This window comes from Lissotriton vulgaris, chromosome 12 (genome assembly GCF_964263255.1).
Source record: "Lissotriton vulgaris chromosome 12, aLisVul1.2, whole genome shotgun sequence".
NCBI lineage: Eukaryota > Metazoa > Chordata > Amphibia > Caudata > Salamandridae > Lissotriton > Lissotriton vulgaris.
Window position 1 is genome coordinate 104,741,981 of NC_141700.1, and position 288,358 is coordinate 105,030,338.

Below are 288,358 nucleotides of genomic sequence, written 5' to 3' on the forward strand. Positions count from 1 at the left end.
CTACCCATAGTTCTAAATACAATACGGCATCTAGTCCGTGCTTATTATACATGTAATGACCAGGTGTGTCTCTAGGCGGGATGTTAACTGGCTCTTCTAGTATGCCTTTTCTGGTCCCTATCTGACGTAATTTCGAAAACAGTGGCATGTTGAAACCAACTTAATGAAAAACACAATACACACCAAAATAGACTGACTGAAACAATCATTCACACTAAAACACTCAAACACTAAAACAGATACAGTCTAAACTGATACATGGAGTTAAACATGTACTTGAAAACAGTTAACTTTATGCACTGGAATACAGCACAGCCATACCGGTCTCTTTAAGAGACACGTCTTTACCGTGTCCACGTTTACCGTGAACCCGTCTTTACCGTGTTCACGTGAACGGACACGTCTTTACCGAGTTCATATAAATGAACCCGTCTTGAACTTTATGCGTTCCCAATAGCGGTACTCACCGGGAAGCAGAACTTGAAGGCCTCGGAAACTTGATACTGCGCATGCGCCGCGGAACAGGTGGACCTCTGGAAACCTCGGACCTTGCTCTCTCACGGGTTGGGCTCTGGTTGGGATGATCCGCGATCCTCACCGCCTCGTGTGGATGCCTGGTCGCAGTCCGTCTCCTCCGTGGGCCTGAGGGAGTAAGCAGGAAGTCCCGCTGGCGTGCACTTTGAAGTCCGTCACGGCTGTAGAAGGGGGCAAGGGCTGGACCTACATCTCCGGCGCGAGGGTCCAAGGTTCAAGTCCCTATTCGGGCACCAGATTTATGTGGTAAATAAAATATTACCCTGTCATCATTTCTATAAATAAACAAAGGGTCATGCATAAAATGAGAGGCAGAGTCCGTGGTGTCCGATTCAAAAGGGCTTTATTTCAATAACTCCAGTTAGGGGAGAATCGGTTCCATCACCACTAAGGTTCAGGAAGGGTCTTCTAAACTTTATTCACAGAGTACAATATTTATACATTCAATCTCATACATAGGGAGGAGCGCTCCAGGCAGAGCAAGAGAAAGAGAGAGATAAGAGCATGTGGGCGTGAATGAGGGCGTACACTTGAGGAGTCATAGGTGAATCATAGGTGGGTGGATACATGGAGGGGGGTTGCATGGCCAGCTGGAACTTTGCCCTACTTGTGTGCGCAACTTGATCATGACGTGTAATTGACGTGTAACTGGGGGGAGCTGACTTTCGGTCTGGTAGGGAGGCCTTCAGTGTCAGGGCGACCAGCACGTCTGGTATTATCTGATATCTTAAGTCCAGGGATGTATTATCTGAAGCAAAGGTCGCTCATCATCAAGAGCCAGTGTAAATGTAAATGTATTTGAGCTTATATAGCGCACAGCTACCCACAAAGGGTTTCCCGGCGCTTGCTTAGGGAACCCGTCCTGGTATTCCCCTGTGAGATAACCCCGGCAGGGTATCCACAAGGTGAAAGCCAGGCATCCCGCCGCGAGGGGCCGTTGTGGAGATTAAGCAAGCTATTGCCCAGAGTCGCAGAGTGTGAACCCGTGAGTCGAGAAGGCACCGGAGCGAGAATTATCGAGTCCGTGGAATTTTTGAGCCCAAGACCCGCCGAGGCGGGGAATTGAACCCTGGTCCAGGGCCGATCTCAGCTTCCGGGTCTGCCGCCTCTAACCCCTGAGCCACACTTCTCCACAGTGTGGGTATATATTTATTCGTTCATTTGCGTGGGGGCTTTGAGTTTTCTATGGATGTGAGCTCTGCAAGTCACTTAAACGGAGACAGAAAGGCTAGGCCCCATCTCTGCAGACGGGTTCTGTTTACTTTCTTCACCAGGCAGGAATGTGATTCTGTAGAGCAAGCAGATAACTGTGTGCAAAATACTGTCTTGGCACCCCAGGCTGGGCCCCTCTCGGCTTAGACAAAAGCATGCAAAAGGTCAGGGATACGTAGCTGCAGCCCTCAGAGTGTCTGGAGGCATGAAACCTTAATTCGGGTCCTGGCTCAGGCTGAGCCACAAAATGGGTTCATCGTGATATATTAAACGTGCACAATGCAAACACATGGGCCACATGGGCCTCAGTGCAGAATTAACGTTTCTTTCATGGAAGACTTGGTAACTGGCATCCTAATGTGGGACGCAAATGCAGAGGCCTCATTATTCAGGCCACAGAGGGAAAATGCATGGGTGACATGCATATACACTAAACGTTGGGGTACAAGCAGGGGACACATTGGCCATGTAAAATTTCTATTTCCTCAATTTGGACAAAGGAAATTTGTGTCCTGGGAGATTCAAAGCCCCCCCCCGTCTTGACGATATCTGGTTGCCATTCCGGATAGGTAACCCACCTCTTCCAGCCACCCAGACTCGAAATCTGAGCATGGCCATTGATGCCAACTTGACCTTTACGCCTCAGGGAACCATTGCAGACTCTTTCTGTTGTATCGAACCCTGAAAAAGATATTTCCACTGCTTCAAGATGGCAGTAAAAAGATGGTCACCCAGGACACTGCCTCACCAGGATGCCATATAATCATGATCTGCAGAAACTACACCCATTTAGAATAACACACCTCAGTTAGTTGTAGGGTTTTCTCAGAGATTACATATTTTAAGCCATCTTTCTCAACCGCATTGGCTGCCGTTGCAGAAAATAATTACTTTCAATTCCCCAGGTTGGTATCTGCCTCAAAGCAATTAATCAAGCAGATCTATGTTTTCATCATCGCCCCAAGATTCTTCGTCCTCATACTAACATTAAGGACTGCATCCGTCCATCTGCTTATTGTACCATCTTTCCAACTTACCCAAATGGGTGTTTTTTTCTGTAAATCACAGTAAAGTCGTGGCACTCTCTCTCTGGAACTTCACTCTCCTGCAAACCACCTTACGTTTTGTACAAATCTTAACACCTGGCTTTTTACATTTCAAGTAGCCTGTCCTTCAGGTGCTTTTTAGTGCTGTTCAGTATGCTCTTTTTCAGAGCCTGGAAACCATTCATTCATCCTACTTAATGCGACGACCCCTGCTTATTTACTTAGGCTTTGTTTCCATTTACTAGCATAGACGACACCAAGATACACTGGGGATCTTGGAACTGATTGCATGGGTTATAATGTTCCAATTTCCACATTTTCCAAAAGAACACATACTTTGGCCAATCAAGCAATGCTTAACACTTGATACTACGGGTTTTTTATGGATAAGTGAAACACCAATGGGAGCACATATGCCAACTGATCTGTCCATGGAAAGAGAAGACACTTAGCTTTGCATTGAGGCTACTTTGTAAGCAAGATCAACCAGTGTCTAAGAATGCAAGTGTCTCCCTTGACAAGCCGAGTACAGTTCAAATGACTCCTGAAGGCTTCTGGGACATCCAAATGATTTTGCCCAAATATTGATATCCCCTTAAACGTTAAGATCTTATGTTCAACAAAAGCGTTGTTAACAAACCTGCCAGCGGGATAATGAACACTTCATCAGGTGGTGGAGCTGTATTCTCGAGCGGAAAGTGTTTTGCAAGTTGAGGTCTAGAACAGGACTTTGCCAGTGGCAAACCTGCTTTAAAACTGTGTATTTCCTTGAATACATCCCATGCAACAAATGAATGACTTCCGGTTATGCAATCAATCAATCACATCATTTGTATAGCGCGCTACTCACCCGGAAGGGTCTCAAGGCGCTGGGGGGAAGGGGTCCGCTACTGCTCGAACAGCCAGGTCTTGAGTTGTCTCCTGAAGGCGAGGTGGTCCTGGGTCAGCTGGAGGTGGATGGGGAGGGAGTTCCAGGTCTTGGCCGCCAGGTAGGAGAAGGATCTGCCTCCGGCGGTGGCTCTTCGGATGTGTGGTACGGTTGCGAGGGCGAGGCTGGTATACCGTAGCTGGCGAGTGGGCGTGTAGAAGGTCAGGCGGTCGTTGAGGTACTTGGGGCCCAGGTCGTGGAGAGACTTGTGTGCGTGGGTGAGGAGCCTGAACGTGATCAATTATACGGGTTTCAAAACACATATTCAAATCACATGTTCAGTGGAGTGGGGGGATTTGCATGTTTGGACACAGCATTTGGAAAAAGATGAGCCAAAATGCTATCTTCAATTAGACTGGCCTGGAAAGCTGTGATACTTTTTACTCTACAAGCGGTCAAACTGGGAGTCAAGTTCTACATGACTGGATGACCTTGGAAGGGCTGGTCTTTGGTGGTAGACATGTGGCTGGTGCATTAAAACAGGCTTCATGAAGTGTCTCTCCAGTCACATACACTCTTGGCCTTTAGCGATTAGCGAGCATAAAACGTGGTCCTTCATGTATTACCAGTTTGTGTTTCACTGCAAGCTACACCTCTGTAGTTCTATAGTGCCATCTTAAAATCGATATTTTCCTAGCAATTAAGACAAGTATTCAACATAGAGTATAGATCCTAAAGGGGTTGTAGGAAACACTGAGGTAAGTAAACCTCTAAAAATCTATCAACCATGACCAATAAAACAAATTCAACAACAATACAAGCATTGGAAATGCAATAGGTCTCGGATTTATTTGAGTTTGAGCTAATGGCATTGTAAATGGCAATGTCTTTTCGCAATGTGTTATGGAGTGTATGCATGTGGTGTGTAGTGGAATTATGTGGGTTGGATTTGAATTGTAGCAATGGTGACATGCTGCGCTTTAGATGACTATGTTTAAAAGTAAAGTGCGCAATACTGTGATAGCTACAATAGTTAATTGTGGATGCGTTAACAAAATATGCGTTTACTGATGGCTGGTGGTGTGTGTGCCTGGTGGAAGCGTGCACTGCTGGCTGGAGGTGTGTGTGCCTGGTGGAAGCGTGCACTGCCGGCTGGAGGTGTGTGTGCCTGGTGGAAGCGTGCACTGACGGCTGGTGGTGTGTGTACCTGGTAAAAGCGGGCACTGACGGCTGGTGTTGTGTGCCTGATGAAGGCGTGCACTGACAGCTGGTGTTGTGTGTGCATGGTTAAAGTGTGCACTGACGGCTGGTGGTGTGTGTGCCTGGTGAAAGCGTGCACGGACGGCTGGTGGTGTGTGTGCCTGGTGAATGCGTGCACTGACGTCTGGTGGTGTGTGCCTGGTGGAAGCCTGCACAGACGACTTATGGTGTCTGTGTCTGGTGAAAGTTTGCACTGACGGTGTGGTTGTGTGTGTGTGTGTGTGAGCGCTTGCGTGTGTGTGGTGGTGAGTGTGTGTAAGTTTGCACTGAGTGTGTGGTGGTGAGTGTGTGGTGGTGAGTGTGTGGGGTCTTATGTGTGGGGTCTTATGTGTGGGGTCTTATGTGTGGGGTCTTATGTGTGTGGTCTTATATGTGTGTGTGGTGGACCTAGTTCGAGTTTTCGTACCCTGCACACACACACACTGTTCACCCTACACACTCACACAATGTTCACCCTACACACTCACACACTATTCACCGCACACTCACACTGCTCACCCTGCACACTCACAGACTGCTCACTCTACACACTGCTCACCCTACACACTCACAATGCTCACCCTATACACTCACATACTGTTAACCCTGCACGCTCACACACTGCTCACCCTGCATACTCACACACTGTTCACTCTGCATGCTCACACACTGCTCAGCCTGCACGCTCACACACTGCTCAGCCTGCACACTCACACACTGCTCACCCTACGTAATGCGAAAAGACCTAGCTCTGCCCTTTGGCCTGTGTTGTAATCGTACAGTAAGTTGTGAGTAGTTGCGCTTGATTGGTTGGGGCGTCCCCTCCTTGCTGCTCCCCTCACAGAGGGCCGGCTGCCTCCATGAAGCTCCCAAGACATGTGTTCAGCTGTTCTTTGTTTTAGCTCCTGTGTGTCAGTGCACCGTGTAAGCGCACAAGCATACTTTGCTCTCTCTGCACTCACTCTCACTCTGCACTCACTCTGCACTCACAAGTCAAGTCAAGTCAAGTCAAGTCATAACATTTATATAGCGCACTACATACCCAGAGGGTTTCAAGGCGCTTAGGAAGGGGAGGAGGATTATTTGTCAAATATCCACGTTTTAAGCTGCTTTCTGAAGGCTAGGTGATTCTGGTTGAGGCGAAGGTAAGCGGGGAGTGTGTTCCATGTTTTGGCAGCCAGGTATGAGAAGGATCTGCCTCCCATGGTGGTCTTGTTGATGCGAGGTACAGTGGCGAAGGCTTGGCTGGAGGAGCGAAGTTGGCGGGAGGGGGTGTAGAAGGACAGTCGGGAGTTGAGGCAATCTGGTCCGATGTCGTAGAGTGATTTGTGTGCGTGGGTAAGTAGTCGGAAAGTAATCCTTTTATTAACGGGTAGCCAGTGGAGGTCTTTAAGGTGGCCAGAGATGTGTTCGTTGCGTGGGATGTCTAATATGAGTCTGGCTGAGGCGTTTTGGATTCGTTGTAGTTTCTTCTGGAGTTTAGCGGTGGTACCTGCGTAGAGGGTGTTTCCGTAGTCCAGTCGGCTCGTGACTAGAGCGTGGGTGACTGTTTTCCTTGTTTCGGTGGGGATCCAGTGAAATGTTTTTCTGAGCATGCGAAGGATGTTAAAGCAGGAGGAGGATACGGCGCTGACTTGTCTGTTCATAGAGAGTGAAGAATCCAGGATGACGCCGAGGTTCCGTGCGTGGTCTGTCGGGATGGGTGCATTTCCGAGGGCTTCCGGCCACCAGGAGTCGTCCCATGCAGAGGGGGATTTACCTAAGATGAGGACTTCTGTTTTGTCTGAGTTCAGTTTCAGACGGCTTTGTTTCATCCATTCGGCGACTTCTTTCATTCCTTCGTGTAGGTTAGTTTTGGCGGTGCTGGGGTCCTTGGTGAGAGATAGGATCAATTGAGTGTCATCCGCGTAAGAGATGATGTTGAGGTTGTGTTGGCGGGCAATGGCCGCGAGGGGGCTCATGTATACGTTGAAGAGGGTGGGACTGAGTGAGGATCCTTGTGGAACGCCGCAGATGATTTCAGAGGCCTCGGACTTGAATGGTGGGAGGCGGACTCTCTGGGTTCTTCCGGTGAGGAACGAGGTGATCCATTCCAGTGCCTTTTCTTGGATTCCGATGTTTCTAAGGCGTTGTAGAAGGGTGCTGTGGCAGACTGTGTCGAAGGCTGCAGAGAGGTCGAGGAGGATGAGGGCGATTGTGTCTCCATTGTCCAGTAGTGTTCGAATGTCGTCTGTTGCTGCGATGAGGGCGGTCTCAGTGCTGTGTTTGGCTCGGAAGCCAGATTGTGAGGGGTCGAGTGATTTGTTGGCTTCGAGGAAGGCGGCGAGCTGGTTGTTGACGGCTTTCTCGATGACTTTGGCCGGGAATGGAAGAAGCGAGATGGGGCGGTAGTTTTTGAGTTCGGTGGGGTCTGCTGTTGGTTTTTTCAGAAGGGCGGTGAGTTCGGCGTGTTTCCAGTCTTCTGGGAAGGTAGCGGAGTTGAAGGAGCAGTTGATGACGTCTCGGAGGTGCGGAGCTATGACGGAGTCTGCTTTGTTGAAGATGTGGTGAGGGCATGGGTCTGTGGGGGATCCAGAGTGGATGGAATTCATCAGGCGGATGATGTCCTCGGTGGAGATTGGGTTCCAGGCGTTAAGGGTGTTAACGGGAGGAAGATGGTCAGCTGATGGTAGGGTGGGTTGGCTTCCGGGTTGGTTGTCAAAGCTGTTGTGGATGTCAGCAATCTTGTTGTGGAAAAAAGAGGCTAGGGAATCGCAGAGGGCTTGAGAGGGGGTGATGTCGTTGGAGTTGGCCGAGGGGTTGGAAAATTCCTTGACTATGTTGAAAAGTTCCTTGCTGTTGTGGGCGTTGTTGTCAAGTCGATCCTTGAATGCTGTTTTCTTGGCTTTTCGGATCAGTTGGTGGTGAGTACGGATGGCGCTTTTGAAGGCGTCCTTGTTGCTGGTGGATGGGTCTTTTTTCCAGGCCTTTTCAAGGGAGCGGCACAGTTTCTTGGACTTCTTGAGATCGTCGTTGAACCATGAGGCCTTCTTGTTGCCAAGTTTGTGTTGACGTTTTTTCAGTGGTGCTAAGGTGTCGGCGGTGTTGGATAACCAAAGGGTGAGGTTGGAGGCGGCTTCGTTGGCGTTAGAAGATAGGGTTGGGGAGGTTTGAAGGAGTGATGTGGAGATCTGCTCCGTGGTGATTTTGTTCCAGTTTCTTTGCAGAGTAGGTTGGAGGTGGATGATGGGTTTCGGCTTGTTGTAGGTGAAGTGAACGCAGCTGTGGTCAGTCCAGAGGAGATCCGTAGTGTGGCTGAAGGAGACATGGTTGCTGGAAGTGAAGATGGGGTCGAGTGTGTGACCTGCGATGTGGGTGGGGGAGGTGACCAGTTGTTTAAGTCCGAGGTTGGCGAGGTTGTCCAAGAGGGTGGCGGTGTTGTGGTCGTTGATCTTTTCAAGATGAAAGTTGAGGTCACCCAGCAGGATGTATTCTTTGGAGGGGAGCGCGTGTGGAGTGATGAAGTCCGTGATGTCTTCACTGAATTTTGCGCGGGGTCCTGGTGGTCTGTAGAGGAGGGTGCCTCTGAGTGTGGTCTTGGGGTCGATGTGGATCTGGAAGTGAAGGTGTTCGGAGTTAGCGAGGTTGGCATCAGAGCTGGTTGAGATGCGGATTGTTTTCTTATGGACGATAGCGATTCCACCTCCTGTATGGTCGGTGCGGTCCTTGCGTGTGATCTTATAGTCATCAGGGATAGCGATGGCGATGTCAGGGGCGGAGGAAGCGTTCATCCATGTTTCCGTTAGGAAGGCGACGTCAGGAGAGATGGTGTCTAGTAGGTTCCAAAGGTCAATGGCGTGCCTGTGGACCGAGCGGGTGTTGAGAAGGATGCATTTTAGGTGGTTGGGGTCTGGAATCAGTGGTGTGGTCGTGGCGGAGATGTTGTTGGTGCCGCTGAATTTGCAGGAGTAGCAGGAGAAAGGTCCATGGGTGTGTCCAGGAGCGGCTTGGACGCAGTTGGGGGCTCGACCGGGGTTTAGGGCTAGGAGGGTGGTGGCATCGTAGGTTGTGCGGGGGGGCTGGGGAGCGCGAGGGGCAGGGGGTCTGGCGCTGGGCGCGGTCCAGGCGTGGATGGGCGTAGACGGGCTTACCTTTGGCGCACCTTCGGCGCGGGTTGGGCGCGGTCGCTGCGCGTGAACGCTGCGCGCGGGAACTACTGTCATATATGGATAGTGGAAGGGGAGGGGCGAGGGCGGCTCAGCTGGGAGGCGTGGCGGGCTCAAGGGACGGAGCACAACAACAACAATCACAAAATGGAGGGGAGGGCAGAGCAGGGCGCCGGGGGATCTTACTAACAATGCGCAGGTCGGGTAAATGAGCAATAAATTAAAACGGGATGCACACGCACTTTGAATGGCAAATTAGATACAGTGCAGCTATGAAATCACAATCACAATCTGAACAAATGAAATGAAATACACGCGCTCTTAACTCGACTGAAATGGACACAGTGCAGCATGAAAAATGCTCGGGTAATGAGGGCTGAATGCACACGCTCTTAGGACGCAAAGCTAGTTATCAGAACTGCTTAGTAATAACGATACCAAGTTGTGCAGGTAGCGCAGGCAGGGGAGCGACCACTCGAGCCAGAAGCGAGGAGTGAATCACGAAGCTGCGTGGTCAGAGGACGCGTTTTGGCGCTAGTGGGAGGGCGGCTCAGCTGGGAGGCGTGGCGGGCTCAAGGGACGGAGCACAACAACAACAATCACAAAATGGAGGGGAGGGCAGAGCAGGGCGCCGGGGGATCTTACTAACAATGCGCAGGTCGGGTAAATGAGCAATAAATTAAAACGGGATGCACACGCACTTTGAATGGCAAATTAGATACAGTGCAGCTATGAAATCACAATCACAATCTGAACAAATGAAATGAAATACACGCGCTCTTAACTCGACTGAAATGGACACAGTGCAGCATGAAAAATGCTCGGGTAATGAGGGCTGAATGCACACGCTCTTAGGACGCAAAGCTAGTTATCAGAACTGCTTAGTAATAACGATACCAAGTTGTGCAGGTAGCGCAGGCAGGGGAGCGACCACTCGAGCCAGAAGCGAGGAGTGAATCACGAAGCTGCGTGGTCAGAGGACGCGTTTTGGCGCTAGTGGGAGGGCGGCTCAGCTGGGAGGCGTGGCGGGCTCAAGGGACGGAGCACAACAACAACAATCACAAAATGGAGGGGAGGGCAGAGCAGGGCGCCGGGGGATCTTACTAACAATGCGCAGGTCGGGTAAATGAGCAATAAATTAAAACGGGATGCACACGCACTTTGTCACACTTTGTCACACAGTCACTCTGGCACTCACTCTGCACTCACAGTCATTCTGGCACTCACAGTCACTCTGGCACTCACAGTCACTCTGGCACTCACAGTCACTCTGGCACTCACAGTCACTCTGGCACTCACAGTCACTCTGGCACTCACAGTCACTCTGGCACTCACAGTCACTCTGCACTCACAGTCACTCTGCACTCACAGTCACTCTGCACTCACAGTCACTCTGCACTCACAGTCACTCTGCACTCTCAGTCACTCTGCACTCTCAGTCACTCTGCACTCACTGTCACTCTCGCACTCACTCTGCACTCACAGTCACTCTGCACTCACAGTCACTCTCGCACTCACAGTCACTCTCGCACTCACTCTGCACTCACTGTCACTCTGGCACTCACTCTGCACTCTGGCACTCACTCTGCACTCAGTCACTCTGGCACTCACTCTGCACTCACTGTCACTCTCGCACTCAGAGGGAGCGGGTACGAACAGCCCTAACTGATGACTGGTAAAGGCACAGATAAACTCGTCCCGACACAATAAGTATCAACGCCCACGGTGAAGCCTGCAGTGGACACTGCCAAGGCAACAGACAGACACTACTTTCAGATAGTCGACGGGGTGATGTTTTTCAGTTCACTGTCCAAGCTGCACCCCCGTGGGCAGGACCGTCTGCAGAAACTGCTCTTCGGGCCGAGAGATTAATGCATCAATCAAAGCTATCATGTGGCTGCACACAGGCGTCTCTCTATTAATTTATTTGTGGTTTCGCTTGAAGAAGTAGAGGCCCTGGAAGAGGAGGGGGTGGGCGTGGTTGGCAGGACCGTAGAATGATGCGTGGGTAGCGGAGGACACTGGCATTAAAGCACCGTTTGACGTGCCTCACTCACTCAGTCGCTTCAGAGCAGAATAACTCAATGAAGGGATCAGGTGGCAACTTAAATGGTAGAGACTTTTCGCAAAGTCAAGTCAAGTCAAGCCAATAGATTTATATAGCGCACTGCATACCCATAGGGTCTCAAGGCGCTGGAGGGAGGGTGGGGGGTTACTTGTCGAATATCCAAGTTTTAAGTTGCTTTCTGAATGCTAGGTGGTTCTGGGTAAGGCGAAGGTGAGTGGGAAGCGAGTTCCAGGTTTTAGCTGCGAGGTAGGAGAAGGATCTACCTCCCATGGTGGTTTTGTTGATGCGAGGTACCGTGGCAAGGGCTTGGTTGGAGGATCGCAGCTGACGGGAGGGGGTGTAGAAGGACAAACGTGTGTTGAGGCATTCGGGCCCAAGTTCGTAAAGTGCTTTGTGTGCGTGGGTTAGGAGGCGGAAAGTAATCCTCTTATTTATGGGGAGCCAGTGGAGGTTTTTCAGGTGGCCAGAGATGTGTTCTTTACGCGGGATGTCTAGTATGAGTCTGGCTGAAGCGTTCTGGATGCGTTGGAGTTTTTTCTGGAGTTTTGCGGTGGTACCGGCGTATAGTGTGTTTCCGTAGTCCAGGCGGCTCGTGACCAGTGCGTGGGTGACCGTTTTTCTAGTTTCGGTGGGAATCCAGCGAAATGTTTTTTTGAGCATGCGGAGAATGTTGAAGCAAGATGATGAAACGGCGTTGACTTGTCTGGTCATCGAGAGTGAGGAGTCCAGGATGACGCCCAGGTTCCGTGCGTGGTCCGTCGGGATGGGGGCTTTTCCAAGGGCTTCTGGCCACCAAGAGTCATCCCAGGCGGAGGGGGAGGTGCCTAAGATGAGGACTTCTGTTTTGTCTGAGTTCAGTTTCAGACAGCTGTGCTTCATCCACTCGGCTACTTCTTTCATTCCTTCGTGTAAGTTGGTTTTGGCGGTGTTAGGGTCTTTGGTGAGTGATAGGATCAGTTGAGTGTCATCCGCGTAGGAGATGATGTTGAGATTGTGTTGGCGAGCGATGGCCGCAAGGGGGCTCATGTATACGTTGAAGAGGGTGGGGCTGAGTGACGATCCTTGTGGCACGCCGCAGATGACTTCAGAGGCCTTTGACTTGAATGGTGGGAGGCGGACTCTCTGTGTTCTTCCGGTGAAGAACGAGGTGATCCATTCCAGTGCTTTTCCTTGGATTCCTACGTCTCTGAGGCGCTGTAGAAGGGTGCTGTGACAGACTGTGTCGAAGGCAGCGGAGAGGTCGAGGAGGATGAGGGCGACTGTGTCTCCATTGTCCAGTAGAGTTCGAATGTCGTCTGTTGCTGCGATGAGGGCGGTTTCAGTGCTGTGTTTGGCTCGGAAGCCGGATTGTGAGGAGTCGAGGGATTTGTTGGTTTCGAGGAAGGCGGCGAGCTGGTTATTGACAGCTTTCTCAATGACTTTGGCCGGGAATGGAAGAAGCGAGATGGGGCGGTAGTTTTTGAGTTCGGTGGGGTCAGCTGTGGGTTTTTTCAGAAGGGCGCTGAGTTCTGCGTGTTTCCAGCTTTCCGGGAAGGTGGCGGAGTTGAAGGAGCAGTTGATGACATCTCGGAGGTGTGGTGATATGATGGAGTCTGCTTTGTTGAAGATGTGGTGAGGGCATGGGTCAGTTGGGGATCCTGAGTGGATGGAGTTCATTAGGCGGATGGTTTCCTCAGTGGAGATTGGGTTCCAGTCGTTAAGGATGTTCAAGGGGGGTGAAGGTCCAGCAGAAGATTGGGTAGGTTGGTCTTCGGGTCGGTTGTCGAAGCTGTTGTGGATGTCTGCGATTTTGTTGTGGAAGAAGGAAGCTAGGGAGTCGCAGAGGGTTTGGGAGGGGGTGATGTCGTTGGAGTTGGCTGATGGGTTGGTAAATTCTTTGACGATGTTGAATAATTCCTTGCTGTTGTGGGCGTTGTTATCTAGACGGTCTTTGAATGCGGCTTTCTTGGCGGCTTTCTTGGCAGATCGGATTAGTTGGTGGTGTATGCGGGTGTCGATTTTGAAGGCGTCCCTGGTGCTGGTGTTAGGATCTTTTTTCCAGGCCTTTTCGAGGGAGCGACAGTGTTTCTTCGATTTCTTAAGATCATCGTTGAACCAGGATGCGTTTTTGCTGCTTAGCTTGATTTGGCATTTTTTCAACGGTGCTAGGATGTCGGCGCTGTTGGATAGCCATTGGGTGAGGTTGATGGCTGCTTGGTCGGGGTTTGAGGTGTGGGCGGGGGGGTTTAATAGAAGCGATGAGAAGATCTGGTCGCTGGTGATTTTGTTCCAGTTTCTTCGCAGGGTGGGTTGAGGATGGTTGTGGATTGTGGTCTTATTGTAGGTAAAGTGAACGCAGCTGTGGTCCGTCCAGTGAAGAGCTGTGGTGTGACTGAATGAGATATGTTTGCTGGAGGTGAAGATAGGGTCGAGCGTGTGACCTGCGATGTGGGTGGGCGTAGAGACAAGTTGTTTGAGTCCGAGGTCGGCGAGATTGTCCAGAAGGGTGGTGGTGCTGCCGTCGTTGCTCTTTTCCAGGTGAAAGTTGAGGTCTCCCAATAGAATGTAGTCCTCGGAGGGGAGGGCGTGTGGGGTGATAAAGTCGGTGATGTCGTCACTGAATTGTGCACGGGGTCCTGGAGGCCGGTAGAGGAGGGTGCCTCTGAGTGTGGTCTTGGGGTCGGTGTGGATCTGGAAGTGAAGGTGTTCGGCGCTAGCGAGGTTGACGTCTGAACTGGTTGAGATGCGGATGGAGTTCTTATGGACGATAGCGATGCGTCCTCCTGTATGCTTGATGCGGTCCTTTCGGATGATCTTGTATCCTTCCGGAATGGCAATGGTGATGTCTGGGGCTGAAGAAGCATTCATCCATGTTTCTGTTAGGAAGGCGACGTCCGGTGCAATGGTGTCGAGTAGATTCCAGAGGTCGATGGCGTGTCTGTGGACCGAGCGGGTGTTGAGCAGGATGCATTTAAGGTGGTTGGTGTCAGATATCTGGTTGGTGTTAGTGGATGAGGAGTAGTTCTTGGTGCCGTCGAACTTGCAGGAGTTGCAAGAGAAGGGTCCATGGGTGTGTCCAGGTGCGGCTTGGACGCAGTTGGGGGAGCGGCCGGGGTTAAGGGCTAGGAGGGTGGTGGCATCGTAAGTGATGCGAGTGGGCTGGGCAATACGGGGACCAGGGGGTATGGCGCTGGGCGCGGTCCAGGCGCAGACGGGCGTAGACGGGCTTACCTTTGGCGCACCTTCGGCGTGGCCGTAGCGCGTGGACGCTGCGCGTGGGACCATCAGACTTAAGTGGATGGTGGAGGGGGCGGAGCGTGAGAGGGTCAGCTGGGAGGCGGGATCGTGGAGGCGGGCCAGGGGATATCCCAACAACAAGATGGAGGGCAGAAATGAAAGTGAAAACAGCGAGGGCACAGCACAATGCACGCCAGCAAGCAGTCTAAGGCTCCTAGGTACAGCAAACTAATTCTCCACTTAAAGCGCTATTCACCAAAGAGTCAGCCTTAAAAGCGTAACACAGAAATGATGTTAGAGTGGTCAAAACAGAGCGCTAAGCAAATGAGCACCCCTAGGTTTCCAAAGCGCTACACGATGATCAGCTAATAAGCACAATTATTGAAAACAAGCTACGATACCCGCTGTGGTTTTCACAGAGCTACAAGCACAAAGCGCGATGCAATTGAGTGATACAAAAGTATCCAGAGCGCTGAACGAGCAAGATTTTCAAAGCGCGATGCAATTGAGTGATACAAAAGTATCCAGAGCGCTGAACGAGCAAGATTTTCAAAGCGCGATGCAATTGAGTGATACAAAAGTATCCAAAGCGCTGCGCGAGCAAGATCTTCAAAGCGCGATTAATCTGTCTGGCGCTACAATACCAGGCGCAGTCTGGAGGTCGCGGGTGCAAGGGACTTCAGCTGCGGTGTAGGTGCTGCACATCAATTGAGCAAGGGAGCGTGGGGGAGCGACCGTTTAGGATGGAATCCAGGCGGTCACCCTGGAAAACCCGTGCTTATTTTGGAAGTTTGTACATGGCGTTTCATAAATCTCAAAGCATTGTTAACACGCTAGATTGTCTTAACTAGAACTGGACGCTAGGCGGCGCTATGACCCTGGCTCCTGACAAGTAGCTGCAGCTGATGAAGAGCGGCTGCTTCTGCTAAGTCCTGCAGGGCCCTGCCAGGCCCGGTCTGACACGGCTCTGTATTTATGAAGTCATCCCTGAACGTGGGGCTGGCTCTGGGTAAGTAATGTGCCTATTAACGAGAAGCCCGAGCCAAGAGGGGGAGCAGATTCAAACAGCGAAGCAAGCATTCAACCCTCAGCAACTTTCCCCTCAAACCCGACTCCCCGCCCCCGCTTATCCTACAAAGCATTACAGAAAGAGCTTCTTTAAATCAATCAACAAGCAGTTTTGAAAAAAAACCTGTGTTTTCACAATGTAACAACACGCCCACACAACAGGCAACTTTAAGAAGGATTTTGATTTACATTTATCGGCGTTTCATAGAAAACCTCGCAACCCTGTGTGAAAACGGCTGGTAACAAAGTGTCATTAAAATAACGAGCAGTGGTGCGCGCCCGTAGCCCTAAAAACAGGAGAATGGTGCATGCGCCCGCCATCTGGCTTCAATTACCACGGCCCCTGACAGCTGGTAATTGATGAAATATAGCCTTCTGCTGCGCGTCTCCGCACGGAATATGCAGGAAGCGGAGCAACTCTACAGCCTATGGCCTATTGCGTGCTGGCTTGTAAAAACACAGCCATGCGAGGGCCAATTGCCATGCAGCTGCCATAAATAACTAGCACAAATCACGCGTTTCTCTGGAATTCGTAGGTTAGATTTTCGGAGTCCTCAGAAAAGGACTCTTAGGCCACACCCACTTCGTGGGATGTAGGCCGAGCCCTAAAAAACGACTTAATACTGTGGGCAACAAAGCACACTTGTAAAAGTGCATCAGACTCCATGATGTCTACAAAGACACACCACTGTTCCATTTAAATGTACTCCTTGGGGCGTGTCACCCATCATGCGCGCTTGTCTCTAGTATTCAAAATTGGTTTGCCTTCCTACTTGGAGACAATTGACTGTCACTTCAAGTGCATAGAAACGTATGTTGCATTTACGGCAGTATCTTCCTATCTGAAAGCACGGTGTACTATATTGTACTTCCACTTATATAGCGCTTACTATGCTTGACGAAGAATTGAAGCATTTGGTGGCAGACAGCACACTGCTGGGGAACACAATGTCAGTGCTTAATCGAGTGGATATTGATTACAGTTGGTTACTGGGGCTAGTCTTGGCCTCCAAGGAAACCATTCCATGCATTTACTCCTGTTCCTTTGTGTGTACTAAAAGGTGGTTTTTGTGTCATTTATAGGGAGTTTACTACCCCTGACCACGTGTTGAAGCAGTTTTGTGGAAAACCAAAGTCAGTGACAAATCCAGTGATCACTGGGTATTGTTGGTTATTGGGATTAGTTTTCTGCTATCAAGAAAAACATTCCATACATTTACTCCAGTTTCTTAAGCGTTTACTCCTTCAGATCCCAAAGTATGGAGGCTAAGCACATATCGAACACTCCTCTTGACGTTAAACTTTAAGATTCACTCTATGAATCATTGAACCTGTTCTCTGAATAAACAAGCATTTGCAATGCAATAGGTCTCGCATTAGTAAAGTTAGAGGAATTAGTATTGTAAATGACAATTTTTTTATTTATGTTTTTGTTTTGAAAATAGCGAAATTAATAACTTTGTCATTTACAATGCCAATAGTGTTAACTTTTGCAAAGGTGACACCAATAGCATTTGTAATGCAACATATGTTGTATTTACGTGACTTAGATGTATTGATATTACAAATAACAATGGCTTTTAATTTTTTTAAATAATTAATACTTAAATAAAAGGGATTGTAATTTATAATGGCAATAGCTTAAACTTTTGTAAATAACTTTTGTGAAGATTATGTTCAGTGTATTTTATTGTGACGAAAATCCAAGAACAGAAGTGAAATATTAACATCTTTTTGTGACATTTGTAATAAAGCTTGATACATTGAGAGAACATATTTGAACCAGCTGTTGTTGAATGGTTGCGCAGATTGATGCTGGGGTGGCGCTGAGTGATGCTGGGGTAGCGCTGAGTGATGCTGGAGTGGCGCTGAGTGATGCTGGGGTGGTGCTGAGTGATGCTGTGGTGGTGCTTAGTGGTGCTGAGTGATGCTGGAGCGGCGCTGAGTGATGCTGTGGTTGCGCTGAGTGATGCTGTGGTTGCGCTGAGTGATGCTGTGGTTGCGCTGAGTGATGCTGTGGTTGCGCTGAGTGATGCTGTGGTGGCGCTGAGTGATGCTGGGGTGGCGCTGAGTGATGCTGGGGTGGCGCTGAGTAATGCTGGTGTGGCGCTGAGTGATGCTGGGGTGGTGCTGAGTGATGCTGGGGTGGTGCTGAGTGATGCTGTGGTGGCGCTGAGTGGTGCTGTGGTGGTGCTGAGTGGTGCTGTGGTGGTGCTTAGTGGTGCTGTGGTGGTGCTGAGTTATGCTGGAGTGGCGCTGAGTGATGCTGGGGTGGCGCTGAGTGCTGTGGGGTGGTGCGGTGGTGGTGCTGAGTGATGCTGTGGTGGTGCTGAGTTGTGCTGAGTGATGCTGTGGTGGTGCCGAGTGATGCTGTGGTGGTGCCGAGTGATGCTGTGGTGGTGCTGAGTGATAATGTGGTGGTGTGGAGTGGATAGGTGCTGGATGGATGAGTGTATGGATGAATGCATGCATGGATGGGTGCTTGAATGCATGGCGGATGAATGGATGCATTGCGGATGGATAGATGCATGCATGGATGGATGCATGGATGGGTGGGTGAATGGATGGTGGATGGATGGATGCATGGGTGTATGCATGGATGCATGGGTGTATGCATGGATGGGCGGATGACTGTATGGATGGATGCATGGATGGGTGTATGCATCGATGGGTTGGATGAATGAATGAATGTTCAGGCTCGCAGATGGGGACGGGGAGCAGGCATATGGGTTGTGATGAGCGCGCATGTATATAGAGATAACTATAATCAACAGTCTCTTCTTTGTCTTCTTTGCGTGAAGACATTTAAAGATTTTTTATATTTGTATCTTTTATCAAACGCATGTAATCCAAAGTCCTTATGTTTTGCAACTGGTTCTTATGTAAAGTGCTCTGACACCTTCGGGTAAAGTTCACGCTAAATAAAATCGCATTAAGTAAAACTTTACCCAAAAAATCCACCCATCCATCCATTTGGGCCTAGGCTTAAGTTGTAGGGCTCAAAGCAGACAGAGAAGGGACAGTTTACGAAGTCGAGGCAGGGCGGGGTAGATTAGGGATGTAGGGAATGGAGTTCAGGGCTCAGGGTAGAGGGGCTGGGGTCGAGGTAGTTTTGTGGGCAGGGCAGGGGGGGAAGGGATAGTTTGCAGGCCAGAGGGCAGAAGGACACCAAAAACGAGGGATACAGAGGGCAGAAGGACAAAAAAAACGAGGGATACAAAGGGCAGAAGGACACAAAAAACGATTTAAACAGAGGTCAGAAGGACACAAAAACGAGGGATACAAAGGGCAGAAGGACACAAAAAACGATTGAATCAGAGGGCAGAAGGACACAAAAACGAGGGATACAGAGGGCACGAAAAACAAGGGGAAAGCGATTGAAACAGAGGGCAGAAGAACACAAAAACGAGGGATAGAAATGGCAGGACACAAAAAACGATTGAAACAGAGGGCAGAAGGACACAAAAAACGAGGGATACAAGGGCAGAAGGACACAAAAAACGATTGAAACAGATGGCAGAAGGACACAAAAAACGAGGGATACAAAGGGCAGAAGGACACAAAAAAACGATTGAAACAGATGGCAGAAGGACACAAACTAGGCAATTATTCATAAGATATAAGTGCAAAGCGGTAATAGCTAATGAAAACATTCATCAATATATTTTTTTAAAATATTGCATGCAAGGATTTTGTTGTGACAAAACCATAAAGAGCAACGAATAGCAAAGCAAGATTGGAATTCTACCTTTCAAAAGTCCTCAAATAACTGCTCATCTCCCATTCGTATTTCCTTCTCTCCTCCAGTATTACCTCTGGGATACCATGGTGTTCTTCAACTGCAGGCCATTGACCTGTAGAAAAGGCTCTAAACGTTCCCCCTCCAAATAAGGACGTGGATGGTGCCTCACTCGATGCGCAGAGAAAGGGCGTGGGGGGAATGCAAGATTTGCACTGGGAGGGCTAAAAGCGAACTGGGAGAGCACAGCAAGAGAGTAGCCGACGTTAAAGCTTGATGGTGGGCTGCCAATGTAAAATATATATATATTATATATATATATAAATAAAGCGGCAGGTGTGTAGCGCTTGTTTCGAGAGAGATGGCTGCCCATATGTTTGCACCACAGAAATGAAACATTTCATGTGATGATGCCCACTATGAATAGGGAGACAATGCAAAGCAAATGTAAACACTGAAATAATGGCCCGGCCTCTCTTGTTGGTGATTAGGGGCCGCTGCCGCATTGCTTAAAAAATGTGAATAATGTAAAAATAGAGCTGGGTGGGTCCTGTGGCCGCCTTTGTTTAGGATTAAGAGCGGCTGCTTTAAAAAACTAGTTTCTAATTTCAACCCTCTGCTCATTGTTGGCATTGCACAAACAACCTCTCCTCTATTTTTATGTGTAATTCGCCGCGTTTCTTGCTTTCCCCCCCAAGAGATCCCTTCAAAAAGTTATTGTGCAGTTTTTCTCGGCCACCTTGCGGCTCCTCTGTGATTAGCAATGTTTTCCGCGCCCCCGCTGCCATTCTCGCGCATGAGGGCCACTGAAGGATGCTGTTGAATAATAAATGTTTGTGTTGCTCGACAGCATATCTTGTTGACAGCCGCACTTTCGAATAACGTGGTCTTGAAACTGCTTTTGACAAGTCACCTCCCACGTCATATGGAACTGCCAAGCAGCTGTGACACGTGTAAACATCACCGTGACACCTGCGTGTACATGCCGGATCCCGTGTTCACTCACCTTGACGTAACCTACATAATACACTCCTCGTGGGAGAGGACGAGCTGGTCTTCGAGGCGCACACTGGAGTGAACACCTTTCCCTTCAGCTCCGATGTACTTGCTCTTTGCTGCTGCACAGACTGCACATCTCAACAATGAAGCTTTACTGGGAAGCATTTGGGCCCTTTCACTAGGACAGGGAGACATGGATCCTGATGGGTATACAGGGCAGGGCACTGATACGGGGCTTTGAGGTGAAGGCAAAAGTGATAGATAAGCAAGAACGCAGGAGACGAGATGACCCTGGGACAGAGGTAACCGGATACTAAGAATATACAAAAAGACAAACAAATGAACCAGTGAGATAGAGGGAAACACAAACAGACCGAGGGACAATGAGACAGGAAGACAAACAAGTAGATAAAAGAGCTGGGGGGTGGGGGGGGGGAGGGAGGGGAGGGAACGAGCATATCGGGAGTAGATAAAGACAAATGTTGGTGTGCGAGGTTTCCTTTCAAGTCGAAAGCCGTGGAAAACTAGATGTGCCGGCCGGCCAGCAGTGAATAATTAGGGGAGAGAGAGGGGAGGTGCTGGGGAAGAGATGGCCGTGAAGCAGGGGGCGTGGCAGCGGAACCCTTTGAAGTCACGAATAAGTGACAGCAGGGGGGGGGGGGGGCGGGGCAGCGGAAGCCTTCGATTGCTGCTGGCAGGGGGAAGCCTGTGGGGAAATGCAAGCTCGTGCACGAAGGAGCTTGTGGTCACGTGATTTCATGTGAACTGTTGAGAATCCGGATCGTAAAAAGTCAGCTTTTGGGTTGACAACAACAGGTTCCAGTAAACTCGACCTAAAAATTACTCCTAAATCAGGTCTTTAACAAAATGCGTCATCAATCCTAACTGCCTACACTGAGTGCTATATGTAGTGGAAAAACACATGACTCACGCTTCCAGGGTCTACGTAAACCTATACTCCCGCCTCAAGACCTCCATGTTCCAGCTATGCAAAGGAAAATATTGGAAGGCCTCTTTAAAATGTAGAGTATTTTGCTGTTGATAATTAGCTTGCATAGTTGCCAACATTTGAAAAAAAAATCCTGAGACAATGCAGCACAGGGCTGTTGCAGATAGAAAGATCTTATTTGAGTACCTGTGTGTTATAAAGAGGAACCATTTCAGCAACAATATTACCCAGGACAGTCTCCAACCTGCCAGGACTGTCCCTGCAAAAACTGGACAGTTGGCAACTGTGAGCTTGCTTCACTCAATACGCGCTTTGATGTGGCACAAAGGGGGACGCCGCCCTACAGTTCATGGGTGGTGTCATCTTCACTGGGAATCTGAGACTACAGAGGAGCCCTTGCTTCTAATAAAAGCTGCATTGCACCAGGCCCATCATTATGACCTGATACTAGTCTTACTTTTGGACCTTTTGGTCAATAAGCTTCACCTTCATTGGCAATTGTTTCAAGTTGATGACCTACCCAGATCTAACCACGCACCCTAAACCGTGCACTTCTGTGTTACAATTGGATCGCGTGCATCTTTGCCCACCCAACTACACAAAAGATCAAACTAAGAGTGCATGGTTCATCAGCCCTGCACAGTTTAAAACCAGCCATTCCAGTAGTATGTTTCCAGACAGCAGTAAAATAATATCCAGGAAGAGCCAAGCAAAGTGTTCACAATAGGTACGAAAGACAAAATCCTTTATTGGTCAGTGCAAGAGTCCAGACAACAGCACGGGATGCTTATACACTGCGAGGAATGTTGTGATGTTCCCCGCTTGGGGGTGAGCAGCAGATGCCTATGGGATCAGTTTCTCTTCTTGCCTTTGAGGATGACTTTGGCAGGAGTCAGTGCGGGAACAACAGACTGGTAGAGTCCAGAGGAAATCTTGTTTATGTAGTACAAGTCGAAGAGGGAGAAGAGAAAGCTGCGGCGAGAAACAGATCAAAAGGGGTTTTAAGACTTGGAAATCACCTCCTCAGACAATGCATTTCGTATACTACAGTTAGACATTTTAAAAATATTACAATTAAAGTTTGCAGAGTATGCTGTGGCTTGAAGTTGTAAAGTGGATCAGGTCCACACAACGTCGACTACATACACTATAAGCTTACACACCAGCACAACGCTGATCTGTGACCTTTTCCAATATAACATGCGAAACACAGGCTGTACACTAAACGTACCAATCACGGACTCGCTACAACTCTTGCAAGCATTTCACACCACCCATGAGATATGTGCGGATGCCAGTACTGGTTTTGAAAATGGGCTTAACGACTATTCATAGCGGAGTGGTACTCAAGATGAGGTGGCGTAGCAGGGGTTGTGACGTTGGATGCAATCACACGAGGCACCTTCTGGGCCAAGAAGTGACTGGTCAGGCAAAACTAACTTCTTGTTCTAGAGGGAAGATCATGTAGGGTCAGGGGGCCATCCAAAATAAAAAAAAACTCTAAAAAGTCACAACTTACACAATGCAACTATCTGCTCAGAGACTCCAGCATAGCGCGTTCTGCTACCAGTACATATGCATTCTCATTTGCAGCTGCCCTTATTTTGCTGGTGTGTCCAGCACTTACCAGGTGGTTACGCAGACTCTGTGAACGAGTCCTGAGGCGAAGAGAGAGAGGAGCAAGCAGACGAGAACTGTAGGAAAACAAAATAAAGCCATTAGACCAGACTGATGCAAACAGGTTAAGCATTAAACACCAAACAAGACATGGGCAGGAAATTAAGCAGTGGCTAATCCTCAAATCAAATCCTACTAACGCGACGTAAATAACGCTACGTTATTATCAGTTTATTTTCCTGTAAGGAGTCCAAACCAGGTTAGGGCAGGTACGGGCTGTTTCACAGAGAGAGGTAGGAGCAGTGGTAGAATCTGCACTTAAGTGTCATGCATACTTAGCATATTTTCCACCCATCTGTATTGCACAGCCGGGTGGAGAACATGCACAGGCTCCCAGCTCTTGTATGAGTGCCGAACCAGGGCGCCCAGACCAATCAAGAAGCTGCTGTGATGCTGGTGACATGCGTCATGATTGGCTAGGGGAGTCTGGGAGCCTATGTGCTTCAGTGCTGCAGGGAGAGGAGAAAAAGACAGAGGCGAGGTGGCAGCTCTTCATGGAAAGTGGTTTTTTAATCTAGCCCCATGCCCTACCACTACATTTCCAAAGCAGCCGCCACTGAAATTAAGCTATATAAATCATTCAATGGCAGAAAGGCATCTGGTTACACAACTGTCGGGAAATATTGCAGTGTTATAAAGAAAAACGGATGGTGTGGCTACAAAAAACGTTAGCTAACAGCAGAGAAAATGTTTGATTGAAACTGAGACACACATGTTGGACTTGCACTGTGTACAATTACTTCAGGAAGTTATTTGCCATATTGCAACCATTCCAATAGCGAAGTAAGCCAAAAGCCTTCTGGATAACAGACCAGAGGGCTAATACTTGTAGTCAGAGAGTCCAGAAAGTGTTTCAGTAGGAATTGAACACCCATGGAGGTCTCAAGAGAAAAGGCACAAGGAAATAAGTCCTGCCTTATTAACCTAGAAATATTAATTTGACTAGCTTTAATTAAACCTTGGATAAAGGGCTCTCCAACCTAGTGACAGGAAAGTATGAAATGTTTTCATTCACTTTCTGCACAGGTCAGAAACAAAAATAGGTATTGTTAAATTGTCTCAATGCAGAATAGTTATGTTGCATTCTACCACATGGCATCAGTGTTTCACATGCATGGGAGGAGACAATCTAGAGGTACAAATTCCCGAGATTTGGAAACCCGCGAATTTTAAGTTATGTTAAATTGTATTTATAGAGCGCAACTGCCACCCGTAGGCTTCCTGGTGATTAAGTAAAGAACTGTATTAAATAAAGTAACTGATTATTAAAACAAAAAAAGCTTTTAGTCGCTCACTAAACGAAAGAGGATCATTACAAAGCTGAAGATGTTTGGGCAGATTGTGCCATAATATGGGAGCAGACACTGCCAAACTGCACTTTGTGAAAAATAGGAACGTGCAACAGAAAATGGAGCCCTTCTGAGGAAGAAACGGGGAAGTCTTTGTGTGAAAAATAAGGGAGAAGGCCCGCTATAATACAAAGTACTTCAAAAGTGATGTGATTTTGGGTTGGGAGTCAATTAAGGAACTTTAAATTACTCGTTGCTGAACAGAATCTTGCTCGACCGAAGACTATCTGACAGCAAAGACTTGCTGTTCAATCAGCGAGTCTTCAACATTTCACCCCTGAAATATCTTTAACTTTGGGATTAGTAGAGAGGTATGGTAAAATGAAACAAAGCGGTCAGAGGTGAACAAAAACAAGATGATGGCACTTCGGATAGGATGAGGATTTCTAAAGCGCACTAATACCCGTGGGTGCCAAGGCGCAGGACGGACGAGGAGAGAAAGGAGAATGCAGAGCTGCTGACTATGTTTGAGAAAAGCTAAGTCTTCAGAAGCTTTCTGAACATCGGGAGCGATTCTGCAAGAGATTGAGGAGGGCAGGGTATTCCAGAGTTTTGCGGGCACCACAGAGAAGGAGCGTCCGTCCCATCTGGCCTTGCGGAATTTGGGGGAGAATAGTTTTTTCTGGGAGGAAAATCTCAGAGTCCTCCCAGGCATGTACCATTGAAATAAGGTTTTCAGCTGCTGCAAGCTTTTGCTATGCAAGGCCTCGTAGACAATACACAGGACTTTGAAGGGAGCCAATGCAGAGTACGAAGCCCCTCCCTTGCTGACTGCCATTTAGGGATATTAAAGATCAGCCTGGCAGCCGCGTTTTGGTCGACCTGAAGCCTGTTCAGGGAGGTTGTGCTGAAATTAAGGTACAAGACATTGCAGTAGTTGAGCCGGGAAGTGACTAGTGCAATGATGGTGTGTCGATGCAGTGCTGCTGGAATATACGGGAGCACCTTTCTGAGAGTTTTCAGAATATAGGAGCAGGTGCTAACAGTGCGGCCGACCTAAGACTCGAAGTTAAGGACCTCGTAAAAAAATGACCCCCAGGTTTTTAACTGTCCTAACCGGAACAGGGAGGGGACCGCAATCTGCCCGCCACCAGGCGTTCGACCAGATTGAGGTCTGTGGACCAAAAACTAGGACCTCAGTTTTCTCTGAATTGATCTTAAGGGATTTATTCTGCATCGACCCGATAGTGCTGGCCATGCACTGTTACATTTTCCTGCTACTGACTGCAGATCATTGGAGTTAGAAGCAATGATCTACGTGTTTCATCTGCATATGAAATCACCTGAAACCCAAAGGATCTTACCAGCTCGGCCAGCGGGTTCACATACACATTAAAGAGGGCAGGACTCGGAGATGAGCCCTGGGGAGCGCCACAGGGTAAACTGAAGGCCTTAGATCTAAAACCCGCAGCTAACGATATTTGTTCTCCCTGTTAGGAAGGAGTGGAGGATCTGCAAGGCCTTTCCCAAGACTCCCACCTCTCGCAGATGTTGGACCATCCGATTAGAGGAAACGGTGTCAAAAGCAGCCGACAGATCGAGCAGAATCAGCACTACCGAGCCAGCCTGGTCTACCTGCATGCGGATGTGATCAGTGGCAGCAGTAAGGGCGGACTTGGTGCGGCACGGAAACCATTTTGAGACTGATCTAAGATCTCATGAGATTCAAAATAGTTCATCAACTCTGTGTTTTTATGAATTTCTCTAGGATTTTTGCGGGGCAGGGAGAAGTGAAATGGGGCAACAATTCTTCAATTCAGAAGGATCAGCATTGGGTTTCTTGAAAAGAGGCTTGATTATCTACTTGAATGGTGGTGTTAATCTTCTCCCCCAAGCTTTGGATAAATTTAGATACTGAAGGGCAGTTGCCACATACACTGGGCTGAAGGGAGGAAAGAGGTGTTAGACAATGAGGACCCACCATCAAAAAATACTATTTTATTTGAGGCAATTTTGGCACAAACCGAGGAACAGACATTTCTGTACGGGCAAAATGTTTGAGGCGTAGGCTCTCAGCTTAAAAATAAGCAGACTGTATTCAGCAAAGGTATAGAGATGCAAACTGAAGGAGTGGACCAAAGAAACAAGAGGAGACATGTAGGCAATCAATAAATAAGTTGACAAAAAGGAACCCTTAGGATATCTAGGGTGTTTGGGTTGAAAAAGCTGCAGACCAAAGAGGACTTGAGATCTACCTTCGAGAAAGGATTACAACCTTTAAGCGCGGTCCAATCAATGCCAATCTTGCAAAGTTGTTGTAGCAGAATGTCATGGTAGATTGTGTAGCAGGCAGCAGATAAATAGAACTGGAACTGAAAAGGTATAAACATGCCAGTCTGGTGCCACAGCAGCAAAATATTTAGTGTTAGGAATCTGATAATCCAAGAATGTGCCACAGGTGAACATCTTCAACTTGCTATATAAAAATTTGCAAGCCACTCATTCAAAAGCAACATCTCAATTACATTTAAAATCAAATCCTTTTTCATGCGGAGGGTCCAGTATGATTTGAGGTTTCTTTATTCACGTGGTTTAACTCACACAGAATTATTCAAGTAGCTGCAAAAGGGAGGACGCTGGCTGCCTTCCAGGCAATATCCAAGTTTAATTCAAAAACAAATTATTGAATGACTATTATAAATATCCAAGTCTCTTTCTTTCTGTGTTGATCTGCGTGTTGTTCTTTTATTTAATAAGGGCGCATGAAAGATTTGAATCTCGGAGAGTTCCGTCAAAGATCAATGGTACCACAGCTCATTAAAGATGCGACAAAGCCTTAGTCACTTAACATCCTGGGCTAATAAATTTGTGTTAAAGAATAATGATGCTGCAGTCAGAAGAAGCTAGAGTCATTCGTCCTGCTACATAGCATGGGTAGCTTTAACAAGGGCTGCAGTATGTGCAGGTTTACTGCTTAGGTTTTATATCAAGACTGCCTGAGTCACCTCTTCCAATCAGGAGTTATGTCCTCTGTGAATCATATTGGGCAGCATCCGTCGGCCATGAGGTCAGCATCTTACAAGCTAAACTCCTGTCAGCTATTGCTACTTCACTAAACTTCATGCTATTGAACAAATGTCAGAATCTAATGCACGGATGCACGTGAAGTGATACAGTGAAGGAATAAAATGTTGAAGCTATACCAAAATAAGGGGTTGCGTCATACGGGATGACAGTCGGCCACAGAACTGAGGCACTGGATCCTCTGGAAGCTTGAATGTGTCCACAAAAAATTATACATTCTCAAGAAGCAAGTCACAGGAGGCCATGTAGTGTTATCCCAATAAAGCCACCAATATGTACAAGCGATCTCCAGTGAGGAGGCATGGAACGCTGTGCCAAACTACTGATCTACATAATTCCTCCGATAGAGCCAGTCAAAGGCCATTATACAGAGGGAATCTGCCTCAGTGCATCTATACTGTGTTTCAGCGGCTCCAGGTAACACATTATCATGTGACTATGGATTTAAATAAATGGGAAAACCTTGGGGGAAAAAAACGTACCTTCAGGGAAAATCTTTGCTTGGAATCCTTTCCCAAAGACAAGAACCTCGAGATTGTTGAAGGCCTGAAAAAGTGAGTTAAAGGAAACATCCACAGAACAATGCCTCTGTACACACTAATGCATACGCTACACTTTATAACACTGTGCATTTTCAATACTCGCCTTTGTCTAATAAAGGCTGCACCATCTTGTTTCAACCTTAACACAAACTCCACATCCACCACAGCATAAAATAAATTCAGCATGTAAGATGTAAGATTTTAGTTACGAAGTCACTGTAAACGTCACATGGTTGTCTTAGTTTCCTGCCACCAAGGAGAGAGTAATCAGACTTGTCAAAAACACAAAACTGTTCTCAACATAGTATTGAGGTTTCCAATTAGAGCTAGAGGTCCTGTAGTAGAAGTTATTTACAGAATAAAGCGATAGGGGTCTTCCTTCATAACAGTACTTAAAGTGGGTTAGTCAATGGCTTCTCTGAACCCATTAGGCTTTCTTTGAACTTGAACAATAGGAGTTCTTTTCACACAGACCATTCCTAGCCTGGTATGCGGGAACAGGAGGGGAATTTCACTACTGAGAACAGAGAGGGTGAGGACACTGCAAATCTGTCCCAATTCTAATTTTAAGCCAGACTCTTAGGATTGCCTCACGTGATAGCTTAAAGCAAAGCACCAGTAAGGCTCCAACAAACACAAACTGAAAGTAAGAGAAAGAAAATATGATTCCAGTTCGGTGGGTTAATCTCTGAACTCTAAAATATACACATTCTTATTTTGAAGGATTTAGAAGAGAAAAGATGGCCCAATGGAGGGCTCTTTTGCAAACAACCTTTCATCGAGTATGATGCAGAGCTTCATATCACAATGCTTACGATCTTTAAACAAGTGACTAAAATTAATAATATCCAATTTACAGTCTCTGAAACTATATACTTACCTATTTAATTTGTGTTTTTATCTGCCTAATTTGTAAAAGAATATATGCGGAGGCCTAGAGATTAATTAAGAAGACCGCGGCTGGTGCCATCGAAGGTTGAGGTGTGGAGTAGCAAAGCTGCGTAGCCTTGATTTAACCTTATGCCTATTTACTCCATCACCAGACGCCTCCTGCATAATTATCGCCACTCTTACAGGTTCTTTTTCATCCCCACCTTTCCCATTATCACTGTTTTCCATCTTTCTCTTCCTCCTTCTTTCCCCTTATATGTATTTTCTCTCCTGCTTTGAATAAAAGTGTGTTGAGGAGAAATTAAGCCCCCCACCCAAAGAAATGCTGGTGGGCATTGAGATAAAAACTCACAAAATGACCCTCACCAGAACCCATACATACCCATAAGGAAAATAAGTGGATTTACCCAGGTGTATCACAAATGGCACCGAAGAGAATCAAGCTGGTAACCTACATAAGTGAATGCTTAAGTCGATGCACCACCTTCCCAGTTGTTTTAGACAGCTTTACAAGGCAGATGCCCTAAATGAGACTGAGAGCACCGAACAAACATTTGGAGCTCCGGACACGGTACAAAAAACCTTCCCCTTTAATGTTAAATTTTCTTTACTAGAAGTACAACTGGCCATTAATAATAGTGTTGCCGGGAAAGCCCCGGGACCGGACGGGGTGCCGTTAGACGTATATAAATCTAATTTAGAATTATGGGCCCCACTTTTAACGAATGTCTTAAACAGCTGCAATAATAACGGGTTTTTTAACACCTGGCAAGAGGCCATATTGATTCAAATTTTTTTCAAAGGCGACCGCGGCGACCCAAAATGTTATAGACCAATTTCTTTATTGGACTCACTAATGAAGGTCGCTGGGAGAGCCATACTTAACAGACTGCAGACCTGGGTGGAACATCAAGACGTGTTCTCACAATTTCAACATGGGTTCAGGGCCGGACTTGGCACCATGGAGCAAGGCTTGAATTTAGCGTTGATAATTTCTAAGTACACCATGGCCAAAAAAGAAAACTTATTTTTATGTTTCGTAGATTTAAGTTCGACATTTGATTGTTTGAACCACGACAAATTGTGGTCCATATTAGGGCAATTAGGAGTTGAATCTGAACTGCTAGTCTTTATAAAAAAAATTATACAGGGAGGCTGGGGCTAGGGTGAGGTACGGAAACAAGGGTGAATGTACCACTAAATTTGACATTCAAAAGGGGGTAAGGCAGGGATGCATACTAGCACCTTTTCTATTTAATCTGTATATAAATAGCGTAGCATCCCACCTTATGGAAGATCAGTAAGATTATCCTAGAATTAAGAATTCCCCAGTACCCATACTTCTATATGCAGACGATGCAGTAATTATGGCCAGGACACAAATTGGCCTCCAAAGATCAATGACTATATTTCACAGTACATGAGTGATAGAGGCCTTAATATAAATATAAGCAAGACCTTCACCATGTGCTGCTCTACAAAGAAGACCCTAAAATGCAAGATTTTTCTTTCAGACTCCAAAATAGCCACTGCAGAGACATTCTCATATTTGGGAATTAATTTTAACAAAAAGGGGACCTGGTCCTCGGCAGTGGAGGCAAGAAAATTGGCATTCTGCAGAGCAATCGGGGCTGTCCGAAGTTTCGCAAACAAACTGGGGGATGTCCGATTCCAGTATTAATGGACATCTTTAAAACGAAATGTGTGTCCACTGCAATGTATGGCGCAGGCCTTTGGGGAATAACTGATACTAGTACCATACAGCTCTGTAAAAATAAATTTCTTCGTTACTTATTAGCTGTCCCCCGCAATACCTCAACGTTTGTGTGCCATCAAGAACAAGGCATACACTACATTTCAGATCTAATAAAATTTGACCCCATTTTACTGTGGCATGAAGTGTGGTCAACCGAGGAGACAGGTCTGAACGCTGAACTCACCGCCCTTCTGAAAAAACCCACAGCGGACCCCACCGAACTCAAAAACTACCGCCCCATTTCGCTCCTTCCATTCCCGGCCAAAGTCATCGAGAAAGCTGTCAACAACCAGCTCGCCGCTTTCCTCGAAGCCAACAAATCCCTCGACTCCTCACAATCTGGCTTCCGAGCAAAACACAGCACTGAGACCGCCCTCATCGCAGCAACAGACGACATTCGAACTCTACTGGACAATGGAGACACAGTCGCCCTCATCCTCCTCGACCTCTCTGCAGCATTCGACACAGTCTGCCACAGCACTCTTTTACAACGCCTCAATAACATCGGAATACAAGGAAAAGCACTTGAATGGATCACCTCGTTCCTCACCGGAAGAACCCAGAGAGTCCGCCTCCCACCATTCAAGTCCGAGGCCACTGAAGTCATCTGTGGCGTACCACAAGGATCCTCACTCAGCCCCACCCTCTTCAACGTATACATGAGCCCCCTCGCGACCATCGCCCGCCAACACAACCTCAACATCATCTCTTACGCGGATGACACTCAACTAATCCTTTCTCTCACCAACGACCCCAGCACCGCCAAAACTAACCTACACGAAGGAATGAAAGAAGTTGCCGAATGGATGAAACAAAGCCGTCTGAAACTGAACTCAGACAAAACAGAAGTCCTCATCTTAGGTACATCCCCCTCTGCATGGGACGACTCCTGGTGGCCGGAAGCCCTTGGAAAAGCACCCATCCCGACAGACCACGCACGGAACCTAGGCGTCATCCTGGATTCTTCACTTTCAATGAACAGGCAAGTCAGCGCCGTCTCCTCATCCTGTTTCAACATTCTTCGCATGCTCAAAAAAACATTCCGCTGGATCCCCACCGAAACCAGAAAAACAGTCACCCATGCTCTGGTCACGAGCCGACTGGACTACGGAAACACCCTCTACGCTGGTACTACCGCTAAACTCCAGAAGAAACTTCGACGAATCCAAAACGCCTCAGCCAGGATCATATTAGACATCCCACGCAACGAACACATCTCTGGGCACCTTAAAGACCTCCACTGGCTACCCGTCAATAAGAGGATCACTTTCCTACTGCTAACCCACGCACACAAATCACTCTACGACATCGGACCAGAATGCCTCAACTCACGACTGTCCTTCTACACCCCCCCGCCAACTACGTTCTTCCAGCCAAGCCCTCGCCACTGTACCCCGCATCAACAAGACCACCATGGGAGGCAGATCCTTCTCATACCTGGCTGCTAAAACATGGAACTCACTCCCCGCTTACCTTCGCCTTACCCAGAACCACCTAGCATTCAGAAAGCAACTTAAAACGTGGATATTTGACAAGTAATCCTCCCCCCCCCTTTCTAAGCGCCTTGAGACCCTCTGGGTATGTAGTGCGCTATACAAATTCTCTGACTTGACTTGACTTGACTAGGTACAAGCAGGCAACAGGGGCACACGGAGGCACAAGCAGGCAACAGGGGCACGGAGGCACATGCAGGCGACAGGGGCACGAAAACTGAGGCACAAACAGGCAACAGGTGCACACGGAGGCACAAGCAGGCAACAGGGGCACACGGAGGTACAAGCAGGCAACAGGGGCACACGGAGGTACAAGCAGGCAACAGGGGCACACGGAGGTACAAGCAGGCAACAGGGGCACACGGAGGCACAAGCAGGCAACAGGGGCACACGGAGGCACAAGCAGGCGACAGGGGCACGAAAACTGAGGCACAAGCAGGCGACAGGGGCACGAAAACGGAGGCACAAGCAGGCAACAGGGGCACACGGAGGCACAAGCAGGCGACAGGGGCACGAAAACTGAGGCACAAGCAGGCGACAGGGGCACGAAAACGGAGGCACAAGCAGGCAACAGGGGCACACGGAGGCACAAGCAGGCAACAGGGGCACACGGAGGCACAAGCAGGCAACAGGGTCACGAAAACAAGCACAAGCAGGCAAAAGGTTCACAAGCAGGAATTGTAATTTAGACGGGGCTGAAGTGGAGAACGGTCAGTAGGGAAGTAGTGCGGCTGGTGCAGTGGTACCAGGCCGAAAGGTGAGAGGGGCTGTCTGCACCCCAGTTTGGACAGTTTCCACTACCTAACAGGGATTGGTGGGAGGGGGGCGTACTTCTTGCTTGCTTTAGGGCTGTTACTTCGGGGACGCAGTGCACGCACTTGCCTGCTGCCGCCGGGACACGACAACAGGCAGGGAGAGGACAGGCTGGGAGAGGGCAGGGAGGGGACAGGCTGGGAGAGGGCAGGCTGGGAGAGGGCAGGGAGGGGACAGGCTGGGAGAGGGCAGGTTGGGAGAGGGCAGGCTGGAAGTGGACAAGCTGGGAGAGGACAGGCTGGGAAAGGTCATGGAGGGGACAGGCTGGGAGAGGGCAGGCTGGGAAAGGGCAGGGAGGGGACAGGCTGGGAGAGGGCAGGCTGGGAGTGGGCAGGCCGGGAGAGGACAGGCTGCGAGAGGACAGGCTGCGAGAGGGCAGGCTGCGAGTGGGCAGGCTGGGAGAGGGCAGGCTGGGAGAGGGCAGGCTGGGAGAGGGCAGGCTGGGAGTGGGCAGGCTGGGAGTGGGCAGGCTGGGAGTGGGCAGGCTGGGAGTGGGCAGGCTGGGAGTGGGCAGGCTGGGAGTGGGCAGGCTGGGAGTGGGCAGGCTGCGAGAGGGCAGGCTGCGAGAGGGCAGGCTGCGAGAGGACAGGCTGCGAGAGGACAGGCTGCGAGAGGACAGGCTGCGAGAGGACATGCTGGGAGAGGGCAGGTTGGGAGAGGGCAGGCTGGAAGTGGACAAGCTGGGAGAGGACAGGCTGGGAAAGGTCATGGAGGGGACAGGCTGGGAGAGGGCAGGCTGGAAGAGGACAGGCTGGAAGAGGACAGGCTGGGAAAGGGCAGGGAGGGGACAGGCTGGGAGAGGGCAGGCTGGGAGAGGACAGGTTGCGAGAGGGCAGGCTGCGAGAGGGCAGGCTGCCATGGTACAGGGTGAGTTCATTAGCTCTCCTTCACAACTCTCAAAGCAGGTGCACACTTATCACAAGTCCTTAACATTTTTTTTACTAATGCCCCCATTTTGAGAAGCTGGCGGAGTGGGTCACGTCCCTTGCAAATGGTCAAACTGATTCCCACGCGGTCCTACGGTAGTATTTCACACATGATGTGACCAACATAAACCTACGCCGCCCATGAGTACATTGGGATGGCTGAGCTGGTGACTGTGGAGAACTATAGTGCTTCCAACTTCCCCCCAACAACCCCCCAACTTCCATGATCTTAGATGCCTTGCGTGCACCGTTGGGCACTCAAGCAAGTGAGCACACATATTTCACGTCTGGAAACTCAATCTACCTCTGGGTCCGTCAGTGGTTTCTGCACAAGACTAAAGTAAGACAAGCGACAACCTCAAGGTGCTTTACATTGTCCTGAAGCCCATCACATACTGATACCTTAGTACCCTCTACAGTTTCTCTGCGCGGGTTTGAGCTTCTCCTGGGTCCAGAGACTTCTGACTTTTACCTAAACCTCTCTGGCCTCAACTGCTTTTTATTATTTTATTTATTCAGTTTTTACATAATGGCAATCAGGCCTCAAGAGAGACATCAAAGCACTGCACAGACCTACAAATGGAATAGGAGGCAAAGAAAAGGTTTGACATGAAGCAAGATTTTCTGGAGATTGAGAAGGCTTAATAGACATGATAAAACGAGAAAAATAAGGTGATCTAAATAGAAAAGGTCACATTTTTTAGATTCATATTCTTTTTCAGCTGAAATAGGGAAGGGGCAGTTTGAAGCAAAGAGCATCTTTCCTACTGCAAAAGCGAAGATGAGCAAAATCACAAGTTTTGTTCTGCTGCTCCCCCGCCCCTCTTCCTTCCCCCGGGTGATTTCCAGGCTAGCACATTCTCCAGATGAGAGCCAATACCTACGTTTGCTGGATGACGTCGGACATAAGAGAAAGAACAAAGTGGATGAGTAAAGAGATAAGGATGGAAAGAGTGAAGTATTGGAGTGACTGTAAAGAGGGAGGCGATGAAGGAAGAAAAGGAGGGATATGAACAATTAAAAGATAGGAAAATATGAAAGCAAGGAAATACAAGGATGGGGAGGATAGAATGGTGAAAAAAAGAGGGAATAAGAAGGAAGAAACACACACTAACAACCACGCCGGAAACAGACAGTACTCCCAGGCAGGGCCAAAGTAACAGGTAGTGCTCTCCCATAAGGCCCTTATTCTCTAGACATACTGATGAGAGAAGATCTCTGCAGCCAGATATAAGCATTGGCAAAGCCAGCAGAACTGGTTTTAATGTGCAAAACAGCGTCAGCACATAACAGAGAGAAACACAGGAGGGAACAACATCCCCCCTCCCCCCCCCTCCCCCTCCCGAGGAGAGGCAGAAAAGTGTACAGTTGTAAACTAGTCCCCTGGGTCCCTAGTTCAATGCAAACGCTTGATTTGAATAGCACATTTGACTGAGCCACGAAAACCTCAAGCCAATGGCTGAACGAGACTGGTCGAGGAAAGCCAATGGCTGAAAGGGGAGGATGCATAGCCTACTGTATGTATATGTGTGTTTGACAGCCGTGCTGTCAATCCCCAGACCCGAAAAAGCAATATCGAGCAAGGCCCTGAAAAAACAAAGACCCAAGACGTGCAGAAAATTCCAGAGCGAGACGCGTGAAATACAATTATCCAGCAGTATGCAGTGTAGACTGGAAGAAAAACTCCACTTCACAGCCGAGCAATCACCCACAGCACGGGCACTGGGAATACCCAGCACCGAAAACAAGCACTCCACTAAAACACCCAGGCAGCACCCCAGAACACCATGAAGGATTCTTAGCACCCTACGGCGCTGCGTAAGGTGGCTCAATGAATAACAGGCACTCAGCACTATACGGAGTGTCCCAGGAGAAAACTCGCCACTCACAGGATACACCCAGGGAACCGGAATGTCGAGGGCTCCACATCCCTGGACAATAATTTATATTAAAAAAAGAAGAAGAATTAAAAAAACAGCACCCTACTGGCAAGATCACCCAGCGCATCACTGACTAGCCTAGAGAACACCCACTCCCATATTTAAGCACCACAAAGAATATGCATCGCCCTGTTGTACTGCCAACACAAGCAGGCCACAGCATCACACCCACTGCATAGTTTATTGAATAGAAAGCAGTGCGTAGCACAGTGACACAACACCCAGTAGTGCACACTTTGTCCAACACTTCCTATTAAAGGGCAGATTACACCCAGTACCTCAACCAATACCAAGGGCCCCATGGCACAGAATAAAGAACTGAGAGGGCCCGGTAACATACCCAGCAGAACTACCCGGCATACCTCTGCAGACAGGCTCATTGACACAGACAGAGAGACAGGCGTGGAGTGCGCGATCAATAACGGAAGAAGCAGTTCATCGAGAGGGACGGGGGGAGGGGGGCGGGAGAGGACACGGACGGCGGGAGACACCGGAGCAGGAAGGCGGCAATCTTCAGCAACACTGCCCCGCTCTGCCTGCTCTGTGCTCACCGCGCTCTCCGGTCCGCCCCCCCGCCGCCGGGGGGCTCCTTGCGACGGCGGCAATCTGTTGACTTCTCCGGTCTCCCTCTTCAGCATGGGAGACCGGCAACGTCCTCCGCTTCTTCCGGGGCTCCCTCCAGGCAGGCCACGGGAGCCCCGAGTGGGCCGCCATACTTCTTCTGGGCCGCCGTCTTCCTTCTTCCCCCGGGCGGCGGGGGGGGCGGGCACTTCCGGCCGGCCGCGCTAGGATTGGCCGGCTGGCTGAAGAAACCCCCGGGCGGGGATCGAGCAGGAAGGGAGGAAGGGAGGGAGGGAGGGAGGGGGAGGAAGGGAGGGAGGGGGAAGGTCACTCACCTCCAGACCTGGGCATAATAAGGAGACCCGTCCCGAGCAGCAAGGGAGGTGCCGGCAATGCCGGACCAGATTCGGGGGCGTTCCCGGCTTTCGGCTGACGTCGCGTGACGTCGGCAAAAGCCAAAGAATCTCGGGAACGCCCCCGAATCTGGTCCGGCATTGACGGACAGGCCCCTCGTCCAATGGCTATGCTCCATTTATGGAGCTAGCCAATAAATGACGAGGGCCGACCCAAACCCACACTACAGTTCTCATTAGGTTTTCGCCTGCGCGAAAAAGATGCGCAGAGCGCATCTTTTCGCCAGGCAAAACCTAAAAATTGGGGTCTAAGGCAATGTAGGACCGCTTTGTTGAAATTGCAAATGCTGGAAGACGAACTAATTATGTACCTTGTCTCATCTTTTTTTAAATCTATAATTAAATCCAGGATTACCATGAATTAATTAAATATAACCCTGTAAATATCATTGCGACTCTCCCTTCTTCTGATGTTTGTATTTTTATTGTATTTTTTTTTAAACCTAATCAATTCCATTCATAGAATGACTAAACGATGTAAATGTATATTTATTATCTTACTGTGCTTTTATGATTTGTATTATCAAAATCGAATAAAGCTGTTTTTGACTTGACTTTGACTACTCCACCACCAGACGCTTCCTGCATAATTATCTCACTCTTACAGGCTCTTTTTCATCCCCCCCACCTTTCCCATTATCACTGTTTTCCATCTTTCTCTTCTTCCTTCTTTCCCCTTTTATGTATTTTCTCTCTCTTGCTTTGAATAAAAGTTTGTTGAGGAGAAATTAAGCCCCCCACCCAAAGAAATGCTGGTGGGCATTGAGATAAAAACTCACAAAATGACCCTAACCAGAACCCATACATACCCATAAGGAAAATAAGTTGATTTTTTACCCAGGTGTATCACAAATGGCACCGAAAAGAATCAAGCTGGTAACCTGCATGAGTGCATGCTTAAGTCGATGCACCACCTTCCCAGTTGTGCAGGGCTGATTATGTACCCTATGAGGTTACTTGTCATAATCTCTCACTAACCCAGAACCATTTGGAAGGGGATGAGAGAATGAAATTGTGTGAACACCAAAATAAGATGTATTTTTAACTACAAAACCACTAATATGTAGCCCTTTCCATACACTATTGATGGAGCAGATTTCATCTGCAGTCAGGCATTGTTTCATTTTTGTGCTTCAGACAGACTGCATTTAAATTGCCACACACATTTGGTGCAAGTTAAAAACATGGCCCATGAAAAACATGAAAGTGAGGCCTATTTAGTCTGAAATGCTTTTGCTGAATTAACATGTGTTTTTGCAATGTAGAGAAAAGTGGCCTTTTTAGCTTTGAAGATTAATAGAATATGTTTCTCTCTTTCCAGCTCATCCCATGCAATCTACATTCACTATTTCTGTCTTAAGAGACTTTGACTTGTTGAAAATGTACACTACAGCATGAAAATGCTATTTTGCACATTGCACATTTTTGCATGTTGTCATAAATAATAGACAAGCTGCTTTACACTAGTAGCTTGGCTATGTAAACATTTATAAAGAGTATTAGTATGGAGTTGGAAAACATAATAGGCTGATTTACATGAAATTAATAATATCTTTGTGTTTCTTTTATTTTGGGGCCTACCATTAAATGGCTGCCTGTGAAACCAGCAAGGCCCATGGCTTGCTTTGAAAGAGAAGAGAGCATGCGCAGACTGTACCAGCTTTCCTAAAGGAGTCAAGGACAGCTTGAACTGTACATTCTTGTGATTGTGCCAATATACCAGCTAACTAAAGTATCCGTCCTGCTGCTCTGTGACAGGAAGGAACTATAGAAACATTTTTCCTAGTAAATGTTGCAAATGTATTATTCATGTATGCTACTTTTGTTAAAAGTGATAAGGTCAGGGTTTTAGAATGCGCCAGGGTGGTGAGAACTCATGCCATCATGACTGAACAATCAACGTACAGGTTTTCCTGAAATGCAACATTTTGTGTAGTCTGCCAAAATTTTGTGTATAAATACTACCTCTCCGGAGGAGGGGCTGGCTTTCTCAGCTCAGCTGGCTTCTAGGCTCATTAGGGGTGTGTGAGCTCTTGAGAGAAGGAACAGATAAGGCCAGACATCCTATGGGTTAGGTACGAGATCGTCACGGGTGCATGGGTGTCCGAGGAGAGTCAGGGGGAGGGTTCTTGTTTCCACGTCATATCTTGGCACTGCAGGCGCATTCCTTTGAGGTCTGGTGAAGGAGGGGCTATCTCACTCCCTGCTTGCTCTTTAGACACAGACAGATGCAGAAGAACAGCTGATTAAATAGAATTAGATGCTAAACTTTAAGTTATGCTTTGACTAATTAATTAGGTCTGAAAATATTTTTTTTTGACTTATGCATTTATTTCTCTTAATGGGAGATTTTTGATTAGCCTTGCAAGACTATATTTTTTCTTAGAAACTCTTTAAGAATTTTGAATGACATTTTGCGCCACATTCCTTTATGTAATGCTTATATGCAAACTGTAATATGTTCTGTATTAATGCTATTTTTTCTGTTTTCCAAATTCTGTAACCTGATTGATATTTTACTAAAGAATAAACTGTCAGAGAAAACTTAACTTTTGACTAGAAAATAACCCTTTAAAATAATCAACAACTCTCTTTATTGGCTTACAATAATAATTGTATTTTGACTGTTCATCTTTATTTAAAATCTCCTGAAGGTAATACATGGTGTGAAGGGCCCAACACCTTTTGAGCGGTAAATTAGAGGTAGCATGAGGGTTTTGCATTGAGAAATTACCAGAAGAAATTACCGCTCCATCACTATCACATTCACTTAAAAGGCCTTCTAGGTTGACCAATCAATCCTCCCCACCACATGCCACCATTATTTACCCCTTTACCTCACTGGTGCAGTTTTAATTTATTTCTTATTTAATATTCTTATACCATGCTCTAGCACCCTAAGGTAATTGGATGGTTTACATGTAACTCAACAATTTACATTGGAATAAAAAACACAACAGGTTGGAAATTGTATTCATCACACAAGGAGGAGCTGTAATGTAGGAAAATATGAGGATATACAATAAAAGCGACTCCTACCATTCATAAATAAGAAGGAGGTTAACAGCTCAGGAGTAGGCAAAAGAGAAAAGCATATTTCATTCTTACTAACTTACCCATCTCGTCACAAAGGTTGGATTTGCCCTTCAAACAAAACTAAATAACACTAGACCAGTCTGTTGTCCACAGATGTCCATTTGAACTACCAAAGGATACAGTCAACGAAAATATGAAGAGACCGGATCCCAGCAAGCCGCCCACAATTGTCAACCATTCCGTGGATGCCAGCTGCTTGTTGTACATCTGCATCCCTGCGAAGAGCAGGACTGAGAGGAGAGTCGAGAGAGCCAGTGATGTCCCTGTACCCACCGCTGGGACAAAAGGAAAGATATCAGCTTAACAGTCTTTATAGGACATATCAATGGCTTTTTGCAACAAATTGGTGCTAATATTATAGTAGGACCTGGTCCTTCTCGATGTAAGTGCATAACTAGGCACCTTACATCTGGTCTGTGCCTTTCTTCCATTCCAAAATGTACTTAAGTGAAGCACCCAGGATGCATTTTGGTTGTAACACACATTCACTAGCCATCCAGAGCTAATGTAAATAGACTGTTCCACAACATGCTCTCTCTTGTCCACTGTCCTGTTCTAGCTCACACAATCATCATCTGGAACCTCCACAACATGTCCTACCTTACCCATACTCGCTCTCATACATTAGATCCACCTGTATTCATCCTCTCACCCATGCCCCTCTATAAATGTTGCCAACTCTTTTCATATTAGTGTCTAACTGACTCCTGTTTATGTCCTGCCCTTTGACCTCTGTTGCCCATGCATGCCGCTGCTTCATCAATGACATGCCTTACACCCATCTTAGCTATGCCCATATAACTCGTTTGCTGCAAATAGGTAAAATTGTTTCCAAGCGTGATAGGTTGGATTTCTCAAAGAAATACGAGTTAGTATTCACCTTTGCAGTGTAATGGAAAAATATATTTTCATTTGCTTTGCACACACTGGATAAAATCTATATTTTAGAAAAGGAAAACATGCACAAGAGATAATGTGAGCAAACCTACGATCAGACCCACCAGTCGACTGTTAACACCAGACAGCCTGTTAACGTATGTTTTTCTTGCTTATGCCTTTCTATGAATCCTTCACAAGCAATCCAAAGTGTGCCCATTCTCACATGCTCTCAGTTTTCCAATGTGTACACCTGACCCGATTCACACACTCCCTTCCCTGTTGCAACATTCGCTCCCTGTTGACACAAACACTTTCAATTCACTCCGTATTGATTAGCATAAATATGGTTTTGGTTAACAACGGAATACAATGGCAAGTTTTTAAAAATACAAAAATAAAATGCCAACCATCAGCAGATCAATTAGCAGACAACTAGAGCCGCCCCTTTCAATGGCTCTACGTGTACCCTTTAAGCTAGCCATTTACAGTTGCGTTGGAAAGTGGGTGCAGACAAATGTTTTCGCCCACGCCCCCCATCTAATTAATTTCACTTTGATACCTGATCTCTCACCCATGCACTTCTCCAGCTCCCCCTTTATGACCCGCAGCCCCTGTTTTCACACGCTTGAACCCACAGTCCAGTTTCGCCTGTACCCTCGCCCATTCCCCCTGTGCCCCCTCTCACCCATTGCTCCCACCGCTCCTTGCCTGCCTCCAAATATGAAGAGACACGACACCAAACTTCAAACTATAGAGCGCGCATGCGCAACACTAGGGGGGATCATTGAGCACTGCAGAAAGAGAGGACGTGGAACTACAAACCCAGACGGAAGTCAAGACAGACTGTCGGAATAGAGCTTCCGGTTAATTCAGTTGCTACATCAGAGCAGTGCTTGGTACGAGAGCAGAGGTGAATAATGCATCAAAACGTGCGGTGAACCGGCTCCTGCCTCAACTGCTCAAAATGGCCATAGATAACATTGGAAGAGTACGCGCAGCACTGTTGTCTTTGTGCTTCGATGCTGGAAGAAAATCCTTCAAGATCTAGAATGCGGCCATCTTGGAATGGGATAACCGTGTGGTTTAATTTTCTGCTTCAGACGGACATCTTGGAATGGGTTACATTAGACGGCGTTACTTAGACCGCAATTGTAGACATCTGCGTATGGATGGGGGAAACATAAAATTAACATTATTCAAGTGAAGTTGCGGTACTCGCTTTTGGTAGGATTCGTAAAGTCTATGCTAATGGCACTGGGTTGCTGTTGCATACATGCCAACATTCAGGAGAGCAAAGTGGGGGATAAAAAAAAAAATCGGGAGAATGGGACTTTGAATCGGGTTACTGGCATGCATAGGCTTTGGAAGTGTGCTGCTGTAGGATCGGACATTTGAAACGTAAATGCACGTTTTTTTCTTACCTTTCAGAAGCATGGAGCATAATGGCAGGTAGAGAGGGTGATGCAAGTGTTGGACACTGGCCTGACAGGTTGTTGGCAGTGCATGCACTCCCCACCCCCCTGTGGCAGCCCGGGCTGAAACAGCCCCCCCCCCTCAGTACTTCGCAGGTCTTTAAAAGACGATTCCCTTGTTAATGACGCTTTGCTGGTTTTTCACCCCTTCGAGAGCCCCTGCATCGCCACTCTTTGCTGGAAGAATTAGCACTGTACACAATACTAAGCCCTGTCAGGTGAATCCCCCAAGGAATCGAGTTTTTGCTTGTAGGAATCGGGAGGCGGGAGACTAGCCTTCAAATCGGTAGTCTCACGCCTGAATCGGAAGGGTTGGCATGTCTGCTGTTGAGTCAATGCACAATTAACCACACTCGCGCAGAAGCTGATTGCCCGCAGTTCTCAATTCATGCACCGAGTAATGTGATAGGAGTTTCAAGACTGAAAACGTGTAATGCCCAGGATAAAGAAGTAAAACTGGGTGGTGGCATTGACTCATTACAACAATGTCAACTTCCACTGACAATAAAGGAGTACTAAACTAGCGCATCCATAGAAGACCCGGACTGAACTGACATATCTGTTGAGTTATGCCCTGCGGGGTATAATCAGGGCTCAATGCAGGTGCGGAGAAAGGCGCTGCGCTCAAGGAAACACACATGGCACTCATGGTGTGAGCTGGAAGTTCCGCCCCGAGCGGGCACTTCCCTTTATTCAGCCCACAGGCGATTCAGAAAAGGGGGTGGTGATGAACAGAGTGTCTGAATTAAGCAGACCACTCTCACCCAGTCCAAAGATCAGGGCTTGATCCATCACCGTTATTTATCTCACTGCCCCATCCCAGCTCAGAACCTGGCTATATGCAAATCAGTCTGTCCCTGGCCCAGTGCATCACGGGAACAGGGCAGACTAAACTACCAAGCCAATTCTTCACCAGAAAGGAGACAAGCTACCGGGGACCGGTTTCTGGCATTTCAGCCGTCTTCGGCCCGGCTTGCCACCCTAAGCGTGGAAGGGTATTCTCAGATGTGAGACCCTTGCTCATTGCACCATCAGGATTCAAGCAAACCGGGCCGAAGACGGCTGTAATGCCAGAAACCGGTCCCCGGGAGCTTGTTTCCTTCCCAGTGTAAGAATTGGCTTTTGTAGTTTGGTTTGCCCTGTTCCCATCATGCACTGGGACAGGAACAGACTAATTTGCATACAGCCAGGTTTTGAAACTGGGATGGTGCAGTGAGCTAAAAAACGGTGTTGGATCTAGCCCTGATCTCTTGACTGGGTGAGAGCTTTCTGCTTAATTCAGAGACTCTGTCCCTCACCACCCCTTGTTGTAAATATTTTTGTCCACCCTAAGCGTGGAAGGGTATTCTCAGCTGTGAGACCCTTGCTCATTGCACCATCAGGATTCAAGCAAACCGGGCCGAAGACGGCTGTAATGCCAGAAACCGGTCCCCGGGAGCTTGTTTCCTTCCCAGTGTAATAATTGGCTTTTGTAGTTTGGTTTGCCCTGTTCCCATCATGCACTGGGACAGGAACAGACTAATTTGCATACAGCCAGGTTCTGAAACTGGGATGGTGCAGTGAGCTAAAAAACGGTGTTGGATCTAGCCCTGATCTCTTGACTGGGTGAGAGCTTTCTGCTTAATTCAGAGACTCTGTCCCTCACCACCCCTTGTTGTAAATATTTTTGTCCACCCTAAGCGTGGAAGGGTATTCTCAGCTGTGAGACCCTTGCTCATTGCACCATCAGGATTCAAGCAAACCGGGCCGAAGACGGCTGTAATGCCAGAAACCGGTCCCCGGGAGCTTGTTTCCTTCCCAGTGTAAGAATTGGCTTTTGTAGTTTGGTTTGCCCTGTTCCCATCATGCACTGGGACAGGAACAGACTAATTTGCATACAGCCAGGTTCTGAAACTGGGATGGTGCAGTGAGCTAAAAAACGGTGTTGGATCTAGCCCTGATCTCTTGACTGGGTGAGAGCTTTCTGCTTAATTCAGAGACTCTGTCCCTCACCACCCCTTGTTGTAAATATTTTTGTCCACCCTAAGCGTGGAAGGGTATTCTCAGATGTGAGACCCTTGCTCATTGCACCATCAGGATTCAAGCAAACCGGGCCGAAGACGGCTGTAATGCCAGAAACCGGTCCCCGGGAGCTTGTTTCCTTCCCAGTGTAAGAATTGGCTTTTGTAGTTTGGTTTGCCCTGTTCCCATCATGCACTTGGACAGGAACAGACTAATTTGCATACAGCCAGGTTCTGAAACTGGGATGGTGCAGTGAGCTAAAAAACGGTGTTGGATCTAGCCCTGATCTCTTGACTGGGTGAGAGCTTTCTGCTTAATTCAGAGACTCTGTCTCTCACCACCCCTTGTTGTAAATATTTTTGTCCACCCTAAGCGTGGAAGGGTATTCTCAGATGTGAGACCCTTGCTCATTGCACCATCAGGATTCAAGCAAACCGGGCCAAAGACGGCTGTAATGCCAGAAACCGGTCCCCGGGAGCTTGTTTCCTTCCCAGTGTAAGAATTGGCTTTTGTAGTTTGGTTTGCCCTGTTCCCATCATGCACTGGGACAGGAACAGACTAATTTGCATACAGCCAGGTTCTGAAACTGGGATGGTGCAGTGAGCTAAAAAACGGTGTTGGATCTAGCCCTGATCTCTTGACTGGGTGAGAGCTTTCTGCTTAATTCAGAGACTCTGTCCCTCACCACCCCTTGTTGTAAATACGCAGGCCACGCTTGGCCTGCGGATTTCGTGCTGTGGTCTAGTCACGACTAGACCGCTGACCATTACATCCCTATCCAACTCAGTCTTTGAAAATAAACAGTTCAAACAGTCCATGTGACGGGCACACAAATACAAAGTACTTGAGTGGCTTGACAGCGCAGAAGCTGGATGTCATCAGCAGGCAAAGTCTTGCAGGTGTTGGCTCGGACACAGGTTTGGCCGCAGACTGTAGCCTTGAGGACTACCACGCGGCTGCGTGGCGTCAGGGGTCACGCCTTCTGGACTTGGACCTGGCGGTGGCAAGGTAGTAGCCTCCGGACTCTCCTGGTTTCCGCTGCTTCTCGGCCCTTCGCTAAGGTGTTCTTGCTCTGCAGTAGTCGGGCCACATGATTGATGACCAGACAGTCTCACTGACTGTTCTGATGGGACTTCCTTGAACCATCTCACGTTTCGTGACACTTCTTCTCCTCTTCTTTGTGCCGTTACAATGGTTCCTTTGGTTGTTGTTACTGTCCAGGTCCCGGGTTCGCAGTTGGTTCTGAATTTCCTCCAGGACGGCGGTCTCTCAGGAGGACGGTAGTTCCTGCCCTCAGGGCCCTTGGGGTGGCATGGCTGCGAATGCTTGCTTGCTGGTTTCAGCGCTCTCTCCTGTCTTGCGTGCCCTCGGCATCGAGCGGGGGTGGTGCCCATCCCGGGGAGCAGGTCTCTCCTCGGGCCATGGAGCATCAGTTCGCACGGGCTCCTCTGAGTGGTGCAGTGGGGAGTGCTATGATGCTCTCTTAGAAACTCATGAAGTCTCTTCTCGGGATCCGCCTGTTCCACTACTGCTATGCAGAACATCCTGTTCAGTGTACGCATAAAGCGCTCAACATCGCCATTTGCTTGTGGCCATTGGGGGTGACTCTGCGATGATGGATTCCCCCCTGCCATAGGAAGGTGGCAAACTCAGCGCCTTGAAACGGTGGCCCATTGTCGCTGCGGATTTCGTGTGGGAGACCGAACATGGCAAATATTCTTTATAGCGTGGGGCCCACGTGGGTGAATGCGGTGGATACGACTGGCTCCACTATGGGGTACTTTGAGAATGCGTCCACCAGTACTAGCGTGTGTTTTACCGCCTGGGAAGCTCCCAAAGTCTATGTCCACCTTGGACCATGGGACGGTGCACGCTTCTTCAGTGATCACTGGGAAAGGTCTTTCCGGGTTACTCGTCAGTTGGCATGGCGGATAGTGACGGACGATGTCCTCGACCATTTTCTCCAGTTCGGGGAACCACACCTTTTCTCTCATCCGTGCCTTCATCTTCATTGCTCCCTGATGCCCCCGTGGGCTAGCTGTGTTGCTCTGTAGTACTTCAATGCTTGGGATATCACCGGTCTTGACCCTCTTAGCAGGATGCCCTCTTCCGTGGCACTGAGTTTGTTTCGTATTCGCCAGATCTTTGCTAGGTTTTCTCGTTCTTCAGAGCTCCAGGAGTTGGCTTGGCAAAGGTAGTTCATCCATGATCCTTCTTATACTGCTCGCAGGGTCCTGGCATACACGGCATTGGTGGCAGCCGCCTCCTTGATGTTGTCCAGGGTCATGTTCTGGGGGCAGGCTGCCATCGACACCAGGTGGACGTAGTGTTCGGTATCTTCAGTGTCAACTGGAGTTTCTGGCGGGACGGGGTGTCTCGACAGGAAATCGGCGTTTTTTTTTTTAGCTCCCGACCGATATACTACCTCCATCTCGTATGGCTGAAGCTGGACTGCCCATCGCTCGATCCGCGGATGAGGGTGAGGCGCCGTTCCTTTGAAGAGGGGCACGAGGGGTTGGTGGTCGGTGACCATAGTGAACGGTTGTCTTTTTAGATAGAGATGTAAATGGTTGCAGGCCCACTTAATGGCTAACGCTTCCCGCTCGATTTGAGCGTACCTTGTCTCAGTGGGTGTCAGGGATTTACTGGTGAATGGCAGGGCTGCCCAGTGGCCGGGTTCATGTTCTTGTGCTAGCATTTCTCCGAGGCCTACCGGGCTTGCGTCAACAAGCACCTCTGTTCTCTTCGCCGGGTCGAAGTATGCTAGCGTGGCTTATCCTAGAACGGTATCCTTTATGACTTGAATGCTTCTTCCTCTTTCTGTCCCCACTTCCACGTGGCGTTGGTCCTTGTGAGGGCTCTGAGTGGGTCGGCCCGGGTAGCCAGTCCTGGGATGAATCTCCCGCAGTACGTGGCCTTGCCCAAGAAACTGCGTACTTCCGTTGGTGTTGCTGGTGCGGGGGGTTCTTGATCTTGTGTGATTTCCTTGGGTCTACTTGAATGCCTTCCTGGTTGAACACGTACCCGAAAAACTGAAGGGATGGTTCGAAGAACTGGCATTTTTTCTTGTGCCGAGTGGCTCCATGCTCGCTGAGGCGCTTTAGCGTGTTGCGGAGATGCCTGTGGTGATCAGCGTCTGTTGCAGAGTGGATTAATATATCGTCGCTGACGTTTAGCACTCCGGGCAAACCTGACAGCATTTCTCGTATCGTATTTTGGAATACTTCTGCGGCCGAGGATATTTCGAAATTAAGCCTCTTGTATCTTCGAAGCCCTAGGTGGGTGCTGAGGGTGGTAATGTAGCGACTTTCTTCTGATAGTAGGAGCTGGTGGTATCCTGCGTTTAAGTTGATTTTCAAAAACCACTTGGATCAGTTGACGTCTGCGATGATATCGTCCATTGTTGGTGTGATGTGGCGTTCCCTTCGGATAGCTCTATTTGGCAACCGCATATCAATGCAGAGGCGTATGGCTCCTGGCTGTTTCAGCTTTTCCGCGATGACCATCGGGGACACCCAGGACGTGGGCCCTGACACTTTTTCGATGACGCCTTGCTTTTCCAGGGTTTCCAGCTCCTTCTCCACCAGGGGCCACAAGTGGAACAGCACTCTTCTATGCAGCAGCGCGACTGGGACAACTGTCTTATCAATGTGTAGTTTGACGGGGTCACACTTTATGCGTCCAAGCCCTTGGAAGAGCTCCGGGAACTGGCTGAGTAGCTCTTCTACTTGGTGAGTTTGTCTTCTCCTCGCGAAAGAGACAAGCCCGAGATCTTCTGCTGTGTGGCTGCTCAGTAGAGTGTCTGCCTCACTGTCGATGACGTGGATTGTTCCTGTAACTTCAAGGTTGTCTGCTTTGATGGTAACTGAGATTTTCCCTTTCGATGGGAGAGGTGTGTCTGCCCCGTAAGCATAGATTCTGGTCTTGGATGGTGTCACTGGAGGGCATGGTCGTAGACGGCGATATTGTTGGAGGCCAATTACATTTACCGAGGCTCCAGTGTCAATTACTGCCTTTACCTCTGTTCCCGACACCTGGATCATGCATGTCAGGTGAGGCCTGCAGCGTCGTTTGAGTTCTCGTGCAAAAGAGATTAGATATACCTCTTCGTCATAGTCTTCCGAGGAATCTTCAGCCGGCCCTTGGTACTTCCTGCCTTTTCTTTGAGTGTCTTCGGATGGTGTTGTCACCGACAGCTGTCGTACCACCCGCGTTGGAGGCCTTTGGTTCCAGAAATCACAGCCTCTGCTTTGCCTTCGGCATACCGTGGTGACATGGTTGGGTATACCACAGTTGGTGCAGGTCTTCCCTTGTGCAGGACAGTCTTTTGCAGCATGTGGTTTATGTCCACAGTACCCACATCTCTGTTTGGATGTTTCCGGCTTCGGTCTCCTGAAGGAATCTCCTCTGGGTTTTGCACGGAGGGCGTCTGCTCGTTTCGTCTTGATGGCGTCGGACTGTCCCTGTGGCTTGATTAGTGCTTGGTCCATTTAATTTGCCCTCGCAGCGGACAGATCATGTGATCTTGCCAGTATCAGCATATCTTCGAGTGCGATTTTCGGTTGGCGTAGAATGAGGCCTCTCAGCGTTTTGTCGCAGCACCCCTGAATCAGTTGCGCTCTGATATCCTTCGGTTGGTCATCTTCAGTGCAGGTGCTGGCAAGTTCACGTAGTCGGGCATAAAATGTGTCCATGGACTCCGCTTCTTTTTGGCGGGCTTGACGCAGTTTGAACAGTTCGAAATCTGGGTTCAGCTGTGGGTCAAAATGGGCATCCAACGCAGTGACCTCCGCGTTATAGTCAGTGGCTGCCCCCTTGTTGGGTAGATGTTTGAAAACTTTGAAGATTTAGTCGCCGGCGTAATGCAGCAGTAGAGATCTTTTGACTGCCTCATCGGTCACCCGGGTCGCGACGAAATAGTTGTTGAGGCGTTCAATCCAGATTTTCCACCTGGGGGATGCCGTCGCGGGATCTTCCAACTTGTTGAATGGGGGTAGAACCCCTGACGCTGCATGCTGGAATGGTGTGTGGGCGGGCGCAGCGGCCTGGTCATTGTCTCCTATGACACACCTGTGGCCGGAGGTATAGTGCGGTGCAGACTGGTAGCAAGCTGTACCCTTGTGGGGTTGGGCCTATCAGGATTAACAGTGCTCTTAGGCACACGTGGAGCTGCGCTGGAGGGTCAATCACCTTTTCTGGTGGGCACTCCCTGTGGTAGGCCTCTTGTGTTTGAGGTTGTCGCTATGCCTTGGGTTGCTACTTTTGGGCCCACGTGGAGATTAGCAGCTCCCCTTGGGGTCATGCACACTTCAGGAGTTACAGGTGGGGCGTGGCTTATTCGCGTCTGCAACCCGGGACGTTTCCCGGTATACAAAGGGCGGGTGGGGGTGCACCAACCTTGATAGCGGAGGCCGTGGTCGCTGTGAGGCAGGGTGCACTCTGTTGGCCGGGCGCGCACAAGTGCGTGTTGCGGTGCGGCCCACAGCCGAGAATGACGCATGCTGGTAGTTTTTTTCCCCTTCCTTCCAGGCGGCAGGTCGCGAGCAAGGGTCTCGATCCCCCACTCGTTGCCAGTGTTGAGTTATGCCCTGCGGGGTATAATCGAGGCGCAATGCAGGCGCGGAGGAAGGTGCTGCGCTCAAGGAAACACACAGCACCCAGGGTGTGAGTCGGAAGTTCCGCGCGAGCGGGCGCTTCGCTTTATTCAGCCCCGCAGGCCACGCCTGGCCTGCGGGGCTGACCATTGACCTCTGACCATTACAATACCCAAAGATCAACGAGAGAGCTACAAGTAATCTAAATAAGATCTGTTTTTTGTTTCATTATATGCCTACAAGCCAACCACTGTTGTGTTTCCCCCCGAGTTGGTGGGGGTCAAGGCCAAGCAGGGTGCCAGTTGTAACGGTGGCCCACATGGTCAAACCTACTTTATTAATACACCAAGACATAATCTGTTTAGTGGGTCCTGGTGCAGGGGGTCTCCTAGACTCCATCAACCCGGCCACATATTTATTACACACATTTCACATGACCTTCAGACTACACCACATACATCAGCGGGGTGGGCAATATTAGATAAACACACACCAGTTACGTCATTGGTGTGCAATTGCAATCCTTTATTTTGAAACAAATGCAAACATAACTTATACTTACTAACATTTGGTCGATGCAATGTCCTGCAACTCCTCCAACCTTGTCCACCGTGCAGGGTCAGTGCAAAGAATACTTCCTCGTACAATACAAAGAACAGCCAGCGATCCAGGGTATTACTTCTCAAACTAGAGTAAATTCTAGTTTGAGAAGTAATACCCTGGAGTGCATGTTTTTCTTTATACTGTATAAGGAAGTATTCTTTGCATATTAGCAATAGGGCAGCCTCTGTGCATGGCACCTCTAGGATTCGGCAGCCAGCACTGCAACAGTTCAGGGACATACAGTTCTAAAGCCAGGATCTTCAGGCCATGTCATCACACCACATGATCCCGCAACCGGGAGGATGGCACCGGGTTACTACAGAAACCATTACCAGTTGCAAGTGTCTCCACTCAACTCCCCAGCCGGTCAGGTGGCAACAACCCATCCATCTGCAGAGATGACACCTCGACTTCTTACTCCTTTGCTGTCACTTGCAGGCTCATGAGAGTTTGTGGATGGAGCCTCAGCTACAGAGGCTTCCTCTAGATCATCCAAATCTTCGTCAGTGTCTTCAACTATTTGGTCCTGTCGAGTTGGCAAATAAAATTGCTTAAACTGGGAAATGTTCCTGGATACTTCCTATCCACGGCGGGCGGTTACTTTGGTGCCATGAATGCGAGTGATGGTCCAATGGTGGCATTCAAAGGACATCCTGAGTTTGCTGCCAGGAAGTTGATCTTTCACTAACAGTAGATTGCCTACCTTAAGATGAGATCGTTTAGCTTTGCAGCGCTGGCTGGCATGAGCATTGAAGACCTGCCATTTGGTTAGAACTCGCTGATCATCAATGGGACTTGGAGCCCACTCGAAGTGGTGAGGAACCAAGTCTTGCACTACCCACCCCATTAGCAGTTGCACCGTAGCTTGCCCCGTGGTGAAGTGGGATATCTGATGGTACTCACGGAGGAAAGAGTAGATGGCCCACTCATAAGGCTGTTGATTGGCATGCGCAGTCCATATGACTTTGTTCAGGGTCCTCATGAAGTGTTTTACCTCCCCGTTGACTTTTGGCCAAGGAAGGGTGACCATCTTGTGGTTAATGTTCAGGGATGGACATAAGAAAAAAGGAGGTGGTATTGCCATCATTGCTCGTGACACCTACACTGTAAGGTTCACTACTATTCCACAGACTTCCTGCGAAGCCATAGAATTTGCAATCAAACTGTCCCCATCATACACCTTTAAAGGGATCCTCCTTTATCGCCCTCCAGGGCCCAGACACGACTTCATTGGTGCTTTTAGGTCCTTTTTGGAAATGTCTGCACTTGATAATTCCTTCACCATTCTAGGTGATTTTAACTTTCACTTTGATGCTCCTGACAACCCCGATACAGCTACGCTATCAGCCGACTTGGCTACCTTCGGTCTTATTCCCCTGGTTCATTCCCCCATGCATGAAGGAGGTCACACGTTAGATGGCATTTTTTCCAATGCCACGGGCTTCCAAGTCACACAAATACTTCCCTTAACTTGGTCAGACCACCACCTCATCCTAACATCACTACAAATACACGATTCCCAGGTCAACAAATCCAACCCCAACCCTCGCCAACCCTATTTGGCATGGGATGACATAGATGAATGCAGGCTGAAGACCACGCTCAACGATACCTTCCCCGCGTTATCTCCAGACCCCAATACTGCTACTTCCCAATATCACAACTGGGTTAGTTCAGCAGCCAAAGACCTGGTTCAAGTTAAACAACGGTCACGTAATAGATCTACCCCTTCGGCCCCGTGGTATACGGATGAACTACGCACACAAAAGCAACAGTGTCGAAACAGAGAGAGACACTGGCAGAAAGATTATAAACAGGAAGCCAAATCCTTGTACAAAGAGTCGGTAGCTAAATACAAAAATCTCATTTTTGACGCTAAGAAAAAGCACTATTGTAACAAAATCGAAGCCGCTCAAAACTCGAACAAATGTCTTTATGAGACCACTAAACAATTAGCAGGTTCTTCTGTGGATCTCACACCTCCCCCGTCCCAAGCTCTTTGCGATGCTTTGTCCAAGTTCTTTTTTTTTTTTTTTGAAAACCTTTATTGAGCCTTCACAGTTATTACACAGCTTGTCGCCTACAACCCAACCGGGCCGGCCGCTATGGAGGCGTTAGGCAAATTAAATATTCACAATTACAATACAATTGCACCTGCGGTCGCGAGGACGTGAAGGTAATGATCCAGAAAGAAATTGTGAAGAAAAAATTGCGAATGGTCCATGCTGAATTAAGAGGTTTTCGTTTTCTGTTTTATACCTAAAAAAAAACAATCAAAACTTCGGGATATCACATTGCCATCGATACAGGAAACATAATGCCAGTTAGGTGGAAGCGTACTTCTGAGTCCGAGCCAACAGCACTTTGCACGTCTTGTTAGGTACAGTGTGAGCCTTCCCCTCCGGTATCCCGCCCTCTCCCGGTGTTGCCCCCCTCCATCACTAAGCCCTTCCCGCACAGTCATTCTTCTTCGTCTGACTCTAGTGTGTCCCCTTCAGGAAGTGGCTCGCAAATCTCACCTCGGTAAACGTTCCATGGGGACCAAACTTTGTTCCACTTGGCTGGGCACCCCCTGGTCAAATACACTGCCCGTTCTGTGACCATGGCCCTGTCCATATTAACACACCATTGTGAGGCCTTCGGTAGATCCGCCACCCCCCAGCGCTGTGCGATATCCCTCTTGGCCATCATCATTCCTAGCGTTACCCAGAGGCGGCCATGCCGGGACAAGTCAGTTGGCTCCCACACATTAAGAAGGCAGCGACGAGGTTCTGGGAGCACTGAGACCTCCATCACCTGTGATATGGTGCGCATGACCTGACGCCAATAGGTTTGTATAAGGGAGCAGTCCCAGAGCGTGTGGAAGAGTGTGCCCTCCTCCCCGCAGCCCCGCAAGCAGAAGGGGTCAGGGGCTCGCTGTATGCGGTGAAGCAATGTCCTGGTGTAATATGTTCTGTGCAGAACTTTGAGTTGGATGAGTCTCATTCTAGAGGATATGCCCGCTTCCTTAGGGGATGCCAGTGCCTCATTCCATTCATGTTCATCCATCTCCCCCACGTCTTGCTCCCATTTTCCCTTTAGAGGCACTAGCGGGTCTGGGGAATTATTAAGGAGTTTCCGGTAGGTGAGGGAGGCGGCCTTTTCCACCATGTAGTCGGTCAAGAGGCGATCCTCTAGCGGGGACGACTCGGGGAGAGTTGACCCCACCGGAATAACCGCCAGCAGAGCATGGCGAACTTGGACATATCGGTAGGTTTCATGTGGCCCCATGTCGTAGAGTTCCTTCAGGCGGTCAAACGTAATGATAGCCCCACGGTCCCACATGTCCCCCACCGTTGAGATGCCAATGTCATCCCAGCGGGAGAACCCCTTGCTGGTCCGCAAGTTGCCCAGAGCACGTGAGTCCCAGAGTGGGGTGAGCTTGGTGATAGTATCTTTCCATCCTAGCGCAGCGGTGGCTGCATGCCAGGTGGCCACCGTGATCTTAGTGGGCCCCTTCAGCGACCTGAGTTTTCGTTTATCGTAAAGCGGGGCCAGCAGGGTATCAGCCCCCAGCTGGGCCCGATCCGCCTGGAATGCTGGGTCCGATTGCAATGCGTGCAACCATTGATTGATCGGCCTAAGCTGGGCCGCCCAATAGTAAAGGTGGAGGTTAGGAAGTGCGATGCCACCCTCGTACCAGCCCTTACAAAGCTTGGCGTGAGCAATCCGCGCCGGGCGGTTACTCCATAGCAGACCAGAGACCACCGCCGCCACCCTCTTGAAGTACCTAGGGGGCACAGCAAAAGGGGTGTTGTCCAGAATATATAGAAAGCGGGGCAGGGATTTCATCTTGAAGAGAGCTGCCTTCCCCAGCATCGTCAGCGGTAATCCTGCCCAGAAGCTCGCATCTCGCCTGAGGCGGTCCAGTGGTGGCGCTAGGTTCAGTCTTTCGTATTCCGCCGGGTCACCCGTGACGTGAATGCCGAGATATTTAAATGATGAACCGGCCAGTCGCAGAGGGCAATTGGAACCAACCGTTGGTTGGCTGCCCGCCAGGGCATATAATTCGGATTTACTCCAATTGATGGTGTAGCCAGACACCTCTCCGTGGGCATTGCAAATGTGCAAGAGAGCCGGAATGCCGTGTTCAGGATCCGTCAGGTAGACCAGCATATCATCCGCATAGAGCGATATGCGGTCCTCCCAGCCCTCCCTCCATTGAATCCCTTGAAGCAAGGGGGTGGTCCTAATGCGGATCGCCAAGGGCTCTAGCGACAGCGCAAATAGCAGGGGGGAAAGAGGGCAACCTTGTCGGGTGCCGCGCCTGAGCGGAAAGGAGTGTGAAATGTGGCCATTCGCCACCACATGTGCTACCGGCATGGTGTATAGCAGTTTGATCCATGAGATGAAGACAGGACCAAAACCCATGTATTGGAGAATCTCGAAGAGATACGCCCACTCCACCATGTCAAAGGCCATCTTTGCATCAAGGGCCAAGATGGCCGCGGGTTCGCCGATTTCATCCGTTTTGGCCAACACCCCATGCACCCGACGTAGATTGAGTGAGGTGTTCCTGTGGGGCATGAACCCCGACTGGTCCGGGTGAATAAGGTCAGATAGGTGGGGCATGAGACGATTTGCCAGAAGTTTCGCTAGTATTTTGCTTTCCGCGTTAAGTAAGGATATAGGGCGGTATGAGGAGCATTCCTCCGGGGGCTTACCAGGCTTAGGAATAGCCACGATCGTGGCCGTTCGTTGGTCCAGCGGCGCACTTCGTACATTCGGAGCAAGTATGGGCTAAGAACAGCAGTGCGGTCTTGAAACCATTCAATTGGAATGCCGTTCGGTCCAAGCGCTTTGCCCGTATGGAGGGCCCCAATGGCGATCCGCAGTTCGTCAGCAGTAAAGGGCGCCTCAAGCTCAGCTGCCGCCTCCGGCAACAGTGCCGGAATGGTCAAATCATACAGTGCGCTTTGGGCCGCAATCGCAGTGACGTCTCGTTCCGGGGTGTAGACTTTCTCAAAGTGGGCAGCCAATGCCTCCACTATCCGAGCTGGGTCAGTGTGGATATTTCCCTTTTCGTCCTTAACCTGTTGGATCCCCTTGACGCTACCCCCTCTCTTGTCGAGCCACGCCAACATTTTCCCTGCCTTGTCCCCCATATCATATATTCGATTTTGTGTGTCAGTGATGTGACCTTGTGTAATGTGCCGAGCGTGGTCTGTATATAGGCGCTGGGCCAGCATGAGCGCATGCAATGTGTCATCAGTGGGGTCTGCTTCGTGGGCAGCAGTTGCTTCGCGCTGTCGGAGCTCGAGCGCCGAGTGTTCAGCCGCCTGTTCTCGTCTATGTGATGTTATGGAGCTTATGGCTTGCCCCCTCAGGACGGTCTTATAGGCCTCCCATAACACCTCAGCCGAGGCTGCGGTAGGCTCATTCTCCATGAAGTAATGTGTCGTGGCAGTCTGTAGTGCCTTCTTGACCTTCGGGACCTTAAGATAAGAGGCGTGCATCGGAAAGACGTGGTGGCGTGTGCGTGTTTGTGAAGTAATGGTGAGTGTTAGTGGGGAGTGATCCGAGATGCCCCTAGGGTGTATGAGCACCTCTTCGACGCGTTGTAACCCGTCCCCCAACGCCAGGAAGTGGTCAATGCGGGACAGACTATTATGGACGGTGGAGTGGAAGGTGTACTGTCGCAATGTTGGGTGGACGTGTCGCCATATGTCTATCAGCCCCAGTGCCTCAAGGAAGCGCTGAAATCTGGAGGGACCCCTGGGGAGAGTGGTCGCTGGGAACCTGTCGAGTTGTGGGTCAGCAGGGGCATTAAAGTCCCCGCCCAGCAGGGTGTCTCCCTCAGGGAGGGACAGCAAGAATTTGCCCAGGGCAGGCAGCATCACTGAGTGCAATGACGGCGGGATGTATACTGATACTATAGTCAGGGGGCGCCCTTCCCATTGACCTATCACTGCCGCAAAACAGCCCTGCGTATCAGTTTTTGTGCGAAGGGTGATAAAAGTGGAGGATTTTCTGAGCAGGATACCCGTGCCCCGGGACCCAGTAGAGAATTCTGAGTGGGTCAACATTGTATACCCTCGTCTGTCCAGGGCCTTAGTGGCGTTACCCATTAGATGGGTCTCTTGAAGGAGTATGAGGTCAGGTTTGTGACGCTTAACCTCTGACAGAACAAGGCCGCGCTTCACTCTATCACCCAGACCGCGCACATTCCATGCCAGAAGCCTGAGGGAGGAGCCGCCCAATCGCGTCTCTCCTGCCTGCATCACGTTAGGTTGTGCATCCACCACCATCGAAACTTAGAGACAGAAACCATCAGAACAGGCCCCACCCCCCCAGCATTGTTCCAGCGAACAGCACAGTACATTCTACGTTTTGTGATCGATATCATGAATCTCCCGTAAAACCAAACAACTCCCCCCCCCAACTCCCCCCACCCTGCCTCCCTGCCAAACGGACTCAAAACTGCCCGCCACCCCAACTTAGCAGTGCGCTTATCCCATGTCAGAAACAGAGTACTTGCGCGTCAGGGGAGAGTGTCCCCCAAAGCAGGCGGTCCCTTTGCAGTCCTCGGGTCGTCCGGGCCAGCGTCCATGAATGACTCGGTGAAGAATCAGAATGGGAGTAAAGTTCAGGCGTAACTCGTTAGTCCCCCATGGTCACATCATTCGCCCCCAGCAGCTCCCAAGTGGTCCTGTGACGGTGATCCATTCTCACTGTTCCTGGGTGGAGAACGTGAGCCCCGCCGGCTCACCTCTCCCGACCTGTTGCGTCGACGGTTGGAGGTGCGGTCCACAGTGCGCCAGCCATCCAGCCATTCTCTGGCATTCTCAGCCGAGTCGAAAAACCAGACCTTCTTGTCCGCCACCACTCTCAGCCGGGCCGGAAACAACATGGAGTACGGCAGGTCTTGGTCGCGAAGTGACTTCTTAACTTCGAGGAATGTTCTCCTCTTACGGGTGACTTCCGCCGTGTAGTCAGGAAAGAACGAAATCCGTGAATTCTGGATTTGGATGGGTGGTGCCACCCTGGCTGCTTGGAGGACCGCATCGCGGTCTCTGAAGTTGAAGAGTCTCGCCAGGATGGGGCACGGGGCGGCCCCCGGAGTAGACGTCCCTCCCGGGACCCGGTGGGCCCGCTCCACTGTAAAAAAGTTGGACAGTCCCTTCGGGGCCAGTTTAGACTTTATAAGGTCTTCAACGTATAGGTCCATGGCCCCCTTTGTTTCGGACTCCGGAACCCCCAGGATACGGACGTTGTTGCGTCTGGAACGCCCCTCCTGGTCATCCAGCTTACTTTTCAGAAGTTTATTGTCCGCCTGCAGCCTCTCCATTGCCACTTGTAGGTCGGAGACGTCTTCTATTAAGGATTTAGTCACCACCTCCACCTGCTTCACTCTTTCGCTCATTTTCTGGAGGTCAGCTCTGATAAGGGTAACCTCCGCCGCGGTCGAGCCCACCGTGGCCTGTACCTGCTCCAGCGCTCGTAGTACATCGTCCAGCGTGGCTTTTTTAGTACCGTCGTTGTCAGCGCCCTTCCCCAGTGATTTGCGCTGCTCAGGCTGGGTGGATGACTGGTTGTCGTAGGCATATTTCCCTAGCTTCGCCTGAGCAGCGGTCTGCCGCTGTCCCTTCCCCGCCATTTCTGTCCAGTGAGACAAGGTTTATAATGGAGCGGGCCGGAGGTCCGTAGTTTTCCGCGGGGGGGGGAGGGTATGCAGGGGGGCTGTTATGGCAGGGTTTTTGGCTTTATTTAGCAGTGATAATAGATCATTATTCTTGCTCGCATCTAGTATAGGCCTTCTTAGCCTGTGTTGGCCCTTTTAAGCCCTTTTTCCAGACCTAGAAGAGGATAGCTGCTTAATATGCCTTTATTCTTGACTTTAACCTGTCTATTGCCTATTGGCTTTGACATATTAGACATATTGGTATGGTTCATGTAGGTATTCTGACAGAGCTAAGGAGCATTTCACCCCTTTCAGGCCTAAAGCTAGAGAGACTCCATCTTAATGGAAGCAGAGAGGCTTTCTAGGGCAAAAGCAATGTTTATAGTTATAACTGTTGTCCGCCCTAAGCGGACCGGAGAGAACCGGCCAGAGCTGAATCTAATCAGGAATTGTTCCCGGGCTCAGTCTCTAGACGAAACAAGCAGACTGGTCACTGTGGGAGCGTCTAGCGCAAGGAGCCTGGTGCATGGGATTGGTCAGAAAAAGCAGCTGGCTGGAACTTTCCATGAGGAAACAGCATTCTATATTTGTGAAGTGCAGAGGCGGAGTCAGTCAGTCAAGCAGAGGGGAGTCAAGCAGGAAGGAGTCGAGGAGGAGAGTCCAGCAGAGAGGAGAGCAGTGGAGTGGAATTGGCAGAGAGAGAGAGAGGGTTCAATCTGGAGAAGAGCTGAGTTGAATAGTGAGCTGGAACTGAAGGAAGCAGTCAGAAGCAGTTGTTTATCAGGAGGAAGTGTGAATAGCTGGAGTCTGAAGCAATGCCTTTTAGAAGAGATAGAGGAGAGCTCGTGGATTAACCTATGGGAGCAGATGGAATTGGACATTGGCGCAGAGATAGAGCGAATAAAAGAGACAGAATGAACGGTGATCAGAGCGGCAGGAACTATTAAGAGTGAAGACGCAAGGTGGAGAGACAGTTCGTGTGGGGGAGAGGAGTCCAGAGACAGAGCGATCAGCGCAGAGGTGTACCCAAGAGTGCAGGAGAGGAGAGAGAGCATGAGATGAGCCAAGGCACAGACGAGAGAGGAACCCAGATGACAGCTAGAACAAGACTTCACACTAATCAGGTGATATTGTTTTCATCACATTAGCTACACTTAATCTTTTCCCTTTCAGCGGAGTGTTCCTGTTACATTGTAATCTTTTCTCTTTCAAGCGGTGTGTTCTACCTATAGTCTTTGTTAGATGTGCATTAATGTTTATATTACTGTAATAAATAACCTCCCCCAGTTTATAACTAACTGGTGTGTAATCCCTATTCTTGTTCACTAAAGGTAAACATAGCTCCTAGGTAGTTGCTGCATGAATGGATGAGTAATCCCAATCAGGTGAGTGGTGATCACATAAATAGGGAGTGAGTGGACCTTTGATGCCAAGAACAGGTAATACATAGTAATCCGGAACCACATCCAAAGTCATCATTGTAGTTTCATCCCGAGTAGACAGCTGAGATAATATCCCAATATATATATATATGTATAGGTGTTCATAGGAATGTGGTCGTCGTTGATATGCGGCGTTAATGAGAGCGATAGGAGGGATACTATCGTCTAAAGCCACCGGATTGTGGCATAAGATTAATGAGAGCACTGGGGGGTCGAACCAGTGTGTAGGTTTCGCAGGATCGCGAACGATTTGGAAAAGGAGAGCACTGGGGCTGCAGACCCACGTGTGTAGCAGATCTGCCCTAGGGTAGAACGGTCTGGGTCAGGGTGGCCGCGAGACCAACTGATGTGAATAAGTGTAGTGTAGGGTATGGATATCCCTAGTAATCAGTGAGTATTCTTAGTATCCCTATAGATTTAGTGGTGTTCTTAATAATATGAGCTTGTATATTGCGAGTTCCCTATCCTCAGGTAGGTACCAGGTGCCTGGATATAGAGGAGTCCTGAGGACGGAAGGTGAGTACGTTTTGGCTGGGTCACAGGGGCCCCTGGGGGCTGATCCCATCTAAACAGAAAATCCAGCCATTACATTTTGGCGTAGTCGGCATCTTACGAATCCTGTGTGACCCCATGTGTTGTGAGTAAGCGCCAAACATTACATTTTGGCGTAGTCGGACAGTTTACGAACTCTGTGTGCCTGGCCATGTGCTTAGAGAGTTGCCCATGTGCTCTGAGGGAGTGCCCTGAACGCTAGTTCCATCTGGCTTAATGTTGCAGTTTATGTAGCCTGTTAGACCTATTGGCTTGAACAGTTGCAGCGTGAGGAGATTGTATTTCATCATGGCATTTGGTTTATTCAGGGTGGAAGGAATGGTTTTCATCTTGGTGTTTAAACTGTCAGAGTTGAAGGATGGCATTACATGAGAAAGCCAGTTACATCTATGTGATGGTCCAATTGTATAAATGTGTGTAAAAAATGCTTTTAAATTGCCCATTCAATTGCTTGCTGCATCTGCTTATGCTGTGCAATGTGAAATGTGTTCATTGTTCTATGATCTGTGGAGTTATGTGAATATAGCTCCTTGTGAATAGCGCCATATTTTTGTGACTTGTGAGGTGCATGTTCTCATGTTGATCTATTGTGTTCCTTGTGCATTGCGCCTTGGAAATGTTGTTTGTGAAAGGCTTGTCTTGTAAATATGGCTTGTGAATAGCGCCATGTGGTCATGGCTTGGACAGGGCATGTTATCATTACGTTTGGCAGGAGAGAGCTGGATCTTTCTCGGGTGCTTGGGGATAACGTTTTTGAAAATATGTACGTGTCATTTGTAAACGTGAAGAAATGTGCTAATGATTTTCCCATGTAAAAATGGACGTTGGGAAATGTTCCATTTGAGCTGCCAAAGGGTTAATATCTTGAGTTGAGATGGCAGCCTTTATTTTTTACATGCTGTCAACATGCATGGTTATCTGACCTGACTATAAAAGTCAGTGAATTATTTTAAGGATTTTTGATGGTTTGATTTTGACTTTTTTTTTTTGGTTCCTTGGTCAGCCTACGTGCTTTGTCAGTTTCTTGACGGAAAGGTAACATCTTGTGTTTTGAGAAGGGTTCTGTTCATTTCACATTCCTTTTGAAATGCGTCTACGAATTTGTGTGGGTTCACCTTGGAAACTGAAGTGCTTATAAATCAACCAGTGAATTACGGAGAAAGCTGTGTTCTTTTAAACTGAGTGAAATGTTAAATAGATAGCCGTTAGAGTGCACGCTACGAGCTGTTTTCATTAATTATTTCTGTGAGGGGTTTCCATCTAGACAGGAATGTGTTAGTTTTACAATAATAAATCTTGCCCGACTGTGCATGGTAACATGTGCTTTTAATTAGTGACTGGCAACTATTTGCCTTTGAAATGAAAATGTTAAAATCAAAATGTATGTTTTTATAAATGTGAACTTAAATACAATGTTGAAATGTATTTGCATTTTTATGCTGTTTTACAAATTATGTATCTTTGACAAATGGACCCTAAATAAGTGAAATGTCTTGCCTTTAGTTGAGTTAGTTGGACAAACGTCTTTTTTTAAAAAAAAAAAAAAAAACTGGACCTTTTTTAATTGGCAATGCACTGTAACTGAATTGTTTTTGTTAAATTCGAGCTTCTGTTAGTTACAAAATAAGGCAGGAGAAATTTGTTTTTTGACCTTGGCAAGACCAGCTGGTCTGCGCAGACGAATGCTTTTTTCATTTTGCAAGTTTCGATCACGTCCCAGTGTGTTATGATTGGCTACAGTTCAATTTTCTTCCGCGCACGGCTTGTTTATTTAAGGGCGGGGTGGCCTGGCTCTTCAGACTCAGACCTGGGAAAATGGGAGTCTTGCAGTGCCCTGCTGATGCTGTCATCATTTGGCGGTGTTTCAATTATTTTTTTTCACACTGTAGCATGGCTCTTGCCCAGAAGGGTGAGACTCGCTTAGTTAGGATTAGGGTATGTTAGGCCCCACTCAATGTTGCTAAAAGTTAAATTTTGAATGTTTTAATTAATTAGGATATTTTCTTTTCGATAATGAAAGGCACCCGGGGTGCTTTTTAAATGGAAAATTTTATTTTACAAGAATAATGATACTTCTTCTCTTGTTTCTAGGATGGCTGCAGTTGGGGTGCGTGCGTGCGTCTGCCCACTCCCTTTATTTGTTTTAGCTTTTTATTTTCATGTTATTATTTTAGTTTATTGTTTTGGATGATGGAACCAGACCAGACCAGACCAGACCGGGTGATGGATGGCCGCATTGGAGGAAGTACCGAGGATGCAGGGTGGTGGCCTACACTGAAGAATTTGGACATTAAATAATCCCTTGGACAATCAGGCCCCACTTTTAAAAAAAAAAATATGTCACCTATTATAGTTTTTCCAAATGAAGGACTTTTTTCAATGATGGTGCGCACATGTGTTCCACCGTGTGATTTAAAATGTTTTTTGTTACTGTTCTTACATTTTCACCTTGATTGATTAATGGGTGGTTACCTTAAAATTTGGATTATTATGGGTAGAGTGTCTTTTAGTATGTATTAATGTTTGCCCAGACCTTGCAACTGTATTTCTCAGATTTCACTTTAAATTGACAAATGTCAGCAGGTAGGCCTCATTTAGGCCTATTGTTATTTTCATCTCACATATTAGCACCTACACCAATAGCTTCATGAGTCATCATTAGCTTAAGTTGCCTATAGTACGTAAGGCTCATTTAGGCCCTTTCTTGTTCTCTCATTAGAAGTTGAAACACATTTAGTTTTTAAGTTCACAATTGTAGGTAGGCCTCATTTAGCATTAAGTTGTCCGAAGTAGGCCCATTTAGGCCCCTTGCTGTTTTCATTCAACACATAAGTCCCTACATCACTAGATTTCACCAGTTATCATTAGAAGCTGAGGCACATTTAGTTTGAGGATGCTTTGGTTAGTTTCTGTCGTTATCAGATCCAATCTCAGATATGTTTCAGCATTCAAGTCAAGGGTGCTTTGATTTGTTTTTAGGTTTCTATTCCCTACAATTGAGTTTCAGGTGGAATTTTCTTGAGTTGTCATTGTTTTTAGGGAATTTTTTAGGTTTTGATTTGTTGATAGATTTTGTTGATGTTTGTTTATGTAGATGTTATTGTTTGTCAGATGTTCGCAAGATAAGGATCTAAGGGTGGATGGCAGAGTCTTTTGGGCTTTATTTAGCAGTGATATAGATCTTAATCTTGCTCACATCTAGGATAGGTATTTTTAGCCTATGTTGGATAGATTATGTTGATGTTTGTTTAGATGGTTGTTGTTGTTTATAAGATGCTCGCAAGATAAGGATCTAGGGTGCAATGTTATGGCAGGGTTTTTGGCTTTATTTAGCAGTGATAATAGATCATTATTCTTGCTCGCATCTAGTATAGGCCTTCTTAGCCTGTGTTGGCCCTTTTAAGCCCTTTTTCCAGACCTAGAAGAGGATAGCTGCTTAATATGCCTTTATTCTTGACTTTAACCTGTCTATTGCCTATTGGCTTTGACATATTAGACATATTGGTATGGTTCATGTAGGTATTCTGACAGAGCTAAGGAGCATTTCACCCCTTTCAGGCCTAAAGGTAGAGAGACTCCATCTTGATGGAAGCAGAGAGGCTTTCTAGGGCAAAAGCAATGTTTATAGTTATAACTGTTGTCCGCCCTAAGCGGACCGGAGAGAACCGGCCAGAGCTGAATCTAATCAGGAATTGTTCCCGGGCTCAGTCTCTAGACGAAACAAGCAGACTGGTCACTGTGGGAGCGTCTAGCGCAAGGAGCCTGGTGCATGGGATTGGTCAGAAAAAGCAGCTGGCTGGAACTTTCCATGAGGAAACAGCATTCTATATTTGTGAAGTGCAGAGGCGGAGTCAGTCAGTCAAGCAGAGGGGAGTCAAGCAGGAAGGAGTCGAGGAGGAGAGTCCAGCAGAGAGGAGAGCAGTGGAGTGGAATTGGCAGAGAGAGAGAGAGGGTTCAATCTGGAGAAGAGCTGAGTTGAATAGTGAGCTGGAACTGAAGGAAGCAGTCAGAAGCAGTTGTTTATCAGGAGGAAGTGTGAATAGCTGGAGTCTGAAGCAATGCCTTTTAGAAGAGATAGAGGAGAGCTCGTGGATTAACCTATGGGAGCAGATGGAATTGGACATTGGCGCAGAGATAGAGCGAATAAGAGAGACAGAATGAACGGTGATCAGAGCGGCAGGAACTATTAAGAGTGAAGACGCAAGGTGGAGAGACAGTTCGTGTGGGGGAGAGGAGTCCAGAGACAGAGCGATCAGCGCAGAGGTGTACCCAAGAGTGCAGGAGAGGAGAGAGAGCATGAGATGAGCCAAGGCACAGACGAGAGAGGAACCCAGATGACAGCTAGAACAAGACTTCACACTAATCAGGTGATATTGTTTTCATCACATTAGCTACACTTAATCTTTTCCCTTTCAGCGGAGTGTTCCTGTTACATTGTAATCTTTTCTCTTTCAAGCGGTGTGTTCTACCTATAGTCTTTGTTAGATGTGCATTAATGTTTATATTACTGTAATAAATAACCTCCCCCAGTTTATAACTAACTGGTGTGTAATCCCTATTCTTGTTCACTAAAGGTAAACATAGCTCCTAGGTAGTTGCTGCATGAATGGATGAGTAATCCCAATCAGGTGAGTGGTGATCACATAAATAGGGAGTGAGTGGACCTTTGATGCCAAGAACAGGTAATACATAGTAATCCGGAACCACATCCAAAGTCATCATTGTAGTTTCATCCCGAGTAGACAGCTGAGATAATATCCCAATATATATATATATGTATAGGTGTTCATAGGAATGTGGTCGTCGTTGATATGCGGCGTTAATGAGAGCGATAGGAGGGATACTATCGTCTAAAGCCACCGGATTGTGGCATAAGATTAATGAGAGCACTGGGGGGTCGAACCAGTGTGTAGGTTTCGCAGGATCGCGAACGATTTGGAAAAGGAGAGCACTGGGGCTGCAGACCCACGTGTGTAGCAGATCTGCCCTAGGGTAGAACGGTCTGGGTCAGGGTGGCCGCGAGACCAACTGATGTGAATAAGTGTAGTGTAGGGTATGGATATCCCTAGTAATCAGTGAGTATTCTTAGTATCCCTATAGATTTAGTGGTGTTCTTAATAATATGAGCTTGTATATTGCGAGTTCCCTATCCTCAGGTAGGTACCAGGTGCCTGGATATAGAGGAGTCCTGAGGACGGAAGGTGAGTACGTTTTGGCTGGGTCACAGGGGCCCCTGGGGGCTGATCCCATCTAAACAGAAAATCCAGCCATTACAGGGGCCCAGAATGGGTGCGGGCCAGAGGTCGCTGGCGCTGTTAGAGTGCCGCCGATTGCCGCGGAGCTGTGGCGGCCTCGGCTAGGTCAAGCAAAATGGCGACTGGTGCTGCACAGGTCCTCCGGCTTGTGTCGAGCGCAGCCAAGGGGCACAGCTGCCTAGCGTCACTGGGTACACCGCGTGAAGGATGGAGCGTGCGGTGGGGAGAATCGCCAGCCAAGAATGTCGGGCAGTGGCGTTGTCGGCTACTTCCGGATGGTTGCGCCGGGGAGGATGAACTTCCGCCCGGCCTCAGGATTCACTCGACACCGATGCTCGCCTCGTGTCACCAGGCCTGTCCTCCACGGGGGACGTAGAAGAAGTTTTGTCCCGATACCGGGGTCCAAGCGCTCCCAAAGTTTCTGTGCCGGCGCCGTTCGGTCACCGCACCCAGGACACCCTCTTCGGACTGAGCAGTGAGCGGATAGGCATGCGGATTGATGCGGGAAGCCGCCTCGCTACGGGAGCCTCTCTAGGTTGCTGCCGCCATCATCGGCTGCTAGCCACGCCCCTCCGTCCAAGTTCTTTTTCAGCAAAGTTGACGACATCTATCGGATCTTTGCCAATTCCTCAACCCGTTCCCATAGGTCCCCCACCCACCTTGACGGACCTATTCTTCACCAGTTCAGAGAAGTGACTTGCTCTCAGGTATTAAATATCGTATCCACCATCAAATCGGGATCAGCCCTGGACCCCTGTCCCATGAAGGTTCTGCGGCCTATCATGGAAGCAGTTCTTCCAGCCATAACTGAAATCTGCAACTCCATGTTCTCTACAGGCACTTACCCGGATACCCTTAAGAAAACACTTATAAAACCGCTTCTCAAAAAACCCACCCTTGATAAAGAAGAACTTAAAAGTTACCGACCCATTGCTAGTCTTCCACTACTAGCCAAAATAGTGGAGAAAATCATGAACGCACAACTCTCTCTCTTTATAGAGGAAAACAAATGTTTGGCCGAATCTCAGTTCGGCTTCCGCCGATTCCATGGAACTGAGACCGCCTTGGTCAAGGCGGCGGATGATATTAGATCCATTCGGGATGCGGGAGGCACAGCTGTCCTGATCCTACTGGATCTATCGGCTGCCTTCGACACGGTCGACCACACCACCTTGGTCGACCGTGTCGAGAGTATAGGCATCCGAGGCAACGCTAAAAATCTTCTTGCCTCCTTCCTGGCTAACAGGACCCAGGTTGTAACTGTGGGACCTTTTGAATCCTCACCCCTGTCACTGCCATGTGGAGTTCCCCAAGGCTCATCCCTTAGTCCGACACTTTTCAACATTTATGTGTCGGACCTTGCCAATGTCATCAGAGCACACGGGATGAGCCTAACATCCTACGCAGATGACACCCAACTGGTCCTCTCTGTCAAGAATGACGGGCTTCAAAAAGCCAACATGTTCAATCAGGGTATGCAGGCAATTGGGAGCTGGATGGCCCACAACTGCCTGAAATTAAACTCTGATAAATCAGAAGTCGTTATTTTTGGCAATCTTTCCCCGGAGTGGCCCCCCTTATGGTGGCCCTCACCCATGGGCCAGCCCCCAGACCCGGTCAACAAGGTGAGGAACCTGGGTGTTCTGTTCGACAACCGTCTGAACTTCCTACCACATGCGAACCAGATTTCCTCCTCAGCCTTTTACAAGCTACGGCTTATTAAGAAAATTCTGCCCTTTTTGCCCGAAAATGCCGCCAAAACTTTGGTGAGCGCCCTGGTTCTCTCCACCCTAGATTACTGCAACGCTCTGTTCCTAGGTGCCCAGGAGAGAGTGCTATCGAAAATGCAGGCCATCCAGAACGCAGCCGCTAGGCTACTAGGGCGAACATCTAAATACCAACCAGTGTCTCCCATCATAAGACAACTTCACTGGCTTCCAGTGAAGAAGAGGATCAAGTTCAAGTCATTGTGTTTGATATACAAGGCCTTACATAATGCCGGACCAGTGTTCTTCACTCAGAACTTAACCCCCTACTGCCCTTCCAGAACACTGCGTTCCTCCAGCTCCTTTGATCTGGTGGTCCCCCGAACCAAAACGGTCCATTGGGGTGACAGACGATTTCTTGTAGCTGCACCGAAGCTGTGGAACACACTCCCTCTCTCAATCAAGGCCAGCACCTCCCTCTGGTGTTTCCGAAAAAATCTTAAAACCTGGCTTTTTAACCTATGATCTTTTTTACTCTTTACTTCAGCACCCCTTGTGGGTTAAACATTGCAGTTATTAGCGCCGAGATGCCCTAGGGCCTTCGTTCGCGCTTTACAAATGTTGTTATAAATAAATAAATAAATAAATACACTGTTACTTCTTGTCCTTGAAACGGTGGGCCACTGCCAGTTCACAGATCTCAGAGCAGACCATCGGTGGCCATTGTCTTTCCAATATATGCAGTACGTCGTGGGCTCATTGGGAGGATGATCTCTACTTCGGGGTACTTGAAGTTATTGTCAATGATTACATTGCATATCTCCCATTCGGAAGACTTCCGAAGTCTAAACTTGCGCATACCCATGGCTGTTTGTGTCCTCTCCATTATAATAGACGGGCTGAGTGGGTTCTCCAGTGGCCTGGCACCATGGGTAGGATCTTACTGTGGTGGCAACTTGCACATCCATGAGCGGAAACCATACTTTTGTGCGCAGCGGATTCTTGTTTTTGAATATTCCTTTGCGTCCGGCGTGAGTAAGTTGTACCACCTGATTAGTGAGACCTGTGGTGATAACAAGACGATGTCCACGAAACAGACAGCCAAAGGGGTCTGCAACCAGTTCATTTATTTATTTATAAAAAAAATTTATAGCGCAAACAAGATCCCGGGGGATAATAGAGCACTTTACAATATGATGTGAGGAAGGACAAAACAATATCTATAACAATATCATAAGAGTAAGGAGAGAAAGAAAATACTGTGCAAAATACGATAAAACTTGTGTAGGCGGGTAGCAAGGGTGAAACACAGTGTACAAGGGGGAGCTGTATCAAAAGTAAGAACAAGGACAGCAGGTGCAATGTCAACGGGCCTGTGCGTCTAACCCTATTAGGGTATGAATTTGTTCAATAGGAATCTTTTGGCTTCCACTTTGAATGCCGTCTGTAAGGAGATTCTGTGAACTTCCGGTGGGAGAGAGTTCCAAATCTTAGGGGCGGCTCCGGAGAAAGCTCGGAGACAACTTCACTTTTTCTTGAGGACGAGTGGTTTCAGGAGGAGGGTAGAGGCACTTCTTGAAGCTCTAACACCACAGGATAGTTTAAGTTTTTTTGCAGGGTACATAGGAGGGTTAAGGTGAAGGGCTTTGTGTGTAAGCACAGCAATCTTTAATTGAATTTGTGCTTCGAATGGCAACCAATTGAGGGATTTTAGGACTGGGGATATATGATCTTTTTGCTTGGTATCAGTAACCAGTCTGGCAGTTGAGTTAAGTGCAGCCCTTAGTGGAGCCAGAACATATTTGGGAAGGCCACAGAGGGTGGCACTGCTGTAGTTTAACCTCGGCAAGACAAGCGATTGGACCACTTGCTTGAAATCATTTGGAGGAAGGAAAGGCTTGATATTTCTGAGAGATCTCAGCAAGTGGTTAGCTCCTTTGCATACATTGCTGATATGGCCTTTCATGTTCAGGTGCTTGTCCATAGTGATACCAAGAGACTTGGCTGCGTCTACGATGAGAGGCGTACAGTTGAAAGCAGTGAGATGACTCAGCCAGAGGTCTAGTTTGGGAATGAGATTCGGAGGGGAGATGAGAAGGAATTCCATTTTTGAGGTGTTGATTAGAAGATGATTCTCCGTTAACCAGTTTTGAGTAAACATTAAGGTAGTATTGAGTGAGATGATGTTTTCCGAGGATGAATTTTCAGATATAATTGCGTGTCGTCCGCATACATGTGAAATAGAATGTTCATGTAATTTAGAGAGTGTGCAAGAGGTTCCAAGAAAAGGTTGAAGAGGATAGGAGATAGAGCGGATCCTTGAGGAACCCCCATGAGTACAGGAGAGGGCTGTGAGAGAGAGTGGTTTGCCTTGACTCTCTGAGTTCTGTGATGAAGGAAGGAAGAGAACCATAGTCACACCTGGTCAGAAAAACCCATTCTATTTTGCAGGATGGATAGGAGGTTGTCATGATTAACCGTGTCAAAGGCGGAGGAAAGGTCGAGGAGGATCAGGAGGCAGGATTCATTTTGGTCGAGCATAATTAAAATGCCATCAAAAACGCGCGTGCGAGCCGATTCGGTGCTGTGCCACTTCCTAAAGCCAGATTGATGCTGGTCTAGAAATTGGTAGTTCACTATGTGGGCACAGAGTTGAGATTGCACACATTTTTCTAGTAGTTTTGCTAAAGTGGGGATGTTGGAGATGCGGCGGAAATTATTGAGATCAGATTTGTCAGCGTTCGTTTTTTTTAGTATTGGTGTTACCTGAGCTGCTTTTAGGCATTCTGGGATCATGCCTTGTGTTAGGGAAGCATTAACAATCCTAGTCCAAGTGGGGATCAGTGCATTCTTGATTTCTTTGAAGATAGAAGGGGGCAGTGGGTCGCTGAAGTGGTTGGAAGGGTTGATATTCGGAAGAATCTTGAAAATATCATATTCACTAAAAGTGGTAAATGTGCCCCATGAAGCATTGTTCTTGGGCTTTGTGGGGGTCGATTTACACCTAACAGAGGAGTCAATGGATGAGGCAGCAATGGGAGAAGGTAGTAGAGCCTTTTTAGAGACGAGGTCAATGGAGATGATTCTCGCTTTCTCTGCGAAGAAGGCGGCAAGATCATCACAGGAGGGTGGGTTTTCACCAGAATCAGATTGGTTAATCCCAACGACTGATTCTTGCTTGACCAATTCGAAGAGTTTCTTGTGGCGGTTTGCCACTTGATCCAGTTGGTGTCGGAAGTAAGTCGCCTTAGCACTCTTGATTTGTTTGTTGTATCGGCTCCTGGCATCTCTAAGAAGTTTTAGTTGGTCCAAGAAGGGATTGGCTCACCATGACCGTTCAAATACCCTACGGTTGCGGCGTTCTGAGTTTAAATTTTCATTATACCAGGGTTTGGAAATTTTTGTCGCATTTTTTATTTGGAGTGGAGCAATATTCTCCATGATGTCGGAGATGGTTGAATTGTAGGCGTTGGTTAGTGATTCTGCATCAATTATATCAACTTGGAAGGAGAGGGCAGATTTGCAGCGGGCAGCTAGTTCGTCAGAGTTTATGGCTCTTATGTCCCTTTTCCAGATTTTAGTGGTTGAGTCTTTCTCATCAATAACTTCCTGTTGATATAAAAGAGTATGCAATGGTGGTCGGAACCGTCAGAAGGGGTTATAGAATCTATGGAGATAGACTGCTCTTTAGAAATAATGAGGTCTAACGTTTCTCCTTTGTTATGCGTTGGTTGGACACAGTGCTGCATCAGATCTTGATCAAATAAGAAAGATTTAATGCAAGATGCAGCGGGGTCGTTGGGGTTGGACCATTGAAGGTTGAAATCGCCAAGGAAGATTTGTGACACCGCTGAATCGACACTACTAGTGATGATTTCCATTAGTTGCTCAGTGAAAGGGAGATTGTCCCCCGGGGGTGGTAAAAGGTGTGAAGTTTGCAGACTGGTAGGTTATTACTTGATATAGTGAAACAGAAGTATTCACAGGAGGAATGCGTCAAGGAGTCTGATTTGAGAAACCGAGAGTGTGTTTCTGTGAATACATGCTAGTCCCCCACCCAGTTTCAAAGCTCTGTCAAGCCTAATTATGTCATGAGTCGGGGGTCTAAGATAGGAGTGGAAGCTGGATTTAGCCAGGTTTCAGTGAGGAAGATAATGTCTAAATCATTGTGTTGGACAAGGTCAGAGATATCAGTGGCATGTTTACTGGCTGACCTGCAGTTAAGTAGTGCACATTTAAGACGGGTTGGATTTGGGGGGAGGCGACTGGGTGATTGTCACACAGGTGAGGTTGTTAGTATTACTGCAACTAAGATTGCGACAGGATTCTCTGCACGGGTTAGAAGGGATGAGAGGAATTTGTCTGGGAGGGTCTAGGTTAGTGTAGGAGAGTAGGGTCTGCTATCCTATGGTCACCCCAATTTTTGCTTTTTGCTTCACTGGTTTTCGACTTACTGAGGCTGTGGGCCTGCTAATCAGACCCCCAGCCTGCTGTTCTCTCTCTAAATTTATGATACATGTGCTATAGGTACATACCACAATTGGAAATGGACTCCTTGTCAGCCCCTGTACCATGCACTATAGGTGCCCAGGGCATAGGTGCCACCAAGGCCTACCAGGGGCTGAAGCATAGCTTTTGCCACCCCTGGCTGGTTCTTAAATTGACACAACTGGCTGATCACTCAGCTGGGGCAAGTGGGTGTAATCACCCCTTGCTTAGATATAGTATACCTATATCTAAACCTATATCTGGACACATATATAGCCTGTAAGCCACTCCTATGGAAGGCCTCATCAATCCTGGAGGCAGAGTGCGGGGTTTTATGTGAGATGGTGCTCTGGCATGAGCTGAGCCTGTCTGCAGCTGTCGGGAACAACTCCCTAAGCTGATCCGGGATAACGCCATACCATATACTCTTAAGCGCCTTATAATCCTCGCGGTTATATAGCAACTTTGGTTTGGCTTTATCAAAACATGTCGTGTAAGGTGTCATACGAATTGGAATACTACCCCCTCGCCAGTTCTGGCGACGGGGGTAGCATTCCACCCTTCTAGAGGGAGAAGACATGTTACTTTACTGAAACGCGGTTGATTTAAAATGAGCCTCAGATCCACAAAATGGATGCCCCTGCCACAGACACGGGTCTGGCCTCCTGCTGCTGACCGAAACCCGGCAGAGGAGGCCTGGACAAAGAGTTTCCTGTCACAGGGCGGTGTCAAACCACCCCAGACAGGAGATAGTGGATTGGAGTAGGGAGGTTTCAAAGAAACCAGACACTGCCTGGGGAGCACAAGGCTGCCCCTTGCAGGATCCGGCCAAACCGGTTCTGGGGCCTCCCAGCCCCTGTCCCAGCGCGGCCAGGATCAAAGGAGAGGGGTGTAACCACCCCCTTCCTGGGTCCCACCCATAGGAGGGGACCTAGCAGGATGTCCAACCCCCCAGATTCGAATAAGAGGGGGAGCAGTCCCAACGGACCTCAGATCATCCTGAAGAAACATAAGAAACGAAATCTGGACCCTTCGACTTTCTACACGACGTGAGAAGACTGAAGAATCTCCCTTGTGGTCAAGGAGTGACCACCCTGTGCAAACAGGCACCATCCAGCCCTCGACCCTTGCTTTGTTGCAGTTCCCGCCGGAACTCGAGCGACAGAGATCGACGAGATCAAGCTTGCCTGCCTTCTACCTGCCCGATCCACAGTCCCTGCAGAGCTGAGACCCGTGGAGGCGACCGGAAGCGTGGGGCACGCCATCTTGAAAAGGCCACGAGACGCTGACCGTGCGGCCCACGAGTGACCCTCGAAGCTGTACACCGGGGTTTGAGAAGCCCCAGCCCCGAGCTCCACTTGCACCAAAGCTCACCCCTCCACACTCGACGAGTGCTGCGTGGGGCCCTTCTGCTTGTGTGCGCTCGACGCGTTGGCCCGGTCACTTGCCAGCTGGCTTGTGGCCCCTGTGCCGACGAACTTTGAAATACGACTTGCTTTTCTGGTTGCTCCAGATCTGCACCAGCTCCCGTGAAAAGGAGCACCCACTCTGACCCTCCTGGTTCGAGTGATAAGCAATCTCCCGGTTCCGCGTGGATTGCTTTTGCCAAGTGCTGTTTGCTGCAATCTTGAAGCCGACGGTGCTGACGGCGAGAGCCTACGTGGGACAGATCGTGACCTGCTCCTGGACGTCGCAGATGCCCCAGAGCCCACGTGACAGCGGAGAGAAGCCTATCGACAACCGCCTGATTGCGCCCGACATTGCCTGGTTCCGTCCTGGTTCCACCCTGGTCACTGCTGAGTGACCCAGACTCTGTCCCCTCTGCTTTCAGGTACTTTTCTATTTCGATCCACCCTTGGATCGCACCGGACACTTCTGCTTCACAGCGCCTGCAGCTGCAACAGCTTCAAGCACCAAGAACCTGCGTGACAGAACCCGACGCCACTTCGACCCTGTGCACCCACGGCCTGTGGGTGAGGTAACTTTGCAACGCCGGTGTCTATACACTGGTACACACCTCTAGGGTCTGTGTCTAAAGTTTTGTGTTCCTAGGTTCAGCGGAAGTATCTTTTAATTCACTTTAACTGACTTTTACGCACCATTGACAGTGCATTGGTGCGCGCCGCACTTTCCGTGCTGCACCCGTCTCCTGTGGGCTACTCCCGACTTCATCATTGCTAGTCCTGACTGCTCCCAGCGAATCTCTAGGCCCTAGGCCTAACCATTGTTCGATAAGTGTTACTTATACCACTTTTTTTATATATGGTCTGAGTGGCCACCCGCCCTCATCCAAAATTGTGCAACTTTATATGTCTAACAGTGCTTTTGATTTAACGCTTGTGCCCCTTTCCTCATAAAGAGTACTGGGGAGTAATTTAGAAATAAATACATATATTTTTATAATATATACTTGTGTGGTGTCCTTTCATTTGATTACAGGATTGTATGTGGTAAAACAGCTCGCTTAACACGACCTCTTAAGTTAAGCCTTTAAGGCTGCTTAGTCCATGCTACCACTAGGATAGCTTGTCTAACAAGGTTGACTTACAACCAGACATCTTTGGGGTTTGTTTGGACTGATACCCAGTGGTTCCAGAATTGGAAACACTACATATCAGGCCAACTTCTCACAGTTAGGTACTGACAAGGTTGTGCTAGAGTCGTGAGAGTCATGTGGCTCTGTGGTCTTTCGAAGATGTGTTGAGTCTCTGGGGTGTGCTGGGCCCAGTTAGCTTTGAACCAATGCCACTAGCCACTTCGAATAGCTTCCAGTGTCATCTGCAGACACTCGTCTTGGACAGCGCCTTGGCATACCTGCTCTATCAAGGGTGTTAGCGGGCAGGAGCAGTCGGCAATGTATCTTACATATTTTTCGATTTCATTAGCTTCTTCCTCTTCTTTGTGGGTGGCAGCTCAGGGATGTCTCGACAGGTAATCTGCAGGATTGGTTGTGCCAGGGCGGTATTCCACCTGGCAATTGTAGTCCTGTAGTTGAAGCATCCATTTTTTAATACGGAGTGGCAGTTTAGAAGCTGTCTTCTGGAATATTGGAAGGAGGGGCATACAGTTAGAAATGGCAACATCCCCAGTGTACGGCTAATCCTTCATTTTCAATTTGCGAGTACCATTGTTCGGTTTCTATTAGGGACTGGCTCGCAAACGCTGCTGGGATTCACTCTCCACTCTCAGGCTGCTGTTTCACCATGACTCCTAGTCCCTTCGGACCAGTGTTTACTGCAATGGTGGTTTCTGTTTGCTGATCAAAGTACATTAACATGGTGTCCGTCAAAAGGGCGTCCTTTGTAGCCTGGAAGGCCTGTTCCTCTCTCCAGTTCCAAGGGGTAAGTTTGCGGAGAGGTTGCATCAGTGTGGTCAAATCCTTCATAAATCTGCCACAATAATTGACGATTCGTAAAAAGCTACGAACTCCCAACACTTGAAGGCACAGCAGCTTCTTTGATATTTCCTACTTTTTTGGGGTCAGGTGCTAATCCGTTGGCTCACAAGGTGTATCTGAAAAAGTTTAGGCGTTGTTTGAGGAACTCACATTTGCGTTGATGGAGGGTGAGTTTAGAATCTCATATCCACTGGAGGACGCTCTGCAACCTGGTGTTGTGTTCTGATTCCAAAATGTTGTCACTAACATTTACCACCCTGGGCAGGCCTATTAGGAGCTCTCGTATTGTGTTCTGAAAAGCCTCAGTGGCGCTTGTAATACCAAAGTTCAGTCTTTGGTAGCACCGCAGGCCCTCGTGAGTGGAGAAGGTTGTGATGTACCTTGACTCCTCCACCAAGGCAAGTTGGTGGTATCCAGATCTGAGGTCTACCTTTGAAAACCAATTTGCTCCACTCAACTCCCCAATAAGGTTGTCGAAGGTAGGGGTGAGGTGAAATTCTCTTTTTAGCATTACGTTGGGGAGTCTCATATCTACACATATTCGCACCTTGTCTAGCTTCTTTGGCTTCAGAATAACCACAAAGTGGGACACCCACAGGATGATCCCGGATACCTTCTCTCTGATCCCTGCTGCTTCTAGCTTCTCCAACTCGTTCTCCACCTGAGGCCTCAGGTGGAATGCAATTATCCGTTGTTGCAGGGCACTGGCTGTACTGATCAATCTATGTTTAATTTGATCTCTTTCACTTTTAAGCGCCTTCAAACACCTCATGGAATTCTGCCAGGATGTGTGAGACTCCCTCAAGGTGTACTCCAAAAGTTAATGTTTTTTTGTGTGTTTTTTTTGTATGCTCTTATATAGCGCTCGACTACCCGGAGGCATCTCGGCCCTTGCCTTGGGAACCCGTCCTGGCTTTTCCCTGTGAGATAGCCCCTAACGGGCATCCCCAAGGTGAAAGCCAGGCATCCCGCCGCGGGGGGGGGGGCGTTGTGGAGATTAAGCAAGCTTAATTCCCAGAGTTGCAGAGTGTGAACCCATGATTAGGTCAGGCACCGAAGCGAGAATTATCGAGTCCGTGGACATTTGAGCTCAAGACCCTGCCGCGTCGGGAATTGAACCCTGGTCCCGGGTCTGACCGCTGCTTCAGGGTCTGCCTGCTCTAACCAGTGAGCCACACTTCTCCACTGGAATGTAACTATTCCGAGTGCTTCTGCGGTGCGACACCCAAGCAGCATGCCACGTCCTTCATCTGTGACCTAAATCAGTGAATCTATGGACTGTGCTCTATGGGTGATGTGCGTTCAGGATTTTCCTCTGATGAGTCGAGGCTTGTCCATTTGCGAACGCCTTGATCGCTGTTTTCTGGAGGGGCTGAGTGGGTTGTAGCATCTGGTAGGTTTCTGCTGATAGTAGATTGATGGATGCCCCTGTGTTTACTATGACAAGTATGGGGTGTATTCCTAACTTTGTCTGGCATTGCGGCAGGTGGTGCTGCGATTGCGAGACAGTGCCTATTGTGAAGACAGAGTGGACAGTGTGTTCAGCATCTTCATCATTGTCTATATCGCTGTCACGTTTCTTGTATTTCCGGCATGGTGTTGACCGAGGCGTGGGGCACCTTCCCTTTGCTTGAGCGGCAGATTTAAGCGAAATTATTATATTTCCCACACCTTGAGCACTTCTTGCCTTTTACGGGACAGTCGGCTGGGCAATGCATGGGACTGCCACAGTACCCACAGGGTTGTGTTGGCGCTGTGCCTTTCTTAGGTTTCCCCCAGGTCTGTTGAGGTGTTCTCACATTGACAGCTTCTGTCTTTATTGTCTTTTGTAGGGCAGCTTCCAAATGGGAATCGCAGGCTTTGAATATTTCCTTGGTCCTGCCCATGGTTAGGATGTCCGCTAACGATTTGCTTGATTCTTGTAGGATGCGTTTGCAGAGCTTTGCTGACGTGCAGCCTTGGATTATTTGACAACGTATTTCCCCTCCCTCATTAGCGAACCCGCATGTGCTCGCCAACTCCTTTAGTCTTGTGTAAAACATGCTGATGGACTCCTCCACTTGCTGCCAGGGGAAAGATAAACCTTTAATAGTCCTGGTTGGGCATTGGTTTGAAGTGTACGCTGAGTGCAATAATGAGGGTCACATGTGATTTTGGCGCTGCTTCGGTGAGTGTTTTGGAGATTCTATGTATAGCTTTTCCTTCTAGATGTAGTATTATGGCTCTTTTCATTTTAACCTCTACCTCAGTGGCTTCGAATTTTAGCTCCCTCGATTACGAATGACTCAATGGGGGGTGGGGGGGGGGGGAATGTTCACCATGGTAAGTAGTGAGATGTGTGCTGCCTTGAGACGTAAATGTCCGTGTGGCAGGGTGGGACGTCCCTCCTTCCTCAGGGACTGCTCGCAGCTGAGTGGGCAGAGGCTGCCAAAATACTTTAAGAAGGCTCTGTAGTCAGGACAGTAAACATAGTATGACTCCCCCATGCTGTAGGAAGCTGGGTTGCTGTTGCAGTAACCCCCCCCTTTTTGCCAGACTACTGATGCACTTTGACTTGATGTGCCCTGGGTCACTGCCAATCAGGTTCCCAGGGCCTGTGTTCTTTCCCAAAAACTGTACCTTGTACGCCCAATTGGCACCTCTCTGGCCACATGTCAGTCCCTTGTAAAAGGTACCATGAGTACCAAGGGCACTGTGGCCAGGGGAGGCCTGTAAGGGCTGCAGCACTTATTGTGCCACCCTTGGAGGCCCTGTACCTTTACACACACACACACACGCACTGCCATTGCAGGCTGCATGTTTTGGTGCAGAACAAAGTGAAGAGTCGACATGGCACACATCCCTGTGGGCCATGCCTACAACCCACTGCCCCGACATAGGTCAGCCACCCCTCTCGCTGGGTACACTATACCAGTGATGAGGGTACAGGTGCATGAGCGCTGTACCCCTACAGTGTCTAGACCAATTCTTAGACATTGTAAGTGCAGGAATGCCATTCAGAGTATATGGTCCTGGGAGTTTGTCATTACAAACTCCACAGCACCATAATGGCTTTGCTGAAAACTGGGAAGTTTGGTATCAAACTTCTTAGCACCTTAAACCCACACTGATGCCAGTGTGGAATTTAATGAAAAATGCACTCTGAGAGCATTTTAGAGATGCCCCCTGAAAAACGACCAGACTCTGGTGGGTCCTCTTTCTGGTACACACAAGGCTGCCACCACAAGACGTGTTTCTGGACGCCTGGGGTGGGAGCCTTCGCTCCCTGAGCCCAGAAACAAAGCCTCTCCGGGGCGGAAGTGTTCACACCTTACCCAGGCCAGGAAGAACCATCTGTAGCAGGGGAGATTCAAAGGCCTTGCTGCATTGGCAACGTGACCTCCAGCCTCTCCTGCTATCAGGAGCAGGCCCCCCTTCCTGTCTCCTCTCTTTTTCGGCGGGAAGACAGGCGGAACAAATTAGCCAGCCCAGAAGGTGTGCCCACCTTTGTCAACCCCACCCCTCAGTTGGGGGAGGCGAGGTGAAGCCCACTCTTCAGTGCCCGCCATCTTGCAGATGGCAGGCACTCTCCATTCAGGATTAGGGGTTTTGTCCACTCCCCCACGTGTGGTGAGCACACCAAGGGTGTAGTCACCCTAAGGTCAGTAGCCCATTGGTTACTGACCTCGAGACCCCTAAAATACTCCTCAATACAGTATTTAGGGAGCAACCCTGAAAACAAGAAAGCAGATTACCGCAACCTAGGAAGAAGGACGTAAGAAAACGCCCGGCAGAGGAGACTGCAGAGAATAACCGACTTGGCCCCAGCCCTATTGGCCTGTCTGCAGCTTCCAGAGAATCTGTGTCTAAAGTCGCCTTGTCCTGCAGCCAGCTACCTCCAGAACCCCTGGGAGAACTGACTGCCTTCAACAAAGACTGTATCTCCTGTGAACAGCCGCTCTGTTCAAAAGCAGCCCCCAAGACAGACTCTGAGCCTGCTGAGGACAAAGAAACCAGATGCCTGGAACCACATCACCCGTCGTCTACGGCCTAAGTTTGAGTGGCCCACAGGTCCCAGCGAGGTCCCCCAGCGCGCCAGAGTCCGAGTCTACAGTGGGTTGACCCCTCCAGGACTCCCTGACATTGCCTGCAGTCTCTGCAAGGAGACCCCCCTACCGTTAGTGGCTGGTAAGGTGAATTCCGACCTCAAAAGAAACCCTTCATCCAGTTGCCCTGCCCCCTGGAGATTAGAACCCAAGGTGCACCTATGTCCCAGAGCCCTCCAACTTACCTCCCCAGCTGTTGGTTTCTCTCAGAAGTCTTCCTAGGCCGAGCCTGCAGCCAAAATCACAAACCGGCAACTCCCATTGAAAATAACAGGGCACCCAACGCCAAAACAGCACCTTGCACATGGCCACTCTTGTGCCGCTATGGGTGCACCTTGTGTGCTAAACTGGTTCCCCCTCTGCCCTGAGCTTAAGTCCAGGACCTTTACTCCCCCAACCTTGTGGCCTGGTCGTGAACAGCCATCAACCGGAGGCCCCCTATTCCCTATTGAATAACATTGGGCCTCAGCACTCTGCACCCGGCCGACTAGTGCCGCTGAGGGTGTTTCAAGAGTGAAACTGTGACCCTGGGGGAACCCTGGTTCTAACCGCAGAAAACCAACTCCCACAAATGAGTACTTGCCTGCAAACCGTTAACTTCATTTTTCTCCATAGGAATACATTGACTGGTTTTCCTTGAAAATTGTTCTAAGTGTGGAATTGGTTTGTGTGGATCATTGAAAAACTGCATATGTACAAAAAGTGAATTACTTACCTTTTGTCTAAGAGATGTCTCAGTGTGATATCTAGGCATATCACATTGATTAGCAAAAGTAATCTGAAAAGTAACGTACATAGTAATCTGTAAAGTAACTCAAAAGTAATTCTGAACTATTGACTTACCTGTAATTCAACCAACTGCATTTGAACCTGCATTCAACTGTAAAACACTGCATAAGAGTTTGCAAAGTATTTATTTCACTTACCTGCACCAGGCTTGGCTTGGTTCTAGAAATAAAATAACTAAATAATATTTTTGATACAACCAAATTGGTCTGAGTTCAGTCTTTGAGTGTGTGACATCATTTGCTGCCTGTGTGTGTACAACAAATGCTTAAAACTACCCTCTGATAAAGCCTTACTGCTCGCCCACACTACCACAAAAAAAGAGTAAGGTGCTATCTACTTTTATCTCTGCCTACCTTTGGGGTTCCACTGGACTCTGTGCACACTATACCTAATGTTGGTATAGTACAAGGGTCTCCAACCTTTTGTGTAGTCAGAGCTACTTCTGAAAATCGTCGTGAGCGACTGAACCCAAAGCAACTCACACATTTTTCCGAAAGACCCCCCCACGCCCAGTTTCATTGACTTTAAGCCTAATTTCATCTGAGCCCATACTGTGCATTTCTGCCCTCCATTTCACTCGTTTATTTGTGCCTTTCTGCCCTCTGTTTCACTCGTTTTCCCCTTGTTTTTGTGGCCTTCTGCTCTCTGTTTCACTCGTTTTCCCCTTGTTTTTTGTGCCCTTCTGCCCTCTGTTTCACTCGTTTTTTGTGCCCTTCTGCCCTGTTTCACTCGTTTTTTGTGCCCTTCTGCTCTCTGTTTCACTAGTTTTTTGTGGCCTTCTGCTCTCTTTCACTCGTTTTCCCCTTGTTTTTTGTGCCCCTCTGCCCTATGTTTCACTCGTTTTCTTCTTGTTTTTCGTGCCCATCTGCCCTCTGTTTCCCTCGTTTTTCGTGCCCTTCTGCCCTCTGTTTACCTTGTTTTTCGTGCTGTTCTGCCCTCGATGACGTCACAGGAGTCAGACTCTCACGAGAAGAGTCTGAAGCTCCAGGAGAGGAGCGTCATCCTTTTCACCCGCCCCCACCCTCAGCTAAGCTCCAATCCGAGCGGCTGGTTTGGGTGAGGGCGGGCAAATGCTGCCGGAAAAGTAAATAGCCCATGAAGGGCTACACAAGCTACTCCCTGGGTCTCCGCGAGCTACCGGTAGCTCGCGATCGACCTTTTGGAGACCCCGGGTATAGTATATACAGAGCCAGCTTCCTACACATGCCACTAGGTAACTGGCAGTGTTCAAATGCAAGTATCTGGCGGGATGCACCGTGCTGCCACTGGACAGGCCGAAGCTTCACTTACCACTCAGCATGTGGCTGCTCTCCGGCCCTCAGAACCAGGGCGAGGCCTTGTGGGTGTCGGCACAGTAGAAGACGTGCACTTGGACCCACTGTTGGATAAAATATATCTATATTCAGATAAATGCCCTACATAAATATCATAGTTAAAGTTCTATCTCAAACCCACTGAACTATCTCACTTCTCCCTGTAACAAGCTGCTCCGAGCTGCAAAGTCTTCCAATCTGACGTGGACGATAGGTCCGCCGGTGGGAGGATTTCCTCCCAAATACCACACCGGGCTATGGCCGCTGGTGTCCGCTTTGGCTCAACTTCAGGTGCCCTGCAACAAGGGGTTGCGGGGTGTAGGGGGTCGCCTGTCAGTTAACCCATTCTGTTATTTGTACCACAAATTAACCTGCAACTACGTCATCCCAACATGCTTGTCTGTGTATCATTTGGTGGGGGAGGTTGTGGGCCGAGGTGTACCGATGCAACTACTATGTATTTTATATATGGCCCAAAGACCAGCCACTCACGGAAGAAGCAGACTGAGAGCACCATTGTTTGCACTGAATTCTTCCTTGCTGGCAAGCCTTGATACCTACAGATACATTTCAGTTTGTTCCTGAGTAACTGCTGTGTATTTTGTGTTTCTTTCATTTCTCCAGGGAGAGTGCAAAAGGTTTTCTCTGACACCCGTGCAGCATGAACACCGCGTACCCTCAAGGGAGCACACAGTCGCCACACACAGGTCCTCCATGACACAGGCAGGCTGGGACGAGGAGTGCCACCACCCTCGTTCACCGATGTTGTGTTTTCACCCCGAGGTGGTGGGAGTCGAGGTCAAGCTGGGCGCCAAGAGTACTGGTGGCCCACGTGATCTGGCCAAAGGGGATGATTTATGGAGTGTTGAACATTGCAAGCACTCACCCCCAGTCAACTGATCTGGGTTTAATCGATCACCGTTCTTTAGCTCACTCTGCCACCCCAGTTCAGACCTGGCCATCTGCAAATCAGTCATGACCCTGTGCCTCATGGGAACAGTCCTTAATAAGTACACCGAGACATAGAGTGTGTTTAGTGAGTCCTGGTGCAGCTAGTCTCCTGGACTCCGCCTGCCCAGCCACATATTTATTACACACGTCTCACGTGGTTTGGGGTCTACACCACATATACCCTTGGAGTGGGTAACATTAGATAAACACCCCATGGTTACATTTGGGGTCAACTATGACGCGCATCAGTTACATCACTGGTGCAACATTACAGCCACTAGGAACAACTAAGAGTGAGATGTATAAACAAGCATTGGAAATGCAATAGGTCTCGCAGTAGGAAAGTTAGAGCTATAGGTGTTATTTATTTTTTTGTTTTTTATTTATGTGTTGTTTTTTCTAAATAGCAAAATTAATAGCTTTCTTCTTTACAAAGCCAATAGTTATAATTTTTGTAAATGTGACACCTCTAGCATTTGTAAAGCAACATGTTTTGTATTAACGGGACTTATATGTGACTTATATGTATTGATATAAAAAAAATCAATGGCTTTAAAAAACAATTAATAATTAATACGTAAATAAAATGGATTTTATTTTATATTGCCAATAGCTTAAAGTTTATTAAATATATTTAGTGAAGATGCTGTGGTTGCGCTGAGTGAGGGTGAGTGAGGGTGAGGGTGAGTGAGGGGTTGAGGGTGAGTGAGGGGTTGAGGGTGAGTGAGGGTGAGGGGTTGAGGGTGAGTGAGGGTGAGGGGTTGAGGGCGAGTGAGGGTGAGTGAGGGTGAGGGGTTGAGGGTGAGTGAGGGTGGGTGAGGGGTTGAGGGTGAGTGAGGGTGAGTGAGGGTGAGGGTTGAGGGTGAGTGAGGGTGAGGGTGAGTGAGGGTGAGGCTGAAGGGTTGAGGGTGTTTGACGGTGAGTGAGAGTGAGGGTGAGGCTGAGGGGCTGAGGGTGAGTGAGGGTGAGTGAGAGTGAGAGTGAGGGTGAGTGGGGTTGAGGGTGAGTGAGGGTGAGGGTGAGGGGTTGAGGGTGAGTGAGGGTGAGAGGTTGAGGGTGAGTGAGGGTGAGTGAGGGTGAGGGGTTGAGGGTGAGGGTGAGTGAGGGTGAGGGTGAGTGAGGGTGAGTGAGGGTGGGTGAGGGTGAGTGAGGGTGAGTGAGGGTGAGTGAGGGTGAGTGAGGGTGAGTGAGTGAGGGTGAGTGAGGGTGAGTGAGGGTGAGGGGTTGAGGGTGAGTGAGGGTGAGGGTGAGTGAGGGTGAGTGAGGGTGAGGGTGAGTGAGGGTGAGTGAGGGTGAGGGTGAGTGAGGGTGAGGGATTGAGGGTGAGGGGTTGAGGGTGAGTGAGGGTGATTCATATGGGACGTCAATGCGTAAAGTAAAATATGGACAGAGTAAATGTCAGGGCGAGCTCCGTTATTTGGCCACATTGTGAGGTGCCCGTTAAATTGCTATGCTCGTTTGTGCATCTATATAAAGCTTGTCCGAGTTTAAAAACGTAATTATCGTCGTTGTCTGCATCCTGCCTGCGTCCACATCCTGATTAGATACCATTACTTTGTAGTAATCTTACCTTGTTTTTACGTTCAGGTCGTATGTTGAAGCGCCGAGTAGTGTTTCTTTTCCTGTTTGTGACCGTCTTCGCATTCCCGCCACTAATAAACTATGGGAAGCCGCCTGTGCTATGATAGAAACAAAAAGCGGACTTTGCCGTTAGGACTATCGGCATATGTAAGCTCGTAGCTGCCATTAGTGGCGGTTAAAAAATTGGTGTGTTTACAGGCAGAGATCTATGTATTTTCGATTAGTGTACTTATTGGGTCAAAGTTAATTAAGAGAAGTTAATTATGAACATAGTATAGTCCGGTTTAAAATTGTTTATAGAAAATTATTACGGCACAGATTGATTTAAAAAAAAGAACAGAAATGCTTTCTATTTTCTATCTCAGCAATACGTTGAATAGGGGATTCATTTTAAACTTTGATCAACGTTTATATCTAGAGATATTGTTCCACCAGCATAAGTCACGGACACAAGTAGTCTAGAGCAGACGCGTCTCGGCCGGAGCAGGGGGCGGAGCAGGGAGAGCGGGCTTTGAAATGCACTTCACACGGCCGGCCGGTCGTGAAACTGAAAGCATGGCCGGCCGGCCGTGAAAGCCTTTGATGCCGCAGGGGTGGAGCGGCACCAGCTGGGAGAGTAGGCAAGGCAGGCGGCTGGGGGCATGTGCACGCGCTTTTAAGCTCAATGCGCATGTGCATTGAGCTTAAAAGTCACGGGCACTGCAAGGAATCGCCACGATTCCTTGCAAGTTGGATAAAGAGTGGATAAGCCACCATAGTCTCGCTTGCTCGATGCGCATGCGCATCGACAGGCGAGACCTAAAAAAGGGGTTGGGAATTTTATATAGAGGGATGTATGCATCTCATCCCGGGGAACTGGATCCTTTTCATAAGGCCATTGTTCTTGAGCTCCTGTTAGGAAATGCTGACACATGGGTGCTTAAATTGAGCATGGGCACCTTAGAGGTTACCATGCTGCATCAGATATCACTGACTACTGCTACTCCTTTACTTTATTCATTTGGTGAAGCCCTGTAAACCACCAGGTGGTGGTCAAAGATCACTTTGGATTGTATACAATAGTTCGGTAATAGGTAAAAGAATGTATAGAAGAATTAGTGCAAGAGTCACTAGGCAGTGTATGTTAATAAATGGAGAATGAGCATTCACCTAGTTGGTGAGCAAATCGTTTTAGGATCCTAACCAGTAGCCTCGGTTGACGAAGTCAGCAGCAGCAATTGCACAGGAAAATACTACCTGTAACTCTTCATGAAGTGGGTGGTTTGTAGCAATTTTCTGGATCTGTGAATGTTAATTTCTTATCTAAGATGAAAAGAGATAATCAGTGTGCCTGAAGCGTTCTTTCTCTAAATGTCTTGTAACTGAATGTCCAATAAACTGTAAACTGTGATTTGCAGATCATAGTCTTCTGTATGGGCAGTGATGGTCAGACGACTTTCTTAAGTAAGCCTTTAACATCTTGTGTAACACTTAATGGATGCTAGATATAGAGGGATTTGAGTTTTTTCTGTCCTTCACAGGGCAGCTGTTGTATGAAATGTTCAGGTAGAATCATTGTCATTGGCATAGGATAGCATGTTATGTTTATGTTATGTATCTCAATAATAATTCAGCCGGCTGCTCTCGGTAGTACACACTGTCATATATATATATATATGTACACATGATTCTGCTCCAAGGACTCTTTTATTGAAGACACAGGGGAGAGCATATGGCCTAACAGCTACAGCGGTCGACCTCAAAGTTGGGAAACCGGGTTCAAGTCTCGGAAGGGACGCTCAACATTCTGTGAATATGGGCAAATCACTTAATCTCCCCGTGCCTAACAAAAAATGAATGTGTCCGTTGTAACGAAATTGGTGCTCATGTAAAGTGCTATGATACCCTTGGGTCAAGTTTGCGCTATATAAAATAAAAAAATTAAAAAACTACAAAAAATGGTGACAATTTGGCGACCTGGTGGGTATTCTTCTTCTCTGGAAATATTACTGGTCATCGCTGCGGGGCGAGTTTGGCGATTAAGTGATTATCTCTTCAACCTGTAACCTTGGGTGCAGAGTTTAAGCAACATTAGCACAATCTCTCCTGTTTCGCAGTTGATTTATAAATATATATCTATCATACTTTGGCACCGTTTCACGAAACATCACAAGATTTTCCCAGAGCAGTGGTCTTATTTGTCTAGTTCTGCATGGAAAGTTTCAGAGTGATCCGTCAAGCGGGGGCCACGGAAAAAAAGAGGGGGGGGGGTAAAAAAAAAATGAGTTTCCCATGCAATTTCCCATAGGGATTTTGAACATTACCACAGCCCAAACTGCTGGACAGAATGACACCAAATTTGGCAGAGAGGTAGCTCTTGGTCCAGAAAGAGCCCTTTTTTGATTTGGTGTATATCTGTTCAGTAGTTGTGGAGTTATTATAGGGAAAATAAAATTGCATATCTAGGGATGCAGACTCTGTGGATCGCCCGCGGTGGCTCTGCGAAGTCACGAGCCACCAGCAATACATTGATTGGCTGACCACAACCTGACGGGAAGGTTGCGGCTGCCATTTTAAGTATTGTCGAACTGTTCCAGGGTCTCAAAATCTATCTACAAATTAATTAAATGGGTCAAGGTAGAGGTACCCTGACCCCATGGGTGTGTTAGAGTAGTGTAAGGGGGAGCTATGTTGCGCAAGAAATTGAGTTATATCGTTTTTTTCCTACTTCAGCCCACCAGGGTCAGCTCGGCTCCCCATATAAATCTGCGATGGATCCTCGAATCTTTTCTGTTTTGATTTAATCTTAAAGGAAGACCAACCAGTATTCAGAATAAATTCAATTCAGCCGAATCGAAGTTTATTATTTAATAAATAACAACTCCTGAGTCAAGAACATTTTTACGACAGTCAAGTGAGTGGTGAAGAAATGTTCTATAAGAACCCAGAGTGACAGGAACCAAAACCCTCAATGAAAAAAAGTGACAATGTGATTGAACATAATGGTATGGTGACTGGTCTGTTGGGCAGGCACATGAACAGACTGTTGTAGTGGTGAAGACACAGATCACCAGTGCAAGGATCATAGCAGATTTCTGCAACAGGTGAAGGAGTGAAAGTACATATGAGGAAGGAAGTGGAAGTGAGAGGGGCATTAAAGCGAAAAGACGTAGTGTAAGGGAGTGTTAAAAGGTGTAAGGAGGGAGTAGGAGACTTTGTGAGCAGGGCGAGTCGGAGGGATTTGTGAGGCAGAGGAGGGTTTGAGGGGAGGGTATTTCCATGAGAGAGATGGGCGCAAGTGTTTGAGAGAGTGGGTTTGTAGGACAAGTGTATGTGGCAGGGGAGAACCTTCGATGGGTGTGAGAAGAGGATATGAGTAGAAATGTTAACGAAGTAGTTAGAAGGGATGTGAGATGAGGGCCAGGAAGAGAGTAGCACCTGTGTGTTGTGCTAGAAGTATGTGAGATGGGTCGTGTAAATAAAAGGGAGTGGGTATGTGGGAAAAGGGATACGGTGTGAGGACAATGCATGTAGGAAGAGAAAGGAGGATGCATGATAGAACAGACTTCTTGTGAGGAAAATTGAGAGAGGATGATGTGTGATCGGGGAGAAGGTAGCGGCAGTTCTTGAAAGAGGGAACAGTAGGCGGATGTCGAGGGTGCCACCAGCAAGGCATGTCATATTACCAGTGCAAGCAGAAATGCTGCACCATTACGGGAGAAGAAGCTACAGGAAAATGTGCCTTCTCCTTGAAAGGCAAAAATCATTTTTCTCGCCCTAATTGGAAAGGGAGGTTTGCCAAAGAAGAGGGGAGGAAGAAAGAGAAGATGTAGATGCGAGAGAGGGGGCTAAGAGTGTGTATAAAATGAGAAGAAGGATGTAGTATCCATTCGTAGAGGGAAGAGAAGAGTGCAAGAGAGAGGCACATTTAAATGAAGAGTGTGCTGCTGAGAGAAGAGGATGAAAGGAGAAGTGAAAGTGAAAGAAGAGTAATCTCATAAGAGACCGAGAAGAGCGAGAAACGAAAGACAAAGAAGCAAACACCTAGAGTGAGAGAGACGGGAAGGGGCGAGCAAGAGAGAACATAGATTGAGATAGATTCAGTAGAAAGAGGAAATATCTATACATGGAAAGGAGGAAGTGGCAATACATGGGAGGGACATAAGGGCAGCATGGAGATACATTGATTGTTTTTGCCTAGTGGAAGATTCCTATTTTAAAAGTCCTGCTTGGCATTAGCTGTACCCTGCTGCACCCTTCACAACACAAGTAGATAAAGGTGGAGCATGTACCCTGAGTGAGAATTAGGATTAATTGACAACTGTGAATGGCAGTAGTAAGAACTCGTGAATTTGACTGCAACGAACCTGGCTCGATACCAGTGGTAAATTTGTAAAAAATGAGCCGGGGCTCTGGTCAGGAGGCAGCTTGCACCAGTTAATTTCTCCTATTAGTGCCACCTAAAACAGAACCAACTACTAACCATGTCGGGAGAGGATGTGGCGAAATGGCCAGCTTCAGAGTGGGAGAACCAGATTTGAGTCTCTGCGCCGGCTCAACATCCTGTGATTCTGAGCAAATCACTTACAGGCACATGCATCAAGCTTTTAGGAAGTCGGTAAAATTGCGAATCGCAAAAATATGGCATTTGCGATTGCAATTTGAAGTGTAGAAATGCATGAACCTTAATTCTGCGAAAATTAGTTAATTTTTGCAAAATTAAGGAATCGCAAAGAAAATCTGCGAAAACCATTGCAATTTCCCTTTTGCGATTCGCAAGTAAAGAATCGCAAATAAGGAATCGCTATCCAAATGCATGAAAAATCGCAATTAGCGATTTACAGAAAAATCGCAAAATTGCTATCGCAATTTAAGAAGGGACCCAACCAGGTGGTAAAAATGAGTGCAAATCAGAAACAGCTGAAGACCAACAGAAACATATATAAACACACCCACAATGAGGCCCCAGTTTCCAAAATGGCTGCTCTGTACCTGATGGCGAGGAGGATGAGGCTGCAAGCTGCTCAACAGAGAGGGAGGCAAATTAATGAGCGCATCTTCAGAATCCACGTCACTTTGCCTGGTCAGGAGGATGATGAAATATATGACAAGTATAGGCTGAATGGCCAAATGATATATGATCTAATCCATGAATTGGACCCTATCCTGCAACGACAGACTCATAGGACCAATGCAATCCCAACGCATGTGTAGGTATTATGTTGCCTACATCTACTGGCGTCAGGCACTTTTCAGGGAGTAATAGCAGGAGGAGTGTCTCAAAGTACAATGTCACGAATATTGGCAGATTTTCTTGATGCTATGATGGTACGGATACACAACCACATAAGTTTTCCTACCACAGCCCATGAAATAGCTAGGACCAAGCAGGAGTTTTATCAAATTGCTGGCTTCCCCCAAGTACTGGGTTGTATTGATTGCACCCATGCGGCGATATGTCCCCCTGCAGCTCATGAATATATGTATCGCAATAGGAAAAGCTATCATTCCCTGAATATTCAGGTGGTGTGCAATGCAAAGAACATTATAATGGACATCGTGTCACAATTCCCTGGCAGTGTACATGATTCGTATATCTTCAGGCAAAGTAGCATTCCGACCCGTCTAGCAAGGGGAGAGTTCGGAGAGGGACATTTGCTAGGTAATTATGTGCCAAAACATCTTTCCATTCCTTGTACAAATGTAAAACTCAAACTACCACTGACAGCCTTTCTACCCTCATATGTAGGTGACAGCGCATACGCCTTGCGAAATTACCTGCTGACACCATACCTAAATCCAGCCACAGCCGCACAAAGGAGATACAATGCAGCACATATCTCTACAAGGAACGTGATTGAGCGCACATTTGGCCTACTCAAGAGCCGATTCAGACGCCTTCATAAGACCGGAGGCGCAATGAAATACAGTTCCGTCAAATGCTGCAAGATAGTGGCAGAATGTGCCATGCTGCACAACATAGCGACAAAGGGAGGTTTGGAACTGGAGCTGTCTGACAGTGACTCGGAGGATGGAAACCAACAAGTGCCACACCACCCTGCCCAACAAGGCACAGGCGCAGCAGAAGGCCGTGGTCTATGCTCGCGGTGGCTAACCATCAATGCGCCAGATGGTTAGCCACCGCGAGCATAGACTGCTGATTGATCAGAGGTACCGGAAACGGACCGCGCTTCCAAACATCAGCCGATTCCCGCTGCAATCTGCCAGAACTTCGGTTTCTGAAGCAGACCGCGCTCACAAATGACAAGCGGATAACCCGCCCCAGCCGAGAATTTAAGCTCGAAGCACAAGAATTCGGGATACGTGGGACGTTCATAAACAAAGGGTGATCTCTTTCACTGAACTTGAAAGAAACAAAAGAGTAAGATACTACGACGGGGACCTCCGTAGACTATTTTTGAACCCCACCTACTGGTGACGATATTTGTAAGGAAAAAGTGATAAAGCCCTGACGAGAACACGCAAAGTAAAATAGCGAGTTCGAAACGCGTCGGCCAAAATGGAGACAAGCATCTGATGAAAACTAGCAATAAGTTTTTCTTTGTGTGACTGAGTTTGGGATTGTGTCCTCCAGTCTTTCTAGAACTGCTTTGAATGTTTATCACTCTCTCCATTTGATTTCTTCTTTATTTGAGTGTCAATACACTTCCTTTATAGGAAGATAGTGCGAACAATGAATATTTATGGTGATGCACAAACATTCGTGCAAATGTATGTATGAAATGTTCAATTTGTGCTTTGTTGTTGTTTATATTCAATGTTGTTTTGTATATATTCTTTGAACAACTGTATGTATATGGTATGTCTTTTTTCGGACAATTGAATCTTTAAATCTTCAAAAAAACAAAAAGTAAGAGGGTATAAAATAAATAATACCAGACAAATTCTGAAATCTTCTCTATTTGGCACTCCAAAGAAGGAGATTACTTTTTCTGTATGGTCAGCCCCCCCCCCTTTTTTTCAGAAAATAGGCAAAGTAGGCACCGGCCTATGCTCCCCACTACTTTTAGGGCCCCGCGACAACAAATCAAAATAATATTGATTTGATCTTGAAAGAAAATTCCAATCAAGCTTTCTTAATTTGTTTCCAAAAGATCGAAAAAAATGAATCAACTCAAAGAAACTAAAACTTTACATTAAAGACTCCACTGAATACGAAGTCTTGCAAAAGGTAGACTTCCAGGATATCCTGAAAGATTACAAATTGAGCAAAGTGAATATTTAAAGTTGTGTTGGTTTATTAACATTTATAATAAAAACATTTTGTTTAAAAATATGGATAATTGTTAATGTTTCGTTCTTTGTGTTAACATTCGTTTATTAACCCCTTGCATGCGGAGTGAATTTTCACGGTGTGCAGGGATTTTAAAAAGTGGGCAGGATTCCGACGGTCGGGGGCCATCCTCCGCACATGCCCACCGTGACGGCTCCAAGCTGTCACAAGCATGCAAGGGGTTAAAATTGTTGGTTGGTAAAATTAAAAACGTAATGGTAGATAATTTGCGAGGGGAGGGGTGAAATTTCGACTTCCTACAGGCCGCCACAGGTTTTAATCCGGCACAGCATGTCACTGTGCCACTTAGCACCTTGGTAAAATTAAATTAAGTTTCTAATGTCCGCCTTATTTCTTGCAGTGAAGAGTTAAACAGTGCAATGTGGAGAGGGCAGAGATAGCCTTTCAAGTGCATTTGAGCGCACCACACTGCTAATTTGAAGATCTTAATACTCCTAATAGAAAGGAGCATGCTAAAAAAACGTATTGTCCGGAACAGTGGGTCTGCCTGGGGTTTGTGACTCAAATGTAGCTCCCCCTACAACCCCAGACTGCTTGCTTCCTGAAGCTGTGCTGGCTTATGAGCACTTAAGGCCTCTTTCCACAACCTGCCACAGAGGTTTGGGACTAGTACGAGACCCCCCATGATCTTTGGGTGATAGCAATGAGTTTAAGGTTCAAGTTGCATCTTGCCCTGCTGTATTTAAACTTTACCACCGTATTTTATTTTTTTTAAAAATATTTTTATTAGCAGGATAGGTAAGTACAAATGCAGGTATTCCAGCACAGTCATAAGCTCTGCAGTCTGATATGTACACATACCCTCAGTATCTAGTTCAACAATTAGACATTTTCAATTTTAATCCCAATAATTCCATGCTAAACCCCCCCCCCCTACCCTCCCTCTCCCGGCACTCATAGGTAATTGCAGTCAAACTTTATGATACATGGTTCTACCTAGCACGGCTGATTTCCAATTCTGGACTCATCACAGATCCCACGGGGATTATATACTTAATGATTGCGTAAGGTTTCTATTTGTTGCACCTAGAATTGTATTCTCCCATCCGAGTGTAAATTAGCGCTAACTATAGAATAATCTACACACACTTTAAGCACATCACCCTTCATCCTAACCGGCGGTGGATGATGAATCCGACGCAGTGTCCCCTTCCGCTTCAAATGCCCCGAGTGTAGTATTCCAATCCAAGGATATTAAGGTTTTCCTGAGTCCCTTACGCTCTTCGCGCTGCAGTGTCTCACCTTCTGCCTTTCCCCAACGCACAACCTCCGCCTTACACATCTCTGGGTCAGGCGGCCTAGTCGACTTCCAACGCATTGTTATTGTGCGTTTCGCAAGTAGCAAAGCCAGATCAGTGAATCGTGTAGCCACACTTTTTTTGCGCTCCACAGGCCCCAGCCCTAATATGGCATATTCTATGGTGTCAATCGGCTTGGAAGGAGCCAGTTTAAGTAGCGCCTCATGTATCGTTTTCCAGTAGTACTCTAATTTCGGGCAGTCCCATATCATATGTATTAGCTTTGCGTCATCCGTACCGCACTGGGGGCAATTATCAGCTGTGTTAGGGAACATAGCGTGTAATCGGTGAGGTGTTAGGTACGCCCTATGTAGAACCATAAGTTGGATGAACTTAATCTTTGGGTTTCTTGACACTTACTTTGGAAATTTGAGGATTCATTCCCATTCCTTATCCCTGACCGGTCTTCCGATTTCTCCCTCCCATTTGGCTCTTAGAGGCTGTAACGAGGTCGCCCTCCCTGTTCTAATACCATTTGTAATCCATTTAGTCAGGTGGCTGCCCGTTCCCATGAGATATTGCATCGTCAACAGCGGGTTTGTAAGTGGCTCTTCCCCGTACGGCGCCCATGTCTTCGCTACATACCGACGCACTCCGGCGTGTAAAAGGAACATTCCTCCAGGGGTATGACACGTGTCACGAAAGTCCTCAAAGGACATCATCCGGCCATTTACCACTGTATTATCTTTCTAAGAAAACTCTCTGGCCTCATACCAGAAGGGTCTTGATATCCTCTGATCAGTGATTCCTACATCCGGCATCCTTCTATCTCCTAATGACACAGTGGAAGAAGCTGTGCCTAGCTATCACGAGCTTGAACCCTAATTTGTAAAATTCAAGTTTTTCTTGAATTCTACTATTTTTTAAAGCAAACTATTGCCACACCCCCCCCTACCACACACACACTTTTAAAAAAAAGCACATTTGTGGTACTTCTATTTTTTTCAATTTACTGATCCATGCTGGATTGGTAAATTTTAACCCCTTTGGTGCTGCGGACGGTGGGCCGTCCGAACCCCGCCCACTGATTAGCATGCCCGTACTGCGCTGGAATTCGCGCCGCAGTCAACAGGTTAAATAACCAGGCCCAAGTCATTGTATAGGTGTGTGCATGCATTATTATCAGGGGCGGCCCCTCTACAATGGCGGAGGAGTGTTGCCCCACTGCCTCAGAGCCAGCAGTAAAAAAATTAACCAATATGTCAATATTGCTTTCTTTTTAAGCCACTGGCTCTGCAAGCATGTACAGGGAGAGAAGGGGCCGAGGCAAGGGAGGGGGAGTAGGAGTGCTCGGTGCACTCCTTAAGTGCTCATGTGTGTTTGGCTGGCTGTCTTGGGCCGACAAAAACCCACATTCACACTTATGTTTCTCTAACCTGGCTGCGTTGAGCAACCAGGCTGGAGAAACCCCACAGACTCCTTGGTCTGAGCAGGGCATCTTTCTAGCATGCCAGACCAATCCCCGCGCTTTTCTGCAGCACAGGGATTAAACAGGGAGTCTGCGACGTAGTCACGATGTGTCTTGCTGGGACAAGGAAGTCCCAGCACCGAGGCGTGAGTGGGAGGCAGCCGGCAGCAGGTAAGCATAACTTTTTAAAGAAATTATTATTTTAAACACTCCCCCCTGCGCCCCTCCCACGCTCTCCCCTGTGCTCCCCCCACACCTCCTCTCCTTGTATATGGCGGCCACCACTGATTATTATGCATGCAGGTACCTAAAAAATGACAGAGTAGCTGCGACCATGTCATCACACCTTTCTTCCCCTCCCTTTTTATGGTCTGGCTTGACTGCGCAGTGTTGTGGCCAGGCAATTATATGAGCATCACTAGGGAGGAGCTTTGGCTCCGCGCATATGTTGGGAGTCATGAGTACATCATTTGATTGGGCAGAAGTTTTGTGCTTCCACAAAAAAGTTCCTGTTCTCCACAGCTTTGATCATTTTGTTTATTTATCCTGCTTTATGCTTGAACTTTCAGGGTCATGCACATTTTTTTTGTGGAGTTTTATATAGCTTAAATTTGACCCGAAGGTGTCAGAGTGCGTTACATGAGCACCAGTTGCGTTACAGACAGACACATTCATTTTTGTTAGGCACGGGGAGCTTAAGTGATGTGCCCAGAATCACAGGATGTCGAGCGTCCTTGTCGAGACTCGAACCCGGTTCCCCAGCTCCCAGATCGACTGCCCTAGTCGTTCGGCCATATCCTCTCGCCAATGTACATGATATTGGAATGCTATTAAAGAGTCTTAGAGAATTAGATAATTTACATTGTTTTGCTCTGGCAGAACCAGAGATGAGAAGAGTGCAGTCATAAACCTACATGGCTTTTTAGATCTGGTTCGACAGTGAAACTGCCACCTGATCTTTTAAACCACACCAATATTATTCTGCATTTCTTTACTTCTACACAAATACATATCTCTTCCCATGCTATTTAGTTGTAGAGCTTCACATTACCATAAAACATTCATTTAAAGCCAGACTTCTTGGCATTGCCAATGCTTGTTTTTGCTTTTGGTCATGCTCCACTGCATCTTGCCGATGCTGTAAAGCAACGCTGAGAAGTATTGGTAAAGCCAATAAGTCGAAGAGGTAAGACCTATTGGCTTTGCCAATGCTTATTAGCATAGTTACATTGTATAGTTGCATAGATGTTAGAGTTACATCATTATCATTTTTACATATTATAGTTCCATAGTATAGCTAGGCAGTATAGTTACTTTGAGGGTGCATTTACTTAGCATAGTGACATGACAATTGGTCACAGTTCAATATTTGCATTGCAGTTTAGTTACATAGTTTGAAAAGTTACAATTACTATGAATGCATAGATAGCATACTTACATCATTATAGGTGCACAGCAGAGTTCCACACTTAACATAGACCCAATAAGATGCATAGATGGTATAGTTACGTCATTATAGCTACACAGCAAAGGTCAGTGCTTAGCATAGTCCCAATAAGATGCGTAGACTGTATAGTTACATCTTTATAGCTGCACAGCAGAGTTCTGTGCTTAGCATAGTCCCAATAAAATGCATAGATGGTATAGTTACATCTTTATAACTGCACAGCAGAGTTCCATGCTTAGCATAGTCCTAATAAGATGTGTAGACAGTATAGCTACTTTATTATAGCTGACAGCAGTGGTCCGTGCTTAGCATAGACCCAATAAGATGTATAGATGGTATAGTTACAGCTTTATAACCGCACAGCAGAGTTCCGTGCTTAGCATAGTCCTGATAAGATGCGTAGACAGTATAGATACATCTTTATAGCTGCACAGTAGAGTTCCAGGCTTAGCATAGTCCCAATGAGATGTATAGACAGTATAGTTACATCTTTATAGCTGCACGGCAGAATTCTGTGCTTAGCATGATCCCAATAAGATGTGTAGACGGTATAGTTACATCTTTACAGCTGCACAGCAGAGTTCTGTGCTTAGCATAGACCCGATAAGATGCATAGATGGTATAGATACATCACTATAGCTGCACTGCAGGGTTCCTTCCATGCTTAGCATAGCTCCAATAAGATGCCTTGATAGTATAATTACATCAATAATACAGCTACATTATGCAGTTACATAGTACAGTTACAGTTAGTAAACTTGCATACATGGCATAGTTACCTGATAAAGTAACATACTGTAGTTATAGTTACATTTGTTGAGGTACATGGTTTGCACAGTTACAGTTAGTAGAGATACATAGCTAGTTATAGTTACACGATTACAGTTACATACTGTAGATACACAGTATAGTTTCATTTGTCTAGATAGTAAAGATATTTTTTCAGTAAAGTTACATAGCATAGCTATATGGTTAGTAGAATTATGGTTAGTACAGGTGCATAGATAGGATAGTTAAATCATTATAGTGCTAAAGTATAGTTATATGGTTTCCTTAACCTTGGGTTACCGGAGCAGCGTACTGCCTGGCGTAAAGCGCTCCAATGCCTCATCACGGATAGTAAGCGCTATATAAATGTAATTACAATTTCCAGTAAGTAGGTAAAAATGCATTGATAGGACAGTTACATCGTTTTTATAGTTACAATTATTGGTCCCAAATGAAATAGTGACCTGATCAGTCTAGTCTAGTCACACAGTTCAATCAATTAATCAATCAGGGGTTTATATAGCGCAATTACTCACCCGTGAGGCTCTCAAGGCGCTAGGGGGAGGGGGGTGGCTCCAAAGGGTGTTGTGGTCATCTGAAGAGCCAAGTCTCTCCTGAACTGGAGCAGTCAGACAGTTTCTCCAAGCACACAGTAATTTGAAGCTGAGGTAGCGGTTTCAGAAGTCTTTTATTCCACTGTCATAAAAGGTGCCTGTTTGCCAACATGTGTTTTGTGTATAGCTGCTTCAATTACAGCAGACTTCTTGGTTTACGCCAAAAATCGTCCTTACGTACTTGACGGCCGATGGAATTATCAATGTCTTACTACTGGAACATATCATTTCCCAAATTTGGATTTGAGTCATTGAATGAATGATATCAGATTTCTTCCTATTATTAGATAATCATTTGACACTTTGGACCTAAATAGAAATCCACTTTTAAAGGACTTAATGCATTGCCCTGATGAAGTCTGCTGTAATTGAAGCAGCTATAGACGAAACACGTGTTGGCACACGGGCATCTTTTATGATGTTGGAATAAAAGACTTCTGAAACCGTTTGCTTGGAGAAACTGTTTGATTATTTCGGGACTTGGTCCTTTTTGAGAGGTTCGAGGCCCTCCTCCACCCGCAGGCTCCTGCCTCTGTGGAAGATTTGGGGGGGGGACAGGGGCCTGAGGGTGCTCCGGAGTCGATGCTCCTCATGATCTTTAAGGTGTCATCTGTCGTGAGCGGGGTCCACATGAGTAGAGTCTGTTGGGTGGCATCGCTGGGGGTGGCGGCTGAGGCGATGCAGAGGTCCTGGTTGTCAAAGTTGTCGTAGAACGTCTTAATCTTGAGGTGGAAAAAGGTGCGGAGTCTGTTGCAGAGGTCTTGGGAGGGAGGTATGTCTGAAGTTTCCCTGCCGGGTTTGGCAAAGTCCTGGATTATGGAGAAAAGTGTTTTGGAGTTGAGTGCGTTGGTTAGGATTCTGTCTTTGGCAGGAAATTCTTCTTTGAGGATCTGATGAGTTGGTGGTGTGCTGGGGTGGCTATTCTGTAGTCGGTGCGTGTTTCTGGGGTTTTGATGTGCCTCTATGTTTTTAAGAGTCGTCAGCAGGATCATTTGGATTCTTGGAGTCCAGGTGTGAACCAGTTTGCTTTTTTGATGTGTCACCCTGTGACTTTCTTGAGGGGGGCGAGTGTGTCCGAGCAGTTGGTGATCAAGCAGTGGAGGTTGTGTGATGGGGTGTTAGCTTCTGGCGTCATTGGAGGTGGGGTGCTGGCGAGGGTGGCTGTGAGCTGTTCTTCTGTGACTGTGACTGTGTTCCAGCTTCTGCTGGGGAAGGCGGAGCAGGTACTTGTGTATGGTGGGTTTTCTGAAGGAGAAATGGATACAGTGTTGATCTGTCCAGAGCAGTTCTGCGGTGTGGCTATAGGAGATGCTGTTTTCTTCTGTGAAGACGGGGTCGAGTGTGTGTCCTGCTGTTTGTGCGTGGGCGGTGACAAGCTATTTCAGTCCTATGTTGGCTAGGTTCTCTAGGAGGGCAGTGGGGTTGGGGTCGTTGTGCTTGTCCAGGTGGAAGTTTAGGTCTCCGAATAGTATGTAGTCTGCGAAGGCGAGGGCGTGGAGTGTGATGAGGTTGAAAATCGTGTCAGTGAAGGGAGCGCGGGGCCAGGTGGCCTGTAGATGCGGGTTCCCCAGAGAGTTGTTTTGGGGTTGGTCTGGATCTGGAAGTGGAGATGTTCCATGGGGGTCGTAGCGTCTTCCGGTGAGTTGTTGTCATGCGGAGGGTGCTTTTGTGGACGATGGCGATGCCTCTTCCTGGGCGGGTGGGCGGTCTTTTCTCAGGCTCTTGTATCCGTTGGGAATGGCGATTGTGATGTCAGCCTTGGAGTAGGGCCTGGTCCAGGTTTCTGTGCAGAAGGATGTTTTGTCGGGTTAGTGGGTGTTGAGGAAGTCCCAGATTTCTATGGCGTGCCTGTGTAGGGAGTGCACGTTGAGGAGGATGCAGTTCAGTGGTTTGTGTGCGATGACGTCTCGTGGGCTAGGTGCTGCTTCTGGGTCCGGAGGTGAGTGAAGGTGCAGCAGCAATGTTGGCAGGAGATCGGGCCTTGGGTGTCGCTCTGCGGCAACAGCTGGCAGTTGTTGCTGCGTCAGGGGTTGAGAGCGCGGAGGGTGCTGGAGTCGTAACGGAGGCGGGTCGTGGTCCAGGGTCCCTGGTGCTGGTTGCGGTCGGGCTGCGGGCGGGCGCAGACGAGCTTGCTTTTGGCATGCCTTTGGTACGCCAGCGGTGCGCCAGCTGCGCGCTGCAGCCATTAAGTAGCAGTCGGTGGATGGCGGGAGCGGGTAGGACATACTAGAAGAGGGAGGGGCCTCGGGGGAATCAGTCACCGGGCAGCAATGGTGGGGAGCATGAAAAGAGTGTGAAAAAGCAAAAGAGAAACATAACTCATACCACATGTATTTGTAAAGCGCCCGTTCACCCCAAAGGGGTATCTTGGCGCTGAATAACAGATGTTTATTGTTACCCAACCTAAAAAGAGAGCAAACAAATAAAAAGGGAGCAAAGGGAGCAAAAAGAGAAGAGAAAAGGGAAAGCAAACAAAGAAAAGGAGAGAAAAAAGAGAGCAGAGAGAGGCAGAACAGCAGAAGGTCTCTCCTACTGGACCACCTGGGATGAGGCGCAGGCAGGAGCCTGCGGGTGGAGGAGGGCCTCGAACCCACGTCCAGGGCTCACAGGGTAGCACTTACTGGTGGAGCTGCGCGGGCTAGAGCTGACCAGGTCAACGGGCTAGCTCCAGTTACAGTTGGAACAGGTCTTTTAATATCGGCTATGTGATCTTTATTTATGTACGGTGAGTCACCCAGGGGAACACTGGGTTTCTGGAAACACATTACTCAGAACTTGCGAAAAAATCAATGGAAACTAACATATTATGAGTACTGTAGAGGCGTGTGTCACCTGCACACAACCTCCAGGACAGAGGTTCAAAACTCAGTTGGGCTGGCTTTGCCTTTCATCTTCCTAAGACTAATAAAAGGGAGCATGTTGTATCGGATGACAGTAACACCTGTTATTGACAGGGCAGTACAGCTGCGGGTTCACACTATGGCGTTGTTATTATGATAGTATTACGAAGCGGAATACTGGTGTGAGTCGCGCATACCGATACTTCTATTTCTCAGCATAAAGCGGGGGTTCGGACACATTTCAGGAAGAGGGCTGTTGTTTGGAAGTGTCCTGTCCGGCGCCGCTGCGGCTCTAACCTTGGCGGCGCGCGCCCCCCGCTCTCTATCAATATTTCCCATCCAGCGCCCTCCCCATCCCCGCCGCTGGGTACCACACGCGCAGCGCCAGTGCGCATGCTCCCTGCATCCCCCATCTCCCATCACTGAGGCAGCGCATCCCTGTAGCATAGGAGCTCAGCGTTGCGGTCGGGGGGGGGGCACAGCTTCTACACAGGACCGACTCCCCTGGATCGGAGGACTCCCGGCAGGGGTTAGGGGAGCAGCCTTGCCAGGGGGCCCCTGGGTGAGATGGCCGAGGGGGAGGAGCTGCAGACATTCACCTCCATCATGGACGCCCTGGTTCGGATTAGTGTAAGTGTCATTGCCAGGGGCTATCACCTGGGGGAGGCATAGGTGGGGGGGAGGGGGTGGTAAGAAGGTGGCACGGAGTGACTCCGACTGGAACACGGTGGTGTCGGGCATCCGCCAGCCCCACAAGGCGATCTCACCTGGTGGAGTCACCCTGCAGTGGGGGGAGGGCCAACAAGAATACACCAGGCGGTGGGGGAGGGGCAGAGACATTCCAGGGTATAAACCTGTGTACACTGTACGTGGAGACAGGCTTGGGTGACCGAGCCCTATACATTGACGAACCGATTATACGGCACGAGCTCGTACCAATTATGCATGTGGTGAGATGTGGGGGTATACACACCTGTACATTGGGGGTGTTTTCAGGCAGTGGGGGTGTCAGTATGAGGCCCCCACACATTGAATTATGAAAGGATAACTCTGATAATTATAACTTTATTGCGTGATTTGTTAAAACCCTTGCAACGATCTACATTGTAGAGAATTATTAGTGTATATAAAATAGATAATATGATTAAGAACTTAGCATACAATTAAAAGAATTATGAAAGGAGATATTTAAAGAGACGAACCGTCATGTATGGTGTGGGATCATGGTTTATAGGAGATTAACCCATTATGTATTGTATGGAGGATTTGAGGGTAGGAAGCTTTTAATATACATGAAATGGGGGTTTAGGCGGCGACCCCCTATACGTTGTATTGAATCCCGGGTTTAGGACATGAACTTCTATACATCGACATACTGTGGGCGGTGGGATTTTAAGGAATTGGCCTCTATGTGTTGTATGGCAAGTTTGTTTAGGAGATGAACGCCTATCTTGTGCGGATGAGGAATTTTAGAGTACGAGTTATAGTATATAGTGTCCTGGAGGCCTTTAGGAGCTAGATTTCTATACATTGTACAAAAAGTAGGTTTTAGGGAGAGAACTCCTACAAATGTATAGAAAGGTGGCTTTAGGGGAAGGACTCCTCTAAAAATGGTATGGGGTTCTTACGGATGTACCCCAATATTATAACAGGATGATTCCCTACATATTGTAAGGCCCTATATATTGTGTGCTGTAACTTTAGGGGTATAGTCCTGTATATTGTATGAGTGGGTCATTTTAGGCGAGTCCCTCACTTTTCTTTGTCTGGGAGCGGGTTTTAGGGACCTTTCCCTTTAAACCATTTATTGGAAAGTTAAATGAGAAAGTTCAATACACAGGATTCGACGGGTGCTAACAGAGGGGAGGTCTTGTCGAGGAGAAATCCTATGGATAAACCTCAAATTTACAACAGGTCGCACTTTAGTGGATACCTCTCCTGTATTGTATATTAGGAAAATTATTGTATGTGAGGAGACACTCCGGGGTCTAGTGGCTCAGTGGACTAAGGTGTTCACTGCAGAGGCCTGTGTGTGACCTCATGGTCACAGGTTCAAATCCTGGTGGGTCCACCCAGCCTTTCATCCTTCTGAGGTCAATAAAATGAGAACCATTGAGTTGGGTAACAATAAACATCTGTTATTCAGCACCAAGAGGACCTTCTGGGTGAACGTGCGCTTTACAAATGCACGATATGTTATTTATAAGCAGGGATATTAAGGATAAGCGCTTACCAGCGGCCTAGATTTTGGAACAACGTCTCAAGTATTGGAGGCGGTGTGCACAGGAAGTAATGTGGAGATTGACTCCGAACGCCTTTCCAGGAAGAAGAGATCTCAAGAAGCACCTTTTGAGCAAGTCTCAGCGCAGTAGATTTTGGGGATAATGCTTCATGCCAGGAGTAGGATTACCTGTAGATTAGTCTGCTCAGGACTCGTAAGACTGTTCGTTTTTGGGGTGGAATAGTGAAAAGTTAATTACTGATCAGGTTGGTAGAGGTATAGTCATGAGGCTGGTGAGCATTGTTTAAAAGCAGACTATATGTAATATATGTATATATATATATATGTGTGTGTGTGTGTGTGTGTGTGTGTATATAAATATGTGCAGACTATATGTAGTATAGACGTAGATGAGCACTGCTTACATGTAGACCATATATATATATATATAATATATATATATTTTGCAGGCTCACTTTCCGTCAGCTTCCTTCACTCACGACCGGGTGCTTGTAAGCTGGGTGACGGACGCCACGCTGGTCTCCTATACCTTAGCTATATATATATATATATATATATATATATATATATATATATATATATATATATATTACGTAGTATATATTCAGATGCGATACATGTAGTTTGACAAAGCCACAACACAGGGAGTCCGACCCTCAGTGCAAGATAATATTTTATTAAACAGGTCTGTAGGAATGGAAATGGCCCCAGTTGTTTGCTTTGAAAAGTTGATCATTGTATATCATGTATGAGGCATTAAAGCATGGACTTACCATGTAATATGCTAATACCTTGGAATGTTACCTATGTGCAGAAATAATACATGGGTGAATGCAGTAGTCTGTGTGTATGTTTATAATTATATGTTTGTTAACTACACATACATATATATGTTTAAACTTAAGGGTGCACATGTGTGTACATTACTCATACAGCATGTGTATACAGATATATATATATATATATATATATGCACAGACATGTGCAGAGTGTAATTTCCTATTTAACCCCTTCACTGCGGCGGCTATTCCGCCGCAGTGCTAAGGGGGTGGGGCGGCCGCACGGCGGGCGCATGCTGGTGATGGAACCGCTCCGTCACCAGCCGCGGTGGCGCTGTGCTCATGACGGAGCGGTTCCGTCACGGCCCGCCCGCTCAATGGAACGCTCAGCACAGGCGCAGAATCCGCACCATGCAGGCGTTCCGAGCGGGCTGTGACGGAACCGCTCCGTCATCAGCACAGCGCGACCGCGGCTGATGACGGAGTGGTTCTGTCACCAGCATGGGAGGGGTAATACCGCTACTGAGTGTGAGGAAGGGTCGCGATTAAGAGCAGTGAAGCCTCGAGTGAGTCATGACGCCGTCCCCTTACTGAGCAAAGGTAATAAATAGCATATTACTCTCTGTACATCTGCATACACGGTTTATACCATGGATATTTTTTTTCATGCATATTTGTCTTAACAAACATACTTAACCAAACCTAGGATGCAAGGAGTTAAATACCTGCTGCTAAGTAAAATCACACTTAAAATATATCAGAGATATTGTAACTATTAGGACAGTGTATTGCCTTGTGTAAAGTAATTGTTACACAATCTTTGAGGCTGTAAAAAGCACTTTGTCGAGCCATTTTTGCTGTACCGTGGTTATACACTTCAACGTGACCTGTTTTTACTATAGTAATAAATATGTGAATATGTATTTAGTAGTCCAATTGCTTTAAGTAATATATGGCATTAAAACACATTTATTCTCATTTTCATGGGGTATAGAGAGAATTGTATACATTTCATACAGCCTGGTAGGTGAAAAACATTTAGGGGCAGATTTACAAGCCCCTTGTGCCTCTTTTACTCTGCAGTTGCGTCACTTTTGTGACACTGTGGCGGCGCAAAACCAGCACAATGCTGCGTGGTATTTACAACGTGACGCATCTGGGAGATGTGTCACGTTGTAAAGCCCTGCGCCAGAAGTAGGCGCTCCTGCGCGGGGGGTTTCCGGCGCAGGAACGCCTCCTAAAAGTGGCTCAGTTATTTTGGGGCCCAAGCTGCGTCAAAACCCTGCGCCTGCTTGAAGCAGGCATAAGGATTGACGCAGCATTGTAAAGATAGGGCACCCCAGGGCCTTGCTGTAGCTGCGTCGCGCTTGCGAGGCAACTCCAGCAATGCGCCGCCTTTACGGCACAGATGCGTCAACACAGATGCGTCAAGCATCTGTATGTTTTTGTCCCATGGTGCGCTTCATTGTAAATCCATGGTGGCGGAGCCGTGACGCACAATAACTGGCGCATCCGTGCCGATATGCGGGGATGCCCCAGGTATTGTAAATCTGCCCCTTATTCTCCGACAGCAAGTCTACGGAGAGCAAGTCTAATACAGAGCGATTTTACATCAATGTATGGATTTAACCCCTTGGGTCATTTCTTCCATCAGATATCGTTGATTGTAACTGCTACACATGGCAACAACAGCGTGTCATAAACTATACACACGGATTCACAGGGATTAATAATCTCTTTAGGTCGTCTCTTGTGAGTCACAGCTCCTCCGAACACTTGACAGTGGTACAATTTGCACGTCATGGTGCATCTGTGTGGATATTTGTATGTAAATATATATACACACACACACATATATATATATATATATATATATATATATATATATATATATATATATATATTTATTTATTTATTTTTTATTTTTTTTCTTCGTCAAGGGCGCCAAAGTTATTCTCAAATGAACAAACTCTCTTCCTAGGGAAACTAGGTCCTAACTCTAACTACCTGCTGGCAATAGCCAGTAGAATATATATATATATATATATATATATATATATATATATATATATATATATATATATATATATATATATATATATATATATATATATTTATTCATTCATTTATTTACACACGCACATGCACCATGACATGCGCTATTTGTAACCACTGTCGAGTGTTGGGAGGGGCTGTACATACACGCCTGTGTATATTTGTGCATACATGCCCCGTTGTGTTGGTGCATGTTCTCCTGTGCACGTATGTTTCTGTGGGTGTACTAGGGATCTGTTCGCCAACGCCGCGTGGTGTGCTCCTCACCGAGAGAATGTTCGAGCACCCCCTCCCCCCCCCCCCTTCATTACGAATGATTTTGACACTGACCCCGGCTCGTACCACAGGGACAATTCTTCAGGCACAGCTATTGGCTTGTTCTGTTGTTCACACACCTCCACAATGGCGAATGGGGAAACGGCCATAGATGCGGGGGTTGGGGGTGTCGTGGGGTGAGGTTAGAAGATTGCAGGCAGGTGTGGACCCCTAAGAATTCGGGCACCGTCCCCCGGCGTCCCCGTCTTTGTCTTGGTTTTTGGGATGCAGCATCCCTACAAGTGTCTGGCGGTGCATGGTGGGTAGGGCGGGGAGGGGCGGAGGATACCACGGCGGCGGGGGGGCCGGGGGAGGGAGGAATCGCCCTTCGACAATGGTTCCTCCCCCTCATATTACCAAGATGCTAATTTTACCTTCTGGAGGAGAGAAAAATAGAATAGAGGGAGCTGCCTCCCGCGTGATTGACACATTGGGCATCACTGCAGACCTGGGGGTTTCCATGGCGACCGGAGGCATGATCTTCCAGGGGACGGAGGGGTGACGAGGAGGGGGTGCCCGGGAAGCATTTCCAGCTTTCCTGCCTACCCCCTTTCTTCCAGTAGAACAGGAGCTGCCGCCTGTCTCCTCATTTCATCATACGGTTCAGGGAGAGACATGGCAGCTAGGCGAGCAGGCAAGGTGAGTGCAGGGGAGGGGTGGGAGAGTGGGAGCAGGCAAGGTGAGTGCAGGGGAGGGGTGGGAGAGTGGGAGCAGGCAAGGTGAGTGCAGGGGAGGGGTGGGAGAGTGGGAGCAGGCAAGGTGAGTGCAGGGGAGGGGTGGGAGAGTGGGAGCAGGCAGGGTGAGTGCAGGGGAGGGGTGGGAGAGTGGGAGCAGGCAAGGTGAGTGCAGGGGAGGGGTGGGAGAGTGGGAGCAGGCAAGGTCAGCCCAGCGGGGAGGGATGGGGGAGAGGAAGCAGGCAAGGTGAGTTCAGGAGAGGGATGGGAGAGAGGGAACAGGCAGGGTCAGCCCAGAGGGGAGAGATGCCAGTTAACGGAGCAGGCCAAGTGGCTGTGAGAGGGGTGGCACCTAGGGGGCAGGCAGGACGACGGCGAAGCCAGTGAAGCAGCCAAGGTGAGAACAGGGGGAGAGATAGGAGTTTGTAAGTCAGGCGCGGTGAGTGCAGGCGAGGTGCGTGAGTGAGGGGAGCAGGCGAGGTGCGTGAGTGAGGGGAGCAGGCAAGGTGAGCAGGCAAGTTGAGTAAAGAGTGGAGATGGAATTGAGGGAAGCAGACAATATGTTTGCATGGAAGAGAAGAGAGTTTAGAGAGGAGATTAAGTACTGATGAGAGATGGGAGTGAACGAAGCAGTCAAGGTGAGCAGGCAAGTGAGTGCACAACGAAGGGGGGAGTGACAGGAACAGCAACGTAATTGTAGGGGAGAGGAGTGAGTGAGCAGGTAAGGTGGGTGCAGGGAGAGGAAGGAGTGTGAAGGTGAGAGCAGGGAGAGGAGGGAGTGAGCAGGCAAGGTGAGTGACAGGAAGAGGAAGGCGTGAGCAGGTAAGGTGCCTGCAGGGAGAGGAGTGAGTGAGCAGGTAAGGTGGGTGCGGGGAGAGGAGGGAGTGAGAAGGAGAGTGCAGGGAGAGGAGGGAGTGAGCAGGTACGGTGAGTGCAGGGAGAGGAAGGAGTGTGCGGCAAGGTGTGTGCAAGGAGAGGAGGGAGTGAGAAGGTGAGTGCAGGGAGAGGAGGGCGTGAGCAGGTAAGGTGGGTGCCGGGAAGAGGAGAGAGTGAGAAGGTGCGTGCAAGGAGAGGAGGGAGTGAGCAGGGAAGGTGCGTGCAAGGAGAGGAGGGAGTGAGCAGGGAAGGTGCGTGCAAGGAGAGGAGGGAGTGAGCAGGGAAGGTGCGTGCAAGGAGAGGAGGGAGTGAGCAGGGAAGGTGGGTGCGGGGAGAGGATGGAGTGAGTGAGCAGGTAAGGTGGGTGCAGGGAGAGGAGGGAGTGAGCAGGTACGGGCAGGTACGGTGAGTGCCTGGAAGAGGAAGGCGTGAGCAGGTAAGGTGCCTGCAGGGAGAGGAGAGAGTGAGCAGGCAAGGTGCCTGCAGGGAGAGGAGAGAGTGAGCAGGCAAGGTGCCTGCAGGGAGAGGAGAGAGTGAGCAGGCAAGGTGTGTGCTGGGGAGAGATTAGAGCTTTTGACAACAAGCAGCGGGAGAGGAGCAGGCAGTACTGGGCTTGGGATGACAGGCACCATGCATGCTAGGGAGAGGCGGGACCTCGGCGCGTGCTCGTACGTGAGAGGACGGAGGAGCCCCCTCTGGGTGAATGGGCGACAACCCGTCATCTGCTTCCAGGTAGGGGGCGCTGCACGGGGGACCCTGCCCTGCAATGCGGGTGCATGCCACGCTGGGGCCGATGCCTCCACTGCAGGCTCAATGCCATGCTGCGCACACGATCCCGCGGTGCCTGGGTCATGCCACGCCGAGGAAGGTGTCCCGCACAGAAGGCACTGCCCTGCTTCTTGCGGTGCTGGAATGCTGTGTGCAGGGCCCCGGTCGCGCTACATGATGCACGGCACGCCAGAGGATATACCCTGCGCTGTAAGATGCATGTGATGCTCGAGCCTGTGGCCTGCACTGCAGCTGCATGCTAACATGGGCTCACACTGCATGACACGCCAGGGAATGTCCTACCCAAGACTACATACAACTGCACAGGCAGCACAACATGTTAAGCACTGTGGCCTGCACTGCAGCTTCATGCTATCATGGTGTTGTGCTGCGTGCCCTGCCAGGCAATGCCATACTAAAGACTGCATTCAGGTGCACATGCTACACAACATGTTGCACGCTGCGGCCTGCACTGCCGCTGCACATGCTATCATGCTCCCACAATGCGTGCCACACCAGGCAATGTCCTACTCAAGACTGCATTAGGGTGCACATGCTACACAACTTGTTAAACACTTTGGCCTGCACTGCAGCAGCATGCTAACATGGTCTCATGATGCGTGCCACGCCAGGGTATGTCCACTCAAGACCTCATTCAGCTGCATTTTCTACTGCACAACATGTTACACACTGCAGCCTGCACTGCAGCAGCATGCTAACATAGTCCTGCGCTGGGTGCCAGGCCAGGGATTGCTCTTAAGACTGGATTCAGCTACACAGGCTGCACCACATGTAAAACACTGACTTGTGCTTCAGGCTGCCTGCACGCCGTGCTGTTTGGCCCTGGCTTGCAGATTCCATGCTCTGCTGACACTTGCATGCCAAAGCGGTACAAAAGGGGGTGGGGAGGGGGAGGTGGTGATGGACAGAGCATCTGAACCAATCAAACACTCACACCCAGTCAACAGATCTGGGTTTAATCCATCACCGTTCTTAAGCCCACATTGCCACTCCAGTTCAGACATGGCCATATGCAAATTAGTCTGACCCTGTGCCTCATGGGAACAGTCCAGCCCGAACTGCCAAACCATGCCTTCCCTGGACTGGAAACAAGCATCCTGGGACCGGTTTCTGGCATTACAGCCGTCTTCAGCCAGGCTTGCTTAAATCCAGTGGCAAAGTGAGCAAGGGACTCACGTCTGAGCATACCCTGCCAACTTATAGCGAACAAAGCCGTACAAAAGGGGGTGGTGATGGACGGACATTTGCATGCCAGGCATGTGCAACACCGATAGCATGCAACTTTCAGAAGGAGTGGACATTGTATTGCTGGCTCCAAGCCATGAGGATGACCGGGCTTGCACTGCAGTTGCATGCTAAGTTAATAACGGTGCCATTCGAAGGACTAGGGCACTCCGATGAGTGCATCTCACGACTTGACACAGCACTGCAGGCTGCATGTTATGTAAAGAGTAGGAGACTTACTGCACGTCATCCTGAAGACTAGTCACACTGACATATACAAAAAGTGATGGATGGACTGCTTGAGTTAATTTCAGCCACGAGTAATTCCAATCGATCATTATTTTGCACACCATGTCACCTCTGTTTGGACCCAGCCATATCCAAATCAGTTTTGACCCTGCTCCCTATGGGAACAGTCCAGCCCGAACTGCCAGGCCAGGTCCTCCCTGAACCATAATAGAAGCATCCTAGGATGGGGTTCGCCCTGATTAGGGCTGATCAGCCAGGTATAGCTTGGTTCCAGTGACAAAGTATGCACAAGAGCAAAAACAACAGTTGATGGACAGAATGTAGAACAATGTCATACATTCACCCCAGTACAAGGATCTGGGCCTAAATCCTCGTTTTTGTGCTCCCCATGCCATTCAAGTTTGAACCCAGCCATATGCAAATCAGTCTTGACCCTGTGCCACATGGGAACAGTCCAGCCGGAACTGCCAAGCCAGGTCCTCCCTTGACTGGAAACAAGCATCCTAGGACCGGTTTTGGTGTTTCACCCCTCTTCTGCCAGGATAGCTTGATTCCAGTGGCATGGAGAGCACGGGACCCCCGTCTGGGCATACCCGTCCCACTTGGGGTGACAAATGCAAAAACAACAGTTGATGGACAGAATGTAGAACAATGTCATACATTCACCCCAGTACAGAGATCTGGGCCTAAATCCATCGTTTTTTTGCTCACCATGCCATTCCAGTTTGAACCCAGCCATATGCAAATCAGTCTTGACCCTGTGCAACATGGGAACAGTCCAGCCTGAACTGCCAGGCCAGGTCCTCCCTGAACTGGAAACAAGCATCCTAGGACCGGTTTCCGGGTGTCACCCCTCTTCAGCCAGGATAGCTTGATTCCAGTGGCTATGTCTGAACTGGAGCGGCGTGGGGAGCAAAATAACGATGGATTAAACCCAGTTCTGTGACTGTGGGTGAATGTTTGACAATGTTCAACATTCCGTCCATCATCTTTTTGTGTTGCAAAGTATGCACGAGACCCACGTCTTGGCATACCCGTCCCACTTAGGGTGTCCACTGAAGTATAGAAAAAGTGATGGGTGAAATGCTTGAATTGACTTGCCACTGGTAATTACTAGGGGCCTCATCCCTGTCCATGGTTATTTTGCACACCATGTCACCTCGGGTTGAACCCAGCCATATGCAAATCTCCCTTGACCCTGCTCCAGTGGGAACAGGCCAGGATTTCTTCTTTAGGGGCAGATGGTCAAAGGGATCATCAGCGATTCTGCCTGACTGCCAGCCAAAGGGTAAAACAAACACAACAGTTCTTGGTGACATGCATACCAACCCCCAAATCCTCCTGGTCAATGTCAGACTCACTCACCACAATAACTTGGTGCAACATGGGCCTAGTCTGAAAACATTTTCTAGGGTTATTTGTAGTTTCCAATCCACCACTGCTTTCAGGAGATCAAACAGCCAATGCTTACTTTTGGGGGGTGATTTGGGATTGAACAACTGAGACATGTTATGTTATTTTTATGAGAACGTTTATAGCGCTTAGTCACCTGTGAGGGTGTCCTGGTGCTTAGCAGGTGTGTGGTCCTGGCCTTGAGTGACCTTACTCAAAGAGCCATGTCTTCAGCTTCATGTGGAATTTAAGAATTGATGAAGAGGCTCTAATGTAGAGTGGGAGGTGGCTCTATGCTTTAGGAGTGATGTAGTGGAAATCACAGCCTTCTTTTCTGCTTTTGCTTATGCATGGAACATGTCCAAGTGCGAGTCCAGCTGAGCGGAGGTGCCTGGTGGCTTGGTGGAACTGCATGCGGCTGCTCAGGTATACATGACCTGTGTTGAAGAGTGGTTTGTATGTGTGGGTAAGAAACTTAAACTGTGCACGCTTATGTTTAGGGAGCCAATGTATCTACCTTAGGTTTGGGGGGCCTGAGAACAGCGTGGGAGGCTGAGGACCAGTCTGGATGTTACTTCTGGATGGTCTAAAGTCTATTTATGAATTGGCTGGTGATGCCCATGTACAGAGTGTTCCCGTAGTCAAATCTGCTGGTGATGAGGGATTGGTTGAAGCTTTTCCTGCTGTCGTTATATGGCCACATGAACATCATTTTCAGTATCCTCAGATGTTGTGTATCAAACACAATATATATATATATTGTCTAGGCAGCCTTGTTATTTATTTCTCTGAAAAGGAGCAAGACTTGAGAGATTAGTAAATATGATTAGTAATGTCAGAAGTCTCATGACACAAACAAATATTCCAGCTACCATGTATCCTAGCCTATGCTCTCCATAAGGCTTACACACAGGGATACAGTTAAAGAGGCATTAGTTCTATATCTGGAGTGCTGTGTTTACTCCTGGAGGTGTAGGCTCACAGTTACTGTCTTATTCAGTTCTTCTAGTGGTCGAGGAAGGCACACTCTATTTGAGATTGCAGGCTATGCGGCCGGTGTCGTACCCCACAATGAATGCGATGAGGGGACTCTGAGTCTGCCATGTCTCATTGATACTCGTTGGCCTTAGACGGAATGGGGCTCCCCTGGAAAGGCCGGGAGTCCCCCTTCACCCCAGGGCCTACAGAGACCTGAGCTACGCCTCTGTATGTGGCTTGGGTACCGGGTATCAATCCTCGTAAGACAGTATTGGAGGTGAATCCTCCAGTGTGTCCTCCCAGATACAAGATCAACACAAAAAAAAACTTGAAGATACAGGTTATGCCATGCAATGGTTACTCTTATCTTTTGCGTGCCTTGGGCAGGAGTGGCTACGGTTGGGAGGTTTGGGAAGGAGAAGCAAAGGCTGCTCCAAGATGTGACGGCAGCGATACAGTGGGCACTAAGCTCAAAACCAACAGCTTCTCAGGGCCTTTGCACTTCAGTAACCATTCACTGAGTCCTCATGCTTACACCAGTCCCATTGCCGAGGAAGCAAGGGTCACAGGACCACAGTAGAGGTTCACCATCTGTGGGACACCACCACTGCAAAGACTCATGCGCTTGACCTCAAAAGAGGGAAGGGAGGGAGACTGGAGCAATGTTCCTCACAGTAGCTATCCACTTCCGAGGTTCTCGCTGTCACTCACTCGGTATGACGCTCCTGTTTGGCAGCACATGGGTTGCAAGTCTCCAGTCCTGGGATTCTCCTTACAACAAAGCTCAGGCGACAGCGCGCTGGATAGTGTTACTCTGATTCTGGGCTGGAGTATGGCAGATTATTTAGATGCTAGGCAGTTTGACTCCTTCTTTTCTTCAAGCTGCAGCAGCACCAGAAGTCCCACCAGTTAGATATTTCCCCATCTAGGGAGATGGACAACAGTTCCTACCACTGGCCCCAAGACTTCCCTGCATGCATCTACAGAGCTAGTCCAAGTAAATGCATGTATTTGAATAAAGCAGACGTCCCAGCTTATATCGAGAAGCAGTGGCAGTAAGGCTTCACGTACGTGACCATTGATCTTCAAAGTTTTCAGCAAACCACTAGTGGAACCAGTTGAAATGAAGTTAACATCCTTCGACCAATGAGGGGTGTCGCTGGGTTCTGACTTTGTGACCACATCAATACACAGGATGCTGGGACGTGCATCCTATTTCTTGTGTAGGGTTGTCCCATCCATTGGCCACTGTCTATTGTACAGGTGTTGCACATCTCAGGCCATATATTTTCCTGATGTAACTTGTTTGGTCCAGTGAGGGCCACCTACCGAACCTTTTACGCTGCATTCAGGTTCCTGTGATTTCACACCAGGCATCTGTAATTGGATTTAAAACAGTTTGTGCTGGAAAAGAGGAAGAAGAGGGCAGCACCTCTTCTTCCTCAAGATACTGTAAGACCTGAGCAAGACCAATTAGGAAAAGAAAATGCCTGACTCCAGATGAAATCTGAGCTACATAAGAATGCTTGTCCCAAGTGACCCCCGATAGATGCACTCTGATGCTCTACAACAAGCTGCTAAAATGTCTTGGGCAATACTGGCACGTCTGAAGTGGTACTCATGTTATCAACAGAGCCTACTGCTCCCATGAGCCCATGGTGGCACATAATTAATAGTTACAAGGAAGGTACTTTTTAGTCTACACCTGAGTGCAGAGACTGGTTGCTGGTTCTGCCTGTACAAATCTGTGTAGACTGTCATGAATGGACCCCATTATTCCCCACAACCTGCATATGGTGTGGGTGTATTTGAGGGTTACTAGTAAAATGAGAGCTGGGGTTGTCTTAGGTTGGTGTCCTCCTCTATGTGTATAGTCCCTAAGGTTTAGGGTGCTGCATAGGACTTAACATTAATCACATCTGCTGTCTAATTTACCCTGTCTTTTTTATAGCTTTGTTTTCTGTTATCTGAGCACGTTGTTCTATTCCTATCTCGTCCTCACTCTCATCCTGTCTTTCTAATCAAGTTTGACTTCTTGTTCTCACAATGACCTCAGTTATGTCCACTACTGGGATCCAGTCACTGACTAGTGCTAGGTTGTTCTTGTTCAGCTATTTCAGGATCTGTTATTCGTGACCATAGAAAAATATAACATCTCAGGCTACGAAATAGTTTGGCACAATGTTTCTGTGACCCCCAGGTGTATTTTGTTGTGATAATACTGTATTTTGGGGCATGCACCTGGTCGGTCGGTAAACTCGCCCTTAGACCCTACTCTCATTGTTTGTTGTGTACAATGTTACATAGCCAAGGCGACAAAGAAGTTAGATTCTTCCATCCCCATCAGAAATAGAAGCCACTGTTCATGTCTGAGAGAATCTCTGTCATCTTATGATGTGGACGGTTAAGAAAGTCCATCAGGGTTATCATGGGACAATCCAACCAAGTGCTATACAGTGCAGTCTAATTTTTGCAAGGAGATAGAATGACAAAGCAACTTTTATCACTGTTCATCGCCAACAGCCCTCACAGGGGCGATGGTCACTCTAGATGGTCAAGTGTGCCCAAACAAATTGAGCCAAAACCACTTGAATGCTCAAATTATTTTGGAAGCCAATAGTCACCTAGTTCTGCTCTTTGCATAGGAGGCAATAGATGATCAAACCAGTTTCTCTTCGGCCATGTTGTTTCACGCTGAGGTGGGGACATTTTTCCTCTGCTTGGGCAACCTGTTGTAGCCACAAGTGATAATCTTCAAGAAGACAATATGTTTTGCTGCAGTAGAGATGTTAATTAGCTCTTCTTCACTTCTTCTGTGTATAGATAGGCTTGTGATGAATCAATTTAAAGTCTTCTTGTAGGTCTTTAATGTGTGGGGTAAGGCTCAAAGTGAAGTCTAGACAGTCTATCATTACAACTAACTATATATTTATAACATAAATGAAGCTGAAATATGAATATGCTGCTAAAACTTTTACTTGAAATGGAAGCATGAAGCATATGAAATGTGTTTGCAGCACCACTAACTATGTAATGTGACTTGACTGGTGTCTTGAGGCACCCACCTGTTTTGTTTTGTTTTCTATAAAGTGGACTCTAATTGTTTAGGAAGCTTTCTCTACCCCACAATCTTTTATTTCGCCTGTGTTCCTGCCAATGTTTACACAAAAAATCTGGCAGTACTTCTGTGGTGATGCCTTGATTTTCTCCATGTCGGTTGCTGCATAACGTTGTCCGTTTGGCTTCTCTTTCCCCTTATGTTCTCCCTAAAGTGGTCAAGACCCTTACGTATGAGATACAATTCTGCAGGCTTAGAGGTACTGGGACCAACTTGGCATTGGCATGATGGTTGCAGCCAACTGAAGATGAAAGAATGAATTGAAAACCCTGGTTTCATGCTGTCACAATAGACAATACTATCATAGAATCAATCAATCAATCAATCAATCAATAATTTATAGAGCACACTACTCACCCGCGAGGGTCTGAAGGCGCCGGGAGGGGGGGTTGCCGCTACTGCTCGAAGAGCCAGGTCTTGAGTTGCTTCCTGAAGGCGAGATAATCCTGGGTCAGCCGTAGGTGGGTGGGGAGGGTGTTCCAGGTCTTGGCCTCCAGGTAGGTGAAGGATCTTCCTCCGGTGGTGGTTCTGCGGATACGTAGAACGGCGGCGAGGGCGAGGCTGGCGGAGCGGAGCTGGCGTGAGGTGTGTAGAACGTGAGGCGGTTGTTGAGGTATTCGGACCCATGTTGTGGAGAGCTTTGTGTGCGTGGTGAGGAGTCTGAACGTGATCCTCTTGTTGACGGGGGAGCCAGTGCAGGTCTCTCAGGTGGGCGGAGATGGGGCTGTGTCGGGGGATGTCCAGGACGAGTCGTGCAGATGCGTTCTGTATGCGCTGGAGTCTTGGTGGTTTGGCAGTGGTCCCTGCGTAGAGAGCGTTCCCGTAGTCCAGCCGGCTGGTGACGAGGGCCTGGGTGACCGTCTTCCTGGTTCCAGTGGGGACCAACGGAAGATCTTTCGGATCATGCGGAGGGTGTTGAAGCAGGAAGAGGTGACGGCGTTGGCTTGCCTGGTCATCGTGAGGGAGGAGTCGAGGATGAAACCCAGGTTGCGTTTTCTTAGTGGAAGATGAATTTACTTGATTTGCTATCACCTCCTATATTTCAGTGTTATGCACCTAAAAACTATGTAGGTCATTTAGAGTTTGGGAGAGCTGGAGCCCAGCCATACATTGGTGGGGCTTCTGCTTCACCGGTTTCTCCTCTACTTCCCAACCTCATTTAGAGGTAGGTAAGCCTCTAGGTCTCTGAAAGCAGAGCCTCAGCTGACTCTGGGGAAAGAATCCTAGAACCCAGCAACCGAATTGCTACAGGACTGCTGGTAAGCAATCCATAAGGCATTCATTATTTATAGTGGATCTCCGGACGCATAACTTAACTGCCTAGGTCTGCTCTGCGATGGATGATTGCATTTCCATCTCTCGAAACTGGATCTTCCTTCTGCCTACCTGCAGTCCAAGGTAGACCACTAGCTCTGTCCAATCTGGCGCTTAAGTCAGCTATCATCTCTGTAGCACCAGTAGAAGCCTCGTCAGGTGGATCGGGTGGGACTTCTAGCACTGAAGACCACTTTGTTGTCTGAGAAGGCAAAACAAAATTCTTCAGCCCTACAAGGATGCCGCTCCATTACAGTGGAAAGGTGCTATGGGACTGGCCAGCAACTAGGAAAGGTCCATTGGAGTCCCAAAGTCTGTCTTTTCCCGAGTGCAAAAAGTAACTGCGATCATCCAGGAGCCAATGGTGAGATCAAGGGTGATCAAACATCTTCTACAACAATGCTTTTCCAGAAACTCATATGTCTGGGGAATCAGGTTGGTGCCTCTCTTTGTGACCTGTTTGAGACCATGGAAGTCCACGTAAAGCCTCAAGTGTGTAGTATCGTGCTTAGCAACCAACATCCCTATGCTTGCTGATGGACTTTGGCATTTTCTTAAGATCTTCATATCTAGCATGTTGGCCTCTTCATTATTGATAAAGTCATACACTTTAACATCTGTCGTACGCAACTTGTAAGAGCAAGGCTGTCCCCAGTGTGAAGTTCTGCATGCACACCAACACCAGCCTTGGGGTGAAGGTGACTGGAAATGAGAATTATCTTAGCGCAGTTCTAGCCTAGACCCATCCTTTAGTAGGTGACCCATCTGGTGAGGGAATGTACTTACAGAACTGAGCCAACCTTGCAATCACTAAAAAGCTCACTGTCCGCCTTGTCTTTTATACAGCAACGATTCCTGTTGTCTTCACAAAATGGTGGGTGTTCTCACCCTTTGCCCATCTAGTGAGGTTCATGCCTATCACCCATGCCAACTAAGTACTTGATTTTATTGGTCTTGAGATAAGTGAATGGTCAAGTCCACTTCTCCTTTAGAGAACTTGGACATACAGGTTTATATTCATGACCTCTTCAATCAATCAATCAATTAAGCAAATTTGTAAAGCGCGCAACTCACCCGCTAGGGTCTCATGGCGCTGGTAGGGGAGGGATCCGCTACTGCTCGAATAGCCAGGTCTTGAGTTGTTTCCTGAAGGAGAAATGGTCCTGGGTCAGTCGTAGGTGGATGGAGAGGGAGTTCCATGTCTTGGCCACCAGGTAGGAGAAGGATCTTCCTCCGACGGTGGCTCTGCGGATGCGTGGGATGGTGGCGAGGGCAAGGCTGGTCGAGCGGAGCTGGCGGGTTGGTGTGTAGAATGTGAGGCGGTTGTTGAGGTACTTGGGGCCCAAGTCATGGAGAGCCTTGTGTGCGTGGGTGAGGAGTCTGAACGTGATTATCTTGCTGACGGGGAGTCAGTGCAGGTCTCTCAGGTGGGCAGAGATGTGGCTGTGGCGGGGGATGTCCAGGATGAGTCATGCGGAGGCGTTCTGTATGCGCTGGAGTCTTCTCTGGAATTTGGCTGTGGTTCCCGCGCAGAGGGTGTTCCCGTAGACCAGTCGGCTGGTGACGAGGGCCTGGGTGACCGTCTTCCTGGTTTTGGTGGGGTTTCGGAGCATGCGCAGGGTGTTGAAGTAGGATGACGAGACGGCGTTGACTTGTTTGGTCATCGTGAGGGAGGAGTCCAGGATGAAGCCCAGGTTGCGTGCGTGGTCTGTTGGCTTGGGGGCGGTGCCCAGGGCAGGGGGCCACCAGGAGTCGTCCCATGCGGATGGGGATGATCCTAGGATGAGGACTTCCGTCCTGATCCTTCCGATCAATGCCGATCAGCATTGCCATCCGGTCAGACAGTTAGTTGACTATCTCCAGGCTCACCAGAGGTTTGCATCTCATGTTTTTGCATCAGCTTCCCATTGTTGCTGACTTGAGGTTTTCTACAGAAACCTCCTTCACCAAAGAGGACCCTGGTTCACGGGAGCCTCTTCTAAAGTACAAAAAGGATAAAACCCACATCTTTCTTAGGCACTTAATATTAACAAAAAATAACCATGGGAGAGGTGTGCTTCAATTTGTCACGTTTCTGTAAAGCACCCATCATGCTGCTCATCTAGTTCATCTTCTCATCTCAGTCATTGGTTTGGAGGTGGTGTGAGGGTTAAGCATGTAAGTAACAGTCATCTCCTGCAAAAAGCCTTCATGTAAGTGAGCATGAAGTTTTTTTGTGAGCTTCAAACACTTTTCTTGGGAATCTACAATGCAAGAATATACCCTTATCACATGGCTGTTGGGTTCCAGACTCTTATGTACACAAGTACTACTCAGACACACCCCATGAAATTAGTGGGTCCATGCAATAACTGACTACATTGATTTATGTATGGAAAGCCCATGGATATTCTACCCCAACAGGGCGCAGGGAAAAGGCATGTTCCTCATGCGTATAAATCATCTGCCCCCAAACATTAGCCATGTATGAGGATGCTATCAATCAATAACAAAGGAAGCACCACTTTCAGCGTACCCCTACAGCCCATCAGATACTAGCAATCATTTGGTGAACAGCCGACAAGGCATGTGTTTGTGATTCCAGAGTTGGTTGTCTCTGTGCTTGTAGTCCCGCCACTTGCCAGGAAGCAGATATTTGGGGTCTTTGAGTTGTTTGTGTTGCTGGATTTGCGTTCATAAAACTGGCGGTCTCAATGCTCATGGTCTCTAAGCTGGTCTTCTCAGTAATGGTTAGGTTGCTGGTTCTGTAGGAGTGGTTGCTTATTGGTGGTTCAGATACCGAAGCCAACAATCTCATAGCCAATATTCTCTTGAATGGTTGAGCTGCATGATCTGGGGATCTCAGAGGTGACTGTACATGTGCTGGTTGAGCTGCAAGAGCTGATGCTCCAGGTCCGGATGGGTTACAGGAGCTCAATGTCTTAACAAAGTGAATGCAGCATGAGCTGGTCGCCTTGATCATGTCAGTACCAGGCCTGGGAGAACTTCGCAGAGTTTTACTCCTCAGAACTACGCAAAGTGTCAGAAAAACTCCCCTGCCCAGCGGTGGAGTCTATTAAGTTGCGCTGCTCGCACTGATTTTTAGCGCCAGGAGTTTGTCCTACACTGTAAAATCAGCAAGAACGGCAATACACAGCATGCCAGAGGGTGTTGCTGCTTTCTGCCGCTCAAGTAGACATTCTACTCAAGTGGCAGCTTCCTCAAAGTGAGAGGCAGATTTCTCAATGCGAGGGGTCGCAACCCACCACAACCTAGTTGACAAATCTTGCCTGGAGGAGGCCTTCCACGCAATTCTTACTCCCAAGAGCCTGCCAGCTTAACATTAGTGAGCTGCTTGGGAGAAAAAACTCCATTTCACGTTACTTCGCAGTTTTTCTGAATTCACGCTCTGCACGGAGTGGGAAAAACTTTGTGATCTCCGCCGGCGGAGCAGAATTCTTTGCCCGCCTGAATCAGTACTCCTGGTTTCAGAGATGTTGATCTTAGACAAGTGGTCTTAGTACTAGTTAAACTGAAGTACTTGTTGGTCATGGTTCTGGTATGTTTGATAGAGCTTGCAACTCAATATCGTTGGGACAGATACAGTGCAGTGTGCTGGTAATCACAGTAGTGGTTGGACTGAAGGATCCAGTGTTTCTGGTTCTAGTGGGCAGCGGTAATAACCTTCAAAAAGGGTTGTCTATTTTAACACACATAAAATCAACAATTCAAACAAAACACTTAAAAGAACAGAAGGTTCTATCCAAAACCATAATGCAAACAGATTCAACCCAACACTGTGAACTGCCACTTCCAAACAAATGCGTTGGCCAATGCTATCCAAAATCCATAAGCTAGTCTTGATCTCAGTATTTTAGCACAGACATTTAATGGAACAACCCAATGTTATTCTATAGGGAAGTGGTATCCTTCGGGCCTTCAGCTCTGGGGTTGTCCGTGGTGCTTCAGGTCTTTATAAGCGAGGAAGAGGAATTGGGTCATAAAAACGCATGTTGTGCACACCCTCCCTGCATTTTCTAGCTTCCTAATTGTCATGGTTAAAAAAACATAAGCCAAAGATCTTGGAAATGAGTTTTTTTTAAACTATTTTATTTTGATGTATTTTTTTATTGTTGTAATATTTTCTGATTGCCACCCCCGGTACCCAAGCCTTGGCTAACCTGTAGCAGGAGACAGCAGTAAGCAACTTAGTGGTGCACATGATAGTTGCTTTCGAGAAGTTCTGGACCTTTTGGAATCTTTTGATTGATGCCCATCTTGCTGCTAGGGCAATGGAACCCTTGAAAGCAAAGCAGCCCTGCATGTCTGACTGCATTTTCTTGTCTTCCTATTCACAAGTTTGGTTACTGTTAAGAAATCCTGGAAGTCTGTATCATGGTCTTGATGACCAAGATCGACTTTCCTTCTTAGTGTTTTGGGTCGAAGGAGGTGACTCGACCTTTGCTTTAGACAGCTTGTTGGGCCAACTATTTGGGAAACTTGGTATTGATGAAACAGTTATCACAGGTGCTTGATCTCCTATCCACTGCTCGTTATCCACAAAAGTGAAAGGCTTCTTCTATGACATTGGCCCAGTTTTTAGTTATTTTCCCAAATCTTGTCCTGAAGAAGGTGTACTTTCTCAATTCCTACTTAATACCAAATTAATACTCAAGGTAGCCCACTAAGCTTTGCCATACCTGCACTTGAATACCTTAACAATACGTTTAGATCACTCGATGCCATGAAATGTCTTTGTGATGTCGAAACACGTATTCCTCGCACCTAGAACTGAACACACTAGATTACTGTCAATGTAGACAACGTAGAACTCTCATAACTAAATAAGGAAATGGATCAGTAGCCCCCGTAAAGGGTCACTTGCATTCCTTAATGACGAAGGCATTTGTCACATAGAAATAATACACTGGTGTGGGGAAAACATATTTCTCTTGAGAAATAAATCACTACCCATGAGTGAAACCTTAGGTTTATTTTAGAACCAGAATAACTGAGTTTATCCATGGTCTCCAGCAGTAGAATATTTAGACCTACTTGCCGCCTAGTGCAGGTAAGAGTGGGGGGTGGCAGCCGATGGACATCTTGTTCAGGGAGAGGGAGGGGCGGTCTGGCAGACAACGGCCAACTTGTTTTTGGGCGGCGGTAAGATGGTGGTAGTCGACAGACATGACTTGCTTGTGTATAGTAATTTTAACTACTATACATTCCATGACGTTTGAGGCTGAATTTTGTAAAGTTGCCTTTTTGCGTTCTGCAGTGAGTGCACTTTTTGATGAATGATTATCTCACAGACGTGGTTGGTCAAGAGTCAGAAATGATGTATCAGTGATTTCTGGTTTGATGTACTTATTTCTTTCCTATTGATTATGAAGGTAGTATATTATTTATAATGTTATTTTTTAAGTGTGTATAAATTTATTCAAAAGTAATCTTTGGTATTCATGACATATACCGTGTGGTCTGATTTGCCATTGTTTGATCCATTAATATGTATTAGCTAGTTTCAACTGTGTTTGGGCAGTTGCTCTTGTGCATTTGTTGTCCATTGCTGTGGTATGACCCACTTTGCCTGTGGTTTTGTTGATTGAGTGTTTGCATCTCATTAGCATATGTACCAGGTTGGCTGCTGCATGAAAGCTTTAACAGCATCTACAGGCTGGGTAGTGAATATATTCTGTGACTTTTTATCACTGCTGAGTACTAGTTAGATATTTTAGTGATGTTACTCTCTCCCAGAACTTTGTGTAATGTGATAATTGAGTTTGAAATTTGAAAAGTTTCTTTAGGCATTTTCAATTCGCTTTCAAATTGGCAACCAGTTAAATAAGCACAAAATCCTTGGGGCGAAAATGAAGCAAAGGGCGAGGCAAGTTTCAATTCCTATCCAGTGATTATATTACTTGCTCTATGATGCAGATATCAAACATGAAATGCATAGGAAGTTATTGGCCCTTTGGCAGGAAGGGTTTGAATGTACTACTATTTCATGAACAACTTGAGTCAGTGGTGCGTGAAAATTGTCAAAATCATAATTAAATACATTGAATGTTTCCTATTTTCCAATTCATGGATCAATCTTTTAGTTAACACACGTAGACCAGTGTTGTTGGGGGTTACTGGATTATAAGGTCTTTCCAGTTTAGTCATAACAAATTGGCACAATGTGACGCCTTTCGTATCCCTATTACAGTTCCCATATTTTGTGAGACGTGCTATATTAAAAGGAAGGTCATGTATAAGTATGACTCTTGAGTATCTATGTTGGACATCTTTCATAGCATCACAACTTGTGAGGCTGATATGCCACTTTCATGTTGAAGATGACAAGATAGGATGCTAACATACACTTCAACCAAATGGCAACTAGTCCCAATTTTCTGTCTGTTTTATTTGCCTTGGGAAGGGTGTAAGTATTGATAAAGCTATTGTTAATGTTAACTATGTTAAAACTAAATTCATGAAGCTGAAACTTTTCCAGTTTGGGATCCAGGATTCACTAGGTTTATTAACCTTTGGCGGTATGTACAATGTTTCTGGGGTAGATGATTCGGGGGTTTATGTACTGAATTTGCTCTTGGGTGCTGATTAGCAAGCTTGTCATTATTAGTTGCAGTGCTTTCCTGTTCTCTCTTGTGTGTGCCCAGTACTCTTTTTTGGTCGAATTTTGTGTCCGATGACTGTCTGTAGATTTCTGCAATGTCGGTGGCTGGGTTCATTATCTAAATTATATCTCCTTTGTATACTCATTGTCTTGCATGGTTTTTATTGTCTTCTCTCTGGTAACATGAGTCACACCATCGCTAGAATGTGACACAATTAGATCCAGGTAATCCCTATTATGGCATAACACAGGCTCCCTAGTTACAGGCCATTGGTCATGGCAAAGGGGCCTTAGTAAGTCTTATTAGTGAAACTGTTGAAGATATGATCAGAAGAGAAGGCCCTGCCGGAAGTGGTTTTGCGGAGCGGAGATAACATGGCAAAGCAGTGCAATATCAAAGAAATCAATATCTGTCGAGTCGTTAAAGGACATGGCTCTTTAATTGCATTAAAAGAACAAACATTACTGATGAGGAAAAGTGTCAAAATGTTGGTCTAAATTACACTAACTATTATAAGACCATAAGAGCTCTACATTGCATTCAAGTTTCAAACAACTCCTAGATTTTGTAGGAGGGTAGACATGGCGGTAGAAAGGGAAAGGTTCAACCATATAGCCTCATATGCTATATGGACACACCATATAGCATATGAGGCTGCATCCACACCCCGCCTACCACTGCCTTTTTTTTATTCTCAAGTGTGATGGGCAAAAACATAAATAATAAAAACACTGAATATCCTCCTGCCCATTGCCTGCTATGCTTTCCAATGGGCACTGGCAAAGTCAAAATCTTTTTTAGAAATCTTTTGTCCATCCATAAATGTCTCCACCAAGAAGAGTAATTGCGAGGTATAAAAAGACAGCACTCATGAAGGAAGCAAAACATTTACAGTCATCACATTTTAATTGTTGCATGTTTGTTGAAACTGGCACTTTCTGGTTGGCTAAAGCGATGCTCCAGCCAGGCAGAACATACCATTCCCATCAGGGAATGGTATGTTCTGCTTGGTATGCGGGTGATTAGACACACTGTATAACCTACGCTCACCCTTTGGGTAGCTTGGCCATTTTCAGTCAGGCTTACTACAGAGGCAATGTGTAAAGCATTGGCACAGTACTCACGCTAAATATACTGAGTCACAAAAGAGACTTCACATGGGATGTATGTAAATTATGCTACCTTTCAGCTCACGGACTGTCTTACACCCACATATGGAAGATAACCAGCCCTCCCCCCGGATACTAGGCAGCACGCGGCTGCAGTCACACTTAGTCAAGGTCCCAGAGGAGTAGGTGGGGGAAGGTAGCAGGAATAATTAGGAGGCCATCGGCAAATGGGGGCTTGGCAACCACTCAGAAAGTTCACCCACAGGATGCAGAGTAGAAGTAGGCTGAGGGCAAGAGTCGGTCGCTCAAAAGGGTTCCACAGGGCCTTCTGGTGCTAGCCTAGTTCTGTTGAGCACAGAAGAGTCACGCAGTCTCTTGACACGCCTCCAATCACTCTCGGAAGTGTTCCTTCAACCCAGTCAGTCACTCTCGCTACCCAAGCCCTACCTGGCAACACCATTTTGTTGGGGACCGGGTGAGGAGGGGGCAGTTGGTCCGCCGCACTGAAGGCCAAACAGGGAGTAATCGATGAATGGTAAATGAAACAGGGGAGCCTCTTGGAAGAAGGAGGCATCCCGTCAGGCGCACATCGATCAGAATCACACCCAGGCAATCCGGCCACAACGCCTGGTGCACATTGATACGGGTGCACCAGACTGTTCTGATCACACAAAATGAAGAGATGCAATTTCTGTACCTCTGTGGAAATGAGGCACAATGCCTGATGCACGTTGAAGTGGGTCTTACCAGACAATTTTGGTCACACACAATGAAGAGTTGCAAGGTCTGTACCTCCCTGAAAACTAGGCACAACACCTGGTGTGCATTGTTACTGGTCGCACCATGCAATTCCGGTCACACACCTGTACAAGTTCAGCAATGTCTCACAAGGTAGTATACAGCACTGCTACGGTTACATCCCCACCTCCAAGGGCTGCAACCGGTGAATTGGAACCGCACCCAATGAGCATGCAGTTGGCGTGTCGCACAAGAGAGATGCGGCACGATCGACTAAGCAGGCCACGCTGGATCCTGCAACCGGTGAATCTGCTCACCACCAATAAGACAATTGTGTGTGCCGAGGTCCCCATGTTGCAGGGGCCACACACCTTAGATGTGGGTATGATTTCTGGGTCTCCCACTACGCAATCCGGTCTCCAGACACAATTCTTAGTTCCACACTCACGCCAAGCTAACAGTTGGGATCCAGCAGACGATGTGGGTATTGAAGAGGGCACCACTCTACAGGTGTCACAAGTAAAGGGTGTGAGTCCTTGTAGGAGATCTTTGATGTCCCTGAGACCTCTGAAAGATATGGGGGCAAGCCAACAAGCCCTTGGAGAGCATATGTCAGGGTGCCACACAGCAGAAGGTAGTCAGCCAAGGCCAGACACTATTCAGGAACGGCAAGCGGTCCCTTTCAATGGCAGTAATCCTCCTAGTGCACAACAGATTCCTCTGGCAGTGTGCACCATGGTTCTCCAGTCCCACATCCCCACAAGTGTCTCTCTGCCCTGCTGAAGTATGGCACCAGTAATTATACTGTAGTGTGCCTTTGAAGTTGGGGGTGGTTCAAAGGGTGAACCACAGATGTCTCCTTTAAATTTCAGTCCTGTCTGCCATGAGGCCTTGGAATGCAGATCTTAATCCTTAATGGGGCCATGATCTGGCTCCAGAGGCCAAGTGTCAAAACCTCTCCCTCCAATATATCTAGAAAGGCAACAGATGACAGAGGTCTGTTATTCCAGTTGCATGCCAATGTTTTATATCCATCGCTGGGGAATGCCCAGATGTGCTCCCCCAGCCTCCAGTGTGGACTGGAGTCCAGCTAAAATGCACAAAAAGAGTTTTCGAGCAGAGAAATGCCCACTTTCTAAGCGAGGTATTTCTAAGCTAGTAATGACAAAACTATCTTTGCCACAGGAAAAGGTTTGTCATTGCGAATCCAATGATAGGAAACGTGATGAGGCTGCTCCCCCACAATCCACTATTGCAGCTTGTAGTAATTCCAACTGTTTCCCCATGTTAGCCTATGGGAAGAGCAACCCTCATGGTGGTGAAAACACTCATGGGTATTCCTCACCACCTGGGCAGGGGACACACATTTGTACCTGCCCTGCCTTTCCCTTACCGCTTGCTTCACCCCTTAAGACGTACTCTCGGGGTCTCTGTGGGTAGAGAAAGGTCCGCTCAAGATGACTAGTGATTTAAAAAGCCAGCCTGGGCAGAAGAGCAATTGTGCACGCACAGACCTACAATGTCAGGCTGGACACATGTTTAAAACACATTAGGTGCAAGTGGGCACAACAGCCTGCATTGGCAGGCTTGACATATGTTTTAAACATCAGGTAGGCACCACTTCCTAACATGTGTTGGAAGGATATGTGCATTTTCACGCTGCATTTACAGTGCGAATGTACCCAAAGCCCTAAGGCTACTACAAAAGAATCAGCAAAGCCCAGGAGGAAAAAGCAGAAAGTTTAGGGAAACACTACATGAAGAGTATCAGGTCTAACAATGATCTGTATCAAAATACTTTGCTCAGGATTTTCTTATGGGTGGCTAATACTTCCATGCGAACAGGAACTCTTCACCCTTGACTGCCCAAAATTCAATACATTTTAATGGTTATAACTAAATTTTTCTTATTTATATAGGACCACATTTTGATTTTAGCGCAGAGGGTACTCCATTGCGAAGGTGACAGAGTACCCTCTGCGCCAAAATAAATTTCCATGGCCTCAGTTTGAGTCGAGAAGAACGTAACTATATCAGCAACGTAGACTACTCCAGCTTCCCCTCTGACATACTCCTCCGACAGCCCGATGGAGTAAGGGCCACCTGACCTATTTAGAGTGGGTGGACAAATTGTCAGTTGTTACTTTCACACAACGCCATCCAAAACGTGGCGGTAAGTAAAAGTAAAAACCTGTTAATTACCTCCCTCGTCATGTGAGAAGACTCCAACGTCAAAGAGGTCATAGCTTTTTTATATTTTTTAAAAAATCCTCCTTTGCGATATCACAAGTGTGATGTTCAACACCGTTATGTTGATGGAGCCGCACAACATGTTTTCTGTGCTCTTACAGGATCCACCATGATGCAGTTCTTGCCAATGTAAGAAATGTCCACTAATGCGGCGGGCATCTCTAAATCTGGAGTACAGTTACTCCTTCAGGGCAATAAAATAAATAGCATACTCTGCAATTTAAACCAGCCCCATAGTCTCAAATATATTGTACTTACTGCTAATACTAGAAACATTGAAGAGTCAGGTGAGGTTGTATCTTTTTTAATATCCTTTATTTATTGACAATCAAATTAATTATCCACTGCTAGAAAATTCCAAGAAATGTAGTTTGCTTAACATGAAAACACATATATAAAATAGTTCATTGGCAAATATCTAAAACATAAATTCTAACTATGAACAAGTTTATTGTCAAAATACTCAAAGATTCAGGTTGTAAAAAGGTATATCAACAAAATACTCAAAGATTCAGGTGGTGAAAAAGTATATTAACCACTTCGACGCTATTGACGGAACGGTTCCGTCACGCCCCTCGGGTGGGCTGTGCTCATGACGGAACGGTTCCGTCACCCGCGCAGGTGAGCCGCGCGCCCCCCCGCGACCGTTAGCGCTGCGGCGGAATAGCCGCTGCAGCGAAGGTGTTAAAAAAATACTCAAAGATTCAGGTGGTAAAAATGATTATCAACAAAATACTCAAAGATTCAGGTGGTAAAAGGGTATATCAACAAAATACTCAAAGATTCAGGTGGTAAAAAGGTATATCAACAAAATACTCAAAGATTCAGGTGGTAAAAAAGTATATCAACAAAATACTAAAAGATTCAAGTGGTAAAAAAGTATACCAACAAAATATTCAAAGATTCAGGTGGTAAACATTTGCAGATTGGTGTGACCATAACACACAAGAAAATATATTAAACAAAAAACAGGGAAGATTGAGGATCACAATGAATAACAGTGAAATAAACAAAATAGAAAATGTAGTCTTCATTAATAGCAAATGATTTAAAAGATACTTCAAAAGTGGTTTCTTTTGAAACATCTTTCCTGCTGCTTCCCCTGTGGTCCTGTCCACAGCTGATAGGCATGGGTGCAGGGTAACCTCACAAGCGTGTTGAAAGGCAATTCATGGTCTGCTATTTCTACTGCGTCCTCAGGCAGTGCAGACTTAACGCAAGGGCACGTTGGGCAGTTGCCCTTGACCCCACGAGCATAGGGGCCCTATGCAGACCAGAATTTAACACAAATTTTCCGTTAAACATTTTTATTCCTGTGACTGGTTGTGTAGGCAGGGCCCAGTGCACTACTTTGCCTGGGGCGTATAGTGCTGTTAGATGGCCCTGTCTTTAGGGCCCGCAAGACCCGAGCAAAGCGGAAGAGGGCCAGGCACTGCTTTCACTGCTAGCCAAGATCTCCCCAGTCCGAGGGTGACCAGGGATTCAGGGCCAACCCTATGACCATGTACCACAGAGCTGCTGTCAATGCAGTGCCATTTCTCTGCTCCCTGGATCAGCAAATTGAGTCTACCACTGGGTGTGGTGAGTGTGGGAACGCACAGAAGGAGGCGGGAATGGTGGCAAACGAGGTATTACATCTTTGAAGAGTTGGGCAGAGAGTCGATTATAAAGGTGGTGGTGGAGAGCGGCAGGATGGCTTTATAAAAAAACGAATTGGGATAGGTTTGCAGGTGTATATTCAAGGTAGAGGGTGGAAAATCACCAGGTATATTGTTGTGAAATTTGGAGAGTGGTGGTTACAAACAAGGGTGGTGCCTGAGGGTTTCAGGATGTCAGGTATATTATATATATTTGAGGGAGCCCAAAGCACTTATAAGGAGGAAAGTGTGGTTGAGGGTCATGCCATCCTCCCTCACTCTACCCTCCTTGTCTATTTGATGCCACTTTGAACCCCTTGATGGACATATCACATTATTCACAGCTACCCACCTATAATTCTAAATGTTACCTATGCATAGTCAGGGGCCAGCGCACAAACACAACCGGCACTTACGAGGAGCATGATGCGAAGGTTCTTATTGCAAAACGTGTTTCTAGAGACACCCACGCAGGTGCTCCTCTCTCAAAGGTAACTCCCTCAGCACTGACTCCTAATTGGAATCCCTGCGCGTTCCCTAGCAACATCATCCCAGTGTGACCAGAGCATCCCATTCTGTCAACATCCCCCAATGACATCCCTTTATACTTCAATCAGAATAGTTCCCTATCGGCTGGACAGGTTTGACCATGCAACATTTAAATAAAAAGAATCTTCATGGTGTGATCTTTATCAAACCTCTTGTAATTGCAACCTTGTGCAAACAGGTGTTTGCGCCGGGGTTGTACTTTAAAGCGGCACTCATAATTGTGGCCTTTGCCACTTCATTTCAAAGAATCGATGTTGATAAACTAATTCATTGCTTTTACACTACCTCTGAGGCTGGCTATGGTTGTACTAAAAAGGTTCACACAACTGCTCAGCTCCTAACTAACTTAGCATAACGTGTATTTGTAAAGTGCACATTCACCCGCGGGCATCTTGGCGCTGAATAATTATTGTTACTCATTTTATTGCCTTCAGATGGGTGAAAGGCTGAGTGGACCCGCCGGGATTTGAACCTGTGACCATGAGATCAAACACAGGCCCTTCCAGTGGACGTATTAATCCACTAAGGCCCCAGACCCAGCATCTGGCACTAGGCATGTGCTTGATACCTGGGGATCATTAGTGCAAATTATGCTAATATTTCTCCGTTTATTGAGAACCAAGAGGACATCCAGCCTTCATTGTGAAAGACGTAAACAATATAGAGAAGTGACTCTAAAATATCAAAACATGAAGATTCACTCTCTTTATCTATCATCTCAAGTGATTGTCTACTTTTGGCAAGCTGTCCCTTTCTTTCAGCCTTTGCTTTGAATGTGGGCCCTAGCCTGCTGCTGTACCTGTCTTTTTTTTTCAGAACAAAATTTTATTGAGTTGTTGAAAAGTTGCATGACAAGCACAGCGCCCGAGAACCGGAGAAGCTGTGAGCATTAAAGTGATAATTACATTGTAGGCAATTCAAACAACCATTTTAATAAAAATAGCTACCCTACATCCCCCTCCCCTCTTCCCCCCTCTCCCCTCCACCCAAAGCCCCCCTCACCCCCCTGCACAGCGACTAAGCAGTCCGTAGATAAAAGGCATATCAAGTAAAAATGTAGTGTGTACACCCCATCACCCGGGTTCAGTGTCTAAAGTTCGTTCTTCAGGGTCATCTCGTAGTGGCGGTTCCAGCCACAGTCCTCTATAATCTGCCCACCTTTTCCAAATCTTATAATGTTTCCGGGGGCAGCCCCTGGCTTCGAAGATCGGGCGCTCCGGTCCCATATAAAAGTCTAGTCCCCTTTTCAACACTCCCAACATGGGGGCCCTGGGGTCTTTCCAGGCTCGGGCCACATCTCTCTTGGCCACAGTGAGACCCAACAACAGCAAGTGTCTTTTGTAGATATTGCCCCCTATGTGTTCCAGTACATGAAGGAGACCCAGCTGTGGCATACGGGGGAGTTCCCAACCTAACACCTCAGCCAGGCAGTCCCACACTCCCGACCAAAACCTCTGTAGGCCACCATACGGCCATACTGTATGTAGAAATGCGCCCATCTCTCTGCCACATCTCAAACAAATCGGGGACGCTATCATGCCCGCCCTCCACAGTCGTTCCCTGGTATAATAGGCCCTATGTAAATATTTGAACTGAATGAAGCGCAGGCGAACTGCAATGGCCGCTCCTCTTGGAGCCTCAAGCGCCTCTCTCCAGTCTTCCTCCTCAAATGCACCCAAATCATTCCCCCACTTAGCCCGCAGAGTGTCTAGGGAAGTTGAACAATGTGTAACTAGTGTTTGGTAGATAGATGATATCTTTTTACTTTCTAATTCCCCCATAAATACCTTGGCCTCCAGAGGGCTAAACTCGGGCAAGGAGTCTAGGCCTTTTAAGGTGGGCGTGATAGCATGTCAGAACTGTAAATATCGAAAGAACTGGGTCCGGGGCATGTCATACTCGTCTCGCATCTCCTGGAACGACTTAAGGGTCGTGCCCTTGGTGACGTGGCCTATGGCCGAAATGCCAATCGCGTCCCAGCCGCGGAACCCCTGTAGGGAAATCAATGCCAGTAGTTGCCCATTCTGCCACAATGGGGTTTCCCTCGTTAGCCTGTTCCACCACCCGATGCGCCGGAGTGCTCCGCGCCATATATGAAACACTATTTGAGTGACCACCGGGAGCCTCTTCCTCCTAACAGCCGTATAAAGTAGGACATGTAGCTTGTCAGGATCCATTAGGTACCTCTCTAGGGCGTAGGCCGGATCACCTCGATCCCCATACCACCACTCATTTAGTATCAATAGGTGAGAAGCTTGATAATAGGACAGGATGTCTGTCGTTGCTAGACCGCCACAATACGTGGAAAGGAAACATGTGCGGAGCGCCACTCTCTCCACTCCCCAAGCCCAGAGAAAGTGACTGAGTGCCGAATTTACTTGCCTGCACCATTGCGGTGGAATTGGGTATGGGTGGTTTTGTAATTGGTATAAAAGACGTGGGAGGGCTACCATTTTAAATATGACCGATCGGCCGTAAACATTCAGGGGCATGCGGGACCACGTAGTCATGTCCGAGCGGACACGCTCCCATACGGGTACAACATTGCGCATCCAGGAGACCCCACGCAAGTCTGTCAGGAACACTCCCAAATATTTAAAGCCTCCCGTCGCTTCTTGCAATGCCGCCGCCCAGGATCCTAGGCCACGATGCTCCCCCAGAACCCACACCACTGACTTACGCAGGTTTAAGTGGAGGCCCGACACCTCCCCAAAAATTTGCATGATATCGAGGACCCGTGGCCCAGATCTGTTCAGGTCTGTAAGAAAAAATAGGACATTGTCAGCATAGAGTGCAATTCTATCAGAGGGTCCCGCTCTCCACTCAATGCCCCGCATCTGTGCATCGATTCGGACCCATGCCACCAATGGTTCCATAGCCAGGGCAAATAGATAAGGCGAGAGGGGGCGTCCTTGCCTGGTGCCCCGCCCTATGGAGAAGGAATCGGACACTGCCCCAGCCACTCTCACTGACGCCGTTAGATCCGTGTACAATAGCTGCAGGTATGATAAAGTGGGGTCCCAGATTCAGACGGGACAGGAGTGCACGGAGATAGACCCAACTCACCGAGTCAAAGGCCCTATCTATGCCGGCCAGTAGAAGAGCCGCAGGAATCCCTGCTGCACGGGCCGCCTCCACCGCCACCTGCGCGCGCCTAATATTATGTCGTGTTGCCCTATGGGGCATAAACCCGGCCTGGTCCGGGTGGACAAGATCGGTGATGTATGGGAGAAGGCGATTGGCCAGCGCCTTTGCCAATATTTTCGCTTCGGTATTCAATAATGAGATTGGCCTATAGGACTCGGGTTGGTCAGGAGGTCTCCCCGGCTTGCAGAAGACTACTATTTCAGCATGTCGCCAGTCTCTCGGGAGTCGGCCACACTCTCTAGCTGCCTCTAACGGCCTGCCATAATACGCACCTAATTGGAGGTGGAATTTCTTTAAAAATTCGCAAGGGAACCCATTGGGTCCGGGAGCCTTGCCCACGTTCAATTCCCCGAGGGCTGTAGCCAGCTCCTCCGCCGACAAAGGGAGTTCAAGGCGAGCCCGCCCTTCATCCGAGATTGATCGTGGCGGGAGATCATCCAGGAATTTGTCAATGTCTTCCGCCGAGGGAAGCTCTCGGGGGGCGTATTGGGCCTCATAATACCGTGCAAAGACGGCCGCTAGGTCCGTCGGGGCCATCATGGTCGTTCCCCTCTCATCCCGAAGACATGGCAGGGACTGCGCGTGAAAAGTGCTTTGGCAGAGTCTGTATAGCACCGAGCTGGATTTGTCGCCCCACTGGTAGATCCTACTCTGAGTCGCCAACCACAGCTGTCGAGCCTCATCCGACAGCAAGGAGGCATACGACTGCTGCGCCAGCAGTAATTGTCTCACATCTTCTTCACCCCCGTCAGCGTGACTTCTTCTTTCTTGATCACTGACTCGGTCCGCGGCCCTCACTATATTTTGCCTGCGTGTCTTGCGGGCTGCCGCACACCAAGTAATGTCCACCCCGCGAAGCGTGGGCTTCAGTGCCTCCCAGAGGGTCATGTCATCTGTATCAGAATTGTCATTATCATCCAGGAGTGAGCAATAGCCTCCTTCATGTGGGTCTGATAGTCTTCTTGTTGTAGATGCCACGTGGAGAGGCGCCATCTGAACGGCTGCGGTCTCCTATCAAGGAGTAGGTCAATCGCTACCGGAGAGTGGTCCGACAGGCCACGCGGTAGTATGGTCGTGGCATCCACCCTCCCAGCCCAGGCATGGGGGACAAATAAGTCATCTATTCTGGAGAAGGACTTATGTACTGCTGAGACATATGTGTATTCACGATGTTGGGTGTGTTGGTGTCGCCATGCATCTACCCAACCCATCCCTCTCACCATGCCATTCAGTTTAGTAGGTGCATCCGACAGCACCCCATCCCCCAGTCTGTGTCAATCCATCTGTGCATTCATCACATCATTCCAGTCCCCCCCTACCACCGCCATAACATCTGGTATCTCGGCCCACACACTAAACAATTTTTCTATAAGGGCACCCTGCAGCGGAGGTGGGGCGTAAACACTCCCGAAGACTATCGGCTCCGTGACTATCTTGCCCAGCACATTTTGTGTGAATATAGTACTCAGGCAAATCTCTAATAAACACTAGCACATGAACACTGGCATTTGCCAAACAAAACAATAAAAAGTGATCAAAACAAGTTTTTGCACATTTGATACATTTTAATTAATTATTATAAAACATTATTTGATTATAAAAATTTGGTACATTCATATACATGCATGATAAAGTGTTTCAGCATTGTAACATATGCATAAGTTCAGACGTTTACAAATCTATGTATTACAGTGCAAAAAACCGTTTCTGATTCAAGTTATGTTATTACATATACAAAGCTAGTGTTTCTCAATTCACATATTTGATAATACCGCTACGTACTGATGTATGAGTTTGTCAAAGAGAAAAAGAAAACATCATTTATACATATATACATATATCTATATACAAGTCCTCAGACACCTATATACATAATTACAACATATCTCTGAACACCTAATGTTGCTCACTATAGATTTTTTGTCTTAATACCCTCCTATTGAGGAGTATATTACTTTTGAAACAAAGCTTACCAACAAACAGACTTATGATAGAGGGTGAAAAAACCATATAAGTGGGAAAAACAGGAAAAACAGGAAATATTTGTATAGAATTTTGAGTACCTTAGCTAGTCATTAGAGTGATATGTCCCCAAAAATTACCCATAGTGATTTTATATGATGTGTATCACATTAACTGATTCGTTTGGGTTATTTAAATGTTGCAAAAAACCACGTCAGGCAGTTTGCAGTAGACTCAGCGTTTTAGTTCAGTATCCGCTTAAATAGATGGACTAGAAATAACGGCTAATGTCATATATTGGTGTATGGAGTCAGCTGATTAAAATTCCTGAAAACGGATAAAGAATATTAAACTCTGCACAAAAGGGTTCAAAAATTCATTGCAATAATTCAGCCTCACAGTCAACATTATTTCATCTATTGTCTGCTATTGCATATTTTCTCAATATTTTATTGAGCTTATTCTACATAGTTATAAATCTAATTTGGTGAGGAAAATGACATGGTGCGTCATACGTTGCCAGTGGAAAATTCCTCAAATAAGTGCCTAGTAAGAATCTAACATATTTCACAGATTATTTTTATGCAGGGGTTTTCTTACCAAGTAAAAAACGAATCTGTAATGATATTTTCTGTGAGGCTCTGATGGAAAAGAACGTCCTTACTGGGAAATTTTGTTCTAAACATTAAAGGAGATGATTGGTACGCATTAGGTTATATCCAATGATCTTAATCTTACACTCTATCAATCAGCTTTTATAGCCTCTAAGGTTTTACAGAAATACGATGGTACAGTCCTGAGGAAGACACACCTGTGTCGAAACGCGTAGACAGGAAACCATCTTTTAATTGTATTGTAAATGTATTTGATAAACGTCTGAACTTATGCATATGTTACAATGCTGAAACACTTTATCATGCATGTATATCAATGTACCAAATTTTTATAATCGAATAATGTTTTATAATATTTAATTAAAATGTATCAAATGTGCAAAAACTTGTTTTGATCACTTTTTATTGTTTTGTTTGCCAGTGTTCATGTGCTAGTGTTTATTAGAGGTTTGCCTGAGTACTATATTCACACAAAATGTTTTGCCCTGACTCAGGAAATTGATCCATATCAGGGGGTCCTTGTTTGCTTCACAAAATATCTTGCCCAGCACAAACACATACCTGCCCTGCGCATCGACCCACTGAGTCTCTTGAGTATAGGACAACCTACGGTGCACCAAGATAGCCACCCCTCGAGATCCCCTCACAAACCCTGCATGATACACCTGCTGAAATCCATAGCGCTGTAGACTGAGGGTCTTAGAACCCATAAGGTGAGTCTCTTGCAACAATAATACATCAGCCCTGACTCTTTTCCCTTGTCTCAGGACGGCCACTCTCTTTATCCTGTCCAGCATTCCCCGTACATTCCAGCTCACAACACGTATCAATGCCCTATGTAGGCTTGATTCAGAAGTGTCAACCACCATTCATGTGCAGGAAAGAAAACGACCCGAGCTATCGGGCCACACACACACATCTCGCTTCAATTGGACTTGAAAGAACACTGTGCAGTTTAACGCATCCCACCCTCCCCTGCCCCCCTTCAACTTACACCCAACAAACCCTCCAACCCCCACCCCGTTCCCAGTCACCCTGTCAACTTCCCTCCTACCCCCCCACCCCATACCTCAGTAATATTGAAGTAGCTGTCGCGGTATAGATGATCTCCGACCCTCAACTGGAGGTTAGAGACCCACTATCCCAATGGATCCCCATGAACTACCCACACAGTCCCAACTCACCCCCCACTGAACAAACTCCTCTAAACTGAGGGGTTTCGACCGCCCTCCCCTTTCCGTCCGCCAACCCACGTCTCATAGCTACCCAGCATAAGTGTCATAGTCGATGGTTTGCAAAAGGTTTCATCGCCCAAGAGATGGGTGCCAGCCCCAGACCCCTCTCAAGGGCTCGTGTCTATAGTCTGCCAAGTGTCTTTGGGTCTCATGCGTCCGGATTCTGAGAGTCTGTAGTTTCGGTCACCTCCGCCGCCCCATCATTAGAAGGAGGATTCTTCTTGGTGCGTGACCTCCAGTTACTCCTGCTCCGCGATCGCCGGGGAGTCCTCGGGGGCCCCGCCGTGGACGACTAATCCGAGTCTTGACCCGGAGGGGTATTTACTCTGATGCGGACCATTTCATCCGTCCAGGCAAAAACTTCTTCCGGAGTGTTAAAGAATTGAGTCCGGGACTGGAAGATCACACGTAGGTGGGCCAGGTAAAGCAAGGCATACTGCATTTTGAGGCCCCTCAACCGTGCCTTAGCCGCGGTAAAGGACTGACGTTGCTGCTGAACCAGTCTGGTGTAGTCTGGGAATATGAGGATTTTATGGTTTTCGAACAGCAAAGGCTCCTTCACTTGCGCTTGTCGCAGGATTGTGTTGCGGTCGTGATAATTGAGCAGCTTGGCTATCACAGGCCTCGGGCGAGCTCCCGCCGGCGGCTTTTGGGTCAGTGCTCGGTGCGCACGTTCAATTATGAAACAGCGTGAAAGGGACTCCGGAGGGAGCCACCCTTCCAACCATTGGGTCAGAAAGGCCTCCATGTCGCCCTTCTCACAACCCTCCGGAAATCCCACGAACCGCAGGTTGTTCCGCCGAGCACGTCCTTCCGCGTCCTCAGCTCGCAGTGCAAGACCCTTCTGAATCCCTGCCATGTTGGCCACCTTCTTCTTAAGTGTCGCCACGTCGTCCTCCACGCCTGTGATTCTGGTCTCAGCCTCAGTGATGCGGGCTACAGCGTTGTGCAGGTCCTGATGCAATAAAGTAACGTCAGCTCCTAATTCCCCTATTTTCGCATCTAGCATGTCTCTGGATTGCTTTATCTCTGCCATGAGGGCTGCATTGTCCGGGCCAGATACCTGAGGGCCTCCGGATGCCCCGGCTCCTCCAGTTGGCCCAGTAAATTTATCGATCGTGCCCTGTTTCGAGGCCCCTCTACTGTTGCCACCCCTCGTCATGGCTGTCACTGGATATGTGCCCAAGGTTCAGAGCACAGCAGGGGTTGCAGGTTGGTCGCCCTAACCTTTCTGGTCACAGTGCCGCGTCCTGGCCCTTCCCGCTCTCCGAGCCGTTGGGAGGATATCTTCCGCTCTCAGGGCAGTCTGCGCCGTCGCTCGTGATGTCACTTCTCCCTGCCTCAGTGGCACAGTGCCCCCTTAATTTTGCCACAAGCGATTACTCCATGTCCAATGCTGGGGGCACTTGTGTCACAACTCTGTCCAGGAGCCACTCCAGGGGCACAGCCGCCCCCCTCGAAGAGCCGGCAGGCACTGGGTCTACGCCGGATCGTCCGCCTCAGTCACTGGGCCCTCGACGTCACCGCCGGCTCGTTACCATTCAGGGCCTAGGTTTCAGCATCCCGGCCCTCCATCCTCGGTGACCACCCCCGCGGCCCGATTCAGCCGCCGAGAGAAGGGCACGCAATGGTGCGCCATGTATATAATGCAGTATCGCTGCTGGGCTCAGTATATCGCGCCCGCCTCTTTTACAATGGGTGCCGCCACCGCCATCCCTGACCTGCCGGTGAGTCGGGGGGGGGGAGGAGGGGGGGAACACAGGAGAGTGTCTCCGCAGTGTCCACAGCATGACAGTCCCCTTCTGCAATCCGACACGACCACCGATCGAGGCCGACCCGGCCCCTCCCGCACCCCCCAGCACGCAGCCTGCACAGCCTCTGAGTCCTGGGTGCGGCAGCGGCGGTGTCGGTTGCTCCGTGCCCTCTGCAAGGCACGAGTTACTCACTGCGGGCCTCTGTGTGTCAGGCGGAAGGGTCCGGCCACTGCTCCCCGCTGGTCCTGGCCGCACCGCACTTCCGCCTGGATGTACCCGGACACGAGGTCCCGGCTTCCGCAGGTCTGGTAGGCCTCTCCACTTCAGGTCTCGGAACGCCGTTAGGCAGGCGTCCAAGATCCCGCAATTCACCGTCGGGGCTTCCCCGCCACTTCCGACGCCGATATATCCTAGTTGAGACATCTCAGGGTTGGGGAGACGTAGATAAATGTCGGATAAATCGTCGGGGGACGGAGCTCTCTTAGGCTACGTCCGCCATGTTCGCCGCCTTGGCCACGCCCTGCTGTCCCTGTCTTTTGCCTCTTCTTTAATGACATTTTATATTTGGCTACATGGCAGTGTTAAAGGCCCTTGTTGTTAATGCTAGTCTGCCACCTTGGTCTGAGCCCTTGCTTGTACTGAGTAAAGGGCTTTGGCCTGCTCTCTCTCTCTCTCTCTCTCTCTTCGCTCCTCACTTTTACTGAGGGTGCTTGAAGCCTTCTGCAAGAGGCTGATCCCTAAGTTCTGATGATGCTGGCATGCCCCTCAGATTATTTATAAGGTGGCATGTGCATTCAGGATTTCATCAAGTTGAGAGTCAAGGATGGCGCTCCCATTCCATGCCTCCTCATTGGTCAATCACCATTGCTGTTCGACCATGGAATCAGCATCCAGAGGGATCAATCCTCCACAGCTGAAATCCCCATCTGAAACGCAAGATATTCCATCGCTGAAGAGCTGGGTAATGAAGAAGGCCAAGGAAGGTCACCTGAAGTGCTGAGGAATGGAGGCCAAGCACTCCGACTAAGAGTTTAAGTGGAAGGCATCTCTGGTCCAGCATCTGATGGAAGTTCTTACTTTAGGCCTCTTACCTTCTTGCTCTGGAGTTTGGACTGGCACAGGCTGGTGCTGTCCACAGTGAAGCAGAGGAACCCCATCTCTTGGGAGAGAGCATGGGCTGAGTCCTCAATATTCACCAGGACATCTAGGCAGTGAGGGAGAGGCACATTGTAATGAAGTTATCAAAGGCAAGAAAGGGCACCGAACCATTAGAAGAATATCACCAAGGTAAATCAGGCTGAGACTGTCGGTGCAAAGGAAGCTGACTACAGTGCAGAGAAGCTTGATGAAGCACCGTAGGGCCAGTGATAAACTGATGCGCCATCGAGTTGGTGGCGTAGAAGGCAACCACCAGGAGATAGATGCCTTCCTTCTAGAAGAAATTGTATATAGTCCATTTGTGGGGGGGCCTTGATGTTGATGATGGAGTGCAAGTCTTTGCGCTTCTTGTGCACCAGAAAAATCTTAATGACTGAACTGTCCAAGAAGAAGAAACAACTGCGTGCTTCTTGTTTAGCTCTGCCACTTTTAGGCCACCAGGATATTTTCCTTGGAAAAGAAAACTTGGCAAAGAGGTCTGTGGTGTTCAATGGGAAGATCCGAAATGTCTGTGTTGAAGCCCCTTAAGATATGGAAGACGCAGAATTCATTAGTCAAGCGAATTGGCTTTGGAAGAAAAAGCACTATGCCAACGCCCAACTGCTCATATGATGAGGAAGCAAGTAGAAGTCTTACCCAGTTTCTAAGCACTGTAATGTGCAAGACGGATTCTGCCTCTGCCTCTAGAACCACTGGAGCTGTCGCTTTGAGTGAAGAACCTCCGGATAGTCTGAGTGCCACATTATCCACTACATGCCTTGCCAGGATGGAAGTAGTGACCACTACTGGTAAGTCATTGCCTGGAGGCAGGGCTCCCTAGTATGTCCCTAGCTTCCCCAAAAGCACATTTCTTATAGTAGACATGGCACATGTAGGCCTGAACGCTTTCTAGAATAGTGAAGGTGGACGCATATTTGGAGTCTTATTTTTAAAAACAAATCCCAAAAAAAGACCACAGGCAGAGTTTATCTAGGCCAAGGGCAACATAAAAACAATCTTGCTTACTGTGCACGAAGACAGATTTGCGCTGCTGTGGGATGAAAGTGATGTCGCGTCACCCAGAAGGCATAAGGATCTTTATACCCAGCCACTAAGGGTGCGAAGATGGGAAGGCCAGAGTAAGAAGTTATCAGTGCCAACATGTCAAACAGTCGAATCAAGAGGGCGGGCCAGAATACTTAACCCTTTAATTGCACCCGTCGGCCAACGGCCGTCGCAAGCACTACCTCCGTAGTGCTGCGCACGTCCGTTGGCTAACGCGGCCCCGCCCACTCTTCAAAGCCGCCACACCACGTTGGAATTGCCGCCGCGGTTAAGGTGTTAAAGTGATCTTAGCAGTGCCCCAGAGCGTGGTCTGTAGCCTTACTAGGGTCACGGTCGCTCCTTAATTGAGCGGATCCTACATTTTGAGCCACTCCGTGGGTGAGTCAAAACGTTTAGGTAAGGGTGAACTAAATCTTGTGCCCTATTCCAAGGGACGCTCAAGCCAAAAACTAATGAATTGACCATATCGGGTAACCACTCCACCTACTTAGGATAGCCAGAGTTCAGCTGAATCAAAAATGGGTTCCCTGTCCAGTTATGAAAAGGTGGAAGCAAAAAGAGTAGGGGAGCCCCATTGAAGCCACAGCTTGAGAAGTCCCAAATCACTTCTGCATCTGACAATATATGATCAACCTCCATGCTGGTTTCCTGGGAAGAGGGTATTAGATCCTCAGAAACAATCTCAGAAGCCTGTACCAGACATCTTAACCCATAGCAGCTGATCTGCCACTGACAGAGTCAGACAGGAATGGAGGGCTGATCTTAAGCAAAATTCCTTTCATTGAACAGGATAGCATGCATGTTACTGACAAAAGTGGCAGGCACAGGAAGGTTAAGAAAAGAGAATACAATTCCTAGAAGTACCTGGTCTAAATGTACCCCAAGTTCCCTTAAGAGCCTCTCACAATTAATCTTTCATAAAGTCTTTTGATCTTTCTAGGCTCCCGGTCACTGATACCTGTGTTGGGTCCATATGTTTAATGACAGTGGGGTGCTGTCCTGATGCCTGTGTTGGGCCCATATGTTTAATGACAGTGGGGTGCTGGCCTGATGCCTGTGGTGGGCCCATATGTTTAAGGACAGTGGGGTGCTGGCCTGATGCCTGTGTTGGGCTCATAATTTTAAGGACAGTGGGGTGCTGAACTGATGCCTGTGTTGGGCCCATATGTTTAATGACAGTGGGGTGCTGTCATATGGTTAATGACAGTGGGGCGCTGGTCTGAGGCCTGTGTCGGGTCCCTCAGTTTCAATGTAAGTTGGGTGCCGGACTACTTCCAGTGTCTGGCCACTCAGTTTTAATTAGAGTTGGTCCAGTGGTGGCCCCTTCATTAATCCCCACAGTCCCCCTCCCCCCTCCTCCGGCCTGCCCACCACTTTGGCAGGGGACGGGCTGCTACTGGTTGGTTCCGGCCTCCTACCACGGTATTTCCCACTCTCCTGAGGGCAGGTACGTGCATCAAAATACCCTTTTGATCACAGTGAGCACTGATTCCCTGCAGCTCCTCTGCAGGTGGTACCGCGTGCGCTTTCGTTGGCGAAAGCCCCTGAGGAGTCTCATGTGATAAAGCACGAGCTATCGACTGGCAGATGATTAATATTTGTGTGAACTGAATCCTATGAGTCAGCATTTTACTCCCTTCACCAACTACATCCTGCTTACACTGGTAAAATGACAAATCCAGCGAGAGGGGGCCAGGGGATAACTCAGCAGTTTACTACTTCCGCTGCAGAAGTTTGTGTATTTCCTGCATGTCGTGGGTTGAAATCCTGGTGGCACCTGAGCACCTTTCATGCTTTCCCCAGCTCCTTGAGACCCTCACGGGTGAGTAGCACTCTTCACAAATCCGTGATTGATTGATTGGTTAGTGAATGATCAGTCAGGGAACGATGAGTAGATGCAGTACTATCTATAGCAGAAATTTTGCATTAGCCCCGAATAACACTCCTCATCTAATAAGGTGTCTTCAAATCTAAAAGTGTGAATCATAAAAAATGAAACATCATAATGTAAAAGTTCTGCTTGATGTTTGATGTAACCGCTTACCAGTACCTAGGAGGTTTTCCCATACCACGTATTAAATTTAGAAATTCGAAATTTGACAATTTAACCACTCTGAGTTTCTCATCTGAGAACCGGAAATAACACAATAATGGTGGTCATTTTTCACCGATCTGGGGTGAAAACCACAAAAGGAGTGGTGTTCGCCTTAAATAAATACCATGGCGATCTTTGTACGAATAAAAAGTGTGACATTACTGCATATACTACAAATCTGATTTTGAGGGTAGACTTCCGTTTGTGCCCGATTCAAAATAATCAGGCACAAAAAGCCATTTTAGAAAGAAGGCCTTAATTGTTTAATCCGAAGAGTCTTATCTTATTAATGAAAAATCAGCTAATTAGGGACCAGTTCCCCAGTTACCAATTGAAGTGATGGTGGAAAAAAAGCTACAGAGTTAAAGAGAAAAGAAGAGAATATGTTGCCTAACCATCACTTAGGTTTCAAGGTGTGATATTGTAGTGTAGTTCCTATATTCCCAATAGGCTCTGCGCATTGGAATAACATAAACAGCAGTGTAGACGTAGGACTGAGGTCATCTAGGTCTCTAATGACTATGTTAGACTTAATTAGTTTTGCCAGCTAGCTCAGAGGTCACTAGAAACTTTCTCGAATGAATAGGGAGGGCTTAACTTCCCTGATTTAGACAAGAAGGGATTAGCTTCTGACAACCATATAACATGACAACTTTGCTCCCCCAGAATAAGTATATCTCCAGAGTTGTGTGAAAACAATAGACAGCTATTTCACTCAGTCAATCGTGCATGCTTAATTTCACCAGAGTGCAGAGAAATAGAGAGACGGGCGTTTTCAATAAAAGGTGTTATTTTATTGAGCAGTCTTCTTTCTAATGCAAGAGAAATGAATTGCCACAATTGCAATACTTACCATGAAGTAAAGTGCGTACAGTAAAAGGAGTATTATGAAATAATACTGTAAAAGCATTGATATGGTTTCTTAGCCATATCATACTTTAAAATGGATAAAATATTTACATACATAAAAACATTGACTAACAAACTCAACTGGTGCTTCTAAGATACGCCTACCCCGGTGTACCTGACCTAAGCCCAATACGTGGGAAGGAGTAAGTAAGTTGAAGTTTTAAGTTAAGTTGGGTTTTTGCCAAGAATCTGAATCAAGAATTCTCTCTAAGGTTTGAATCAGCTCCGTACCTTGGTTATAGAATGAAGGAGGTCTTGTATCTCGTTTCTCAGGACTCGATCTCCCAGTAACCCGCAAGGGTGACTGGAAACACCGGAGCTGGATTTCTCGGCGTGAGAAAAGGCAGCTTCTTTCCCGGTGTGTCAAAGGGGAGGGACGGCTTCCTTCGGCTCTCGCATCAGCTGGGCTTATGATAAGTAGATAGCCGCTCTGCTCCACACCACCGTGTGTTGCTTAAGGCAAGTGTTGGTATATTTATACCTGGAAGGTGCCGTGTTTGACGTAAGGTTGGACAAAAGACGTCAATAAAAGATGCTGTTCCTTTAGTGCTCGCAGGAGTTCTATGACAAATCAAAACAAAGACATGGTGAATTCCCAGGTTGCTGGAGGTTTGGTGTGTCGAAAGAACTCGTTGTGCTCTCTAGGAATCTAAGGAAGTAGCCTTGCCGTATTTGGGCTGCGTGGGCTATGACTAAATATGATATGATTCTTATGCCTTCATAAGGACATGATTTATCATAACCACATGAATCAGGAATATTTAATTAGGGTCCTAGATACATTCACAACAATATATAATGTACACAACCCCAGTTTGCAACCCTGGTAGAACATCTAATTATTGACCATCTTGGTTGCCCCCCCCCCCCCCCCCCGGTTTCTGGACCATCTCTTGGTGATGGTGCAGGGGTTACCGGGGTCTTTGCTTCTAAGGAGGGGCACAGTCATTACCAGGCTGAGCAAGCTGCTGTCAGATCTCTTTGGCACAAATTGGGTACCTTCATCTTGAATATCTGCTGTCAGGTCTCTGTGGCACAAGCCTGGTATCTTCCTCTTGAATATCTGCTGTCAGATCTCTTTGGCACAAGCCTTGTATCTTCCTCTTGAATATCTGCTGTTAGGTCTCTTTGGCAAAGTCTGGTATCTTCCTCTTGAATATCTGCTGTGGCAAAGTCTGGTATCTTCCTCTTGAATATCTGCTGTCAGGTCTCTTTGGCAAAGTCTGGTATCTTCCTCTTGAATATCTGCTGTGGCAAAGTCTGGTATCTTCCGCTTGAATATCTGCTGTCAGGTCTCCGTGGCACAAGCCTGGTATCTTCCTCTTGAATATCTGCTGTCAGGTCTCTTTGGCAAAGACTGGTATCTTCCTCTTGAATATCTGCTGTCAGGTCTCCATGGCACAAGCCTGGTATCTTCCTCTTGAATATCTGCTGTCAGGTCTCTTCTGCAAAGTCTGGTATCTTCCTCTTGAATATCTGCTGTCAGGTCTCCTTGGCACAAGCCTGGTATCTTCCTCTTGAATATCTGATGTCAGGTCTCTTCTGCAAAGTCTGGTATCTTCCTCTTAAATATCTGCTGTCAGGTCGCTTTGGCACACGCCTGGTATCTTCCTCTTGAATATCTGCTGTCAGGTCTCTTCTGCAAAGTCTGGTATCTTCCTCTTGAATATCTGCTGTCAGGTCTCTTTGCAAAAACCACAGGTGATGGACAGAATGCAGAACAATGTCATACATTCACCCCAGTACAGAGATCTGGGCCTAAATCCATTGTTTTTTTGCACTCCACACCACCCCAGTTCAGACATGGCCATATGCAAATCAGTCTGACCCTGTGCCTCATGGGAACAGTCCAGCCCGAACTGCCAAGCCATGCCTTCCCTGGACCGGAAACAAGCTTCCGAGGACCGGTTTCTGGCATTCCAGCCGTCCTCAGCCCGGCTTGCTTGAATCCAGTGGTGTGGAGTGCATGGGACTCACGTCTGAGCATACCCATCCCACTCGGGGTGACAAATGCAAAAACCACAGGTGATGGACAGAATGCAGAACAATGTCATACATTCACCCCAGTACAGAGATCTGGGCCTAAATCCATCGTTTTTTTGCACTCCACACCACCCCAGTTCAGACATGGCCATATGAAAATCAGTCTGACCCTGTGCCTCATGGGAACTGGGGTGGCAGAGTGGGCTAAAGAACAGTGATGGATTAAACCCAGATCTTTTGACTGGGTGTGAGTGTTTGATTGATTCAGATGCTCCGTCCATCACCACCCCCTTTTGTTCTGCTTTTGGCCGCCATAAGTGTGGTAGGGTATGCTCAGACGTGAGTCCCTTGCTCACTTTGCCACTGGATTCAAGCAAGCCGGGCTGAAGACGGCTGGAATGCCAGAAACCGGTCCTCGGAAGCTTGTTTCCGGTCCAGGGAAGACATGGCTTGGCAGTTCGGGCTGGACTGTTCCCATGAGGCACAGGGTCAGACTGATTTGCATATAGCCATGTCTGAACTGGGGTGGCAGAGTGGGCTAAAGAACGATGATGGATTAAACCCAGATATTTTGACTGGGTGTGAGTGTTTGATTGATTCAGATGCTCCGTCCATCACCACCCCCTTTTTTTCTGTCAGGTCTCTTTGGCACACGCCTGGTATCTTCCTCTTGAATATCTGCTGTCAGGTCTCTTTGGCAGACGCCTGGTATCTTCCTCTTGAATATTTGCTGTCAGGTCTCTTTGGCAAAGACTGGTATCTTCCTCTTGAATATCTGCTGCCAGGTCTCCTTGGCACAAGCCTGGTATCTTTCTTTTGAATATCTGCTGTCAGGTCTCTTTGGCAAAGACTGGTATCTTCCTCTTGAATATCTGCTGTCAGGTCTCTTTGGCAAAGACTGGTATCTTCCTCTTGAATATATCTGCTGTCAGGTCTCTTTGGCACACGCCTGGTATCTTTCTCTTGGAAGTCCTTCTGGGGTCTATCATTCCGTTTTGCCTGTGGCTTCAACAGTTGTTAGTTAGATATATGACTTGCTATAATTATGTGTAGGTCTTCCCAAATTCCCAAATACAATTACATGCATATAGCATTTTGCTAAACTATGTTAAGCACAGCATCCTCACTCATCTATTTACTGTCTTTCCTGCTAGTAACAGATTTCCATTCTAAATGTTACTCTTGCTAAATAAATGCAACATACAGTGTAAGTGGCTGATCTGCTGCTGGTGTGGGTCAGCTACACGACACGTCTAAGTGGTTCTTCGTGCCATTAGCTATTCCTCCTTCTGGGGGCACTTTTCCAGCTTTGGCTACTTAAAGAGATTGTCCTCACCTCAACCCAAGAGTACCCGGGTTAAGGAGCGATCATTGTACCTGGCGCTCGAGACTCATGAGCACTAGAGATGAGAAAACCTGCAGCACTATAACTGGACTTGTCCAATGCCTTTGGCACAGTCGACCATAAAGTGCTTCTAGAAAAATAGGTAAAGGAATGGGGTTGAGAGGAGTGCTGAAAGCACGGCTAACCCCTTATTTTGGAAGAGCTGCACCAACAAGTAGAGATCTTTTTGACTGCTTGCCTGTCAAGTTCCTCAAGGCTCGGACAGCCCCCTTCTGTGTATTGGTTTAAGCTTGCAATGGTTGGGAGGGTCAAAGACTGACGTATGCCTACGATGCACAGCTAGGGCTCCATGTAGGAGAAGGAGGTATAGTATGGTATCAATCAATCAATCAAACAGGATTGTAGAGCGCTGCTTATCACCCCCAAGGGTATCCAGGAGCTGGGGGGGGGGGGATGCTGCTGCTGAGATGAGTATTATTATTATTAAATTAGTTTTGTAACGCGCACAGCTACCCAAAAAGGGTTTCCCGGCGCCTAGCACACAAATTGCTAGAAAAGAGCAGTCAATAACCATTTGCTACTATAAAAGACAGGTTTTAAGATTTCTTCGAAAACTGAGATAGGACGGGTCATTCTTCAGGGACACCGGAAGAGAATTCCAGATTTTAGAGCCAAGACAAGAAAAGGAACGGCCTCCCATTCTTTCAAGTTTAAATCTGGGAATCACGAAGTCTCCATGGGCTGTAGAGCGCAGGGGACGAGAAGGAATGTAAGGATGGATGATCTCTTGCAGATACACTGGTGCCACACCTTGTTTGATTTTAAAGATGTAACACAGGGTTTTAAATTTAATTCTTTGATTCTTTGATGTTGAAGAGCCAGAACTTTAGGTCCTTCCTGAACTCCTGCTGGGTGGGGAAGTACGGAAGTGGAGGGAAAGGCAGTTCCAGAACTTGGCCACAGGTCTAAAAAAGCAAGGCTACCGCCCCTGCTTCTATGGATGCTGGGTGCGGGGAAGCGGGAGGGAAACGGCAGGAAAGAATTTGAGGAGAGAAAGGGGCTTGAAAGTGAAAATGGTGCTGAGGGAAAAGTGTGCCTGAAAGCAAACAATGTTAAAGGGAAAAACGAGCATGAAAAGTAAAACGAAATTAAAAGGAGGGAAAATCTCCCTGAATTGCAACATTTGCTGTATTTACTACCCTTATGTGGGGCGCTGAAGTGAAGTGCTTGCCTACATGGGTAGCACACTACACCATGTAGGATGTGTTGTTGGAAGTGTTTTTTTTGTTCTTATTCAATGTGGGAAGTGTTTCCACGTCGTGCGTGATGACCACTGATGTGCAGTTGTCGTGTTATGGGACTCAGCGCTCTGCAGTGGGATGGATGAATGAAGAAGTGTGAGAGACAGACGCGCAGTTTATGGTTTCCATTAAGCTGGCAGTTTTCAGCAGCTCACTGCCTCTGTGAAATGGTTCCCAGTGTGAGAGGAAGTAAACTTGGCCTCAATGATTCAATAACACAGCTCATGAAGCTGGGAACACCCCCTCACTTTTATTCTAATAGTCTGAAATGAAAAGCCACGCCCTTACAGCCGTCAAAATCAGTAAACATTCAGAGAGTGTATTATTATGGCAAACTCTTGATGCAGAACAACATTAAAGTGATGAAGGACTGTACGTTTCAGCTCAGATTACGTTTCCATTCCTAGAAACACCCCAAGGAGGAAGTGTACAGAGAACAATATTCCTGTACAGATGAGAAAGTGCTAGCATGCAGAACAAATGGCTGCCAGCAACTGTGCTGCACTGGGTCCAAAAATCACAAAACTGTTGCCAGAGCTATTAGCTTCATCAGTGCTGCCAAGACATTTGCCATTTCCTTTGGTTTGCTATGTAGCTGTCTCAAAAAATGAAAGTTGAATCCATACAAATAATATAAAGAGGCAGCCTAAACCTTTGAGGCGGGTAAACTCAAAAAGTACAGCACCAATCACAACACCCAATACAGCGTTGGAAAGGGCAGTTGCAGCAGAAGGACATAGGCTATGCAGGCGCCCACCATATATATTTAAAAGGTAAAAGAACCGTGCCAGCAAAGTAGTCCCTTGTGGGCGTGTCTGCGTTGTGCTGTGGGCGTGTGCTGGGGGCGTGACAAACGCTGGGGGCGTGTGGTACGTTCTGCCCTTCATGCCATGTCTTTTATCGTGTGCTAATCCCACCCTGCTCCCTTTAAATACCCCTGCACCCCATAATCATAACCCACCCTTACTCCTTAAAATACCCCAACACCCTTAAACACTAACCCATCTTAACCCTATAAATATACCCTGTACCCCAAAACCTAAACCTATCCCTAAACCCTAAAAATACCCCTGTACCCCAAAACCCAAACCTAGCCCTGAACCCTATATATACCCCTGTACCTCAAAACCCAAACCTACCCCTGAACCTTAAAAATACCCCGCACCCCAAAACCCAAACCTACCACTGAACCCTAAAATACCCCTGTACCCCAAAACCCAAAACTAGCCCTGAACCCTTAAAATACCCATGTACCCCAAAACCCAAACCTACCTCAGAACCCTAAAAATACCCCTGTACCCCAAAACCCAAACCTAGCCCTGAACCATAAAAATAACCCTGCACCCCAAAACCCAAACCTACCCCTGAACCCTAAAATACCCCTGTACCCCAAAATCCAAACCTAGCCATGAACCCTAAAAATACCCCTGTACCCCAAAACCCAAACCTAGCCATGAACCCTTAAAATACCCCTGTACCCGAAAATCCAAACCTACCACTGAACCCTAAAAATACTCCTATACCCCAAAACCCAAACCTAGCCCTGAACCCTAAAAATACCCCTGTACCCCAAAACCCATACATATCCCTAAACCCTAAAACTACCCCTGTACCCCGTAACCCAAAACTATATCTGAACCCTTAAAATACCCAAACACCCCAAAACATATACCTCAGTACCCCAAAACATATACCCCTATACCCATACTTACCTTATCCAAACATTTAAAAAAAACATGCTTTTACCATTCATGCATTTACAACGAATTTCGTTGTAAATGTATGCGTGGTAAAAGCATATAAAATGTAATGCCATGCGTTATAATGGCATTGCGGAGTCATGGTACTTTCGTAATGAAAGTATGCGGAGTGATGGTATGCGGAAAGAAAGTTGCGGAATAATGGGTGTTTACCCTCCCCCGGTAAGTACATTGGTGGCACAGCGGCCCACATCTCCAGCAACATACTCATATTTTTTCACCACCGATTTGAAAAATGCACAGGTCTCTCACATTGATGTTCAGCACCGGCATACACTTTTCGACACACCTCCCGCCACAAGTTCTAGAATTGCGAACTTTAGAGCTGGGGAGCTACGTTCGAATCTCAGCATCAGCTCAACATCCTGTGATTCCAGGCAAATCGCTTTGTCTCCCCGTACCAACCACAAATGAATGTGTTCTTCTGTAATGTAAATTGTGCTCATGCGATGTTGTCCAGTTTGCGCTATATAATATTGCTAGGAAAAATAAAGTAGGGAAACTCGAGTTCACACTCTACTGAACGCGCACGCTTAAGTGCATCAGCAGTGCACTGTGAATCGGAGCATTTCACAGGCCTGTCGCAGATAAGAAATGCTATCAAAACGAAATCCTACAAAACAATATATTACTGGCTGGCAGCAATTCATACCCAGACAACGTCGGGACGGGCTGCTAGTTTATAATATATATGTAAGTATGTGTTATTTGTTTAGTGTGGACTTGGACTCAGTGGTAAGGCCTCAAAGCGCTGTACAGGGTCAAAGGAAAAGATGCAGCCGGTGAGTGATTGGAGGGTTGCTGGGTTCTGAGAGCAGAAGTGGACGGCTACTGCATCATGATTAGGGCTCCCGGTTTTAAGGTATTTATTTTTAGGACATTTCCGCCTGTATTTATCAAAATTTATTTTTTGCTAAATTTAACTGTATTTATCAATATTTATTTAAGGTTTTGTGGAAAAATGAAACTGAAATTAGTATATTTCCACATTTATTTAACCTGTAAATATGCACTCATACTTTGAATGCCTACCATGTTTCAATGCTGGAAACACCTGCAAAAGATAAATCAATGCACTTAAAAGGAATTATGGTAGAGGCCTTCAGGGTCACGCAGATCCTGAAATAGTCTGGAACTGTTAACACCACACAGCAAGGATGTTCCCTCCCATCAAATTTATGGGGAATAGAAGGTAATTTGTTTTTTAAGAAAACAATTGTGCAAATGGTTACAGTTGTAGAGGGAGGCTGCAAAGTGTGTGGTTAAGAAATGTTTTGTCACTGTAGTTGAGGAAAATCTGTCATAGTTGGTGTTAATCGGCCAGGGTTCTATTCGCTATGGGGCGAGCAACCCCGGAATTTACAGCCGAAGTGAGGGTAAATTGTCAGTGTCCACATGTTTAGTCTCCCTAACATGTTGATGGTGTTTCACAGCAAGCTAGGGCTACCATACCTAACCTTTCTTAAAAGAATACAACCCTTTCTGTGGTTGTCCTTCATGGAGTTAACTCCACCAAACATGGTTGATCATTACCCACTTTTTGATGGACTCGGCTCCACAGTTGGCCGACAGAATGACGGACCCAGAGGTTTACAGCTACAATGTTAACAACGATTTGGCCGACTCAAATGGGACATTTTGTACATTGGCAGGGTAGAGGATAAATATGTAATTTCTTTTAATATATTCCATTATTGTTCTCCTCTGAATGTTAATCTCAGTGATTTTTTTAGGAACTGATGATGGTAAAGAATGTTTTTTCCTGGAAGTGTTGAACTTAATAAGTTTCTTAAGGCTGGTCATTGTCTTAAGGCGGAAACCAGTTCTCTCGCCACTGTGTGGTATTGCTTGAAAGTTGTTGGTCAGCCCTGTCACAAAAACTAACAGTCTCTTTTAAAAAATATTCATTTTCTTGTTGATCTGATGGCAGAATTTTCTTTGATGTTTTGCACAGAAATTTTGAAGGCAGGAATCATGAACTTTTTTCACATGAACCCACTCCATTTGTAGGTTGGTTTCTAAAGCCTGCATATATACTTTCAGGGAGTAGTCATCTCTGTATTGTGATTGGCTGTTCCTACACTCCTCCTTGAGTTCATCTGTTGCAGGAGCAGGTCAGAGGAAAAGCAGGAACAGGCACTCTTCTACAAAGACACCTGCATACAGAGACGTTCTTATGCACGCTTAACTACAAGTGCTCGTAAAGAGTTTATGTCCCTCCATATCTATAGACTCACGCCATGCAGCGGGGGACCATTTTAACCTCATGCGCGCTAGCGGAATTCCGCTCCTGCGCTGAGATTTTTAAAAACGCATGTTACGTGACGAGCTGGGCTCGTCATCAGCGTGCGAGGAGGCTACGCCATGACGAGCCCAGCTCGTTATCAGCGTGGAAGGGGTTAAGGAAATTTCTCCCATCACAAGGCTTCCTATGGTTCTAGCACAAATGCCCCCAGAAGGACCTAGATGTCAAGAAGTGGCCATAAAAATAGACTTGTTACTAGTGGGAAGGACCCCAGAGGACAAACATAATTTTGCAAGGAACTTTGAACACTCTTCCATCAGAGCTGTAGCCCACACCGTTACAGTTTATTGTCACTTATAGATGTCTGCTCAATATAGAAACTGATTTGCCACTCTACTTAGAATATAAATTTATTAAGAGAGTATCTAGAAAAACACAGATAGTCTCATACTAACATAAGACATAAGAGACAGTTTTACCACTAAATATCCTTCCTTTTCTATCTGTTAAAATTTATGGCAAGTGAATGTACACCAAACTATGGGCCTGATGTAGCATTAAGCGTGCCGCAAAAACATTGTTTGCGACTAGTATTGTTGTGACTAGCATTGAATTTTGCGAACTGAATTATGCACTAATATGTTGGATTGTAAAATTCCGAATCGGAAACGGTCGCAATCTGACCTACCTAACTAATATTCATTAGGTAGGTGGTAAAGCATGACTTAGATTGGATATATTCACAGAAATGGGACCTGCAAGGGTCAGGAGACGACCGTGTCTGTGATTGCATTTAGATAAGGAAACTTTTTTTTTCAAAGCAGCCCAATTTGCTTAAAGGAAACCGGGCCGCTTTAACACGTCATGACCGTTGGAACACTTGCATGCTGGGATAATTCCCCTGCTGTGCGAGCATTCCACTCAAACGGGTGTGATCATGACGAGCTCAGCTCGTCATGAGCACACGAGCACTGTGCCTCATGACGAGTTGATCTCGTCATGAGCATGGGGGCGCTGTGAGCGCCCCCTTCCCCCCAGCACAGCGGGGGAACATGCCCCGCAGGGAAGGGGTTAAAAAAGCTTTTTTTTTAAATGTTCTTTGGAGTTGGTAGTGGTCCTCTAGAGAGCCAGAAACATTTTGCACAGTTCACAAAGAGCCGAAAAACGTTACCACGTCCTAACATGGGACTTATATATTGTAAATCCCATTTTTTGCAAGCCCAAACTCCATTTTAGAGGATAGTCCATCTGGCTTTATGTGTGTAAAGCAGTAAATGTTAGCATAGATGCGCCCGCAGCACTTTTTGATCAGAAGAACGCCATCTGTAGTGTGATGGCCTTTATAATTGTAGCTGGGGTCCCCTTGAAGCAGTGGTGCCTGGTGCTGGTCCAAGATAAACATTGCCTTGGCAGGTTTTCTTGATATCTGCCAACTGTGCAAAACAGTTTCCTTTCATATTCGAAGTTCATTATTTTCTAAGTTTTGTGGAGAGAAAATCTAAAATGGTATGACAGGCTGGCAGCTATTATTGGCATATATCTCTTTAATAACAGAACCTCAAGCAGCCATAAAAAACATTATGATATTGCAGTTATGTCAGACAACACATGACTGTTAGACCTGCTCTCGAGCAGAAGGGGGAGAAGCGGGTGGACTCAAGGAAAGGCTTTGGAATCGACACTTCGGTACAAAATAAGACATTTGACGAATAAAAACCAAGCACATGGGAGTGACAATAAAGAAAACCAATGATAAGCAAGGGCTGACCCTAAGGGGCTTATAACGACTGGTACTGTCTACAGTTATCTGTAAGCAAGACCTAAAAAAGAGGTGTTAAGGAGGTCTAAAGCAGGTCGTAAAATTACAAACCAGCCTCACAGTGTAATCTAGGGAATAGGCTTTCGATGGTATGTTGAGGAAGATACCACTTGAAGATAGAGTCTTCACATCGAGGAAGGTAGCCGGGTAACATTTCCTCGTTCTTGGTCTTACCAAGATTTTAAAGTCTAATTGAACAGAGCTAAGGAAAACTCAATTTTAAGTCAAGACACAGAGTTATGTGTGCGTTTAAAGCCCCCGGGGACTCTGCTGGTCAACTGACCTACGGCTTGAAGTAGAAGGTCGTAAATGTAGAGATGGAGACCAGTCTGCTTCCTGGTGGAAGTCCACCAGGGCGGTGCAGCGTCAAAAGGCCCTTTAAGCAGGGTCAGAAGTAGCGAGCGGGTCCTGAAGGAGGAGGTCTATAGTGACTTGAACCTTGACCAGGAAATTCAGTCCTGGAGTTTTCTTTCATATAAGATTCTCAGGCATGACCACCTCCCAGAAGCATCATTCGTGGATATTTATTGCCATATTTGAAGTTACAGGTGCAACTTCAGGGACCTGTTGTGCATCCACAACGATTTAACCAATCTTATTAAAGATTCATGATTTTACAAGTAAGCATTTTCGTAGTTGTTACTTGTTACTAGTTTTTGTAGCAGGGTTTTTGTTTCTGTCACCATTAGTGTGACTAAGCAGTATCTTCAAAGAAATACATTAATCATTTTTTTTTAATAATCAAGTTTATTAGAGCTTTAGAGAACAAAAATACTTTGGTAGTATGTCAGACACATTATTTAAATACAGTACAGACGATAAAAATCGACAGACTCGTGAGGCACTGATGGAGTGAGTACAGCACTGGTTTATAAATAATCACATACCCAACCCACCGAACCCCTCAAGCGGGCAGTAAGTTAAACCATTTGCCCCATATTTTACCAAAATGTTCGGGCATCCCCGGGCCTCGAAGAGGGGCTCCTCCTGAGTTCCACACCAGACCACTCCCCATCTCCATTTCAGCACAGTAGGAGGCTTGGCTTGTGACCAGAGCGCCGCTATATTGCGCTTCACCACCGCTATTGCTGTTCCCAGGAAGCGCTTATCGGGCCAGGATCCATCAAGCCCGTCAAGCACCCCCAGGATCAGACGCAATGGGTCGTGGGGGACCTCCCACCCCAGGGTTCGTGTAAGTTCAAGCTCCACCCCCGCCCAGAACGGCGCAAGGACGGGACATTGCCATACCATGTGGTAAAAATCCGCCGGAGCGTGGCTGCAGAGTATGCAGGATGAGGAGGGCCGCATGCGAGCTCTAAACAAGCATGCTGGGGTGAGGTATGCCATGTGTAGATAATAGAGTTGGACTAGACGCAGCTTGGAGGAAGTCATCAAGGTCTTGGGGCCCATAAGGGCATCCCTCCAATCCGCGTCCTCCAGGGGACCCAGCCAACCCTCCCAGCAGATAAGAAGCAGGTCTAGGGATGCGGGCCATTGTTCACTAAGGTGCGATAAATCAGCGCCCCCCGCCTCTGCCCAGATTCCCCATCATCACTTGGGCCTCTAGGGTGCTAAATTCCGGGAAGGAGGTGGGGGACGGAATGTGGGTGTGGAGGGCATGTCGTAGTTGTAAGTATTTGTAAAACTGGGAGGAGTGGAGGGAGTAATGGTGTTGTAAGTCTGCAAAAGATCTGACATGGTCCTCCACCCAGACATTTCCCAATAGCCAGATCCCGATGTGATCCCATCGACGGAAGTCTTGGAGAGCCGAGACCTCCTCCAGCTAGGCCCCACTGCACAGGGGCGTCTGTCTGGTGAGTCAGGTCCCACTTTACGTGACGTAAGGCAGCCCGCCAGGCCATAAGCACAGCTCTAGTGGCGGTGGGAAGAGCCCATGGCACGGGGCTCCCATAAAGGTAGGCCTAGATCTGTGCGAAGTCCATTGACCTGACTTCCACCCGGTACACCGGGTCGGGCCAGCCACCCGCCCACCAGTCGTGGATCACGACGAGCCTCGTGGCCAGGTAGTAGAGGTGGAGATTGGTCACCCCCATGCCCCTGTCGTAGGGGGGTATGCAGCAATGTGCTAGGGACATTCGCGGCCTCCCTCCTCCCCACAGGAAGTGGGTGAGGACCCCATCCAGTTCCCGAAACCAACCACCTGGGAGATGAATGGTAATGTTTTGTGAGATGTATAGGAAGCGGAGTAGGACATCATTTTAAAAAGGGCACTCCTGCCCAGGGGGTTAAGAGGGAGAGATTGCCAATTTCTGAGGTCCGCTTTGGCCCTGGTGACCAGGGGTGTGATGGTCAGGGCCCATTAGAGTTCGGGGAGAAGGGCGACCCATACCCCCAAGTACTTAAATGACTGCCTGCGTAGGGGAATAGTTGTTTGGCAGTCGAAGCCTGCTCTGGAAGGGTGTAGGGGAACTAATGTGGATTTCGCCGGGTTGAGTCTGAGCCGGAAACCCGTTCGAAAGCCAGAGAGGGCGCCCAAGCATCACGGGCCAGAGCTCTCTGGATCTGCCAGGTAAAGGAGGACGTCGCCAGCATATAGGGCAATTTTGTTGATCTGGATTAGATCCTAGGCCCAACTGCGGATGAGGGGGTCCTGGCGAATGAGTGAGGCCGGGCTCCAGTGCTAATGCAAATAAAAGCGGTGAGGGCGGGCAGCCCTGGCGGGTGCCCCTCTGGATAGGGAATGTTTTGGAAAACACGCCATTAATGAGGACCCTTGCCTTGGGAGCCGAGTAGAGGACCCGGATGAGGCATCGGAACGGGGGGCCAAAACCCAGCCTCTCCAACACATCCTCAAGGTAGCCCCGTCTACCGTATCAAATGCCTTTTCAAAATCCATGAAAAGCAGGCCCAGATAAGGGGTGAGGTGATGGCGATGCGCGAGGGCGAGATGGAGACGGCGTATGCAATGCCGGGTACCTCGGGCAGGCATGAAGCTGCATTGGTCTGGGTGAACCAGCTCTTGCCAATGGGGGCGGAGTCGTTGGGCCACCACTGTGGCAAAGATTTTTCCCTCTGTATTGATCAGGGAGATGGGGCTTTAGTCCGCACAAGCAAGGGAGGGCGGCTGTGTCTTCTGGATGACTACAATAGTGGCCACATCAGACTCTGGCGGGAAGAACCCTTTGTCCACTAGGTGCTTAAACAAGTCCGTTAAGTGCAGGACCAAGGTGTCCCGGTATGTCGCGTAGTACTCCTGGGGGTAACCGTCGGGCCCAGGCGTTTTGCCGGAGAGCAACAGTGAAATCGCCCCGTGTATCTGTTCTGGGGTAAAAGGAAGATCCAGGGACTCCGAGTCCGCCTGGGAAAGGTGGGGCAGCTGAGTCCCGGTCTCGGCCAAAAACTCTGCCAGAAACTCCGTAATCCATACATTAGTACCCCCCACCCTGCCCCTCCCTCTCCCCACGTCACCGCCCTTCAGGCACTCCCACCACCGGCCGTGGCTAGTTCTATGCGTTTCGCGTGAACCAAACCCCTAGCCACCCCTCGCACCATGGCCTTGCCGGCCTCCCACAGAGTTCCTGGCGAGGAGACTGATCCCGTATTAATTGAGAAGTAGGTCTTTAATTCCTGCCCGAGGGATTCCACAAAGTCTGCGTCTTGTAGGAACCAGGCATTCATCCGCCACGTCGTACGAGTGCTGCTGGGGGAGTACCCGAGATGGAGGGAGACGGGGGAGTGGTCTGAGATGCCCCTGGGTAAGACGGTGGCCCCAGACATCAACTGACAGTTTACGGCAGGTAGTAGGAACAGGTCAATACGAGAGTGGGTGTGATGGGCCGCTGAAGTGTGGGTAAATTGTTCCTTGCGGGGTTTTCACACCCTCCAGGCATCGCAGAGACCCCAGGCAGAAGACAAGTCAGATAGGCGATTTGCAGAGGTGAGGCGGGAAGCCGATGGAACACCTGTCGTGTCGCACGAGGACTGCAGGACGGCATTGAAATCTCCCCCTACAACCGTCAGGCCCTGTGGAAAGTAGGAGAGTACAAGCATGAGGCGACGGAGGGCAGAGGCCATGGTGGCGGGGGTAATGTATGTACACAAGAGATTAATGGGGTGTCCCTCAACCATACCCGTCAGGGCCACGTAACGGCCTTGTGTGTCCGTTTCGGCCTGTGTCAGGGTGAAGGGGAGCCCTCTCCGACGTAGTATGGTGACCCCCCCGGGAGCCCCTTGTGAACCTGGAGTGCCAGACCCTATCAAATCCGTATCGGGCGAGAAAGTTACATTGTGAGCCCAGAAGGTGTGTGTCCTGCAGGATCAGGATATCTGGCGCATGTCGCTGAGCGCTGCGAAGAACGGTGGTGTGTTTTATACGGTCCAATAGGCTATTGACATTCCAGGAGAGGATGTGGAGAGCCCCATGTAAAGTGGACGCCATCGGGGTGGGTAACATGTGGGAAAAGGAACGCAAGCGCGCCTAGGCCTGGGTCCCCAGGAAACAGCGTTGCGCGGCCAGGGCCACTGGGTATAAGGTGTGCAATCTGGTGAGTCTCGTGTCGTCGTCAAAGGCAGACATGCGTGTAAAGCTACCAACAAAAACAAGTAACAGCGGCCCATTGGCGGCTGAAAACAACAAACTGTCGGGAGACAATGGTCTTCCCCTCTCCCTCACCCCCCAACTCCCCCCACCCTACACTTCTGAAGATGAAGCATCTGTCGCCCTGAAAGAGAAAAGACAATTCAAAACAACAACCCCACAATGAGGTAAACACTAAGCTGAAACGGTTAGCAGGACATGAATATGGCGGAGATGGACCCCCCTATTCCATGTAGTCGGATATGAGATTTGTCAACAGCTGCAATTATAGTTAGGACACGTATTCAACAGGAAATGCAAAGAAAACTAGGGAGTGAAGCAAGATTCGGTCACAGAACCAGTGGTTGCAGTAGAGTCAGATCGTCCCCTTTGTGGGGATTTCGAGAATGGTTGGATTGTAGGGACCTCCGGGGAGTGCTGTGAAGAGGTCCTGCTGTGTGACCCAGCTCAAGTATCCTCGGCCTCCTTGGATCCACGGAGCGCCGGGCTCCTAGACAGGTCAGAGTCGGATTTGGCTTGATGTAAGATGTCAGAGGGTCCTGGAATGCCGCTCAAGTCACTCAAGGAGGTAGTCGGGCTTGGAGAGGCTGACCTCCAATTTGAAGCGTAGGAGAGCGGGCGTTGGGATGCCACGCCCGGCGACTGGGACGCCTCCCCCGATGATCAGTCTTCTTGCTGGACCTATTCCGGCGTCTTTGGGGCTTAGGGAAGGCTGGATGCAGCTGTGAGGGGACCCGCAGGGTGGGGGAAGGAGACGGCTGGTTCAAGAGTGGCCGTTCCTCCGTGAGCCAGGTCCATGCCACCTGTGGGTTATCAAAGAAGAATGTCTTGTCCTGAAAGATGACCTTGAGCCGAGCCGATAAGAGAAGACTGTATCGGAGACCCATGCCGCAAAGCTTCTGTTTGACCTCATCGTAGGTGCGGCGCTGGGCCTGGACCTCCCTGGTGTAATCTGGAAAGACCATGATCCAGCTGTTCTGAAACTGCAGTGGAACCTGTGCCCTGGCCGCCCGAGGATGGCATCTCTGTCCCGGAAATTAAGGACCCTCAGGATTATGGGTCGGGCAGGGGCCCCAGGTGAAGGTCTGGGAGCCAGGGAGCGGTGAGCTTGCTCAACAGCAAACCAGGGCAATAGGGCCTCCTTGGACATCCAAGAGTGCACCCAAGTTTCCACAAGCGTGTCAGCGTGTTCTTGCTCCACACTCTCAGGAAATGCCAGAAGGCGCAAGTTGTTTCTCCTCAACCTGTTTTCGGTGTCCTCAGCCCTTCAGTGGAGCTCCGAGGTCCGGGTCTGTAGGTGGGCCACTTGGGTCTTAAGTTGGCTGATGTCATCTTCTGCCGTGGAGATGCGGGATTCCACCTCTGTAATGTGTGCCGTAGCATTGCGCAGGTCCTGGCGGATGAGAGCCACATCAACCCTCACTTCGCCAATTTTGTTTTCCACGGAGGACTGTGATGTGCTAATCGTCTGAAGGATGGTGGAGAGATCACCTCCAGCGGCGCGTTCCAGGGTCCGGTCCGATGTGGTGAATTGGTCCATTTTGATTTGGGTTGGGTGGGCAGGGCTCTGCGGGCGCGGTTTCTGCCCATCACTGCCAGGGGTGTGTCCTATCCAGCACCAGCAGGGGGCGGGCAATGGTCTTACAGAGGGAGAGGGGAGGGGGTCTCAGACACCCGGACCGTCAATGCTCAGGCCAGAGCGCCCAAGTCCAACCCCTGAGGTCACCCGGAGAAGCAAGACCCAGTCGGTGTTCCGGGTCCACCCCCAGGGCCTGGTGGAGCGTCCTGACGGGGGGTGACCCATGCAGGCCAATTGTCAGCCCCCTGAACAGACCCCCAACAGGTCCCTAGTTCCGGCTAGGATGACCTCACTTCCCAGAGAGTGATTGGAAGCAAATGAAAGGATCAGGGAGGAGGCAATGTCCGTGTTGGGTTCCGCTTCTGACTCGAGCCGACCGGAGCGGATGGGTCCTCCACTGACTCTCCCGTTGAATCCAAGGAAGCACCCCCTGGCAGGGAGCGGGGCGTGGAAGGGAGCAGACTTGATGCAACCAAGAAGGAAGGAGGAAAAAAAAGGGGGGGTGGAGGCGCCAAGAGTAAACCTCTGCATGGCCACCTGACGTGATGGCCGATCACCACCCCCGGCCCCCACTCACCAGCGTTGTCTTTGGAGGGGGGAGTAACTAGGGAGTCCTGCACGTCTTCGGGCCCAAACGTCCTGGCAGTGATAGTTGGGCCGTCACTCCCAGGCGGATTACAGCGGCGTAAGGGATCAGGCCCGAAATCCATTTATTATTAAGGTTCTTGTAATCCACTTTCATTGCCACGTTATGCGATGTCATCAAAGGTAATGTAATGCCACTGCCTGTGACGTCATTATCAGGTGATGGGGATTTAAAAATGCTTGTTATCACTTTTGCTTTCCCCGTGATTTTGATGAAATGAGAACAAAGCTTTACCTCACATACCTTCCCAGACCCCTCCTCGAGTGGCTCATACACTAGAGATTTGTTTGTTGCATTCTGGTATTTGCAGTCAATGTACAATTATCAGACTTTCTGGACTACAAGTCCCACAATGCAAAGAACAGCAATGACCAGTTGAGCAGCTCCTCCATTGACTTGGCTTCTCTGAGACCTGTGTCATGCAGACCATGAAGAATTGTGAAGTCTGCTGTATTTGTAATAAGAGAATTTCAAGCCTCAGTGGTACCCATGACCCTCATGGCTCAGTAAAACCTCTCACATTGGACAGTAGTTACAAGTTGGCTCATTTGCATCTATAGTTCAAGCACAATCTGCTAATCAGACTTTCAGATTCTGGCAGGGCATGCTCAGCTTTTCATGCTTCTGCGGCCTTTAAAATAGAGTTCAAGCTTGTTGGGTGGAAGTCGTTCTATTGCTAGACTCGTGAGGGGCCTAGATGTTCTGGGGTGGAGAAATTACTGTTAATTGTATATTTCATCTACTGTTGTGATAACCACATAAACCTATTCCCTCTGGCAATCTGTGAACACATGAGTCTCTATGATTAGTCTTGTTGACCTTTGACCTCTCTTCTTCACAGACAAGCATGAAGAACATGGAGCCTGAGCTGACGTGCCCGGTGTGTAAGGAGATGTACAAGCAGCCCCTGATCCTGCCCTGCCTCCACAACGTGTGCCACCTCTGTGCCAGTGAGATCCTGGTACAGCATGGCTACATCTGCTGCGACCCCAACTCTGAGCCCACCTCGCCAGCTTCCTCACCTGCTACACGGAGTCCGCGTATGGGCAGGAGGGTGGTGCCCAAGCCTGACCGCCTCGACCGCCTCATTAAGTCAGGTTAGCCATGGCGTGGGAGGGGAATGCACCACAGACACCAGCCATGGGTCTCCTGAGCTGGCACTCAAGTTGCCTGAAGAGGGAAGGGCAGCTAGGGCCCGATTCACAAAACTAACTTAAGACAAAATCCTAAACTTACTACCATTTTGGTATTCACAGAAGACACTTACTCAAATCGGTATTCACAGAAGTTAGGACTCCTAACTTTAGGACTACTAAACTGGGAAAAATCCTAACTTTAAGACTTTCGGTATTCACAGAAGGCATTTAGGAGTCCTAAAGTTAGCAGTCCTAACTTTACTACTCCTAAACTGAGAACAATCCAATTGTTAAGACTTTTGGTATTCACAGAAGGCATTTAAGAGTCCTAAAGTTAGGAGTCCTAACTTTACTACTCCTAAACTGAGAAAAATCCAATTTTTTAGACTTTTGGTTTTCACAGAAGGCATTTAAGAGTCCTAAAGTTAGGAGTCCTAACTTTACTACTCCTAAACTGAGAAAAATCCTAACATTAAGACTTTCGGTATTCACAGAAGGCATTTAGGAGTCCTAAAGTTAAGACTCCTAACTTCTGTGAATACCGAAATGAGTAAGTGCCTTCTGTGAATACCAAAATGCGTAAGTGCCTACTGCCTTCTGTGAATACCAAAATGGTAGTATGTTTAGGATTTTGTCTTAAGTTAGTTCTGTGAATCGGGCCCCATGTGCCCAAATGAAGGAAATCAGTTGCCTGCTTCAGCAGTGGTCATCAGGCTGAGAGACAAATTAGCCTTTCCATGACAGGCAAGATAGTTGTTCCCCCTGGAAGTCAGTAGTTTGCCATCTGAGCTGCAGCGTTTACCACTTGCTGCTAGGGCAACCATCATTTTTTTTGCTACTTCCAAAGCTTCCATCTTTTTCACCAATCCATAAGCCGCCATCTTTGTCACCAGCCCATAAGCAGCCATTTTTGTATTTACCACATAAGCAGCCATCTTTGCACTTAGCCAATAAGCAGCCATCTTTGCCACCAGGATGTCTAAATAAACATCTTTGCCACTGGCTGCCTGTGCCTGCCATCCCTAGGTCTCCATTGCCACACAGTGTGCCTCTTGCACCACTATCTTTGTCTTTGGTTGACTTAGTCATCTTTGTTCTTACAAACTGACTACAAAGCAAAGACCAGACAGAGAGATCGACGAACGAATAGTCTTATCTAACATTTTATTTATTTGAAAAGTTTTATAAAGTGCGAACATGACCCGGCAGAGTACCAGAGCGCTGTACAACGCAGCTGGCTGGATAAGCTAGAGCAGGAAAACATAATAGATAACTACGCGTATGCAGCAGAAGCACATTGGAGACAAAAAATATACATATAAGCGATTAACAAGATGCAGATTGCATAGTAGATAAAAGAGGGCGGCGTTGTAAGGTCAATTCAAAGAGTTTGTGAGGCTACTGTACTATTGTCGCATGTAGCTATTCAGGAGCAGGAGAGCGTTCCATAATCTCGGAGCAAGACCAGAGAAGCTGCACTTGTAGGCTCTCTTTTTGAACTCTGGTGGTTTCAGCAGTAGTGTTTGAACTTCTTAGAGCGTGATCCCACCCAATCAGGGCCGGACTAGGAACAGAAACCGGCCCTGGCAAACTGCTCAGCCGGCCCCCTGTGGGGTGAGGGGGAGCGCAGCCGAGCAGTTTGCGAGGGGCAGTTTCGGCCGATTTTGTTACGGGGGGCGATATTGCCGACCCCCGGTAACAAAAATCGCCCCCCCTGGGGCCCAAAACTGCCCCCCACCTTAGCGGCCCACCAGGGAAACGCCCGGTGCCCGCTATGGACAGTCCGGCCCTGCACCTGATAGTTCAAGTTTATTTGGCAGGTAAGTGGACATTTTCTGATGCAGTGTTTTGTGCGTCAAGCAGGCTATCTTTTACCTGATTCTTGCATCGAGGGAAAGCCAGTTTAGTTGAATTAGATCAGGTGTGATATGGTCACATATTCTGAAGCCCGTGATGAGTCTGGCAACAGAGGTCAGAGTGGCCCTTAAAGGATCCAATTTAGCTCTGGGCAGCCCAGCCAGGGTCCCAATTCGGTAGTCTAAACAGGAGATAACAAGGGATTGGACAGCTTATTGCAGGTCAGTGGGCGGTAGGAATGGTTTGATTTTCCTTAGTGTGCAGAGTTGGTAATTGGCCACTCTTGTCACACTGATGTGATCCTGCATATTCAGGCATTTGTCCAGAATTAGGCCAAGTGATCTAGTAGAGCTAACAACATGTGGGGTGCAGTTGAGGGCTCTTTAGTTGTTTGAGCAAGTACTGAATGGGCGCAGTATGAATGTGGGAGGCAAGGAAGAGGAATTCAGTTTTGAGAGTATTAGCAAAAGCTGGTTATGAGATAGCCACTGTTGGGTTTTTAAAAGAGCATAGTTGAGAGTCGTGTTGTCGTCCGGTGAAGATATTTTCCTATACAGTTGAATACCATCTACGTACATAGGACATTGTATGTTAGTCCATTTCAGAATTTCGGTGAGATGTTCCAAATACAGGTAGTAAAGAGTTGGTTATAGTGCGTATCCTTGTGGAGCTCCAATTGAGACTGGCTTACATTTGGAAAGGTTGTGATTGACTTTGATTCTTTGAGTTTTACTTTGAAGGAACAAGGCAAACCGATTAAAGACTGGACCCCATCCTTGTTTCAAGGAGGTCAATTAATGTGTTGTGTTTGACCGTGTCAAACACTGAGGAGAGAAGTAGTCTTAGGGCATCGTCCACAATGTGTGTTAAAGCAGTTCCAGTACTGTTTTCAGATCTGAAGCCAGATTGGTACTGGTCAAGGAGTTGAAAATGTTCAATGGGATTACAGAGTTGTGTATGTACATATTTCACAAGTAGTTTGGATACAGTCATGATATTTGAAATTGTTCAGAAGTTGTTAGGATCAGATAAATCTGCCTTAGGTTTCTTTGGTACGGGGATGACTTGTCCAATCGTGAGGCAATCTGGAATCAAGCCTTGCGCGAGAGATTCATGAAGAATCTTCGACCAGAGAGAGAAAAAGGATGAGGTTAGTTCTTTAAAGAATTTGGTGGGCATAGGAATGTTGAAGTGATTTGACGGTTTTAATGTAGTTATGATGTTAAGCAGCTCAGCATTGTCTAGTAGTCTAAAGGTATTCAAAGAAGCATCATTTTCTGGAGTATAGGCAACTGAAACAACCAGAAGAGAGCTCATCGAAGGTGTACCTGAAGCGAGGGTGGAGTGAGCTAGATTCTGTAAGTCTAGTAAGGAGAGTTTCAGATCTAATTCGATCTTTCTTGTTTTTTCAATGAAATGGGCTGAGAATTCCCCACTGCTTAAGAGTTTCCATTCATCTATCCTTCCGCCCAAGCATACTTCTGTCCATCATCCATCCATCCATAGTCTATCTGTCCATCCCTCTATCCATCTGTCCATCCAAATCAACCAAACAACAGTCTAATCCAGATATATTCAGCCATCCGCACATTCCCTAATTCATCAATCCATCTGTTTAAGCACACACTGCTCCAATCAATCAATCACCTACAACCCATTCACCCTTCAATGAAACCACCTAGACAGTCATTGACTCATCAATTCACTTCCCAACCTATCTGCCCACCTAGATATAGATTGATCTAACCATTGAATGATTCATTCATCTAACCACTCAGCATTCTGTTCAATGGTCTGAACTACTCTCTACGTGTATCAAACCACGGATCCATCCAGCTAGGCATCCACCAATCTCCCTTCTAGTCATGCATCAAACTATCACTAATACCACTAACCGGCATTAAAGCACCAACCCATATTCCCTCTTCAGTCTCTTCAACCAGATATCTCAGCATCCAAATAATAATTCTCAGTGGATAACGTCTCATTGTCTTCTCTTTTCCACCAGGATTTGGCACGTACCCTGGAAGGAAGCGCGGGACTAATCAGGTACAGACGGTGATCTTCCCATGCCCAGCTTGCCAGAGAGACGTGGACTTGGGTGAGCGTGGACTGGGGAACCTCTTCCGGAATCTGACCCTGGAGCGCATCGTCGAGCGATACCGGCAGACGGTCAACATCAGTACCACTATCATCTGCCAGTTCTGCAAGCCACCCCAGCAGGAGGCCACCAAGGGGTGTACTGAGTGCCGTTCCAGCTTCTGCAATGAATGCTTCAAGCTATATCACCCCTGGGGCACCCAAAAGGCACAACACGAGCCCACGCCACCCACTCATACCTTCAGGCCCAAGGTATGAACCTGTGCTATATGTCCTCACCTTTGGGCACCACATTCACAAGACCACACTGCCATCTTCACCTGCATGCCAAGGTGGCTCAACACAACCTTCTGGGCCCAATAAAAAGCCCATGCTGCCCACAGGTACATGTCCACACCTCTCCAACACACCTAGCAGTGTCAGCTACTCCGCTAAGGCAGAGGAGCGCCGCCCACTGCTCTAAAGCAAACAAAAAATGATAATAAAGTAACGTTATTATCATCTTATTTTTCCTATTGAGGGCAGTGGTGGGGCGGGCTGGCCAGAGCAGGGGGAGGAGTGGTGGGCACTCCCTAAGTGCTCATGACTGTTTGTCCGGCCCTTTTGGCCGGCCCTTTTGGGCCGGCCAAACAGGCATGCGCACTTTGCATGTTCCACACCAGGGAGCATTACACAGTCTGGTAAGGAACAAGCACAGGCTTCCTGTCCCCGTCTGGTGCTCAGACCAATCACAACGCTGCATTGCAACGTTTTGATTAGCTCAGGGGACCCTGTGTGCCAGGATGCTTCCTGCTGCCGGCCAGCACAGGGAAGAAGAAAGATGAAGAGGACGAGGACAGAGGAGAGGCGGTAGCCATCCGTTTCAGGTAAGTGCCTTTTTTCATTTACTCCCCATCCCCCCACCCTCTCCACCCGGTAGCAGTCGCTGCTGATACCTAGATCCACGGCATCAACATATGCCCCTAACTACACCTTTATAACTAAGGTATCAGCCCACTCTACTCAACTTAAATCCAGGCTGGTGATATATAAACCCTTGTATTTGTTTATATAGCACTCACACCTCTGGAAGGTAACTTCAGAGCACTGAGACTGTCATTGGGAAACAAACCCTGGCAAAGTAAATAGGTCTCCCCTTTTCAACCGATTGGTTTTGCCAATGCTCTTTCCCAATGTTGTGCAGCATCATTAAAAATAAATGCTTTTTGTTCATGCTGTGCACCATTTACAGTAAAGAAAGAAAAGAATAAAAGTGGAACAACGTGAACGCTCTCATGAATGAGTACGTGTCACTTCAAGTGCGTGCCTATTCTCATGAATGCATGATAACATATGCGCATGCATGCATGATGATGTAAGCACGTATGCGTCACTGCAGGAGCACAAGCATACAGAAAGATGCATATTTAACAACAAGGGGTGGTGATGGACAGAGTTTCTGAATTAAGCAGAATACTCTCACCCAGTCAAGAGATCAGGGCTAGATCCAACACCGTTCTTTAGCTCACTGCACCATCCCAGCTCAGAACCTGGCTATATGCAAATTAGTCTGTTCCTGTCCCAGTGCATGATGGGAACAGGGCAAACCAAACTACCAAGCCAATTCTTACACTGGGAAGGAAAAAAGCTTCCGGGGACCGGTTTCTGGCATTTCAGCCGTCGTCGGCCCGGCTTGCTTGAATCCTGATGGTGCAATGAGCAAGGGACTCACATCTGAGTATACCCTTCCACGCTTAGGGTGGACAAAATATTTAACAACAAGGGGTGGTGATGGACAGAGTTTCTGAATAAAGCAGAATACTCTCACCCAGTCAAGAGATCAGGGCTAGATCCAACACCGTTTTTTAGCTCACTGCACCATCCCAGCTCAGAACCTGGCTATATGCAAATTAGTCTGTTCCTGTCCCAGTGCATGATGGGAACAGGGCAAACCAAACTACCATGATGCACTGGGCCAGGGACAGGCTGATTTGCATATAGCCAGGTTCTGAACTGGGATGGTGCAGTGAGATAAATAACGGTGATGGATCAAGCCCTGATCTTTGGACTGGGTAAGAGTGGTCTGCTTAATTCAGACACTCTGTTCATCACCACCCCCTTTTCTGAATCGTTTTTGGCCACTATAGGTGTGGCAGGGTATACTCAGACATGAGTCCCTTTCTCACTGCACCATCAGAATTCAAGCAAGCCGGGACAACGACGCCTGAAATGCCAGAAACTGGTCCCCGGTAGCTTGTCTCCTTTCTGGTGAAGAATTGGCTTGGTAGTTTAGTCTGCCCTGTTCCCATGATGCACTGGGCCAGGGACAGACTGATTTGCATATAGCCAGGTTCTGAACTGGGATGGTGCAGTGAGATAAATAACGGTGATGGATCAAGCCCTGATCTTTGGACTGGGTAAGAGTGGTCTGCTTAATTCAGACACTCTGTTCATCACCGCCCCCTTTTCTGAATCGTTTTTGGCCACTATAGGTGTGGCAGGGTATACTCAGACATGAGTCCCTTTCTCACTGCACCATCAGGATTCAAGCAAGCCGGGCCGACGACGGCTGAAATGCCAGAAACCGGTCCCCGGTAGCTTGTCTCCTTTCTGGTGAAGAATTGGCTTGGTAGTTTAGTCTGCCCTGTTCCCATGATGCACTGGGCCAGGGACAGACTGATTTGCATATAGCCAGGTTCTGAACTGGGATGGTGCAGTGAGATAAATAACGGTGATGGATCAAGCCCTGATCTTTGGACTGGGTAAGAGTGGTCTGCTTAATTCAGACACTCTGTTCATCACCACCCCCTTTTCTGAATCGTTTTTGGCCACTATAGGTGTGGCAGGGTATACTCAGACATGAGTCCCTTTCTCACTGCACCATCAGGATTCAAGCAAGCCGGGCCGACGACGGCTGAAATGCCAGAAACCGGTCCCCGGTAGCTTGTCTCCTTTCTGGTGAAGAATTGGCTTGGTAGTTTAGTCTGCCCTGTTCCCATGATGCACTGGGCCAGGGACAGACTGATTTGCATATAGCCAGGTTCTGAACTGGGATGGTGCAGTGAGATAAATAACGGTGATGGATCAAGCCCTGATCTTTGGACTGGGTAAGAGTGGTCTGCTTAATTCAGACACTCTGTTCATCACCACCCCCTTTTCTGAATCGTACAAAAAGATGCAGGCGCCATTTTATTTATTAATTAGTGTTTCTCTGTTGCTCCACGCACATTGTAAAGTTAAAAAAGACATGTTGCTGACAGGCCATTTTTTTTTCAAATGCGTTTTTGCATAGGTTTAAATGTTATATTTCCCTATCTTGGCACAATAATTAAAAAACAAAAACAAAATGGCAGCCATATCATGCCATGGGAAACAACCTTTACAACGCAACTTTTACAACGCACTACCATTACAACGCAGTCATTACAACCCAACATCCCTTCCAAGGCTTGCCATTACAACACAACCATTACAACGCATGACACTACAACGCATACAATTACAACTCATGTCATTACAACACAGTCATTACAACGCATACCATTACAACACATACCATTAAAACGCATAGTACCCTTACACTATCCAACACTTACCCTACTGTTGTACCCCCTGGAGTTAGAATAGTAATTTTTACCCCCACACTATCCAACACTTACCCTACTGTTGCACCCCCTGGAGTTAGAATAGTAATTTTTACCCCTACACTATCCAACACTTACCCTACTGTTGCACCCCCTGGAGTTAGAATAGTAATTTTTACCCCTACACTATCCAACACTTACCCTACTGTTTCACCCCCTGGAGTTAGAATAGTAATTTTTACCCCTACACTATCCAACACTTACCCTACTGTTGCACCCCCCTGGAGTTAGAATATTAATGTTTACCCCTACACTATCAAATACTTATTATATATGCAAAGTAATGGTATGTGTTGTAATGGTATGTGCTGTAAAGGTAGTATGCGTTGTAATGGAATGCGTTGTAAAATTAGTTTTTAAATATTCGTTGTAATGGCATGCGTTGTAATGGAATGCGTTGTAATGGATGTTGCGTTGTAAAAAATGCATTGTAAAAGTATGCATTGTAACGTCATACATTCTCATGCCATAGGCATGCAGGTACATTGTAATCTCGCTGGGCCGCAGTAGCATAAAGATGCATTTGTGCACAGGTGTCAAGTTGCATGCGCACATCTAATTCTTGTGCTATACATAAAGCATTGCCAAAGCCAATAGATTCAACAAGCATTGGCATAGCCAATAGGTCTTGCCTTTGGGACCTTATAAGTATTTCATTAAGCAGCACAATATCCTTGGTGCAACATCAACTGTTGCATGGCTAAACACTTATAATGTCCCAAAGGTGAGACCTATTGGCTATGCCAATGCTTGTCATTCTAAATATCTGGTCATCCTATTATCCAGGCTCCATACAGCTGCTCCTCGCCAATCCTGTATGGATTTGCTAAGGGGACTTTGGACCCAGCACACTGAAGAGACTGATTGCTGGAGGCACAAGTCAGTAGTGTAAGCCTCTCCAGGCCTGGGATCCCTAAGCGTCCATTCCAGCGTCTTGATAAATCCTTCACCATGCTAGGCCTTCCCAAAGAAAGTCATGATCCTGGCTGTCTGTACACATAACTAGCAAACGTCATGTAAACCTATTTCACACATGTTACATACATTGGATGTTTGTGAATTGTTTTGTGTATCCCTGCGTACAGTAATGTTTCTGATTTACTTTTCCGGACGGTTTACACCCTTAAAAGCACTGTATACGGTCTGCAGTACTAATATTAAAATAGGTTTCTTTTAATCAATGCATCCTTACCACAACCTCCACCCCACATTAAAAAAAAAAAAGGAACCGTGCAATGTCGATCCGTTACAATGTGAACCGTTGAGTACAATTCTTCCACAACTTAGAACACAAAAGGGTGTGTCCTAAACACTGCAGTAAGATGCTACAAATTATCTGTTTACTAAAGGGAAAAATTAGAAATGTTGCATTGCTTGAAACGCCACTCATCATTATTGAGAGAAGCTGAAAGAAGTCATAAATGCCTGTGGTATAAGAGTAATGAATCAGATTTAAAGGGCGTTCATTATTTGTAAACAGTGAGGCACAAGTGGTCAAAAAAAAAAGTTTTATGACATTTGGAAGGAGTTGTTATTTTCCAAATAATTTACGCTGGGGGGAGTGATCTTTCATCGGGGGAAAGTAAATATTGCCAAATGTTGCTAAATAAAATAATAAGGATAGAATTACCAGTCTCCCTCTAAAATCTTTAAAAAAATGAGGCCGATGGTTTGGGAGTGGCCAGAAGGCTCCCGCCTGCACAAAACAGATTAAGGAAACGCTTGACTCGATTGCTACCTTACTTGAATTTGTCCACGTACACTTCAGGGCAGTAAATCTGAAGCAATCACTCTGCATTCTTTAACAGCCACGCCCCCTCACTCACCCCCCAAAAAGTTCTTATTAGTTTTACCGCTCAGCAGGTCTTAGTAGGGATGGGCGGAAGTCGCGGAAGGGACTATCGAGGAGAGGCACGGAGATTGAACCAATCTCCGTGCCTCTCAGCATTATTTCCATTACGGGAGCCCGCCCGCCCACCGCTCGCACACGCCTCCCGCCTGCCTTATTAGAGTATATTTAAAGGCTAAAATACATCTTAAATAAAACTTACCTTATTGCGCAGCAAACGTCCCCATCGCGGCTTCATTTTTGAAACCGCACATGCGCATGCGCAGTGTGTGCAGCCTAACATCAGTGAAGGAGAGGAGCGTGATTACTACACTGCAGCAGTTGTAGACCAGAGTTCTGTATGAGTGGACGCTGAGTTGAGATAAAAAGCAAGGTTCTGCTTCAAAAACGGATGAAAACAGTACTTGAGCCATGGGAGACTGATAAGAGAAACATACGAGGAACAACAGGAAATAGGTATGCTACAGCAAGTAGAAATGGAGGAAAAGTAAGTGCCAAGCACAAGAACCAATGAAAAGCAAGGACGGGATGTAAGCCTCTTTTAAGATTTATATTAACAATAGATTTAAAAAGCACAGCATAACTAATGTGTAGGAGAAACCAAAAAAATGTCACAAGGCAGTTCATAAACCAAATATGGACCAATTGGCAACCAGATTTCAATGAAGTCGGATAAGCTGCCGTATAACCAGCTTGTATCAGGAGAAACGGACACAGAGGTGGGCAGTAGCAGATGACTGACAAGCTTATTCTCAAACCACTGTCTCAGTTCGCTAATAATCAATTTACTCTGTTGAATATTAAGAAGAGGGGATAGTTTCACTTGACATAATAAGACTCTTTGGGCTTTAAAGATTGGTTTCTAGATGTTCGGCTGCACTTTTGGTTTATAGCAGTTGGCATCATGTACCATTGCACGAACTTAGAAAAACACTACATACGTAATATAAAACATTGGAATGTTGAGAACTCTATTGAGGAGAATGGAGAGGCTCTGGGCCAAAGTTGGCTATTAAGGACCTTCTGCTCCAACTTTCCAATTCTTGTCTTTCTGTCGTTCTCTGTTTATTTTAGAATATTCTACGATCAGTGGTGAGAATATTCTAATAAAATTGCGGCCCTTATGCCATGGGCTATAGTGGCTGTCAAAGGCCCTCTCCCTCTCTATAGGCCCTTTCCTGCGGCGTGGGCTTATAATTTAGGATTAGTGCCTTTAACCACTGCTGTAGTCCTTGGCTGTACAATATAATGCTCAATTAGGACACTGGAATGTTGAGAGGTCCATTGAATACAATGTAGAGACAGAGGGCCAGTAATGGCTAGAATGGACCTTTTTTAACATTTCACTGCTTATCTTTCTGTTTCTCCTTGATTAAGACCAGCTTTATAGTCCTTATGCATAGTGTATACCAGTTGATTAAGTGCTTCAACCTCATTATAGGCATTCGCCTCTAGCTCGGGCCTAAAACTCAGAAGAGGGACTTTAAAAACGTTGTATAGCTCTCAATAGCGGGATAAAGGGCTATGCAGTACAATGGACGACAAACTATAGAGAAATACACATCATATGTGTTGCAAAGGCAATTGCGCAAAGGGATATCAAGTACAAGAATATTGTGGGACACTAATATTGTGGAAAAAATTTGAAAAGGTAAGTGCATATTGGAGAGTATAGATTTAATATTCCTAAATCCACGTCTAGCTGCCGTGACAGTGTATCTTCATGGTACAGATTTGGAATTAGGTGTAGAACATCTATGCACGCTTACCTTGCAATATTTTGTCTCTCAGTAATATGTCCACAATATTAGTATCCCATGATAATCTGTAGTTCATGTTTAGGATCCACACTGAGACGGGTTGTATGATAAGAGCTGATGAGTTATTTTCAATGAAATGTCAAACTGACTGGGGCTGGGAGTCCTTGTCTAAAAATAACTGGGGTGGGTGGAAGGGCCTATGGTCCTACATTCTGAAATTGTGTCATATATGGTAGGAGAGACCTTGTCCCCTCCTATGTTGGGGATCCAATTTTACCAGGTGCCTATTTGCATCACCTAACAGTCCATTGTAACCCAGGGTTGGTGATTACTGACAGATGTTGTTTCCAGCTTCCACTAACCCTCTACTGTCACTCTTTGGTACAGGGATTAATGTGCCCAGAGCACAAGGAGGAGGTGTCTCACTACTGCAAGACGTGCCAGCGGCTGGTGTGCCAGCTCTGCAAGGTCCGAAGGACGCACACGGGGCACAAGATCACACCTGTCATAAGTGCCTACCAGGCCCTAAAGGTAAGGACAGCCTAGTGAATATACGTAGAGTAACTTTCCTTCTGCACCCTGAAGGAGAACTCAGGCACTCAGTGGTAGCCACGACAGATGCAAGGGTCTCCAAGGCACGTGCCGCAGCCACCATGGCACGTGCAGTGCTGGATAAGATGTATTCAGAAGGCACCACATAAAGCAGGGCCTGACTGGCCGTAGCTGGCAACCTGCAATGTTTTCCCGGTGGGCCGCCAGTTTGGGGGCTGGTTTTAGACCCCTGGGGAGGCGTTTTTTGTTACTGGGGGCTGGTTTTGCAGCTTAGCTGCCCCCAGAAACAAGAGCAGTACAAAGCTTTCCACTAGCACCCACCCCCTCCCTTCCTAAACACCACTGCGGGCCAGGCTGGGCTCTTTGCAAGGGCCGGGTTTGGTTCCCTGTCCAGCCCTGACAGAAAGGGCATCATATATCATGACACATTAAAGATTTGGCATGACACATTCAGCTTCCACTCTAATATCTACAGCCGCCCTTAAGAGACTGCCAGTCCCTAAATCTACAAATTTCAGAGGAGACTGCTGAAATTTTACCTGAAATGTGCAGGGTTTTGCTGTGATTTTATTATGTCAACACATAATATGAAACCTATTATTTTCAAAGGGCAAATTAAGGGGCCTGTTTTAGGGATTGCGAGAGAGGGTACTCCTTCTCAAACCTTTGGTGACCGAGCCTCTTTCAGAAACAGACATTCTGGTAAGTATTCCACTAACAGAGCTGGCTTTGGCCCACAATGGAATTCCTCCTCCAACGGGCCGACAGAGTAGGGGCCATCAGAGGAAGAATATTACACCACCCACCTTATTCAAGGTGCAGTCTGTAATGTCTTTGTTCATGTCCTTCAACGCCAGGAAAAAAACAATAATGAAAAAAAGACTCCCAGGGTATGTGGGTCATTCGTTTTTTGCTGTTCACAAATAAAACAAGCAGATAGAAGTACATACCGGAGAGTGTATACTCGTAATGAGTCCAACAATATGGTGCACTGAAGTAAACCTTAAGGTACCCTTACCCTCCTCCACCTACTATGGCATTACCCTAAGATGAAAATATACTGGAAGGAGGTACAGGACAATAGACATGATGTTCAAACTCCTTACACTGTCAATCTATATAAAACATGGTATAAGAGATAGGCTAACATACCTGCTGAGCTACCCTAGGGGAAAGCAATTACCACTCTTCTTATGAGCTGGCAAGCAAGTGCTCCTAGCTTATTGGGGAGCAAGCAAGTGCTCCTAGTTTATTGGGGGGCAAGCAAGTGCTCCTAGTTTATTGGGGGGCAAGCAAGTGCTCCTAGTTTATTGGGGAGCAAGCAAGATACTCCCTCCCCCCACCGGTCACGGATATAGTGCGTATAGGGGCAAATAGGTGTAGAAGATCTGTCACCCTGGAACAGGGGTTTCAGACATTATGGGGACCACGTTCACCCACCCTTATTAAAGATTGAGCTAACAGGCCTAAGAAATTAACCGTCTTTATCACAGCTCAAACGGAAGTGGGGTCAAATCAAAGGGCTTAAGGAGAAGACAGAAGTGACACGGGGTAAAGCTACAAGTAATACCGAAAAGTAAACTGGGTCGAACGCTCGTTTTGGTTTCTGTCAAAGAGTCGAAAAAAAGGGTCAGATCTGAGGGAAGGGGCGGGAACGTGTTTAGGGTTGGTTGTTTAACTCTTGTAACATTCGTTACATTTGTCCCGCCGACCTGCGGCTGAAGGCACGTGCGTGGGTGCACTGCAGACCGACTTAATAAAAATAATAGTTCCACAAAGCAAAAGACAAACGTTGAAGAAGGAACCAAATGTTCAGCATAACTCTGCATTTATCATGTCTTATATGGCCGTTGCTGCATCATTTACAAGCCGAATAGTGTATGGTTTAGCTCCTGTTTGATTCAGAAAGCCAGATTCCTGGCTATGCCTTCCTCTAACCGTTACATTTCCTGGCTTGCCCACATCGACGCAGTTGCGTGAGACAGAAGTGAATTGCTGGAAAGATAATACAGTGAGTGATATATAATCAGTAACGTAAGTTGTGTTTGGCCAATACACAACAGTGGTTTGAGCTGCAGCGAGGCAGTGACGTTTGCAAGCAGGTGTGGTAGAGACAGTCAAGCAGGGGCATAACTGAGCCAGGTGGTGGAACGGAAATGCAGAGAAAGTAGCGAATTATAGAACTAACGTTTAGGCAAGAAAGTGCAGCTGCTAACGATTCTCTTGCAGGGGACATAACCCATCACCATTTACTTTTCTACCTTCTCACCTGCCTCTGTTGCTCATTGGAGGCCATCTTCCCAGGCTGCACTAATTCATTCCCGGCGCCCTTCACCCGCAAATGCAGACACGAGCAGCCAAGCGCCGAGTCATCTGGATCCTTCTACCTTTCCATCAGAAAAATTGAGCATGAAAACGGACTGCATCGAATGTTCACGGTAAAGCCGCCATCTTGAAGCGGAGTCGAGTATTCACGGGTGGAACGGGAGCGGGCGAAAAATTGACTTAGCGCTCCCTGTATTTCCTTTGAAGCACACGATACTTACCCCCTTATCTAATACCTTCCTATGTTGGTGAAGTGATTTATTTTATAGCCTACTATGACACACACCAAATATGGTGGTCGTGTGCAGGGTTCTTATGGGAGCTGTAGTCCATGTCTCTCATTGGATTGCGGAAGCGAGCCTGTGTTCTGGGGTTTCAGTTTGAAAGGGTGCATGCCTGCCAGTCTTTGGTATCGGAATAAGGGACGGGGGTACAAAAAATTCTTGGGACTTTACTTTCCTGGTAGTCGATATTAAAACGGGGGCAGTTTAACCGGAAGAAAACTGAAATAAGCTATTTTTTCAATTTTAAAATCGGTACTAATCGGCATAAATATAGTAGTGTTTGACATGTATATGGGTGGCTTCTAACGAGATAAGGGGTTTAGGAGGGTGTTGGGGGGGAGGAGGGGAGCAGATTCAGTGTATAGTAATTCCCTGAGCCCTGCTCTCCGTGACGAGTCAAGGGTAGAGGGTCACATATGTTTCAGGGGACATAAGCGTGCGACAGATAAAATTGAGTAGAAAGAAGAACGTAAGAGTTCTGTAGACGGGGTTGCAAAGGGCCGTTCGTGGCAAAAGGGATTTGAGGGTGTGCACTGTGCAGAGTACCAGTAGGGCATTGGCTATTAAGTGCCTTAGGGCAGTGGGATCAGGGGAAGAGGCAAATCAAAGGGTATTAGTGATAGACGACAGGAGTGGCCCAGGAGTATTGGGCAATTCGCAGCGAAAGCCAGTAGACAGGGTATTTTCCGTCAGAGTGTGCTAGCAATAAGCTGAGTGCAGCTTATTAAGGGGGCTACCCAAAGTCCAGCTCTAATGATGGCAAGTGGTGCTGGAGATGCCGACCGTCCCCATCTTAAGATGTGTAAGGTCAGCGCAAGAGAGGTCAGAGGCAGACATGGGGTGGCTGCTGCCTCTCTGCAAGAATTGCATAGAAAAGGTAAAGTGGGTTGAGACATTGGAACAAAATGCACAACGCTGACGAACAAACACCCTGTTTGGAGAAATGCGACACAGCGGGAAGGGGAGGGGGCGGAGCGGGTAAAATAAACAAGACGGAGGGAAGAGGGGGTAGGAGAAATGCGACACGGCGGGAAGGGGAGGGGCGGAGCGGGTAAAATAAACAAGACGGAGGGAAGAGAGGGGAGGGGGGAGGAGAAATGCGACACGGCGGGAAGGGGAGGGGGCGGAGCGGGTAAACAAAGACGGACGTGCACGCGCTTTTAAGCTCAATGCACATGCGCATTGAGCTTAAAAGTCACGGGCACTGCAAGGAATCGCCACGATTCCTTGCAGTGTGGATAAAGAGTGGATAAGTCCCAATACTCTCGCCTTGCTCGATGCGCATGCGCATCGACAGGCGAGACCTAAAAAACACTTTAGGAGTTTGTTTTTGGAAAACAAAAAACTTTTGAAAAGTGTTAAGCCTGGCCATCATGGCTGATGATACTGTCTGTCAAACTTTTCCTACATTGACAGGAACAGCTATGACAGTGGAGCCTGCCAATGTAAATCCATATCCATATTTGTAAAGCGCAAACTACTCACCCTTACGGGTCTCAAGGCGCTGGGGCCCGTCGTGGAAAATAAGTGAGCTATTGCGCAGAGACACATGGTGCTAAGCTGCTGCCGGAGCCGGGGATCGAACCATGAACCCTGTGCTCCGAAGTCAGCGGCCCTGGCCGCTGCACCACACCTCTCCACAATGTAGAGAGATGTCCAGTACAGTACTCCGTCGCCCTCACGGACATGAATCCATCTGCCAAACTCTAAATTAGACCCTAAGTCTACTCAATCTTCTCTTAAATGTGAGAGAATTTTCTGAAATGATTGGGGACCATTACAAGACAGAGCACAGAGCCATGGTTGATGGTGTAACAGGCCACACTGTTTACTGCTGCTAACACACAGCATTTGTTTTCAAGCCTAACGAAATAATAATAATAATACTGATATTTCTAAAGAGCGAACAGCTACCTCACACAGAGGTGTCCCGGCGCTATGTGAGCAGCTGGATGTAAAACGAGTGGTTTAGTTTTTTTGATTAAAAAGCCATGTCTTTAGCTGCTTCCTAAAGCAGATCTCTGAAGTTGCAGAGCGAATAAAAAAGGGCAAAGCATTCCACAATTTTACCGTCCCAACGCTTTTTCAATGACATGGCGGAGAACGGTTTCTCCATGATCATACGGATACTGCTGAGCTAATGGTATCAAAGCGCACAGTCTCTCATTGCTAAAGAACCAAGTCAGGTAGCCCATAGGCCGCTGACTGAACACCCTGCCTCACCTGTGATTACATCAAATAATAACACACATTTGTTTATTATGGCAGCACCCACCTGTTTGCCGGCTCATCCTATTTTTCTCCCTTGCAGGAGAAGCTAACACGAAGTCTCACCTACGTCCTGTCCAACCAGGACACCGTCCACAACCAGATCAGTGAACTGGAAGATGCGGTCAAACACACTGAGGTGAGAGATTCTGTGCTGAGGTATGGAAAAGAGCAGGCCTCAACCAGAGGCTGCACATTCAGTGGGGGATCTGTGCACTGCTTGGGAGGGGAAGAGCAGGATAGATACCAGAGAGATGGATAAGATGTACATTTTAAACATGCTGCAATCTGAATGTCGGTGGCCTCAACTCCTATTGTTAGATCTTTCTTTAGCTTTTTTTAAAGTTGTCAGAATTGTCTTTTTAACTTTTTTCAAAACTTGACAAGATTGGTAGGGAGAGGGAGAAGAGAGAGAGAGAGAGAGAGATCGAGAGAAGGATGGAGGGAGAGACGGGGAGAGAGAGAGAGAAGGAGAGAGAGAGGGGGGAGGGAGGGAGCAGGGGAGAGAGACAGAGAAGGGGGAGAGAAAGAGTCAGAAACAGAGGGACTGAGAGAGAGAGGGAGAGAAAGAGAGTAGGAGAGAGCGGGAGAGTGAGAGAGAGAAAGAGAGAGGGAGAGAGAGAGAGAGAGAGAGAGAGAGAGAGAGACGAGGGGGAGAGAAAGGGGGAGATAAGGAAAGAGGGAGGGAGAGAGAGACAGGGGTTAACCAATTGTACTAATTGGCTTTCTGTTGCAGCCTCCCCCTGGAAGCTAGACTGATAACATTTGCCCCATGCACCTTTGCATTGCATGGTCGCTCTTGGATTTCTTTTAATTTTTGAGGTTGTATTTTGCCTTTTCCCAAAAAATTTGACCAATCAACGAAACAATTTAAAAAAAGAAAGAAAACACTGAGGTTCCTTCTTTAATACAGAGCACCATTTTTCATAGTCATTCTAAAAAAAATAATGAAAACAAGAAGTGGAGGAAGGTGTTTGATTTTCTCAGCATGAGAATGCGTAAATTGATGAAACCATGAGCAGAACTCTGGTCTCTTCCAATACCTAAAGAATTGCTCTGAAAATTTGGCATGATCTCCTTCAGAACAATCATGAATTGGCCATGTGTGTCGACTGTGGGGTCTATTACAATCTTTTGAGGCTTTACGACCGAGATCGTTGGTTTCAATTCTGACCGGATGATTACAACACAGCCGGTCGGAACAGAAACCGGCCCGTCATTCCAGCTGGATTCCGATGGCCTCGGAACCGCCCCGTACTTTATATGTACGGCATTTTACGTCGTCTGGATTACGATGCACCATTTCTGGCAGGCTATCCATGCCAGTCTTTCCAACATAGAAAGCCTGTCAGAAAGCATGTTTGGGGGCCCCCAGCAGGCCCTTTTCTGTTTTTGGCATTCGGTTGGGGGGGTGCAGGGATTAACACAACCACCCATTTCCCTATGGGAGCTTTTGCTACGGCCGGTTTATGGCCTTAACACTTGCTCTCATAGGGAAATGTGGGAATGCCAGGCCCGGACTGGCCGTTGCGGGCACCGGGCAATCCCCCGGTGGGCCGCATGGGTGGGGGCCGTTTTTGTTACAGGGCCGTTTTTGCAGCTATGCTGCAGAAACTGCCCTGTAACAAAAACGGACGAAAACCGGGCCCGGCACAGAGCGCGGTCGCGCCCCCCCTCCTCCTCCCGGATGGGGGCGGGGGGTGGGGGCGGACCGGCCGAGCACTTTGCCAGGGCTGGTTCTGGTTCCCAGTCCGGCCCTGGGGAATGCACCTGCACCATGTGCGGTTGCATCATGATTAGGCAGTCGGGACCGACAACCGGTGGTCGGTCGTTCCCGTTTCTGCCACAATGTCGGTCGGAGGAAAATCTGACCGACATTGTAATAAGTTCTTGTGTTTCAGGAGTTCAGCCTGCAGAGCTTCTAAGGGGTCCAGTGAAGTACCTCAAAAATGAGACAGCTGCTGAATATTGGTGCTGCACTCCATCATCGGCTTCAGAGTTCAAGAGATAATGTATGTCACAATACATCCCAAAACCTAAGCAGGCATCAGACAAAGCACATTCCAGAGTTCCTATTGTTTGTGACTGGTATAGATGCAGGCCTGGGGAAAAAGAACTATGTTTTCTTTATCCTAGATGCCTCTTTAATAGGTTTCCAGCATAAAAAGTGCATCTCTACCACTGTACCACGTTCTACAGGCTTCCTTATTTTGTATTTTATCGAATATCAGATAGTTGGGTACGTTTCCCAATATTGCCAAATAGGGAGGCTAAGATTATTTTCTGCAAACTAGCATCACAAAACAGATAAATACATTTTGAGAAGACAGTAAAGACTGCTATGTTTATTATATACATCAGCACAACTTGTGTAATTGAAATGTGAAAACCCTACCATAACACATAACAATATGCAATGGCTTCATTTTAAATTGTTAGATTGCAGCTTACTAACTAATGAGGTGTTTTTATTTAATTCCAATGACCTGTTTTCCTACACCAGCCATAACTATTTGTCTGGAACAATGACTGGATATGAACTAAGTGAAACTCTGGGACACCCCTTAGATATATAGTTAATTTTGTTTATAATTTATGGCAATCTCACAAAGCCGATTTACAGAGAGAGGCTTTAGAATCCCATAGATAATGGCTGTAGGGTGACCTGCTCCCATTTCAAGATGGGCAATGGATTGCAATTCCATAGAGGGGGCTACAATGTGGGGTTAACAAGCAATGTCTCTGATACCTTAAATCCTCAAGTTTGAAGGTGCTAGACACAGTGAGGCTGTGCTGGTAATGGACTCAGAGCTGCACTTTAACTTCTGTATCTTTTTGTCTAGGTGAACGGAGCGAAGGCCAAAGACGAGGTGACGCACCTGATCCGAAACCTTTGCGCAGTCCTGGAGGAGAAGCAAGCTGCGCTACTGCAGGCCATCGAGGAGTGCCAGCAGGAGCGGCTGTCCAGCCTGACTGCTCAGATCCAGGAACACAGGAGCATGCTGGAGAACTCAGGCATGGTGGGCTACACTCACGAGGTGCTGAAGGAAACCGACCACCCCTGTTTCGTGCAGGTCGCCAAACAGCTACATAACAGGTAAAGGCACCCGCTTGCAAAGGAGCGGCGACGACAATCAGTTATAGGATTACAGCTAGTTATAGCTGCACAACAGGTACATGGTCCAACAGATAGAGGGATCAGACAATACTGGGACTTTCAGGATGCTGCTAACAATGACTGGAGTTTTGCCTTTGAATAATGGATGGTGCTTGGAATTTCCACATAGTGTGTATATTGGGATGTCTATTTTACTTTAGCCAACCCTTTTTAAAACAATTGTGAGTAATTTATTTTGTTCATGAGAAAGACAAAGTTCCCTGTAATCCTTTGCTGCTGGTCTGTTAAATTACACCCAGAAGCTCTGGTTACTCAGATCATTGGCCAAGCAGTAAATATGAATGGATAATAAGGTATCCTGTAGAACTATGTGCTAATTCCTGTAACCCAAACCATTATTCAATTTCTATTGATAGATAGTGAATGAGTATTTTCCATATGGTGCTTCCACAATGTGGATTTTTATTATATTTTTATCCTGAAGAAGGAGTCTTAGAATTGTCAAAAGTGCAGAAATATTGATAGATATGGTATCCCGGAAGGCATGATGGCGTTTGGATTGAATAAATTACAGTTATGACAGATTGTTCCATTAATTTGTAGTAATCTGGGGACTAGATCATGTGGATATATGTATTTAGGGCCCGATGTAGGTAAATCTCATTTACCGACTCTAGAATACCGAATTTTACCGATTCGGTATTCTAGATTCGGTAAATGAGATGTAGGAAATAATTCGGTAATTTTTACCGAATCGGTATGATTCGGTAATTACCGATTCAGTAATTGCCATTTATTCCTATGGGCCTTGAAATTACCGAATTGTCAAGGGGGACAGGGTGTCACTTTGACACCCTCTTGCACCCCTGATTCTGGCTTGTGTGCCATGTGACACACATACAGGCCCTTAGGGCATGTATGTGTGCCACATGGCACAGGTGTACATGCACAGATGTGCATGTACACAGGAATTCGTTATTTACCACCAAATATTATTTCGTGGTACATACCGAATTCTTAAGGGCCTGTGGCACTGTTTTCAGTGCCACCTACATCTAGATTTACTGATTCAGTAAATTTACGGATTCTGTATTTTTACCGAATCGGTAAATTTACAGATTATATAAATTTTAGGCCCCCTACATATCAAAAACCAAATACCGGTCGCTAACGGCCGAAATCGGCCGATAACGACCGGTATTTGGTGTCCTACATCTGGCCCCACGTTCCTTAGATGAGTGCCCACAGGTTTGTTGATTGAACATTTGGTATCATCCTATATATAAAAGTAGGAAAATATGACTCCTGGTTTGTTAAGAAAAATGTGCCTTGTTTTTTAAATATTTATGTCTTCTTTAGGATTAAATATATGGAATGTGTATTTTTTTATTTTTTTTGTAGTTTTCTTTGTTTGTAATTATTGTTCTGGAGATGTTGCTAACTCTTTTGTTAGACTAACCTCACTCATCAGACTGTAATAGCCCTGGTTTGAAATTAACCCCTCTGCTGCGCTGAACGTTCCGCGCTGGTGCGAAACGTTCTATTGCACGGGCGGGGCCGCGCGTTCAGCGGACGTGCGCAGCACTACCGAGGTAGTGCACGCGATGTCCGTTGAACGTGCGCCGCACTTAACGGGTTAATACAATGGTGTTTTTTTCATTACTTGAGTTGACAACAATATACAGGGTTCAACAGATGCAGGGGCAGATCCGTATAAGGGTCAACAGTTGTAGGGGTCAACTAGCACATGGACCATCACATGCTAGGCCAACAGTTGTAGTCCCCAGCTCATGGGCTTAAATGTATACAAATAGAGGGGCTAGCAAAGGCCAACAATCAGATACAGAGGCCTACAGGTGCGTTGGTAAAGAGGTACAGGGACTCAGCCTAGCTTAGATGTCCAGGGGCCAACGCTTAGGTACAGACACCAACAGGTTAGTACAGGAGTTTGTAACTACAGGTGCCAAAGATGCCATGACCTATACTTAAATAGAACAGTGGTCAGCTGTCTAAGCCTCAGAGGGAAGCAATGCTCTCCTAATGCGGCCATCAGGTAAATCACCTTCAGATGCCGGGATGATCATTATAGGTACATATATATATACATATACCTATATAGTATATAGTATTGGAAACTGATGCAGACAACGAGGTCTAAGGATAGGCTAGGACAGTGTCTGTCAGATACAGGGTCCAATACATACAACAATAAACAGGCAAAGGCACCAACATTAACAGGGTCCACCTGGAAGACGGGTTGACGCATTAAGAAATAGCGAAGTTCACCATATCCAAAAAAGGACAGCTAATGACATGACCGTACACCATTCCAATGCCCAAACATCTCAACCAAGAATTGGGTACTCTTCACTTATAGTCAATATAGGCGTTCTCTGAGAGCGCCTTCTCAGCCGGAAGCCATACTCAGAATGACCTAAATAAAACTCACCCATCCTGATAAAGTACCTAGAAGTGTTACCACATCCCTCAAAGCCACTAAGAGATGCTTCAGTCACTAAAGCTTTGACCACGACCACGATGAAACAGCTGATAATGAAGCTGTGTCCAAACTTTGGAGCGTGCCGTCAATTGCACTACCCTGGTTTAGCACAAGGCCTTCTAAAAGCACAACATTTCGCAAAACACTGAAATGGCTGCAGTGAAAGTGACAAAATGGAGTCTGCACTATAATTTAAGACATGATAAACAAGAAATTAAGGATAATTGCTAATGTGCCATGAAATGTAATTGCAGCCTAGGTCACATCAAATACACATGGGAGGTTTGTTTTCGCCGCTAGCTGCGCTGATTGTTGAGGCTTCGCTATGTCAGACAAGCTACAATTTGCTCCTCATTCGTAGAACCACCAACAAGAATAGTTTGGGTTATCCCATTCGTGAAATGCAAGTATGGCATTGAAGTGGCTTCTTAGCGCTGAGTGGAAAGCCGGGCCACACTTTTGATGTAAGATTACTAGGGTGACTAGGCGCGAGCACACTCTCACCTTTTTCCCCAGTACAGATAATCAAGCTTGGGGTCTCTACCAGCGAGATGCTGGTCTTAGGGGTATTTTTACAAGGAAATGTCAGAGCCTGGGGATGCGCAAAATTTGGCAGCCCCGTGCTTCGACATTTCCCAAACGCATGGATGCGCCGTATTTACAAAACATTCCTGCACATAACAATAATTAATGACTTTTTGCTTTTTCTATGTGTGCTGCAGAAGGCAGCACACATAGATAAAGCAAAACTGAGGTGAAATAAAAGTATTTCCGCTCGTTTCGCCATTCTACCGTTTGCTATTGCATGGGCGTAGATGATGGCGCTGCCTCAGAATTTACACATTCTTGTAAAACTAGGGCAACGTCAATAAGAAATGGGTATTGCGGTGGAACGCCCCCAGCAACATCCATTGCACGCCCCTTTCACACAAAGTGATGCATTTAAAGGGACGGCATTTACAAGGTGGTGTTAAGCCACAAAAAGTGGACATAGCATCACCAGAACATCGCTAAAAGTGATGTTCTGATGGCGCTATACCCTTGTAAATATACTATTAAGTTTGACAAAAGCGCTCCCTTCCTGCTGGTGGCGAAGTTGCCACAACAAACACCATTGTCTAGATCACTAATTATCTGTATGATAACACAGCGGATTAAAAACTTGACCACCTACCTCTGGATTTAAGCCCTTAGCACCTGACGTTTTTCACGGGCCAATGCTGAGCCCTTCTTTTTATGTTTGGGGCGCTTCACGCTTAAGCCTTCATAATTTGTTCCCCCACAAAATGTATCCAAGCCACATTTGTGTCCTCTTTTCCCACTTTGTGGTGATTCTGAAGGTTCACAGATTTTATTAATTCCCATGGATGGGGGATGGTAAAATATATAGAAATATTGCTTTTGTTGGAAAACTGGGAAAAAAGTTATGTGCGAGAAAGCATGTTTTTTTAATGGCATTAGCAGAAGGTTCCCTGTGCGAATAGCACCACATTTCTTGCTTTCATTCACAAGCAGAGTTGTACATGAAAAACTGTTTTTTTTCCATTTTGCTAACTGGTCTGCTTTTGCATGTTTCAACCTACTTTCAGTTTGTGATGGAAACAGGTGTAAAATCCCATAAAATCTATACATTTGTGAAAATGAAACAAACTTCCAAATTCAGCAAGCAGTCATTTCTGTAGATTATTCATGGTTTTCCAAAAGAAATTAATCATTGAAACAAAAAGAATGAAAATAAGTAGGAAACATTTCATTTGGTGGCAACATATTCATCTGTCATTTTTTTGTCTCAATGCCTGATTCACAAAAGTAACAAACCATTAGATCTGTCAGACCCTTCTGGTCTCAGGGATACATCGTGTTTTTAGGTTGTCCAAAATTAACCAATATGTAGAGAAAATAACTGAGCTGCAGCTAGTAAAGATTTTTCATTGGATACCAACCATGCATATGGTAAAAACTAATGAATAAAACATGGGTTAGAAGGAACATTAAGTATTTTTTAAATGTTCACATGATTTTAAGTTTAGGTATAGTTGGTATTTGTATATTTTTGGTTACCCGTACAACCATATGATTCAGAGGGCATTTTGCAAAATGTGTTCTTTATTGCACACTGGCTTCCATTGTGAGGCCTAAATGGAGAGATATCCAGTTGGTAAGAACAAATATTCAACCATTCTGTGTGCCCACACTTTTCCTGATAAAAATGGTACCTCATTTTTGTGGCTGTGCCTAGGACATGCAACAGGAATGGATCCAGTCTTTCCAGCAGTGAAATTGGACTGCTTACGTCAATATCCTAGGAATTTCCAGAGGAATTACATCCTGCCTTGAAATATTCTTGAAAAACTGAAGCCACTGTTTGTGGAATGTGTGTTCATTAAGACTTTATCTTTGAATATGTTGAATTATGGTTCTAATGTCAAGTGTCGCAGTCGAGAAGTGTTCCCACCCTCAGGTCAATTTACGTAGGTAGACTCTGAATTCGTAGGATCCTCATTTAGAGGCTTTACAGTCTGAATCCCTAGAACCTGACTTTGTTATAGTATTACACTTGTGAAACCCCTGTGATGCATTTTTTCTTTCTGCTGCTAGAGTTTCTCAGAAGATGAGTCATAACTGAGATTCCCGCCTTGTAATAGAATTTATGCAGCAGAAAATCATGAAAATTGCAGAGAACCTCCAACAGTAATTGGAGTCCCAGCACACATCCCCAAATCCTTTTTCTTTAACACAATAACCCTATTATTATTCATTAGCACTAATTCAGCAATGAGCAAGATTTCCTTTTATAAGCAGACTTCGAGACACGATTTCCAACTCGCTCCAATTCGGAATAATGCATTGCTAAAGAGTTTGCGCCAACCAAGGCTGTGCACATTTTCTACGTTTGACAAAGCATAACATTATGCATATTTTTTAAACTTCACCAGTGACCCGAAAGCAAAGCTGACAACATTTTAAAAATGCAAACAAGATGTTCCTGGTCTGCAGTGATAGTGTCCCTGCTGCCGGTCAAGGCGTAAGAACACTGCTCTCCATCCGCAGCAATGCTGTGTTCGGTGAGCTTCGTACATCCCCTTCCAGAAGTCCCATAGTGGGACTTCAGTCAGAAATAGGGGGTGGGATGTAGCCTGTTGGGAAGCAGTCATTTTGATTCTCCCATTATATTGTTATTCAGAGATATCAACTCTGAGCGACAGCATGGAAAACAATTTCCTACGTCCTGCTCAAGGGAATGCACTATCGAATGCACAAACTTCTTTGTAAAGGGAAAATTGTCCAACAGTGCCCTCATATACTGGAAAATTTAAAAATGTGTCTACTGCCAGGCTAATAATAATTTTTTGAAACATAAAAGTAGTACACTTATTGTGCACTTGAATATAACACAACATAATATAGTACTGTATTGTGCTGTGCATGGCAAAGCAGTGCAAACACAAGGAGATGATGGACGGAGTGCTGAAATGTTTCAGACACTCACCCACCCGTCACAGATCTGGGTTGAATCCATCATCGTTCTTTAGCTCACTTCGCCACCCCAGTTCAGACACAACTATATGCAAATCAGTCTTGACCCTGTGCCTCATGGGAACAGTTCAGCCCGAACTGCCAGGCCAGGTCTTCCCTGGACCGGACACAAGCATCCTGGGACTGGTTTCGGGCTAACAGTATAGCAAAGTATTACGTAGCACAAAACATGATACAGTACAGTAACCAACAGTATAGTGTGTGGACAGAGACACAAGAAAAATGGGTGCATATGCTGTGAGTCAGACCCAGAAAGTGTCTGTACAATGGGGCAGCAGCAGCTCCTGTGCTATGGCGGAGGAGCATCGCCCTCCCCCCTACCACCACCTTCAAAAACTTGAAAAATAAAACGGGTATTGAGCCCATTTTATTATCGTTTTATATTTCTTCTAACAAAGTGTGCTGAGTCTTGGGTGCGGACCCAGTTAGATGACAGGCATTGAGGGGGAGTTGTATGCACTGCCTTCAGTGTGCATGTGGGTTTGGCTGGCCGTCGCAGGACAGCCAAACGGACATGCGCACTGAAGCTGTCTCCAGCCCGAGCTGCATTGACGGGTTGGAGAAAACGGGCACAGGCTCCCAGTCTCACTGGGATTGCAAATTGAGGGCGATCAGGCCAATCCTGACGCTGCTCCCATGCTGCATGAAAGCATAGTGGAGCATAGTGGAGAAGTGTGGCTCAATGGTTAGAGCGGCAGATCCTGATGCAGAAATCTAGCCTGGGACCAGGGTTCAAATCCCCGCCTCGGCGGGTCTTGGGCTCAAAATTCCAGGGACCTGATAGTTCTCACCTCGGTGCCTATTCCAATCATGGTTCAGAAAAGGGAGTGGTGATGGACAGAGTATCTGAATTAACTAGAACACTCGTACCCAGTCAACAGATCAGGGCTTGATCCATCACCGTTTTTTTAGCTCACTGCACCATCCCAGCTCAGAACCTGGCTACATGCAAATTAGTCTGTCCCTGGCCCAGTGCATCATGGGAACAGGGCAGACCAAACTACCAAGCCAATTCTTTTACTGGAAAGGAAACAAGCTTCCGGGGACCGGTTTCTGGCATTACAGCCGTCTTCGGCCCGGCTTGCTTGAATCCTGATGGTGCAGTGAGCAAGGGACTCATGTCTGAGCATACCCTTCCACGCTTATGGTGGACAAAACGATTCAGAAAAGGGGGTGGTGATGGACAGAGTATCTGAATTAAGCAGAACACTCGTACCCAGTCAACAGATCAGGGCTTGATCCATCACCGTTTTTTAGCTCACTGCACCATCCCAGCTCAGAACCTGGCTACATGCAAATTAGTCTGTCCCTGGCCCAGTGCATCATGGGAACAAGGCAGACCAAACTACCAAGCCAATTCTTTTACTGGAAAGGAAACGAGCTTCCGGGGACCGGTTTCTGGCATTACAGCCGTCTTCGGCCCGGCTTGCTTGAATCCTGATGGTGCAGTGAGCAAGGGACTCATGTCTGAGCATACCCTTCCACGCTTATGGTGGACAAAACGATTCAGAAAACGGGGTGGTGATGGACAGAGTATCTGAATTAAGCAGAACACTTGTACCCAGTCAACAGATCAGGGCTTGATCCATCACCGTTTTTTTTAGCTCACTGCACCATCCCAGCTCAGAACCTGGCTACATGCAAATTAGTCTGTCCCTGGCCCAGTGCATCATGGGAGCAGGGCAGACCAAACTACCAGGCCAATTATTTTACTGGAAAGGAAACAAGCTTCCGGGGACCAGTTTCTGGCATTATAGCCGTCTTCGGCCCGGCTTGCTTGAATCCTGATGGTGCAGTGATCAAGGGACTCATGTCTGATCATACCCTTCCACGCTTATGGTGGACAAAACGATTCAGAAAAGGGGGTGGTGATGGACGGAGTATCTGAATTAAGCAGAACACTCGTACCCAGTCAACAGATCAGGGCTTGATCCATCACCGTTTTTTAGCTCACTGCACCATCCCAGCTCAGAACCTGGCTACATGCAAATTAGTCTGTCCCTGGCCCAGTGCATCATGGGAACAGGGCAGACCAAACTACCAAGCCAATTCTTTTACTGGAAAGGAAACAAGCTTCCGGGGACCGGTTTCTGGCATTACAGCCGTCTTCGGCCCGGCTTGCTTGAATCCTGATGGTGCAATGAGCAAGGGACTCATGTCTGAGCATACCCTTCCACGCTTATGGTGGACAAAACGATTCAGAAAAGGGGGTGGTGATGGACAGAGTATCTGAATTAAGCAGAACACTCGTACCCAGTCAACAGATCAGGGCTTGATCCATCACCGTTTTTTAGCTCACTGCACCATCCCAGCTCAGAACCTGGCTACATGCAAATTAGTCTGTCCCTGGCCCAGTGCATCATGGGAACAGGGCAGGCCAAACTACCAAGCCAATTCTTTTACTGGAAAGGAAACAAGCTTCCGGGGACTGGTTTCTGGCATTACAGCCGTCTTCGGCCCGGCTTGCTTGAATCCTGATGGTGCAATGAGCAAGGGACTCATGTCTGAGCATACCCTTCCACGCTTATGGTGGACAAAACGATTCAGAAAAGGGGGTGGTGATGGACAGAGTATCTGAATTAAGCAGAACACTCGTACCCAGTCAACAGATCAGGGCTTGATCCATCACCGTTTTTTAGCTCACTGCACCATCCCAGCTCAGAACCTGGCTACATGCAAATTAGTCTGTCCCTGGCCCAGTGCATCATAGGAACAGGGCAGACCAAACTACCAAGCCAATTCTTTTACTGGAAAGGAAACAAGCTTCCGGGGACCGGTTTCTGGCATAACAGCCGTCTTCGGCCCGGCTTGCTTGAATCCTGATGGTGCAGTGAGCAAGGGACTCATGTCTGAGCATACCCTTCCACGCTTATGGTGGACAAAACGATTCAGAAAAGGGGGTGGTGATGGACAGAGTATCTGAATTAAGCAGAACACTCGTACCCAGTCAACAGATCAGGGCTTGATCCATCACCGTTTTATAGCTCACTGCACCATCCCAGCTCAGAACCTGGCTACATGCAAATTAGTCTGTCCCTGGCCCAGTGCATCATGGGAACAGGGCAGACCAAACTACCAAGCCAATTCTTTTACTGGAAAGGAAACAAGCTTCCGGGGACCGGTTTCTGGCATTACAGCCGTCTTCGGCCCGGCTTGCTTGAATCCTGATGGTGCAGTGAGCAAGGGACTCATGTCTGAGCATACCCTTCCACGCTTATGGTGGACAAAACGATTCAGAAAAGGGGGTGGTGATGGACAGAGTATCTGAATTAAGCAGAACACTCGTACCCAGTCAACAGAACAGGGCTTGATCCATCACAGTTTTTTAGCTCACTGCACCATCCCAGCTCAGAACCTGGCTACATGCAAATTAGTCTGTCCCTGGCCCAGTGCATCATGGGAACAGGGCAGACCAAACTACCAAGCCAATTCTTTTACTGGAAAGGAAACAAGCTTCCGGGGACCGGTTTCTGGCATTACAGCCGTCTTTGGCCCGGCTTGCTTGAATCCTGATGGTGCAGTGAGCAAGGGACTCATGTCTGAGCATACCTTTACACGCTTATGGTGGACAAAACGATTCAGAAAAGGGGGTGGTGATGGACAGAGTATCTGAATTAAGCAGAACACTCGTACCCAGTCAACAGATCAGGGCTTGATCCATCACCGTTTTTTAGCTCACTGCACCATCCCAGCTCAGAACCTGGCTACATGCAAATTAGTCTGTCCCTGGCCCAGTGCATCATGGGAACAGGGCAGACCAAACTACCAAGCCAATTCTTTTACTGGAAAGGAAACAAGCTTCCGGGGACCGGTTTCTGGCATTACAGCCGTCTTCGGCCCGGCTTGCTTGAATCCTGATGGTGCAATGAGCAAGGGACTCATGTCTGAGCATACCCTTCCACGCTTATGGTGGACAAAACGATTCAGAAAAGGGGGTGGTGATGGACAGAGTATCTGAATTAAGCAGAACACTCGTACCCAGTCAACAGATCAGGGCTTGATCCATCACCGTTTTTTAGCTCACTGCACCATCCCAGCTCAGAACCTGGCTACATGCAAATTAGTCTGTCCCTGGCCCAGTGCATCATAGGAACAGGGCAGACCAAACTACCAAGCCAATTCTTTTACTGGAAAGGAAACAAGCTTCCGGGGACCGGTTTCTGGCATAACAGCCGTCTTCGGCCCGGCTTGCTTGAATCCTGATGGTGCAGTGAGCAAGGGACTCATGTCTGAGCATACCCTTCCACGCTTATGGTGGACAAAACGATTCAGAAAAGGGGGTGGTGATGGACAGAGTATCTGAATTAAGCAGAACACTCGTACCTAGTCAACAGATCAGGGCTTGATCCATCACCGTTTTATAGCTCACTGCACCATCCCAGCTCAGAACCTGGCTACATGCAAATTAGTCTGTCCCTGGCCCAGTGCATCATGGGAACAGGGCAGACCAAACTACCAAGCCAATTCTATTACTGGAAAGGAAACAAGCTTCCGGGGACCGGTTTCTGGCATTACAGCCGTCTTCGGCCCGGCTTGCTTGAATCCTGATGGTGCAGTGAGCAAGGGACTCATGTCTGAGCATACCCTTCCACGCTTATGGTGGACAAAACGATTCAGAAAAGGGGGTGGTGATGGACAGAGTATCTGAATTAAGCAGAACACTCGTACCCAGTCAACAGAACAGGGCTTGATCCATCACAGTTTTTTAGCTCACTGCACCATCCCAGCTCAGAACCTGGCTACATGCAAATTAGTCTGTCCCTGGCCCAGTGCATCATGGGAACAGGGCAGACCAAACTACCAAGCCAATTCTTTTACTGGAAAGGAAACAAGCTTCCGGGGACCGGTTTCTGGCATTACAGCCGTCTTCGGCCCGGCTTGCTTGAATCCTGATGGTGCAGTGAGCAAGGGACTCATGTCTGAGCATACCTTTACACGCTTATGGTGGACAAAACGATTCAGAAAAGGGGGTGGTGATGGACAGAGTATCTGAATTAAGCAGAACACTCATACCCAGTCAACAGATCAGGGCTTGATCCATCACCGTTTTTTAGCTCACTGCACCATCCCAGCTCAGAACCTGGCTACATGCAAATTAGTCTGTCCCTGGCCCAGTGCATCATGGGAATAGGGCAGACCAAACTACCAAGCCAATTCTTTTACTGGAAAGGAAACAAGCTTCCGGGGACCGGTTTCTGGCATTACAGCCATCTTCGGCCCGGCTTGCTTGAATCCTGATGGTGCAGTGAGCAAGGGACTCATGTCTGAGCATACCCTTCCACGCTTATGGTGGACAAAAAGATTCAGAAAAGGGGGTGGTGATGGACAGAGTATCTGAATTAAGCAGAACACTCGTACCCAGTCAACAGATCAGGGCTTGATCCATCACCGTTTTTTAGCTCACTGCACCATCCCAGCTCAGAACCTGGCTACATGAAAATTAGTCTGTCCCTGGCCCAGTGCATCATGGGAACAGGGCAGACCAAACTACCAAGCCAATTCTTTTACTGGAAAGGAAACAAGCATCCGGGGACCGGTTTCTGGCATTACAGCCGTCTTCGGCCCGGCTTGCTTGAATCCTGATGGTGCAGTGAGCAAGGGACTCATGTCTGAGTATGAGTGTTCTGTTTAATTCAGATACTCGGTCCATCACCACCCCCTTTTCTGAATCGTTTTGTCCACCATAAGCGTGAAAGGGTATACTCAGATGTGAGTCCCTTGCTCATTGCACCATCAGGATTCAAGCAAGCCGGGCCGAAGACGGCTATAATGCCAGAAACCAGTCCCCGGAAGCTTGTTTCCTTCCCAGTATAAGAATTGGCTTGGTAGTTTGGTCTGCCCTGTTCCCATGATGCACTGGGCCAGGGACAGACTAATTTGCATATAGCCAGGTTCTGAGCTGGGATGGTGCAGTGAGCTAAAAAACGGTGATGGATCAAGCCCTGATCTGTTGACTGGGTATGAGTGTTCCGTTTAATTCAGATACTCTGTCCATCACCACCCTGTTTTCTGAATCGTTTTGTCCACCATATGCGTGGAAGGGTATACTCAGATGTGAGTCCCTTGCTCATTGCACCATCAGGATTCAAGCAAGCCGGGCCGAAGACGGCTGTAATGCCAGAAACCGGTCCCCGGAAGCTTGTTTCCTTCCCAGTATAAGAATTGGCTTGGTAGTTTGGTCTGCCTTGTTCCCATGATGCACTGGGCCAGGGACAGGCTAATTTGCATATAGCCAGGTTCTGAGCTGGGATGGTGCAGTGAGCTAAAAAACGGTGATGGATCAAGCCCTGATCTGTTGACTGGGTATGAGTGTTCTGTTTAATAAAGATACTCTGTCCATCACCACCCCGTTTTCTGAATCGTTTTGTCCACCATAAGCGTGGAAGGGTATACTCAGATGTGAGTCCCTTGCTCATTGCACCATCAGGATTCAAGCAAGCCGGGCTGAAGACGGCTGTAATGCCAGAAACCGGTCCCCGGAAGCTTGTTTCCTTCCCAGTATAAGAATTGGCTTGGTAGTGTGGTTTGCCCTGTTCCCATGATGCACTGGGCCAGGGACAGACTAATTTGCATATAGCCAGGTTCTGAGCTGGGATGGTGCAGTGAGCTAAAAAACGGTGATGGATCAAGCCCTGATCTGTTGACTGGGTATGAGTGTTCTGTTTAATTCAGATACTCTGTCCATCACCACCCCCTTTTCTGAATTGTTTTGTCCACCATAAGTGTGGAAGGGTATACTCAGATGTGAGTCCCTTGCTCATCGCACCATCAGGATTCAAGCAAGCCGGGCCGAAGACGGCTGTAATGCCAGAAACCGGTCCCCGGAAGCTTGTTTCCTTCCCAGTATAAGAATTGGCTTGGTAGTTTGGTCTGCCCTGTTCCCATGATGCACTGGGCCACAGACAGACTAATTTGCATATAGCCAGGTTCTGAGCTGGGATGGTGCAGTGAGCTAAAAAACGGTGATGGATCAATCCCTGATCTGTTGACTGGGTATGAGTGTTCTGTTTAATTCAGATACTCTGGCCAACACCACCCCCTTTTCTGAATCATTTTGTCCACCATAAGCGTGGAAGGGTATACTCAGATGTGAGTCCCTTGCTCATTGCACCATCAGGATTCAAGCAAGCCGGGCCAAAGACGGCTGTAATGCCAGAAACCGGTCCCCGGAAGCTTGTTTCCTTCCCAGTATAAGAATTGGCTTGGTAGTTTGGTCTGCCCTGTTCCCATGATGCACTGGGCCAGGGACAGACTAATTTGCATATAGCCAGGTTCTGAGCTGGGATGGTGCAGTGAGCTAAAAAACGGTGATGGATCAAGCCCTGATCTGTTGACTGGGTATGAGTGTTCTGTTTAATTCAGATACTCTGTCCATCACCACCCCCTTTTCTGAATCGTTTTGTCCACCATAAGCGTGGAAGGGTATACTCAGATGTGAGTCCCTTGCTCATTGCACCATCAGGATTCAAGCAAGCCGGGCCGAAGACGGCTGTAATGCCAGAAACCGGTCCCCGGAAGCGTGTTTTCTTCCCAGTATAAGAATTGGCTTGGTAGTTTGGTCTGCCCTGTTCCCATGATGCACTGGGCCAGGGACAGACTAATTTGCATATAGCCAGGTTCTGAGCTGGGATGGTGCAGTGAGCTAAAAAACGGTGATGGATCAAGCCCTGATCTGTTGACTGGGTATGAGTGTTCTGTTTAATTCAGATACTCTGTCCATCACCACCCCCTTTTCTGAATTATTCCAATCATGGAGTCCCACTCTGCAACTCTGGGCAATAGCTTGCCTAATCTCCACAACGGCCCCCACAACGCTAAGGATGCCTGGCCTCCACCTTGGGGGTGCCCAGGAGTGGACGCCTCACAGGGAAAGCCAGGAGGGGTTCCACAGCGGTATTCGTACAAGCGCCTTGAGACCCTTGCGGGTGAGTAGTGCGCTATACAAATATCAATTTACATTTACATTAGGATTGGCTGCAGGGGATTCTGGGAGCCTGTCTGCAGAGTGGCAGAAGAGCGCGATGTGGCTGCCTGAAGGTTAGTTCTTTTTTTTTTGTCGTCGCCCCCCCTTCCAGCTCACCACTCTGCCCTGACACCAACCGCCACTGCAAAGGGTGAAAAGCAAAACACACAAGATGATGGACGGAATGTTGCACAATAGCAAAACATTCACCCCCAGTTACAGATCTGGGTTTAATCCGTCGTTATTTTGCTCACCAAGCCACCCCAGTTCAGACATGGCCATATGCAAATCAGTCATGACCCTGTGCCTCATGGGAACGATCCAGCCCGAACTGCCAAGCCATGTCTTCCCAGGACCGGAATCAAGCATCCTAGGACCGGTTTCTGGCTATCAGCCGTCTTCAGCCAGGATAGCTTGACTCCACTGGCGTAGTGAGCATGGGACCCACGTTTGGGCATACCCTTCCCACATAGGGTGAACAGCAAAACACACAAGATGATGGACGGAATGTTGCACAATGGCAAAACATTCACCCCCCAGTCACAGATCTGGGTTGTTGTTATTTTGCTCACCAAACCATCCCAGTTCCGACATGGCAAAGGGGGCGTGCTGGGCTTCAACATCTCTCCCAAAGTCCACTATGTAAGCATACTGTTCAGTACAGTACAATACATTACCATATCATGGTTGTAGGTGCAAAATATTGTGTACTGAATTTCGAGTTACAAGAATATAGTAACCAAACTATCGAAGACCAAGATAATGACTGGTAAGTATATATAGGCAAGTATAGATTTTAAATACTTAACTCCATATATATGAACCTTACTATATACATCTTCAAAGTAAGTAGCTGTCGAGTTAAGACTAGTAAATTTATATTTGTCAATATACACGTACCTCCTCAATATTTTGGAACTCAATATTTTGGTCATGATATTTTTGTAACTTGATATACAGTTCACAATATTTCAGACTACATCCCATATCAAGAGGTAAAGTACCCCACTAAATCAAAAACTACAGCTAACCCTCTTATGCAATCCAGTACATGGCAATGCCATAAAACCATATGAACACTAAACCATTGATCGAGGTACTGTTAACTACTATACAACATGCAGAAATACAAAAAATATTTTAATGCATTCAAGGTGTGTTCACCAGATACTTAAGCACTCATGCAAAGTCTGTTGCTTTACTGCTTTCCTAGGATCGTGAGGGCCACTGAGTCTTTGCAGAACTTCAGACTATCCTCCTCCAGCTCGTCCTTCAACCACTTCCAGGTGGACGTGGGCAGGGAGATGCGGCTACTCCGAGACCTCACATTTGCTAGGGGTGAGTATGCAAATCTTTTGAAAAAAATGTAATCTGCATACCCACCACACTGGTGTGGTTCAGGTTCGCCTGGCCCTCACTGGCTGTTTTGGTCCTAAGCGAGTCAGACTTACGACCTTGCCACACGTCACACAAAATGGCAGCACAGAGTCCTGAATACACCCTAGAATATTTTGATATTTTAAACCTAGAGTCTTAATGACTTAATAGGACCACATCATGTCAACTCTGCCATACATCAAGCATGTGGATGCCATCTTCTCCATGGCATTAGTATACTACGGGACACATTTATATGGGCTTATCGCCACAGGAACGTCACTTTTTGTGACGTTCCTGTGGCGATAGACTCTTCACCTTATTTACAAGGCAGCGTTAAACCATTTAGCATGGTTAATACCACCTTGTAAATAAGGCCCCCTTTCAAGCTACACTTATCGTGAAAGGGGCAAGCAACAGGGCCGGACTGGCCGAAACAGGCACCGGGCATTTTCCCTGTGGACTTCAAGTGTGGGGGCCAGTTTAACTGCCAGGGCTGGTTTGCGTTCCCAGTCCAGCCCTGGCGGGCAAGGGGTGTTGGGGCAGCCATTCTGCAACTCCCATTGATTTTGACGCTGCCCCTCAATTTACAAGCGTGGCATAGATATAGGGCAGCAGCATAATTAAGGCTAAAAATAACTGGTCTTAACATGGCTAAATGAGGAGAAACGATTAATTTCTCTGTTTTGGTTTTTCTATGTGTGCTGCATTGTGCAGCACACATAGAAACAGCAAATCACCATGAATGCTTGTTTATGTGCAGGAAGGTGTCCCTTCCTGCACATAAACAATCCTTTAAAATAATTTCGATTTGCAACTTATCTGTGTGCTGTACAATGCAGCACACATATGAGTTACAAATCACCATTAGCGATTGTTTATTGTGCAGGAAGGAACACCTCCCTGCACATAAACAATCATTCCCTCAGCGCAGGCACCCTTGCACTATGGTGCAAAGGCGCTCGGCAGCTGAATTTAGCACCAGTGCTAGGAAAAACGCAAGGCTGTGCCTTATCATGGTAAATACGGCGCATCCCTGCGTTTTTAGAATGGCGGAGAGGGACGTTAGCACTTTTAGCTTAACATCACACTCCCACATTCTCTTGTAAATATGCCCCTATGTTTTCAAAAGTTGGGCCTTTCTATCACAAAGCATTGTTATTTCTTGTGTCAGTGTAACTGGTCCAATGAAGGCAACCCATAACCACCAATCCCAGAACACCTTAGGTGACTACATGAAATCCAGGGCTAGAAACATAGTGTAACCAAATATAAAGGAATTAGGAAAATAAAGGGAAGGCAAAATACTAAAGACAAATCTTCCAGAGGACTAATCTGTGGAAGTGTTAACACCAGAGTCTACAATAGGTAATTACAACCTTTGATAAATTAAAGGGCTCCACAATAAAAAAACAAAGGGGCTGGAGAGTTATTTAAAATCCTGGTAATGTGTGTGGAAGACATTGTCCTGAAGCATGTTCATTACATTTTTGGAAGGCGCAGAAACGTATCAATGCCACACAGAACTGATGGACATTGCTCATTATTTTTTTCTTTTGAAGGATATGTGAATCAAACAATGAATGATTTACCAACAGGAGCACAATCTTTAGACCAGGTTTGGTCCCATGCTGCCAAACACATAATTCAAAATTAATAAAAATAATAAATTGATGCAGGTTGAAAAGTAAATGGAGCACTCTCTTTGGACTAATAAGAGAGGTGAGGGGTACAAAATAAGTAGAATACTCACATAAGTCTACTCATAATAATCACCTGGTAGTCCGAAGCACTGGGCAACTAGAAAGGGCCATCAGTTAAACAACGCCATAATACATCTCACAGCCCAAGCTGGCGTCATCACACGAACCATCGTTCTAGAATGCTTATAGTTGGTGATTGTTAGTGATGGAGGACTGGGTAAAGAAAACAGTTTTTTTCTCTACACTGGATGGAGCTTTTTATGACAAATTATCCCTCTAATAAAGAAGAGAGGCAACTAAAAATAATAAAGGGTTAAAGCAATGGTACCAAAAGGGTGCTCAGTGTAAACAACGGAGTCCCCTAGATCCCAGAAGCACTTCCTTGGCACCTACAGAAAATTTGCCTTACTCATGGAATCAGGTCCAAGGAGAAGAAACATAAGAGTAGTGGTTAGAAGAAATTAATGACCGTAAATTCATTTTGATTCCTGTGTAATAGGAGAACCGATTAGCATGCTAACATTTGTGATAAGAAGGGTTCAGTAGGTACTCATGGTGGTTTGAGGGTGTTCTTTCCTCTGTATAACCCCACTACTAGTTCAAGGGTAAAAAGATATAACCCTGTTTGGATTTTCAGCAGGAGTGCCTTCACTTCTGCTGTCAGTCCCTGGATATTACCAGGCTTAGGAGCAGATACCTCAGCGACTCTGTATCACCAATCACATACCGGTACTTTTTTGGGGCGTAGGAAATAACACAATTATTTGACCGACCGTCCTTCGATGTGCCTTATCATAGTTACACTGGCAGCATTATTACTTGCTGGTTCATTCCAAGATTGGGCAAGGTGTAAAATTGGACACAAATGTATTTTGAAGCTGGTTTTCACAGCACACTCACTGTTGGATTAGCTCAAATGGCAGAAACAGGGGAAATTCTGCGGCCATGACAGCAGTGTGTGCAAAAACGGCTGAAAATATGTATTTGCATGTTATTCCTCATTAATTACTGCAAAATTAATACTCAAGTGCAAAGACTGACCTAATATGTTTCATAATCTTGTGGCTTGTGTGTGTGGTAAATCAACAAATAAAGTAACTAATCTTACGTCACTGCTACTACTGCTAGTAAACTTCACTTGTGCGTATTTTACAATCGGGCTATGAACCCAACATCATGTTCAGTATAAGTCACCACACCAGGCAGCTTAAATAATCAAAGCATCTCCTCAGGAGCTGTGTGAAGTGCACACCGTAGGAGTTACCTACAACAAATATGTGTTCAAGCAAGCCCAAAGCTATGTCATTCAACTACTTCAAAGTTGGGGATATATTAGTTCTCTACCTACATAAAATTAGATCAAAATTGATCACACTCTATTCATCTTGAAATGTTCCTAAAAGGCTGTCAGCCTGCAAGTCCTGTTAGGTTAATCACGCATTCACGCTGCCCCCAATAATTTCACTCACTCCGGCCTAGTTCAGGCGACAGTAAGTCCTCATCATTTTGCCTGGGATGCTGTATTATTGGGTTTGCATGTCAGCCATCCTGCAGTGTCACAGTAAGTTGTGTCCTTTTTCTGCAGAGGTTGTGTCTGCACCCTGTTGGTGAATAGTGTATGAAGGGAGCTCCACGGAACTCAGATCTGTTGACTTTACCCAAGGAACACCATGACTGTAATTAACCCCTTCCACGCTGATGACGAGCTGGGCTCGTCATGGCGTAGCCTCCTCGCACGCTGATGACGAGCCCAGCTCGTCACGTAAAGTGTGTTTTCGCAAATCCCAGCGTGCGAGCGGAATTCCGCTAGCGCGCATGGTGTTAAGGCCCTCATTACGATATCGAGTGGGCTGCCACCGTCAGGCCATCTGTGGCGTTCCGCCCAACATCTAGGGCAGCGATCCGAATGCCGGATTACAATACCGATGGTTGCAGCGCAGAGGGTGGGAAGAGAGACTGCCACCTCCAATAGGCTCAAGGAGCCTGTAGGGCAGTGGTCAGAAAGAAATCACTACAATCAAGGTGGTGCTTGCACGGCACTGCTGTAGGGATTACGATGTCCATTTCACACAGCTTTTTCATTGATGGTCCCACAGCCATGGAAAGGCTGCTGAAAAGGGACTGGTCCCCTCTGTGGCACATGTGGCGTCCTCGGAAACATCCATGCACCATGTGCCAGGCACATGTCTTTTACTACTGTGGCTTGTGTTTCAGCGCTTATCCAGTTCCCAGCACAAGCCGAAATAGTAAAAGGCATGTTTCCGACCGCCTACACGACAGTCTTTTCATAATATGGCAGGTGGAACCCTGACTACGTTGGCCGGTCTCCATCCTGCAGCGATGGCGGTTGGACGCTTGCCAGACGACCATCGTAATGAGGCCATTATTGTGGGACGGAGGAGGCTATCCTCAATATATCAACAGAGGTCCCATTTTGCCAAACTATCAGATGCCAAACCCTCGTTTAAAGGTGGTAAACTACTGAGTTTTTCACTGCCAAGCCCATACATGCCAACATTTCCGAAGAGAAAAGTGGGAGATTTTAGAAACATAATCGGGAGAATGTATTAACCCCATTGAGTTCTATTGAAGCAGAGGAAATTTCAGGTGGGAAACACACAAAATAAAACCTTTTTTGGCTTCAAAAATGAGGAGTCCTCCGCCTGCATTGGGCTATTAGCATGTATGGAGGCCTAAGCCAGCTCCATCATTGGAGAGTCCTTGTAGACAGCCTTTAACGCCGGACTGGCCCAAAGGGCAACCAGGGTCTCACAGATCAGTATGTGGCACAATTTTATTTACAGTTTGTGTGCCTGTTTTATTGCCAGATGGGCTGGTTTTTACTGTTAATTTCCCTAATATTATCACAAATATTGCCTGCACCAAACATAAATGGATGCAGTTTTCCATACCTTGCAAAATACTCATACAGGGAGAGTGACTTTACGATTTGAAAACTGACCTGTTTTACACAAGTGGAAAATTGTTTATTTAGCTATCTGACTGATGATGTGGCCAATTTTATTTTGGTGCCTGCGACAATTTTAGGTCTCGCCTACGGAATCATATTTACAACCAAAAATGCATTTTATTTCGAACATAGCTTTCTATGCAATCAAAGCCATACCATCGCAATTTTAATCCTGCATCCTATAGGTATACCATGCTGGTGGTGCAAATTCAAGCAAACATAAAAGCTTCCCAGTGAAGTAATCAGTAGGGCTCGATTTGCAAAGATTTAGACGTAAGTGGGAGAGAATGTGGCCTAACCGCTAAAGTGGTCGCCCTTTGAGATGGGGAGTCTCGGGAGTGATGCTCAACATTCGTTGATTCTGGGCACATCACTTTATCTCCCCGTTTTCTAACAAAACAATGAATGTGTCCATCTGTAATGTAACTGGTGCTAATGTAAAGCCTCTGATGTCTCCAGGTCTAGTTTGCACTATATAAAACTCCACACAAAAAAAAATACGTGTGTGTGACTTTGTCTTCTAGAACTCCTGGCTTATTACAGAATTCCAGGAGTATGCCAACAGTCTTTGCTGAAAGCACTTAAAGTGAAAGTCAGAATACAATATTTGTGAAGCTAGCCCTTGGCATCTGCTGACCCCGGTCCCCCGGCAGGTACACAGTCCACTAGTAGATTAATGAGACAAGCATTTGCATAGCCAATAGGTCTCCCCTTTGGGACCTTAGAAGTGTTTAGCCATGCAACAGTTGATGTTGTTGCACCAAGGATATTGTGCCGGAAACTAAACACTTATAAGGCCATGCAACAGTTGATGTTGTTGCACCAAGGATATTGTGCTGGATAACTTAACACTTATAAGGCCATGCAACAGTTGATGTTGTTGCACCAAGGATATTGTGCTGGATAACTTAACACTTACAAGGCCATGCAACAGTTGATGTTGTTGCACCAAGGATATTGTGCTGGATAACTTAACACTTATAAGGCCATGCAACAGTTGAAGTTGTTGCACCAAGGATATTGTGCTGGATAGGTCCCAAAGGCGAGACCTCTTGGCTATGCCAATGCTTGTTTTTGGGGCAGACCGACCCTGGCTGCCTCTGTTTCACCATGGAGCTTCCGGCTGAAGTGTGAAGCCCGCCTTCACTCTTTCACTCTTTTTTCCTACGTAAGCCGGCTGTACCAGATATGGAATTCCCATGCACGAAGATAGCAACAAATTCACCCATGGGCATGAGGTTTTCTTTCTGAAAAACAAAAAAATATTAAAGTAGGCTGTCATGTTTTAATTCATATGTACATTTTCACATAGTATATCTTCTATGTCCTTCCTTACCCGCTCCCATGTTTCCTTCCTCTCTTTCCCTTACCATTTCCCCCTCCCACGTACTGACTGGATACTGGGCTCGCGCCATGAATGTCGATGCCATGGGGGTTTCTATGGTCGGCAGTTGAGGGTGACAGTTGGGGCATTATTACTGGACGAGGCCCCGATGATGGATGCAGAATAAAGGCACTCCTGTTTAAATCAAGCTTTATTGATATCGTCATTTGAATTACCCTAAATACCACACAGGCCTCAAAATCGAAGAATCTCATTCAACTATGATTCCCCAACGCTGTGACCTGGAACGTTAAGCTACATCGACCCTGCTGGAGGATGTGTAGCTTCCGCCGCTCCAGATTCTAGGTGACCGGCGCGCCAGATATAAAATGAGAATTACGTCACTATCTCTGCTGAGGTCAACCCAATCAGTAACTTTACTGCTGCTTCATAGCTTTCCTGCCTCCTCCATCTGCCAATGTCCAGCTGAGTACTGTCACATGCACAACATTCGCCTGACTGCACAGCCAATCAAAGTACTATCCCCGTATCACATGCACATGCTTTAGTCACACGCTGCAGTTGCACGCGCAGATTCATGCAACTTTCGCTCAGCATCCGTCATGCACTCTGCCAATTGGGTCACCGCCTGCACACTACCCAGGGGGCACCGGGTTAATTGGAAAAAGCTTCTGCTCCCTGCAGTGCTATGTTCTAACCACTGCTTCCAAAACTGGGTCATTGTCATGGTGTCTCTGGATTCAAAACAGACCTTCACCCATATGTCATGCATAGGGCCTGGCATGCCGAGATGTTGCCTGGTTGAGCAGGTTCTAAAGCATTCCCCTTGACCCTCCGTGAAATAAAGGAATGGAACAATCGTTAATGCGACATCTTTTAGGGACCCTGCAGTTGGCAATAACTGTGATGCTATCCTTCAATAGAGCAACAGACCCTTTCACTGACCCCTATTAAAAATTGCATCAATGTACTATGCCTTTGACACCAGTGTGCGATAGACAAATAAATCATTCTTCGGAAATCCTCTGTACGGTGGAGCAATGACCAGCATTTGCCAGGTCCATTTTACTATCGAATAATGGGGGAATTGTGTGATCCCCTGCGTGAAACAGAGCAATGGAGCATTCCTGTGGTCACCTCCAAGCAAATAATAGGATTGACATTCCCTATGATCCCTACATTAGCTAGAGCAGGTTGACATTCCTGACAGGGACGTGTTCTGTAATGGGTACTAGATTAATGTGGTTGTTGTAGATCCCCCCTGCATGGTGTGTGGGCTCCATACACCTCCCAACGAGAATTGCTGTTGATGTGATTTGCCTGCTGATCTGAATTGCTTGGAAAGTGATGCTGAGTTCCAACCGATAGACAACAGAACTCCTGTGACCGCAGCAGCGGTTCTTAAAAGTATGGCCCATTCTGGTGTCATGGAACAGAAGAGTATTTCCTTGACTCGTAACAAAACTTGGAAAGTTGGAGAGGAGAGCTTTTTTTATTATTATTATTTTTTTTTTTTTTGGAAATCCTTTATTTGACATTTCAACCAAGTACAAACACGGGCCTACAACCCCCTGGGCCGGACGCTAAGCAGTTGCAACACAATAAAACAATCAAAACCCAGACTCAGCATCCCGGGGAGCAGATTCGCCACGTCCAATATACGTCATGGTTGTAAATCATATCAAGTTGGTAACAAGATAAAAAGGTTCCATTTTATAATATAAGATAGAAGGTTCAGGTGCCATACAATATCTCAAGTTGCGAAAAAAGGGTGGGGGGCGAAATAGCATATGTCCACAGTTAAATCATCTTCGTGTAAGTCAGCGGCGTTAAAACATACTATTAATGATAAGCGAGCGTACAAATACAGTTCGCGCCAGCTGAATGTCCGCCCAGTAGCACTGAAACATCGCGAGAATTGAGGCACATATGAAACAGCAGAGATGGCCATAAAAATGAACCCATTACACTGACCCGGAAAGGAAGAAAAGAAAAGGGCAAAGAAAGATAAGAAGAAAAAAGGCCATAGAAATAAAACGAAAAACAAAACACCCATCCCCCAACCCCCCACCCTGCACCCATGCAGATGACTACAGCCTACCCCCAGCAGCGTGCCTGTCGCCCAAGAACTGAGACCCGAAATATAGAAAGACCCAGAGAAAGACAGAAAGAAATTAAACCCCACCCAAAGAGGGGAAATGGAGGAGGGCAATCTTTTACATGCTCCCGGTCTCTCCCCCCCGCCCTAACAAAGGGGTCCCCCCGAAACTGTCACATCTGAATAGTCCAAACTGAGAAAACATCCCGGGGGGAACCACCAACCCTGCCCCGGACTTCGTTAAGCTAATGAAGCAGTCCCGTTACCGATAAGACCACAATGAACAACCCAAACAACAGTCTCAGCCTTGGCCCCGTCGATCGAATTCGCCGAGTCTCTCAGACGAATGAAATGAAATGAAATGAATGAAACTTATATAGCGCACGACTTACCCTGGGGCATCTCCGCGCTTGCATAGGGAACCCGTCCTGGTATTCCCCTGTGAGATAACCCTGGCAGGTTATCCACAAGGTGAAAGCCAGGCATCCCACCGCGAGGGGCCGTTGTGGAGATTAGGCAAGCTATTGCCCAGAGTCGCAGAGTGTGAACCCGTGAGTCGAGAAGGCACCGGAGCGAGAATTATCGAGTCCGTGGAATTTTTGAGCCCAAGACCCGCCGAGGCGGGGAATTGAACCCTGGTCCAGGGCCGAACTCAAGCTCCAGGTCTGCCGCCTCTAACCCCTGAGCCACACTTCTCCACTCGAATAAAGCCCCATCATTAAAATGTCAAAAGATACACAGAAGTGGTCGGAACATAGTTCAGTAGATGGAAAAAGAACAGTAGATCCCAAAGTAAGCAGCTGGTACCGACGATGTCCCTCCCCGTCTCCGAAGCCAGGCCTTATCACATCCGCCATCTTGATATACCGACTGGGGAGGGGGTTCGACACAATCCAAAACAGTTCACAGTACCAATTAAAAGGTTCCAGGATAGGGACAGCAGTTGAATGTTCCGACAGATGCAAAACCGGGGATTCCAAAAAATTTGTTAAGTCACCGATCACAGCCCATTCAAGTAGATCCACTTCTGTAGGGGCAGGCACAGATTCCAGCACCGGGTCTAATTGCGCCACTGGGGTGTCGATCAAAGGGCAAGTTGGCTGCCGGGTCTCGGGCATCGAGTCAGGATCCGGTCTCAGTCCTTTAAGGCCATCTGCCGCCGACAACAGGCCGCAGGTCTGAGCTGCCACAGTCGCCTGAAGTGCCTCTAGGGCTGCCAGCACCTCCCGCAATGACGGGCCCCTTTGGGCCTGCTCTGCCCGGTTCCATATTTCCTCAGGCATAATGATCCCCACGGAGAGGCGCCTTCTCTGGGGTAAGATCAGCAGGAGCAGGACTGAGCCGTGAGGGACCAACCATCAACATGCATTAGTGCGCGACGAGACTACAACCCAAGGTGCGCCGGCGATGCAAGTGCCGGGCCTCCGGGTCAGGGACCCCTGCGACACAGCACCGTGCGTCACTCGTCTCCTCACCTCCAACACAACACCAGGCTGCAGATGATAGCAAAGCAATCCAAAAATGTCGAAAGTTCCAGAGACCGGACCCTGCCGCCCTCAACAGTCCGCTGTTGTTCAACTCAGACCCGGCTAAGCCAGCACTCGAGACCCCGGCTTCCAGACTGGGTTAGGCCACAAATCGGTACTCGACGTTACTCAGCTCCACAATGTCAGAAAAACCCAGGGATCACACCATCGGAGTGCGGATTAGTTCACACACACGGATCCGGGGCAGGAAATCAGGATAAGTGACAGGATCTTGTAGCGTAAGACGGAGGTCAGCGGAGCCGGGAGACTACGCTGCCATCTTGCTTGCTGTCGTAGCTCCTCCTCCTCTACTCACTGGAGAGGAGAGCTTTTGAATTCATTCTGATGCCCACCTTGAAATTTCCAAGCCGCAACAAAGCTAGCCACTCAGACAGAAAGGACACTGGCCCTTCAGGGATTCGATGTTTTCATAATGCTGGTCTTAAAATGGAGTTCTGAAACCATGGTTGTAAAGCCACCTGAACAAAAGCAACCTTAACTTTCAAGTAGATTGAGAGGCAGCATACTGTGTCGATTTGTGAGCTGGAGTTGGAAAGGTTGCAATTTATTACCTCCTACTTTGAGAGAGCAATAGAACAACGTCTATATTTGTCACATATGTTTGAGAAAGAGTAATTGCCCAACACTAGTCACCATGTCTAGATTTAGGAAATTGACCATTCCTTTGAACACTATGTAAGATTAAAATTGTATGCACTTGAGCCCTGTTTGGCACGTCATCAATGGCCCTTGAATTAAATCTACAAAGAGGACCCTTCCTCTTTGCCAACATGTAGTTAGTTACCTATCCTACCACCCCTCTGGTGGGGTTAGCCAGATGACCCAATGTGATTTAGAGCCTGATGCTTGTCATCAAAGAAAGCCCTCCAAGACAGAAGGCTAACACCCAGCAAGGGGCCTTCTGCAGCAAGGTTACAAAATTAGGCCAACCATCATTTACTGAAACCCCTGATAGATTCCATTCCTCCCAGCCAGGCAGATGGAGACAGAAAGGTGCTGCAAAAAATTTCCCAATCATAAATGTTTTCAAATTATATCAAATAAATGTAATTAGCAGGCATCTGAAGACAGGGCAACCTGGCCTTCTGAAGTACTGATGGTTTTGTCTAAAAGGTGGGGGGAGGGGGGCTTTAAACCCAACATAGGAAACCAATACTACCTTACTTCAACTTAAAAACATGTAAGCCCTTGAAATTCTTCACCCACCGGTTCTTAACCCGAGGTCCCTGGATCGCTGGGGATCCGTACCTGATTAAAAAAAATTGATAATATCAATAAAGTATATCTGCATAAGAAAGATAGATATAAAATTGCAATTTTTAAAATGCTCTATAAATGTGAAAGAATTTAAAATTGGAAGCTAAAAATGAAGTTTGCAGCCTTAGCTTGATTTGTAGGAGTAACTCAAGTACAGCGAACAGCAGTGTTGACAAAAAAGGGCAAAGCAATATGTTAGAGCCTATCATATTGTTTTGTATTTTAGAAATAAATCCAAATTCGAAACGCAACAAACCTTTCCATTAAATTATATATGTCAATTATTTTACTTCTTTTGCTTGCACAATAAACAAAATATGTCATATTTTATGTATTTAAAGCATACTTGTTTCTGAAGGCTTGTTTATTGTTCTGAGGATCAATTGTAGAAATTGCTTGGGTGGGGGTCCCTGATGTCCATTAGTTTTCTATTGGTGGTCCCCAGAAGTCAAAAGCTTAGGAACCGTTGCCTTAAAGCACAGGGTGATCCAATAATAGTTGAAGCGCTGGGACGCCCGTTGCTGAGGCAACCATGCTCTCTATAAATTCTATAACATAACATAACAATGTATAGACTCTCATTCTTGAAAAACTACATTGGATCCCTATCCAGATAGCAGCCAAGTAGCACCCCACCAAACACTGATACATTGGGGACCAATATTCACACATTACAGCTTTGGTCTACCTCTGCTTGTTTATAGGAGGCAGCTGTTGCTGCTGAAGTGCCCGAGATGTAGCATTACAGAGGCAAGTCACTCTCCCTACCTCCTAGCAGGAGATCCTTCCCTTTGTCTCTCTCACTCTCCCTCTCTCTCTCTCTCTCTCTCTCTCTCTCTCTCTCTCTCTCTCCCTCTCTCTCTCTCACACTGCTCGAATCTTCCCCAAGGTTGTTTTTTCTCCCCTGTGCAATAATGATTCTTTGACTGCCTGCAATTCCTAAATTTCCGTATATCGCCCCCTTCTTTGCCTTCATGCCTGCATTATCGCACCATGTTTTTAATTCCAAATTACACCTTTCCGCCCCCTCCTTTTAAGTTCTTTCTTACTTTCTTGAAGCAATACTTCTAATTTCTTCCATCACCAATTTTGTTACAGGCCCTTAATTCCCACATGAATGTCCCAGAGTGCATCCCAAAATCTTGTGGAATGGAATAAAAACCTAACATTGTTTCCAGACATCTACATTCATGTTTTCCTACAGTAACTTCCTAATTCTATTTTCTCTGAGCCCCTGATATTATCTGTTCATGTCTAAAGTTCCTTTCTGACTTCTCCATCCTGTAACCACTCTCTTTCTTGCATTACTCATATCTTTACCTTTCATTAGTGTCTCTGGATTCTCTCCCTGTCTTAACCTTGTCCCTACCTGGAACCCACAGTTGTAGCCTGGATGCCTTAGGTTTTATGCCTATGTTCTTTCCCATAGTGGGGTGTACATTTGGGGGGTCTGATTGTTCTCCTGTGTCTTTGTTCTGGCACCATGCCAGGTTCCTGCTTGATTCTCCAATCCTTTGGGGGTCTACCTTCTTTTTCCTCCCTGCATCGAGCTTGCCTTTCAACCTGGTGTTCAGTCCCAAGTTGTGTCCTGAGTGTTTCCCTCCCCTATTCTTCCGCAGTTCCCGAGGCACCGGTCATCGACACCCAGCGCACCTATGCCTACGACCAGATCTTCTTGTGCTGGCGCCTGCCACAGGACTCCCCACCCGCCTGGCACTACACGGTGGAGTACCGCAAGACTGACATGAAGGCCAAAGCCCTAAAGCTGTGGCAGCGGCGTGAAGACGTGAAGGGTGTTAGCGCGCTCGTCGAGTATCTGGACACGGACAGCGTCTATGTGCTGAGAGTTAAAGGGTTCAACAAGGCTGGCTTTGGAGAGTACAGCGAGGACATCTACCTACACACTCCACCTGCACCAGGTAGGTGTCCAAAAGCGACAGTCATTCAGTTGTGTATAATTTGTATGTGCACAGTCATCTGCATTGGTGTCATTTACACAATCAAATTTGTTTCAGGTGCATATTCATTCCTATTAGTGTCTCATAAGAAGCCATAATATATTCACAAAGTATACCTTGTGTGTTAGAAACATTAGAGCATATCCTTTTTTCCCCAAGTAAAAGCCTCCACTTGAAGGCTGCAAAAAGACTGATTCCGAGGCCTGATTCCGAGTTTGGCGATCCATGGACCACCAAACCCGGGGTGGCGCCGCGGAGGCAGTCTGGCTACCGTCGCACCGCAACTTCCAGGGATCCACGATCCCTGGCAGTGGTTCAGTGATCTGAGGCTTGCAATTTGCTGGGCGGGGCCGCTGAGGCCCCGGCAAGCAAATTTGGAATTTCATCACTGCCATAATTTTCGTGGCAGTGAGCCCGCCATGAAAACTGTGGCAGTGAGGAAACTAAGAATTCCCTACAGGGCCCACTGTTACCTCAGGGCCAAGGGATGCATGCAGGAGGGCACATGATGTGGTGTGCCCCCCTGTCTGCATGCACCCCCAGTTCCAGCACAGCATGGACTGCACAGTCCATGCCGAGCTGGAACACGCTGTGGCAGACCCACAGCACTGCCTTTCTAAGGCTCTCCCATGAGCCTTTGAAAGACACCGCTGTGGGACCGCCGCCGCAGGACTGCCCAACAGGATTACAACTTGTAATCTGGCAGGCGGTTGGCTTTGGCGGTGTGGGAGCGGGGTGGTGGCGTGGCGGCCGGCTCCCACACCACCAAAGTCGTAATCAGGCCCTTATTAACCATCATGAATATGGCATCCAGATTAGATCCAGAATAGCAGACAGAAGACCCCCCTTACAAAGATGAGAGCCGAAACATTGCCAAGTTAAGCACACTGAGGTACAAACCCAAAGCTTTCATTTTGATAGCTAGATATGAGGGCATATTGTTATTAGAAATATTTAAATAAACACAAAGCAAACACACTTCCACTACCATGTTTTGGCTTTTATCACACAAATGTATACTAGGCATCGATATGAGAACATATTGTTATTAAAACTATTTGAATAAATTAAAAGTAGGCACACTTTCACTGACATATATTTTCTAATATAGGGGACATTAAACAATCAATTTCATTTAAAACCAGAACAGTTATTCTTATCCAGTTGTTTAAAAAATAGCCCATATTATATGTAGTCTTAATTTTTTTTGTCAGTTTGAAAATTGTTCATTTACCTTCTTACGCACACAGTCCTCTTAACAATGTATTTTATTCTATGTGTTACACATTAAAAAGAAACAGCCAATGTGTTTTGTTCCCACATCACAGAACTCCTTCAAAGCTGTAAAACAAGAGAACACAAACATTTATTTTACACTAATTAAAACATATGTAATTATATTAAAACATATATACAATCCAAGAGGGACTGCCATACGCCCCATCTTATGGTAGTATAACCAACGACGTCTATGCCAAGTTATTACATTCTTGAACATATATAATTCATATTTCCTAGTCTTTTGCACATTTAACACAGTCAGTATTTCATTGAATAGTCATAATTTATGTATTGTTCACATAATACTCTTCCATTGTGAGTCCCTCAGATCAAAGACATCCTGGAATGATATTTTATATAAATAAAAACAATGAGTCTTATTGTGTTCTAAATCTTTTTGTTTGTCCACTTCAGTAACATGAGCAACATGAGAAACCGAAATATTACATGAGTAGAAAGTAGTACATATAAAAATCTACCTAATTTAAATGTACTTTGATGTGTACATGATAGCTCTAGATCTTTTTTTACACCTGTGAAAAAATATGATACTAATTACCCATACCCTAATTTAATATAATAATTAAAGCTGAGCAATATGCTGGTATTAGTTAGATAGAGTTTACCTATTATATAAATGAAATAAACTTCAACTTAATGTTGTTTTGAGTTCGAAAATTCGTTTTTGTGTGATAGACTAAGGTCTTTGTGTCGATTTGATAAAATGAAGACAGAAGATAATATGTAGACAGCCAGAAGAAAATAGTGTACTAATGTTCATATCATTACTATAAGAACTTAAAGTAATGAAGAAGATTGATCTTCAAGTTCCGAATATGGGGAACACATTGGGCAGATAGAATCTGCTAAAATATTGACATGCGCAAAACACAAAAACCTATTTTGTAATGGCAAATATGTAAAATAATTAAAAATGGAAGGTAGCCAACAAATAATTGGGACCAATGTGTAATGTTAGAGTTTACAATCCATTCCAGATCCCAAAATGCATGAGAGTGCACAAGCACTGTTTTATAATGGCATCTATATCTTGGTAGTCTATAAACGCAGACTACAAAGAGTCATCAATTGGTGCCTAATAATAGAACCTTACTACTATGAGTTAAGTATGTGGCCAGAACACATGTGGAAGATTACTATCATTTTTTTAGCATGCCCAAGAATCTATTATTGTTAAGTCAAAGAATGTGTGACAAGCAAGCAACATCTTTTTCACATCTTAACGCATCATACAACAAAGGAAACATGAACATAGGGAAATCTACTGTCATGTCATTAACAGAATGTAAACAACTAGTACAAAAAACGAATATGTGAAGATCGTCATTATCATATATTGATTGGAATGAACAAAAGCCTGTAAACGTTGAAAGCTAAGTACATCAATCAGAAACACTGACAGATACATAAAACATGTGCACCTTCTTTAATGATTAGACCAACTTTACAGAAAGGCCAGATAGACAAAGGCAAACAAGTCAAGATGACATTAACAATAATTAGAACACCTTATATTAAAATTTGTTATCTGAAAGGAATAGATAAGGCCAGTTGAAATGAACTAAGGAAACCTTAAAAGAGGCCAAAGTCCCTGGAAAAGAAATGATTCTTTCCATACAAAGAGCACAGAGTAAGATGAAACAATGTAAACAAAACATTGAAAGACGAGAATAAGCAACAAGCACTGGCGTTGCCAATAGGTTTCGCATTTGGAAAGTTGGAGCTATTGGTTAGGTAAATGACATTTTATATTTATATATCGTTATTGGCATTGTCAATAACAATATATAAATATAAAATGTCATTTACAAAACCAATAGCTCCAACTTTCCAAATGCGAAACCTATTGGCAACGCCAGTGCTTGTTTTTTACTCTCTTCATTGTATTAGAATGATTAACCCAACAGTGTGGAATAGTTCTCTTAAAAATAATATCCACACATTTGAAAAATGTCAACTGATATGTCTCTTTTGGCCTACCCAAAAAGAGGAACGAAAAATTGAGAGTGAGAGGCATTTAAAAAAAATGTAATATGTAGTGTAACCTCCATAAAAATAAGTGCTCACCCCCTTCAGAGCACAGATTACGTAGCACAAAGGTGGCATTACCCAAGAACAGGTGGTAATCCCGGCAACCTGGTCACTGTGGCACAATCCTGGTAATCCCTTGCCTATTGCAGGCAACAATAGCATAATGGTGGTAAGGCACAAACGTAAATCACTGTAAATACATCAAAGTTCAGACAGGCTCAGAGAAGAACAAGTGCAAGTGAAAGTATGTAACTTGTATGTTAGAATACCTGCAGAGTTAACTTCTCTAAAACCCACACCAAACGTCTTGGCATTGCCAGGGTTTCGAGTAGAAGGTTGGACAAGGCAAAACCGACTACATTTATAAATGTGTGTTGTTTTTTAAATATACCTAGTGTGTCTGTATGCAGTACAATGTACATTTCTCACTGTTCAATGTCTCCACCCCTCACCCACATAGGTCCACTGCCTCTTGGGGAGTTTACACAGTTCAGAAACAAGTCGCATGAACCGTTCTGAGGAAACCCGGAACAACATTATCTGTTTAAAATACATTTCCCAAGTCTAACTGGCGATAAACTGTAATAAAAACGTTACCAGCCAGTTACGATTCTATATGTAACACGTCTTGTGCCTTGAGTAAAAGTGTCTAAAAAAATAAGTGCAATTTCCAAGTCAAGCATATATAATAATACTGGTAAGTGAAAATGAATGTAAACGTTTGAGTTGGTCCTGTTCTTTGCCAACTTGCAGTTCAATTATCGTTTTCACTAGCTTTATTTTTACTACAAAATCCAACAATACGCGGATACTCAAAGCGGATGTATCTTTTGAAACGACTCATGCTCAGCTACTTTGGTTGAACGATGGGGTTCAGAAACTTTCCCAAATTACTAACAAATAATTTTTTTGCGTGATAAGAAAAATCTTCAGCAATAAGGAAAAAGATTCCTTCCAAAAAAATTTAAGTACAGATTAAAACGCTGCACTATCGTAATAGTGCCCACGGTTTAGATTTCACTTGCTCTGGTTTATCTCTGTTACAATCTTCTAAGCCTTGCTTACAGCTTGTGACCAAGCCCACAGACCCCCATCTGCCGCGTGGGTGACACCTGCCACTGGCGGGGTGGAGGGACACATGCTCGTACCGCAGCTGGCAGCGGTCCGCCGCGGCCCCTTGAGACCCCAAGCGTATCACACTTACATGACAAGCACTTTATTATCCAACGTCGGAGCCTAATCCGGGTAATTATGCCAACACCACGGCTGCCAAATGCACTCGGCCACTATAGGAAGGGTCACACTTAATTCAAGCCTCGCGCCGCCTTGTCAGCCTCCCTCCCAGCCAGTGATTGTCCGACGAGCGAGTACAGCTGAGCTCGATAATTCATCATATGACCTCCTCTATCAAACTGAAGCAGGCTTGGGGGTCCGTCCGACTGGCTGCAGCAAACGTGCCCGCGGACTTTTCTCGCCGACATGACGACAAACACGAGATGAGGCGCTACAGAGAAAGCACGCCGATAGCGCCGGAGAAACAAGCTCCGAGCTCATGCGTAGCATACCAACTCACAGAAATAGAGCACACGGACGTGACGTCACTCTTTACACCAACACACACATACACGGAGAATCAAGGCCTTACCAATAACAGAATGCTCGCTATACGAATGCCAATGCAATGACAGAATTGCTGCTAAATATTGTGAAATGAGATTACGCTAACGCCTATTTTGGGCAGCATCCACCAAGAGGCAACTGAACTATTATTATTAAATCTTCTACACAACGTGAAACAGAAAACAGCTAACAAACACAAGGGAAGCCGGATGGGGGCGGGAGAGCCTGGTGGGGGGGCGGGAATGTGAGCGAGGGGAGAAGTGTGGCAGGCAGATGCGCGGAGGGAAGCCGGATGGGGGCGGGAGAATAGGGAGAGGAGATGCGCGTGCTTGTGTGGTCACGTGACCCGCTTTTGTGGTCACGTGACTCACATGCACTGTGAAGAAACCGCAGTGGTTTCACGAGTCGATCAAGCCCTTGAATTTTCGCCTATTACATTCGCAAGCGAATGATAATAGGCGAAACCTAAAAATGCACAAAAACCGTCCTATGCTATCCAAGATCCACAATAATGGTGTGTTGGCATGTAAGTTCAGTGCCTTTTCAAAATGTATGTAAACATTGTACATAGTATACCTGGATATACCACCAGTGCTCCGGAAGTGAAAAAGTATGTCCATGAGCAAAGAGGAATACGTCATATTGCCCAGATGCCATGTTGGAATGACAAAAAGGGCAAACATACGTGGGCTCGATACTAAAATTAAAATTGTATGCGTTGTTTTTTATCTAAAAAAATTGTAATTTCATATCAAAATGGGGACTGTGAAATTGAGTATGATATGTTCCTTTTAAAAAATGTGTCATCAAATATCACAGGAAAAGTAAGCAGTCTGCACAGCATAATAAAAATAGAAATTGTGTACAGTAAATTATCTACAATAAATATCTAGTTGTTTATAATTGGTTCACATGCCTAAAAGAGTACTTAAAGCAATACGCAATATAAAGCAAGCCACTAGACTTGCTTTAATTTGGATACTCTAGAAATAAAAGGAGACATGTATTTGCATAGACAGGATACCATACCCGGCTGTACACGGTAGTACATTGCAGGTTCATCCATTTCAGAAAGGACGCCCAGGTTTCCTCCTAGTTCTGGTATCTTGTACATGCAAACATAAGTGTCCTTTTATTACTACATTTTTCTCAGACTATTCCTCCATCACAGTAACCTGTTGATGGGTTAAGTGTTGGAAAAGATGTAAACCGTGTGACGTAATTGGCCGTGAAATTGTCCATGACTTCAATTCTGCATCCGCAGGTATGTTCGTTAATCAACGTCCACATTTTCTCCAGAACATGGGCTTTCACAGATAGCTATGCACCTTGCTTCAGGGTAAGGAGTATTGTAGCCCAAGACAACATTTTATTTTTCCATTTGGGTGCTGCCTTTCCCTTGCAACTTGACCATTTATGGCACTTTATGTTAATGTAATATAATCTCTCCATGCAGCCTATCCCCAGCTGATATATTTACCTGTGGGCCCACAGCTGAAGAGGGTGCTGTAGAGAAAGATATCTGGGGAGCTACCATCCATACTCCACGTCATTTTACTACATGCCCATCATTTTCAGACGACCAAGGCATTAACGATTAACGCTGAGCCTGTCCACTGACCCTGGAATTTACCAAGTCTATGGTGATCTAGCATGGGCCTTTAGAACACAAGACCCAACCTTGTTTACTCAGATGGATACTGTTGTGAGGTGCCTCTGCTCCTGGCCCATCAACAGGTTTGATTTTTATGCGCTGTAGCTTGTGAGACATTTTGTTAGCTTTCAGAGATCCTAGATCCCACCCATTGCTTACCATTGGTTGACTTCATCATCACTGTTTTATATCCATGCTTTTGCATGGGTGGGTAACGCAGGCTGTGTTTTATCCTCCCGTGCCACAAGGCCAAAGTATTGCTTTTGTCCCCATTGTGTGTCCTTCCTCTGCTTGCTCTTTAACAGCTGTTCTATTTTTTTTTACATTGGAGGAAGCTCTCCATAATACTACACCTATGAGGAAGCACTCACAATGCAGCATCTGCTTTCAGGCTGTCTATAGCAGTCCTGCTCTCTCTCCTACTTCAAATACGCTTCACTACGGCAAAGACAGTACCATACCAAACCATAACATTTTGTACCATACCATACCATACCATACAATGACAGACAACGCCATACTATAGCATAGACAGGCCATGCCATACCATAACGTATTGTACCATACCATACCATACCACACCATACCATACAATGACATGCCATACCATACCATACCATACATACAGACCATGCAACAACATACCATACCATACTATACAATAACAATCCATCATACCATACTGTACCATACAATCACAGGCCATACAATACCATACCATTCCATAGCATATCATACCCTACCATACAATGACAAACAATGATACCATACAATGACAGGCCATTTCATACAATACAATGACAGGCTGTACCATACCTTAATGTTCTGTACTGCACCATACAATACTGTACTGAATCGTACCATACCAAAGCCACCATACCATACTATACAATGACAGGCCATACCATACCACACCATCGCATATCATATCATACTATACAATGACAAGCCATACCATTCCATGCAATACCATACCATACTATACCACACCATGCCATACCATACAATGAAATGAACGGCCCAACCATATCAAACCATACTGTAATGCAGCATACTGTACCAACCATACCATACAACGCTATACCATAACAAACAATGACAGGCCATACCATACCATACCACACAATGTCAGGCTATAACATACCATAACTTAGCATACGAGACCATACCATACAATACAGTGACAAGCCATGCCATGTTATAAAATGACAGGCATACCATATCATACTATACAATGACAGGTCATACAACACCATGCTAATCAATGACAGGCCGTACTATACTATAACAAGCCCTATCATACCTTACCATACAATGACTGGCAATCTCATACCATGCCTACCATGCCATACCTTACAATGACAAGCCATCCCATACCATACTATGACTGGCCATACTGTACCCTGCTGTGGTACACCATACTACATCATTATGTACCATACCATACTGAAAATTGGCAGGGCATGCCATACCATACCATACAGGGACAGGCCATACCATACTATATTATAGAATGACTGCCCACACCATACCATAACCAGAAATGCCACACCATATTGTACCATACCATACAATGACAGGCCATGTCATACCATTTTATGCTGTACAATGACAGGCCATACCATACCATACCACACAATAGCATACCATATCATGTTATACAATGACAAGCCGTACCAACCATACAATGACATCCCATATCATGCCCTAGCATACCATACCATGCCGTACCATACCAAACCATACCATAGCACTCCACACCATACTATACTATAACGTTCCATACTGTAACATACCAAATAATATAAAGACAGGCTTACCATACCATGCCTTACCATACCATAACATGATAGGCCATACCATACCATACAATACAGTGACACACCATACCATACTATACAATGCCAGGTCATACCACAGAATGCTAATCAATGACAGGCCATACTATACTATAACAAGCCATACCATACCACATCAAACCATGACAGGCCATACCTTACCACTGTAATTATACAATCACAGGCCATACTATACAATGTAAATGCACAGCAGGCTCACTGTTGTACAACGTGCCAAAAAAATATCGACAAAGTCAATAGATCATGTATTGGCTAGAACTATGGATGTTGCCAATGCTTGCTTTTTTAATGTGGAATAAAGTACTCACGGAGAACCCTACTCTTACAACCATTTTTACAGCAAATGAATATCACAAACAACTATCTGAAATATACTTGAGGCCGCCAACATCTCTGTAATCTGAAATAACTATGGGGCCCTGTTATTGGGTTTCAGCTCGCCCGTCTCTGTGTCCTAACCCCCAATGTGCTTGAAAAATATGCCATGGGATATGGCAGAGCAGAGGGGGCCTCCTGTGACCTATCTAGGAGCCACAAACGCTGGCCTGATGTTAGGGTGGATGTAGAAATCCTCATCTGTTTATTCAGTGTGTGGTACCCATACAGGACAAACTCCAAATGCCCAGCGCATGGAGGCTTCCTTTGAACCTCATCAGCACAGACTACCTCTCTCCATCCCATGTAGAGGAGGCCAAACCAGCTCTAGATAGTCACTTTTATATTGACTGACTGATGCTTGAATGTTTAAGCACATGTTATATTTCATCAAAATGAACATGTTGAAGCAGACTGTGATTAAATGAATATCAAATCTATTAGATCCTCTGTCAAATGTTCATAACTGTAGTTGATAGCTCTTTGAAAACATTAATTTATATCATGACTAATAAAAGTAGACTGGCCAGTGGGCAACCTCTGGGCAGTGGTGCCATAGTGACAGTACAGTAGGAGAATACCAAAGCTCCTACACTTGGTTTAAAGCAGCAATTACTCTCTTTACTCTAATAACGGCTGAAATTTCTGTCTGGTCATAAAGCAATGTTATCTCGCCATAAGTGTTTTTTAGGATGGCAAATTTGTGGTCCATGCTGTGCTTAATTTGTAAAAAAAAAAAAAAAAGGTATCGTGAAAAAGTGTTTTCTTAGGAGCTGTCGCCAGACTCGCGAGGGGTGAGGGGGGGTGGGGGGCAGCGGTCTCCCAACTGCCCTATTACAATTAGGGTGGGTAGACCGCCATTGCCCTTCCGCAACCGCCAAGGAATCGCCGTTCACTGGCAGTGGTGCAGCAGTATAGAGGCACTGATATGCTTGGCAGGGCCGCCGCGGTCCCTCCCAGCATATCACACGTTTTCTCTCCGTCGCCGTTTTCATGACGCTTCCACCGCCATGAAAACCGTTGTGGAAAGGAAACAAAGGTGCCTCACGCCATGTGGATGCACACGGGGGCACAACATGTGCCCACCTGTGTGCATGCACACCAGTTCCTGCCCGGCATGGACTTTACAGTCCAGTCCATGCAGGAACTGTTTTTGGTGTTCCCATTGTGATGCCCATTTTCTGAGGCACCGCTGTGGGAATGTAAAAAAAAAACAGCCACACACGAGAAACACTCGTAATTTGGCGGGTGGCCTGACCGGGGGTTGGCGGAGTGGCAGCAGGGCGGACCCGGCACTCATCGCCAAACTCATAATCAGGCCCGAAATACCAGGGTGACGAACTACTAAGGCTGCCACCTCTTGATTCCACCACATGCCTCTCCCTTCCTACACTCCCTGCCTTTCACTCTTGCAGGTTCCTTCTCATCCCTGTTTTCTCCCAGTGTCAATATTTTCCACCACCACCTTTTTTCCACCTTTTTTACCTTTCGCACACTTGTTCAAGGTCAAAATCCGATGCTGAAAAATATGCCCTGGTTGCCAATAATGATGCCAGCACCAATCACTTCCAACCACAGGCACAAATGAAACACTTGGAGTACATAATGAGATGAAAACAAAATTAAATGGGCTCAGTGTGTGGTGCTGTACTTTTCTTTATCCTTATCTTCACACCTGCAGGAAGCAGTAACCCTCAGCTGATACAGTCCTCATTTTCTGGATGAAGAGGAAGTTGGGGGAAAAAAGCTTGTCTCAATGGAAGAGTAGATTAAAACTATTCAGAATGAAAGATGCTCTCTACAACCCTTAAAATAGAATCACATGCTTTACAGTTATCTAGACATACATGCACTTTCATCTGGTTTAGGTAAACACCTACTCTCGCCATCTTATTTCAATGCAATCATCTTTCTCTTTTTTCATGGTATTTCTTTGTGTTCTTGCTTCTCTAATATTATTGACTCCTTAGAATTAGATGGTTTCTTACATTGCTTAACTCATCTTGGCCAGGGTTTTTGTCCAGATCAGAATATGCCCCTCAGTTATATGCAGTCCACCTTCTCTTCATTTCTGCTAAATCTGAAAGTCTTTTCCTATCTTCTGTTTTCCCCCACCTTAGTACTCAACTTCTTCCTCGACAACAGATGGGGCTTTAACCGGGACCGCCTGGCCATCAGCAAGGACCAGCGAGCCGTCCGTAGCGTGCCCGGCATCCCCATGCTCTTTGCTGCCGAGAGGATCATGACCACTTGCCACCTGTCCATCGACCTGGTTATTGGAGATGTGGCCATCACCCAGGGCAAGCATTACTGGGCCTGCTCGGTGGACCCCAGCTCGTACCTGGTGAAGGTTGGTGTTGGGCTGGAGAGTAAGCTGCAGGAGTGGTTCCAGACGCCGCAGGATGTGGTCAGCCCAAGGTAAGGGAGCTTATCACAACCTTCTATGTTAAACTCAGAATACCTTTGAAAGAAACAGTATTTGTTTTATTCAGGCCTACTTCCTACAGTTGAAGGGTGACATGTTAGCCCCACTGAAGGTCAGATGAAAGAGGGAACAGGGCACCCAATTTTCACAATAGCTTCTGTGGTACATTTGTAACCATTGCCACTTACCAGACAGAAGCTCTGGTAGAGGTCTCTACCCAGGGGCCCAGCTATCCATTGTGCAGCAAGTGCTGTGACAACAGCCCAGGACTAAGAAGTTACCTCTATATCTCTGTTGTTGCTGAATTCCAGTACCTAAATGTGCACATGGTGGCCCATTTTCTGCCTGTATGAGGGCCTGTGGCATTCTTGCTATGACACTGTGTTTTCTGTATACATATCAAAGAAGCTGCAGGCCAACCATTTCTATTGTGAGTACCAAGACCGTCCACTGCCATTCACTTCCACCCTAAAACAGCAAGGCCCAGTGGAATCAATTCTGTGCAATTAAACAAATCATGTAGCCCACTGCTGAGGGCTATACCGGTTGTTAAAGGCCCTGAACAAGAGTTATAGGCCTGAGCCGCAGGCTCCAGGGTGGACCATTCCACCCACTAAGGGTCGAATGTTCTAAATTAAAAAAGAGAAACAGAGACAAACATTGGAATGTCGGTACTCCGGGCTTATACCAGCCATTATACGCCCAGAACTACTCCACTGTCTTCAATGGAGTTCCCAACATTCCTAATGAACAATACACAAGCCTAGAAGTGAATGAGTGTATCAATTGAGTAATTCCTTTAAGTGGTGTTAATCCATTTAGTGCCTTAGGTATGTGTTTAAGGAGTGGGAATGGCCCTCACACTGGAAGCGGTCAGCATCTGAACAGTGTTTCAGAGCATAGACACCCAGAGGGCTAGTAAAAATAAGGTCAGGGTAAAGGGGTAACCCGCATCAGGGCACTTAAAGCTTATTCATGTCTGGTGGCGTAAAGATTAATTCATTCACTAAGAATCTGAGTTTGACTTCAGGTCACATGTTCAAATTCTGGTGAGTCCACTAACCCTTAAACCCTTCTAAAGTCGATTAAAGGAGTAGTTTTGAGTCAGGTAACCATACACATCAGTAATGCAGCACCTGGTAGTAAACATGAGCTTCATAAATATGCAGGTTATGTTATTAAAATTTCAAGGATTGAATGTGAAAGCGAAAGTTTACAAATATATATATATATATATATATAAAATCTGTAGGTTTCCATAACATTTCTGAAAGGCAACCTATGACATTCTCCGATTCTTCCTGGTTTTTATTGATTTATTTATTCATATATTTCTGATGCTCAACCATAAAAACCATATTGATGCTTTATAAATAACGAGTAAGACGCAGTGCCAAATAAGGTCATTTCTTGAAATCGAGAAAAGGCGAAACGTGTAAAAAGGTTACCTCATGAGAGAAGGAAATATTAAATGGAGGGTAGTAAAAACAGTGACAAGTAAAGCTGGAATACGCTTATTTTAAGAAATGACCTAAATGCAAGCAGATCCAGTTGAGCCTTGAGTTAAGAAGCAAGGGTGTTTCAGAGACGGCCAGTTGAACAAGTTACTTACCTTCGGTAACGCTTTTTCTGGTAGATACTATATCTGCCTGTGGATTCCTCACCTTGTGAATAGCCCCCTTGCGTCAGCAACGTTCGGAAATTTTCTTCGTAGCACGCCGACGTGGGCGACGTCACAGGAGCACGGCATCGCGCGCGACTCCGTCTGACGTCACCGACCCCATATCAGGCCCACGCCGGCGTGATGACGTCAGTTCCGCCCTTTTTCCGTGCCTTCGAGGCACACGGACGGACCAACGATAGCAAACATGCAAATATACAATGTACACAGTACATATAGAACTAAATCAATACAATAGTATTATAACCATATATACAGAAAGACCAGGTATAGCAGAGTGGACAACGGGGAGGCGGGTGGGTCAGTGAGGAATCCACAGGCAGATATAGTATCTACCAGAAAAAGCGTTACCGAAGGTAAGTAACTTGTTCTTCTGATAGATACATCTGCCGTGTGGATTCCTCACCTTGTGAATAGATTCCCACAGCAGTCCCCACTCCCGGAGGAGGGTGTCCACTCTGCTACACCAGGAAGTCTTGGAGGACAGAGCGCGCGAAGTGGCCATCCCTCCTCACCTCGGTATCCAAGCAGTAATGCTTCGCGAAAGTGTGGAGGGAGGCCCAAGTCGCGGCCCTGCAAATATCCTCAACAGGTACACCCCTAGACAAAGCAGATGTTGCAGACTTTGCTCTAGTTGAATGAGCTCTAATACCCTCAGGAGGGTCCTTACCCGCAAGGGAGTAGCAGATCTTGATGCACAGGATTATCCACCTGGAAAGAGTGCGCTTGTGCACCGCTCTGCCCTTCTTGCAGCCAGCAAAGCCAACAAACAGCTGGTCGTCCATCCGGAAGTCCTTAGTCCTGTCCAGATAGAAAGACACCGCCCTCTTAGGGTCCAGGCGATGCAGCCTCTCTTCCTCCTTAGACGGGTGAGGGGGAGGATAGAAGGTAGGAAGGGTAATGGACTGCCCAAGATGGAAAGGAGTCACCACCTTAGGCAGAAAAGCAGCCCTGGTCCTAAGAACCATCCTTTCAGCATGAATGGTCAGGAATGGGGGTTTGGAACTTAGAGCTTGAAGCTCACTTACCCTCCTTGCCGAGGTGATTGCAACGAGGAAGATAGTTTTAAAAGAGAGAAGCCTCAATGGACACTTGTGCAAGGGTTCGAAGGGAGAACCCATTAAAAAGGTCAGCACAAGATTCAAATCCCAATGAGGAACAATAAAAGGAGTAGGAGGAAACATATTCATGAGACCCCTCAAGAATCTCAAAACCACCGGAGATTTAAAGAGAGAAGGCTGATCCGGCAAACATAGAAACGCCGATAAGGCCGAAAGATAACCCTTGACCGTGGCCACAGCCAAACCTTGCTGTGCCAGATAAAGGGCAAATTGTAAAATATTAGACAAATGAGCCTTCAAAGGGTCAATATCCCTCTCCCTGCACCAAGAAACAAATTTTGTCCACCTATAGGAGTAAATGGACTTAGTGGTGTCACGCCTGGCAGAGAGAATGACATCCACCACCTTGTGAGCGAGAGAAAAAGAACTCAAGTTGCCCCGTTCAATCTCCAGGCATGAAGGTGTAATGTCTGGAGGTGGGGGTGTAGAACCTGCCCCTCCATCTGAGAGAGGAGGTCTACCCTGTGAGGGAGACGGAGCGGCGGGTGAGAGGATAGGTGGAGTAGGTCCGAATACCACACCCTTCTTGGCCAATCCGGAGCAACCAATATGACTTGGGCCCGGTCTTGACGAATCTTCCTCAGAACCCGAGGAATCAAAGGTATGGGAGGAAACGCGTAAAGGAGTCGATCTCCCCAACTCAACTGAAACGCGTCCCCCAATGCTCCTTGCATCGGATACTGGAGACTGCAGAATGAAGGGCAGTGAGCATTCTCGCGAGTGGCAAATAGATCCACCTGAGGAGTCCCCCACATCTGAAAGATGTCGTGAACAACCTCCGGGTGAAGCCTCCACTCGTGGTCGGCAGAGAACTGCCGACTGAGACTGTCTGCACGCACGTTCAGAACTCCGGCCAGATGATTTGCCACCAGACAAATCTGATGGTCCTGAACCCAGGACCAGAGACGCAGAGCCTCTCTGCAGAGACACTGCGACCCTACTCCTCCCTGCTTGTTGATGTACCACATCGCAGTCGTGTTGTCCGTTAGGACCTGAACCGAACGACCGCGAAGGGAAGGGAGGAAGGCCTTGAGCGCCAAACGTATCGCCCTCAATTCCAGAAGGTTGATGTGAAACAACCTTTCTTCCGGAGACCAAAGACCTTTGACCTCCAGGTCTCCCAGATGAGCACCCCACCCGAGAGTGGATGCATCCGTTATCACTGTGGCCACTGATGGAGGCAGTTGAAAAGGCTTTCCTTGCGACAGATTGCCTTTCACGCCCCACCAAGACAGATCCGCTGCAGCTTCCCTGGAGATCTTCACTGACTCCCTGAGATCTCCGTTGTGCTGATACCACTGCCTGCGGAGGCACCACTGGAGCGCCCTCATGTGCCAGCGTGCATGACTGACCAACAGAATGCAAGAAGCCATCAGACCGAGCAGGCGAAGGACCTTCAGGACTGGAACAACCGCTCCATTGTAGAATAAAGGAATCATTTCCTGAATGTCGTGAATCCTTTGAGGTGGAGGGAATGCACGACATACAGAAGTGTCCAGTACCGCACCTATGAACAGGTTGCGCTGGGAGGGCACCAGGTGAGATTTGGGTACGTTTATCGAAAAACCCAACCTGTGTATCAACTGAGTTGTCTCCTGCAGATGATGGAGCACCATCTCCGGCGACTCTGCTTTGATCAGCCAGTCGTCTAGATAAGGGAATACAGGAATCCCTGACCTTCTGAGATGCGCAGCCACCACTGCCATCACCTTGGTGAAAACTCGAGGCGCAGTAGTAAGTCCAAACGGGAGGACCGCAAACTGGTAGTGCTGCGATCCCACCGTAAAACGGAGATACTTCCTGTGCGACTTCAGGATTGGGATGTGAAAATACGCATCCTGCAAGTCGATCGACACCATCCAGTCTTCTTCCATCAGCGCCAGAAGAACCTGAGCAAGGGTGAGCATTTTGAACTTCTCCTGTTTGAGATAGAGGTTCAAAATCCTGAGATCCAGGATCGGCCGAAGCCTGCCATCCTTCTTGGGAATCAAGAAATACCGGGAGTAGCACCCTTGACCCCTCTCCTGCTCTGGAACCACCTCTATTGCACCCTTTCGAAACAGTGCCAGGACTTCCTCCTGCAGGAGAAGCAGGTGGTCCTCCGAACAATAACCTTGGCCAGGAGGGTAATTGGGAGGGAACTCCTGAAAAGGAAGTGCATACCCATTCTCTACGAGATTGAGAACCCAAAGATCTGAAGTAACCGATTCCCAATCTCGTAGAAAGTGAGTAAGCCGACCCCCTACTGGCCCTACATGATCCAGAATGGTTGATCTAGGGCTGCTTTGCTGATGCGGGTGGGGGTTGGGCATTATTGGAGGAAGTGGAGGAAGAGGAGACTTGACGTCCACGTCCACAACCCCTCTGTCTACCTCTATAGGACCTATATAGAGGGTTTTGCTGCTGCTGCTGTTGTTGTTGTTGGCCCTGCTTGAAGGGACGAAAAGAAGATTTACCAAATCCCTTGAATTTTCTAGTCGTCGACCCTCTCATCTGCAGACCCAAAGATCTTGCAGTGGCACGGCTGTCCTTAAACCTCTCCAAGGCCACATCAGCCTTCTTACCAAAAAGGCCAGTTCCTTCAAAGGGTAAGTCCAGCAATGTAGACTGCACATCCGCTGAGAAATCAGATGACTTTAACCATGCGGCTCTCCTGGTCGCAATGGATGAGCCCATAATTCTAGCAACAGAATCCACAGTGTCCATGCCGCTTTGAATGACCATGCGGGCCGCAGCCTGAGTGTCAGAGATCACCTCATTAAAGTTTTTCTTATCCTCCTCAGGAAGTTTTGATGACAATTGCTTCACTGAGTCCATCAGCGCGTGCACATATCTACCTAAAAGGCAAGTAGCATTTGATGACTTAAGAGCCATGCTCCCAGAAGAGAAAGTCTTCTTCGCAGACTGATCTAATTTCTTAGACTCTTTGTCAGCTGGCACTTGAGGGAAAGAGCCTGCAGCCCTATTAGAGCAAGCCGCCTGAACCACAAGACTTTCCGGAGATGGATGCGTAGAAAGAAATGCAGGGTCATCAGGAGCCACCCTATAGCGCCTTGCAATAACCCTTGAAACTGCAGGAGCAGACAACGGCCTCTTCCAAATCTCCTTAATTGGATTCGTCAAGGCATCAGTAAATGGCAGTGTAGGCTCCACAATCGAAGAAGGAGAATGCAAGACTTCTGTGAGGATGTTGGGCTTGTACTCCACTGTGGGCAGCTTTAAGCTAAGAAGGTCAGCAGCCTTCCTAATAACCACGTGATAGGGTGCCACGTCCCTTGATGGTGCATCAGAAGTCGAAGGCAGACCCCACTCGGGAGAGAGTTCCAGACAAGTAGCATCCCGAAGCTCATCGAAATCATCATCATGATCAGGAAGCTCGCCTTCTTCCACATCAGAACTTTCATCATCCTTTTGTTCGAGAAGACGCTGAGCTCTTCGCCTCAACCACTCCAAACGAATCGAAGTCGACGGATCCGGTAACGACTCCGACGGAGCCGGTTCCGACGTCGATCGAGGAGCCGGAGCAGGAGGACGAGAGTCATGAACAGGCGTGGTACCTCGATCTCGACTGCGAGGTCGATCCGGAGTCGGCGAAGCCGCATGCGGAGTCGAAGACCTCGGTGGAGCCGTACCGAGCCATGGTGAAAGAGGCACCGGCAAGAAAGGCATAAATGGAGCAGGGGCGTACGACTGAGGAATACCCAGATTGTACGATAATGGACCCATGGGGCCACCAGGCGCTCCAGTGGGGTACATTGCCCTGGAATAAACTCCAAACATCGCATTGAGAAAATGCGAGGGATCCTGTCCAGGACCAGGAAAGGAAGGGTACGGACCTACCGGATGTTGCAATGGAGGCCGCCCGACACATCCTCACCCTGACCTTCTGGGTTCACAGGAGTCTCCGCTGAAGCCGGTTCTTGAGGAGTCACCTCTTCCTCTTCTTCATGCTCCGAGGAAACCGGCTCCGGGTCCGGCTCCGGCTCCGGCGCCGGAGAACCTTCTCTTGACAAAGCAGGCGAAGGAGAGACAAAGTCTTTACGATGTTTGTGAGACCTTCTCTTCGAGTCAGAGGATTCCTTCTCCGAATGATGTTTCGAACTGTGCTTCCTCCTCTTATGCTTTCTCCTCGAGGAGCTCGAAGCATGTCCGGAAGCCGACTTAGATCTAGACCTAGATCTTTCTCTGGACTTCGACTTCGCTTTAGACCTCGACTCCTCTCCAGACCTCAAACCCGCTCTGGATCTCGACGCCGATCCCGACTTCGACCGAGACCTTTGCTTCGACTTCGATCTTCGTGACGTCGATCACGAATGCCGTCCAGAGTCCTGTTTCACTTTCGCCAAAAGTAATTTTGCTTCACGCTCTCGAAGCGCCTTTGGATTCATCTTAAAACAGGAATCGCAGTTCTTGACGTCGTGACTCGAACCAAGACACCACAAACAATCCTTATGTGGGTCAGTGATGGACATCATGCGGGCACAAGACCTACATGGCTTAAAGCCTGTTTTCCTCGACGACATCTCCGGAGAAGAACCAAGTCGTAAGAGAGAAACAGTGACAATTATTAAACAGAAAGATACTAGGTATCGCTGAAGATCCCGAAAACCGTTAGCGTCGGAGACGCGGAAAAAAGGGAACTGACGTCATCACGCCGGCGTGGGCCTGATATGGGGTCGGTGACGTCAGACGGAGTCGCGCGCGATGCCGTGCTCCTGTGACGTCGCCCATGTCGGCGTGCTACGAAGAAAATTTCCGAACGTTGCTGACGCAAGGGGGATATTCACAAGGTGAGGAATCCACACGGCAGATGTATCTATCAGAAAAGGTTCACTTCAAAGCTTGTGAAGTGTTCAAGACGCATGTTTCTTATCTTTGAACTCTGTAGGAGGTAAGTGAAGCTGTGGTTGGGGCTGTACCTAGATATAGATTAAGGCCTTGTGAGTCAAACAAAACAGTTGAGGTTTTTCAGGCTTGAATAGGTAGTGAGTAAAGTTCCTTTAGCACCAGCAAGTGTGAACAAATTTTCTTCTTGAAGAGATCAGCTAAGCTGTGTTATGGGAGTAAGAGGTGGATCGTAGGACCCCCGCAAGAACCAAACTATCATATTTCAGGTGCGAGATGATGAGTGCATGGGCCGCAGTTCTCAATTGGTCAGGAGATGGAGTAAAAAAATGTGTCGGAATGAGCCAACATATTGATATGAGCTACTGGAGCCACTATGTTGTTATTAATAAAACATAAGGATTTCACAGATCACAAGTGGATTTGATGAAAGCCGCCAAAGGAGGGCTTGTTTAGAAGAAGGTTGTTGAGTTTGTTTTTAAACTTTGAGAGTTTGTTTTTAACTGTCTTTTCCGGGTTTCAGGGTTAGTTTGCTATTTAGGCATGATGGGGGCTATTCACACAGGTAACTTACCCTTGTGGGTAATACACATGTGTAATGTACCCTTGCACCTTTAAATAACGCAACTACTTTTGGCTATTCGCAAAATCAGAGTGTAGACTTACACTTCTCCACGCCCTGAAAAAAGTGGTGTATCCAAATTCATGAGTGGTAAGTTACTACTGCCAAAAAGAAAAATTAGGAAGTCCAGTACCACATATGGGCAATGACTTAAAATAAAAGCCCATAAGAAATAGTGTTAAATTAAGTTAAATTATTAAAAGTAGTTATACATTTAAATAAATATAACTGAATGCAAAACAAATCTAAATATAAAGATTTATGATTTAATAACAGAATATATTAACAACCTTTTTTTAATTTAAAAATGAATGTTAGATTAATAAAAAAATATAATTGCATTACTTTGAATTAATTCTACACTTCACTGTTTATAATAATTATTGCCTACTGAAAAAAGATGTTTTATATTAGGTAGTGTTTTTTTAATTTAAGCTTCTGCAGGATACTTTCAATTTATTTTAATATAGTTTAATCAATGAAAGATATAATTAAAAAATATGTTAATAGTTGTTTGGTATTTTTTCAAATTGTGTTCTACATTTAAAGCACGAGTTCAGCACAAATCCTGCTCCTTCCACATGCAATGCCAGTGCCATATTTGGTGATTGTGAATCACACCACACAACATACGAAGGTTGTGTTCTCCTACCGGACACAAAAAACACAACAACGGCACTTCAGATATGTTTTACGTTGCTTTATTGTGGCAGGTGATGCATTTTGGCATTGTGCTTTTCTCAAACAGAATAACTTTAAAATAAATACATAAAATGAGTTCACAATAATATCAAACAAAATATATTTAAAAAAATGTAAAATATACTCCAAAATAAAGTCACAAATATATTCAAAAATAATGTCAACAATACTAAAATAAAAACATAATTAACAGTAAAAATGTTAATACGATCGTGCGATAGGGGGAGGGGGGAATGGTCCATGTCTTTGGGTCAGAATCTTACACTTTTGGTATCGTTCCCCGTTATAGGACATGGTGAGACGGCTAATGTACTGTAGTGTTGGGGCCGGGTGAAACCCTCAGGTTGCTGATCTGGTTGTAGCACTCACCCCCAAGGTTTTCGTTGTACGGGCTACAGGCGCTCTGCTTGTTGGGGGATGTCAGGCCATGTTGGCCGGCGTAGCAGGGTGGCAGGGAGCGGGGGAGAGTCGGGGGGGGAGGTTGACTGTTTGTTTTTTGTTTGTTTGATATTTTACTATGTACTTGTTTTGGCTCCAACAGCACTATTGGTCGGCAGACGGGAGGTGGGAGGGGGGGAGAATGGGCGACCATCCCACTCGCTTTGTAGGAAAGATATTTACGATGCATACACCACAGATGCGACAAGTCAATATCTTGCCCTGGAAAGTTAATGGCCTGCAGAACAAAATTGAGGGCACCACGGTTCTTCAATACCTTCACAGACATGCCCCAGATATTGTCCTACTCCAGGAAACACACCTGATTGGGAACCATTGCAAGGCCCTTAATAGATTTGGTTACACACTGAGGGCTGATGCCGGCTTTACTACGGGCTCTAGAGGAGTGGGGATTCTCATTAGGAACTCCCTGCAGCTGATAATTGGGAGGCAATGGTTAGACCCCTTGGGGCGCTATACGGCATTGGCGGCACAATGGGAGGGTCGGACGCTGAACCTTTGTTCGCTTTACATTTCCCCGAAGTTGCACAGCACCAGTCTCCCCGATATCGGGAAACTGCTCTTAGATATGCCACCTGGGATATTGCTCTTAGGGGGCAATATGAAGGAGGTCATGGCTAGGGACCTGGATAGGTCACAGGCGCCACCAGCTAGAGGGGGGACATGCCACCTCTTGGATTTTGTGCATATGATGGGCCTGGTGGATCTATGGAGAGCACACAACCCCCACGTTCGTTAATACACACATATATCCGCAGCTCATGGCTCAGGGTCCAGGATCGATTACATATTCACACAGACGGGACATATGGGCCTCTTCCAGGGCCGGTATCATAAGGCGAGGGGGATCTCTGACCACTCTCCGGTGGGAGTACAACTGCGAGGTCCAGAGCGCGAGTGGACTAACCCCCCCAGACTTGACACATTTCTGTTCAAAGATCAGGAGTTTCAGGAGCAGTTCCGAGAGCGGGTAGACCAATATTTCGCAGACAATGTGGGCTCAGTCAGACCTGATGGTATAGTGTGGGAGGCGTATAAGACCGTAGCCAGGGACTTTGTACAGGCAGAGGTGGGAAAACGGTGCAAGGACAAGTATGCGCAAATTGACAAACTAGAGGTGGAGCTACATGCCTTGGAGGAGGCAACAGGGCACACTCAATAACAGGAACAGGATCAACAGCACAGGTTGAGGCGCCTAGAATAAGAACTGAGGGATGTACTTACTGACCAGGTGAGATTGCGTGCTCTGGCCACCCAGAGGCGAGTGTATGATCTAGGGGACAAGGCCAATAAGATGATAGCCTGGCTGGAGAAGCGGGATAGGGATCGAAACTGGGTGCCTGGGATTAGACTGATGGACGGGACTGCACAAGACACGAACAAGGGTATAGCGGAGGAATTTGCGCTCTATTATGAGGCCATATACCTGTCGCAAACTGTCAGTTGGGAACAGGATTGTCGGGATTTCCTGGCTCCCCTCTAGTTGCCTACCTTGGATCAGGCGGATAGGGATATTTTGGAAGCCGATATTACTGTCAAGGAGGTGGAAGAGGCCATGGGGGACTTACAGGGGGGGAAGACGCCGGGTCCCAACGGGTTCCCTGCAGACGCGTTTGGGTGTGTCTCGAGTAGAATCGCACCCCACATGTTGTGCATGTTCACCGAGGCAAAACAGGTTGGGAAGCTTCCGCGGGACCTAAGGTCGGCAACAATCGTAGTTATTCATAAATCCGGCAAACCGCAAGACGTGTGCCACTCATATAGACCCATATCCCTTCTTAATTACGAAACGAAGGTCCTTGGGAAGATCCTGGCCACAAGACTGGGGGCGGTTGTCCAATCTCTGATCCACTCGGATCAGTCGGGCTTTATACCTCATAGAAGCACGTGGCTAAATCTGCGGCGCCTGTTCTGTGTGATGCAGGCGGTGGCTACACGACCCGATGTACAGGCGGCTCTATTACGATGCCCATATGGCATTTGATAGCATGGAGTGGCAGTACATATACGCTGTTTTGGAGAAACTGAGCTTCGGAGGAAACTTCCGATCATGGGTGAGGCTGCTGTATACAGAGCCACTTGTGAGGGTCAGGGTCAATGGCGCTCTGTCAAGGGAATTCCAGCTGGGACGGGGCACGAGACAGGGCTGCCCCCTGTCACCGACCCTATTCGCCTTGGCGCTAGAACCGCTGGCACACTGGATACGGACGGACACTAGGGTGTGGGGCGTAGATCTGGGAGGAGGCTGGGAGGAGCGCATATCGTTATATGCTGATGATATTTTATTGTACGTGCAACGACCGGTTGCCTCCATTCGGAGATTGATGATAATTTGACGCACGTTCGGCGAGTACTCCGGATATCGCATCAACTGGGACAAGACCTTAGGACATATGCTGGCGGGGCCGCAGCCACAATTAACTGCAGATTGTAGGGGCCTGGTTTGGAAGGAGTTATTCCGATATTTGGTCATATGGATCGCACAGTCTGACATAGAATTCCTACGCTTGAATGTGTTGGCGCAGCTGGAGTGGCTCCATGGAGACGTGGAGCATTGGAAGACCCTTCCGCTCTCCTTGATGGGGCGTGCTGTTCTTTTTAAAATTATGGCTCTCCCCCGGCTGATATATGTCTTGCAGAGTACGCCATTTCCAGTCCCGGTACAGATTTTTAGGACAGTAGAATCAGAACAGCGCTCCTTACTGTGGAGTGGGGGTTGCCCGCGAATAGCTCTTAAGAAGCTACAGCGGGCCATATGAGGGAGGACTAGCCGTCCCGGATATCCGTCTCTATTATTGGGCGACACAACTGATTAATATCAATGGATAGGTATTTGCCCCGCTGGAAGAGCCAGCATACAGGGTGGACAGCATGGTCCTTGGTAGTGGTACTTACTTAGCAGCTCTTTCTACTAAGGGCAGGCGTTCGGCCCTTGCCGCCCCAAACAGCGGTAGTGGTAGGGGTGTGGAAGCGGGCAACGAAACTACTAGGATAGGAGGTGAAACTCACGGCACAAACCCCATTGTGGGCAGAGAACTTCTTCCCGGAGGTTGCGAAACTACAGGGTCTTCGTCAGTGGAGTCTAATCGGTATTGATGTGCTAGGGGACGTTTGGAGAAGGGGGAATATGGTGGGCTTTACGACACTACAGCCAGAATTTCACATGGGGAGCAGAGAGTTTTTACATTACCAGCAGCTTAGACATGCCCTACATCAACACATGAGACAGGGGGACCAACTACCTGAGTATGCCCCGCTGGAAGATAGGCTACTGATGACCCCATGATCAATAAAGCCAACTCCCTCACATACAAAAAACTCATAAATTACCTCCCGGACCCACTGGGACCTTTGAGAGAAAAGTGGGAGTCGGATGTCGGGCTGCTGGAGGAGGACGACTGGGGTGAGGCCTTACAGTGTCCCCGGGAGGTGGCGATCCGCGCCAGGTTTAGGTTGGTTCAGTTGCGTGTCCTACATCGGTCATACACTCCACGCACAATACAGTATAGGATAGGGTATGTAGACTCACGGTTTTGCATAAGGGGATGTGGAAAGGAGGGCACCTTCTTCCACATCTTGTGGGACTTCACCAGAATCCGGGCATATTGGACTAGATTGGCAGGCATCATGTCGGAGGGGGTGGGTGCAGAGGTCCCGATGGAGGCCCGATGGCATGTTTTAGGGGTGACGAGTGACGTCACATGGCCGAAATGGATCAAGATATGGCTGGCTCTAGCGAGTATGGTGGCCAAGAGAAATATAGCAAGGTTATGGGGAAGTGCTCTTTTGCCAACAGTGGAGGAGTGGGAGCGGTACTTGGACTGGTGCCAGAGGAGTGAGAAAGTTATCTATAAAAGTCGAGGCTGCCCCAAAAAGTGGGAGAAAATATGGGAGGCATGGAGGCGATACAGGGGGGAATTGATGGACACTCAGTCTGGGTCTACACTTGATTAATGAGATGTATGTTAACGGATGTGTACTCCTGTGTGCTCTGTTTATAATGGTGTTGTGGATTACCCATCCTCCTCGGAGATGAACAGACTGCTGCTGTGAATCATGATGGGTATACGCTGGAATCGGAGGGATAGGGTGGGTGCGGGCGGTGGAAGTTGATTTGAAAGTGGGCGGTTTTGGTCCTGAGGGATTTGGGGTGTCTTTAATATCACATAGATAGGTAGCCTGGGGCTTGATTTCTGTGTGTAGGCCAACTTCGTTATAGTGATTCTATGATTGATCATGTTTGTATTTGCCAATGAAGTTCCGATGCTAACTGATGTGCGATTTTCTGGAGCTGGTTATTGCAATAAAAAGATTTTTTTTTAAATGTTAATACGAGAGATTTTACAATAAACATTTTAACTGATATCTTCATCGAAAAGGTAAAAATATGCTCAATTCAATACATATTTAAAAAAAATGTAACTCCATTTAAATAAAAAGTTACTCAAAAACTTGAATAAAACAAAAAGGATGTTCCAAATTTAACAAAAAAAGTTTTTAAACAATTGGGAGGGATAAAATGTACCACTCCCATGTCAACCTTAGCAATAATAAGGAAAGAGTTTCACTTTGGAAAGATGACATTTACTATTCCTACTCCAACCTAAACAACAGAATGGAAAGTGCTGGACTTTGAAGAGTTCATATTTACTATTCTAACCACAACATAGGCAACAGTAGGGAAAGCTTTGGATTTTGGAGGGTCATATTTACTATTCCAATTCCAACCTAGGCAACAGTGCGGACATTGTTAGACTTTGGAGTCTTTTACTATTCCCACTTAAATATTTATTAAAAGACGCCAATATTTATAAGCAACCAAATACTTGTACAATGTAATTAAACAATACATTTTAAAATATTCACCAATTTTAACATTATTTGCTAATGAAAAAATATAATAAAAACACTTCCCCTACATATTGTCCTACAATACAATTTGCTTGCACAAAATGTGAAATTAAACAAAAAATCAAATCACAACAAACGAAATAATCTTAAAAAGTAAGGAAAACAATTCCTTTATTCAATTAAATGATTTGCATAATTAATAATACATTATATAATTAAATAGTCAATTAAAAAATTACATATCTAATACTCTAAGTATCTAATTGAAAACTAAACACGTTCAAAAAGTTAATCAAATAAAGTAAAAATTAAATAATTTACACAATTATTCTTTTAATTAACTAATTAAATGTTGACAAATTGTAAACAAATTTAAATATATATTAAAATATCTTCCCACCTAGATCCCTTACAACCCCTACAACCACCCATAATTCCAAAAGATTAAACAAACTAAAAAACAACACTTTAAAAAGATTACAAAAACAATAAAGCGTTTACTAAAACAAAATAGAGACAACACACAACAACACGTTACTAATGTAAAACACACATAATCATAAAACATTATGTAGCTGATGTAGAGTTTCTTCGGCACATTAGCTGTGAATCCAGGAAAAAAGTTTCCTGCACTTCGTTGTACGACACAAAGCTGCTAATGACTCATAGCCTTAGGGTTGCTTGCAGGAGAACATCCATCATATCCCAATAGTCTAGATTAATCTGCCCTCATCTTCTAGTCTTTCACAAAGCCGCTAGCTTCACTGTATTCAAAGTGATGCATTTTACTACTCGCCTGTTTGTGCTGGCATATACCACCTAACTTACCCCAGTACTGCAACTGTTTCTGCTCATGTTTCATTATGACATCTTGTGTTTTTAGAAGGGCTAATAGATCATTCTTGCAATCTCTTTTTAGGTCATTAATGTTTAATTCCAGCCCTACTATCACATTATCACCTTCCTCTCTTTAAAGGCTTTTCTTTTTCTCACCTGAGTAAAACGCCCATAAAGAAATCCTTTTTATGCATTCCAAATGAAATATATTAGGGCAAATTGTTCCTTGTTCCTTATACTATGAACGAAGTACAGGCACATCTAACATGAATTTTAGTCCCTCGTTATCAGATTGCGGTACGGGTGAATGTAAAATTTCTTTGACCCAGTATTTCAATATATAATCTATTAAGAAATAACCAATGCAAGAGTAATGGTCAAACTTTTTAAAATTAAGAATAACCTCTTAGTAGTGTGGCATTTTCCTTCCAAATGTTGCGTTATTAAAAGTCCCTAACCCCCTTAATCTACCTATCTAAATACTTTTGTGCTCTGAATGAGCACCAGTTTGATCGGTTAGGTGATCTGTACAATTTATCATTAAAAATAACGTTCAACCAATTTGTATTATATTTGGTGCTTAAAGGTTTTAAACTGCTGTAACAAAATTGACAGAAGACATTATATCCCCTAAGGTCAAAGATGGGTACAATCGGATATGTGGAGATTTCATTTTTAGAGTGGAATTTGAACGATCTGCTGGGCAAGCTCAAAAATACTAGAGTTATTGAATATCCTATTATTAATACAATTCAGATTAAATAATAACAGGGGGCACACCTAACTGGATGTAAAATTTGCTATGCGGGAGGATATTGCTTACTCTATTCAGACATGCTGCACCAAAGGTAGGCCAAATTGACGATGTTCATGAATAAAGGCATTAGGCCCCAAAACTGAAGATTCCGAACGAAGGATCATAGCTGATCGTAGGGTACATCAGGTGTGCGTAACTATAGCTTCATTGTGTAGTTTGATTATCACAAATTGGTTTTTCAGATTGGATCATTAAAAAATGGAATGAAACAAATGTCAGAGCAGAATGCAAATATACTTTATAATGAATCTCTAATTCAAGCAGCAACTGCTTTCTGGCATGAGGGATTACACTAGTCATTTCCAGCCAAGAATAGAGATTAACCTTTTACAATGGAGGACAGGAATATCAACCACATCTGACAAGAATCCGTAAGAGAGACCTCTTAGATAGAAGAGTTGTCATCTATTTCCTTATAACGTTAGAGAGGCCATCCACTACCAAATAAGAGTAAAGATATTTACTAATACAAAAGAATATGAACAACTACTTCCAGATAAGACAAGGGGAAGACCACTTCTAGCCAATAGAGCTAATGCCAGCCACTTGCAACCACAAGCAAACAGATCAACCATTTTCTATGGAGAATAGAGACATTAACTACTTCCAGTCAATAATAACAAGGCCTGCAACTTTTAGCCAACAGTATAGAGCCTAATCACCTTTGGCTAAGAGAACAAGATCAACTGCGTTGTGGCGTGAGCCGACAGTCCAACAGTAAAGGGAGACTACCCTTTTTCAGACATGACGTGAGAGCAACTTTTTTTCAGAGAAGAATAAAGAAACACGATCTTAGCCCTCATTAGGACCCACAGATGGATTTGTGGCATTAGAACAGTAAAGATTCCATTAATCCAGGTTCAGGATCTTTGGACTTCTTAGAGGTGGCTGAGTTGCTACTCCAGGTGACCTGCCCACAATGCACTGGTATATTTGAGTTTATCATTATAAGAGTTCTATTTAAGAATAAGTTGTTCCTCAGCACTCCAATATTTGTTATCATAAAAGCATGTGTTTTTAAGGGAGCTTGTTCCCAGTCCTGACCTGATTAGAGAATCCTGACTATTAATAGTCAGGACTGGGAACAAAACTCCCTTAAAAGCATATGCTTTTATGATAACAAATATTGGAGTGCTGAGGTACAACTAATTCTTAAATAGCTCTTCACAACTAAGTTGAAGCCGACATCTTTGGTAGTGGGGTGTCAATGTTACCTTGAATGGCACCGAAACTATACCAATAGAAATTCGTCCAAAAATAATTAGTACAAACCAAGACTCATTATAGGATTAGAAGTGCAACTGTCTAAACCACCACTAGCTGTGTTTTATCATTATAAGAGTGCTGTTCACCAAAGGAGATTTGATGTATTGTATGGCAGGAGCCTTTCTGAGATGTTTACCCTAAACAAGGACTCTTCTAGTGACCACTGTGGTCTTGTAATACATGGTAAGGTTGCTTATGTGAGTCGACTCAACCTTTTATTGACTTGTTCAGGGTAGGTGAATGGGTGGGGGAGCGGTGCATGCGTCATGGGCATTAGGTCACGTGCCATTGGTACAGATCTTGACACGGATGCCTGAGGTGGAAAACAGAGAGAGAAGAACTTGGTAAGTCTGTCTAGTACCAGACTACTTACCCCCCATACACTTGACAGGTGATAAGTAGGTCCTCATATGAAAATTGAGTCACTAGCTCAGACTACCCAGGGATACCCATACAAATTGTAAGGCCAGTGTTAAGAGTCATCTCTTCCTTCTGAGGCCCCATCAGAATTATGAGAGCTACAAGGTATCTGATTGGTGACTACACCGAGGTCCAGGACAAAGATTGCCAGTTTCGCTAGCTACTGTTAATAAAGGACCTACATTATTCTGTTGTCGGTAAAGGTGATGCCTGTGGCTTCTTGGGTAATATAATTACATCTCTAAATGAAGATGAAGACTAATAGGTAAAGTTGGTTGGATGGCAGTAGTTGACCAGTGTGGCTGAGTCAAGTGTTATTTTGTTTGTAAGATGTGTTTGGAGGTGGGCATTGAATGTTTTTGCATGGTCTTCTTTGATATGCAAGAATGTAAATTGGTGGCAAATTGAGACACAGAAGATTGAAGCAATCTAATGGTGGGAGGGGGTTCCAGTTGTAGCTTTGGATAAACAACCGGCCACTGTTTCTTTCTGGGCAATTGCTCCACTAAAGGGAGAGGTTATTGAGGTATCTCTTTAGTGCTGGTGAGACCTGATTAGTGGTGTGTGATGTAAGAAATGATAAGGAGACATTTGATGTTTGGAATCCCTTACTATAGCCTTAGAGTCTGCCGTAGCATGCTCTACCTGCATTAAAGGTCAGCTCCAGCGTTAAAGGCTTGAGCTGGAGGCGAGCGCCTTTACTAAGCGAGTGGGCCTTTAATGGCTGGTAGAGGCCACTAAGAAGGGCTCTGAGGCTATTAGAACATTCTGCCCCTAGAGGGCAGAATGTTCTAATTTGTAAAACAAAGGCCTCACTGAGCCCGAAGCGGTTGAGACCATCTTGGGCTCCGTGAGGCCTGTGTTCACAGCTGTTGCTGTGAACAAACATTGGAATGTTGACGCTCCAGGCTCTAAAGGCCTCTACTGGCCATTATAAGCCCAGAGCACTCCATTTTTTTCAATGGAGCGCTCAACATTCCAATATTCAAATATGTCTTTAATTCATCTTTTGTTCTTGTTACAAGCATTATTTTTGTAGGAAGAGGGTTTATACTACACTTGGGTGCTGAGCTTGTTTCTCTTCGTTTGCAGGTGTGACCCGGACAGTGGACATGACAGCGGTGCTGAGGATGCCACAATTGACACATCACCCCCATACTCTTTTCTGACGATCGGGATGGGAAAGATCCTTCTATCACATGGGTCGTCCTTCACCTCGCGTGACCCTAATGGCTGCACCGTCCCCCTGCCTCCTCGTATTGGTGTCTGCCTGGACTATGAGCGTGGCAAAGTCAGCTTCTATGATGCAGTGTCTTTCCGCAGCCTATGGGAGAGCAGCGTGGACTGCTCGGGCCCCGTCTGTCCTGCATTTTGTTTCATTGGTGGTGGGGCGTTACATCTACAGGAGCTGGTAACAAACAAACAGGAACGGCGAGTAACTATAGGGGGGTTTTCAAAAGCAGACTGACCCATCGCCACTTACCAACACAATGAAACAACACCACCACTCATGCAGACTCGCTAGCACAGAGGCATGGCGGTGCGAGAACATGCAGAATCGTTGGATTCACTGAGGAAGCGGAAGGCAACCAGGAGCAGGAACAGAGTTTGTGGCTACTAGCCACATATGCACTTGTCACCTCACGCAGAACGGTATGGAGACAGACTCCATATGCTTTTTTTGGCTCAGCCCACAGTGTGGGTGTGGATCCTCCTTGGAGCAGGGTGACACAATGATGTAATCAGAGGTGACAATTTCATTTCTCCTGTGGGGCTCATTGTTTTGGGCCTACCCACGTATGCGATCCACTGGGAAGGACTACTGGCAGGTCAGCTGTAGTGGTTACAGAATGCAGAAGATGGGTGTGACGCCTGAGATTGGGATATTCTAGGCTTCTGATTATGAAATGCAAACTTCCACGTGATGCTACGAAATGGTACCCTAGGGTCAGTGAGAAAGAAAATATTGTTTTACCGGCCTCACCCCCTAGCAAAGTCAGAAATCCTACCTCAGACCATTAGAATGAACTTCTGCTTACCAGTTTCTCCTCACAGTTCTCATTCCTGGTACTTTCACATACCTCTGAGGATATGAGTTACAGAGTAGATTTATACAGTCTATTAATCTTCATTGGACCCCATCACAAAGTCTAGTCCCTGAAGAAGGCTTGTAATGGGAAACGTGTTGGTGTCTTGCTTGTGTGTTGCATTTCATGTGGATATGATTGAGAGTACTGTTGCATTCCGAAAACACACACAATGAGTAAACACATAGACAATCATATAACATAAACAACCAATGGATAAGGCACACACAATCTAAGGATACACACACTAACAGGAAAGACGCACCTACTATGAGAGAAAGGAAACCGCTGTCGGGGACTATACACTAATATATACTAGGAGAATGTACATACACAGAATGCACATGCACAAACACAAATTGTACACACACACAATCAGAGAATGCACTCACAATCATAAAATGTACAAACACTTTTGTGCACCTCACAGACCATTAGAGAACACTCTCATGGTTAATGAACTCAAACAAAATATCCGAATACAGAGACACAGCGAATGCACAGACACAATCAGGATGCGCCCAAGGGAATCTGCACAATTACACACACAATCAGAGAACACAGTGGGCACTCTGGCACAACTATTACTCCCTAAGCTTGGGTTCAAGGCCCACACACTCTTGCCTTATCGGCTGTGCACTATGGCTTCACAATCTGTACTTTACCCGTTAGAGATCTTTTTGTTCAAAATATGCTTTTCAACTTTTGCAATAGATTTTGAGCAGTGTCTGGAGATTATTGCATGCCGTGAGCACAGCGGTGTCATTTTTGTAAAGCCCAAACGATTCCATAACATTGTTCTTTCACCAGTGCAAAAAACCCACCATCTAATAACTTCTATTGAAATACATAGGGTATTACTGTTCATCATTCTGCATTTTTGACAAAACTGTACCCTACCAACACTCATCAAGGCATAATTTTGCTTCAGGAATAGCTTCAAGGGCCCTGGACTCATTAAGATTCCGAATTCCAAAATTGCTCCCTCTTCTCTCAGAGGCAGCGGGCAGAAAGGTGGTACAGGCTCTAATCACATCTAGACTGGACTACAGTAATGCACTGTACTTGGGCCTTCCGGACTACTTCTTTAACAGACTCCAGGTAGTGCAGAATGCTTCAGCTAGACTTCTGCTTTCTCTCCCCTCGAGATCCCACTTCACTCCGCACTTAAAGGCCCTCCAATGGCTTCCCATGAAACAGAGGGGGATGTTTAAAGCCATGGTACTAATGCATAAATCTTTGAACGGGATGGGTCCTGCCTATCTTAAGGATAGAATAACTCCTTACATCCCTGCCCGCACTATTCGCCCTTCCTCAACTCATATGGCAAAAGTCCCTCGATTTAACCGTCTTCGGATGGGTGGGAGATTTTTTGCTTATTTGGGTCCTCGCGCGTGGAACAGTCTTCCTCCGTCCCTGAGGCTGATAGACAGTCTTGAACTTTTTAAGAAGAAACTTAAAACCCATCTTTTTAACGACTAGCGTCGTCCCAGCAGCCTGTCCTACCTCTGCCAGCACTCTGTTGAGTTACAAATTTAAGTAATAAATAATAATAAATAAGAAGCTAGCCACTGTAATGGGTCTGATTTTAACAAAACATTTCTTCGAACCGGCTTGTCCAGTATATCTTTGTAGGGTAACCCTACTTGTTGAGATCAATCAATATAGAGTCGCCAGGCAGCACACACACTGTTGGTACTAAGTTGCTGTAGTGATAAAACTCCTTATCTGAGCATAAGTTACACGCTGAAGCCAGGTACATAGTGCGAAATAGCAGGCCCACCAGTAAATAGGGTTTGATGTTCCTGAGGGCCACTGACAGTGCTTAATTTGAGCCGGTGGTTTCCGGTGCTGGGCACTGGCACTTAATTGGTAACACCACACTTACGACAATCTGCCACATGGTGGCGCTGCTCATCTAATTTAGAGATAAGCAGAACGAGGGTTGTTTATGAATACAATATACATAAAAAAGTACTAATCCCTGCCTCCCCAGCCATTCCTTTAGCTTTGGGGGCCTGGACTAATCTAAAGATGATGGTTAGTGGTTGTTTTGGCAGCGATGACAGGGACGATGGGTGATGCACGCTGCAGTGGCCTCCTGGTCAGGGCCCGGGCACTTATTATTTTACAAATTAAGCACTGGGCCACATACCTGCAATGGAACTGCCCATCAACCATCAGGCTAACAGATATACAAAGGCATGTGTTGGTGAAGGGACAATCCCTTCATAGCAGTTACTCCACCCCTGCACTCAACTGAGTAGGGCTAAAGAGGTCCCACAATAATATCCTGATGAAGGCCTCTCAGGGACAACCTCATACTGTGGCCTGCACTGGGCACTTTTTCTTCCCAACCATAACCTAGGTCGGTGGATTTCTCCAGCACTTTTTGACATTTCTCTACTTTAGGTGTTTTCTCCACTCTTTGGGCGTGTTTCAGGTCACCAGGGCATTTCAATGATGTACCTAGAATAGCGACACAACCGTTTCAGTACACAGGGACGTCAGAGACATTCATTCCCTTGTAAAAACTCATTCACTAGTCTTCAGGATGTGGCTGGGATATTTGTTATGTTTCCTAAGGTTTGGTAGTAAGTTAAAATGTCACTTGCTACTCATTGAAAAGGTTCTCGGTATGGCCCCAATAAGACATGGGTACACACATAAACCCCTTGTTTGGCTAACCCCTGGCTGTCATTGGCTGCGGTCTGCTGGTCTGGAATGTCCAGTATGGATGAGGAGCTGCCTGAGAATCTCTTGCTCCACAACATCTGTAGATAACCACTCCAAGAGCAGAAAAAAACCATTACTAAATGCGATGGAAATGCTTGAGCCAGCCCTACTCTCTTCTTGCAAAGCTGCAAACAAAACCCACCTTGGACGGGAGAGATTTCTCATGTGGCACCTCATTCTTACATGTGGGGGTATAATCCTGTGTTATCCCCACATGGGAAACCCCCAACTTTCCCAGCCAAGGAACCACAGCCCTGGCTCTGGGTGGCAATAGCCTGGCCACCTTCTACTGAGCGATCATTGAAAGGGGGTCAGTCTGCAATAAACAGGAACTTCGTATACCTTAGAAATCAGGAACATGACATGACACAGCAGACGGCCTCCGCTGGCCTTTGTGTCTTTAGAGAGAGTCTTACGCTTATCTGGTAATCATCTGTCCAAGGTCCCTAAGGTTTGTCTGGATACTGCGGGAGTTCACTCTTTTTCCTTCCTGGGCCCTATGTGGTAGAACAAGCTCCCTCTTGACTTGCGTCAAACAAAGGCTGAAGCTGGTGTTACGAAAAAGCTTAAGACCTGGCTTTTCTCTCAGTAATCATCATCTGTTTCAGCTTCCTTTTCACAGACCGTATCCCGCCGAACACTCTTGAGTAGCCGTGCACTTTATAAATTCTTTCACAATCACAATTTAGTATAAAGTGCACCCGCTACAGTGTTTGAGTACTTGGGTGGGGGAAACACAGCTCTGCATGATGGGGATCTGGAATGGGGTTTATACCCTGAGGGGTCATCTTACAGCCTCTCTACCACAGTTGGCCTATCAGACAACTGTAAACAACAAGGTGGTGGAAGCAATACTTGACAGGGACCAGCTTCATGCAGACCATTACTGGTCCTGCTTGGAGGAGCAGTCCAGCCCACACTGCTAGGCCAGTTCCCTTCCAGACCAGAACCTAAGCGGCGCTTGACTGGTTTCCACCTGCCTAGGTCTCGTCCGTGAGGTGTAGCTTGAGTCCTGGACATGGTGATCACGGAACCCACGTCTGGACGTATCCTTAGTACTTATGGCGTTTACTGCAATGAACAACAAGGGGATTGAAGGAAGGCTTGAATGTATCTCGGCCAATGCAGATCCCTAGGTGCCACATTTCAGACCATCGTTTTTCACCCACTAATAGTAGACATACTCATGTCACAAGAATGTCTTCTGTCTACTTATGGAAGCACCCTTAGGCTTCAAGGGTTTGTGTCATAGAATGCATGCATGCATATTCTGAAGACACACACCAATCCACAGCCCACTCAAAGATTGCAGACCACACATTAGGAGCATGTTCTTGCACACACAATCATAGACCGCACAGGAAATCAGATACATCTCTCTAAGTCAATAGGATGTACACGTAAGCGTGAACACATGCATGCAGGGGACTCAAACAAGGAAATCTGAAAAACACACATGCACAATCAGTGACTGCAGATACACACTTGTGATGCACACATATCCACACACAGAATGATCATGTTGAAAAACAAGCAGCACACACACACACTTAGTGAAAGCAAACACAATCAGAATGATCACTCGTGTTAATAGAATGCACATACACAATAGCCGCAGTCTGGGAATGCACACACACCACGGCTGTGTCTGCATACACACACACAATGTTCACATAATACAGTCCCAGAGTTAGAGGAACTACACAATATTTACAGCCAAGACAGAAACACATGAGATAATGCACAAAGCCCCACAATCAGACATTTGCACGCAAATGCACACAAACAAACTATCTAGCCGCTCTTTCACTGAAAATACCATTCTGCATTTCTTTTTCTGGTAGGCAAAATGTGTAATTGGCACCACTAAACAAACTCCTGCAAGTAAACATAGTGTTGTGAGCATTTACTATTATCAATACCAAATTGTGTCACCAGAAGTTATACCTAGCTACTAACACAATGACAAGACCAAGGCTTCCAGCACTCAGATTAATTAAATTAAATTGGTGATGGTAAGACAGAGAGTATCTAGCTGACACTGAGTCTGAGTGAGGGTTTTCTCTCACACTGAGTCAGACGGAAGGTGTCTAGATCCCACTGGGTCTGATAGAGAGTTTCTAGCTCACATTGAGTCAGACAGAAGGTGCCTAGCTCCCACTGGGTCAGGTAGAGAGTTTCTAGCTCACACTGGGTCAGAAGGGAGGGGGAGGTGTCTAGCTTATACTCGGTCAGATGGAGAATTTCTAGCTCACACTGAGTCAGACATAATGTATCTAGCTCTCACTGGGTCAGATGGAGCGTTTCTAGCTCACACCGAGTCAGATGGAATGTGTAGGGAGTCTCTAGCTCACAATGAGTCAGACAGAAGGTGTCTAGCTCACACTGGATCAGATGGGGTTTCTAGTTCACACTTGATCAGAAGGAAGGTTTCTAGCTCACATTGTGTCATACGGTGAGTTTCTAGCTAACACAGAGTCAGAAATAAGGTGCCCAGCTCATACAGGATTGGATGGAGCGTTTCTAGTTCACACTTAATCAGAAGGAAGGTTTCTAGCCCACATTGTGTCATATGGAGAGTTTCTTGCTCCCACAGAGTCAGACAGAAGGTGCCTAGCTCACACTGGATCAGATGGAGAGTTTCTTGTTCACACTTAGTCAGACAGATGGTGCCTAGCTCACACTGGATCAGATGGAGAGTTTCTAGTTCACACTTAGTCAGACAGAAGGTGCCTAGCTCACACTGGATCAGATGGAGAGTTTCTTGTTCACACTTAGTCAGACAGATGGTGCCTAGCTCACGCAGGATCAGATGGAGAGTTTCTTGTTCACACTTAGTCAGCCAGAAGGTGCCTAGCTCACACTGGATCACATGGAGAGTTTCTAGTTCACACTTAGTCAGACAGAAGGTGCCTAGCTCATACCGGATCAGATGGAGAGTTTCTTGTTCACACTTAGTCAGACAGAAGGTGCCTAGCTCACGCAGGATCAGATGGAGAGTTTCTTGTTCCCACTTAGTCAGACAGATGGTGCCTAGCTCACACTGGATCAGATGGAGAGTTTCTTGTTCACACTTAGTCAGACAGATGGTGCCTAGCTCACACTGGATCAAATGGAGAGTTTCTTGTTCACAGTTAGTCAGCCAGAAGGTGCCTAGCTCACACTGGATCACATGGAGAGTTTCTAGTTCACACTTAGTCAGACAGAAGGTGCCTAGCTCACACCGGATCAGATGGAGAGTTTCTAGTTCACACTTAGTCAGACAGAAGGTGCCTAGCTCACACTGGATCAGATGGAGAGTTTCTTGTTCACACTTAGTCAGACAGATGGTGCCTAGCTCACACTGGATCAGATGGAGAGTTTCTAGTTCACACTTAGTCAGACAGAGGGTGCCTAGCTCACACTGGATCAGATGGAGAGTTTCTTGTTCACACTTAGTCAGACAGATGGTGCCTAGCTCACACTGGATCAGATGGAGAGTTTCTTGTTCACACTTAGTCAGACAGAAGGTGCCTAGCTCACACTGGATCAGATGGAGAGTTTCTAGTTCACACTTAGTCAGACAGAAGGTGCCTAGCTCACACTGGATCAGATGGAGAGTTTCTAGTTCACACTTAGTCAGACAGAAGGTGCCTAGCTCACACTGGATCAGATGGAGAGTTTCTTGTTCACACTTAGTCAGACAGATGGTGCCTAGCTCACGCAGGATCAGATGGAGAGTTTCTTGTTCACACTTAGTCAGACAGATGGTGCCTAGCTCACACTGGATCAGATGGAGAGTTTCTTGTTCACACTTAGTCAGACAGAGGGTGCCTAGCACACGCAGGATAAGATGGAGAGTTTCTTGTTCACACTTAATCAAAAGGAAGGTTTCTAGCCCACATTGTGTCATATGGAGAGTTTCTTGCTCCCACAGAGTCAGAAATAAGGTGTCTAGTTCACACTGAGTCAGACAGAAGGTGCCTAGCTCACACTGGATCAGATGGAGAGTTTCTTGTTCACACTTAGTCAGACAGATGGTGCCTAGCTCACGCAGGATCAGATGGAGAGTTTCTTGTTCACACTTAGTCGGACAGATGGTGCCTAACTCACACTGGATCAGATGGAGAGTTTCTTGTTCACACTTAGTCAGACAGAGGGTGCCTAGCTCACACTGGATCAGATGGAGAGTTTCTTGTTCACACTTAGTCAGACAGATGGTGCCTAGCTCACACTGGATCAGATGGAGAGTTTCTTGTTCACACTTAGTCAGACAGATGGTGCCTAGCTCACAATGGATCAGATGGAGAGTTTCTTGTTCACACTTAGTCAGACAGAAGGTGCCTAGCTCACACTGGATCAGATGGAGAGTTTCTTGTTCACACTTAGTCAGACAGATGGTGCCTAGCTCACACTGGATCAAATGGAGAGTTTCTTGTTCACAGTTAGTCAGCCAGAAGGTGCCTAGCTCACACTGGATCACATGGAGAGTTTCTAGTTCACACTTAGTCAGACAGAGGGTGCCTAGCTCACACTGGATCAGATGGAGAGTTTCTTGTTCACACTTAGTCAGACAGATGGTGCCTAGCTCACACTGGATCAGATGGAGAGTTTCTTGTTCACACTTAGTCAGACAGAAGGTGCCTAGCTCACACTGGATCAGATGGAGAGTTTCTAGTTCACACTTAGTCAGACAGAAGGTGCCTAGCTCACACTGGATCAGATGGAGAGTTTCTAGTTCACACTTAGTCAGACAGAAGGTGCCTAGCTCACACTGGATCAGATGGAGAGTTTCTTGTTCACACTTAGTCAGACAGATGGTGCCTAGCTCACGCAGGATCAGATGGAGAGTTTCTTGTTCACACTTAGTCAGACAGATGGTGCCTAGCTCACACTGGATCAGATGGAGAGTTTCTTGTTCACACTTAGTCAGACAGAGGGTGCCTAGCACACGCAGGATAAGATGGAGAGTTTCTTGTTCACACTTAATCAAAAGGAAGGTTTCTAGCCCACATTGTGTCATATGGAGAGTTTCTTGCTCCCACAGAGTCAGAAATAAGGTGTCTAGTTCACACTGAGTCAGACAGAAGGTGCCTAGCTCACACTGGATCAGATGGAGAGTTTCTTGTTCACACTTAGTCAGACAGATGGTGCCTAGCTCACGCAGGATCAGATGGAGAGTTTCTTGTTCACACTTAGTCGGACAGATGGTGCCTAACTCACACTGGATCAGATGGAGAGTTTCTTGTTCACACTTAGTCAGACAGAGGGTGCCTAGCTCACACTGGATCAGATGGAGAGTTTCTTGTTCACACTTAGTCAGACAGATGGTGCCTAGCTCACACTGGATCAGATGGAGAGTTTCTTGTTCACACTTAGTCAGACAGATGGTGCCTAGCTCACAATGGATCAGATGGAGAGTTTCTTGTTCACACTTAGTCAGACAGAAGGTGCCTAGCTCACACTGGATCAGATGGAGAGTTTCTTGTTCACACTTAGTCAGACAGATGGTGCCTAGCTCACACTGGATCAGATGGAGAGTTTCTTGTTCACACTTAGTCAGACAGAAGGTGCCTAGCTCACATTGGATCAGATGGAGAGTTTCTTGTTCACACTTAGTCAGACAGAAGGTGCCTAGCTCACACTGGATCAGATGGAGAGTTTCTAGTTCACACTTAGTCAGACAGAAGGTGCCTAGCTCACACTGGATCAGATGGAGAGTTTCTTGTTCCCACTTAGTCAGACAGATGGTGCCTAGCTCACACTGGATCAGATGGAGAGTTTCTTGTTCACACTTAGTCAGACAGAAGGTGCCTAGCTCACGCAGGATCAGATGGAGAGTTTCTTGTTCACACTTAGTCAGACAGATGGTGCCTAGCTCACACTGGATCAGATGGAGAGTTTCTTGTTCACACTTAATCAAAAGGAAGGTTTCTAGCCCACATTGTGTCATATGGAGAGTTTCTTGCTCCCACAGAGTCAGAAATAAGGTGTCTAGCTCACATCGGGTCGGACGGAAGATGCTCACAATAGGTCAACAGAGGTCACCTGAGGCTACAGTGTCTATAGTTCATAGCAGCTACACCTCTGGGTAATTACAGCTCACATTAGCTGAGCCTGAGGGTATTGCCAGCTCACAAAGGGTCAGACACAACGTGCATACCTCTCTTTCAGTCTCGTTTCTGCAGTGCTTAATTTGTCTTAAAATATAGTGCCAGGGCCCAAAGTTTTCTCAGGAGTCCACTGCAGCTGGTGCCACTCACGCTTCTGTCTGCTGACAAATGACAATGACAGCAGAACATACGTTCTTTCTAGTTTTTAAAAAGTGTATTAAATTGCCACTGAGGAATTCTGCAAACTCGCTATAAGTGTACTGGGGATGCCCAGACGTGGGTCCCAGGCACTCCACACCACTGGAGTCAAGCTAGCCGGGCTGATGAGAGGTGTTACCTCGAAACCGGTCCGGTCCTCGGATGCTTGATTCCGTTCTGGGAAGGACATGGCTTTTGTAGTTCGGACTGGACTGTTCCCATGGGGCACAGGGTCAGAGCTGATTTGCATATCGCCATTGTCTAACCCAGGGTGGTGTGGAGTGCAAAAAAACGATGGATTAGGACCCAGATCTTTTGACTGGGTTGAATGTGTGACATTGATCCTCATTCGGTCCATCACCTGTTGTTTTTGAAAACATAGGCACACAGCACCTCCATGTGGTGGATAGGTTTGTGAGCACTAGCAAGCACCAGCACAAATCAAGCATTTGGTTGCCGCCTGGTTGATGGTCTTAGACAGGATGTGGCAGCAGATGGCAGCTAATAGAAGTCTTGATTCTCTTCTAGCAACATGGATGGTCTTGTCCCCTAGTTTTTTATTTTGAGGCACCTCTTTTATTATTAAAAAAACGTAACGCCCGGGTTATTTTGAAAAGTGGATATACTATTACTTGTTAAAAAAGAAACAACCCCAGAATTAAACTATAATCAAACACCATCAAATGCTTTTTTAAAAATATAAATATTGTTTACTCCCAGTTTGCACCCTGCACCCCAAGCAGCGCGAGTTCCCTCTCTGGTCATCTTTAAAATTAATTCCAATGGATGGTTTTAATTATTGCTATTTTTAATTGAGGAAATAAGATGGCCATTGACACCAAAACATACTTCCTATAGTACCCACAAGATGGCAGTGTTTGATCATTATTTTTCTTATTTCGTCCAGTTTGACGCTATAGCCTTGGCTTTTCCCGCCTTAATGGCTTTACTAAGTAGGCAGATCAAGCACTCCCAGGACTATTAAAATAAATATCTAACTATTAAAATAAATATCTAACTAACCATAAAAACGAAAATATCCATTCCCAAAGAGAGGTGGCTCTTTAATCAATGTTAGCATGCAAGGCCCATAGAAGGGTATTGCTCGCTTCCATCTACCAAGTGGCAGTGCTTCAGGACGAGTAGTCAGGAGCCCCTCGCAGCTAAAAGGACCGTGACTCTTTTGCTCTCACTTTACTCATCTATTTCTTCTTCCTCCTGCATCGCTCGTGATGCGCTTCCTCTCTGGGAGAACAGCATCAATCCCATCTTGTGCACAAGAACAAGACTGGGGCTTTCAAAATGGAACCCACAGGCCACCGTCAGTGTGCTATACATAAAATGCATGTGTACTGCAAAGGCCACATACACAAACACGCTCAACACATACTTGGATGGGATTAGGTGAGAAGACGGGGCATACATCTGACTGTGCGTTGGCAGGATGATGTCAGCCAGGGCCAAATAACTAATTGTTAGTGAGTGAGCGAAAAAAAACTTTCATTATAAAATAGTGAGGAAGATCTTTAAGAAGGCCATTTCGTTGTTGGTGCCAACTCCCCTTGTGCAGCGTATAGACCCTGTACCAAGATCAGTTTCTCCTCAAATTCATTGTACTTCCCAATTTCTGTAGTTGAAGCTTGGAACCAACTCCGAATCTGAAGATATTTAAACCGTGATATTCTTTGATCAGACTTCTAATTATAATAGTCCCAAGATATCAAGTGTTCTTCTTGTAAAAGATGCTTCCAAGCGACCATACCGGCTTCTCTCAAGGGAAGACAACACTATTTGAAGACAATATTATTGCCATTCATACCGGCAGGTTGATTTTTCTACCACAACACTGTGGTGTAACAACCTAATGGTTTGGATTCTGCAGTCTACATATCATACCATATTCTTCTGAGCTTAACTCGCATTTAAAATGGCCTGATTGCTGCAATTAGTTCATATACCTTTAGGCTCTATAACATTTTGTGCATATTGAGGAGTACGCTATGCGCGCTACAAAGAATGCATGCAGAATTAGCGATATGGATTCAAGTTATGTGCGCAGATGTCTCACAGACTGACCATAGGGTCCTACATTTTATACAGGAAACTATCATCAGAATGTAGTCATTTACTTCTGGAATAAATCCTTTGGTGACTACATTTTGAGGTGAATTACGTTTTCAAGTTACCTTCCCAGCCCTTGAGAATGAAATTCTCCAAAAGGGCATTATTTCACATGGCCACATAGTTAACCCCTTCCATGCGGGGGTAATTCCCCCACAGTGTATGAACGCGGCGCCGCGGTGCTCGTGACGAGACCAGCTCGTCATGAGTCGTCTTGACCCCGCCCACTGATTAATTCGCCTGCAAAGGCGGGTAATCAATCGCTTATGGGCGGAACGGAGCCGTTATGACGAGACCGGCTCGTCAAGAGCACGGCTCGATTGTGACTCATGATGAGCTGGTCTCGTCATGAGCACCGAAGAGGCTAAGTCCTTTCTACTTTAAACTGTGTGTTCCTAGTGCCAGAAAGATCTCCTAGGCAAGTAGGCACCTGTTTTCCTTCTACCCTGACCACTGGGTCTGCCCAGGACAGAAAATAGGACCGGAGACCCAAATTAAAGCGGCTCCTATTATCGAATCCTAAATAAAAAGGTGACCAAGATTCTCAAATCGAGACAGTTTGGAAGTTGTAAAGACACGCTATATAGATGTTTTGCAAGGTATTGGAGACTGCATGCATTTGTGCTTTGCTGCAGGCAATGTTCTTGGTAATTTTAGGGAAATCAACAGTAAACATCGGCCCACTAACCATGAAACAGGCCCACAAACATGCAAAACAACAGCCCATTCACTGATTGGTCAGACAACCCTTTTGGGCGCTGCCAGATTGTCTTCTAGGCCGGTCCAACCATGCATCACCAACTGCGAATCTGTTCGATACATCCATTTTACAAGCACTTTCCCAGGATACACAGTAAGATTTGACATCCTTGGCGCATGCCTTTTGCCGTGCTCCCAGCCTAGTCAGTGGCTTGGGACTTACTGCTGGTGCAGGTGCTCTGACTTCTAACATTTCTTTACACGTCAAACACTGCACACTTATCATATGAGTCTGTTAGTCTAGTGTGAATGTTACATGTGTATGGTGTCGTTGAATATTGAGATTGAGAGGGTAGGGTGAAAAAAAGTTGAATTTTGCTCCAGATGTTTCATGTGCAGAGCTCTGACCCTTGCGTGCTACAAAAGGATATTTGCACCATCAAGCATTGTCAGCATCGCTGCTCAGTTTAGTTAGAAATTTATTGGGTGGTATGCACTGGATTCTCACCTTTTTCAAAAGGCATCTGACCACTTTTCCTGTCTGCAAATACACAAAACATGCATCTCCTAATGGTGGACTTGAACAAGGGCTGTTAAGCATGCTTTGCTTGCAAGTTGCGGGAGTTAGCCAGATTGCATTGGTAGAAAGCGTGGCAAAAGATTGACTTAAGGATGGTGAACCATTGTTGTGGGAGTGTTGCAAGCTTGCAGAAAGAACAGTGTCACATGTCAAGTGCATTCAATTGCAGAATGATAGTTCGAATGGTGAGACTGTGTGCTCACTGCAAGCTCGCAGAACACAAGTTTACATAACCAGCATGAATGTGGCAAGCCAGAAGAATACATGTTTTCGTTTTGAGCATGCTCGCAGGTAGCTTGCTACATAAATGTATCAATTGTCTGCATGCTTACTGCAAGTTTGCAGAGCACTTGTTAACTTAGTCAGCATTCTTGTTGCAAGCCGGCAAAATAAATGTTTCTGCTGTCTGCATCATTGCTGCAAGCCCGCAGAAGTAATGTTCACATTATCTGCGTGCTTGTTGCATTCCACATTAGACCGTGCTGCAAGCATGCAGAATAATGTTTACAGATTAGCAGTGCTTTGTGTTATCTTTACTGGTGTGCTTGCTGCAGTTTTCCAGAACATTTGTTTACGCTAAAGGAACATTTGATAGTGACTTGCAAAAACTGTGCTTACGTTATAAGCATGCTTGCTGCTAACTTGCGGACAGCGTGTTAAGATTACTTCATATGCACTGTTCGCATGCAGACAGCTTGTTTATAATAGAAGCATGCTTGCTGCTTCTGTGAGGAAACTGTTATTGTTATCAGCGTGTCTTAGAACGAACAATGAGATCAGCAACATGCTTGCTGCAAGAATGCTAAAAAAACATTGCACTGTCAACACACTTTCAGGAGGAACAAATGCATTATATGCATGCCATCTGTGAGCTAGCAGAAAAAAACTTTGCCAAGAGCATGCATAACCAGAAGGAATACTTGTGCAGGCTCACGGCAAACTTGCTAAAAGAGAGAACATGTTCTTAGTGCATTTATCATGGCATGCTTAGAGCTCACTTTTGTTAGCAGCATTTCAGCTGTAAGTTCACAAAACAAGCTATTGTATTGCATAATTTGTTCGACGTTCTTGGTAGAATCATGCGTGCTCAGGTCCCTCAAAAACAAGTTGCACGCTCAATGCAAGCTTAATTTAGGAATATATTAACTTACAGCTATATGTGCACAAGTAGAAGTTTGCTGCCTGCACTGGACTCCTGTGCAGAGCACTGTGCCACATACGCAAGCTTGTGAGCCAAAACGTTTGAGTGACACAAACACTTTATTGCAAGCTTATTTCTTCTCACTCATAACCTGCACATTTTTAATGTAACTTAAAAAACAGAAGATTGTAAAACTGTAAATGAGAAGATAACAAAAAGTAAGTAAAAACCTTTTTTTATAACTATTTGATGTGCCAAAAAAAGCTGCCAATCAGATGTGGTAGCCACTATTGCGGCGCAAGCTCGAACGATCATCTGATGTAGCTTTTTTTTCTTTAGGGGGGTCTGTAAAATAGTTGTATTTTCATGGTTTATACCAATAAATTGGAGTGCTACAGTAAAAGCTGACTTAATGGTTTATTGACAAGCCAGGAGAGGTACATTTATTTAAATATATTTGAACATTGCTCTCCCATTTAACTTCCTTCTCCGTCTCCTTTCACCTCACCCTTCTTTAGTCCACTTTTTTTCTCTCTGCTTTTAATTGAATAACATCTTTGCTTAGGCAGAAGTAAACATTTACACTTCTTAAGTGCATTAGAAGCAGGGCTAGTGCAAGGAGATTTGCTGTCGTAAGCAAGGTCAAATGTTGCATTCCCTCAACACACTTGGTTTGTATCCTTGCCTTGCACGTGTCTCTGTAAGGCATTGGACACTTCTCCCCTAGAAGGTGAATATTAGTAACCGCCCAATGAACACAGAGAGGAAGAGGGGAAACACTGGTTGGGTAACGTCCCCTAAACAAACATAAACAAAAACGGTTTTACTTTACACTAAATTCAACCACCAAAGAGTCAGTGGTGCTGTTCTAAAGCAATCTGTAGTGTTTAATTCCTTCTTTAAAGGTTGACAGCCCCTAATCACTAATTGGTGGCATGCTTCATCCTCGTGCCCTCCCTGACAAAACAAGAATCCTAACAGTTAATGATTGGCAACAGACATACCTAAGGACCCTTTGGGTCAGGTCTAAGCCTTTTTTTTACATTATCACTGCACTGCCTAACTAAGCTTTACTTACAGATCATTACTTCTTGGTCCTGAAGAAAGCCTACAGCACCTCATAGAAGGGCAGGTTAGGGGCTGAAACATGTTGACCCTTGCCTGTGGTTGAACTATTCTCCAATCTAGTTTTAATTGTACCATACAGGAATGTAAATAAACAGTGTTTTGTACATCATTAGGTACTTTTAACTATTCTTTCTCTAGATTGAAGGTGTTAGAGAGAACATCTTCACCAGTTCTCTTGATCATCCTTACCACACACTTGCATCATAGACCTTCATTTTTAACAACCAAAAGTGATCCTGTTACGCAGAGTTGTAGCCCATGCTGGCAACATCTGTTATCAGCATGAGGAGGATGGCTGATGATGAAGTATTACTTACAAAGACAACAGTAGGTCAAGGAAAGTGTAAACTATCTGAAAAAATGTGTGAACTATAGGGTACAGTCACGAAGTCCATGAAGAATGATACGTGGTGACAATCAATGATTCCCATCAGATACCCGTCCTGTGCCGCCCTACATCATTTGGGATCCTTCACCCGAAGGAAGTGATGTACAACCACTCTGGATTAGGTGAGCTGTAGCCTAATCAGGTGGAAGAGAACTCAGATGTAGTAGCTTAGTTTGTGTAGTATAAGGAGGGTAAAACTGACTAGTAGTGCAAAAATGTGATAAAGTAACAGTGCTAAATTTAAAGAGTGAGTGGTTTAAGATTGGGCTGTGGAAGTGGAAGAAATATTTTAATAGTATCCTATCCACACCCAAAAGTACAGTGCGAAGTAGTGTTAAACAAATAACTACTCAGATGGATTTAAGGTCGACATGTTTCTGCGGTGGACATGGAGTCTGAAGATCTCCTCCTGCTTCATCAGGACCTTTTAGTGATGCTACTGCGTAATGTAAACAAATTAGAGAAAGTGAAAATGGTATCACCTGAAATTCGCCTGTTCGAGGGATCCATATGGTCACAACATGACAGTGGACGAACAAACAATCAAAAAGAAAAAAGAAAACACATAGTTATTGTCAACAGTTTACAAAACACACACTGTATGTGTTTGTTAAATTTAGCCAATTGTATTATTGGTCATTGGGTCCCATTTAGTAGACCATATATGTAATTGTCATCTTGTTTAAGACTAGTTTATAGGATATTTTGATATCCACTCACCCAATTTGCGGGTAATATACGCCCCACCTCACCTGGCTACAGCGCAGGTAGAAACGGAGCACCGCTCTGAGGGAAGAGAGGAAGAAGAAAATAATAAAGGAGGGATATAAGAACTGTACCAATAGCATATAAAATGGTTACAATCTGGCCGCGAGACTATTCATACACGGCCCAGGACCATTTGTGTATAATTGTTTATAATACGTGACCACATGATCGCATGGCTTAACCTCAGCCAAAGACAGCCGTATCTGCTTAAGTATTGCTCTGCGTGTTTTTTTAATTAGAAACGCTAAATCGAGCTGCCCGGTAGAGTTTCATTCTCGAAGAGCCCAAAACAGGTAGGGAGCGTGAGAAACACTTGGGGAAAAGAAATACCCAAGGTAGCACGCAAATCTAGCCAACCCAGTCCACCCACGAGACAAGCCGTGAGATAAAACGCAGCACGCTATCGTGCGCCTGCCATTGAGAGTGCATGAAGAAAGCAAGGCATTAGTTCCCGACCCGCTTACCTGTCCGTCGGTACTCCGGACATCCGTCTAGGCTGTCATAGAGGGAGGTAACTGGACGGGCAGGAAGCGGGCACTTAACCACCGTGTTTGCGTGCGAAGGAGCCACGTGATGACGACGACGTCACGTGATGATGCGTGAAAACGTCTAGGTATGATGGGAGATGTAGTTCCGGCGTGTGATTACGGCGTGTATCAGAAAAACTCCCTACGCTAGAAGGAGCCTACGTAGATTGTCACATATTCGCCTATGTTGTAACTTGTGTTTAAAATCATGGGGAGATGGTATCTTTAAATACATAAGCGTTATGTATTACTGCACACCGACCGGATCATGTCTATAATTTGCAAACGATGTTTTCAAAAGAATATTAAGTATAGTTACGAACAGGTGCCTCTTATGATGGTGGAATGGACACCTGGATTTACAGAGGCAATGAGATGTTCTTATGTGTATACTCACATAAGTTCTATGGGTTATGATTTATCAGGCTATCTCTTTTAGATAGGGAAGATTACATCAGTTTATACATCAGAATCGTGTATCAGACTGTCTGTTGACATTCATGGTGCTTTACATTTAGATCGAGATATAGCCTGAATTGTGAGGCAGTTATCATGTTACCCGTGAGTATTAATTAGATTTACAATGACATCCACGGGATGTCTTCGTTCAGTCCTGTCTTATCAGTCTGCAACTTGTACACCCATCTCTGTTCTCGTTTGAAGAGGAATATACTTATATCTGTAATGTGAGCAGGGATTACTGGTTGCTCTAGGACGGTCCACCGTAGGTCTGTAGGCAGGTGTTGTGCAGTTAGGAAGTGATTAGTGAGTCTGGTAGCTTGTTTGCTACATCGTATAGAACTCTTGTGTTCTGATATTCGTAACTTCACTTTACGAGTGGTCATGCCCACATACCTTTTCTTGCATGGACAATTAATTAGATAAATAAGGTTGGCACTGTTACAGTTTGTAAACCTGCGTTGTTCCCAAACTTGTTCCGTGCCAATATCAATAGTTGTTGATCTTGATGTTTGGGGGCATGCTGCACATTGTCCTCACGGGTGATGTCCTGTGACTGCAGGCATGTTCCACAAGGTTCCAACTGCTCTAGGCACCTCACTCCTTAGCCTTGTGTGGACTAATTTGTCCTTCAAATTTTGTGCTCTTTTGAAGGCAAAGAGCGGGGGAGGCAGTGTATCTTTGCCAGTATTGAGAATGCCCCAATGTCTCTTTACAATTTTAGTGATTTGATTGGAAAGCATGCCAAATGTGCTGATGCATGTCATGCGTTCGGTCTTAGGTTTAGGAGGCAAGATTTCAAGTAGGCTGGCTCTGTTGTTATTAGCCGCTCGTTTTTTTGATATCTGAATCAATCTTTTAGGGTATTCCTTGTGTGCCAGGTCTTTTGCTAAACCCTGGGCATGTGCCTCAAAGGATGCACGATTGGAGCAGTTCCTTTGTATGCGTAAAAATTGCCCGTAGGGCAAGTTGTCACGCAGAGACTTCGGGTGGCAACTGTTATAATTAAGCAAAGAGTTGCGCGCCATCGGTTTACGATAAAGTTCCGAAGCCAAACCAGTAGGTGTGCTGTGGATTAGAAGATCTAGAAAGGCCAATCTTTGAGTATCATATTCCATGGTGAACTTTAGGAATTGGCTCCGGAGCAATTGGGGCATTTGCTGAACAGCGGCGATCGCTCCTAGCTTGGCGGACGGGTCCGGTCTCCCGAGGAGAAGGAGGAGAGGTGCGGTGGCGCTCCAAATGGCGGGCGGCACCTCGCCGTGGACTCTGCCGTCTGCGGCTGCCGCTGGGAGGTAGGATTGCGACCTGCGCTCCCCCGGCTTGCCCAGTTTCTCACCGATTGTCGCAGCAGCCGACTGAACTTAGCACCATCTAGCCCCAACTCAACGGTGTCCCCCACTGAGGGAATCCTCCCAGCGCCTGCCTGACTTCAAGATGGCGGTCGGCGGCGACCCTCGGATGGCGATCGCCGCTGCCTCTGGCTCGCCCCAACTTCTCCCCAGCCTCTTGTCTATCCTGCGGCCCTCTCTCAGGCTGTCGGGCCTGCCACCCGTCCGGCTGCCGCTTTGGGGGCCTCTGCCACGTCCGTTTTGCCCTGTGGTCCTGCAACATGAGCCGGATCTCCTGGATCACTCCCCCCTCCCCCCTGCAGCATGGCACCAATGGCTCCAGTGCTCTGAATGTGCTGCTCATGGCTCCCGGAGGCCACACATCTTCCAGGGCGGTTGTATCCACACACAACCCACCAGCTGCCGTGGCAGCGCCTCACGGACAACGGGTGATCGCACCAACACCTTCACCACCTTGCGCTCTCTCACGCCCACCGAGCCGGATGACTGCAAGCTCTCCAAGATGGCGACGTGCCTGCAGCTGGCCTCCAGCGTCATCTCTCACCTGGGCTCCCACCTTCTCTCCTGGACTTCTTGACTTTCGCTCTGTCCTGACCGACACTTTGCTGTTGTTTTCGGACAGTTTCTCTGGACTCTAGCCCTCCTACCATGCCCTTGGCCTTAACCCTTTTCCCCGTGGATGATCCTCAAATGTTTCCTCCCTGTTGTGCTTCCCCTTCTCTCCATACCCTTGCATCCCTCCCACCCTCCCTTTGTGCTGTGACTGCATCCACACTTATGGAACTTTGCTCTTTGAATTATTGTAATAACTCTAATTAATGGTATTTGCTTTAGACCTTGCACCATATACCATTCCTATGTGACTCTTAGAGCTTATCCAGTCATATCCCCTCCCTATGTATATAGAGATAACTCTAATCACTAATGTATGCAGTAGACCTTTGACCGATTGCAATAATGCTAAGCTTTGGTATTCGCTGAAGTCCTTACACCATATACCACCCCTATGCGTCTCCTAGAGTTTAACCAGTCATATCCCTTCCTATGTGTATGTAGTTGACTCTTATCACTAGTGTTTGCAGTGGACCTTTGTACTCTCTACCACCCCTATGTGACCCTTAGAGTGTTTCCAGTCATATCCCTCCTGTGTAGATAGAAGATAACTCTAATGACTAGTATCCTATGTGATTCTTAGATTGTATCCATGTGTATCCCCTCCCTGTGTTTAGAGTTATAGCTGTAACGACTAGTCGCCTGTGTGACTGTTGGAATATAGCCAGGTGTATCCCTTCCCCCGTGTGAAGAGATAACCCTATTCACTAGAACAAAAAGAAACGTGTTCCTGGAATGTGTAACGTAACTGATTCTATGTAAAGTGCTTTGATAACATGTAACGGAACTGGTGCTATGTAAAGCGCTTGGATAACCTAATCGGTTCAAGTTCCTGAAATGTGTAACGTAACTGATTCTATGTAAACTGCTGTGATAACATGTAACGGAACTGGTGCTATGTAAAGCGCTCTGATAACCTAATCGGTTCAAGTTCGCGCTATAGAAAACTCTAAAAATAAATGGAACTCTTTCAACTGTGTTTCGCAGTCTCAGGTGTCTGCGGACATGGAAACGTTACATAGACGACGTTTTCGTCGTGTGGCGTGGAAGCGAAACACAGTTGAAAGAGTTCCATAGTTGGCTCAATCTGAGGAACCAATTCCTAAAGTTCACCATGGAATATGATACTCAAAGATTGGCCTTTCTAGATCTTCTAATCCACAGCACACCTACTGGTTTGGCTTCGGAACTTTATCGTAAACCGATGGCGCGCAACTCTTTGCTTAATTATAACAGTTGCCACCCGAAGTCTCTGCGTGACAACTTGCCCTACGGGCAATTTTTACGCATACAAAGGAACTGCTCCAATCGTGCATCCTTTGAGGCACATGCCCAGGGTTTAGCAAAAGACATGGCACACAAGGAATACCCTAAAAGATTGATTCAGATATCGAAAAAACGAGCGGCTAATAACAACAGAGCCAGCCTACTTGAAATCTTGCCTCCTAAACCTAAGACCGAACGCATGACATGCGTCAGCACATTTGGCATGCTTTCCAATCAAATCACTAAAATTGTAAAGAGACATTGGGGCATTCTCAATACTGGCAAAGATACACTGCCTCCCCCGCTCTTTGCCTTCAAAAGAGCACAAAATTTGAAGGACAAATTAGTCCACACAAGGCCAAGGAGTGAGGTGCCTAGAGCAGTTGGAACCTTGTGGAACATGCCTGCAGTCACAGGACACCCGTGTGGACAATGTGCAGCATGCCCCCAAACATCAAGATCAACAACTATTGATATTGGCACGGAACAAGTTTGGGAACAACGCAGGTTTACAAACTGTAACAGTGCCAACCTTATTTATCTAATTAATTGTCCATGCAAGAAAAGGTATGGGGGCATGACCACTCGTAAAGTGAAGTTACGAATATCAGAACACAAGAGTTCTATACGATGTAGCAAACAAGCTACCAGACTCACTAATCACTTCCTAACTGCACAACACCTGCCTACAGACCTACGGTGGACCGTCCTAGAGCAACCAGTAATCCCTGCTCACATTACAGATATAAGTACATTCCTCTTTAAACGAGAACAGAGATGGGTGTACAAGTTGCAGACTGATAAGACAGGACTGAACGAAGACATCCCGTGGATGTCATTGTAAATCTAATTAATACTCACGGGTAACATGATAACTGCCTCACAATTCAGGCTATATCTCGATCTAAATGTAAAGCATCATGAATGTCAACAGACAGTCTGATACACGATTCTGATGTATAAACTGATGTAATCTTCCCTATCTAAAAGAGATAGCCTGATAAATCATAACCCATAGAACTTATGTGAGTATACACATAAGAACATCTCATTGCCTCTGTAAATCCAGGTGTCCATTCCACCATCATAAGAGGCACCTGTTCGTAACTATACTTAATATTCTTTTGAAAACATCGTTTGCAAATTATAGACATGATCCGGTCGGTGTGCAGTAATACATAACGCTTATATATTTAAAGATACCATCTCCCCTAGATTTTAAACACAACTTACAACATAGGCGAATATGTGGCAATCTACGTAGGCTCCTTCTAGCGTAGGGAGTTTTTCTGATACACGCCGTAATCACACGCCGGAACTACATCTCCCATCATACCTAGACGTTTTCACGCATCATCACGTGACGTCGTCGTCATCGCGTGGCTCCTTCGCACTCAAACATGGTGGTTAAGTGCCCGCTTCCTGTCCGTCCAGGTACCTCCCTCCATGACAGCCTAGACGGATGTCCGGAGTACCGACGGACAGGTAAGCAGGTCGGGAACTAATGCCTTGCTTTCTTCATGCACTCCAATGGCAGGCGCACGATAGGGTGCTGCGTTTCATCTCACGGCTTGTCTCGTGGGTGGACTGGGTTGGCTGGATTTGCGTGCTACCTTGGGTATTTCTTTTCCCCAAGTGTTTCTCACGCTCCCTACCTGTTTTGGGCTCTTCGACAATGAAACACTATCGGGCAGCTCGATTTAGCGTTTCTAATAAAAAAACACGCAGAGCAATACTTAAGCAGATACGGCTGTCTTTGGCTGAGGTTAAGCCATGCGATCATGTGGTCACGTATTATAAACAATTATACACACATGGTCCTGGGCCGTGTATGAATAGTCTTGCGGCCAGATTGTTACCATTGTATATGCTATTGGTACAGTTCTTATATCCCTCCTTTATTATTTTCTTCTTCCTCTCTTCCCTCAGAGCGGTGCTCCGTTTCTACCTGCGCTGTAGCCAGGTGAGGTGGGGCGTATATTCCCCGCAAATTGGGTGAGTGGATATCAAAATATCCTATAAACTAGTCTTAAACAAGATGACAATTACATATATGGTCTACTAAATGGGACCCAATGACCAATAATACAATTGGCTAAATTTAACAAACACATACAGTGTGTGTTTTGTAAACTGTTGACAATAACTATGTGTTTTCTTTTTTCTTTTTGATTGTTTGTTCGTCCACTGTCATGTTGTGACCATATGGATCCCTCGAACAGGCGATTTTCAGGTGATACCATTTTCACTTTCTCTAATTTGTTCACATTACGCAGTAGCATCACTAAAAGGTCCTGATGAAGCAGGAGGAGATCTTTAGACTCCATGTCCACCGCAGAAACATGTCGACCTTAAATCCATCTGAGTAGTTATTTGTTTAACACTACTTCGCACTGTTTTTACTTTTGGGTGTGGATAGGATACTATTAAAATATTTCTTCCACTTCCACAACCCAATCTCAAACCACTCACTCTTTAAATTTAGCACTGTTACTTTATCACATTTTTGCACTGCTAGTCAGTTTTACCCTCCTTATGCCACACAAACTAAGCTACTACATCTGAGTTCTCTTCCACCTGATTAGGCTACAGTTCACCTAATCCAGAGTGGTTGTACATCACTTCCTTCGGGTGAAGGATCCCAAATGATGTAGGGCGGCACAGGACGGGTATCTGATGGGAATCATTGATTGTCACCACGTATCATTCTTCATGGACTTCGTGACTGTACCCTATAGTTAACACATTTTTAGGTTTTGCCTATTATCATTTGCTTGCGAATGTAATAGGCAAAAATTCAAGTGCTTGATCGACTAGTCAAACCACTGCAGTTTCTTCACAGTGCATGTGAGTCACCACGAGAATCACGTGACCACAAGCCTCTCGTGAACGAGCCCAGCCAGCCCAGCCTCCCTCACACAGCTTCTCCCAGCCGGACTTTGGAGGGGCGGGCCGACATCTTGGGTGTAACTGGAGGGTTGCGGACTAGCTGTCATCCTTCCCACCCTCCTCACGATCTATAAATGTGCAGAGGGCCCCGACCGCGCAGCGGGCGGGCGCAGCGGGCGCGCCGATGGCGCGCCGAAGGCGCGCCTAAGGCAAGCCCGTCTGCGCCCGTCCGCGCCAGTCCTGCGCCTCTCGCCAGACACGCTGCTGCAATCAGTCGAGGTAAGCAAGTCTATTCGAGGACTGAGTTGCTTTGTCTTCGTCCCACTATAAGAAAGGATTGTCATCCCCTTCTTGAACCTTTGAGCGGCCCTGTAACTTGTACCTGTAATCTATTTAGCCTTCCGGCTCCTACTATCATAGCTGCATTTAATCCTCAGGCATCACTGCATCATCTGAAAATTCTTCAATTGAATGTTAGATCATTGCCCAAGCACCATGCAGAATTATTTGATTTGCTAGTAGACGAATCTCCTGACATATTTTTTATCACTGAAACTTGGATGTGTGACGATTTAATGACTATTCCTAATCTAGCCCTTCCACCCGGTTTCTCGATCATGCTGATTAATAGAGCCTCAAGAGGAGGCGGTATTGCTGTTATTACCAAAACTATGTATTCCTGCTCTTTCGAGAAACTTAATCTTAAAGGGGCGGAATGTGGCTACTTTAATATTTCTATTAATGCACATTTTACTTTTTCAGGGTTACTTATTTATAGGACCCTGGCCCCATGGGTGGCTTTAATACGTCCCTTTTGGAGATTGTGGAAGCCTGCGCTATGAGATCTGCCAATTTTAACATAGTGGGTGACCTCAACCTCCATTTTGAGTTGGAAAATGAACCAATGATCCGCACCCTGCTGGCGGACCTGGCTGCCTTTCAGCTTACTCAACTAGTGATAGGCCCCACGCACGTTGGTGGCCATACGCTAGACCCTATTTTTACTAATATTGACTCGCCCCACTGCCCTGCTCCAATGCCTATTGCCTGGTCGGACCACCTAATGGTTACACTATCTCTCTCCATATCTACCTCCAATAACCATAAACCCCAGACAGTCATACGCAAGAGACCATGGCGCAAACTTCGCCTCTCAGAATTTCACTCCCTTCTAGAAAGTGATTCTTTTAACGCCTTTTCTGATGCTAATTCGGGATATGACTCGTTTTGTTCCTGGCTTACCCAGGCCCTTGACAAGCTCATTCCCGAAACTTTGTGTACAAAACGAACTCAGGACGCCAATCCCTGGTATGACGCTAATTTGGCAGGCCTTAAAAAGACCTGTAAACGTCATGAACGTAATTGGAGGAAAGCATACTGCCCTGAAAAAAAAGCTGAATATCTCATACAGCTTAAAATCTATCACAAAGCTATCTGTAGAACTCGAGCAGCATAGTATGCCACTGAGATAAAAACTAACCCCAATCCTGCTAAAGTGATTTTTAGAATTTTAAAAGAGCTTAGTACAAAGAAATCCTCTGGCAACACAATTACCTCAGCAGTCCAATGTGAGAAAATTGCCTCCTTCTTTGTGGAAAAAATCCAGACCATTTATTCAGCCTTTAATGCTGAAATCCAGCCCAGCAATGGAGTAGAGGTTACTCCCTGCTCTGTGTCAAGTCTATCTATTATTCCTGAAATATCCACTGAAAGATTTGACCAACTTACTAAACTTATTAAATCAGGCTCCCCGATGGACCCTCTGAAGCCAGCTCAATTTCGCGACTCCTCTTTGCATTGTTTTGACCCTTTACGTGATATCATTAACGCCTCCTTTTCCACCGGAATTGTGCCTGACAAATGGAAACAGGCATGGGTTTCCCCTATACTAAAAAAGCCCACCTTAGATCCCCAGAAGCCCGAAAACTATAGGCCCATATCATTGCTCCCCTGGGCCACGAAGATCGCGGAGGCCCATGTTAACACCACTCTTACCAGTGTCCTTAACATCAACAACACTCTGAATGACACTCAGCATGGCTTCCGTGCTGGCCATAGCACAGAGACCGCGCTCCTGGCTATGATAGAGCACCTTCGGGACTCCCTTGACCGTGGTCAAACAGCGGCACTCATCCTATTAGACCTGAGTGCCGCGTTTGACACTGTGTCCCATCAGATCCTGCTTCGCCGGCTTGAAGAAGCTGGGGTTACTGATATGGCCCTTGCCTGGTTTCGTTCCTTTTTAACCGGCAGGTCTTTTCGAGTGTCAACTCCACCTTTCCTTTCAAAGGCGCACTCTATTGGACAGGGGGTTCCACAGGGCTCTGCCCTGAGCCCCACCCTGTTCAATCTTTATGTTCAGCCGCTGGCCGCTGTCGCCAAAGCGTGGGACCTTAACATTGTGTCCTACGCTGACGATACGCAGCTAGCCGTTGCCTTATCGGATGGAAACGAAAGGGACCCTCTCAAATTCAGCTCAGGCCTGGCGGCTGTAGCAGAAGGGCTCACGGCCAACTGTCTACAGCTCAATGCCTCTAAGACGGAGGTACTACTGGTGGGGAAAAATCCAGAACGATGGGGAGATCATTGGTGGCCCTCCAACTTGGGAGTGACTCCTAAACCGAAACTTGAAGTTAAAAACCTGGGAGTCTGGATAGACCCTTCCCTTAGTTTTATTACCCAAACTAAAAAGGTGGCCGCCGTATGTTTCGGTATTCTACGGAGCTTAAGAACCATTCTGAAATTTTTTGACTCTGATACCAGACAACTTATCGTTCAGTCAATGATATTGTCTAGATTGGACTATGCGTCCTCTTTGCTCCTTGGGACTAATAAAGCAGAAACGGCTCGCCTCCAACGCGTCCAGAACGCAGCTGCAAGAGCTGTAGTAGGCCTGCCCCGCTTTAGTTCTACCTCCAACACTATTCGTAAGCTACACTGGCTCCCTGTAGCCCAACGAATACAATTTAAAGCGCTATGCATCTCCTTTAAAATCTTAAAACATCCTAATCCTAGAATGTTAAAACCCCTCCTAAGGATGTATGTGCCTACGCGAGCCCTTCGCTCAGCCAACCAGAATCTGGTTGAAATCCCCCGTTTCAATCGTGCTAGAGCTGGGGGACGCTCTTTCCGTTATCTGGCAGCCAAGCTTTGGAATGCCCTCCCTTCCAACTTGCGAGAAATTAATGATCTGTTCCAATTTAGGAAGGCCATCAAAACTTTTCTGTTTCCTTAAAAATTCCGATTTTCTGTGTCTGTTGTGTTTTGTTTAGGATCAGCGCCGGGACGCCCCTTTGCTGGAGCAGCTGCGCGCTCTATGAAACCCATAACATAACATAACATAACATATGGTCGTTCGAGTTGCCCACCCCCTCCCTCTTCAGCGCCTGCCTTCCGTGACTCGCATTAGATGATCAGAGGCAGCCCAGCAGGCAGCCCACACCCTCCCTCTCCATATGGGCAGCCCAGCCCCTCCCTCTCCGTTTACCTACGCTTTAATTCATTATATTCGTTTGCGAGAACTTCTTCTTTTTCTACTTCCAGTCACTGCTTGTTTCCATTTGTGTTTGTGCAGCCCACAACAGCGCCTACCACGGCGCACTGTTTCATATTTATGCTTGTGGGCTCCATTGACTTTCCCTGGCTGCAGCCTCCAGAGTCCTTGAATTCTCAGCACACCCGCTGCTGCAGGTTATGCCCGGGTGCCGCACCACATGTTTTAGCACAGCGCTCTCTTTCTTCATGTCCCGTTCTTTACCCCATGTCGATCTCTTCCTCTCCCTGACCCTGTTATTCCCATGTTTTTTTAATCAGTAATTGTTTTTGCCTAAATCAGGGATGCAGTAATCTGGGCTGATTCTTCGGTAAGTGCTGGCGTGTTTTCTGCGCTTGCTCCCCCGTATGCCTTCAGGGGTACTTAATCACCCCAAGGTGATTACCGTGGGGGAGGTCAACAGTCCCTGCCGAGTGGTGTAAAAATTTGGCTGTGTCTCTCTCCTTCAGGCAAGTACGAGAGCAATTCATTGTTTTGCGTAAGCCGCTATGGAGACAGTGCAGTACACAAAGCTATACTCATATGAGTAAACAAAACACACCCATTCCCTTTCTACACATACAGCTTTCCAGCAGCACCCCAAGCCATCTGAGTTCTAAGATTGTGATTCTCCGTTTCATTGTGAGGCTTACAAGGCATATTACAGAGCCAGACCGCTACCCTCTAAGCACTTCACAGCAGCATATATTATTAATACACTTAATCCAATTCCTGCAGCCGCGTCCATAGTGTATATGGACATTCATTTACGCTCTGCTTCTTACTGAGGTCCGTTGCGGTCGATAGCCGTGCAGGGATTTGGAGACTGGCATTCCCAGAATCTTGTTTTAAATAAGTAGTTCACTTCTTTACAACTTCATAAAATAACAAATACATTTAAAACAAATATTTTGTGCCATTTCCGGTATTACATCACTATAGCACGCGCTACTTGTTATGATGTTTGTTGCTAAAGCCTGTTCCAAATTTGCATAAAGTGATAGGAATTGGTGTCCTTTGTTTATGTCTACTTTCCGTTGCCACTTTCCAAGCACTCACATGAGGACTTTGTAATTAAGTACAGCTGACTTCGAATTGGGTTTTCAGTCTTCAGCAAGAGGCGGGGTTTAGCTCTTGTTAATGCGGCATGGTTTCGTTCCAGTGTGAACAGAGGATTGGCAGCCCTTTTTAGGTTTCGCTGGGGGACGGAGCTGTTAGGCTCCGCCTCCAGAGAAATCTATTGATTACAGTAAGCACTCTGGAACACGCCCCCCTGTCCCATTGGCTAGCTCCATAAATGGAGCCTAGCCATTGGACGAGGGGCCTGTCCGTCAATGCCGGACCAGACACGGGGGCGTTCCCGAGATTCTTTGGCTTTTGCCGACGTCACGCGACGCCGGGAACGACCCCGAATCTGGTCCGGCCGGGCCGTGCTTGCTGCTGTCCTGCCTTGTGTCCGGCCGGGCCGTGCTTGCTGCTGTCCTGCCTTGTGTCCCTCCTCCCGCCGTCCCCACGTTTCCCCCCTCCCTCCCGACGTCCGTGTCCTTTCCCGCCCCCCTCGTCCTCTCCCGCCCGCCCCCCTCGTCCTCTCCCCCCCCACCCCTGTCCTCACAAATTGTGGTATCCCGTCCCGCCCGGGGGTTTCTTCAGCCGGCCGGCCAATCCTAGCGCGGCCGGCCGGAAGTGCCCGCCCCCCCGCCGCCCAGGGGAAGAAGGAAGACGGCGGCCCACAAGAAGTATGGCGGCCCACGCGGGGCTCCCGTGGCCTGCCTGGAGGGAGCCCCGGAAGAAGCGGAGGACGTTGCCGGGCAGGTGTTGCCGAGTAGGACAGCTGCAGCCCCGCGCCTCCGCCCACGGTGAGTGCTGTGTTGCTCGGGTGTTCACGCCGCCCTGGGATAGGTTTTTATAGTTATTCATGCTTCCCTGTTTAAGATGCTCATTTGGCTTAGAATTGAGGGTTAGTTTATTTCTCATTGTGATGTGTCTGACCCCTTATAAACGTTGTCGTGCAATTCCATCCCTGCACGAAATAAATATGTAGACTATAAACTCGTGTGTGCGGTCGTTTAAGGCGACTCATTACCATGGGGTTTAACACATTTTATTGAAGGGCGGGTAGCAGGTGTTTTAAGCACTGTGTTTTGCTGGGCTGTTTGTTTCTAGTCAGTGCATTTATGTAGAAGTTCGTTTCATCCATTCGTGCTCTCCAATATTACTATCGGTTGTACAGCAGACGAGTGCCTTCTTGGGAACTAGTTCGCATCTAAGTGTGTTTTTTGGAATCGTTGTTGTGGTCTAAGGTGTCCGCCCACAGTCGGCCCTATTCGTACACTGCACGTTAATCTGCTTAATTGCTCGTGGTCTTTCATCCTATTCATCTGGATAGTTTACTTTATGGTTAAGTTGTGTGCGTAGGCAGTGGTAGTGTTGCACACACACCGCTGTCAGAGATATGGAAGGAATCCTATGCCTTCAACTCTGGATGTGTGTAATCTACCTACCGATTAAGGGGAGGGCCAACTGCTTCCTGATTGTATTCAACTGTGCCTTTAGAATACAGGGGTTCACCAGCAACTCTTCAATTGGACGTTCATACACAATGCATTTCCCGTGCACCCCCCGTGCATACTAGCAAATATCGAGTATCTTGGTTAGTTGCTCTTTTCTACTGGAAACTGAAGCACCCTGAAAGCCACCAGTGTTTAAGCGCACACTGCTGGAACATTTGTGTGCACAGCTTGCTTCTACGCCTTGGCATGCTGTTGCTGCCTGTATAATTTGCATATCATTAGTATGGGCACGAGTCACTGCAACAGATAAAACATCTTTACACTCATGTCTTACAATGGCTGGAACGCCTCATCCAGCTACAGTAAATCAGCCCCTTTGATGTCAGCCAGGGATCCTGGGATGGCATTCGAGCTTGAGCTTGTGACCTGGTAACCATAGAGACATTAACCCATTGGAATTATTTTGTCCTATGCTTTTCATGCACGGAGGACGTTAAACGGAAAAAAACGTTGTTCCTAATTCTTAGCGGCATCAAAGCAGACTTTGCTCCAGACCTTGTACTAAGTGGTGAAAAAATGATTTCTATGTGCGCTCTAAATATTTTCTTCAGTATTCCTTTTCTTTGAAAAAGAACAAGCGATATGTGGTTGAATGAATAATACAGTCTGACTTAGTTTGCACCAGTCATTCTTTTTTTTTTTATTAAATCTTTTTAATATGCAGTTTCAGTTTGGGGTTTCTACTTCAAACTGTACTTGGATTTAAAAGGAACCTGTCTTGTATTGATTAATACATCATATGATTTTAAACCTTCACCGTTTTGTGCAACAGGCAATACACTATTACCTTGCTTCATCAAAGAAACCTATAATGATTTTGTATGAGTTACGCAATGCATATAGCTATGAGGATCACCTTGCTACTAGTTGACAAGCTGTGTGTATACAACAATAGCAGGATTATATATATATCTATTTTTTTTTTAGCAAAAATACGCCGCACTCAGAAATCCTTCACTTCAGGTATTTAATTAAGTAAACAGAGCCAGTCTGTCACACCGACCTGTTTCGGCCACGCAGGGCTTTTCTCACTGTTGGAGGACACTACTTTATAGCCTGATAACATTTCTTGCTAATAAAGAGATCAAAGAGGGGTTCTCAATACCAATCATTAAGAAAACAACTGAGATGCTAAAATTTACAAGAGCAGGTGGCACAGATAACTTATCAGCAGTAATAATAAAAACAGCTATTCCCCTTGGAACAACTTGCTCCACCTGCTTTTTCAAACAAATTCTCCTGAAAAGAGCTTCCTAGATTGCTGGAAGGGGCAGTCCCTCGAATCTGGGGTACACCTCCTCCACCTCTGGCCAAGTTCGACCCCCCGCCCCACGTATGGAGCTCTCCCTTCATTGTTTACCTCCTCTCTTTCATCACTTCTCCCATACCCTCCCTCTATTTCATGCTAGAGGCTTCATGCGAGCCTCAGCTGGTGAAACTCTGCTTCTGTGCCACCCCTGACCTCTGCGTGGGGCTCTTTGCATGTGTGTGGGGCTCTTTGCGTGTGTGTGGGGCTCTTTGCGTGTGTGTGGGGCTCTTTGCGTGTGTGTGGGGCTCTTTGCGTGTGTGTGTGTGGGGGGGGGGGCTCTTGCGTGTGTGTGGGGGCTCTTGCGTATGTGTGTGGGGGGCTCTTGCGTGTGTGTGTTTGTGTGGGGGGCTCTTGCGTGTGTGTGTTTGTGTGGGGGGCTCTTGCGTGTGTGTGTGGGGGGCTCTGGTGTGTGAGGGGGGCTCTTGTGTGGTGTGTGTGGGGGGCTCTTGTGTGTGTGTGTGTGGGGGGCTCTTGTGTGGGTGTGTGTGTGCAAATGCAATACGTCTTGAATTTGCGACAGAGTAAGCTATTGGCATTGTAAATGAGAACGCCATTTATTTATCTGTTTTCAAAACCAACACATAAATAAAAAGTTTGTCATTTACAATGCCAATAGCTCAAACTTTTCCGAAGGCGAAACCGTTGCATTGTAAATGCTTGTTTCTGTTGTTCCTTGCTGTCTGTCTGGTTATCCTCTGCATCATGTCTCCCACAATCCATGAAGTGCATCACGGCTGCGACCCAACTGGTAATGCCCCAAACACTTCATTCTTACCTTGAACGTGTGACTCCACTTGGTTGTACATTTCTTCTAATCTCACACAGCACCTAACCCCACGCTTGGGCCGCAGCTGCTCTTTGCAATCACTTGGTCTTTATTTTCCAATGCAGCACTGCATAAGAATGTAAAGTTTTGCAAGGCGTTGTCTTTTAATCTATCCACTATCTCACTCAGCTCACAATGCACTTAATATAGCGGTGTTAAATCTCCCCAAGGGCATTGGTACCAACTTACATTACACCCCATCTGTTTCATTGATTTAAAACTTTAAAAATACAGCTTTGGTGTAACTCAGCTGCAATGTGACAGCCACAGCTAATTATTAAAGTCACCCTATTGTAATGTTTCTCCGATTTCATATGCCAAACTTTCTTTTCCTGTAAGCCATCTGCGCAACACACCCATCCCCCCTAACCTTTATATCCCTTTCACTTTTTTTTAATACAGTGCAAAATCAGCTCCACGCCTTTGGAGTAATTTGCATAAGTACCGGATTACATTACACATGATCACTTACATATATCTATGTATTTTAGATCACTGCCGAAGACCATTTTGGTCAACTATCTGTATATAAAGTGGATTTGAGTGCCCTCAGAAATAAACCCATATAGGTTGCAGGACAAGGGGAAGCTGGAACAAAATGCAGCTTTGTACTTAGCTGAAACGTGACGGACACAAATAATAATTAAACCGACCTTTTTTGTTTAATTTTTGCAATTTCATTTGGCAAACGCTCTTTTCATGAAAAGCAAGGCCAGCTATAAAATATTTTTAGGAAACTTCAGGCAATTACATTACAAGATTTTAAAAAAGAGTCACTAGACAAGTGTGAAAATGTACACCACGCCAAACAAGACATGCATCAAACTCTCATTTTATGGCCAGCTGTGCTGGCAAGAGTTTTTGCTGGAACAAATGTAGGTGGGGAACCATTTTTGGGGGAAATATATTAACCGATTTAAGCAATTGAAAATCGTAATGCTGCTCAACCATCCGGGACATTTTACATTGGCACATCATTTCACCTAAACTTTTGAGGGCAGGGACTAAAACTTTGCACACCATATTTGACACAGCTATATGGTATATGTTTGCAAAGAGCACCAGTCCACGGACACCTCTCATATAAACTGTACACATGTATCAACTGATAGGTATGGATGCAATTAACCATCTTCCTTTAGAGTACTCTGCTTCCACCACTGTGCCTCTCTTCTGGTGTTGTGCCTCTCTTCTGCCGCTGTGCCTCTCTCTTCTGTTGCTATACCTCTCTTCTGCCGCTGTACCTCTCTCTTCTGCTGCTGTGCCTCTCTCTTCTGCTGCTGTGCCTCTCTCTTCTGCCGCTGTGCCTCTCTCTTCTGCCGCTGTGCCTCTCTCTTCTGCCGATGTGCCTCTCTCTTCTGCCGCTGTGCCTCTCTCTTCTGCCGCTGTGCCACCCCCTTCTGCCGCTGTGCCTCCCTCTTCTGCTGCTGTGCCACCCTCTTCTGCCGCTGTGCCACCCCCTTCTGCTGCTGTACCACCCCTTCTGCTGCTGTGCCACCCTCTTCTGCTGCTGCGCCACCCCCTTCTGCTGCTGTGCCACCCTCTTCTGCCGCTGTGCCTCCCCCTTCTGCTGCTGTACCACCCCTTCTGCCGCTGTGCCTCCCTCTTCTGCCGCTGTGCCACCCCCTTCTGCTGCTGTACCACCCCTTCTGCTGCTGTGCCACCCTCTTCTGCTGCTGCGCCACCCCCTTCTGCTGCTGTGCCACCCTCTTCTGCTGCAGTGCCACCCCCTTCTGCTGCTGTGCCACCCCCTTCTGCTGCTGTGCCACCCTCTTCTGCTGCTGTGCCACCCTCTTCTGCCGCTGTGCCACCCCCTTCTGCTGCTGTACCACCCCTTCTGCCGCTGTGCCTCCCTCTTCTGCCGCTGTGCCACCCCCTTCTGCTGCTGTACCACCCCTTCTGCTGCTGTGCCACCCTCTTCTGCTGCTGCGCCACCCCCTTCTGCTGCTGTGCCACCCTCTTCTGCTGCAGTGCCACCCCCTTCTGCTGCTGTGCCACCCCCTTCTGCTGCTGTGCCACCCTCTTCTGCTGCTGTGCCTCCCTCTTCTGCCGCTGTGCCACCCCCTTCTGCTGCTGTACCACCCCTTCTGCTGCTGTGCCACCCTCTTCTGCTGCTGCGCCACCCCCTTCTGCTGCTGTGCCACCCTCTTCTGCTGCAGTGCCACCCCCTTCTGCTGCTGTGCCACCCCCTTCTGCTGCTGTGCCACCCACTTCTGCTGCTGTGCCACCCTCTTCTGCTGCTGTGCCACCCCCTTCTGCTGCTGTGCCACCCCCTTCTGCTGCTGTGCCACCCCCTTCTGCTGCTGCGCCACCCTCTTCTGCTGCTGTGCCGCCCTCTTCTGCTGCTGTGCCGCCCTCTTCTGCTGCTGTGCCACCCTCTTCTGCTGCTGTGCCGCCCTCTTCTGCCGCTGTGCCTCCTTCTTGCGCCACTGGGCTGCCCTCTTGCGCCACTTTGTCTCACTCTTGCGCCGCCATTGGTTACAGACTCCACAGCTGTGGGTGCCTGTGTGAAGGGGAAAGGGGACAGAGTACATGCACTTCTATATGTCCAGTTTAAGGACTGGGAACAAAAATAGGTTTCGTCTTTAGAATTAAATGCATTTTATTATGTTATGTTACTGGTCCTTTTTGTTTTTTTGGTTTTTGAGCTCTGTGCGGTGTGGCTCTGAACTATCTGCAATGTGTTGTGCAGCACTACTTTGTGATGTCTGTGCTGAGGGTTGCTGCATAGTTCTGGTATATACACATCAAGTAGGTGAGGATTAGTGTGCAAGGGTTTTGGTTGTACAGGGATATATGACGTTACCACGCGTACTTTTAGCACGCATACCATTACCACGCATTTTTTACAATGCAGGTCATGTTACAACGAAAACCTTTACAACGCAAAACACTACAACGCAGATACTATTACAAAGCATACCATTACAACGTAAGTATAGGTAAGTATATGATATTTATATATAATGTAAATAATTGTGTTTTAATTATTATATTTAATTATTTATTATTTAATTATTAAATAATTTAATTAATAAAAATAATTTAAATTTTATTATTTGTAAATATATGTTAAAAATACCCCTGTACCCCAAAACCCAATCCCAACCCTAAAACCTAAAAATACCCCTGTACCCCAAAACCCAAACCCAGCCCTAAAACCTAAAAATACCCCTGTACCCCAAAACCCAAACCCAGCCCTAAAACCTAAAAATACCCCTGTACCCCAAAACCCAAACCTAGCCCTAAACCCAAACCCAGCCCTAAAACCTAAAAATACCCCTGTACCCCAAAACCCAAACCCAGCCCTAAAACCTAAAAATACCCCTGTACCCCAAAACCCAAACCTAGCCCTAAAACCTAAAAATACCCCTGTACCCCAAAACCCAAACCCAGCCCTAAAAGCTAAAAATACCCCTGTACCCCAAAACCCAAACCCAGCCCTAAAACCTAAAAATACCCCTGTACCCCAAAACCCAAACCCAGCCCTAAAACCTAAAAATACCCCTGTACCCCAAAACCCAAACCTAGCCCTAAAACCTAAAAATACCCCTGTACCAAAAAAACCCAAACCCAGCCCTAAAACCTAAAAATACCCCTGTACCCCAAAACCCAAACCCAGCCCTAAAACCTAAAAATACCCCTTTACCCCAAAACCCAAACCCAGCCCTAAAACCTAAAAATACCCCTATACCCCAAAACCCAAACCCACCCCTAAAACATATATATAAAATTAAATGATATACTTACCTATACTTACGTTGTAATGGTATGCGTTGTAATAGTATGTGCGTTGTAGTGTAATGCGTGGTAAAGGTATGCGTGGTGAAGGGTTCTGCGTGGTAATGGTATGCGTGGTAATGGTATGCGTGGTAAGAAATGCGTGGTATGAGTTGCATACCGTTGTACAGTTGTATTGGTTTTATGTGTGTGTGGTCTTCAACACTTGTTCGTCTTCACACCTCTTAGATCCTTTATTCTCTTCTGTCATAGCTCCTCTCTCTTTCACCCTCCTTCTTTTAATTTTTTTATTTTCATTGAAAAAAGACCTTTATTGCGAACGTTGCCAACTGTCAGAATACAAATGTCATTGCAGTTCGACTGTACAGTGCATCAAAATTAACATAAGTTCCAAGAGCAGATTTGCTGCACCTAATACACAGCCTTTGTGCCGGCATCCCGGAGGCCCAGCGGCGTGACTCTATGTCATAACTTAATCAAGAACAATGTGATCGTGCACCGTTGGTCCCCAGCGTGGTATCAAGACAGTCGACAGTCAATAAATGTAGGCATATTAGTACTGTCTTTCATGAACCAGGAAAGGGTAGGAAAGTAAAAGTAGAAAAGGGAAAAACTAACCCAAACGCCCCCCAAACACCCCCCAGGCCCACCCCGTTTGCTATTTCGTACCGTGAAGGAGTCCTAGTGCCGCTTCCTGTCCGCGTGATGTCGTGTACGTACCGTGTATGTTCAGCACCCGTCCCCGCTAGCCCTGTCCCCTAAGCCATGACACACCAAACCTCCTGTCCCCGTCACCCACCTACACTTTTCCTGTACCCACCTCCCTCCAAAGGAACACTAAAGCCCCCCCTGCGGTAATTGCCTCCGTTCCATAGCAGTATCTAACCCCTCTTCCTGAGGGTCCACGTCCTCCGATATGTCACTGTCGTCCACCTCCCCCTTTTGTTGGTACTCCTTGTAGAGCCCCCAGAAGGACTTCGGTCTACTCTTGGGTGGCAGCAGCTCGCTGTACAATTCCGTCTGTGTGCAACAGTATTGGAGATCCCTGAGCCATCTCGTCTTGGTGGGGAGAGGACCGCGCATCCAGCACGCAGCCACCACTCTTCTGGCCAGTAGCAACGCTACGTCTACTAATCTGCGCAGCGCAGGAGCCAGCGGCTTGGAGAAGCCCAGTAGCGCGAGCGATGGGGATCTCAACAGCGGTTCCCCTATAATCTGTCCCAACTCCGCGAAGACCTCCTCCCAGAACGCACTCACTCCCGGGCACAGCCAGGCCAAATGAAGGAAATCAGCGGACCCGGTCCCGCAGCGCTCGCACTCCGGGGAGCCCCGTAGGCCGTAGCGGTGTAGCCGCTCCGGTGTATAGTATACTCTCTGCAGAAATTTGAAGTGCACCAAGCGGTGTCTGCCATTAAGCGAAACTCTGCGAGTGTTGGCGCAGCAGTAGCGCCACATAGCATCGTCAATGGGGATTTGGAGATCCGCTTCCCACGCCGCCCTCGGGGCCGAAGTAGGTAAGGCCTGAAATGAAGGCCCAAGCCTGTGGACCGTAGAGATCAATTTGGCCGGAGTTTTTGTCCTGATGATGTACGTCAGTTCCGGGATCTCTTCAGGCTCCTGTAGCGCGGGGCCCAGTATTACTCTGCAGGCCGATCGTATCCTGTGATACTGAAACTTCTGCAGTAGTGACGGAGCCGGGGCGACAGGGGGGAGTTGTGCCCAGGTTTTCAGCGCTCCGTCCAAGAACAAGTCCTCCATTGTGTGCACGCCCAGGGCCTTCAAGGCCTCTGTCACCCCCCTCTCATTGAGCGGGTCCAACCATAGGGCCCAGGCTACCGGCATCTGCGGGGAGTACAGTAAGGGACTTCCCCTCTCTTTCAGCAGTGCTTGCCACGCATGGTTCGCCGCCTTAAGTGAGTCCATTCGCCCAACTGCGCGGTCTGTTGGGAGACAAATCGTGGCGGGAAGGGGAAGTGGGTCAGCGAATAGTTTCTCCAGTATGAGATGCGGAATGCGGGCATCTCCATGGATCCAGGAGTGTAAGTGGGTCGCCTGTGCCACTCGGTAGTAGCGCTCCAGGTCCGGAGCCCCCAGGCCCCCCATTTCACATGGGAGCATCAGTGTCGTCCACTTAACACGAGGTTGCTTACCGCCCCAGGCGAGCTTAATCAGGACTTGGTTTAAGCGCGTAAAGAACGATTTCGACAAAACCACCGGCATATTAACAAAGAGGAAGAGAAACCGGGGGAGTACCACCATCTTCATAAGGGCAATCCTTCCCATCAAGGAGAGGGGGAGCTTAATCCAGGCGTCCACATCATCCTCGAGCTTGGTAAACGCAACCCCATAGTTATCGCGGATCAGGATCTCTGGGTCCGTGTGGAGGCGGATGCCCAGGTATCTCACCGAGTCGTCCGTCCACTGTAGGGGATACTCCATCTCAAACGGCCGCGTGACTGGGGTCAGGGGGAAAGCAATGGACTTGTCCCAGTTCACTTTGAGTCCCGACAGCGCCCCAAAGCGGACCACCTCCCTGAGTATCGGTGCTAGATTAGCGGCTGGGTCCCGGACGTACAGTAAGGTGTCATCTGCATAAGTGGAGATGCCAATCTTGTATGTGGGGAAGCTGACACCCTCCAGGCTATGATATTCCCGCATGGCACACGCTAGTGGCTCAGCCACCAATGCATATAACAGGGGGGACAAGGGGCATCCCTGTCGGGTGCCTCTACCTATATGTATCGGTGCCGAGACCCTGTCGCCGAGACGCAGGCGGGCTGAAGGGTGATGATAAAGAGCCCCTATTCTCTGAAGAAACGGCTCGCCCAGCCCCAGTTTGCGTAGGACCCTGATCATGAACGGCCATTCGACAGAGTCGAACGCCTTCTCCATATCTAAGAATATCGCCAAGGCGGGGTTATCCTGCTTCACATGTTGTATCGTCCCCAGCACCGTGCGGATATTATAGGTTAGGTTCCGGCTAGGTACAAAGCCCGATTGTTCCGGCGCCACTAGGTCCGGGACCAGCAGCGCGAGCCTGTTCGCTAGGACCTTCGCGTAGAGCTTCGCGTCCACGTTCAGCAAGCTGAGCGGGCGGTACGACCCACATTGGTCCGGGGGCTTCCCTGGTTTCGGGATCGTTACCAGCAACGCTTCCCGCATTGATGTTGGCATTTCGCCCTCTTCGCAGACTGTGTCAAAGAGGGCGAGCAAATGTGGGAGTAAGAGGTCCTTGAAGGCTTTGTAAAAGCCTGCCGTGAGACCGTCAGAGCCCGGGGCGCTCCCCGAACGCATGCCACTCAGTGCATCCGGTATCTCATCCTCATGAAAGGGGGCCATCAGGAATTCCCTGTCCGAATTCTTAAGGAACGGCATCGTGATGTAATCTAAATAATCAACTATCTCGGTGTCCACACCCCCCGCCCTGGAACGGTACAGATCCGAGTAATATCGGCGGAACGTCTCCAATATTTGGTCCTCCTCAACTGCTCGGACTCCCTCCGGAGTTTGCAATTCATCTACCACCAACGGTTTACGGGACCCCTTGGCCATACGCGCCAGCAGGGCCCCCGGCCTCTCCCCCTCTCCATAAGCCCGAGCCGTGGCATACTTTCCCATATAGAGAACTTCCCTATCCGCAAGCGCGTGATATTCCTCTAACATGGGCGCTAGGTCTCTTCCCGCCTCCCCCTCCGGGTCCGCCAGTCGTTCCCTCTCCAGGGCCGCGATCTTGGTCTCGAGTGTAGAGAGATCCCTTCTAATGGAGCGTAGGACACTTGAGTGTTTGGACATGGCCATCCCCCTGATATAGACCTTGAAGGCCTCCCATACGGTGAAGAAGCTATCTACGGAGTTAATATTGGTGGCGAAAAACCGTTCTATGTCTTCCGCTAGTTCCCCGCGGAAGGCGTCATCAAGGAGCGCATAGGGCGGGAAACGCCAAGTGTATGGCGGGATCCCCTTCCTAGCAGTGGAGAGACTGAGCAAGACCGGGGAGTGGTCCGATAACGTGCGTGGGAGAACCGTACACGAACTGATGCCACCCAGCACCGAGGAGGAGGCGAGCCAGTAGTCTATCCTAGTATGTATGTTGTGGTATGCGGAGTAGTGCGTGTAACCGCCCTGTGTAGGGTGCTTCTCCCGCCAAACATCCACCAGGTCCAGCTTCGTCATTTCCGCTCTCATGTGGACAGCAGACGCAACTGGTCTCCTAACAGGGCCCGCCGAGCGGTCCCTGTCGGGGTCAAACACGAAGTTGAAGTCTCCCCCCCATAACATTTTGGTGTATGTGTGTGCCCTACAGGTAGCTGACAGTGCTGTGTAGAACTCCGGGCTGTCATGGTTGGGGCCATAAACATTCACCAGGAGCAGGTCCAACCCCCTCCCCGTGCACTTAGCCACTACATATCTACCCTCAGTGTCCACAGATAGAGGGGTAAGTTTCAGTCTCGAGGTAGGGTTGACCCAGGTGATTACACCGCGGGCGTGTGAGGTGAAACCCGCTACCGCTATATTCCCTGCCAACCCTCTGACCTGTAACATCTTACTGTGGACAGGCAGGTGTGTCTCTTGCAGCAGAGCTACATCCACTTGGTGCCTATTTAGGTAGCTCATCACCTTTCGTAGCTTACGGTGGTCATTCAGCCCTCGCACGTTCCAGGTTATCAGGGACAGCGCGCGTTTCGGCTGCGGGTGCTCAGTCACTACAGTAGCAGACATCCTGAATCATAGCACGCCATATTGACTCCGTCGGGAGGTATTGGACCCCCAAACAGCACAGCATTACACAAGGCAGGCAGACAGTCACCCCGCTCATTCGCGCACTCCATTCGCCAGACATTCATAGCAAACCACAGGCCCTTCAATCCCCGGACAGCAAACCCCTCAACTTTCTCCCAACCACCCTCCCCCCGGACCCCGCCCCACCCACAGCTGACCACCCCCAACCCGGCCAGACAGCACCCCCCACAATTCCCCATCAACTCAAATGCCCCAAAGTAGCGGGCGATACTAGTCCCAACTCCCTAGGGAGTGTCTCAGCCGAAAGCACAGGGGCAAAGCGTGCCGAAACTGCGTAATAACCACCAGAGGTGCAAAAGTTCTCTTCTCTCCCGTTCCGTCCCCCCGCTCAGCCCCCCCGTGTGGCAATGCCTCAAACTGAATCCACTCGGTTCCCCCCCCCGCCCCCCAACCCGTCCCTGAGCATAACATTGTGAACACCTCACCAGCAGTCGGGAATCGGTACAGTAACAACAAGGCGGTACGAGTCGACGTGACGAGCTTCCACCCGTCTCACAGCCATTGTCTCTAGTCGAGTCCAGGCCACTGCCCACAACAGGGAGTCTCAGAGTGCATCCACAGTATCTCATCCAACAAACACACTACTACTGAAAATAAAGCAGGTGCGATGCCTCAGTCTTGTTCCTCCATCGTTGACGACTCCTCCAAGTCCTCTCCATGCCGCTGTCGGTGTTCCTTGCGTTCTTTGGCCCAAGTTTTCAATGATTTCTGCAGTTCCTTCGGGTCCGTGAAGAAGTACGATTTCCCGCCGGTGTTAATCCTCAATTTGGCCGGGTACAGCATCGCATAGTCTAGGCCCAGCTCGCGCAGCTGCTTCTTGTGCGGTATGAACTGGCGGCGTTCCTCCTGTACTTTGGCCGTGAAGTCGGGGTACAATGATATCTTCATACCTTCCAACTGCAGTTGTCCTTTCTCCCGAGCTAGCCGCAGAGCCGTGTCTCTATCCCTGTAGTTTAGGAGCTTGGCAATGATGGGTCGAGGAGGCAGACCAGGTTGGGGTTGAGGGCCCAAAGTGCGATGCGCTCTCTCCACTATGAACATTGGGGAGAAGGCCTCCTCTCCAAGTAGCGTTTTCAGCAGGCGTTCCACGTAGAGCTCCATCTTGCCCGTTTGAGTTGATTCCGCCACTCCCGTTATGCGAATGTTCGATCTGCGGGAGCGCGCTTCCAAGTCCTCGGCCTTATCACGGATCACTTGGAGCAGCCTGCCGAATTGTCGGCGGTCTTTGTCCCACTCTGTCTGTGCCTCCTCTGCTTCCGTGAGGCGTCTTTCTGCCATGTCGAGACGCTCAGCATGTTTGTCCACACGTTCCGCCATGCGGTCCATGCGGTACGATAAATCGTCGATCTTGGAGCCCACCGCTTCTATACTGTTCTGGATTCCTTTCTCCATCGCCGCCAGCAACTCTCTGAGGTCCGCAGGGGTCGAGGCCGCTGCGGCGCCTTTCGGGGAGGCCTCTGCTGCCTGTGACTCCGGCCCCCTCGTCTTCCGGCGGTCAAATGAGAGTTTCGCTTGCGTTGCATCGTTTTTCCCCATGGTGAGGGTCCGACACCAGTGCGGATCTCACCCAGCAATTGTCCAGACAGTGCCGCAAGTGTAGAGTACCGCACACTTCTCAGTCCCAGCCACGGCGGCACTGGCAAGCCTAAAATGGCGGCTGCGTCGCAGAAGTAACCTCCGGGGTGCCCCTCGTGTCGGTTTGCGCCAACCACCCAGCACAGCTTCTGGTCTCGACTGGCGTACGAATGAAAGTGTCTCTGCAGGCTTCTTGTCCCTGCGCCTGGTTTTCCGAATGAGCCTTGGCGGGCATGCGAATCGTCCCAGTCTCTGCGTGCTGCGCTCTCCGGCTCCTCCGGGCGACAGTTCCGCACGTCAGGTGACGTCGTGCGGCCAGCTCCGCAGGGCAGGTCGCGGCTTCAGGCCTGGTCCGCGACTCTCTCCGTCGCCAATCTCGTGCAGGTCGTTACCCACAGTCACCGGTGTTCCGGGCCACTCAACCGGGTCAGGGGGTCCACCGGGGGTCACCAGGTGCCGAACCCAGTCAATTCGGCATTAAGCAGGCTAGTTTTGCAGGATTTTTAAGGGGCTTAAGCGGAGAGCCGAAAGCTCACACGTCCGCCATCGACGCCGGCTAGCTCCGCCCCCCTCCTTCTTTTAATTTCTCTACACCCCTTTCTCATTTTTTGCACCCTCACACACACTGCACCCTCACACACACTGCACACACTGCACCCTTGCACACACTGCACCCTTGCACACACTGCACCCACACACACTGTACCCTCAAACACACTGCACCCTCACATACACTTCACCCTCACACACACTGCCCACACTGCACCCTCACACACTGCACACACCGCACCCTCACACTCTGCACCCTCACACACACTGCACCCTCAGACACTGCAGCATCACATGCACTCCACCCTCACACACTGCACTGCACCATCACACACACTGCACCCTCACACACACTGCGCCCTCACACACACTGCGCACCCTCACACACTGCGCAGCCTCGCACACACTGTGCACCCTCACACCCTGCGCACCCTCACACCCTGCGCACCCTCACACCCTGCTCACCCTCACACCCGGCACACCTTCACACTCTATGCACCCTCGCACATACTGCGCACCCTCTCACACACTGCGCACCCTCACACTGCGCACCCTCACACACACTGCGCACCCTCACACACACTGCGCACCCTCACACTCTGCGCACCCTCACACTCTGCACCCTCACACTCTGCACCCTCACACACTCTGCAATGGAACATACACTCCAAATACCACTCAGTGCCACATAACACTCTATATATATTGCCCTCCCTCTATCTATCGACCTCACTCTATCTATCGCATCACCATAGCATCACTCAGCTCCAAAACAGCATCACTCAGGGGCACCACAACATCACTATGTGCTACCACAGCATCACTGAACGCCACAGCATCACTCGTCGCCACCACAATATCAGTCAGCGCCACCACAGCATCAATCTGTGCAACCATTCAACAACAACTGGTTCATATATGTTCTCTCAATGTTTCAAGCTTTATTACAAATGTCACAAAAATATGTTAATATTTCACTTCTGTTCCTGGATTTTTGTCACAATAAAATACAATGAACATAATCTTCACAAAAGTTATTTACAAAAGTATTTGCCATTATAAATTACAATAACTTTTATTTAAGTATTAATTATTTTAAAAAATCCATTTTTATTTGTAATATCAATACATCTAAGTCACGTAAATACAACACATATTGCATTACAAATGCTATAGGTGTCACATTTGCCAAAGTTAAAACTATTAGCATTGTAAATGACGAAGCTATTCATTTTGCTATCTTCAAAAGCAACACATAAATAAAAAATGTTTTAATTTACAATACCAATAGCTCAAACTTTCCTAATGCGAGACCTATTGCATTGCAAACAAATTTTATATTTATATATTGTTATTGACAATGACAATAACGATATATAAATATAAAATGTCATTTACAAAACCAATAGCTCCAACTTTCCAAATGCGAAACCTATTGGCAACGCCAGTACTTGTTTCAGATAGTTTACACTCTCCTTGACCTACTGTTGTCTTTGTAAGTATTACGTTATAGGGGACGATAACATTGTACGGTCAATAAATATTCCCCTCTGACCCTCCTTATTGTTATTTGATGATGAAGTATGCCACCAACTGATGGGGGAGGGCTTTCGTCCTTTAAAGAAGGGAGTCGGCACTACAGATTCCTTTCGATAACACCATGGCCTCGCTTGATGAATTTCCTGCAATCGTTTTTTTATATATTAGCATCCATCCAAGCCTCAGGACTTCTAGGTCCATTGCTGGCTCTACGTGCCCATATTCTCTGCTAGACCCAGGCCAGACTCCTCATCAAGACCCATTACGAGCCACCACCCCACCTACAGCCACTCAGGCTTCACAACACGCCCTCTGCCCAATACTCTAATGCCTGGTAACCTAAGCCCCATTGCAAACCCCAGGCCCATACAAGCCTTTACATGTTCAGGCCTGTAGGTGCTTGTGCTTCCTTGCAGATCCCCAGGGTACCACACACCAACCAGGCCTCGGCCTTCCATGCAAACCTACACTACAGTCCTTTTGTAGACTTCAGCCAACCACCACAAAGCCCTCACCTGGCTCTGATAACTGACCATTATGGTACTACGTTTATAAGGCATATCTGAAAACATCTGTAATGTCAGATTTGAATGAAGAATGGAAGTGGTGGCATGCACACCATTGTAGTCCTTATTTAGTCCATAAAGTCTTTAACCATCCTTGCCTATTTGCGTGCGAATCTGGGATTTGCCTTGCCCTCAAAGCAATTTCGTTTAGAAAAGCCATGTGGGGAGCGCTTCAACACCGCTCCACTCCCAGACGCACAGCATGTTTGTGGATATCGAATCCAACCAATTTATCGTCCTTTTACACCTTAATTATGTTCATCCTTTTTTCACCATTATGTTGCCATTCTTTCTCTTTTTTTGAAATGTATCAACATATTAAACAAATTGTATTTAGGAAACTTCATGATCTGAATGAAGACCAACAGATCTCTGTCAAAATCTGGGATGACCCCTCGATGTGGCTGATGGGCACAAAACTAGGATCAGTGAACCTTCAGTACCGCCGACCATGAGATCCCGTTCATGAGCTGCTTTCTAAGTCTCCTCTTTCGTTGGTTTACTTCTTTCCTCTTTGGGTGCTCTCAGCCTGAGCCTCTTCTTACTTACCTTCTCTCATATGGGGTTTGCACGGCTCCCCTTTGCGACCAGTACTCATCAACATCTATGTCGACCCATTCCTGTCGACCACAGGTGCATAAGACTTTCTCTACGAACCTCAACCTGATGATACCCAACTGTGCCTACCACTACCAACATCAAAACCAACACGCCCACCTCTCTGCCATCAAATCATGTTAGAGCAGGACCAAGCATGTTTTGCATATGGACGGTCTCTACCTAGGGAAGCAAAGTAGGTGATCAATAATGGACTGGAAAGTGGCAAGACCAATTGCCAATGACTGAAATTGATTCAACTATTCCTTCCAACACTTTGTTTATTGCTACAGCAAATTGTTGATGTCAAGTCAAGGTGTTAGCTTAGACTTATAATGGAAAACAAATTGTATCACGACACCGGATCTACCACGAACCTCTTTTCATTTAATTTACCACTAACCCATTGTTTTTTTATTTCCATGATTAAGATTAAAAGCCTAGGAGCACCCACTCATTGGTAAGAACTAATTTTCTGAAGTCCAGATCATATCTGTGGCTAGCACATCCCACCACTACCCCCTGCTCATTAATCCTCTCTTTGGGCTGTTTCGTTTAGTTTCAGTCATTTTTATTCTGTCATAATAATGACCATAAAAGCACAGAATAAAATAAATCAATCAATCGACAAGCTTTCAAAAAAAGAATACATAAAATACTAATCTCAGCCCAGGAAAGACATTTTCCACATATGAAGACAAATCGTTTCCATTTCATAAGGAATATCTCCTTCTCAATTTAATAGCGGCAGAAATGTAAACAAGAACAGTGAAATACATTTTTGGGGAAGATAAACATCTTTAAAAGATCATCCCTTTTTGGTAAGATATAAAGTGCTCAGGCTTTAAAACTGGATGTAAAAAGTGGACTCTCAAAGATCGATACAATATGCAAAATAGCATAAAGTGCACAGTGGTTTGGGTAGAGGAATCATCACATGGACAACATGGTAGGAATGCAAACCATCATCCAGGCCGCGGGAAGGCGACTAAAAAATAATTGTATTTAGTCTTAGCCTTGTAAGATAAAATCTGTATTCCGGGTTTTTGACCCATGTTCGATAGAGCTCCATTCCAGAACTAATAGATATTGGCATGTGGATAAACACTGAGGTCATGCATAATACTCTCTCCATTCGAGCCTCCTCTCTATATGAGAGGAATATTTAATTTACTAAGGTTTTTGTTTGTGGTCCAATGCTATCTGGGGAGTCTAGGAGTGCTCTTAGTTATCCATACTAATATAATAAAGAGAGAGCCCAAACCTTTGAGGCGGGTAATCTCAGGAACCACAGCACCAATCACAACACCCAATACAGCGTTGGAAAGGGCAGTTGCAGCAGAAGGACATAGGCTATGCAGACGCCCACCATATACATTTAAAAGGTAAAAGAACCATGCCAGCAAAGTAGTCCCTTGTGGGCGTGTCTGCGTTGTGCTGTGGGCGTGTGCTGGGGGCGTGACAAACGCTGGGGGCGTGTGGTATATTCCGCCCTTCATGCCATGTCTCATATTGTGTGCTAATCCCACCCTGCTCCCTTTCAATACCCCTGCACCTCATAATCATAACCCACCCGTACTCCTTAAAATACCCCAACACCCTTAAACACTAACCCATCTTAACCCTATAAATATACCCTGTATCCCAAAACTCAAACCTATCCCTAAACCCTAAAAATACCCCTGTACCCCAAAACCCAAACCTAGCCCTGAACCCTATAAATACCCCTGTACCTCAAAACCGAAACCTACCCCTGAACCCTAAAAATACCCCTGTACCCCAAAACCCAAACATAGCCCTGAACCCTAAAAATACCATTGTACCCCAAAACCCAAACCTACCCCTGAACCCTAAAATACCCCTGTACCCCAAAACCCCAACCTAGCCCTGAACCACTAAAATACCCCTGAACCCCAAAACCCAAACCTACCCCAGAACCCTAAAAATACCCTGTACCCCAAACCTAACCCTGAACCCTAAAAATAACCCTGTACCCCCAAACCTACCCCTGAACTCTAAAATACCCCTGTACCCCAAAACCCAAACCTAGTCCTGAACCCTAAAAATACCCTGTGCCCCAAAACCCAAACCTAGCCCTGAACCCTTAAAATACCCCTGTACCCCAAAACCCAAACCTACCCCTGAACCCTAAAACTGCCCCTGTACCCCAAAACCCATACCTATCCCTAAACCCTAAAACTACCCCTGTACCCCATAAACCAAAACTATATCTGAACCCTTAAAATACCCAAACACCCCCAAAACATATACCTCAGTACCCCAAAACATATACCCCTATACCCATACTTACCTTATCCAAACATTTAAAAAAACATGATTTTACCATTCATGCATTTACAACGAACTTCGTTGTAAATGTATGCGTGGTAAAAGCATATAAAATGTAATGCCATGCATTATAATGGCATTGTGGAGTCATGGTACTTCCGTAAAGAAAGTATGCGGAGTTATGGTATGCAGAAAGAAAGTTGCGGAATAATGGGTGTTTACCTTCCCCCGGTAAGTACATTGGTGGCACGGCGGCCCACATCTCCAGCAACATACTCATATTTCTTCACCACCCATTTGAAAAATGCACAGGTCTCTCTCATTGATGACCAGCACCGACATACACTTTTAGACACACCTCCCGCCACAAGTTCTAGAATTGCGAACTTTAGAGCTGTGGAGCTACGTTCGAATCTCGGCATCAGCTCAACATCCTGTGATTCCAGGCAAATCGCTTTGTCTCCCCGTGCCTACCACAAATGAATGTGTTCTTCTGTAATGTAAATTGTGCTCATGCCATGTTGTCGAGTTCGCACTATATAATATTGCAAGGAAAAATAAAGTAGGGAAACTCGAGTTCACACACTACTGAACGCGCACTCTTAAGTGCATCAGCAGTGCACTGTGAATCGGAGTGTTTCACAGGCCTGTCACAGATAAGAAATGCTATCAAAACGAAATCCTATCAAACAATATACTACTGGCCGGCAGCAATTCATACCCGGACAACGTCGGGAAGGGCTGCTAGTAAATTAATAAAAGTGTTCCTAACATATATCGACCATGGGATGGAACTCTTGTTACTTAGATTTAAACAATCCCTCAGTACACCCTTGGAAAAACCAACTTCGGGAGTGCTCCATAGTTTGACCCAGAGTAAAAGAAGGGCCATTTTTACCACATCATCTGAAAAACTCATGCCAAGTTCAAGGTGTGAAATGAAGCTTGAGGTAGATTTGGGAATAGAAAGAAGCCTGCAAAGGAATTTGTTCTTGGTTGAAGCTGAAGCTGAATTCTGACAAAACGGAGGTCCTCATCCTCAGCCCCACCCCCTTAGCCTGGGACAACTCCTGGTGGCCAACATCGCTAGGAACAGCCCCAGAACCCACCGACTACGCACGCAACCTGGGGGTCATCCTCGACTCCTCCCTCTCCATGACCAAGCAGGTCAACGCCATCTCTGCATCCAGCTTCAACACCCTCCGAATGCGCAGCAGGATCTTCAAATAGATCCCCTCCGACACGAGAAAAACAGCCACCCTGGCCCTCGTCACCAGCAGACGGGATTACGGGAACGCCCTCTACGCAGGAACAACAACGAAGCTCCTGAGACGGCTGCAACGCATCCAGAACGCCTCTGCACGACTGATCCTCGATGTCCCCCGACGCAGCCACATCACACCACACCTGTGAGGCCGGCACTGGCTCCCCATCAACAACAGGATCACCTTCAAACTCCTCATCCACGCCCACAAAGCTCTACACAACGCCGGACCAGCATACCTCAATGACCGACTCAGCTTCTACACCCCCACCAGCAACCTCTGCTCAACCAATCTCGCCCTCGCCACAGTCCCTCGCATCCGGAAAACCACAGCGGGTGGCAGATCCTTCTCCTACCTCGCCACCAAGACCTGGAACACCCTCCCTACAAGCCTACGACAGACCCAGGACCTGCTGGCCTTCAGAAGACTTCTCAAGACCTGGCTTTTCGACCAGTAGCAGACCCCCCCCCCCCCCGCCCCCCCAGCGCCTTGAGACCCTCACGGGTAAATGAATTGATTGATTGATTGATTGATGGTTGCCTGCAGACTCTCCAGGGATTCATAACCCCACAGACCTGTTCCTTAAGTTCCTACTGCAAGACTTCTGCTCCTATAGAGATGGGTGATCTCCTTAATTGAATGTGAGTCACCACATACTACCTCCAATTTCTGTATTCTTTTATTTATCAATTTCCCTCATGTTAAATCAGCTTCGAATAAAATACCTGAACAATTGAACTGGGAGAGCATGACAATTGGAGTTTCCCCTATAAACGTCAATTTGAGGACTGCTGCGTAATAGATCCACCATTAGCTCCTAAATCGGTTACACCTCATTGTATCTTGATTTGGTAAAGAGGCAATCTGGAATAGAGAAAAAAAGATTCTCTTTACCCCTCTCTAGCAATCACCAACAATAGGAATTCTTAAGAATGTTGTTTTGTTTCATGACGTCTAAGTAGTCTTTTGAGACCTTTTGTGACATAGCTTACTGGCCCTTTAAAAATGCCCCTCTAATTCCCACCTCTTCCACCAAGTATCTGGAATTTAGGAACACGATTGGTATGTGATAAGAAGCTCTGGGACTTTGGCTCAAT

At 47.0% G+C, this 288,358-nt stretch overlaps 2 protein-coding genes across 2 annotated transcripts; one reads left to right on the top strand and one right to left on the bottom strand.

Moving 5' to 3' along the window:
• Positions 1–21,811: 21,811 nt before the first annotated feature.
• KRTCAP2 (keratinocyte associated protein 2) lies at positions 21,812–41,244 on the bottom strand. The gene is made up of 5 exons (XM_086947388.1): positions 41,129–41,244; positions 39,685–39,839; positions 27,616–27,679; positions 22,711–22,777; positions 21,812–22,055 (listed from the first exon to the last, which is right to left on the bottom strand). The coding sequence occupies exons 1-5, from the start codon at positions 41,130–41,132 to the stop codon at positions 21,935–21,937; spliced, it is 411 nt and encodes a 136-aa protein (XP_086803514.1). The 5' UTR covers positions 41,133–41,244; the 3' UTR covers positions 21,812–21,934.
• A 58,324-nt stretch (positions 41,245–99,568) lies between these two features.
• Positions 99,569–238,867, top strand: TRIM46 (tripartite motif containing 46). Its single transcript, XM_086946371.1, has 10 exons — positions 99,569–99,631; positions 159,887–160,142; positions 164,047–164,390; positions 171,758–171,901; positions 176,843–176,938; positions 179,643–179,896; positions 195,131–195,255; positions 207,835–208,134; positions 219,135–219,432; positions 238,153–238,867. Exons 1-10 carry the CDS (start codon positions 99,569–99,571, stop codon positions 238,526–238,528), a joined length of 2,256 nt encoding a protein of 751 aa, XP_086802497.1. The 3' UTR covers positions 238,529–238,867.
• Positions 238,868–288,358: the final 49,491 nt, after the last annotated feature.

What these genes read in the sequence shown, in the direction of transcription:
- TRIM46 (XM_086946371.1), top strand. Translation starts at nt 99,569, where the DNA reads ATGGCCGAGGGGGAGGAGCTGCAGACATTCACCTCCATCATGGACGCC. An exon ending in GTGCCTACCAGGCCCTAAAG is followed by an intron (nt 171,902 to 176,842) that starts GTAAGGACAGCC and finishes TCTCCCTTGCAG; the next exon opens with GAGAAGCTAACACGAAGTCT. An exon ending in CAGGATGTGGTCAGCCCAAG is followed by an intron (nt 219,433 to 238,152) that starts GTAAGGGAGCTT and finishes CTTCGTTTGCAG; the next exon opens with GTGTGACCCGGACAGTGGAC.
- KRTCAP2 (XM_086947388.1), bottom strand. An exon ending in AGCAAAGATTTTCCCTGAAG is followed by an intron (nt 22,778 to 27,615) that starts GTACGTTTTTTT and finishes GTTTTCCTACAG; the next exon opens with TTCTCGTCTGCTTGCTCCTC. An exon ending in AGAGTCTGCGTAACCACCTG is followed by an intron (nt 22,056 to 22,710) that starts GTAAGTGCTGGA and finishes TTCTCGCCGCAG; the next exon opens with CTTTCTCTTCTCCCTCTTCG.